This window comes from Primulina eburnea, chromosome 3 (assembly GCF_022965805.1).
Source record: "Primulina eburnea isolate SZY01 chromosome 3, ASM2296580v1, whole genome shotgun sequence".
Classification (NCBI taxonomy): Eukaryota; Viridiplantae; Streptophyta; class Magnoliopsida; order Lamiales; family Gesneriaceae; genus Primulina; species Primulina eburnea.
This window is the reverse complement of record NC_133103.1, coordinates 12,227,751-12,489,925: the sequence shown is the minus strand read 5'-3', so window position 1 is coordinate 12,489,925 and position 262,175 is coordinate 12,227,751. Positions and strand designations below refer to the sequence as shown.

The 262,175-nt window shown below is 34.9% G+C and overlaps 32 protein-coding genes, 3 long non-coding RNA genes and 1 pseudogene across 64 annotated transcripts; 22 read left to right on the top strand and 14 right to left on the bottom strand.

Annotated features, from left to right (window-relative positions):
• Positions 1-5,579: 5,579 nt before the first annotated feature.
• LOC140828265 (uncharacterized) lies at positions 5,580-7,027 on the top strand. Its single transcript, XM_073191252.1, has 2 exons — positions 5,580-5,742; positions 6,015-7,027. The coding sequence occupies exons 1-2, from the start codon at positions 5,628-5,630 to the stop codon at positions 6,722-6,724; spliced, it is 825 nt and encodes a 274-aa protein (XP_073047353.1). The 5' UTR covers positions 5,580-5,627; the 3' UTR covers positions 6,725-7,027.
• Positions 7,028-9,922: 2,895 nt separating this feature from the next.
• On the bottom strand, positions 9,923-15,411 carry LOC140826498 (chaperone protein ClpB3, chloroplastic-like). 2 transcript variants are annotated; one of them, XM_073188845.1, is made up of 10 exons: positions 14,936-15,411; positions 14,627-14,848; positions 14,053-14,290; positions 13,486-13,681; positions 13,057-13,111; positions 12,815-12,965; positions 12,315-12,623; positions 11,758-12,023; positions 10,631-11,560; positions 9,923-10,391 (listed from the first exon to the last, which is right to left on the bottom strand). In XM_073188845.1, the coding sequence occupies exons 1-10, from the start codon at positions 15,176-15,178 to the stop codon at positions 10,068-10,070; spliced, it is 2,934 nt and encodes a 977-aa protein (XP_073044946.1). In that variant the 5' UTR covers positions 15,179-15,411; the 3' UTR covers positions 9,923-10,067. The 2 variants fall into 2 exon arrangements, with proteins under 2 accessions (XP_073044946.1, XP_073044947.1); XM_073188846.1 differs by having other exon boundaries at positions 14,627-14,845.
• A 7,086-nt stretch (positions 15,412-22,497) lies between these two features.
• LOC140826497 (uncharacterized) lies at positions 22,498-24,201 on the bottom strand. Of its 4 annotated transcripts, XM_073188844.1 has the most exons (3): positions 23,987-24,201; positions 23,078-23,792; positions 22,498-23,002 (listed from the first exon to the last, which is right to left on the bottom strand). In XM_073188844.1, the coding sequence occupies exons 2-3, from the start codon at positions 23,643-23,645 to the stop codon at positions 22,659-22,661; spliced, it is 912 nt and encodes a 303-aa protein (XP_073044945.1). In that variant the 5' UTR covers positions 23,646-23,792; positions 23,987-24,201; the 3' UTR covers positions 22,498-22,658. The 4 variants fall into 4 exon arrangements, with proteins under 4 accessions (XP_073044945.1, XP_073044942.1, XP_073044944.1 ...); XM_073188841.1 differs by having other exon boundaries at positions 22,498-23,792; positions 23,987-24,185; XM_073188843.1 differs by having other exon boundaries at positions 22,498-23,792; positions 24,005-24,185.
• A 10,381-nt stretch (positions 24,202-34,582) lies between these two features.
• Positions 34,583-37,583, top strand: LOC140826496 (uncharacterized). 2 transcript variants are annotated; one of them, XM_073188839.1, is made up of 5 exons: positions 34,583-34,730; positions 35,445-35,575; positions 35,661-35,729; positions 36,019-36,125; positions 36,683-37,583. In XM_073188839.1, exons 2-5 carry the CDS (start codon positions 35,467-35,469, stop codon positions 37,178-37,180), a joined length of 783 nt encoding a protein of 260 aa, XP_073044940.1. In that variant the 5' UTR covers positions 34,583-34,730; positions 35,445-35,466; the 3' UTR covers positions 37,181-37,583. The 2 variants fall into 2 exon arrangements, with proteins under 2 accessions (XP_073044940.1, XP_073044941.1); XM_073188840.1 differs by having other exon boundaries at positions 34,585-34,730; positions 35,454-35,575.
• Positions 37,584-38,525: 942 nt separating this feature from the next.
• On the top strand, positions 38,526-46,548 carry LOC140826495 (uncharacterized). 11 transcript variants are annotated; one of them, XM_073188828.1, is made up of 13 exons: positions 38,526-38,680; positions 39,925-41,276; positions 41,478-41,596; positions 41,777-41,907; positions 42,130-42,322; positions 42,464-43,449; positions 43,663-43,711; positions 43,816-44,051; positions 44,145-44,252; positions 44,675-44,889; positions 44,965-45,030; positions 45,317-45,395; positions 46,316-46,534. In XM_073188828.1, exons 2-12 carry the CDS (start codon positions 40,415-40,417, stop codon positions 45,388-45,390), a joined length of 3,039 nt encoding a protein of 1,012 aa, XP_073044929.1. In that variant the 5' UTR covers positions 38,526-38,680; positions 39,925-40,414; the 3' UTR covers positions 45,391-45,395; positions 46,316-46,534. The 11 variants fall into 11 exon arrangements, with proteins under 11 accessions (XP_073044929.1, XP_073044932.1, XP_073044935.1 ...); XM_073188831.1 differs by having other exon boundaries at positions 41,478-41,578; positions 45,317-46,548; XM_073188834.1 differs by having other exon boundaries at positions 41,508-41,578; positions 45,317-46,547.
• On the top strand, positions 46,358-50,727 carry LOC140826776 (UDP-glycosyltransferase 83A1-like; annotated as a pseudogene).
• Positions 50,728-50,902: 175 nt separating this feature from the next.
• LOC140826494 (uncharacterized) lies at positions 50,903-52,771 on the bottom strand. The gene is made up of 3 exons (XR_012116818.1): positions 52,551-52,771; positions 51,937-52,013; positions 50,903-51,496 (listed from the first exon to the last, which is right to left on the bottom strand). It is a non-coding gene; the product is annotated as an uncharacterized lncRNA (long non-coding RNA).
• A 4,502-nt stretch (positions 52,772-57,273) lies between these two features.
• On the top strand, positions 57,274-60,465 carry LOC140826775 (uncharacterized). The gene is made up of 2 exons (XM_073189273.1): positions 57,274-59,146; positions 60,380-60,465. The coding sequence occupies exons 1-2, from the start codon at positions 57,274-57,276 to the stop codon at positions 60,463-60,465; spliced, it is 1,959 nt and encodes a 652-aa protein (XP_073045374.1).
• A 3,376-nt stretch (positions 60,466-63,841) lies between these two features.
• On the top strand, positions 63,842-66,129 carry LOC140826493 (F-box protein At5g39250-like). Of its 3 annotated transcripts, none has more exons than XM_073188824.1 (2): positions 63,842-63,995; positions 65,081-66,128. In XM_073188824.1, exon 2 carries the CDS (start codon positions 65,174-65,176, stop codon positions 65,921-65,923), a length of 750 nt encoding a protein of 249 aa, XP_073044925.1. In that variant the 5' UTR covers positions 63,842-63,995; positions 65,081-65,173; the 3' UTR covers positions 65,924-66,128. The 3 variants fall into 3 exon arrangements, with proteins under 3 accessions (XP_073044925.1, XP_073044926.1, XP_073044927.1); XM_073188825.1 differs by having other exon boundaries at positions 63,929-63,995; positions 64,441-66,129; XM_073188826.1 differs by having other exon boundaries at positions 63,945-64,057; positions 65,081-66,129.
• Positions 66,130-69,383: 3,254 nt separating this feature from the next.
• LOC140828264 (uncharacterized) lies at positions 69,384-70,495 on the top strand. The gene is made up of 2 exons (XM_073191250.1): positions 69,384-69,699; positions 69,782-70,495. Exons 1-2 carry the CDS (start codon positions 69,694-69,696, stop codon positions 70,358-70,360), a joined length of 585 nt encoding a protein of 194 aa, XP_073047351.1. The 5' UTR covers positions 69,384-69,693; the 3' UTR covers positions 70,361-70,495.
• Positions 70,496-70,833: 338 nt separating this feature from the next.
• LOC140828263 (uncharacterized) lies at positions 70,834-73,537 on the bottom strand. The gene is made up of 3 exons (XR_012117148.1): positions 73,120-73,537; positions 71,657-72,814; positions 70,834-71,363 (listed from the first exon to the last, which is right to left on the bottom strand). It is a non-coding gene; the product is annotated as an uncharacterized lncRNA (long non-coding RNA).
• Positions 73,538-74,620: 1,083 nt separating this feature from the next.
• Positions 74,621-97,697, top strand: LOC140826492 (sister chromatid cohesion protein SCC2-like). Its single transcript, XM_073188822.1, is given in 29 exon segments — positions 74,621-75,040; positions 75,961-76,070; positions 76,840-77,018; positions 77,093-77,186; positions 77,271-77,527; positions 80,981-81,088; positions 81,223-81,334; positions 81,801-81,894; positions 81,982-82,168; positions 82,268-82,690; positions 82,762-83,291; positions 83,368-83,581; positions 83,651-83,701; positions 83,838-83,996; positions 84,071-84,238; positions 84,562-84,861; positions 85,155-85,307; positions 86,311-86,480; positions 93,368-93,476; positions 94,115-94,282; positions 94,362-94,466; positions 94,545-94,778; positions 95,467-95,600; positions 95,682-95,963; positions 96,048-96,358; positions 96,361-96,398; positions 96,779-96,871; positions 96,978-97,103; positions 97,205-97,697. Coding segments are annotated over 29 exon segments (5,364 nt in total). The 5' UTR covers positions 74,621-74,807; the 3' UTR covers positions 97,427-97,697.
• A 7,404-nt stretch (positions 97,698-105,101) lies between these two features.
• On the top strand, positions 105,102-108,563 carry LOC140826489 (putative methylesterase 11, chloroplastic). The gene is made up of 5 exons (XM_073188818.1): positions 105,102-105,624; positions 106,795-107,031; positions 107,326-107,466; positions 107,867-107,998; positions 108,082-108,563. The coding sequence occupies exons 1-5, from the start codon at positions 105,280-105,282 to the stop codon at positions 108,352-108,354; spliced, it is 1,128 nt and encodes a 375-aa protein (XP_073044919.1). The 5' UTR covers positions 105,102-105,279; the 3' UTR covers positions 108,355-108,563.
• Positions 108,564-109,902: 1,339 nt separating this feature from the next.
• On the bottom strand, positions 109,903-110,158 carry LOC140826491 (large ribosomal subunit protein eL39-like). The gene has a single exon (XM_073188821.1). It carries the CDS (start codon positions 110,138-110,140, stop codon positions 110,006-110,008), a length of 135 nt encoding a protein of 44 aa, XP_073044922.1. The 5' UTR covers positions 110,141-110,158; the 3' UTR covers positions 109,903-110,005.
• Positions 110,159-113,333: 3,175 nt separating this feature from the next.
• On the top strand, positions 113,334-116,260 carry LOC140826488 (receptor-like protein kinase FERONIA). Its single transcript, XM_073188817.1, has one exon. It carries the CDS (start codon positions 113,390-113,392, stop codon positions 116,015-116,017), a length of 2,628 nt encoding a protein of 875 aa, XP_073044918.1. The 5' UTR covers positions 113,334-113,389; the 3' UTR covers positions 116,018-116,260.
• A 1,064-nt stretch (positions 116,261-117,324) lies between these two features.
• On the bottom strand, positions 117,325-121,655 carry LOC140826490 (uncharacterized). Its single transcript, XM_073188820.1, has 6 exons — positions 121,344-121,655; positions 120,164-120,545; positions 119,669-119,865; positions 118,686-118,830; positions 118,063-118,216; positions 117,325-117,663 (listed from the first exon to the last, which is right to left on the bottom strand). The coding sequence occupies exons 1-6, from the start codon at positions 121,400-121,402 to the stop codon at positions 117,638-117,640; spliced, it is 963 nt and encodes a 320-aa protein (XP_073044921.1). The 5' UTR covers positions 121,403-121,655; the 3' UTR covers positions 117,325-117,637.
• Positions 121,656-125,541: 3,886 nt separating this feature from the next.
• Positions 125,542-128,535, top strand: LOC140826487 (protein COBRA-like). 2 transcript variants are annotated; one of them, XM_073188816.1, is made up of 6 exons: positions 125,542-125,781; positions 126,341-126,417; positions 126,568-127,024; positions 127,178-127,337; positions 127,436-127,716; positions 128,051-128,535. In XM_073188816.1, exons 1-6 carry the CDS (start codon positions 125,700-125,702, stop codon positions 128,341-128,343), a joined length of 1,350 nt encoding a protein of 449 aa, XP_073044917.1. In that variant the 5' UTR covers positions 125,542-125,699; the 3' UTR covers positions 128,344-128,535. The 2 variants fall into 2 exon arrangements, with proteins under 2 accessions (XP_073044917.1, XP_073044916.1); XM_073188815.1 differs by having other exon boundaries at positions 125,543-125,781; positions 126,338-126,417.
• A 6,945-nt stretch (positions 128,536-135,480) lies between these two features.
• On the bottom strand, positions 135,481-139,824 carry LOC140826486 (uncharacterized). Its single transcript, XR_012116817.1, has 2 exons — positions 139,636-139,824; positions 135,481-136,781 (listed from the first exon to the last, which is right to left on the bottom strand). It is a non-coding gene; the product is annotated as an uncharacterized lncRNA (long non-coding RNA).
• LOC140826485 (cytochrome P450 85A1-like) lies at positions 136,528-139,353 on the top strand. Its single transcript, XM_073188813.1, has 8 exons — positions 136,528-136,764; positions 137,124-137,445; positions 137,555-137,704; positions 137,778-138,023; positions 138,107-138,193; positions 138,274-138,352; positions 138,786-138,892; positions 139,022-139,353. The coding sequence occupies exons 1-8, from the start codon at positions 136,574-136,576 to the stop codon at positions 139,232-139,234; spliced, it is 1,395 nt and encodes a 464-aa protein (XP_073044914.1). The 5' UTR covers positions 136,528-136,573; the 3' UTR covers positions 139,235-139,353.
• A 1,385-nt stretch (positions 139,825-141,209) lies between the features above and the next one.
• On the top strand, positions 141,210-143,160 carry LOC140828262 (probable UDP-arabinopyranose mutase 1). Its single transcript, XM_073191249.1, has 4 exons — positions 141,210-141,567; positions 142,210-142,460; positions 142,560-142,728; positions 142,815-143,160. Exons 1-4 carry the CDS (start codon positions 141,256-141,258, stop codon positions 143,124-143,126), a joined length of 1,044 nt encoding a protein of 347 aa, XP_073047350.1. The 5' UTR covers positions 141,210-141,255; the 3' UTR covers positions 143,127-143,160.
• Positions 143,161-148,693: 5,533 nt separating this feature from the next.
• On the top strand, positions 148,694-156,581 carry LOC140826483 (AUGMIN subunit 5). 2 transcript variants are annotated; one of them, XM_073188811.1, is made up of 11 exons: positions 148,696-149,036; positions 149,183-149,647; positions 150,082-150,624; positions 151,769-151,910; positions 152,226-152,399; positions 152,931-153,140; positions 153,730-153,915; positions 153,997-154,156; positions 155,091-155,286; positions 155,600-155,732; positions 155,936-156,581. In XM_073188811.1, the coding sequence occupies exons 2-11, from the start codon at positions 149,184-149,186 to the stop codon at positions 156,053-156,055; spliced, it is 2,328 nt and encodes a 775-aa protein (XP_073044912.1). In that variant the 5' UTR covers positions 148,696-149,036; position 149,183; the 3' UTR covers positions 156,056-156,581. The 2 variants fall into 2 exon arrangements, with proteins under 2 accessions (XP_073044913.1, XP_073044912.1); XM_073188812.1 differs by lacking the exons at positions 155,600-155,732; positions 155,936-156,581 and adding an exon at positions 155,375-155,393 and having other exon boundaries at positions 148,694-149,647.
• Positions 156,582-157,130: 549 nt separating this feature from the next.
• On the top strand, positions 157,131-175,849 carry LOC140826482 (auxin transport protein BIG-like). The gene is made up of 14 exons (XM_073188810.1): positions 157,131-157,561; positions 157,677-157,783; positions 157,887-158,052; positions 158,140-164,213; positions 164,734-165,351; positions 165,494-165,674; positions 166,381-166,615; positions 166,677-171,224; positions 171,295-171,517; positions 171,882-172,283; positions 172,508-172,651; positions 172,780-173,805; positions 174,165-174,671; positions 174,855-175,849. The coding sequence occupies exons 1-14, from the start codon at positions 157,306-157,308 to the stop codon at positions 175,653-175,655; spliced, it is 15,288 nt and encodes a 5,095-aa protein (XP_073044911.1). The 5' UTR covers positions 157,131-157,305; the 3' UTR covers positions 175,656-175,849.
• Positions 175,850-177,055: 1,206 nt separating this feature from the next.
• On the bottom strand, positions 177,056-179,559 carry LOC140826481 (F-box/kelch-repeat protein At5g15710-like). 2 transcript variants are annotated; one of them, XM_073188808.1, is made up of 2 exons: positions 179,231-179,559; positions 177,056-179,001 (listed from the first exon to the last, which is right to left on the bottom strand). In XM_073188808.1, the coding sequence occupies exon 2, from the start codon at positions 178,761-178,763 to the stop codon at positions 177,447-177,449; it is 1,317 nt and encodes a 438-aa protein (XP_073044909.1). In that variant the 5' UTR covers positions 178,764-179,001; positions 179,231-179,559; the 3' UTR covers positions 177,056-177,446. The 2 variants fall into 2 exon arrangements, with proteins under 2 accessions (XP_073044909.1, XP_073044910.1); XM_073188809.1 differs by having other exon boundaries at positions 177,056-178,998.
• A 4,969-nt stretch (positions 179,560-184,528) lies between these two features.
• LOC140826480 (uncharacterized) lies at positions 184,529-204,517 on the top strand. Of its 6 annotated transcripts, none has more exons than XM_073188804.1 (18): positions 184,529-184,705; positions 184,883-185,038; positions 185,401-185,519; positions 191,035-191,080; positions 192,640-192,712; positions 192,882-192,939; positions 193,796-193,891; positions 194,257-194,374; positions 194,443-194,709; positions 195,920-196,021; positions 196,170-196,524; positions 196,643-196,756; positions 197,351-197,979; positions 198,095-198,291; positions 198,565-198,787; positions 199,492-199,611; positions 200,129-200,902; positions 201,182-204,517. In XM_073188804.1, exons 2-18 carry the CDS (start codon positions 184,943-184,945, stop codon positions 204,254-204,256), a joined length of 6,462 nt encoding a protein of 2,153 aa, XP_073044905.1. In that variant the 5' UTR covers positions 184,529-184,705; positions 184,883-184,942; the 3' UTR covers positions 204,257-204,517. The 6 variants fall into 6 exon arrangements, with proteins under 6 accessions (XP_073044905.1, XP_073044904.1, XP_073044902.1 ...); XM_073188803.1 differs by having other exon boundaries at positions 184,870-185,038; XM_073188801.1 differs by having other exon boundaries at positions 184,845-185,038.
• Positions 204,518-211,179: 6,662 nt separating this feature from the next.
• On the top strand, positions 211,180-212,913 carry LOC140826479 (basic leucine zipper 43-like). Its single transcript, XM_073188800.1, has one exon. It carries the CDS (start codon positions 212,282-212,284, stop codon positions 212,828-212,830), a length of 549 nt encoding a protein of 182 aa, XP_073044901.1. The 5' UTR covers positions 211,180-212,281; the 3' UTR covers positions 212,831-212,913.
• A 6,671-nt stretch (positions 212,914-219,584) lies between these two features.
• Positions 219,585-222,726, top strand: LOC140826478 (6-phosphogluconate dehydrogenase, decarboxylating 2). 2 transcript variants are annotated; one of them, XM_073188798.1, is made up of 3 exons: positions 219,585-219,711; positions 219,827-219,892; positions 221,064-222,726. In XM_073188798.1, exon 3 carries the CDS (start codon positions 221,072-221,074, stop codon positions 222,539-222,541), a length of 1,470 nt encoding a protein of 489 aa, XP_073044899.1. In that variant the 5' UTR covers positions 219,585-219,711; positions 219,827-219,892; positions 221,064-221,071; the 3' UTR covers positions 222,542-222,726. The 2 variants fall into 2 exon arrangements, with proteins under 2 accessions (XP_073044899.1, XP_073044900.1); XM_073188799.1 differs by having other exon boundaries at positions 219,675-219,696.
• An 819-nt stretch (positions 222,727-223,545) lies between these two features.
• LOC140826477 (uncharacterized) lies at positions 223,546-225,244 on the bottom strand. 3 transcript variants are annotated; one of them, XM_073188797.1, is made up of 4 exons: positions 225,109-225,244; positions 224,470-224,544; positions 224,252-224,320; positions 223,546-223,757 (listed from the first exon to the last, which is right to left on the bottom strand). In XM_073188797.1, the coding sequence occupies exons 2-4, from the start codon at positions 224,524-224,526 to the stop codon at positions 223,683-223,685; spliced, it is 201 nt and encodes a 66-aa protein (XP_073044898.1). In that variant the 5' UTR covers positions 224,527-224,544; positions 225,109-225,244; the 3' UTR covers positions 223,546-223,682. The 3 variants fall into 3 exon arrangements, with proteins under 3 accessions (XP_073044898.1, XP_073044897.1, XP_073044896.1); XM_073188796.1 differs by having other exon boundaries at positions 225,080-225,218; XM_073188795.1 differs by lacking the exon at positions 225,109-225,244 and adding an exon at positions 224,623-224,759 and having other exon boundaries at positions 224,470-224,543.
• A 113-nt stretch (positions 225,245-225,357) lies between these two features.
• On the bottom strand, positions 225,358-227,474 carry LOC140826476 (uncharacterized). 2 transcript variants are annotated; one of them, XM_073188794.1, is made up of 2 exons: positions 227,035-227,473; positions 225,358-226,858 (listed from the first exon to the last, which is right to left on the bottom strand). In XM_073188794.1, exon 2 carries the CDS (start codon positions 226,783-226,785, stop codon positions 225,358-225,360), a length of 1,428 nt encoding a protein of 475 aa, XP_073044895.1. In that variant the 5' UTR covers positions 226,786-226,858; positions 227,035-227,473. The 2 variants fall into 2 exon arrangements, with proteins under 2 accessions (XP_073044895.1, XP_073044893.1); XM_073188792.1 differs by having other exon boundaries at positions 225,358-227,474.
• Positions 227,475-228,768: 1,294 nt separating this feature from the next.
• Positions 228,769-229,749, top strand: LOC140828260 (stress-induced protein KIN2-like). The gene is given in 4 exon segments (XM_073191248.1): positions 228,769-228,895; positions 229,251-229,292; positions 229,294-229,320; positions 229,495-229,749. Coding segments are annotated over 4 exon segments (201 nt in total). The 5' UTR covers positions 228,769-228,838; the 3' UTR covers positions 229,570-229,749.
• A 909-nt stretch (positions 229,750-230,658) lies between these two features.
• On the top strand, positions 230,659-232,158 carry LOC140828259 (uncharacterized). The gene is made up of 2 exons (XM_073191247.1): positions 230,659-231,140; positions 231,228-232,158. The coding sequence occupies exons 1-2, from the start codon at positions 230,821-230,823 to the stop codon at positions 232,120-232,122; spliced, it is 1,215 nt and encodes a 404-aa protein (XP_073047348.1). The 5' UTR covers positions 230,659-230,820; the 3' UTR covers positions 232,123-232,158.
• An 850-nt stretch (positions 232,159-233,008) lies between these two features.
• LOC140826475 (glucan endo-1,3-beta-D-glucosidase-like) lies at positions 233,009-235,515 on the top strand. The gene has a single exon (XM_073188791.1). It carries the CDS (start codon positions 233,154-233,156, stop codon positions 235,341-235,343), a length of 2,190 nt encoding a protein of 729 aa, XP_073044892.1. The 5' UTR covers positions 233,009-233,153; the 3' UTR covers positions 235,344-235,515.
• A 2,390-nt stretch (positions 235,516-237,905) lies between these two features.
• LOC140826474 (proline-rich receptor-like protein kinase PERK8) lies at positions 237,906-242,396 on the top strand. The gene is made up of 8 exons (XM_073188790.1): positions 237,906-239,459; positions 239,841-240,245; positions 240,368-240,454; positions 240,736-240,806; positions 240,937-241,019; positions 241,341-241,488; positions 241,792-241,953; positions 242,028-242,396. Exons 1-8 carry the CDS (start codon positions 238,556-238,558, stop codon positions 242,214-242,216), a joined length of 2,049 nt encoding a protein of 682 aa, XP_073044891.1. The 5' UTR covers positions 237,906-238,555; the 3' UTR covers positions 242,217-242,396.
• A 1,344-nt stretch (positions 242,397-243,740) lies between these two features.
• Positions 243,741-246,100, bottom strand: LOC140826473 (calcium uniporter protein 2, mitochondrial-like). The gene is made up of 2 exons (XM_073188789.1): positions 245,485-246,100; positions 243,741-244,389 (listed from the first exon to the last, which is right to left on the bottom strand). Exons 1-2 carry the CDS (start codon positions 246,031-246,033, stop codon positions 243,943-243,945), a joined length of 996 nt encoding a protein of 331 aa, XP_073044890.1. The 5' UTR covers positions 246,034-246,100; the 3' UTR covers positions 243,741-243,942.
• A 4,595-nt stretch (positions 246,101-250,695) lies between these two features.
• LOC140828258 (uncharacterized) lies at positions 250,696-251,329 on the bottom strand. The gene has a single exon (XM_073191246.1). The coding sequence runs from the start codon at positions 251,271-251,273 to the stop codon at positions 250,833-250,835; it is 441 nt and encodes a 146-aa protein (XP_073047347.1). The 5' UTR covers positions 251,274-251,329; the 3' UTR covers positions 250,696-250,832.
• A 1,885-nt stretch (positions 251,330-253,214) lies between these two features.
• On the bottom strand, positions 253,215-255,763 carry LOC140826472 (pentatricopeptide repeat-containing protein At2g01390). Its single transcript, XM_073188788.1, has 3 exons — positions 254,833-255,763; positions 253,474-254,449; positions 253,215-253,329 (listed from the first exon to the last, which is right to left on the bottom strand). Exons 1-3 carry the CDS (start codon positions 255,572-255,574, stop codon positions 253,302-253,304), a joined length of 1,746 nt encoding a protein of 581 aa, XP_073044889.1. The 5' UTR covers positions 255,575-255,763; the 3' UTR covers positions 253,215-253,301.
• A 1,122-nt stretch (positions 255,764-256,885) lies between these two features.
• Positions 256,886-258,538, bottom strand: LOC140828257 (cold-regulated 413 plasma membrane protein 2). Its single transcript, XM_073191245.1, has 4 exons — positions 258,281-258,538; positions 257,619-257,726; positions 257,386-257,456; positions 256,886-257,284 (listed from the first exon to the last, which is right to left on the bottom strand). The coding sequence occupies exons 1-4, from the start codon at positions 258,454-258,456 to the stop codon at positions 257,031-257,033; spliced, it is 609 nt and encodes a 202-aa protein (XP_073047346.1). The 5' UTR covers positions 258,457-258,538; the 3' UTR covers positions 256,886-257,030.
• Between the last annotated feature and the right edge of the window lie 3,637 nt (positions 258,539-262,175).

Sequence of the window (262,175 nt, the reverse complement as noted above, 5' to 3'; positions counted from 1 at the left end):
TACATTAAAATATAATTTATTGCACAAATTGGGCTTCGATGAGAGAGTTTGATTCATAAAAATTAAAAAAATTAAAGAATATTTACTTTTGCAATTGTTTAACTTAATTTTACATTAAAATATAATTCATGGCACAATTTGGGCTTCGATGAGAGAGTTTGATTCGTACGGAGAATTTGATTTTGAGATAGATGTGAAAGGTTAATTTGAATTCAGACTCATTTGAGTAGATTTCAAATATATCATAATCAATATTACATTATATATATATATATATATTTGTAAAATTGAATTTATGTATAATTTTATAAATATAATGGAGAAATTGTAAGTATAAAATTGGACATCCATAAAAATAATCAAATATAATTTCTTCAACGAGTTTAATCATTATAATATAGTAAAGATAAGCGGAAAGAAAATTGTTACAGTTCAATTCGGAGTCTGAGACATCATCTCAAATTTAAAATATCGACGCAGAAGAACTATAATTCATCATATGCACAAATATATATATTAAAAAGCTAACAAATTGTGCACCTGATCGATGGATTCTGCAACTATAATGGGGCTAATTAGGATGACCAATAACTACAATTCGTCCATGTTAGAATTCCGCCACACCAATCACACGATGCCACGTGTGTGAAACTTTGGTGGGGTTCTTTTTTTGAAATGACGCATTCAAGTTGGTATTTTATTTTTTAAATTAATAATTACATTTTAGATTAAGTATTGAAAAAGATACACTTTAATTTCCGGGTTATGTTCAAATTTCAAAAATATGAAAACGGCACCGATAATGTCTGGCTACCTTACATCATATGAAAGACCAAATCAAGAATTCAGCTTGGAAATGATACATTTAATCTGTGGCTTGTAATAACCGAGGATTAAGTCAAGGCTTTTACCTTGAAATTATCAGATTGTAACTTAAACCAAGCTGTCCAGATTAATCTTAAAATAAGCCAACGGTTTTTATTGGAATTTTAAAATTTTAATTCATTATATACAATACAAATAACGAAAATTTGTCAAAGTTATCATGTTTTCTCTGTTTACCGTTTAATTTGTCAAAATTGATTTTAGTCTTGAATTTTGTTTTTTGTTGGTTTTAATCATATTTCACCAAGTGCTTACTTGACCTGCTTCGTTTATCATTCCGGCAATACATCAACGCTTCGGATGAATAATCCTAAAACTTAAGAACAACAAATTTACAGAATTATAACTCAACTCTGATAAGTTACTGAACGAAAATAATCGTCTCCGCAAAGTAAAATTGATTTTCTGTTTCAACTTTTAAAATTATATAGCCCCAATAATTTTTTTTTTTTAAAAAGCGATCTTTTAACTTTTTCATACCTTGCTTAGTTTGCTTCGATCCGGTGCTCTTTATTCTCTCTAGTGGACTTGCCTACCTTTCCATATGGGGCCGATATTTTTAATGTGAATGGAGAAAAATAAAGGCATTGATTTTTAGGCAAAAACTTGTGTGAGACGTTCTCACGGGTCATATTTGTAAGACGGATCTTTTATTTGGGTCATCCATGAAAAAGTATTACTTTTTATGCTAAGAGTATTACTTTTTATTGTGAATATGGATAGGGCTGACCCGTCTCACGGATTAAGATCCGTGAGACGGTCTCACATGAGACTAACTCAGATTTTTATTAACTTACTTTTGTTATTATTTTATGAGTGTGTCTCATATGAGACCGTCTCACGGATCTTAATCTGTGAGACGGGTCAACCCTACAGATATTCACAATAAAAAGTAATACTCTTAGCATAAAAAGTAATAATTTTTCATGGATTACCCAAATAAGAGACTCGTCTCACAAATACGATCTGTGAGACCGTCTCACATAAATTTTTGCCTAATTTTATTGGGTGTTTGGAAGTCTAAGTCTATATATTAATTTTTCAATTCTGTTATTATATTATCTACACTTCAAAAATTTAATCCTTATGTTTACACTCTTTGCATTATAAAATTTTGATTTATCTTGAAAAATCTGAATGCAAAACTTTTGTACGACAGATAAATATTTTATTTTAAGAAGAACAAGAAATTTAATATTTTAAAGTTGACAAAATTTTGTGTGAGACGGTCTCACTGGTCGTATTTTATGAGACGGATCTCTTATTTGAGTCATTCATAAAATCGTACCTTTTATGCTAAAAGTATTACTTTTTATCTTGAATATCAGTCAGATTGACTCGTCTCACAAATAAAGATTCGTGAGATCATTTCGGAGGAGACCTATTATTTAAAGTTTCGTAGTTGATTTTTTACTTGGTTTCATTTTATTATAGTTTTAAACTTATTTTTATGTAAATGATTGAGATTATTGATCACGTACGTCAAACTAATTGGATAGCCTCTGATCTGTATTTAATTTTTATTTTATTTTTAAGTGAGTATTTTGGGAGATTGATTTTATCATCATGATCTTTATATTATAATGTTTTTTTCAGTTAAGAAAATGTTTTGTTACAATTAATCTCAAATGCAAAATTTATTTTTTTAAAAAAAAAAACTTTCATAACAAATAAACTATAATTACAATGATAAGTCTCTTAATCGATTAGTTATAGAAGGGTTTTTAGCAAGCTCTCAATATGTTTGAAAGCTCTACGAAAATTTCTTGGAATTTTCACACCGACAGGTTTCTAACTTTTTAATTAGTAGGGGCAGACTTTATTTTTTTAAAGACTAAGTTTTTTTGTGAGATGATTTTATTGATTTATATGCATTTGATATATATTTACAGTGAAAAACAATATTTTGACATAAAATAATATTTTTTTTATGGAGGCAAAAACTTGTGTGAGACAAATCTCTTATTTGGGTCATCCATGAAAAAATATTACTTTTTATGCTAAGAATATTACTTTTTATTATGAATATAAATAAAGTTGACACATTCTTTTATTAATTGTATCAGATCGAAAATCTTTCTCATAAAAATGATTAGTGAGCAATATCACAATCATAAAAAGTTATTGTATATTATATCGATTAAATAATTAATTACAAAATGTTAGCAGTTAACATGTCAATCACAATTATTTAATAATGTCACTTCAGTACTGCCATAAAATGTAGTTCCCCCAGCGCTCTCTGTCGTTGGATGATCCACGGGTAGAATATTCCGAAACCCCAGCGCTCTATGTCGTTGGATGGTCCGCGCGTAGAATATCCCGAAACCCGTCTGACGGTGGAAATTGTACCATAAAACTTTCTTTGTTCTGCCGTGTCGGGGCAAGAGTTTAATTTAGGACCCACAAATTGTGAGGATCATATTTCCAATACAATTAATTATAAATCATACTTATTTATTTTAGAGTCAAGATTAACATTGGATAAACACTTGACATAATCATCATTACTCAAGTTTATCTTTCCACGTGGCTTAGTACGGTTTTGCTGCAAGTTGTGATTTTAATAGTTAATAATAAGTTTTTTTATAAACAAATTAACGATGTGATGATATAAAAATACCAATGACAACGACCACACGTTTTCGTTTGTAATTAATCATCTAAACATCAAAATTAAATAGCATATGCTTCACTTTGTATTTAGACAAATAATTATGTGTTGAATGTGTAACGATGTAACTGCTGAATAGAATAATCGAAATTTAATGTTCGAAATGTTGTATGATTAAACGATTTGAATTGCACCATGACCACTAGATTTCTTTTTTCTTTTTTTTTTTTTGCAAATAGTACAATTATTTATAGAGAGATTGTTGAGTGCAATAATTTTCTATGTCGGATAGAGCAATCAAAACATTACATTTGAAATCTTGTATATTTTAAAATATTTGAGTTGGACCATACCAACAATCATAATTTTTGATAAAGCGAAAACGTTATGTCATATTAAATAAAAAAAATATATATGATTCCTTGTGTATAGCTAGGGTTTAATGCTACCCGTAGGGTTGAATTAACTTTTCAAACTAAATACACACATGCCAATTATTTCCTTAAAGGAACCCAATTTCATCACGGAATCTTATTGTATAGCTGTTTTTCTTTATATTCCCGTAGCTTTCACATTGTTTATATATATAAAAAAATGGTATAATTTGTATTTTAAACTTATTTTCTTCTAAAATAAATTAATAGTGATTTGACATAGCACCAGAATGTAAAATTAACATAGTTTTGGCGTTGTTTGAGTTTAGGAAATTTAGAGCACGTAAAAAAATCTATATATATATATATATAATTATAATTATTAGTCGAATTTAAAATATACACGTAATTTTGTTTCATACATTAATATAATTTCAAAGCAAAATAAAAATCTAGATTATCGGGGGACATCGTGGGTCCCGCCAACAGAATTCAATTAATTAATGGCTTAGCATTAGTCAATTAACTAATGGCTTGCCATAACTGGACTGGCCCACCGTGAATTATTTACACATTTTCTTTCAAATTGTCGCTTTCAATAATGAACATCCTTAATGCAGACAGAGTAGATATCTTGTGAGATGGTTTTACGAATTTTTATCTGTGACATGAGTCAATATTACCGATATTCATAATAAAAAATAATATTCTTAGTACAAAAAATAATATTTTTCATAGATGACCCAAATAAGAGATCCGTGAGACTTTTTCACACAAGTTTTTGTCATTGTGATGAGTTTTCACAAGACAAACTCAATATATATGGATTTTAGGTAAGTCCGTTTGGTAAACGGGGATAAATAGGAAATAGTCGTTCTTTCTTCACATTTGCGTGGATTTGCGTGAAAATGAGCAAGTAAGTTGATATCCCATGATATTAAATTATGGGAAATTATTATGAAAACTCGTATAATTGAAAGAGGACGTGATGTCCTAATTAAACTATATACAGCAACCGCCAGTCGTGGGAAAGGAACCCAAAAGAGACGAGTGACTAAAATATTTTTTTTTTACTTATTAAAAAAATATTTAAAAGTGGTGTTTGAATAGTACATATACAGTTTTCAAACAACACCAAAACAACCGAGATCAAAAGAAAAATAATCAAACGTGATATCAAACATCTTCCATATTTGTTTGATGAAAATCTGTTGACAATTCTAAGTTGCGGTATAAGATTAAAAGATTTGATAATTACTAATCATATCAAGAATGTTCATATTCTTTCCGAGATATATTCATATAAGAGCTTCAAAGTTAAATGTTCTTGATTTGGAGGTATTCTGATATGGGTGACTTTTGATAAAATTTTTAGGGGAAATGAATGAGAATACAAACACGCCTGAAAATTTCGTTTTAAGACAGTTGAGATAATCATCGAACTTGAGACATTTAATACAAAAAAGTTTATATATAAATATCATTTATTTTTATTTTAAATTCAGATGATTATATTATATATAAAAATAACCGTGACTCTGGAGTGCAATTATTTATTTTTATAGCTAAAATGGACCTCTCCGAAGTGTCGAAGCGGTAATAATTAATAACAGTCTGGTTTTGACATGAATCCCGGGTCAACCATGGTGTGGGTCAGTGGGTCTATAAATAACCATGCGTTTGTGTTCCAGCTTTTTCTTGTTATTACATTACCTTTTTTCTCCGACGTCCGATTGATTCTCGTACAAAGCAAAATGGAAGCTTGCTTTCTCTCCTTCACAAAAAACATTGATGCTATTGCTCTTCCTCCTGTCAACCACACAAAGCATATCCCAATTCAATTTCAGTCTAAAAGACTTTCCGTATCATGTAAGTTATATGTACGCGCTTTTCTTTTCTTGATTTATGGTTATATTTTTTTTCCTGCTTTTGCTGTCATTGGTTCCTCTGTATATTGTTAATTCAACTTCAATTTACCAACTTTAAAGGGTTTTCGATCGGGACAAATTGTGTTTTTTTTTTATGTAAATGGCCCTCAACATGTTCGACTAAATTCTAAGGATTCTTTGATGCAATATGTAGATTTCATGCGTTTGATAGCGCTCAGATCTAATAAGGCTTCGATAATTATTTGACAACAGGTTCTCATTCACTAAAGGAACAAGATGGGCATCTTCTTAACTCCGATTGGCGTGCATTCAGGGCAAGATTAGTCGCAACCGAACGAATCTCACCGCCCAAGAACCCCGCTTTAGTGGCGGATCAGCTTCTTCCAATCAAAGAAGCCAAATGGGCGCACGCGATTCACGAAGCAGAAAAGGGCTGTCTAGTAATAGCCACGGAAAAGCTTGATACAGACCACATATACAGAAGAACTGTGATCTTATTGCTATCTTCAGGTCCAACGGGCCTAACCGGCATCATACTCAACAGGCCATCATTCATGTCCATTAAGGTGATGGACTCATGGTCTCAAAACGTACCCAGCTCACTGTTAGACGGGCCGTTGTTCTTTGGTGGCCCATATGAAGAAGGCCTGTTCTTGGTGAATGTTGATCAAGAAAGTAATGGACCCAAGAAGAGTGGTGTTTTCGATGAAGTGATGGAAGGGCTATGTTATGGAACAAGAGAAAGTGTTGGCTGCGCAGATAGGGAATTGGGTGAAAGTCGAGCTTTTAGATTCTTTGATGGGTATTGTTCTTGGGAGAGGGAAGAGTTGAGGAATGAGATTAAGGCGGGGAATTGGGTCTTGGCTGCTTGTAGCCCAAGTTTAATTGGGCCGAACTGTGTGGAAGGTGTTGGCCTTTGGGAGCAAGTTAATGAGCTCATGGTACATAGGAAAGCTTGCTGATTTTTCTTTTCTGGCCCTGCAAAATATTGGTATATATGTATGTACAGCTTGTTCGAGGTATTAAGCGGGATTGGGATCTTGTGCGGTTCGAAATGGTCATTTGAGACCTGAGAGACCTTTAATGACTGAAACTTTGGAAACCCTTCTCCGGAAGAAATTAGGAAGGGCCTAGCGATGCCTCTCTTTAGCAAATGTATGGGCCCTCAAATTTTAATTCTTTCTCAGAAAAGAAGAAAATTAAATTTTACTCTAACTTGAGTTTTGAGGAATCGTTAGCTCCCTCAGCTGATGTGTGATAAACTGATGTTAGAATGCTTGCGTTTAATGAATAGAAATAATAAAAATGACAAAAAAAAAGCACTAACGAACAAGAAAGTTTAAATGTACGGCTTAGAAGCTGCGAAAAGTTTCCCCAAGCAGCGCCGAGCCGCCTAAACAGGGCGCCTAAGCAACTCCTTTGTGCCCTGGAAATTCCAGGGTGGTAAGGAAGGTGCCTGGGCACCTGTACCTGTAAAGGGGCGTCTAACAGCGCATATTGACAAATAATGCAATTTTTCATGATATCATGTATCGAAATGGTATCTTTTGATGTTATGTCTCAAATGATTACTATCTATGTATACATGATCAAAGACATAAAAAAAAAAATTTGATCAGATTTTCAAAGCATACATTTGCACACATGTTGCTTCTCCTCTTCTTCTTTCAATGAGAGAGATTACTAATTTTTTTGTTATTGTTCCGGTAATTTATTGTGTTGTCATGGCAAAAAGAAAAAAGTTGTTTTTTGAGGAAGAATTATCATAAACCGAAACATATATGTGAGTAAATTATTATCGAGGAAAGAGTGTTCATCGTAAAGAGAAATGATAAAGACTTTGAGTGGGAAATTAGAAAAAGAAAAGTTCTCAAATCTTGAGGTTTTTGCCTGGACATTCTTGTAAATGTCAACGAAAATGGTGGACCATAGTAGCAAGAGACTATAGGACTAATGTGTTAGGAATGTTCCACTCGTGTACTTGAGTTTTTGTGTCCCTTCTGCGTATCTAGTATGTAGAATGGAGGATAAACGCACAAACTAAAGCAAAACTTAAGGTTTAATTATCTTAACTTCGAATTTTGATTGGTGAGATGTTGCTAGTATGTTTTGAGAACTTCTTGTTCAATGACATTGTGAGAAATTACCAGATCTTGTTGATCTAATTGCCAGCGCGTCTTTTGCAAACAAGAGAAAGTGCAATGTATACTTCATTGCTTCATCTAAATGCTTCTAGTGACATTCAAACTAGCAGATGGTTGTTTCGAGAACTAAGGATATGGGTTTAATATTATATCAATGTTTTTGAAGAAGTCCTTACCATACCAGGGATCAAGCTGGATATACAAAAATTATGCTTCAACTTTGCATATTGATTTCCATCTAGTTTGCAATACTTAGTTGACTTAGAAATTTTAATGCTTGGTAAAGGTTTGTTGTGGTAAAAACTATTCTACCTCGTTCTCTCCCCCTGCATTTTGGGATTGTTAGTTTGAAATTGGCATTATGCTAGGTTTTAAATTTTTCTGCTCATTATATAAAATTTATGGTTTTTATGGAGCTCGACACAGGAACCAATACCATTTGGCTGGTTGATGACATATTCATTGCATTTTGCAGATCTTAAATAGAGATAATTGTCCTCACGTATTATTGGTGCTATCACTGATTATTCTCACAAAGCAATATCGCTGCATACACTTAGCAAGTTGTGTTTGTACCAAGGGCCATCTTACCGAGGAAGTGATTTTCTTGGTTTTGATGATTTGCATTGGAGTTTTAAATTGATTGCAACTCTTTCTTGTGCATGCAAATGGTTTAATGATCTTGCCAAACGAATCCTGTGGAAGGTTTCCTGTACAAGATTCTGGCATATTTGAATCTTTGTTGCATATAAAAGCAACAGTGATTTTTTATAATCAAAACATATATAATGAAATGTAATAAATTGAATTTGATAGATTTAATTAAGATTTGGAATCTATTATCTTTCATGATTTAAGTACAAAATGTTTTGGTATCATGGTATTGTAATGTCATGAATGTTTAATATATTAACATCGTATATTCATAGCACACACAACACGTGTGTCTCGATGATTAGTCTATAGAATGAGTTTTTTGTCAACTATAATTTATCAATTCGCAAGTTACTATTATTTTTGCATATTCAGATTCTATTAAAGTATCTCCAAAACGTGTTATATTAATAAGATGCACATAACCTTGGTAACTGTTTTTGAAAAATATATCTTCACCAGTGTTCAAATATAGGGGCGGGAAAAATACCGAAATACCGAAATATCGTGCCGAAAAAAATACCAAACTTACCGAAAAATTCGGTATACTGAAAATTTCGGTACGGTATGATACCGTACCGAAATTTTCGTATGGTATCGGTATGAAATAATTTTTTTTTCGGTATTTCGGTATATACCGAAATACCGAAAATATTTTTTTTTTATTATTTTTTTTTTAAATTTAAGTTCGGTATACCGACAAAATTTTCGGTGTCGGTACGGTACCGGTATGAGTTTTTTTCATACCGAAAATTCGGTATACCGCACATTTCGGTATCGGTATCGGTATGAAAAAATTTCATACCGATATTTTCGGTACGGTATACCGTACCGTACCCACCCCTATTCAAATACACTAGAGAGATAGATTTTTTTAGATTATTTTGCTAACTATGCCGACAAAAAAAAAAATGTAGTTAGTTTGCCATTCCACAAATTTGGGTGGTTTTATTATAAAGCATTATGGCAAGTTAGCCTTCTCTCCTCGCATCACCGATAACTACATTCATTTCACAGGTCTCTCCAATATTTTGAACTGAAACATTTGATAATGCTGGATTGCGGAAGCTCGAGTAGATCTCCATGTCAGCTGTAATATGAAGTAGAGATGTAAATTTATTTCATGTAAGAGTTCCATTCCATTCTTAAGTCCGTACTGAATTCTCATTCTTTGATTCTTTGATCTCACCATTATTTCGCACTATAAGCAATGAATCTGCTCGCACATTGATCTAAAAGATGTAATGAAATTAATGGAAAATCTGTAAAATTGGTTACATGCATCTCTGCTTTTATTATTCGGTATCAAAATTGCATCGACAAAAAATTTGTATTTTTTTGTTTAATCAGATTCGATAGATATGATGTAAGTTTTAGGCATTACTGGATCAGGGTTGTATAGTGGCTATGTATCTGTACAAAATACACCTCAAAAATGGGTGAAGCCCAGGCAGTTCTCACAAGTCACAACACATGTTAAAAGATGAATCAATATACAAGGAAGACCTCACACTGTCGAAAATGCCTCGAGATTTTGAGAAGACGCATCGGAACCTGATTCCAATCTTCTGAAAACAAGTTTTTGCTGTGGTGTCTGACCATTGCCAAAAGCTGCAACTTCGGTATCGACAAGAATAGAGTCATCTTCTTTAAATTCTGATCTCAAGATACCTTTGGCAAGCTCATTTTCGACATACTGTTGGATAACCCGTTTCACTGGCCTTGCTCCATAGTTTGGATCGTATCCAAGACTTCCTAAGAGTTCAACTGCAGCATCAGTCACCTGAATTTTCATCTTCCTATCAGCTACCCTCTTTTGTACACGTTCCAACTGTCAAACCACATAATGAATTAGACCAGATTCAATCTAAACAAAACGTTTCTGATGAACAATCTCTTTCAAAAAGACAAACAATATAAAATGGATCAACGGGTTTTCCCCTATTAGGGATTAAATAACTGAAATCCCTCATTTTTGAAACATATATCAAAAGGCAAAAAATTTCTCACATTCGTGGACCACCTTGCAAGATGTCTGTGTGTGTGGTAAATCAGAAAAGAATTACTCACCTGTAATCTAACAATTCTGCCAATCTGGTTGCGATCAAGAGGCTGGAATACTATGTATTCATCCACTCTATTCATGAACTCAGGGCGGAAAATAGATCTCGCAGCCTCCATCACCCTTTGCTTTATGGTTTCATAAGCCATCTCCTTAGGCAAGTCACCGTCATCATCTGTGTTAAGAATATATTGAGAGCCCACATTTGAAGTCATAATTATTACCGTGTTGGTGAAGCTCACAGTCCGTCCTTGCGAATCAGTTACTCTACCGTCATCCAGGATTTGCAGAAACACGTTAAACACATCCGCATGAGCCTTTTCAATCTCATCAAACAAAATAACCGCGTACGGCCTCCGGCGAACAATCTCTGTTAACTGGCCACCTTCTTCGTATCCAACATATCCTGGAGGGGCTCCTATTAAACGTGAAACTGCATGCTTTTCCATGTACTCACTCATATCGATTCTTACAAGAGCTTCTTCAGTGTTGAACATGTAGGAGGCAAGAGCCTTTGCAAGCTCTGTCTTTCCAACTCCCGTTGGACCCATGAACATAAAGCTAGCAATTGGGCGGTGAGGATCTGAAAGACCGGCCCTTGATCTCTGTATAGCATCTGCCACCGATTTCACAGCAGGATCTTGACCAACAACACGTTTATGTAGCTCTTCCTCCAAATGCAACAGCTTCTCTCTGTCTGATTGTTGTAGTTTGGAAACGGGAATTCCAGTCCATTTACTAACAATCTGCGCAATATCGTCGCCTGTGACTTCTTCTCTAAGCATGGACTTCCCTGACCTCATATAATCATCTAGTTCCTTTTCCGCAGTTTCAAGCTGACGTTGCAGAGAATTTAGGCTACCATACTTCAATTCAGCTGCACGATTGAGATCATACTCTCGCTCAGCCTGTTGGATCTCCAGATTTACTCTGTCAATCTGCCAAACAAAGTTTACTTAGCTGTAGTCTGATTATTAATTATCTAATTGTTTGAATTCCTTCGAAACTTAAGATGACAGAAGATTGATCCACGAGACCATTCCAATCCAGACGACTCTTCCAAAATTTACATGTTGAAACAAGATCTATTTCAAAGAAACTCCAGCTCAAATTCTGCCAATAATTAAGCACATACCTCTTCCTTAATAGACTGGAGTCGTGTCATGACAGTTTTTTCATGTTCCCACTGCTCATTCAGTTCAGCTTGTCTCTGCTTCAAGAGAGATAACTCAGCCTCGAGGCGGTTTAACCTATCCTTGGATGCTCTGTCCGTGTCATTTGTTAAAGATAGCCTTTCCATTTCAAGTTTAAGAACAGCACGGTTAATTTCATCAAGAGCTGTTGGCTTTGAAGTGATCTCCATTTTCAATTTTGCAGCTGCCTCATCAACCAGATCAATAGCTGCACAATTCAAATAAGTAACAAAGAGTGACTTCTCAAGCCAAATTTCAAGTCAAAGTTTTCGCAGTAAAGGGAAACATTTGGTATCTGGAGTTTATCGTGGAAATTTGTAGTCTTCTCATATCAAACCATGTCACTTTCAGAATAATTTTTAAATACTAGGTCACTGTTTCCATCATAATTTAGAATTCGTATTTTGACAGGTCACGAAGATCCAAAAGATCAGCAAACCTCTGTGCTCCCACCTTGAAAATATTTCTTAGCAATTGACGAGCGTAACAAATTTCTTACCTTTGTCAGGTAGGAAACGCCCACTGATATAGCGATCTGATAACATTGCAGCTTCAACAAGTGCACTATCTGAAATTCGGACACCATGGTGCAGCTCATATCTTTCACGCAACCCACGGAGAATAGAGATTGTGTCTTCTACTGTGGGTTGATCAACATAAACTTGCTGGAACCGACGCTCTAGGGCTGGATCTTTCTCAATATATTTCCGATACTCATCTAAAGTGGTTGCTCCAATGCACCGGAGCTCTCCACGGCCAAGCATGGGTTTTAGGAGGTTGCCAGCATCCATTGCACCATTTGTCGCACCTGAATGATGGTAAAATATTATTAGCATATTCATGCAAGTAGACACACGACAAAAAATGCCACTCTGTAGGAATATAGGGAATAAGAGATCACGCCTAGGAATATGATCAAGGAGCGACTAAGAATTGCATAAAGTTATCAGTTCAAAACAAGAAACAGTATGCGCTTTTTTAATCACACAGAAAAACTACCTGCCCCAACTACTGTGTGAATTTCATCAATAAAAAGGATTATCTGGCCATCTGAATCAGTTACTTCCTTAAGCACGGCTTTCAATCTATCTTCAAATTCTCCTCTGTATTTTGCACCAGCAATGAGAGCTCCCATGTCGAGAGATATTAACTGCATCAGAAATTGAAATGATATTTAACAGAAAAAAAAAAGGAGACTACTGTATCTATGCATCTTTATGGACATTTCAACCATCACTCACCCTGCGATTCATTAAAGCCTGAGGGACATCACCCTGTACAATTCTCTGCGCGAGCCTGTGAGCAATAATCTCATTATAATCATGATATTGAATAACAAATTCAACATGGAAAGTGCTGTTGAAGGTGGAATTTGGAAAGGAACCGATAGAAGCTCATTTGATAATAGTTATCGTACTGCGAATAAACAAAACTTGTGGAGTACTGTTCTATGATTTGGTTCATATTCATTCAAACCATATACTGCAACCATTCGCTATATTACTGGCTTGGCAATATGTGACAGTTTTGTTACTTAATGTAGACACACCGCCGCTCAAATTAGAATGTTAAGTGAGTGGTTCTGTTGGATAATTAAGAAAAGCAGAATCTGAGATAAAATATATTAGGCGGATGATGAAAAACACACTTGGAAATGTCGCAGTGCTCACCCTTCAGAAATTGCAGTCTTCCCAACACCTGGTTCACCAATAAGAACAGGATTATTTTTTGTTCTTCTTGAAAGAATCTGAATGCATCTTCGTATTTCATCATCTCTTCCTATCACAGGGTCCAGCTTTCCTGCTTTTGCCATGGCAGTTAAATCTTTTCCATATTTTTCCAGTGCCTCATACTTCCCTTCAGGATCTGCGCAGAAATAATACACACAATATCATTTGATGCAAAGTTAAATTATAAATTCAAGTTTAGAAAAGAAGACAAATGACCTCATGATCTATATATATGTGCGAGTGTGTGAACTTATTAATTTAAGTGCTTATTCAAACAAATGGATACGATTAAGTTCAAGAACGAACAATCTTGGGATGTAGAAAACATCCCGCTGGTTTGAATAATATGCTGCTTCTAGAGTATTTTTCTGGCCTCGAAACTTCGCGGCAAAATAACAACAAACACTCTTCCATCCTAGCTAAATTTCTCACGCGGATTAAGGAAATATCACAATTAAGAAATAATCATATGAGAGAAGTTTGATAAACACTTCGCATAAATACTACCTTGATCAATAACTGTCTGGCGTCCCCTGATGGCCTGAATCGCATCTTTCAGAGTTTTCTGGGTGAGCTTAAAATCCTTAAATAATAGCTTCCCAAACCTGTTATCTTGGCAGAAACCAAGAACTAAATGCTCCACTGACACAAACGAATCACCATACTCTCTCATGTGCTCTCTGGCTCGCTGTATAAGCCCTTCCAGATCCCTTCCCAACATGGATCCGGATGACTCTCCAAGAACCTGACATCCCATAGACCATACACAGAAAATAAATCATCAATCACCTAACAATCAGTAAAAAATCCAGTGTTGAATCCAACGAACTAGTGTAAATTCGCAAATTATAGTTAGCTATATTGGAGGTGCAAGCAATATGATGGAGCAAAATGCATCAAGTGAGCAGTTTTCAAAACACATGATGCTTGTTTAACCCAAGTCTCTGAAAAACGTATAAGAATACCAACATGTCAATGGATGACCAATAATTTGTTTACGATTTCCTAATCAAAACAACCATGATTGAACGAAAAGATACGATCTCATTTTCAATCAAAACAATTAACTGTATCAAACAACCTTTGGCTGGCGCTGAAGGTAATTGTCCGTAGCTTCAAGAAGTCTCGTATTGTCAACACCAGCCTTGGAGAATATCCGGCGAGCAAGACCATTCTTCTGCTCCAAAAGTGCCTTCATCAAATGCTCCGTCTCCACTATCTGATGTTTGTTCTCCTTCGCCACTTCCGGCGATGACACAATCGCTTGCCACGCCATTTCTGTAAATTCTGCCTGCGTGATCTGCTGCATTGAAAAAATAAAACAACCATAATAAGCAAACAACCTCGAGCAAATTCCAACAAAAAACAAAGGAATTCACAATCAACTCACTCTTCCAGAAGATGCCTCACACCGCACGACAAAAGACCGCGACTTTCTCCGAAATTTATCAAAATTGAGCGTAAAAGCAGTACTATTACTCTTCAACTTCAACGAATTCAACTTCTTCACCCCTCCAGGTTTCGCTAGAAAGTTGACGCACAACGGCTGCCTAGAAAACAAGGCGGTTTTAGCTGCATATTCCGACGGCACAGCACAAACTTTGGCAGGGGAGAACAACGCCGCAGCGGCCATTAAATATCTGGTCAATATTAGCGCTCAAATTTCCCGGTGAAGAATTGCAGTAGGGATTGAAGTACTGCTTCTGTGCAGGCAACGTCATTTAAGCAGAGGCAACGACGATTCTAGCAAATTCTAGGCGAAGCCAAGCATAGAGTACCGGATGGAATTTGATAACATCACCTGCCCGTGAGCCATAAACGTGGCGACCCATGGATGGCCACTTCCCCCAGTTTTGTGTGCTACTCTTCATCAAGTGTGCGTGACAATACCTATTAAAGTGTATAATGTATATACATATACACTCGTGCAAATCATATAATATAATATTTATTAAACGTGTTTATATCTGTGTGTTTGTTGCTGAAACGATATAATAAATGAATATCATCTCATTGATATAGTCCATCGACAATATAACATATATATAATTTTTTGTAATTATTGCTCAACCCTTAGTGTAATACATCTATTGGATTTGTTCGACTAAATCCGTCGGTCCTATGTTTGTCATAAATATACTATTTTAATTATTATAATTTAACTAAATAGAAAACACTCTGTGTGTTCAAACATTGGTGGACAAGGGTATTTTTCAGCTTCATTTCGATTTCTTAGAATAGAACATTTGATGAAAGCATTAGTAAACCACAATCATAATCTTGAATCTGTTTTAAAATTTGATTATATAGATAGTTCGTAACCATGTTTTTACATGAAGTGATGATTTGAACCATACAACCAGCAGAAGTGACTAAAACAAGTAGACTGATACAAAGAATGATCTATGCATCCAAAATCTTCTGCACAAACAATACATAATGAATATGTATGTGTAACCTATGATTCTGTAATCACCTCAATACTTACAAACTATAATTGCCATTAACGCGAATCCTAACTATGTCAACAGTGCAACAACTAATCACGACGAGGTCAAAAAATAAAGTTTTTTGCCTAAGAAAAATAAATAAATGCAAGTTTCGAGTTTCCCTGGTCCAGACATATAGACATCTTCTCAAAGAATCTTCGAGGAAACTCAAATCCCTCCGTCTTCTATAGCAGTTGATTGTCACTCCATTATGGGCAAATACCAATAAAATCATTAGAATAATTAACATACTTAGTCCAGTAAGGGCAAAACCAAACTCCACCCACGGTTTGGATTGGACATTATAGTGAATCACTGCTGCCTTTTTCTTCACATTTTCGATGTTGGTGTTATTTGATAACCGAAGCCAAGCATGTGCCAAGACGGGTTGATTGGCTGCACCAGGTCTTAAAATGCAATCAAAGCTGGAGGAAGGGTTCCAAGTTTCCACAGGGTAAGATTTGATTTCAGATTCTGCAACATATATAAACCGAGTAAGGAACTGGAGCATGACAGTTGTGCAAGGCCGAAGCAATGAAGGCAAGCAGACATACTACAACTTGGCAAGACCAGACACGTTGATAGTTGAAGGCTCCCAATTATATAAAATTTAAACAATCCAGCTCCAAATTTATGTAGTTTCCTAAAACAAAACAAGCACCTGACATTCGATAGCTTCCTAGTTTTGCATAGGAATCAAGAAAATAACATTAAAACAATAAAGTTTGTGAATCTAACATGGAACACACAGAAGGATACAACCCCAAGGATAGCTTCCTAGCTTACTCCTACGATGGTGCAGATTGCCCCTGTGCGGATATTTTGGGCGAGGTGAAGTGCCCCTGCATTTATTTTGTCGTTTTTTTTTTTTTTGTAAATATTTAAACAATTAAATCAAACAAAAGGAAAGGGATTGTATGGATGATCTGTAAAAAAAAATTTAAAAAATTTACAGATCAAATTCATGTGTGGCCGAATCTGGGGCAAGACTTGGCCAATTTCACGTAGGACTCAAATTCATGTGTGGCCGAATCTGGGGCATTCCGAAACACCCACTAAATTACATTAAGTTCTAGAAGCCTAAAACTACACAAGGTTAATCTCCTGTTCCATTATGGCTCTCGGATGACACAATGTGTCATTTTTTGAAATCTGAAAATAAATCCTTGCAGCCAACTTCATTAAATATTTATACTCATAGTCATAGCAATTAATCCACGTGAAGCAAAAGTCATAACAAAGCCTACAAGCTTTTAATGCATCTACGTACATCCACGTTATTCATCCAAAGCACAAACACAGCCAAATCCAAATGTCCTCTTTTTATATATCAATTCTTCACTTGTTACGGCCCATCTCTAATCCTGATGCACTTACAATTAAAGCTTCAATGATATAAATATTTTTTATAAAAGCAAAATCACTAATCTTTGCCGTTTTTACCAACTAGATTTGGTTGTAATAAATTTATGAAAGAGTAGAGAGATTGCAAAGATTTGTGAAGCACTCCAGTCTTAGCTAGACAAATTCACCAGTATAAATTAGGAACGTAGCACTAGAGGAGATAGACTCCCACGGGCGACGAAAATGCAGCAAGATAGAGGAGAAACCGAAGCAGCCTGGCCGTGATGATCAGCAAGAGCACCAACAATCAGCCCCTCTGAGATGCCCTCGTTGCAACTCGACTCACACTAAATTCCGCTGCTACAGCAACAACGACCGGGGACAACCTCGGCACTACTGCAAGACATGCAGAAGGCCAGTATCGGACTGTTGGCGGGAGCTTGAGGAACATCCTCTTTGGTGGTGTCAGAGGATCAAATGGCAAACCAACAAAAGTTTCACCTTCCCTATATAGCAGCATTTCTTCGGTATCTCCGAATATTTCATCGTCCGATGAATGGGAGCACAAGTTACAACATCAAGCACCATTAGTGACAGCTGTGTCTGCACCAAATTCTCATGCACGCTCGTGTGCTCATGATCTCAATGACGAGATCTCTTGTTTGGCCGCTATACAATCTTTGACCCAACCACATGCGACGAACGAATCTTTCAATACAAGAAACCATTTTGGTGGTTCCAGTGCTGACATAACAATTTCGCAAGAACGCAATTTTCATTCCATGAGATTGCATCTACCTTTACCTCAACAACTGGCGGATGTATCATTTGCCTCAGGATTTCAACAATACTTTCGGCTTCTCCGCTGCAAATGCTAGTAACTGGAACAACTCCAGTGGAAACATAAATGAGCCAGAAACAGCTAGAACTTCCATGACCTCTAACGACTGGCCACATTTTTCAAACTACGGTGGCCCGACATAAAATGATATTGATGCAACAATTTCGAGCCCTCGTTGGATTAATCATTTGTCGTTGATTTTCTAAGTTATTTGTACTTTGAGTTTTTTGTCGATGAATCGTTATCTGTTAAATGTCCCACATCGGTTAGATAATTAACCTTTGAGTGGTAGATATAGAATTGGACAATCATCTCCGCTTGAGCTACCTTTTGGGGTTGAGTTAGGTCCAAGTTCCAATCTTAACATAGTATCAGAGCTCGGGTTTCACCGTTATGTGTTGGACTGCCTATAATGAGGCCACTCGTTCTGCCCACAATTGGGTCATTTGTAAACTCCACGCTCCAGATGTTCATTCCTGGACGTGAGAAAGGTGTGTTAAATGTCTCACATCGGTTAGATAATTAACCTTTGGGTGGTATATACAGAGTTGGACAATCTTCCCACTTTGAGCTAGCTTTTAGGGTTGAGTTAGGTCCAAGTTCCAATCTTAACATTAACCTACTACCAATAATCCAACAAATGACTCAATAGAGTAACTTCCACCACCCTACTTGGAAACGTCAATATAACTATTCAACTTAATAATTTGTGTATCTTCTGAGTTAATTGAAAAGAATGGTTTTCTGCCGAATACTGAATATTTACTTGATAGTTGTTTTACTAATCAAAATCGTACTTCCTGATGAACATGCATGTAGCGGAATAAAATGTAGGTGTTATTTCATTAATAAAAGAACCAATATAATTCTAAAATAAACATTCATAGCTTACGAAAACACAGCTCGTACGTTTGTCTAGATTTTTTTATTTAAAGAAGCTCGTTTCCCAATTTAACGTTTTGGTACTTGTGCTGTCAAGTTAAAAATTCACTTGTATAAGTATGGCAAGTCTTTTATTTGAGGAGAGATCCTTTTATACTCGTTAATAGATCATGGGCTAACACAATAGTCTGTAAATTACATTAGTCGGACAAATCATATTGAACAAAGTTTGTATGATAAGTTCGTCCGAGAAGATGTTGGCAGAGGAGCTTGAACTCTTGATCATTGGTCGAACGTTCACATACTCTACAAACTCGGACATCCCTTTGGAGGTACTTAGCATTGGTTTTAGGTTACACCTGGTGTGGTTTTATTTAATTTTTCAATTACTTTTAAATTATAAGGAGTCATAGATAAATGAAAATTGCAATTTTGGTCATGTATTGGTGTTCTATACTAATAAATTTCAGTTTTAATCATGTATATTTTAATTTTTTACAATCTTAGTTGTTTCTATCGATCATCAATATTGACGTAGCATTGTACACGTCAGCATCATAACAGTGATTTGTATAAAATTTTTATTTATTTGCATTCCTATATAATATTCTTTTTTATAATAATTGAAAGTAATGGTAAATTGGTAGATAAAATAATTAGTTGAGAAAAGACGACTGACTTCTAAAGAATTATGTATGATAAAAATGATAACATAAAAATATCAAGAAAAATAGGATATTTTATAATGTTAAATTAATTACGTACATTAAACCTTTTGTTTTCATAATATAGTATAATAACGGTTAGAGTAGGTCTCTTGTGAGACAGTCTCACAAATCTTTATCTGTGAGACGGGGTCAACCCTACCGAAACTCACAATAAAAAGTAATATTGTTAGCATAAAAAGTAATGTTTTTTTATAAATGACCTAAATAAGATATCTGTCTCACAAAATACGATTCGTGAGACCGTCTCACACAAATTGTTGCCTAACGGTTAATAAATAATTTGAATATATAAATTTTTTTATGTTTCGAAAAAATGCTTGAAAATACAAATTCGTTTATCGCGATAATTAGTTTCTCTCTCTTAATGAATTTAATGTATATGGGGAATTTTTTTATTTTTTTTATCATATGTTTACCCATCTATAATTTTGGTCCCCTGCATAGTCAAAATTGAGTCTTCATGTATCTTGAATTTTTTTTTAACTTAATTTGGTCCTCTGTTTTGCTATTTTATATTTTTTTATGGTAGTTATGCATAACTAGACACGTTGGTGTCATGTCAATATCATATCAATGTTACAAAATTAAAATTGTCAAAAATTAAAGATAGCTGATTAAATCTGTAATTTAACAAGAAGATGATCAAAATTACAAAAATACAACCTTAAAATATTAAAATTGCAAATTTTCCTAACATGTATCCGGAGATAACAAAGTGACTCCACTGATGAGGTCATTTCTAAAGCAATTTTACTATATATATAATCCAATGACAATTACTTTATAAGATAAAATATACATGATTTAGTAAAAAATAAATAAAAATTGCGAATCCCTAGGTAGAGGACCAGAGGGGACCCTTCTACATGAATAATTAAATTCCCATGGTCCCTCCCAGCATACAAAATTGTTGAAACCAAACCCTAATTACTTGGCACCTCCTTATTTACCTTTCTTCTTTCTCCATCTGGACCACACACTGCAAAATCATTTCATATTTATTATTGAAAAAAAATTCCATTTTAGTTACGTAAATTGGATTGCTTTGAGTTTTAATCATTAAATCTGTTAATGTTTTGTTTCATCTTATAATTTAGATTTTTTTGTCCCCTTTTTAGGCAGTGAGTAGGTCTCTTATAAGACAGTCTCACGAATCTTTATATGTGAGACGGATCAATCCTACCGATATTACAATAAAAATAATAATCTTAGCATAAAAAATAATATTTTTTCATGGATGACCCAAATAAGAGATCTGTCTCACAAAATACGACATGTGAGAACGTCTCACATAAGTTTTACTCTTAGGCAAAAACCAGTAACTCAATCGTATATTATTTATTTGGCACTGATGCTCTAATACATAGCTCATGTAGTGAGAATAAAACTATATTACAAAATAAAATAAATTTAAGCAAAAAAATAAAGTAAAATGACACCAATATGTCAAAACGAGGGGAAAAAATTTGTTTATCTTTATTTTTGTTTATATAGATTTTAATATATACAATATAAGTTTTATTCAGACAATATAGATAAATTTAGTGTTTTCGCGTGAAAAGATAAAAACAAAAAAAAATCTAAATTATTAGATGAAAACCAAACATTTATAAGTTATTAGAGGAAAATCCAAAATAGATCATCTTGTATCATTAAAATTACAATTTTTTTTTTTATGTTTTTAATAAAAAAACAATGTTGAATGAGTACTTTATTAATATTTACTGTTTTACTTGCAACATACATAACTCGTTGTATCTTTGTGTGAAGTTGACATGACTAAAAGCTGTCTCATTCAATACCTAGCTAGCTAGCTACCTCCCTCAAATTAAGAACAACCCCTACACCTCAATCTTGTTTATTCCTCCCTTATTCAGACAGACGTTTCATGTAAAGATAGATAAACCCATATCTGAACACCCACATATACGCATGGTTTGGGACCGATCAAGCTTTCTGAAAACTTTTAAAAAATTTATTTACAAAGGGGGAGATAAAAAGCTCAAACACAAGCCGATGTAAACAAATGACATCCAGTACTGTGCCACTAGGGCCAATGCCCACGGGCTTTTGAAGAGAGTTTTTGAGATTATACATACGTACCAAGATATTAGACTTACGTTTTGAAATCCTTTTTGCTGTAAGATCAGCAGAAGGTTTACGACATCCATATGTTTCCTACGTTAATTAGATCATGTTTGTAATGTGTCTTGTTATAATTAAAAACATGAATACATATAACAGAATATTTACCACGAAATAGAATTAAAAAAACTATCTCAGTAATGAGCACAGAAACTTGAGAGCTTTAATTTGTATTTTTTCTGAGAGTGGAAGCATGAAGGAAACAGAATGTATGAGCTGCATTACGATTACATGTGTATAATGTATCATACACTTTTTTCACAAAACCAATCTAAATAATATTATCAGTAGGCTATGAATCCGGGCAATACATAATATGGAAACATAGGTAAACAATAATTTAAAATACATCACACACTACTCATGTAAGTGTACTGATAACCTGCCATTTTTATCTATTTGCAACTGTTTGATTGGAATTCTATACTATTTTCTTGATGAAGAAGCATTTTCCAGAATGTGTATCTGACCTGTTTCATGTATCAACCATGAAATCGCTACCTTGGTAGCAAGGGAGACTAAATCTTTACCCTCGAACCTGGAAGATTTGTGCTCGCTTTATCCATTTATCGCCTTTAACGAGGTTTAGCTTAATTCTCTTCATCAGCAAGACAGTAAGACAAGGAGAAGATATAAACAAAGCATGTAAAATTTATCACAATATAATTCTATCTTCTCATTAGGCTAGTGCAAATGAAATCCCACGTCTTTGTTTCGCTCGTTTCTGGAGCTGTTCTGTGACGGGAGAATATTGGAAGAATTCGACAACTGCAAGCCCTGGAAAGTTTGGTTTTTGGGGACAAATTCGATATCCATGGCAGAAACATGAGAAGGGAAACAAGATTGTGATATCCCAGCAGGTTGATAGACGAGAACCTGTTGAGATCCAGATGGGACGGAAAGTGTTGAATATGGCAATTGAACTAGGTTAAAATTATGCAGATCTTCAGAAAGGGCGGGATTTTTTGGAGGATATTGTGTCAACCTTAAATTTGATGGATCCCATTTGAGAAAGGTATTGTAAGGCACTGCAGTAGGATTCAGAAAACTTGATGAGCCAAAGTTCAATCTAGATAAGAAATTGTTTGCTGAAACATATGCACCTTGTTCTTCATGAAATCTTGCTGAATTTTCATCTTTTTGATCAATGGTTCTTGTTTCTCCTAGAGCTGCATCCTCGGACGATCCCCAAAGGAAATTCGATCTGGGATTTTTGAACTGATCATGATTCAACCAGTTTATACTGCCAGTACCGATTGTCAAAACCGCTTGTTTGTCATGACGAGGTATGAAATCTTGATGAGGAGAACCAAAAATCTGATGAGCATTATGGCAAAAGCTCCCTGGTGGAATTTGGAGCGGAGGCAGTTCATCAATATCATCCTTTGCAGCTTTGAGTAGCCAATCCACAACTTTGCTCGGCTGATTCAGGCCTAATCGTTCTTGAAGATCATATAAATGTACGGCGGTTGGAACCGAGAGCCGGATCCTCCTGTCTCTAAGGCCTTTAACTGTGAACACTTTGCTGTGCCTGTCTTTGCCTCCGAATCCTCGAGAAACACGCACGATACGAGGGTCGTTCGATCTGGACCATGTTTTCGACGAAGTACTTGACGAGGGCTTAAAGATTTTGGCATGGTCATCAGATGCGGTGTTTTCTTTTCGAATCATCCTCTCACGTCTCTCATAATTCAGAAAAATAATACATGTAATGAATTTTCTTGAAAACCCTCTTAGGTTTAGGTGCACAGGCTTCAATCCCAGTTCAGACCCTCAAGATTCTTCCATGGCAGCATAAATTCCAGATATACTTAATTCCTGCACGTCAAAGATCGTTATCCGTGAGATCGAGAAATCCTCTTCAAGTTGCACCCAAAAAAACTAGCTAAAAGGAGTCAGTTGATGTCCAACACACAACTACGTTACCAAACTCTAGACGATCCAAATTATGAACAGATCTCAATCATATAATTACAACAACTTTTTTTATACAAATAAATTAAACATGCTACCTATGAAAACACTTTTACCACAATCATGAAAACATGAGCAACCTGTCCGAGATTTACCTGAACAAAAAAAAAACATGTGAATTCAGATTTCAAATGAAACGTTCCTTTTGCTGTCAAGTTTATGCCAAAAGATGTCATATTTGTAAAGAAACAAAGGAAAAAGAAGATGGGTGTCAGCTTCACTGACCCGGGTCCATTGAAGAATTGGTGCACAAGAAGCCACGTGAGTCATCTTATGACAGATAACTGTTGTTTTCAAAAATCTTATCAGTTAACTTAATTGCACCCACGCCTGGCCTGCATACTACATAATCAACATCTTAACTAACATGTCAATGAATTTAAATAATATATTAGTTGTCTAGAATTAATTCATATTTATATATTTAATTTCTTCTGTCTGATCAGAAGGAGAAATGTATAAAATATTACGAAAATAAAGGGATTATTATTGATTTATATATAATTCTTCACTTCTTCTGCATGGCTATATTAGTATATATCACATGGCTTGACAGATGCTATCTGCGAGAGAACTGAAGTTAGCATGTCAGAACTTATATACGGGCCAGGAGGTTAAGACCATTCGCGATCAGTAGAAGCAGTTGTCCCTTTTGAATTAAAAGATTAAATTTTGACATTTTTTGGCTTGTGGAATGGAATGACTTTGAAAACAAACATATATAATCAAGAGTATATCTCTAATTATGACACGTTCTCACGAATTTTAATCTGTGGGACGGGTATCCTAACGATATTAACAATAATAAGTAATATTCTTAGCTTACAAAATAATATTTTTTCATAGATGACTCAAATAAGAGATCCGTTGCCTATAATCGATTATATCTCGTCTCTAAACCGGTACACGTTAAATAAGAACAAACTGGATAATATGTTATAACTTATATAAATTTACAAAGCAATATATATCACTAATCCATTTGACAGAAAACCTAATTAAAGCAAATTTATAGAAATAAGCTAAAACAGTAGGCCATGTTTTGAGATAATTATATAATAAATCGGAATCCAATCAAGTAAGTATTTGTAAGCATTTTAAATTATTGTCATGTTGATTTTGGTTAGTCATGAGGGGCAGTCAGATTGTATTTTAAATTCTCCCAGTCTGTCTGCTGAGAAGAAGGACCACATTATTTTCGTGCAGTGCGATTATCGTAGAGCCCTGCTGAATTCTTTGAATCTAAACAATTGTTTAAAGAAAATTAAAGGGGGAATCTTGTTTGGCAGGAACAAATTAAAGTCGGCAGGGTATCAAACTGTAGGAGAAATTTGAGAATAACTATAACATCACATCAGACGCTTGATCGATCGAATTTTCAGGTATGTGTTATTATTCAGTTTTGGCGGTGTCCATTTTGCAAAAATCTAAGTTTTATTTTTGTTCAACATTTTTTCCCCAGATAACTACATTTATATGTAAACCAAACCAAGACATACAATTTAATGTCGGTTTAAACCATGTGCAGTCGTGAATTAAATCTATCAGGCACGGTTTGGTTCGTGAGATGTAACGATGAAGAATGTATGTATATGAATGACATAATGATTACTAACTTCAATTTGTCGAGCTTGAGTCAAACGTTGGATGAAACAATGATGTGTAATTAACTTATAATGTCACAGCCTTCCTCCAAATTTAGGTGATTTAGAGACCTGTGATAACTTAAATTGCACAAGGGGTTAAAGATTCTGTTTTGGTTTAATACATGAACTTAAATACCTTAAAACATAAATTGAATCTAAAAGTTTGAGATTTTTCAACTTTATAAAACACGATTGTTCTTTAACTTATAATTGATTGGGTATGCCGGATATGTGGGAATGATATTAAACTAGTTCTAATAATCAAGTTCACAAAATTACTATTTTTTATTCAAAATATTTTCACAGATTTAAGGCAAATCAATGTTTACAAAAAACTTTACGTAAAATTACTATTTTTTATTCAAAATATTTTCATAGATTTAAGGCAAATCAATGTTTACAAAAAACTTTACGTAGGGCTGAATGTCTACCGCTTTACCAAAAGTTATAGTTAGTGCAATAGTGCAACTCAAATTTTTTAAAATCGCGCACAACAATTTTAGCACCATGCATGTTTCGATCGTTCTACCAAATATGGACAATTATTGTACCCAACAATCTCCTTCTCAATAATTGCATTCCTTGCAATAAATGAGAAGTGAACTCGTGACATTGGCTCTAGTATCAATTGATAGAACCGAGTGGTTACCTCTTTACCAAAAACTATAACTAGTAGTAATGGTGTAATATAATTCAAATCTTTTAAACCGCGCATAACAATTCAAACACTACGGTTCGATCGTTATACCAAAAATAGACAATTATTACACACAATATTTTTGTTATTTACAAAATTGTGGAAGAACATAGTAGTGATTACTGATGAAAATGTTGTGAATTAAGGAATACATGTCAATTTCTATTTTTGCCAAATTAGAACGTGCACATTATATTAGAAGAATATTGATAATAGACGTGTTGGGGTTTCTTACTTCATTGTGAAAGGAATATTTTGTTTTGGCAATGTCATTTTAGCATTCTTCAAATATTGATATTATCTTCCGATCGATCGAGTACTATTGCAGGATGGCCTAACAAACATATAAATATATACATATATATGTTAATAAATACCATAAATTTAATTAATTGTTTGCACACCTACTTTTAATATTAAGTTAGATTCATAGTTGATATACCACATGCTGCTATTATTTTAGCTTTATGTGGGTATATAAAATTTTCCTTCCAATTCTGACACGCAATCCAATCCAATCCGATTTCAATATATGGAAGGACTAGCACTAGCTAGTTACATCATTATTCATCACGTGTTATAAAGGCCCAATTATTGATGCTAGCTTATCTTAATCCGTCGCATGAACATGATATCAATAATTGTCTGAAATTATTTTGTAATAATATCGGCAGATATGCTAACAATCATATGTTTTCTTTCCAATTTTCGACGATTTTAGTCAAAAAGTGCAAATTTTGGAGTAGCATGCATGATGATTAACATTGATGAAATTTGTGAGTAGCTAATGCTAAAGGTGCATGTTGAGATTAATGATTGTTCCATTACATTGATTCGATATAAATATAGCGTTGGGTTGTATAATTTAAAATATTATAGTCGTAAAAATAGTATAACTATTGGGGAGTGGTTTTTTGGGGACGGTTATTACATGTCCCCCAACTACATATATATCCTCGAGATATATAGAAGAAGCAAATACAAATAAATTTTTTTTTTACCAATTTACATTATTGGAAACGAAATGGTCCCAAAATTAATGAGGAAGAAGAAGAAGTAATTTGGTCAAGGCAATATAATAAATCGCCTCATTTTTTGAAATTTGAGTGAATAAAGCTGCAGCATGCACAGCACCGTCCGGCAGCCATCAGCCTATCATTTTCCATTCTTTAAAAAGAAATAAATTGCGTATTCTATTTTTCCTTTGATCAAATATTTCGACTTTGAGATACGAATGCGACCCTATGGAATTTATGGACAAGGGACTCAACTCAACTCTGATGCAAATAGCATAATTAAAGGGCTCATTGCCTTTTCATATTCCTTCGCCATTCTATGTAAATTATAATATATATATATATATATATATATATATATATATATATATATATATATATATATATATATATATATATATATATATATATAGTTGAAGTTCAATTCGATACCCGAATGATTGTAAATTGAAATCTTTGCCAAATTCCAGTATTCTAAAAAGCGCTAGTCGGGTTTCTTTTTTAGACAATATACTTAATTTTTCTTCTAGTTCATTTTCATATTTATCCAAATCTTGAAAATATGTATCAGATTCAAGCTCAAAATTTAAAACATTAATTTGAAGTACAGATTATGGTACATGTCTTTTTTGGGGAAAAAATTATTGACAAACATTAAACTATGATAATAATGTATTTGAAATATTATGACAATAGAAAATAGATTCAAGATGATGAATTTTTAATCAATTTTTTTAGCCTGATTTTTTTGAAAAAAAAAACATATTTAAATATAGTAATCCTCCTAGGTGGTGTCCAAGCCGCCTAAGCGGCCGAGTAATGCCGCAACTCCCAGAGGCGCCGGATTTGTAAAAATCGGAACAGTGGACGAGAAGATCCTAGACGGTGCTTTTAAACACAGTCAAAAGGTAATTGACAAAAAAAAATTGATGACATTAAAACCAAAATCACAAGTAGACAAACATAAAATATCAAATTTACAATTTTTCCAATATATAAATCTCCGCTAAAATTCAAGAAAACCGAATCTAAAATGGCTCTATTAATAAGTGCTTCATTTTATCTTCACTTTTATTATATTTGTGGTAAAGAAAAGTCGAAAAGGAGGAAACGTGCCGACGAGCCAATATTAGAATATTATATAAATATTAACTCTTTCTCTTTGCCAATATTAATGGAAACATTTACTTTCTTTTATTTACCATACTGGCTTCTATAATATATTTATTTATAAATGAGCTTAAATTTTGCATGCGTCCCTTTCCTTGTCTAAAAGAAAATAATGCGATCATTATTGTACGAAAGGATGAGGGCCTTAAAGTCAATTTAGAAGTATTCGGATTTTGGTAACATCCTGCCTAAAAAAAAAATATAGGTGACACATTTTTTTGCATTGAATCTTTATTATAAAATAAAACTAAAATACATTAGATTTTTGGACTGTCTCCTATGTATTTAATATATTTGACATTCACTTGTTGAGCAATTTTTTCACTTGAAAAGAAATATAGAGATATCAAATACATCGTCACAAAATTAATCACTTGGCATTAGATGTGGTGGAGTGGAGGAGCTAGAAAACCCGAATTTACTAGTGCTAAATTTGATTGACGTGATCGAATCAATACAAGAACACACTGCTCAAAAAATCTATACTATATTATTAAATGTGAGACCTCATAGTAACTACTTTATAAGATATAAAAATATTTAATTCTATAATTACCCTTCTTATCTCACTAAAAACCTCCTCAAATCACTCCATATTTTACATAGAAAAAAAAATCTAAACAAAACTTCTCTTTTGAATCGAACAATTCTTTTAAATTGAACTAATTTTATGTTAATTGTTTAGTATTATTAGATTAAATTAAAAATAATAATAATAACACATATAACGTGTGTACATCTTTTACTCATATATAATAAGAATCCATTCATTGCACACTGAATATTTGGTTAAAAAAAAATTAAGGAACATATTATTTTATTTTTTAAAAAAAAAAATGGCAGAACCAAAACAACCACCCTGCTAGATTCCAAGATTTAAGAATGGATCAGAGATGATGGTGACAGTAAGCTGGTGCATGACAGATGCAGATCACAGTGGACCTTTTTATTGCAGTTCGCAGACTCCTCCTGAATTCCAACTGTACATCAATTATAAGCTTAATTCAATCATCCTAGCTCGCACCTGTCAAGTAATATGCATACGTTTTTTTAAAAAAAGGAACATCCAAAGTCTACACGATTCAGCAAAATTTCTATACGACACTAGAATTGGCGGACTAGTTACGTACGAACTTTGTTATGGATTTGTTCCACGTACGAGACAAACTCGCTCGCCATCGTGGAACGTAGAATTTATTCTATAAGGTATAGTTTGATACACATGATAGGATAAACATGTGATATATAATATAAGGATAAGTTAAGGATAAATAAGATGTAAGATATCATATTTAATGTTTGGTATGATTTTAATAAGAGTGGTTAAATTTATATATTAGATTGTAATGACAAAATTAACCTTATCATAATAAATTTTATAATTTCAAAGTTGCTGCTTGCCTTCATATTTTTTATTTGTTCATGTGTCGATAGTGCTTGCATGATTTATTTATTTTTACTTAATTTTACATAATATATAATATAATAATTGAGCCTTTGATTTTGTAAGTCAAGTCAAATATCAATTTTTAAGGTTAATCGGGTGATACTAATAATTTTATTGAGATTTATATAATTATCATTTTATATAATATATAAAAATAAATAAAAAATATTTATTTGATTTTAATTTCTATCTACTAGCATAGATTTATAAAAAAAACATTTATAAATTGAGGGTAATTAAGTCATTTGTAGTGTATTTTATCCTTAAATTAAAACTATCACACTTAATAGAAGAGATATTTTATCCTTAAAAAAAATTATTTATCAAGGGCCCATGATATTATCATGAGCTTTTTAAAAATGTACCAAATATATGATAAGGAGGATTATTTATCAATCCCTCCCTTATCCTATGTACCAAACTATGCCTAAGATAATTAGTCTCAGACATAATGTATGCTCTAATAATTTGTGATTGCATCTAGATTTATTGGGTTGAAGCAAAGGAGAATGTCGTACCATCACAAAAGTGATGAAGTGAAACTCGTAACCTTGGAATTAAGATTTTATTATTAGCATTATAATGTCGGGTTGATAATTAACAATAATACTGATAAATAATAAGGAAAAATTGTAATTTTAGCTTTTGTAATTTGACATGTTTAGATTTTTTGTTTGTGGTCTTTGTTCGTCCGAAACCACTAAATCCATCAGATATGATTTAATTGACACTTATTCTCTTTTACGTCACTCGTGTGGAGAGAATAAAATTTGTATTACTCATATTAAAATTTATCTGATAAAAAAAGAAAAGAAAATATGAAGCAAAACGACCCTCAATAATTCAAAAACTAAAAGGAGAAAAAGAGCTTGTTGTTTCCATTTACTTTTGTTATATTAGTTATGTAGGAGAACATCAACGTCAAATAAAACAATATCGAGTAAATTTAGTGGTTTCATGCCAAAAAAATGATAAAAGCAAAAAGAAAATCAAGTTACTGAACGATAACCAAACTTTTACACAGACTAAAACTCAAATCATGCCAATTTATATAAATAAAATTACAATCTTCCCTAATAATAATAATAATATAAATGATTGTCATATTTTAATTATTTACAAAACATATAAAAATTTCCTTTTCATACTATATTAGATTTTTACACAAATGAGATTTTAACCCGAAGATATCGAAAACATCTGTACTTTTATAGATAATCAAGAGCCCAACCTAATCAAAAGCTCATGGACTAAACTAATTAAATATCAATCATGTAAACAGATAAATAAGTCAAAAAGATAATAAATACTTATAAATATTGTAAAATCAGTGAAAAGGGAGATAAATAAAATCCATATAAAAGAGTCGAATTAAAGCTAATTAAAATTTTTACGTTTATTACTACTAATGGGGGCTGGAGTTGGCCAAACAGTGGGCTGGACTTGATTATTATATACAGGCCCATTTATTATTAGCCCAGGATTCCAAATATGTGTCCTAGCCCAGCCCTAAGGATCAATATTTCATCCTACTTTGTGAGGCACTGTCCCCATGAGGTGATCAAAGGCCCAGATTTAAACACACATACACCCCATGAAGTGATCAAAGGCCCAGATTTAATCACCATGTAAAATCAATGGCTGAGATCCTGTGAGGGCACTGCCCCCACAGGTAGCATCTACTCTACCATCAAAATGAAACAAATCAAAGAATTCGGGATTGAAAATAATTCAAAAATAATTGCATCATTATATATATTATCACACACTAATTTTCAATATTTTTAACTCTTATGTTCACCCTTGTGATGATCATGATACAATAATTGTCTTCATTACGTGTTTTTATATTGTCTCCTTAAAAAACCTACTATAAAAACACATTGTTATAAAAACCATAGTAAGGAAAAAAAAGTGCAGCAACATAAACTCTCCCTCATACTAACACGAACGATTCATCACAAATTTCGTAGATTACGCATCCCAATGTTATATATATATGTGTGTGTATGTGTGTGTGTGTGTGTGTTTTCTGAATATTGTTGTAGGAATTGTCTTTGTAAAGATATCTTATCAGTTTTCACTTGATTGAATGTAACGAATATCAATATCTTTATTTTTCTCAAGCTCTTTGATGAATTCGAAGAACTTAGGGGGAATATGTTTAATTTTGTCGCTTTTTATGTATCATTCTTTTATTTGAGTAACAATTTGCCTGAGATTTGGATATGTTCGGTCATTGATTTTAGTCACGCACATTCACGGCTTGCTTCATGTAGTGCAATAATTTTGGCGTGATTTGATGAAATTGTTATGAGTGTTTATTTCTATGAACGTCAAGAAATTGAAGTCCTTCCACGAGTAAATAAATATCCGGTTTGGGAATGTGCCTTGCGTGGAGCAGATAAGTACCCAGCATAACCAATTATACTTTGATTACAAAAATCCGAGGTCTATCATTCATCGCAGATAACAGAATATATGTTTAATTTTGTTCAAGTGTTTTTTTTAGATATAAGCTAAATATTGTCAATAAATTTACAGCAAAATATATCAGATCTTGTACAATTTGCAAGATACACATGGGCACCAATAACACTTAGATATGACACTTCTAGACCAAAAATAATTTCATCATCTTCACATAGACGGAATGGAATATTTTCTATGTTTAATGATCTAACAACCATTGAAATACTTAAATGATTTGATTTATCCATATTAAAACATTTAAGAACCTTTATCTGTATAATTTGACTGGTGAAAAAATATTACACATTCTTTTTGTTCAATTTGAAAATTTATACAATACTTTGTTTTTCCACGGCCCTTCATTTCAAATTCTTCCTTTATGTACAATACAATTTCTTGAATTTCCTTATTCGTTCCAATGATGTTTAAATCATCAATATATACATCAATAATTATGCATCAGAATGTTGTTTTCTTAGTGAAAACGTCAGGGCATGTTAAATCTGAGTAATGAATTTTAGAAAAAAAGTAAGCATACATTTTTTGCTCATCTGATTGCCTTATGTTTTCTCATCATCTGACTCTATTCATACAATCGGGAAGTAATGCTCCTGATATTTCTAATTGAAGCATACATCAAAGTGTAATATTATATTGTTTTCATATATTAATCAACAAACTTCAAACATTAGACTCTAACCAATATTCAAATGTTGCAACTATTGTTTTTGAAAATTCCGAAGCTCCGTAAAATTTGAATACTGAGAAAGGAAGAAGTTACGACAAACAATGCTAAGGAAAATGTCAGATTTTGGAGCGGCTTTTGGTAAAAATATAATTTTGAACAACCATTCTCCAAATGATTTTCAATGACATTATTTCAAACATTGCGAGGGAAATTGATTCGATATATCCAGGACCTTTATCCAGCCATATTTTAAGTTGACTGAAAGAAAGAAACGAACAACTTCTCGATAATCATAAGAAAATAAATTTAAATAAGTAAATTTAGAGAAAAAAAATATAACTGTATCAAGACACAAAGGCATAAAATAACTAACAAATATTTCCCGTTGCTAAATTTAAAACATGAATGTCCATGAACGATATAGATGATTTTTTAAAAAATATATTGCAAAAGCAAATTCGACTCATCAAAAACTCAATTTGTGTTCTTTCGAATTCAATTTGGTTCCAAGAAGAAGACGAGAAACAAAAACTTACAACCACCTATTTCCCGATCTGGCTCGTAAAATAATTTGTAAATCAAAACCGACAACAACGAGAGAGATTGAGGGAAAACATTCACAAACTAACATGTTTCAATATCTAAGCATGGTGGAAATTTGGAGAAGAACTCGTGAGTTGAGTAGAAAATAGAAAAAACGTGAGCGTCACAAACTTATCTGCTCTCAGTGTGGTGGAAATTTGGAAAAGAAATCGTGGGTTGAGAAAAAAAGAAAAAAACGTTAGCAGTTTCCTTATGACAGTGAATATAATATTATTGGTTAAGACAAATAATGTACAAAATTAAAAAGAATAAAATCGGACAGAAAGATGGTGTCCTTGTATACTGGTTTTTATTAGGGGCTCAACTATTATAGAATAGTAGAGATTCTTAACTAGATCTCATACATAGTGTCTAACAATCGACAATAAATACATCTTCCATTTTATTGTGAAGCGGTGTCTTCACATACTTCATCGTTGAAAAAACTTTGATAATAATATAGAATTTACTACATTAAGTTCGACCCCTCAAAACTCTGATTCACCGTCCCATGGCGTTTCATTTTCTCAAATACAGCTATGGGTGGAAATGACACAACTGTTGTTGTTATAACAAGTACTTAACAAAATAATCAAACAAATACTACATAAAATTGAAATTTTCGTTTTGTACGTGTGATTATTCAAGATTATTTTTATCTATATTTTCGAATTTCAGCTTTAGTCATGATCCGTAAATTTTTTGTTATTGTCATTTTCTGAGTGTGAATGTGATACTACTCAACGCTATGTGCATATGTATTTGTATCACATCAAAATCATATAAAAATTATTAAAATTACCAAAAAAAAAAAACAAACAAATATAACATATTCTAAAATGTCCAAAAAATAAAAAATGAAAAATTTCCGATTATAATTATCTCTTCTTTCCATGGGCTTGTTGATTGATGGGCTTTGAACTTGTGTTTCATTCATTTAACTAACGGGCTTCGTAATCCGACGCCATCTTCGTATCATTTAACTGAGGTTGCAGATCGAAGCGTGCTCAGCAGAGTCAGATTCTATAGGAAATAATTTCGGAGTCCATTCTTTCCGTTCCGAGGTAAGAACTAAGAACCATGCTTTGGATCTTTTTGCTTATCGAACGCTAGACGCTTTACCCTTAAGCTTCCCTTTGTTCACATTTTATTTAGCATTCATTTCATATTAAATCCGTACTAGGGTTTATGGGAAATTTTCTGGTTTTGTATACAGTTGGTGGGTTTTAAAAGTGCATTTATCATTTCGCTGCGATTTATGGACTTTTGAGGTTTAATGAAAACACTGGAATTTGATGCGAATGATTTTACGTGCCTCTCAGCTTTCTTCTTTCTCGAACCATATAATTTTCCTCCGTTATTCCCGTTTTTGTTGTTTACATAGGACTGATGGAAGAATTTATCAAGTGGATTTTTATCTTGAATCAGCTTTAGGGGTTTAGGGTGTATTGGAGATATTCCAGTTCTGAATCTATTGGCCCAATCTGCTCCTATTTATTTTTTTAAGGAAATATGTTGTGGTTTTATGCTGTTTTTGTGAACGAATGAAAAACATGGGTATCTGTTGTAAGTAATTTAAATTCCTTCATGATGTTTAATGATATATCAACACTTTTGAGCTATTTCACATTGTAGTCCCCCTCTAGTGAAGGGTTTAATTTTTTTTTAGATGAGTATGAATAATATGTTTGTAAAGATGATTTTTTTTTCAGGCTGCCTATGTTCATATGATTCATGCTAATTGCTAATTTTGATTCTTCTTATGTTTATTCTTTTAGAATATTTAGGCTTATTTGTGAAATGGCTTTTCTCAAGAAAGTTGGGAATTTCCTGACACAAAGTACCGCCAATCCTTCACTTTTTGCGGCCATAAGGAGCATGTCCACATCTTCAAAGATCTTTGTTGGAGGTGCAAGTGGTTATGTGGATTTTGGGATTTAACTATTATTTTTTGCTTCTCGTGTTCGGTGTTTTATTCTTGTTGTCCACTGCAGGTCTCTCATATAGCACTGATGACATGAGTTTGAGTGAGACTTTCTCAAAATATGGGGAAGTTGTTGAAGGTATAGTCTTTTCGTGTAATCAACTTAATTTGATTTGCATTCAGTAAATTTTCTTTATTTTACGATTCTTGGAGATCCTGGTTGTTAATGCTCTGGGAAGTTACCGAAGCAGAGAGTTTTATCATACTTGGTATATTTTCCTTGATTTTTGTAAAAAAAATTCATGAAAAGATAGCAGGCATTGCTGAATATTGAGAGTGATGTTCATAAACTGTCATGTATGGTTAATTTGTAATGGTAACGCTTTTGAGTTTTGACCTACTATTGCTTTTTTTTTGTGTGTTTACAGCTAAAGTTATCATTGATCGTAACACTGGTAGGTCAAAAGGGTTTGCATTTGTCACTTTTACTTCAACTGAAGCAGCCTCCAGTGCTATCCAGGCATTTGATGGCCAGGTATGTGACCGTTTCATCATGTTTGTGGCTTTGTGCTTATATCTATATCTATACTGATCTTAATGCTTTTTATAATAGCTTTCCTGTATCTTTAATGGATTTTCTCCAGTCGTCTACAATTTGCTCAGTGTTGTCATATGTACTAATGGTACTGCTAGTTGGTGGTGCAAATTTAATCATTTGTGCTTGACTTCTTTACCTTCACTTTCTACCTGTAAATAAAAACACGGTGGCAGATACAAATTTTCCTTAGTCAGCAAGTATGCACTAGATTATTTCATTATTTACTGTTTCCTTTTACTTGTGCATATGATATCATCAGCATAATTTCCTTGCAAACTTTGATCATTGAAGTGAGACAATGAATGGAGAGTTTTAATGCTATGTTAATAAATGAATTATTTATTATAACCGGAGGCAAGGATATTCAAAGATATGAACATAATGAGCTCTTGCAGTAAGGCACTTTATTTGAATAATTGATTTTTAATGTCTATATGTCATAAACTTTGCTTGATTATTTATGGTTGAATTGGCATCTGCTTGTTATTTATCAGGAACTCCATGGCCGAAGGATAAAGGTGAACTATGCAACAGAAAAATCTCGTAGTGGTGGTTTTGGAGGTGGTTTTGGAGCCAGTGATGGCTACAATTACGGTGGTCCAGGTGGTAACTATGGTGGCGGAAGGTTCCAAGGTGGTGGTTTTGGAGGTTCTGGTGGTGGCAATTACACTGGTGGAGATGGCGACTACGCCAGAAGTGGTGGATTTGACAGCGGCAACCAATATCCTAGTAGAGGAGGGGGATTTGGCGGCAGTGAAAATTTCAGCAGTGGTGGTGCACGAGGCGATGGTAATTGGGGAGACGGTGACAGCCACTACAATGCTAGCCAAAGTGGTTCTTCTTTCTCGTCAAACAGTGAAACAGCAGGACCATATGGCAATAACCAGGGACAATTGGGTGATGATCATGATGGAATTGACTCAAAATTTGATGATTTTGGGCAAGCTACGGATGGAAAGGATAGGAACGACTACACCAACATCAGAAGTTGAATCGAGTCGGAACTGCTTTTAGACGACACAGTTTCTGGGGCGGGGCAGCCTACAGGAAGTTGATGAAAGATTTGGTACTGTTTCAGTTCTATCGCCCTTCGTGAACAAGATATGGTTTAGGCTTTGGGCATTTTTTAATATGTGAAAGATCAAGGACAAAGGATGATTATTATTGAGTTTTTGCCTTTTTTAGAATCTGATGGTCTTTTGCTAGAATCTTGATTTATTTTTACCTCCTTTACGTGGCGAGATAGACCTCTCATCTGTTTGAGTAGTGGGTATTTTTTTAATTCCGGGTTGTGTGCTTTCAATTTTTTCATCTAATATATGCGAATGACTGCATGAAATGGAATTATTCCCATCCCCTTCCTTAAATGGCAATGCACAACACTTCACCTTTTTGTACCTTTAACTATACCTTATTTTACCCGAGAAAAAAAATTTCCTGCAGCAATATTATTTGTATCATTCTCTGACTTTATAGAATTAAATTAATACATGTTTTCATGGTTAATACTAGTGGTGAATTTTTATTTCTAAATATTTAAAATATTATAGAAGATTTCCTCTCGTTTAAAAAATAAAACATGGTTATTTTGTATTTGACATATAGATTTATATGTGAATTTTTTATACTTAATAATGAATTAGAAAATTAAAATTAAGCAATCATCATATAACAACTTCTCATATATATATATATATATATATATATATATATATATATATATATCTCTTACTATTTATTAAGGCTGAGTAGGTTAGAGTAACTTCCTTGGTCTGTTTTTTAAAATACCTACCCTTCACCCCCACTCTCTACATTACTAATTATATATATTAATAAAATGTTAAAAAATAAAAGTAAGTCACATTTAGTTTAGTGGATAAAGCCTATGTTTTTTAATCATGAGATTGTAGGTTCAATTTTTGCTTGGGTCTTTTTTATTCTTTTTTAATTTATTTTTTAGTTCATATATCAAAATTATAATGTAGCCACTCATTATTTCTTATAAATATATTTTGATCCTCATTTAAATATAAATCAAATAAATTATAAAAACATATCGTACAAGCACGCAACGCGTGTGTCGTTGTACTAGTATATATAAATAATTCGAAGTGTTAAAACCTCATTACAAGAAAATAAAAGAGAAAGTATACTATTGATTTTTCAGATATGATTATTTCCTTCTAACTATATTCAGAAAATGGGATACTAAATGCAAAGAAAAAACTAATAATGATTTGATATATATGGGAAAAAATTCAAGTTTTGCAATAAATTACGTATTTAAAAAAGTAATTTTATTAGGAGCCGCCCGTCACTTTACTCACTGTAGTGTGAATTTTTAAGAACCCGCGTGATGGTGTCGGACCCAAGTAACCGAAACCTAAGCCCACCCCCACCCCCTAACCCCTAATTATTACGACTGAAATTTAAGATCGTTTTCAGTGCTGTTCTTGTGGGTAAATCTCTCTCGATCGAGCTGCGTATCAAAGGTAAAGATGTTCTAGCTTAGTTTTCCAACCTATTTTTTGAATTTCTACTCATTTGTCATTTGGGTTTTGATCTATCTTTCGGAATTGATTACCATTTTGTTGTTTTACACCCATTTTTGTATTGTTAATGACTGAATTTGAGCAATTCATGGGTTTTGTGTATAAGGTTTTGTTGTGTCATCAGTGAAACTCAATATAGTGTTCGATTATCTTTCGGAACTTTATAAAGTCAGCTGCTTTTGCTCGTTTAACAGTGTCAGGGTTCTACTGAACTCCTGTTCTCGTTCGAATTTTCATGAAATTTAGAGTGAAAATTTGGGTGCTGACATATGCAAATTAGGGAACTGTCTATTTGCTGAAATTACGTATATAAAAATATTGTACCTATTTAACAGGACACTGTGTTATGTTGTGTGCACATTCCTTCACCTAACTCATGGATATGCTTTGCAGCTATTTAAATGTAATTTTTTTGTTGCATATCCACAGATTACTAAAACTATGACTCCTTACTCAACTAGTTTTTTGTAACTCGTGCCTCAGATTACTGGAATTAAAAAGCTTACCACATCAATAGATAGTTCAGTAAGACAGACGAAGGAGTCTGCTACTCGATGACAAACAATTCAAAATCTGTCGAGTGATTTAGTTTCTTGGCCAGCCGACTCACGCATGAAATTTATTTCAAAAAAGGAAGCTGCAAAATAGAACCATAATAAAGTATTCAAAGCTATTATATTAGTAATAAAGATGTCACACAGCAATTATATTCGCATAACTGAATAAGAGACTAGGTCCCATAGCAGATTGTAGCAGATGGTATTTGAAGCTTTAAACATGAATAGCTAACTAAAACATAAATTTCTGTATTAAGTCGATATCTTTAAAGGAAACTTATCATTAACCGAATGTAACGACAAAACAAACAAGCAACAGTTGCCCTTAGAGAAATTCCAACAAAGTTCACCTTCATAGTTTCCCCCTATAAGTAAATTAAATAACATAGTTTAGGACCAGAATTTAAAATCCCACCAACAGAAAAGCAAAGGGACTCTTGGATGATACCAAGCTCCTAAACCTTTTAACCCAAATGTTTTTCCCGTATATGTTAGGTTTGTGGTTCTCTTTTGGGAGATATTTTATATATGAGTCGGTTACTAAGGAACTAAATTGCTCGAAATATTTGTTGTTGTTGAGTGGTGAATGTCTTTTTACGTGTCTTACCATAATATTTTATAATGTAGTAAATTTCTTGAAGTCCAATTACCTGGGTACAACAAACCAGTCAAGTCACCAGTTGTTATTTTAGTGATGCACAAATGTTGCGGCATCAAATTATTTTTAAACAGCTACAAGAATTGCAGCGGAAACAGAAGGTCCAGGAATTGGGCTATGCCTGTTCAGAATTCGTCACAAATGCTTATGGTTGGTAAATTGAAAAATGATGCAAGGTATACACAATGAATCGGAAATTGTACCAAATCATAACCATTTTATGAATCAAGTGGGCTTACCACACCCGCAGTTTGACGTCTCGTTATGTGGAGCTTCTACTCCAAATACTGATAAAATTTCAGATCTATATTCTCACTTTCAAGGGCCCCCCTGATCATTCTTCAAATCTGTTAACCAAGAACAATAATGGCGCTTTAGAAATGCCCTCCATGCAACCATCAGGATTCGGCAACTTGCTCTTGAATAAAAAAAAGAAATTTGTATTCAGATCTGATAAGCATGTCAGATGAGTCTTTACCATCCAATCAAGTTCCTGTTCAAGGTTTTAGCTGTGGAATCTCATATGGAAATTACTCCCATCAAGGAATGACAGATCAGAGGAGTGCATTACCTCTGGAATCTGAGGTGAGACAAGAGAATGAGGGTTGGCATGAACTCACTCTGAGGAAAGTATTGAAACCTGCTCCGTCCGATCCTGATACTTCTCTTGACCCATTGGAGCAGAAGTTCTTATACAGTACAGATGAAAACATTTTGGGATCTTCATTTAGCAGGAGTATAGATAATGGCTTGGAAAAATTTGCGAGTACTGCATTGGAACACGCATCTTACACTGACAGATTTCCCACTATTCAAAGTGGTAGCTGGAGTGCGCTGATGCAGTCTGCCGTGGCAGAAACTTCTAGTGGTGATGGTGGGTTACAAGAAGAATGGAGTGGATTGAACTTTCAGAACTCAGAACTATTAACTGATAATCAAACCTCCAATTACATTGGTATTGTGAAGCAGAACAGCAATTGGGTCGATACAGACTTACAAAATTCCTCCCTTCTAAGTGTGAGAACTGAGATTGTGCCGGATGATTCAAATATAAATGGCTCATCCCCTGGTTTTCAACAGTCAAATCCCCAATATTTGAGGCAGAAAGAGGGATTTCACTCAGAATCTTTACATGTTTCCAACCAATACTCCCCTACAAATAATAGCCTGTATAGCTGTCAGCAGAAGCATCCTACGGGTTGTAGTCAGCTGTTTCAAGGTTCGAGTTTTCCCAAGATTAGGTTAGGTCAACGAAAAGAGCATTCAAAAAATTATGTATGTCATCTTAGCAATAAAAGCCAGCCCGGCCTTAATAGCTCAGGTATGTGTTGCACCTGTTTTGTTAATTTATGCACTTTGATCTTAATGTTTATTATTAGTATACATGATTCTGAAATCGACACAAAAATAAGGTTAAACATGAAGGTATTGCTTTAGAACTCAATTGATGCTTTACGAACTTTTTGAAAACTATTACAAAAGAATACGAGGGAAATGGCCTTCATGACCTTTTTGTGAACAGGACTTGATGCTGAGTTTCACTCTGTTGCAGATCATGAATTGAGAGGCACCATATGGCCTCATGGAAGTACCCTTTGTGAGATTCAAAAGCCATTTGACCAGGTCGATCATCAAATGATGGTATGCTTATAATCACCTCTTGATATATACGTGGTCACTGAGAAAAGACTGTCTCTGACCTTAAGATTATTGATAAGCAAAATATAGAATAGCTGCAAATTAAGTTCATTCAGGATCTCTGTAAGATAGATTTGTCTCTGCAAGGCGGCATTTGTTATTTCTATTATACTCTTGTCACAGGTGGACCAGCAGAATATTCATGGTTATTCGATAGAATCGGAGAAGATATCTTCTGGAATGAACGATGAACCTATACAAGTTCTAAGAGCTTCTTCTGATCTTTATAGTCAAAGTATGATTTATCAGGCAAGGTAGTAATTGTCAACAAGATGTTGTGATTTCTGTGTTTCCCATGCTTGTTTAATTGCTCAGAGATTGTAAAATGAGGACTGCTTTTTTTATTTGATTATTAACATTTATTTCGTTTGAGTGTATTCCTGGATTCATCTGATCTTATTTCTATATGCTTCTTTTCCTCCATGCTTCAATTTGTATTCATCCTCGGGGTACTCTGGTGGCTTCTTATATGGCAGCAACACTATGCTTGATCTTCTTAACAAGGATAGGCTATCCATCAATCATGCACCTGAAATGCACTTAAGTGCAAAAATCTCAGCTCACAATGAATCACCACGAACTGAAACTTCTGTTGCAGCATGTGCCAAGCCATGCAATAATTCTCCTATTTCACTGGATCAGCGGACTCCGCAGTCATCTTTGCCCGTGGTGCGTAATAAATTATTTCTCGTGTAAATGTTGAGCTTGTGAAAATCTTTCGATTTGGTGGTTCCTTCGTTTTTCTTATTCATTTCACAGTTTGTGAATATGACCACTTGCTCAAATGATAGTTTAACTGCCTACATGCAGGGGAACTCATGTTCAACTTATCCTTCAGGCCATAATGTGAATGATCGTTTTGAGAACCAACATGCTCCAGCTTCACTTAAACCAATTGACTTGGCTACTAATGGCCTTGTTTATAGTTCTGACAGTTCTATGCTTAAAAATGCCAACTTTATAAGTTCAGAACTTCCAGTATTGAAGAATCAGCAAGTCACTCAAGCTGCAGTGACTTCAGTTTCATCACAACACGTGGGATTTCCGACTGGACTATTCTCTCGATGGGTAGATGTGACCACTCAGCCTTTTGCTTTGTCCTCCAAGCCTCAAAAATCTCCCAATTTCTTTCGTTCTCTCAATTCAGAAAATATCAGCCTAAAAACTAGCTCGGTGCTGCCAAATGAGCAGCCTAGTATAAATTCGCCTGGACAAGAATATAATGCGCAGGGGTTTTGTGCATCTTCAGCGAAACCAGAATATCATGAACAGCAGTTGGTTGCAGAAAGTTTTCTCCAGAAGGACTCGACTGAGATAATTAATTCTTTCTCAGTAAGCAGTTATAATCATGATCAGGATTTGTATAGAGAGAATCACTTGGAAGCAAATGTTGTTGCTTCTAGTTCACTGATGACACAGTCACATCAGCCCTCTAATAAACTGGAACAAAATGACATTGAATCGCCTTATCAGTCGCTGATCAGTTTGCAGTTAGCCCAATATATTTCTAAGCATGATGGGACTTTGAAAAATGGTCAATTGTTCCCAATTTATGATTCAAAAGCTCCTAGCAATACTGTAAAACGATTCTCAGGGATGGCAATTGAAAGCAGTATGTTGCCGTCTATCGCAGCCACCTTTATAGTGAGTGAGCAATCGTCCCCTAATAAGTTGCCTTCATATGCCACATGTCAAAATATGGCAGTTTCAAAACCAAAGAAACGCAAAGTTGCATTTGACATGGTACCTTGGCACAAAGAAGTAAAATATGATTCATTCATGCTTCAAAATATCAGGTATGTGATCCTACAATTTTCGAATAATGTCTGAATCAATTTGGTAGGTTGGCAAGCATTTTAAATTAAGACCTCAAAAAGAATGAAAATCTGTAAAATGTGATGAATCTGTGTAAATAAATATGAAAAGAAGTCGTGTGTTTTTACTTTTCCATTTATTAAGACATTATAGTAACAGTTTATATTTCCTTTTTGAATTGTTTATGTTTGCAGAGTGGCTGAGTTAGAATGGGCGGAAGCTTCCAGTAGAAGACCTGAAGAAGTGAGGCAGACTATCTAATGAAATACGAAAATTTTAAGAATTTACATGAATTTTTGAATCAAAACCTGTGTTAATGCTTTCATTCATTTTTTCAATCCTATCAGGTTAAAAATGAAGTTGAAATCCTTGAAGATATGCAATCCAGGTTTCGAGCAAAAAGAAGGCTTGTTTTTGCAACTCAGCTTATGCAACAGGTCTTTCAACCTGCACCTGCAGTTATTCTCTCCTCAGATGCCTGTTCAAATTGTGATGGGGTGACCTATTTTGCTTCAAGATTCAGCTTTGCAGATGCATGCCTGGTGACTAGTAACTCTCAAATGCCATCAGATGGAAATGCCATGTAAGAGCTACATTCACTTTTTTTTGGGTAATTTTTCTTTTGCATGGCAATTACACTTGAAGATACTCACGCAAACAAATCTAATATGCACAGGTCACGTGACAAGTTAAAGACTTATAAAAGATGTACTGCCTCTGATTTCTCCGAAGCTGTTGAAGGCTTAGTTGGCAAAGTGAAGAAGCTTGAAGGTGAATTGTTAAGGTAGGGCTACAATTCAGTTCTTGCTCATGTTTCTATGTTCATCAAAGTTTGGAATGCAGATCTAAGTAAGAAAAACCTTAAAAGTAGTCAATTAAGATGCAAAATGCATCAACTGATTTTTTTACTTTGCTGCTGTCTCCTAACTTGTGTGATTCCTTGCACAAATCGATTGGATTAATGAGCACCCCTTTTTAACTCAGTTTATACATAAATTTGAAATGAATTTTTTGTTTGAATTTCGTAAACAGGCATTTGGTTATATATGAAATAAATACTTGAGCGACTAGGATCAAAGCTGCACATCAGTTTGACACTAAAGATAGTTTTAACATGTAATGTTATCTTCTTATTTTTTATCAATTGCTTTCAAGCTATCGCAGTTTTCTTATTTATTCTTGGAAGTATGTGAATTGACGATTCAGAATGGACGAGAGTTTATCAATTGTGGACATCAAGGTGGAATCCCAGGAACTGGCCAAGTTCTCTATTATCAATCGTTTTGCAAAGTTCCACATCATGGCCCAGCCAACTGGGGCTGATTCTGTAGCATCTAATGGCACGTCAAAAGTTTCCAAGAAATACCCCCAGAGATATGTTTCAGCACATCCAATACCTAAAACAGTACCAGAAGGAACAGGTTGCCATTCCTTGTGATCATCAAAATCATTCCTTTAGTCCTATATTTCTCTCTCAGCAGGCAAATCCAATGCAGATTTGCTCATTTTGCACGTAAAAGAGGACTGGGGAAAATTTCCTGAAATCAGTGCAAGTGAATCAGGTGATTTTTGGAAAAAAAGGATGAACTTTTTTTCCAAATTTTGTGGAAGTATATAACATGTATAAATGCTATCCATTATATTGCCCCAAAAAAGCTAGGAGAGGACTTAGGAGGAGTGGGATGCTTACCTACCACAGAGCAATTAGATGATTTTGTATGGATGCACTTTACCGTGTTTTCTAGGGATATGGCTTGGTGATCAACTCCAAGTTCAGTTGTACGATATGACTAATTGATATATATAAGATCATATTCTTTCTCTTCTCTCTTAGTATCTCTTCTACAGGGTTCATGACGTCACATTTGCATCTAACATTCAAGGGATGGTCAAGGGATGGGGAACTAGGCTCTCTTAAATAAAAATTGTAAGTTCTTTACATAGTTTATTTGTGTGTATCCTGTTTGAATAAGTATTTTATTGGGAAAGTATCTGACAACCTGTGGCGATTCTAGCCCACCCAAACCTGGAAAACAAAAGATTTCTCTATCAACAAAAAGACAAGGACCAGGTTCTATATTGTAGATTAAAACATGTTCCAAAAAGTTTTTTGTTTTTTTGTTGAGATATTCCTGTGGGATACTAGATTTTGCCTGCCTTTCTGTCTCTCTTTCATCTTTGTGTGAAAGGGAACCCGGGGTGATATCCCGATAGGAATCATTTTTTGGATTCGACTTTCATGCATGTTTCTTCTTTAGGAAAAAGGTATGTTTCCACCTCTAAATGTGTAGAGGCGTTGTTAATTAAAATCTTGGGTTTATGGAAGGTTCTCGAATTTATGACAACTTAACTACAGTTATTTATTCACTTGCAAAAATAGAATAAAGAAATTATAAAACAAATTTTTTAGTGAATGGTAAAGGATTGGTGGGCACATATTGATTTTTTGGCTTGGTTGCTGAAACCTGGCAGCACCATATTAAAGACATGATGATGTCTGACTTTGAAACATGTCCTTGCGCCACATAGACTAAATTGTTGTCATCATCATCGTATCAGCTATCAGCTTATCTGCTTAAACTTTAGTTGAGGTTGACAATTTGATTGTAGCTTTATGGAAGCGGCCATTTTCTTTATATGAGCTAGAAGTGACTCAATCTATAAGAAATAATGAACTTGCCATTGATAGAAAGTAGAGGCTGGCTCATAAATTATCTGATACAAAAGATGGGTGACGAATGTGCCACCGGTCTAGATTTTCTTTGAAAAAAGCTATCTTTTATAACTTCTTTTCTACGAGTATCGATGACCAATATAGGTACTAAGACCATATCCTGTTTCGAGCAGTGAAAAATGGTGATGTTTGTACAAGATTTACCAGTGGGATAAATGGGCCACGGCCTTGGACCTTTTGTGGAGCAGTTTACTTTCGTCTCTTTAAGAGAGTTACATTTGCTAACCATGTCCCATGCGGTTTGTGTGGTCTAAGTTGTATTATCGGAATATATGATTTGTGTATTGCGGTTTGTGTGGTCTAAGTTGTATTATCGGAATATATGATTTGTGTATTACAAAGGACACATGTAATGAATGAATAATTCTACAATTATGCAATATCGTAGGTAACGCCCTGAATAATTGACCCGTTTGCCGAGGTGAGTATCGCAAAATCTTCCACTCATCTCATTTTAAATAAAACATATTCCCTGCAAGGATACATGTGCTTTATCATTCATAGGCGGTTCTGGTGTGTTGCGGATCTGGTGGTCGACAATTTTCGGATTTGGTAAAAGTTGTCACAACACCTATGCAGGACTGAGGTCTTGTCGCGATGCGCGTGGACCAATTTACAATGTCTTTCGTTGATGTTACCAAAGGCGATAGCAGTGACCATGAATAAGTTTCTTCGACTTGAGTTGGGATAGAGGAGATTTACTCGATCAGTTTGGCTACTAGAATATGGTGTCCCTGGCCTATCTATTTGATCGTATCAAAAGGCCCAATGAATTGGGACTTTCTTATTGGTCCAGGTCGTTTCGGACGAGATGATCATTTATACAGAAGCCGAGAGATCCCGAAATTGACAAGATATAATTTATTTAGCCATGTCTGTATTGAATCCAAACGTTGTTTCCAAAATGTGAACATGGGCTCACATTTGTTCTTAATTTACTCTTGGGAGGCCCGAATATATATCGTCCAATGCCCTCTAAGGCCTAAACATGTCTATTAGCAAGTCTCTTTCAATAGATAAAATAATCGAAATTGTTGATTCCAAACTTTTTAAAGATCCAGTTGAACCCGAAACTCCCATGAAATGACTTGCCAATGAAATATTATATTAATATTTTGATTAAAAGAAAAACCAGACATTTCAATCCAACTAGACTATTTTTGTCCTTCGTCATCAATCCGTCCAATCCAAAATATTTTAACGGAATTTATGTTAAATCATCTTGTAATAAACAATAATACACTAGCATGTAAAATTTAAACCAAGCGATGTTGCCACAGTTTGACCTCGGGCCAAATGTCGCATTTTGGGGGGCGTAAGATAAAAGTTGTCTAAAAAATATCGAGTATAATATAAATTTAATAATTTTAAACAATTTTAAAAAATTGAACCTCTGTTGAAATAGGCTTTCATAACCTTTTCACTCGATCAAAATTTCTTTTACGTCTCACACCAACTGTTCAGATTTTACCCTTACGACTATGTTTACTTGAGGTAATGATCTAGTGATAAGCAGTGTGATTGAATGATGTCGAATACACATTAATATAAGGCAAATTGAGCGAAAATGACACCAAATCATGATAGCATCGTTAGTCCAAATCACATTATTAAATTGTGAACATTCTCTCTTTTCGAAGATTATAAATTTTTGTACAGCGAAGATACAGCAGATTCTAAATGGAAAACTCAAGGTAAAATTCGATTGTATTTTTTAAAGTGTGTATATATTTTATCATAAATGTTATTTCACAACGTTTTTATATAATCCCTTTTGAAATCGCCTTGTCGAGTCCATAATCATTCTATAAAACATCAAGATAGAAAGATCCAAAAATAAAATATTCATCCCAACTCAAGTATTCCAATACCTATGGGAAACCTCATGTGCTAATGATCCCTTTACCAGCGCAAGGACATGTGATCCCTCTATTGGAACTGGCCACAGTCTTAGCCAAACATGGCGTTCAGGTCACCTTTGTTAACTTAGATATCATCCATAGCCGCATCGTCGACACATCCTCGCCACATATTCATTTGGTTTCAATCTCAGATGGATTAGAATCCCATGAAAGGCTTGTTTCAGGGAGATGCATAGAGGTTTGGTACGATAGTATGCCACAGAAAGTCGAGCAGATTATCAAAGAAAACAGCGTGTCGGAGGACGAAAAGTTCAGCTGTGTGATTTCTGATCAGTCCGTAGGAAGGATTCAACAAGTTGCGAAGAAGATGGGAATTGCTTCTGTGGCTTTCTTGCCTGCGGCAGCTGCATCGTTGGTGTTGGGATTCAATATCCCAAAAATGATTGAAAATGGGATAGTTGATGGTGAAGGTAAATAAGATTCTTGGTAGTATAACTTTTGGTGCCAAATTGCATTTTGATGAACTTATTTTATATTTTGTTTTTTCTAACTGTTAAAAATCAATTTAGTTAAATTTTAAAATATGCATAATATATGAATTTTTAAAATTTTACTCCTCTTTCTCCATAAGATTAAATAGAAAATCAATTTTTTCCTAAAGTAATAGAAAAACAAATTTTATTATTATATCAAATATAAGATTGTTTCGGTTTCTTTACCCAAAAAAAATTAAAAGATTATGATTCATAGTAAAATAATTTGTTCAAATAAGTGGCATATATAGTATAATTATCGTGTCTTTGTAGTGGGTAATTTTGGTTTCAAATCTATTTGGATAAATTCATCTCTTATCAATTTATTGTTGATTATAATGGATTTACAAGTGCATTCCATTCAAATATGTGTCATTTATATATACTTCAAAATCCTCCCCAATTCATAATCACTTCGTTCAAATCAAACACTTCCATCCCAAAGTTGTGAATTCAAATCCGGCAAAAACTTGTGTGAGACGGTCTCACGGGTCGTATTTGTGATACGGATATCTTATTTGGATCACCCATGAAAAAGTATTACTTTTTATGCTAAGTGTATTACTTTTTATTGTGAATATGGGTCGGGTTGACCCGTCTCACAGATTATGATCCGTGAGACGGTCTCACATGAGACACACTCTTCAAATCCATACAAATACGTTATTAGCCGCATATTTTGTCCACTATATCAGGCTTACATATATATCGGGAATGTTGGGACGATTTCTATTATGTATTGTACATATTTTGTAAGAAATCGTAGAATTGTGGAGTCCAAGTTGTTCTTACCAAGTAATCGACTCTCGGGTAAATTGTTGGACTAAAACATTGTGCGTGAAGCTCTAGATATCAGCACATGTACACATCATATGTAGCTGAGTTAGCATCCAAACATAACCAAATCAGAAAACCAAACCAAACCAAACCGCTGGTTTAGATTGATTTTTAGTGTATCACGGTGTGCATTGGTTTGATTAGAAAAATTCGAACCTAACCGATTTTATGCGTAACCAAAGACCTTGTTTATTTCAGGAACTCCGATAAAACAGGAAATAATCCAGTTTGCGCCAACCATGCCGAACATGGTCTCGTCTGATTTCACCTGGGTGAACACTAGAATCTTGTCCCGGCAGAAGGCGACATTCAACATTATGATGCAAAACAACGAGGCGATCAAATCAGCAGACTGGACAATATGTAACTCGATACAGGACCTTGAGCCAGGGGCTTTCTCTCTGGCTCCAAATGTCTTGGAACATGACTCCACGTGTCTGGACTGGCTCGATCACCAGCCAGTTCACTCGGTTATATATGCAGCATTTGGAAGCACAACCATTTTTAGCCCTGCCCTTCCCAGTTTCGAGAATTAGCACTTGGACTCGAACTCACTGGAAGGCCGTTCCTGTGGGTCAGACGATCCGAAAACAGTACAACCGGTGTGGGAAACCAGGCATTCCCATAAGGATTTTTGAAGAGGATTTCAAGTCGGGGACTGATAACAAATTGCGCCCCTCAGCAGAAGGTTCTGAGCCATCCTTCGATCGCTTGCTTTTTAAGTCATTGTGGGTGGAATTCTACCGTGGAAAGTGTGAGCAACGGGGTTCCAATGCTGTGTTTGCCATCATATTTTGCTGATCAATTCATCAACAGGAGCTACATTACTGAAATTTGGAAAGTAGGGTTACCATTTGAACACGACGATGGTGGGATCATTGGGAAGGAAGAAATCAAGAACAGGGTGGATCAAGTACTTGGGGACGACGCTTTTAAGCAAAGAGCTTGGCAACTCCAGAAAATCATACAGGCTAGCGCGTCTAAAGCTGGCGATTCTTACGAAAACCTCACGAATTTCGTAAAATGGATCCAGGGATCAGGATCCCATATGTGAAGGATTCCAAGATCGAGCTTCACATCTATTAAATATAATGGCTGTATGATTTTATTAATTTCATTTGCAAAGCCTAATAGATTTGTTTGTGTGTGGTGAATTAAGGACGTGTGCCCTTGCAATTCCATGGATGGCATAAAGGTCCTACTACTTTATAAAACAGAATGGACATGCTAAAATATATATAAAATTGAAAAACTATAATTTTTGGGGTTGAGAAAAATATTTTCCAATATACGACTAGAACGAATCTACGATCCGATCCATGAAAATATTCAAGGGATTAGGTTTCACTGCAAAAATTCCGTTATATTATAAGAAATATTGTGTAATATATGATGATTTGAGTGAAAAATTATTTTTCATTGTAAGTATAAATTAGATCGACTTGTCTCAGATAAGTAATGAGATCGTTTTACATGATATTTACTCTTTGATACACAGGATGTTTCAAAGCAAACCCAAAAACAATGGGGAAAACATGAAGTAGCGGGTAAAACGGTAATTGGCAAACAAAATTTATTGAAGATTCAGAATCCAGCGCAAAGCCATGTGTGGATGACTTGCTTAGCAAAATGACTCGATCGTGCTTCGCTGTGTAGGTACATTAAAGACATGAATTTATTACAAACATTGAGCAAACATAAAATACACGACCTCTTCATTAAACGATGGGCTTCAAACTTTTATGATTGTTAGAATCATGATAATGCTTATGAATCAATCACCAAGAATTCAATTTTAACATATATAACTTTTAATATCCATCTAAAATATAATGTTGCTGTATGTATATTTGTGTAAAGATGATCCAAATACTTGAGAAAGAAATAGAAGGCAAATTGAGATTAAGGGTGGCGAAAGAAGGACAAAATAATTTACCATATGTGTAGACTAGTGTCTGTGTTAAAGGCCTTGTCCCTGCTTTCCCATGACATGGCATGTGAACGCCATAACACTGGGGGACACCCTTTGTCTCTTTCTCATCTCAAGTTCTACAACTCCCACCTAAATCTCACAACATATTCAACAATACTACATTTAATTTTAACATTTTTATAAAAAAAAAATTAGATACAATACTACTTCAAATACATTAGCTAAGTATTGAGATTGAGCTATTTTCGATATTGTCATTACATATGTGGATTTTTCTACATTACAACTAAGTGTTTCTCCCCACAATGTAAGTAAAATTTTGACATCTGGATAATCAATTCATGAATGTCCATTTCCATTATAATATGAGGTCCATTGTAATATGAGGAACATACACGCATGATTGAATGATATTTAGACATGAAGAAAATTGACTAAGCTCTCTCTCTCTCACACAAACACACACACACACACACACACATACTTACAGATATATAAATGTGTACATGTGTATAGTCCATAAACAATAAGTTCTCTGATGTATGTTATTTATGCAAACTGAAAATTACATCTGCCAGGTCTGCAGGCATCGGCATGCTCTTGCTGCCAAATGGTGTGGCACAGAGTGGGAAAGTGATGTTTTGTCCTGTACAATAGGGACAATTTTTCATTTGATTCACTTGGTTTTAGAGGAATAAACTAAACATGCAAAAGTAAGTGTACTTTAAGATAATCCGTCTTCTTATGTCATAATCAGCAACTTTAGGATATCTGATCCTATGCCTCAGGCAGTAATAAATATTAATTTTTTTACCAGCAAATAATTCATTACATAAACTCCATTGAATAGGAATAATTTCAGATTTTAGGTAATTTTTTTATGCCCTCGTATTAAAAACAAAGGAAAAAGAATTACATCACACTCCCCCCATAATACCGGGTTCGCCGAAGGGTGATGATGAAATCTTTACATATATGAGAAAACAAATAAATTAATTAATACGAGCTCTTCTAAATACCAGCAAGATTTAAGAAATAATAAAACAATTTAATTAAACCAAGCCAAAGACAACCATTGTTTTTCTTGGTTTTTTTTTTATTTCTTGTCTTCGTACTATACAGAGCTTTGATTTTCGGGAGACTGAGGCCCGTAAAAGTCGATCAATTTCTGCAGAACAAGAACCTGAGTTTTGAGCAGTACAATGTAGTCTGCGGTTTGCTGAAACAGCTGGTCGGTATTTATTTCCTCGTCGTGTGAAGGGATGAGGTTCTTGAGGGCCTCCATCTTGTCGGATACGGACGCACCGCCGCTTTCTCCGTCGACATGGGTGGGTCTCCGGCGGGTGTTGTGTGGGGTGCACGGACGCCTTCTTTTGGAGTGCAAAGATCTTCTCTTGAGACCTCTTGAGGCGGCATCGGCACCTGAGATTCTTGGCCTGAAACCCATAAGGCGGAGATGTCGGCGGCAGCGGCAAGGGAGGTGGTGGGATATGAGATAACAGGATGGCGTTGTAACGGGGAAATGGGAATGGCGTTGTGGGGGTATAAGTAAAGAGTGTGTGTAGTAGTGCCACTAGTTTGTCGAGAAACTACAAGAATGCCATTGGAAGTACTTTGGTATTGGATGTTATTAATTCTATTTTTAATGTTTTAATTTTGATATGGACAAAAGAATTTTTGTTATCATAATTGTTTTGTCAAACGAGCACAAGCATGTGATCGAGTTAAAAATTATTATTTCTTGTTTTCATTTATCCATAAAAATGTATGAGAAATAATTTTTTTTATAAAATTTATATATAAATAAAATCATAAAATACAAAAGCTTCTCAAAATCTCCTATATATCTTGCACATACATAAAAATAATAATAATAATAATAATAATAATAAATACTCGCTACAATGCAATGTTAATTAATATGATTTATGAGAATGTTCTCGTTTTTTATATTTTTTTATATTCACTATAGGTTTATTGGACATAAAATATATGTTGCATTTTGAGATATTCAATCATATATAATTGTGTTATCTATAACCATAATTTGCAATAGATTTTACAGTTTCGGTGTGATATCATTTAAAATATCACACTTTAATACTTTTCTACGCACTTCTCATATATACCATATGACTTAATTTCTTTTATACAACAATCACAAATTTCAAATATATTATATATATATATATATATATATATATATATATATATGTATGTATAATATACATATTAATTTTGGTGGACATTTATATTTTTCAAATAATCGTTTGGGTGGTGCTTGGGATACCTAGGGGTAGCAATGTAATTAGGCAGAACGCCAACCCCATTCTAGTACGTTTGTGTGCACAAAAGATTTACTGATTTACAGCTGGTGTGGCAGTGATAGCCAGCAAAACCAAATCTAAGCCATGACAGCCTGCTCGCTTGCCGTGACGCAATTCACTACTTATTTAACATCTTAACCTCATATAATAATAATTATTTAATAATATATATACTTTCTTCTTCAAATAACCACTTGTATTTTCCAAAACAACTCACTTTCAATTAGGTCTATCAGTTGAGATATTTTTCATCTTAACAATCATAATCTCAATTTAAGTCCTTCAATAGCATTCAACGTTAGGCGTATGCAATATACACGATATAACTCATCATTTCTCCGTTTTCCTCCTTTGTTACATTTTACGATGTGTTGACAAATAATTATCATCTGATGGTGTATACAGTATATCTCGAATATTAAACCGACGTAGTAGAAGATGATGGAATTAGAGATGATTAAAACGGAAAAAAAGGTGCATGTGAGGGATGGGAGCTGAAAAGAAAGGTGGGAATGCACATGGGAGCACATGCACCATGGAAAGAAAAGAGAGAATTATGGTTCGATAGGATTGTGTGTGTTTGCATGTGACAAAGTAGAGACAGTGAAGCAGCATGAATTGTACACCATGTTCTTCACATTCAGGGGCGGATGGTGTATGTGCGCAATAATAGGTTATTGTCCGCCAGAATTTCGTCCAAATTTTAATAGTCTATTTAAATTAGTGGGTTCTAACATTTTAATATCCGTCGAAATTGCAGCTTTAGTTTGTCAAAAGATGGAGACATTAAGGTTGAAACAATGGAAAATAAGTAGACTAATTAAGGCTTTGAGTTCGATGAATATTATATCACTTAAAATTCTTATTATTCCAATCGTATTCTACGGTCTCACGAATCTTTATCTGTAAAATGTGTCAACCCAACCGATATATATTCACAATGAAAAGTAATATTCTTAGCATAAAAATAATATTTTTTCATGGATGACTCAAATAAGATATATGTCTCACAAAATACGACCCGTCACACAAGTTTTTGTCTTATTCCAATAACCAAAATCTCCAACATTATTCATAGATTTTGTTCAGTGTGCAAAAAAAATTGAATCTTCAAGATTGTTAGGCTACGTTTGGTTGGAAGGATAGGATAAACTAATGATTAGTATGTAAATGATAAAGAAAATGATTGTGGTAGGATTGTAATATATGGTGTAAAATAATATTATGTTTGGTATGATTTTTAAGTGTAGGATAATTTTGAATTTTTTGATGAAAAGACAAAATTGCCCTTTAAATGGAGATTTAAGCCGGCCGGAAACGGCTGACGGGGGCGGCGTCCTGATACGACCGGCCGGAAAAATCGGCCGGCGGCGGTCGGCGGGAAGTGGTGGTGAGTTTGAATATAAGAGAAGGGTAAAATTGGTAAAATATGAGGTATTAAGAGTGAGATAAATAATCCTAGGGGGTGAGGAGGTTTTATTTTAACATACCTAATATAACCTAATCATTCATATGAGGGATTGACTTGGTTTAATAAAAATCGAACCAAACGAGTGATTAGATGGGTTTAAAAAAAATAAACACATCTAATCAAGCAAACCAAACACTCCTTTATAGTTCAATAAAATGGATGGATAGGAAGGTAAACATTTTCAAAATTATTGTTTTCTTGATAGATGTTTTGCGTAAATTTTAGATGTTTAAATTCCTTCATAATTATTGGTGTGTTTATATAGTTATACATACACGCATTGTGTATATAGTATTATTGTAAAGTTTGAGGGTTTAAGAATAATTACTTTTGGTGTCTTAATATGTACAACATTATTTTTTAAAATACCAAAATTTAGAATATCGAATCATAAATTACTCAAATTTTATATAATTAAAACCCATTTTAGTAACTTAGAATTAATCAACATATCTTATCCACCTTAAAAAAATATCTTAAATTTCTAAAAATGTTTAATAAATTTTATGCTATGAGTGGTATGATGACTATGATCATTTAAAAATATAAAATTATATTATAAATTGCACGTCTAGTGCCTGTATGATTTAAATAACCTCTAAAAATATTTTATTATTCATTTAACAATGCTTAATACTTAATTAGAAAAGGAAATGCAGCCAAATTGAAATAGTTATTGAAATTAAATCGCAAACTAATTAATTGACCTCTACTGATTTTAGTGCGGACAGTTATTGATAACCAATATTTAAAGGTATTGTTTGGTACACGGGATAAGGGTGAGATTGATAAATAATCTTCCTTATCTCACTTTTGGTACGTTTTTAAAAAGCCCGTGATAATATCATGGGCCTTTGATAAATACATTTTTAGAAAGATAAAACATCTTTAGTAGGTGTGATAGTTTTAATTTAATGATAAAATATACTAAACTGTACCAAAAAATATGTTTTTTGTAAGACGGTCTCACGAATCTTTATATATGAGATATGTCAACCCTATCGATATTAACAATAAAAATAATACTGTTAACATAAAAATTAATAATTTTCCGTGGATGATCCAAATAAGATATACATCTACCAAAATACGACCCGTGAGACCGTCTAACACAAAGTTTTGTCATATTTAAATGCAGTTTCTTTATCATCTTGTCACCTATACATCCGGAGTAAAGAAAGATGGAGTCGACCCGACAAAAAACATAGTATTTGAATTGAATTCGAACTGATTCGTATGTTACTTCCGGTTACTCGACTATATAATGAAACTACATCCATGTAAAATTCATAAAAAAAAATTTAATAAATCTTACAACATAGTTTATAATAAATAAATGAAGGCTGAAGTGAAATGGGAATTCAGTCAATCATATTCAGAATAAATCAATTTGTGGAGCTCGGCTAAAAAGTTGGCTCCAGTCAAACATCAAGCTGCTCATGAATGCTCAGTTGCAACTTTATTACAAGGTGTATTTCTTTTATGAGCAAAATTATTTATTCACGACACAACAAAGTCCAAAAAAAAAAATTTCGAAGTAAAAACATTTATGATTAGATTTACATACAAGTTATCAAATTTATAAATTACGAAAAAAGTAGAAAAAAACACAAGTGTACGAGTGTTTGAAAATAAAAGTGAAAAACTTATAACGTATAATGTTTGATAAACAAGTGATTTTTGTATCAACAATCTAATAAAATAACAAAAATATTTCGATTAGAGAATGCTTCTCTCTAGTCATTTATCAGTATGAAATGTAAATGATTGTTTTGGATTTGACAAAAATACTGAGAGCAGAGACGGATTGATATAAGGGCTGTACTGGGCTGTAGCCCACCCCATTTTCAAAAATTTAGCGACGGTTTTTCAAACCGTCGCTAATATTCGGCGACTGTTTTAATTATACCGTCGCTACTAGCGACGGTTTATTCAAATGTGAATAAAAACAGTCGCTATTAGCAACGGTTTTTCAAAAAACAGTCGCTAATGGCGACGGTTGTTCCAAAAACCGTCGTACATCCGTCCAATCAAGTCCGGACCATTTATAAGGATGAGACCAAATACATTTTATTCTTGTTTAAGATTATAACTTGAACTATTTGAAAATGGAACATCAATCTGCTGCAAAGAAAGGAAAAACATTGATATCTTCTTTCTTTAAGAAGAGAGATCGTCAAGCTAGTGAAGATACTTCAATTCCTACGGTCCTTACAATGCAACATCAATCCAGTGAAAGTCTTCTATTTCTCAATATCCAAATTCCTTCATGTTCCTCTCCTAGAGACGATCATCAGTCTTCGTCTACTTTTATTGAACGAGATCCGGGAAAAAGAAAACAGATATGTGAATATCATGTTAATGTACGAGATGAGATAAGACGTTCATATCTAAATATGGGGCCTTATCAACAAGATATGTTGGAGTATCCAGGTACGAAATTTGGAAGCCAGAATCGTCGTTTTCAGAAAAAATGGTTTCAGAAATTTTATTGGTTGGAGTATTCGCCTTCAACAAATAAGGCATATTGTTTCTATTGCTTTATTTTCCTGAATGATGTTAATTCATCTAATATCTCGGCATTGGTCAATGAAGGATTTGACAATTGGAAAAGGGTAAACCAAGGAAAAACATGTGCTTTTCTTTCCCATATTGGTTCTGCAGCTTCTTCACCTCATACTATGTGTGAGAGAAGGGCTGAAAATTTGATGAGGCCCTCACAACATATTGATAAAGTGATGCATGCACAATCTAAAGAGGAAAAAGAGAAAAATCGTCTGCGTTTGAGCACCTCAATTGTAGCTGTTCGTTGGCTAGCACTTCAAGGTTGTGCTTTTAGAGGTAACGATGAATCTCTATCTTCATCTAATCGTGGAAATTTTCTTGAATTGGTGAAGGCTTTTGCAAAAATGAATATAGAAATTGATGAAGTTGTGCTTGAGAATGCTCCAAAAAATGCCCAATATATCGCTCCAGAAATTCAGAAAGAGATTTTACATATTATGGTCAATAGAGTACGAAAGATGGTTCGTGAAGAAGTTGGAGATAAATACTTTTGTATTCTTGTTGATGAAGCCCGAGATATATCTAAACGAGAGCAAATGGCCATTATATTGAGGTTTGTGAACAATCATGGGATTTTGACAGAAAGATTTTTTGCCATCAAAAGTGTTAGTGACACTACTTCAATGAATTTGAAAAATGAGATATCAAATGTTCTTGTTTATCATGATCTCCATGTTAAGAAAATCAGAAGCCAAGGATATGATGGTGCTAGCAATATGCGTGGAGCCTGGAATGGACTTCAAGCATTATTTCTCAAAGATTGTCCCTATGCATACTATGTCCACTGTTTTGCACATCGTTTACAACTGACATTGGTTTCTGCAGCTAAGGATGTTAGTGTTATTTGGGAATTCTTTTCTCATTTGGACAATATTGTTAATATTGTCACTTCTTCTACTAAGTGCATTACTGAATTACATACTGCACAAAGAAATGAAATTGAGTATATGTTGTCAATTGGAGAACGTGATTCTGGAAGTGGTGCAAACCAGATTGGTAATTTGCAACGAGCAGGAGCTACTCGTTGGAGTTCTCACTATGATTCGGTAAAAAGCTTGATAGGTATGTACACTGCAACTTGCAAAGTTTTTGAAGTTCTCAGTGATCATTCTCCAAATGGAAGAGCTAAGGCTGAAGTTCGGGGGATTTACAGAAACATGGCAAGCTTTGAATTTGTGTTTATTTTGCACTTAATGCATAAAATTATGAGAACAACAGATACTCTTTGTCAAATTCTTCAAAAAAAATCTCAAGACATTTTGACTGCTATCACATTTGTCACTACTACCAAAACTTGCCTTCAAGAATTTAGAGAATGTGGGTGGAATGAATTTCTTCAGGAAGTTAAAGTTTTTTGCTCAAGAAATGAAATTGATGTGCCTGATCTTGATTGTCTATATAAGATTGGACGTTCCTGTCGGCAAACTACAATAGAACATCATTACCACTTTGATGTTTTTAATGCAGCAATAGATTTCATTTTGATGGAGTTAAATATTCGATTCAATGAGTCATCGGTGGAACTTCTTTCTCTTAGTACAGCTTTAGATCCTAAAAATTCATTTGACTCATTTAACAGTGATGATATTTGCAAGCTTGCGAAGAAGTTTTATCCTGGAGATTTCACAGATCAAGAAATTGTTACTTTGGAGTATGAATTGATACATTATAAACTTGATGTGATGCAGAATTTAAAGGTTTCTACACTTGTTGAGTTGTGTCAGCAATTGACCGAGAGTGGACGGTCAAGTGTTTATGTTATGTTGACTAGATTGATTCATCTTGTTTTGACATTACCTGTGTCTACTGCCACTACTGAGCGAGCTTTTTCAGCAATGAAGCATGTGAAGACGGCACTTCGCAATAAAATGGAGGATGACTTTCTTGCCGATTGTTTGACACTCTATATTGAACGAGATTTAGCTAAACATATTGATGTAAATTCTATTATTGATGAATTTTATGTTTTAAAATCTCGTATGGCACAACTTTGTTGAACGATATAATATATTTTTTTTAATAATATATAACTTATCATATTGAGTTCAAGCCCCCCTCAACTTTTATTCCTGGATCCGTCCCTGACTGAGAGGAACAGTGCCCGTTAGAATTTCCATTTATTTATCAAATTACCGTAATCACTTTCAATATTTATTATCAACGAGATACTAACTTTGATATTTTAATTAAATTGAACAGAGCATGAGCAAAATCTGTAGTCAAGAAACACCAAAAACTAATTTTTTCAATGATTGCAAACATTCGTTATGATTTTTGTAACCAAATATTAATCCCCACTCGAATATTTTCCAACGTCTGTCGAATTTATGACTAAAATTCTATGAAATGGCGTTGATTTATTATTGAAAACTACTGATTTATATGCATGATATATACCTTGATGAATTACGAGTCACATGTTTGCATGTGGTTTACTTATTTTTAACAACCCCACATGCGGGCCACGTGTGAGACGGGATCATTGCACGTGATTACATTAAGACTATTAATTAATTAAATTCAATATACGACCAAATGTTTTGAAATTTGCACGAAATATGTCTGCCCAACTCATTCCCCAGATCCAAGAATTGGAATTTGCAGTCACATTTTCCAGTTTGAATCTAATAAATTTCCTATTAATTGTAGTGCACAATATTCTGGGTTTGTACTTTTTGGTTAGCTGGTTGAACTTTTGTTGGATGCAAGATGGTAAACCCCTCTCCACGTACTGATAAATTATATTTTTATACATATAAAACCCAATTTTATAATCACAATTATATTTATTTTGTAAAAATTACCTTTTTTATCTTATGAGTTGTCTTTTTTAAATTCTAGTTATTTTTCACCAGAATGTTGATGTGGCACAAAAAAATCGCTCACATGACATAAAAAATTTTTACATGACACCGAACATCAAATTTCACGTCAATATTATGATGAAAAATGACAGAAATTGAAAAAAAATACAAATTATCGTATTAAAATTATGAATTGATCGATATAACAAAAACAAATATTTTAAATATACGTTTACGAAAAATGAGAATTTTCTATTTAAATCCACTCGTATTTGAAGCCAAGACAGAAGAGGCAAACTGTGATTTTCTTTAAAACTTTTATGGCTAAAACTTATTTGCCCTATCAATTTTCGAACCTTATTTTGTCCGGTTGTATTATGTTCGATCCACCTGTTTTTTGTCTAATATTATTGCTTCTTCTACATCCATCTTATTCAATTTTCGACTGAACAAGTGCGACTCCTAACGGTTTCGACTTGGGAGAGTATACATGCTCTGCTGTCATATTTTTGGGCACCACTTGACTTGGAATAAGAAAATAAATTATGAGTTATAATTGCAAAGGTGTGATATTTGAATATGTTAATAGAGTAGTAGATGCTTGTGTTATTGTATTATTTAGTAGATTTGAGTAATGTTGTCATTATTGACGATAATTTTAGATAAAATGATAGTCGCTCTTAGTCTATAACTAGTATTTAATCCGTACGATGCACGGGATGATATTATTAAAAATTAGTGAAAAATGAATAGACATTTAAATTGAAAAAATAATATAATTATAAAAATTATTTTTTTGCTAATTTTAAAAAACTTTTTAAATATAACGCATATCAATCACCAACCTTAATACAAATTTAATTCTTTAATTTTTTGAGAAGCTATATATTATTATTTTTTAATATGTGATAAAAAAATATTTTTAAATCAAAATCTATAAAATTATAGAGAAATACTTTTTTTAAAATTCAATAATTTCATCTAAATCCTCCTTCACAAACAATTTTGTGACATGACACGTGTTTGACACATTTGAATGATAAAAATAATTGTTTCATCAATATCTTTATCCAAATAGGTTGTGATTTTATCTACAAAAACTCTTCATCACATACACAACAGCCTATTATTCCTAAAGAAAAATGAAATATGTGACTATATATAAATTATGTATAAACCATAAAAGTTATTTTATTTACATTTACTATGTGTATTCTAAGACAATGCCAATAAATTTAATAATGTATCTCCTAATAAAATGCGTAATTTCTTTAGAATTGATTTAATTATTTCCATTACAGGTCATTTATACTATCATGTATTCGTAAACTTTGTAATATAGAAGAAAATTATCACATTAGTAAATATGTCATAATTAAAATTTTGTACAAATAGAAGAATAATATTTTTTTTGCTACTCGATCATGAAAGTCAGATTTCAAACTTAATGTCTCGTTGTTTCAATATGTAGGTAGTTCATAACAACGAACAAATCTAAATTTAAACGAATATTACATCTTGGAAGGATTCAACTTAGATATAGTGATGAAAAGATGAGTCATTTCAGAATTCAATTTTAGAATAGATAAATTTAGTAAGATAAATATAATAAAATTGGTTTTTAATATAATATGCAATATTGCATTATTTATAATTTAAAATTCAAATAAGACATCTCATTATCTAAGGGCAAAAAATTATACATGTGATGCTTTTGGCAGAATTATGTCATACATTAACTCTTTGAAATTACGGAAATCTCGAATTACATGTATTGGGTGTCAACATTTTTTTTTATTGAGGGTAATATACATATTTATTGAAGGTAATTTAATGTCCATTTGAAATTAAAAATCTTTTGAATCTATCTCTTTTAATTTTCTTGTGCTCTCTTATTTGAATGTTTAAGAAAACAATTTTAGATATACAATATACATATGGTTTTGGAATAAAACTACAATACACTAATTCTTTCAAATTAAGGTAATCTCGAAATAATATGCATTTGAGATAAAAAAAAAAATTATGATTATTAAATGGTAATTTAATGTCCATTGGAAAACCTTGTTGTACTAATAACTTTTAATACCCGGCCGATTATATTTTTAGAAAATTAAATTAACTAATTAAAAATTATATTTTTTTTTGAGAAGTAATTTGGACAGGAAATTACTTAAAATAGCAAAATATTTTTTTGAATGATTTACCTCATGAATGATACTGAACATTGCAATCATTTATATTTTAAATTTATTTATACAGTTTTTAATTAAATTGATTGATATAATCAATAAATTTTTTTTAATATAGTTTATGTTTTCAATAGAGTTTAGTTTCGGTTTGAATAAAAAAAACATATAACACATAAATTACATTTGAAATAATATTAAAAATAATTAAATTCAAAATTGAATTAAATGAATTGATATAATCAATGCAAACAATAATTGAATTGATAATTTATTGCAGTACACATATTTCATTTTCATGATATATCTTTCTTTTTTTGGAAATGAAATTTTGGCAGGAAATTACTATTTTTGTTAAAAACTCTGCTTTTATATAAATATAGATAATAAATTAAAAGATAATAATAAAATACTTATTTTTTCATTTTATTTATTGTAAAACTAGAACAAAACTTGAAATGATGCGTATCATCAAACGGTGCATCGAGAGATGTTAAGAAGTAAATGTTGACTAGGCAGAGACAAGATTAGTAAATTATTATTATTTAGTAATTAATTACCGACATAAGTGAAGGGAATGAATGTTATTTGTATGCCACATATTAGTCCAGACGGTACACATTTTCGACAATGGGAGGGAATGTTTAAAAAACGATTTTTTTATGAATAAAAAAATGAATTGTTTATAGAGAGAATACAAAAATGAATTTTATTTACATCAGTTTTGAAAATTAAATGCAATATTTAGGACAATCATTCCAGAGTAGTTGTTTTTTATCCGTCTCTGGAATTAGATTAATAAGGTGAACAAGGTATGTCTGTTGTGAGATGGTCTCACGAATCTTTATTTGTGAGACGATAAACCTAACCGATATTCACGATAAAAAGTAATATTATTAACATAAAAAGTAATATTTTTCATGGATGACCCAAATAAGATTTCGTCTCATATAATACGATCCATGAAACCGCCTCACACGAATTTTTGCATGTGAACAATGATATTTTTAACATAAAAATATTTTTTTATGTTTAAATAAAAATCGATCTAAAAAATTTAATCAATGAAACAATCTGATAACAATTTTGGTCATCTCTGTCAAATGGTGGATCCGCTTCATCGGGTTGGACCCAAATAAGCAAAGCCCTAATCCCTCATATAAAAACAATATCCCCTTTAATCAATTAATTTATTTCCTGGAAAATCTAATCATTTTATTCACTACTGTTTTCTTGGATAATTTCCGCTTTCGATCGAGCTTCTTTTCAAAGGTAACAGCAGATATTATGTAGTTCCGTAATATTTCAACGCCTGCAGAGAACATCTATGCTTAGTATTTATTTTAACTTGTTCTTTTTTAAAAGAATGAGTCGTTGTTGTTTAAGATCGAACGTCTGATTTCCGTTTTCTTGTTTTACACATTTTTAATATTGGTATGGACTGAACTTAACGGTGCGATTTATGGCAACCTTTATTGAGGTTTTGTTTTATGATCGTTGAAAATCGATGGAGATTTCGAATTTCATTTGGAATTTTATTTTAGTGAGTTATTATTGCTCCTTTTATCAAGATTAGGGTTTATCTTGATGCTCTGTCCTCTACGAATTTTCACGATAATCGAGAGTGAAACATCGGGGTACTGGCATTTTTGCAAAAAGGAAATTATTGTCGAACTTGGTGAAATTTTGTGTTTATGAAGCTAATACCTTTTTACAGGGTACCCCTGACACCCGCCTGCTTGCCCGGATTGCCTGCTTTCTTTGCCCTTTTGTATGTTGTTAAGATTAGTGGAATTTTTTTTATTAAATGACATGCTGCATATCCAATTCTGAACATTTTTACCAGCATGGTTTTTGCGCACAACCTTGATTCGGATGGTATGCAAACATGAGAGTTAAATCATATCGTGCATTCATTTCCACTGTGTCCGAGCACGTGTTGGTTTTGAGCAAGGAAAAAAAGGAAGAAGAAGAGAGAAATATCAATATACATAGGAAGAAATCAGGATGTGTTTATGATTCATGATTTTCTTTTTAAGTACTAGGCTTAATATGATGATCAAATTAGAAGTAAGGCTGATCGTGCCTGAGATTTTTTTTTGCTTTAGAAGCTGAGTTTAGCTGGCTATGGTTTTGACTTATGGCTTTTGGCTTGATTATGCTTGTGTGAACTTTTTCTGTGAGCTTGTTATTGTTCAGGATGTTTTTTTTAATCGTTTTGGCCCGTGTTTTAACAATTGATTGAAGGCTTCGTATTCTGTTTATATATTGCACATCGAAGACATATTGGGAATTTGATATGGTTTCCATTTGAGTGTGCACATCGCGCGTAAGTTGAATTTGCCTTCCTGTTGCAGGAACCCTTTTGGACGTATTATTTTGAAGTTTTAAATTTGAAAAATCCACTTATTTACTCCATTCTGGTGCTTTAAATCTTCTTTTTGGTGGAAATGTCATGTGACGAAATCTTGAAGGCAGTCTTTCCTCTGTTGGACAGCACAGACCTTGTTACATGCATGTTAGTTTGTAAACATTGGCAAGAAATTGCTTGTGATGACTACTTCTGGAAATGCCTTTGTGCCAAGAGATGGCCTTCAATCTGCAAGCAATCGTCTCCTCCTACAGCAACTTATCACAAGCTATTTAAAACTTTTTATAAGCGTCAACGTAACAAAACTCTACTTCCCCCTATGCTATCCTTCAATGACTTGGAGTTTTGTATTGACATCTGGACAGAACAAAAGTTGATTTTTTCAGAAGTGGTGCCTGGGACTGACCTGCAAAATGGAAATTGGGCTCCACCTTGTGGGATTTGTGATGTTCTCAAGTTTCATTTGGAAAGTCCTGAATACAAGATGACTTTACCCGTGCATCCAAGGTTTAGCATTCCTTCAGGCAAGGCAGTTACAGTTTCTGTTCTTGTTAGTCGAAAAGATTCCAACAAAGTTGCTTGCATAATGAATAACTCTGTTTTTGAATACATTGATCGATCTGCATTCCGTGCCCTGGCATTTGACTACCTTGACTTTTCCCCTGCACACCCTTTTGTGTCCGGCATAAGGGCATGGGTTTCTTTGCTTTTCACCGATCACAGTGACGATGAACACTTTGATGTGTTTGGGATTGAACTGGATTTCTGTGATATTGCCAACTCCAAGGACCAAGTTCTGCGGCTACTGGAGATACTCGATTGGAAATGAGGTATCAGCCTACTTGTATACATATTCACCCGCGTTGTGTCGATGAGTAATGTGTATATCTTGGTTTTTCCTGTCTTTCCACAAAAAATTCACCCAATTTTATCTGTTAAGTAGTAGCCCCTTCAAATTTGTAGAGATGTTTGTTGGTTGTCATCAACTGACTTATTAAATAAATGAAGGCAGAAACTTGTGTGAGACGGTCTCACGGGGTCGTATTTTGTGAGACGGATCTTTATTTGGATAATCCATGGAAAAATATTACTTTTTATGCTAAGAGTATTACTTTTTATTGTGAATATGGGTAGGGTTGACCCGTCTCACAGATTGTGATCCGTGAGACGGTCTCACATGAGACCTACTCATAAATGAATTGTTGGATTTTTAACTTTCTGCACATTAATCTAAATTTCGTTGTTTGATGAACAAATAATTAAACTTATTTTAAATTTTATTACTAAATTTAGTGATTGTGTACATCAATTTCTCACCATTAACAAAATAAATAATAAAATTAAAAATATTTTAAATATATTAAATGAGTTTTTCTGAGCTATATTTCATCGGTAAAAAAGATAGTTCATAAATTTTAATTTGATTTTATCAATATGTCAATACAATAGTTTCATATAAATTTTTTTTGTTTGTAAAAAATAATTTATATAAATTAATGATGGAATAACTTATTATTTAACAATTTTTTTTTAAATATACATTCCTAAATTAACTGGTTTTTGTTATTAACAATTTTTTAACAAAGTTATCAACAAGATTATAATGCAGCGTTTGGTTGGCCTGATTACATAGGTTTGATTGAGTTTGTCCAGCTGTATCCACTGCTTGGTTCATTTGCAGTTAAACCCACCCAATCCACTCTAGAAGGGACTAAAGTGTAATAGTTTAGATAAAGTAAACCCATGTGTCAGGCCATTATTATTTGTCCCGCTTTGTATCATCCGATTTTTTCCTACAATACCCTTTTCCCCCCAGCTGCCCAGCAGAAAAGTCTTCCCCCAAACCTGCAACAACTTAAGAAGGAAGAAAGAAGTGTTTCCGTCAAACTTTCTCTCCGCCTCCAAATATTCTGGTAACAGGTTCGTGTACTTTTTAAATTTCTTTGTTTCAGCCTTGCATTTGCACATACGGTCGCTGATTTAAAATTTTTTCTGAGGTGAAATTTTCGGATGTAGTTCGTGAAATTTTGCTACAATGTCACGAATCTTCACTGTTTCGGTGAACTAGCTTTCTTTATGTTTACCTTTTTGGGCCGATTTTCTGATTTTTCTACTTGTGCGACATAGTAGACTCCATTCGTTTCATGTCCACTGTTTGAGTTAGCCGTGTTTCAAGAATCCGTAGAATTTTTCTTTCATAATTTTCTGGGTAGGCCGCAATTTTTAGTAGATGTTAAACATTAATATCTGCTATTTCGAAAAAATGAAGTGAAGACAAATTCGCAACTTTTTACTTAAGGCGCTGTCGTAGCTCCGCATGTGAGAATCGATTATTAAAAACAGGTGGTTTCGATGTACTTTTTCCTGATTTCATTGTGAAGAAGTCTTGAAAATGGACTTCAAAGAAGAAAATTTGTGTCTCCCGACCACAGAAGACTGTACTCGTTACAATATATGCTTTTAGACTTTTTTTTGTTGAATATGCAGTTTTATACACATTTGAGATTTAAATTTCCTTCGAAGTACCTTCAATAGATGACCATTATGCGTACACGCATTCTACTTTGTGTGATGCTTCACCAAATCATGTGTCGATCCTTGTTGATTATGTTACTGATGCGACGACAACGAGCGAAGTCACGTGCGAAATGCCTTGGCCATACGCGTACAACAACAGTTAGGTACAACATGAGTGAGAGAATAACTGTGCAAATGAACCATTTGCACCGTATTATTGAAATAAGAGATGTACAATGTGTCGTGAACTTGCGCATGAATAGGAATGTATTTGCACGACTGTGTTACTTGCTAAATAATGTCGGAGGACTACTCGACTCTACATATGTTCGTCTTGAAGAGAAAGTCACAATGTTTTTGTCCATACTTGCCCATCACAAGAAAACTAGACTTGTTGGTCATGACTACGTACGTAGTGCTCATACAATCAGCAACCATTTCCATCAAGTGCTCCGATCAATTCTGAAATTACATCCTCTACTACTGGTGAAACCATCCCCTGTCGATGATGCTTGCAGCAACGATTCATGGAAATGGTTCAAGGTAAGATGATGCCCGTGGTAGGCACTTGTACAAATAAGGCAGTAATCATGTATTTAAATTGTGTTTCTAACCTAAACAATTTTTACGTATTATTCCAAAATTGTACAGGGATGTCTCGGTGCTTTGGACGGAACGTATATAAGTGTACATGTACGTACCATGGACAAGGCACGTTACAGAACAAGAAAAGGGACTATTGCAGTAAACGTTCTTGGGGTTTGCGACCGAGACATGAAGTTCATATATGCACTTACGGGGTGGGAGGGATCTGCAGCAGATGCAAGAGTTCTTAAAGACGCACTGACTCGTGACGATACAATGAAAATACCAAGAGGTATTTCTGAATACGGTTTTTTTTTATTAAATGTTCCTTTCTCTTTTTTGTTCTGTTATTACTTTATTGTCGAGCATTGTTATTTATTTTTTCGTCACTTTTATGGTTACATACTGTTGAGCACGTAGTAACAAATATATTTTCTCCAGGTTGTTATTACCTATGTGATAATGGATACGCCAATGTGGAAGGATGCTTGACGCCATACAGGCGAGTAAGATATCATAGGGATGCTTGGGGAAACCGTGCAAGTGGGCCACAGAATTATAAGGAGTTATTTAACTGGAGGCACGCGCAAGCTCGTAACGTAATCGAAAGAGCCTTCGGTTTGTTGAAAAAAAGATGGGCCATACTTCGAAGTCCCTCATTCTATCCATTGAAAACACAAAACAGAATAATAATGGCATGTATGTTGTTGCATAACTTCATCAGGTCTGAGATGCCCCATGATCCAATCGAAGAATCTAATGACGATGTACTCAGTCCGGCCAATGACACACAAGATGATTTCATCAACAATTTCGAATCATCAGATGAATGGGATACGTGGCGAGAGAACCTCGCAATGTCGATGTGGAACAATTTAAACTAAAACTTTTCTAGTACTGTATTTATGTTGTTCGAGTTTTTTAGGAGTTGTACTTGTCGCATTGGACGTTGATTACTGTTAAATGTTGGAAACCTGATTTGAGCTTCATCTTTTTGTTACGATTAATTCTGCTGCCATTTTCAGTTTTCATGTAATTACAGAAATACGATACTCATGCTTTGCCAATTTTATTATCTTCGTAACTAGTTGCATGTACTATTTGCAGGAGCTTTGGTAAGGCCAGTGCAACTTACTAATTATGGATCCTGGAGCAACTTCTGAAAGTTGTTTTGCCAAATCCAAAAAAACTGATAAGACCAGACGTAGTTGGACTGAACGTGAAGAGGAGTGTTTGATAGAAGCATTGAAATAGGCTACCACACAAGGTTGGAAGAGCGGAAATGGTTTCCGGCCCGGCTACTTAGGTTTTCTAGAAAATCGCCTGAAAGTTTCATTCCCTGACGCAAACTTAAGGGGCAACCCACATATTAACTCGAAGGTGCATGTTTGGAAGAAATTGTATGGATCTCTTGTGACAATATTAAGTAAGAGTGGTGTCGGATGGAACGACACAGAGAAGACCATTGAAGCCTCGAACGACGTATGGGAAGCACTAATGAAGGTATTTTTGGGTTTAACATGTTTTCCAAATATGTTCGTTGTAAAAATGTTGTTGATCGTTGTTTTTTTGTAACTGTTTGTAGGTAGACAACAGTGCACGATCAATGAGACACAAAAGGTGGACGTATTACCATGATTGGTGTGAAATATTTGGTAATGATCGTGCTGTTGGAGACAAAGCTGAACATTTTGCAGCTGCAGTTCAAGAGGTGCTTACCATGACACCTGAACTACCCAACAATGTAGGTATGAGCCTCGATGAAATGTTTTCTGTTGACGAGGGAGGTGCTGAGTCAACGTCCGTCTCTCTAACCCCATCGTCGCGGCCAACGTCAACTGCAAAGTCCAAGGGTAAAAAAAGGAAGCAAGTGGATGATGAAGATGATGCGATAGTGGAAGCCATAAATAATTTCGCCATCATAACAAAAGATACGATGACAGACCTTATCAAACAACTGGCGAAAGAGAAGGATGTCGAAGATGAGAAGATGCGCAATGCACAAGACAAGGTGATAAAGATCATGGAAACCATTCCAGAGTTGACCGAAGACGAGAAAGTTGCTGTTATTGAGTTCTTGGTCGACAACCCTGCGAAGTTATCGCTGTTTCTGCGTCTCGGTGCTGCCGGAAGACTGAGTTTAGCGCGGCGATTGCTGAAATGAAGTTGAATCAATGGCTTAAGTTGCGGGACTTTTTGCGTATTTTTGTGTTGCCTCGCACTCTTTTTTGGGACGTATTGATATATTGTTTGAATGGCAAACGTTGTAACCCTTATGTTGACTCAACGGTTGTTACGTCTAAACTTGTAATGAAATTGTTTTGGTAATTTTTATTAGTGGTCGAAAACGTATTAACACTTCTATACCAAGGAAACCAGTCTGCTCATGTCTTCTGATATTCATATGTGTGAGTTCCCACAATGGTATAACAAAATATACTTCCGTTTTGTAAAATTATCAACAACCACAACCTGGACATTATTATAAATTTAGTTCTGTACATTGCTTAAACATGCACTCTATCACCTAAACATTCATGTGGTGGTCCAAGTTGTTTATTTGTTACTTGTACGTACCTGGGATATACAGGTCAACAGCACAAGTGTATAAGAACAGATGGTTATTTAAGCATGGTCATTCATTAGAAACCATCAAAAGTTAATTACACAAACCAGTGTGGTGCACCAGCTGACAAAAGTAGTCTTGCAAACCTATCCACCTACTACATATATACACGCACAATACAACCCAAAAGTTACAAAAGGCTGGTTGCAAGACCGCAAAACATACGCAGCGCTGTAACAGGTTTAGCCACCAGAGTCGTCGGAGGTCTCGATAACAACAACCGGCACAGAGTTATCAATTGCCACACGCTTGTTCCTCGAGCGAGTCTCGGCATTGCAGCCACGTTTCTTCGTATCTAAATGCTTCATTAACTCTTTGTGGTAAGAGTCGGCGACAGGGTCAGAAAGAGTTGTGCGCGCAGCTGGTTTCTTAGACGCCAACGTAGGAGACAAACACACCTTTTTCTTCGTAGTTGTGTGTTGGACAGGTTCATCATCACCTTCAACTTCTTCATCTGATAACAGTGATACCACTGGAATTACGTACTTGCTAGCCACAGACACATCAGAGTGGGTAGGAAAGGTGACAGACATTTTTGGGTCTACAAAGAAAGTAGAAATGTTAATCTCAAATGCACCAATGAATCGGACACCAACCCCTTAAATAGAACAGAAGAAGCATTTATTTCACACAAATCTACCAAAATTAATTTCATATCCTCTTACATATCAAATTTAAGTGATTGGACATTTTAGGGAATATAGGTCACAGACTACACATATGCCTTCATTATGAATCTGTACATGACATTAAATTGAGCACAAAAACGTAACGTGGCAGCAAGTAATGAATTGTGCTTTCAGAAGAGCATTGAAAGCTTATGTAATTACATACCTTAGGCTGCAGTTCAGTGGAACTTCCTAACTACTCCATTTCGTACAGCAACTGAATGCCAACGAGGAAGCACAAGTAATCAACACTCGTGCACCTTCTTCCCTGCCAAGTAAATGTCCTCGGCCGTATGGGAACTCCTCTACAAACAGCATTGGAAATGATTAAAATGTAAAAATGATAAACCAAGTAAACATCTGAACATGAAAGTTTGGGTTGCTTTACTGTCATCTCACCGTTGCTTGAATGCATCCTGTGGATGGGGTTAATAACATTGATCGTTGTAGGTAAGCAGCCAAAGGTAATGATGATCGTGGAGTGTAAATTATATTGGACATCAAAATCCAAACTAAAAATAAATGCAGTATAATAACAACTCACAAAGTGAACTAATAACATTGATCGGGGAATGTAAATTATATTGAACAGCACAATCTGAAAAGTCGTTGAACAGTCTTAAATTATATAACTAACATTCTATTGCACAGCACACTGTAAATTATATTGCACATGACAATCTCTGTTCAACATCACAAGCTAAACTAAAACAAAGTAGATAAAGAACAAGAACTAAAACACATTTACGATAGCAAAGAACACGGTCTTCTACAATTTGCACCCACATATTACATAACAATTAACCTACAGTTAGTACTAGTCACTTTGAAATAATAATAACAACCATGAAAAACATCATCAAACACAGTAATAGGCATAAGCATCCAAAACAACAACAAACTTGTTCAACAGTTAAAGGTGTGTGGTCCACTGCATTATTTGGTATCCCGGATGTTGTCGATAGCATAACTGACTCCGTGCTAACGTGTTGTTTCGTGTCCATTGTTTCGCCATTATTCACAGTCGAAGATTGTGAACAAGCTGTTTCATTGCATGCTTGTGCGTGCCGGCGAAAAGTTGCACGACAAGTGGGATTTGGTGACGCATTTGAACCCATATCATATTTCGATGATGGTTCATTGTTCCAATGTACCTTTTCAACATCATACTCATCGTACCAAAAGAATCGGTTTCGATGTTTCAATCCGGCAGGACATATAAAATAATAGTGCCCCGGCCGGGTTGAGTGTTGACCAGCTTGACGTAGTAGCATATACCCATTCCCGCACTCGCATTGTGGTGGTGCCTTTACATCCATGAAAACTATGGAAAACATGAATTGAAACAAATTTAAATATTGTCACTGAGGTACGGCCATGCCCTTGCAAAAAAAAATGTACAGGAATAAGCCCTACGCAAATACAGCATTTTTCGTAGAACACAGCTAAACTATTACATCTCTGAAATTGTAGATCGAAGATGAAAAGTATTTCTTGAAGAAACGAAATTTGAGGACAACAGGGTTGTTGAAAGCGCAAACACAGATTTTCTGAACCTTCATATAGCTAACGGAAAGATAATGAAACCAAATTTTAAATAAACAGTAAATCTCAACCAGAAAAACTCACAATTTTCCTTCGATTTGGAGCGAGAATGAACGTGCAGAAGCCAATTTTGAAGCCTTGGGGTGTACGAATCAGCTGGAACACATCACGATCCACACATTTTGGGCAAGAATGATCACATCTAAGTGGAGATGTTCACGGTGAGGCGTGCTAGGGTTTTCTAGCAATATATTTGGGGGACGACCGTTTTCGACGGGAAGGTGAGGGTAGGAGGAAAAAGTGGGTCTGACTTTGAAAAGTAGGCAAAATATGTTAAAGGGTATTTTGGGTAGTACAAACATAATTTATTAGTTAATCATGTCCTTAAAAATCGAACCAAACAAGACATTGTTTTTAGCATACCATACAAACCTATAAATAATCATTTTTCTTATCATTTACGTGATAATCATTCCATAATCCTATCACTTCAACCAAACACAGCGTAAGAGTATTCTGGATAAAGTATAAGTTTTGGCATGAAGAAACAAAGAAGAGTTTTTTGAAAGGAAATAAAAAAGTACTGGAGATTTTGGAATAGGAAATATTCTTAAATAAGTTCGTTTTTAAAATTATATTTTCAGAAACAAATAAATTTAGAGAAAATTTGACATGCCCGTTGGGGCTTTAGAGTTTATATCACGAATAGGTCTCTTGTGAGACGTCTCACGAATCTTTATCTATGAGACGGGTTAACCCTATCGATATTCACAATAAAAAGTAATATTTTTTTATGGATGACCCAAATAAAAGATTCGTCTCACAAAATTCGATCTGTGGGATCATTTCACACAAATTTTTGTCTTATACCAATACTTCCTTAAAAAAACTGAATTTTTGCAATTTCCAAGCATTTGCCTTTTTGCATGATTCAAGCTTATATTTAAATTTAATAAAGAAAATGATACAAGTATTTTAATATTTTAAATATCAGCATCTTTTGGGGAAGAAGTGTTTGTAATTAAATTTGATCTTCTGCGAGAAGTTTATAAACTATGGATTGTTTATTATTATTAATTAGTAAGAGGGACTTAGAGAAACTATTTCGATATTGATTTTGAAATATTTTATGAATTTTCATAAATGTTATGTAAATAAATATTATAATTATCTATCCATCATGCTATGCATATCTTGTTAAAAGTTTATGATTTTTATTTTTTACTTAAATTTCTAAATTTTTACACCTTTTATTTTATGATTTTAATTTTAAAATTCAAATTTTAATCTTTTTAAAAACTTAACTAAAACTATAAAATTTCAAATGCGATTTTTTTTAAAAATTCAAGTTTTTATTTCTTATTAAAAAAAACAAAAAGCAACAGTTCACAAAAATACTAGTTAGTAATTTTTATATTATGTTGTGAAAAGGCGTAGGTGACAAGCCATACTACGTGTATGCCGCGCGGAGCGCGGAGAGTAATACGACGCCGTACGAAGAACAGTTCACTTCCGCGAACAAGGGTATTCCCGTCACTCCAATCATTTATATAGCCAGGAGGGCATATGACACAGAGACTGCGATCGCGCTCTTGTGCTTTTAGCATCTAAAAAATTCGCAAAATTTTATAGTACTTTTTTCCCCGCCATTTATCATTCTCTCTCCTCCAACTCTCTCTAGGGCTACAACATTTCTCCCCTAAATCGAAACCCCATCAATCCTCCTTTCGCTCCTCAAATCGACGAATTTCCACTCCCAATTAACTTCCGAGATGTGGAATTCCGGAACCGGAAGTGGTGATCTCCCCTGTGGAATAAGCCTCTCCAATACAGTCCACTCCGAGGTGGCGCCGTGCTTGCCGTTGCCGTCGCTTCCTGTGTTCTGCGGCGCACTGGATCAGGAACTCCGACTGTTTGATGACGGGAAGTCCAGGTGGTCGTCTAACCAAGGTGATGTTGCTGGAAAGATTGTTGATCTCCTCCGGAACACTGATGTTAGTTACCTGTAAGTTTGCTTTGATGTTTCTTTCTCATCTTTTATTTTGGAATTTTAGGTGTTTGATTTGATGGATTTAAGCTTAGTTAGTGTATGATAATTGTTATGTTGTACGGGATTGGATTTGGGGCTACAGTAGTTTGGATTGATATCTGCAGGTACTGGATTAGGGGGACTGCCTATCTACTCCTGGGAGTAATGATTTGATTGTCAGAAATTTTTTACCGTTTTAAACTGACACATGTGAAGTACGGTTGAGCATGTAAATATACTTTAGGAATCAGAAAAGCTGATGGCATGTACGTCTGAGTGAGGGTTCTGACAAGCTGATGGAATTTAATCTTTTTTTAAAAAAGAAAATCAATTCCATTTGTAAATTTTCATCAAATATAAAATGCCAACTGTTTTCAACAGTATGCTGAGAATTTATCCTTTTGCCTTTAGTAAATCATTTGAAATCATGTTTTTATATGATCAATCTGATGCCTTTCTTTTCCTCAACACAATTAGTATGTTTGGTCAGTTAAAATTCGACATTGGTCCTTGTAAACCCTTGCTCTTTACATAACTATTTGTGTGGAAACTTTGGAAAGGAATTTATTTGCATATATGTTACTTTGACCCATGTCCGTGGCTTTTCGTATTTGACCTGTTAGGAAAATGGACAAACATGAATCTGTTGGTGAGAATGAGTTTTGTTTAAATTGCCTATATTTATTTGATGTGGTTATTGTAAATGAAAAAATACTTCGTGGATTGTGAGACATTCACTCAACGTTCTAAAATTGAATTTTCTCTATGAGGACCTGCGTTTTGATGTTTTCTATTCCAAAGCAGGAAAGTTTTTTGCTACAAAATTTTTAGGAATTATCTTAGATTTATTCTGGTAGATTTCACTTGAGCTGCATCTTTGGAAAATTCGTTTGTAGGAATCTCAAAGACCAATCAAGCATTCAACCAGGTGCCTCTATTGGGAACTCTAACCTTTTCAATGAAGTTTTGAGGCATGATCCTGATGCATTTGGGTGTGTTGCTCCAGGTAAAATGGTTCATGAATGGGTTTTAAATATTTGTTTATTTTGTATCAAACAACAACTTTCTTGTAGGACATCTTACCTTTTAGAATATTTTTCTTTAGTTTCATAACCCTGTCACTGTGGATAGGATATAATTAGTGAACATCGCTGTTTCATCGCAGCATGCTGTTTTCTGTGCGTTGTTTCTTGAATCCAGCTTATAAACTGTGCGATAGCCCTCTTATCGTTAAAATTTATGTGTTTCTTAATGGAAGAAACCAACTTTGAAGTCATTCAATGGCCGCTGATGATTAGAGATAGTTTAAGTTTAAGCATATAGGTTGAAAGGAGTTTAAAGACTTTCTACCAATCTCACCACTGCCATGACATGTTTACTCCTAAACTTTGCTCTCATTTAACCCTGTTTAGCAATTTCAAGTTGTATCGGGTAATTGTTGAAAATCGCGCTTCGTGATTATTGCTCTAGTACATGTTGACATTGGACAGCTTACCCTACTTTTACCCTTTTAGTTGCTTATTTATCATTTAATTTTCTTCATCCAGTTTGTTATAGATTATTTAAAGGAAATTCTGCTGCTACAAACTTGGCCTTAATCGAGAGAACCGTAATTACAGCTTTTCCTGGGTTCTCTACTTCATCTCATATTATAGCATTCCCGGAATATTATATGATTTGCATCAAATGTTCACTGCTCTGAATGGTATCATCTGTGTGCTAATATCAGCAATGGTTGCCTGGCTCATACTTATTTTACTCTTCAAGTTTCTCAGGTTCTATCGAGGAGCCAATGTATAGAAGTGGTTTAACTGAATCAACTCCCTTTGAGCGGAACATGCCCGTGCACAGTCAGTTGCTGAGAGAGACTGGTGAAATGAGGAGAGATGCCGACCAAGTTCAGGCAGACTCTGTTGGAACTAGCAAACACCAGCAAGACCATTATGTTGACAAAGTAAGTTATGCTACCGACTTCTACTGTGATTTAAGGTCTTTTTGTTAGCTAAATGTTTTTTTGGTTATATACAGAAAGTTTTAAATTCTTCTAGAAAGCCAAAAGTGAAACAGAAAGGAAAAGATGGTTTTTTACCTGGGACTTGTCCTGATTCCCGTGACTATCAAGGTATTAACTTTTGGTTTCTACATCATCGTGTTAATTATGTCTTCGTGTATATGTTTTAATGAGCAGAGCATGGTCTCTTTCCAGACACAGCTATTGCAGACTTTTGTGAAATGTTGGAGGAATTATGTGGCAGAGCAGAAGTTTTTGGCGAGGATCGAGATGAAGTTGAATTGATACCATTGCCCTTTGCTGATCTAAAGGCACTTACGAATCAAATTCTGTCCATGCGAGCCAAAAAAATTCTCCATATGGTGCATGTAGATCTTCTTTCAAGGATATTGAAGGTCTTAGATCACCAGATTCACCGAGCAGAAGGACTATCAATAAATTATAATTATCATGTAAGCTTGCAATTTTGATAACTATATACACTTATATCCATGCTGAGTTTCTTGTTTTTTCGAAGAAGTTGCCAAGGGTGATCATTCTGGTGTATAGTGGGATGGGTTTCTTGTTGGTCTGATGTACAGCTGTCTAGCTGAAATGTAATTCTTTTCACTTTTAGACCCATACCAATGTACAATGGTGTGAACTGGGAGTCATTTTTCTGGCCCAAGTCCTCATTATAAATTCTAGTAGTTACCTATTTCCTAGGCGCTGTTGTGGACTTGGAATCCCTTAGTTGCTGGCCCAGTAATTTCAGTTATTTTGTGAAATTTTATTGTTGAGTTCCTATTATCATTTTGATTTGGTCTTTCTAAAAGTTCAGTTTTCTGTAGATTCTCAATGGCTCTCATGCAGATTTTCTTTAGAATTATTTAATTTTACCTCTTTGACGCTTACGCTTTTGAGCTGCCATTTATGTCCGAAATTTTAATTATCAATATCTCTGTTGCATCAACATTGATAATGAAATTTCTAGGTAGGGTTACTAATGCATGTGGTCAAATTTTTGTTACTGGTTTCATGACGAGCCAAACGGGGCAAGAAATATATTTATTGGAAGCAAAAGGCACACTAAGGCTAACAAGTATTGTAAAGTCAAGTGCAAGGCACGAAGAGAGCATGCTCTTTACTGAAGTGAAGCTCCCTAAATAATGATATGCTAGAACACGTACATTTGGAGAAAATCTCAGTACATATCAAACATCGTGTGCTGTACAAATCATTGAAGAATTATAAAAAAATTTGTTAGTATTTAAGTAAAAAAAGATGTTATTATCTTTCCTTTCGTCTTTGATTACTATCTATACATTGAAGGTGCGCTTAAAAGTGATCTTGAGCCTCTAGCCGCACCATGGACTTGGGCTTTATTAATGGACTAAGCCCTTAGCTTGGGTTGAGGCGCAATGGCAGAGCCTTGAGTCTTGAGCCTTGGCATGTCTTGTGCGGTTTCAATAACTATGACAAGAAGTGTTCTGGACTTGCTTCTGTTCAACAGTTTTCCTGGTTGACTGACGTATTTTTACGGTACTCAATGAATGTACCACTGACCTGATATTTTTGTTTGCGTTTGATGTTTGGACCTATATGCGACATAATACGCAAAAACTCTTGTCATGCTTGCATAAGTGTTTGACATACTCATAATTTAAAATATGCGCACACATAATGAGATGTCCGTAGGAGAAATAATTTCTTGTTATAAACTCTCGCCAGCCTTTTGTCAGAGTTAGAATGACATGAGTATTTATCAATTGATGCATTACGTTGTGCTGGTGAATTATGTTAGGCCCTCAGGAACTGCTGGCAGTTATGGCTGTGTTAACCAAATGACCTCCTGGAACTTAGAGAAGATATCTAAACCAAAATTTATGTTGCACGGTTATGTTCGACTAATTAAGAAGTAATTTAAATAAGTGTAAAAACATAATTTTTTTGTTTGTTTAGTGGACAAATTGATTTAGCTCCAACATATACTCCATAGTTATTGCCTGGAGCCCCCACAACCTTGATTGAATGGCTATTGGTAATTTTTTTGTTTTTCTGCACCACCCAAAAAAGGATTCTTGTAGTAGAATGATGTCTAAATGCATTAAAACTATTCCTTCTTTACTTGCTAGATGCAGTTAACATGTCTCCTTGTTTTTTTGTTCTTTATTCACTTTCCTTTGGTCTTGTTTTCGGTATGAATTCCCTTATTTGTGCTATTTCCAAAAAATAAAATAATAATAATAATAATAATAAAGTGATGACATCACTTTCTGTGTATCAGTTTGTTGATGGTTACAGATTGGGAAACTCAAAGCATTACACCAGTTTCGTAATATTCATGCTAAGAGTAGTGCTTTCAGAACCGAACTGGACCGGCCGGTTCGAGTGTTCGACCAAGAACCGGAACCGGGTCCGGTCTGGACAACTCCCAAAAACCGTTTTATTGGTTAAACTGGTCAAGAACTGGTCGGACAAGTATTGAATCGATGAATCAGTCAAAAAGTAGTTGGACCTATTCGCATTTTTTAATTTTATTTTTGGTTATATATAATATTATTTGTATTTTGAACTTTGTTAAAAATATTATTTTAGTAGTATTAGAGCTTAATTTTTTTAAACCTTGATAAATATATATTTTTATTATGTATACACATTTACTATCTTTAATATCTAAATAAATATATTATTTACTATATTATATTATTATTTTATATAATATTACAGTGTTTCTGTCCAATCAACCATCCGGTTGAATTGTTGAACTGCTATTTTAGGGTAGACTGGTTCAATCTTCGGTCCAATTATGAAAATATTGGCTAATTTTAATCACCAATCATGATAGTATGAAGAATTTGTTTACTTGAGTTTCTTCATTGGACATTATTTAATGGTGTGCTAAGTATTTATATTCTTAGATTAAGTAATTTAAATTTTCAAAAGAATGATATTCAATCTATGACAGTCAATTTTGCATTTCATGCATTTGAATTTGATTGTTCCATATAACGTGCCTGTCCGGTCTATTCCGTACTACTCCGTTTGTAGTTTATTAACTTATAAAAAGTATGAGAAAAATTCTTAATAGATGTTGACCTTGGCAATCGTTTCATTAATGGCTGTCCGCTGTTTATAATTGCAGATTTTTTTTTTCACAACTGAAATCCTTTAATAATAATGACTCCTGTCATAGTAACCAACTCCAGTAAGCCCTATCTTGTGTATACAAATATAGCTAGATTGCACGGATGTTTACTCTTTTTTAAATATCTCAACCATCCTGGTTTCCATTTGAGGAAACTAAACCTGCCATGCATTGATATAACTATCCAACATAAGTGGATTCTTGGCTGCACGCCCAAATCTAAGCATGTCAGAACTGATGCCCAATTTTATTCGAAGCAACTAGGTCATCCACCAATGACTGTTTGCTCAACAACCCATCAGCTGTTACTTGTGAAAATCTGTCGTGGATGAAGGTTAATGTCAAGTATTCTCTGGAGGGCCAGATCTTTTCTGTGTGCATTTTTCTACCTTTTTTTATTTTGGACTCACATGATGGAGATCTTTTCATATAGCACTTGTGCATATTCTAATTGAGTTTTACTGAATCTACAATAGAATGTTTTGCATGTTTCACAAAATCAGATCGTTTCTTATTCATATGTACCTTTACTGGATTTTTTACGGTTCTAGGTCTTGTTTGCTAGGAATTTGTTATCAAGTTTTAGTAACCCTTTCTAAGAACTTATAGTGGGGTGGAGGTTCACACTCCCTACAGACGATTTCCGGGTGTTTCCTTTTTCCCTACCTTTGACTCGTTTAATGCTTCCCTTCTCCAGTTGTCAAGTTTACGTGGTTAGCATTCATTTATCTTTGCTGCTCATGCTTAATGTTCATTCATTATTTTCCTTATGTTCCAGCTGGATGCTGACGTTGTATCATCCATTTACTGCTCTCTCGAGTCAATCCATGGAGCTTTAGCTATTATGACTCATGACGATATGCCTAAACTGCTTTACAAAGAAGAGGTAAGCATTTAAGTTCATTTGGTGTGTGAAAATATCTGGGGATGTAATCTTGCTTTTAGTTCCTTGCTGCTCAAAATTCTGTATAAAGTTACCAGATTATTGATATTTTCAATAATTTTGCCTCTTCATATCAGAATATTGAAAGAATCCTGGATTTCTCAAGGCATCAAATTTTGGATGTTATGTTTGCTTGTGATCCAGCATACCGTGCTATGCATAAGCCAACTGATATCGGAGCCATTGATGGTATGCTATGCTGCTAGCCAGTCTGCCCTTTCTGTTACTTGAGATATTTACCTTTTTACACTGACAATCACGTAGAATGACTTCTTCAGTTAGTGTTTTATCTCCTCCAAAGTTGCTTCTTAACTCTCTTGGATGTACAGCAAGACCTCAATTTACCTCTTTGTTTGTTGAAAACTGTGTAAAATTTTCTATTTTTCCATAATGCATAGATTGTCATTTTGTTCTCCTGTGGCAATAATGAATTTCTTTCCTACTATGTGGATGTGGTGTCCATTCAGCTTGATCATTGTTCTTCCTTTAAGGTTATGGAGTGGGTGCAAGTTGAGCAAGGTCTCATGTTTCTTGCTTTTGGATCTTAGCTTCCCCTTTGTATAATATGTCTTACATTTTATACTCGTATCCTGATGATCAAACGTCCTTGTTTATTTTTTTCCTGCTGTTTGTTAATTTTCCTTTTGAATATTAGATGAAGAAGATGAAGAAGCAGCTGATTTTGGTTCTTCTAGTAAAAAAAGACGAACCTCGAAGAGTGTAAAAGAAAAGAAATCCACAACAAACAAGTACAATGATGACTTTATATTTTTTTCTGATGATGTTTTAGTTGTCTAAGGTTTTTCTTCCCAGAATAATTATAATTTTTTTTACAGGGGGCTTTCTGTAGTGAATACTGTAACTCAGAAGTTGTGCACTATTCTTAGTTTTCTAAAACAGTTTCTGTCAATAGAGCGCTTTTCTGATAGTTGCATTCTCCAGCTCGTGAGAACTAGTTTGCAGACACTTTTGGTTGATAACATCCCACTTTTGCAGCTGAAAGCAATCAGTTTAATTGGTGGGGTAATGGAATCAGCTTACCTAGTACCTGTTCTGGTCAATCTCTAATTTTCTACATTTTCTGCTTGTGCTGAGTCACATTTTTGTCAAATTGGCAAACAGATATATTACATGTATACTCAGCATAGATCTTATGTGATGGATGAAACTGTTCAAATCATTCTAAAGTCACCACTCTCTAAGCGAGTACCAAGAGCCTATCATCTTCCCGATGAAGAGCAGAGACAAATTCAATTAGTCACAGCTCTGTTCATTCAAATGGTTCAGTATAGTGCCAATCTTCCTGAAGTTGTTAGGTCCGAAAATCCATTAGTGGAGGTTTCAGTTGACCCTGGATACCCTGCCAAATGCTACGAGGCAATTACGGAATCTTGCTGCCTCTTTTGGACTCGAATTCTTCAGAGACTTGCCAGCACAAAAAGTCAGGATGCATCTGAGCTGAAGATGATAATGGAAAATCTTGTCATGGATTTACTCACTACTCTGAACTTACCAGAGTATCCTGCCTCGGCTGCTATTCTAGAGGTACCCTTTTTACAGTTATTCTTTGGATGGACATATTTAGCTGCTTGATATTTATGTAATGTTTTTTGCAGGTTCTTTGCGTGTTACTACTTCAAAATGCTGGGCTGAAATCTAAAGATATTACAGCTCGGATAATGGCCATTGACCTACTGGGTACAATTGCTGCAAGGTTAAAGCACGATGCTGTCCTGTGTAGGAATGACAAATTTTGGATCTTGCAGGAGTTCATTAATAGTGAAATTGTTGATCCAAGTTATGAAGAGGATGCATGCTCTGTTTGTAAGGGTGCAATAAGTGAAAGGTCTTTATTTGTGTGTCAAGGTTGTCAGAGAAGATTTCATGTTGATTGTATGGAAGGAATGGAGAATGAAGTTCATAATCGAAACTCAGATTGCCAGATCTGTCTGTGCGAGAGACAACTTCTTATCTTGAAAACATACTGTGTGTCCCAGGACAAGGACGACCAAAAAAAGAATCGAAATCAGTCGAAAAAGTCTTCTAGACATGACACTGTGACAATACAGGATATTGTTCAACAAATGCTTCTCAATTATCTGCAGGATGTGCGGTCCGAAGATGACACACACCTCTTTGCACGATGGTAAGCAACTAAAGAAAAAATATTGGTTATTTATACATTAAATTTCATAAACCTAAGAAAACATATTGACATGCAGGTTTTATCTTTGCCTATGGTATAAAGATGACCACCCTGCTTCCGAACAAAAAATCTACTACTACCTCACTAGGCTAAAATCAAGAGCAATTGTGCGCGAGTCTTCTTCATTTTCATCCTCCCTGACACGGGATTCAGTTAAAAAGTTGGCTTTGGCATTAGGACAAAATAGTTCTTTCGCTAGAGGGTTTGACAAGATTCTTCAAGTGCTCCTGGTAGGTGAACATTGATTCTTTAATAAGCTAGCATTTGGATATTTATTCTTACGATTTTACTATTATCAGGCAAGTCTAAGGGACAACTCACCCACGATTCGTTCTAAAGCAATGCGAGCGGTTTGTTTATAAGTCTTTTTTTAGATACCATGCCTCCTGGCTTCCTTTTCTTCTAGGTTTTTTCTTTTCAGCACCATCTGACATTGAAAGGCGAGGAGCCTTGACCTCTTCCGTTGTATACTCTTTGGGACAACAGGTTAGTATCATTGTAGAAGCTGATCCAGAGGTTTTGGGTGATAAGTTTGTCCACTTGGCTGTTGAAGGAAGGTTTTGTGACTCTGCCATATCTGTCAGAGAATCTGCTCTTGAGCTTGTTGGTCGCCATATTGCATCACATCCTGATGTTGGTCTAAAGGTATTTCAGTTGCAGATACTTGATTTGATACTTATGGGGTTGATTTGATTTCTAACATTCGGTTACTTTTCCAGTATTTTGAGAAGGTAGCGGAGAGAATCAAGGATACAGGGATTAGTGTGCGAAAACGTGCTATCAAAATCATCAAGGATATGTGTACCTCTGACACTGGATTTTCACTATTTTCCGCTGCTTGCTTTGAAATAATATCTCGCATCAATGATGATGAATCCAGCGTACAGGTGTTTGATTCTATTTTATTAGCTGCTCTCAAACTACTTTTTCTTAGGAGTTGAACTCTTGTATGTATGTTGGTTTGTTAAATCATGTTCCCAAACTCATAGCCTCTGCTGGGGCATGGGTGCCGTTGCTTTTGTGAATCTGGCAATGCAATGGAATCCTCTGCTTCTGATTATTTTTTTGAATATTTTCCTGATTGCATCTTTGTTGTAATTATTTCTTATTTTCTGATAGCTTGAATATTACTTTGTTTATTGATCTTTAAGCTGTTTTTAGATCCTCCGTTGTTTCATTCGTGTCTTCTTGATGTCATTCTCATTTTCAGGACCTTGTCTGCAAGACTTTTTTTGAATTTTGGTTTGAGGAGCATTCAGGCATGCAGGCCCATTCATTTAAAGATGGAAGTTGTGTCCCATTGGAGGTGGCTAAGAAGACGGAACAAATTGTAGAGATGCTGAGAAGGATGTCTAGTCATAAACCACTTGTTACTGTTATTAAAAGAAACTTATCCCTTGATTTCTTTCCACAATCAGCCAAAGCTGCTGGAATAAATCCCGTATTACTTGCTTCAGTACGTAGACGCTGTGAGTTGATGTGCAAGTGTTTGTTGGAAAAAGTATTGCAGGTAATGCTTTTGGATAAAGTGGATTCATATTTGTATGCCATTCCTTGTGTGTATTTAGATTGTTTTGTTCCAATTTTCTGTAAATTCACTAGAATATCTTCTCTACCCAGGAATTACCAAGTTTCATTTTGGAAATTAATATGTCCCTTGCTTCTTTGATGAAACAAGGCAACAAAAAATTATCAAGGACTATAATATCCTTGTAATATTGTGGCATTTTCACTCTTTTTTTTCCCTCTAAAAGCAACCTTTATCCGGCAATGCTAATTGTCGAATTTGCCATGTTCCTCCAGGTTACTGAAGTAAGTAGTGAGGAAGGAGAAGAGCTCATGCTACCATATGCTTTACTATTGCATGCCTTTTGTTTGGCGGATCCTACTCTATGCGTGCCATCTTCTGATCCTTCTCAGTTTGTGGTCACCCTACAGCCATATCTGAAAAGTCAGGTCAATCAAATTTCTTTCCCAGTAACACAACCCATACAAATGAAGATACTCTATAACACCTTTATGTTGTGGCATGGATTCAGGCAACGAATGCGTAATAAAAGTCTCTCATGAATAAATATGATGGTTTTAACCTCTCAGTATTGAGATTCTTGTTGACTGTGTGCTCAGCATTCCACATTTATTGTTGGAATATCACATTTTGTTTCTTGGATGTTTCTTACCACTTTTTAAAGTTGGGTGGCTGTAATGTAATCAACTAGTTAATAGGGATCAACCTATGTTGTGAGAAATGTCTTGCAGCTACCAGTTGGAGATAATGATTTCTTTATCTACTCTACAATACATTACAAGAGTAATTGAATTTATTTTAAACATGGCGTCATTGATGTTTTCAGCTGTTAGTGATTTTGAAATATTTCCGGACTGAATAACTTTTGTAGCGTGTCTGGTGTTTTTTTTCCCTTTCTCTTTCAACTTTGTACTTTCAATGAGATCAAACCCCAAGCAAACGACAGTATTTATTCGGTGTAAAGTTTAGTGGGTTTAATAGAGTGCCTTGTCTAGATGATATTCAGTTGTGTATGTTATGATCATGTATATCGTATTTCTAGGTTCTTTTTTCTTATGAATAGCATGCTGCTGAGTGATTTTTACTTTCTCTGTTAGTTGACTACTAGTTAAGAGGGTTAAGATACTTAGGACTTTTGAATTCTCATTTTAATAGGCACAAAGGACTGAGTATACATTTTATTTAAATTGAAACTTGATTTGCGTTCCTAAGGTTGAGGTGGAATCAGAAATCTGGTGTCTTAAGAGAGTATGTTTATAATTATATGAAAATGGTCATTAGCACAGACTCTTGAATGGGAGATCCAAGTATTTGTGTGAGGTCACACAGGTATTTATTTCTTGATCTTGCAGAAAACCATAATAGCAAAATATTCTTGAAAGTCTTAAATTTAAATTGTGAACGAGTTAACAAGTTTTTCCCTTTTTGCAGTCCGACAATCGGGTGACTGCCCAGCTATTGGAGAGCATAATATTTTTAATCGATTCTGTCTTGCCTTTGTTGCGCAAGCTTCCTCAAACTGTTTGCGAAGAACTTGAACAAGATCTAAAGCAAATGATTGTTCGACATTCTTTCCTGACAGTTGTCCATGCTTGCATCAAGTATTCTACTTCTCTCTGTGATTTGTCTTTTGTTTTCTCTGAATTGAAAATGCATTTACTTCAAGGATTTTGTACCACTACCTCTTCAATAATCGGAACTTTCACTACATCCAGTATGTTCCTTTCTGATGATTGAAGGCTGTTGAGTTGATATCAATAACATTTTTTGGTGACTTTAAGTTCAATCTATGGCCAACTTTTTTGGTGAAAGAAGGCATTTAAGGTGGCTTTCTAACGTGGGAATTCTCTGTATACTAAGAGAAAATTAACTATTTTTGTTTTTTTGGAAGGTCAGATTTCAGTAAGTGAAAATATGATTCTTTGATCTTTGGCTGTTCATTCTGTTGAATTCCTCAAAATCTTTTGTAATTATTGTTTTATATATTTTGTTGAAGGCGTTAGTGTTGATTTTTATTCCATCGTCCATAGCACATTGTTTTTTCTGATGCTTATTTATAGATTCTCAGCATCATGTAGCATTTGTTATGGTTAAATTATTCAAGTTCTGGTTTGTATGACAATTAAGGCAAAGATTTCATGGAATGGATAGACATGTGAAGCGGTGTAAACAGTTGCTTCATCGAGTGAAAAATCTTTTATTTCTCTCCAAGTCCTCATCCTTAAAAAATGACTGAAGATCTTGTTCGCACGGAGCTTAAGATAATTTTTTTTTTTGGTTACAAGAGAGGGTGGTCACCCAACATTAATCAACTATCTATTTGCTACTCTTCTACATGAACCAATTCCCGTCTTGTCTTCCTACTGATATCTTGTAGGCCTACAGGAGGAGTCAAATAGTTTTGTATCCTCTTTCAAATTTCAAAGCTTCTGCATCCAAAAAATCAGCAGCCCTATTTTGTTACCGGTAGATATGCTTGATTCTAACTTCCCAGTTTCTTGCAAACAGGTTTGTACAGATAGAAATCAAATTGAGTAAGTATGAATCTGGCATCCCCTCTTTTTCAGCTACTTGACCACTACCTTTGACTCAATCCCAAGTAAAATCGTCTTGTGTCCTGCCGCCACGCTAGTCCCAACCCCTTGCAAACAGCCCAAAACCTCCTCAATCGAGCACCATCCTATGTTATACATGAAGCCCGTGATGTGATCGCATAATTCATTTCGCGGTAACCCACCCCCGCCTGCCTTTCGAGTACTCTTCTTGCAAATTCCATCTACATCGAGAGAGTACCACCCTTTGGGAGGAGGTATCCACCTAACTATGCAGTTGGCTTATACCTGGTCGTGGCTTGCATAACCTTTATAGAAACAAAGGCTATTTAATTTCTCTGAATTGGTTATTTAGCCACTCCACTAGGACCGCATCCATTTTCTTGTTGTTGTTGGACACAAATTTATTTCGTCAATGCCAAATCCAAAATCGTGCAATGGCAAAGAGAATACTCCATTCCATAGCTTCATTGTTATGATGTCCATGATCCAGGTTCGCCATAAGCCACTTGTCAAAGCTTAGATTCAGAATCTTTTGAAACTCATTAATAGACATTAAGCTTCTCCAGGTTCCCCTTGCTTCCTCACATTTTCAGAAAATATTATCCACGTCTTCCAGATAGATCGTTGTGACACAGAGCACACATTACTCACAGTCTTGCCATGCCATGCCTTACTATCCAAATAAAGGCTCTTATCCAATAAGGAACTTCCAGTTTCCAAATGGTTCCCAAGAGTTTTCCTTTTCTGTTCATGCATGTCCATTAGCAGCTTGTAAGCCAAGCTGATTGGGAATTCCCGTTGCTGGTTGTACCCCAGCAGATATTGTCTTCTATATCCTCTACCTCACTCAGCGTACAAGTATCCAATTATTTTCCACAAGGGTAGGTAACATCCCATTTAAGGCTTCCCAATTCCAACCCTCACCTCTGATCCGATGTTCATAGACTGTTTTGTTCTCTCACCTATATCAATGTCCTTGAGTAGATAATTATTTAGTGGTTCATTTCCCAACCATTTATCAATATTAGATGCTCCCTGTTTTGCTTGGAGGCTCCTACTAGAAGAAGCATTGCGTACGTATTTATCCTTCACTACTTGTGCCCAGAGGCTCTCCTTCTCTTCCAATAAACACCAGCCCAATTTAGTCATGAAGGCTAGATTGATTTGATACAGCCTTCTAATTCCAAGGCCTTTCATAGGCTTTGAATTAGTAACAACTTCCCATTTAACAAAGTGACATTTCCGTTCCTCATATTTTCCCCCCATAAGAAATTCCGAATTGTTTTCTCAATATCAGAGGAGATTCCCAGGGGTAAAAGGTTTGTTTGCATAGTGTAAAGTGGGATAGCATTAAGCACCAATTGCACTAATACCTTCCGTCCAGCAAAACTCAAGTACTTGGTTTTACATCCCTCAAGCCTCGATTTTATTCTTTCCAGCACCTGCTTGTATAGATTATTAGTGACCCTTTCATCTAACTTCACACGTTCCTTGATCGATAGCCCGAAACTCTGCATCGGCTCTACTCTTTGCCACAATTGTTTGTTTCTTACTTCTTGAAGTGACCAAGTCTCCCCACAGCTTGGTGAAATATCATGAAGTTGATTTGCAATCTTCAATCCTTTCCCAGGAGTTTATTTAAGATATCTCAGAATATGGTTTACAGTCTTAGGGTGTCTTCGGGCAGGTGAATGCATGTATTGACTGACGATACATCGTCTGCAATGTATGGTCGTGTAAGAGAGAGGTAAACCAATTTACCAACCAGGCGTTGGTATATCCCCAAGTCCATGGATGGCTCATCGTCTATAATCTTGCTCCAATTTCTTTCCAATTGAGTTCTCACCGGTTTGCAAACCAACTTCCCGGTTTCTTTCAGTAGTTCGAGGGTGTATTTTCTCTAAGAAATGAAAATAACTTCTTTACTTCTAGCCCCTTCCATCCAAAATAAATATTTCAAGGATCCCAAGTTTTTCACTTGGAATTCTTCCTTCAGCTGGTTCTTGAGCTTATGAATCTCGGTAATATCATCTCCCGTGGCTGTGATTATGATATCATCTACATACACAATTAGAATGACTATTTTTTTAGCTTCTCATTTTTTGATGGACATAGTGTGCTCGACCTTTCCTTGAATATATCCAAATCGAGTAAAAGTTGAACTGAATCTAGTAAACCATGCGCATGGGGACTGTTTCAGACTATACAATGATTTTTTAAGCTTGCAGACTTTACTCGGTTCTTGTTCTAACTCAAACCCTGGTGGAATCTTCATATACTCTTCTTCGTCAAGGCTTCCATTAAAAAAGACATTCTTTACATCAAGCTGATGCAACTCTCAATCTAGGTTTGCTACTAGAGATAGGAGAATCAGATAGAATTGAGTTTGGCTAGGAGAGCAAATGTTTCTTCGTAATCAATTTCATATGTTTGTGTGAAACCTCGTGCCACTAACCAAGCCTTGTACCTTTCAACTTCTCCATCTGCGTTGTATTTCACAGCGAAGACCCATCTACTGCCAACCACCTTTTTGTCCTTTGGTAAGTCAACCACCTCCTAAGTTCCATTTTCATGCAATGCTCTCAGTTCTTCCTGCATGGCCTAATTCTGCTTTGGGTCTTTTAGAGCTTTGTGCATATCTTTTGGAACTTTTACACCATCAATGTTCGCTGTCAAAGCCTTAAAAAAAGATAATTTTGTGCCGGTTAGAAAATTTGGGATATGGTGTTTAGTGCATGATCTTACCGCTTTCCGCACTGCAATAGGCGGCTCCAAGTCACTGTTCTTAATAGAAATCGATTCTTGGTTCAATGATCTTGCCGAGGAGCCTTAGGACTGCGAGAATAGGTTTGAAGATGAGGTTTCATGGAAGTAGGTTTTCCTCCACAATTTTGATGTGAAACTGGACTTGACACTTGGATCAGGAATAAGAATGAAACTTAAATTCACGTGTACAAGTGGTGTACAATCATATTCAAACACGAGTTCAGTAGGTGCGGAATGTATGGGTAATGGTGAGACATCTTGTGATATAGGAAATGATAAAGTGGGATTCCAATTCGCGTGTCTATCCAAATTCTCTCCCCTGGAGACGGTCGTTGGAATAGGTCATCCTATTTTCAAAAAGAGTTACATCACAGAAGACTGGAATGCTTGAGGAAGAAGGGAGAATAACATTTGTATCTTTTTTTGGGTCAGAGAATACCCAACGAAGACACCTTTAAATGCTTTCAGGTCGAGTTTACTTCAATTGGGTTGTGTATTATGGACATAGGCAACACAACCAAACACTTTTGGAGACAACGAATTGAAAAGATTCACGGTTGGGAACTAGCCAACAAGAACATTCAAAGGAATTCTGAATTGAAGGGTCTTTGAAGGTAGACGATTAATTAATCAAGCAGACGTGAGATTAGCCTACCCCAATAGGTATTAGGAACAAAACTACTGAATAAGAGATCGTGCGTTCAACAACCCCATTTTGCTTAGTGTCAACACAAGAACTTTGGTGGTGTATCCCATTATCCTTCAAATATTGGCAAAATTCACGAGAAAATTATTCCCGACCATTATCTATTCAAAGAACCTGGATGGTGGACTGGAAAACATTTTAGAACAAATTTGTGAAATTGTTTGAACCAATTAAAGGCCTCTGATTTACTTTTTATCAAATACACCAACAAACCAAAGTATGGTCATCAATAAAATTAATAAACCAGTAAGTTCCATTAAAATTAGATGTTCGAGTTATGCTCCAGATATCACTATGAATCAGGTGAAAAGGGTTTGTATGTATGGGTCTATGGGACATATAATAACTTCTGGATTGTTTTGTAGAAAAACAATATTCACAGTGAAACAATTTTTTTTCTTTATTGATGAAAAGATGAGGATACAACATTTACATATAAAAGGAATTTGATGTCCCAAACGTTGACGCCATAACAAAATATTGGAATTAGAGACAACATGCAATGACCTTGTATTTTTTGACTTACTATTATTGGAATTCTCAACTCTCGAAAGTTAATGCATTCCATCTTTCTTCTTAGCAATGTCAATTATCTTTCACGAAGAATGGTCCTGAAATTCACAATGAGAGGAGAAAAAGGTCACAATGCAATCCATGACATGACATGTGTCAACTTACTAACAAACAACAAATTGTATGTCAACTTAGGTACAAAAAGAACGAATTTCAATAATATTGGGTAAGCAAACCGGGACCTGGCTCACGGCTGGTGAGGTTTTTCCATCTGCCATCCCCACATTTATTCTGTTGTTGACAGTTGGTATAATCATCCTGTCATATGATCAGAATCCCCAGTATCTACAATCCAACAATTAGGTTGTTATGACTTGGACAAAAAGGTTTGGCTGATTGTACCTGTTTGTGCCATAGCAGCAGTAGGAGATATAGAGTTTTGACCATCAGCATTTGTTGAAAGTTTGGTCTGGTGGAGGAGTTGCCATAACATGTCTTCAAGTTCAGCATTGGTGTTGGACTTTGATTTAGCCAAGTGGGCAGGTTTTGGGTTCCTGTGTAGTTTTCGTGTCTTCCAATCGGCATGTTTGCCATGCAAATCCCAACAAGTCTCACGTTTGTGGCATAGTTTGTTACGACAATTGTGATGTTTGTCTGTCACAAGGGCAGAACCTCGAGTTTCCAAAGGTTGTGAGTCTTGTTGTGAGAAGTTAACATCGCATGTTTCCTGCTTTCTTCTCGACTTAGTTCCACAAAAGATTCACGCATAGTGGGGAATGGCTTCACACCCAACAACCTCCCCGCACTTCATCTAAAGTCTGGATTTAGCCCATGAAATAAATCAAATGTACTCTATCTTTCCAGAATATTTTTGTACGTCTCGACATCGGTAGAAAGCGCCCATCGAATTCCATAAAAGAGACCAATTTCTTGCCAGGGAATTGTGATATTCTGTAACAGTGAGACTACCTTATTTGGTGTTGCGGATTTTTGAGCGAATCTCGGAACATTGAGATGTATTTTCGAGATCAGAATAAGTTTCCTGGTCTGCATCCTAGATCTCCTTAACAATATGGTAAAAAAGAATGTTCGACCTATGCTTGGTTCCATAGAATTGATGAGCCAAGCCATGACAATCGAGTTTTCAGCCTCCCAAGTGCTATAACCAGCCGTGGTTTCTCCATGGGCAGTAATTGCTCCAACCAGGTAGCTGATTTTCCTCTTCCCTTGATGACAAGTATGACGGATGGACACCATTCTCGAAAATTCACACCATTACGTTTGTGTTGCGTAATTTGTAGAGACTGGCCTTCAAACGAAGGAACATAAAAGGATTTGGATATGGTTGTCGCGGTTTCCATGGTGGAGGATACTTCGGATGCCATTTTGCGAACAATGAAATAGACACAAATGAATCAAAGACAAGGCAGCAGTATTGCCTTCTTTGGCACCATGGAACAAGAATTGGACAAACTTTCTTGTTTTCCTCTTTATAAATTCTGATACATAATATATACATGTTTGTCTGCGTACAATATAAGGGAAGATAATAATGAAAATCCCTAATTGATTATTCAAATCCTATTCTATCTTTATGATTTTATTGTGTATACTTTCCTATTTTATCTAAGAAGAAAATACAATCGAATATATTTCCAATAATCTCCAACAATTTACTATTAGCCTGAATGTTGTCAACATTTTTTCCTGGGTAATTTGTTTTATTGACCTGGTGGGAAGAGTTTCCTGACACTATTATTTTTCTCTCCGGCTCTGCAATTTCATACTTTGTTCTTAAATTTGTGAGTTGTATGGTAGCTGAGTATTTGACTGTCTCTAGTTTCTTAAATAGGCTTCATAAGATTGGGATCAGTTTCAATTTCAGTTTCGTGTTATTGCTACATTTTTTGCATCTGTTTTCTGAGGTATCGTGTCTTTCGAATATCAGGTGTTTGTGCTCCGTGGGAAAGATAGCAGGAAAAGGGGCAAGTGTGGTTGAATATCTTATTCAGTTGTTCTATAAACGCCTGGATGCCTTGGGATTTGATAACAAGCAGGTTCCTGTTTGGCATACAAATTTTAGGGTTTTTGTTCGATCTTAGCTAATTATACTCCTTTCAAATGCTTAAAAAACATACAAAAAATGTTTGCATTAATTCTTCTTTACATGCTCTATTTCTTTATCTATTATTCGTTCCTTTGCCATATCCTACATAATTTTTTTGCAAGGCCATTGCACGAGCATGCACCAACTTCTCCTTTAGAGTGATGTTTGGGATTTGTAATTTCTTGATTATGTTATGGTTTCTGAGATTTTTAAGATAGCAAATATGACATGTTATCATATCTTGTTATATTCCAAAGTAACATAGACAATTATGTTATGACAAAACAGATTGTTTCTTGTTGACACAATTGTTTTCTACTTTAAATTTGTTAAAGATATGAAACGCATATTGTAGGAGATTAAGCTTAGTCATGTCTTGGAATGATAGACGTTGCTACTTGTGCATTTATGCTAACCTAGATACATCAACCCCTCTGCAATTGCTGCTAGTTTATTCGTGCTCAGCCAATTATATTAAATTATCCTATTCCTTCATCCCCTCACACAGCTGTTACTCTTTTTAGTTTTTCACTTGCTTGAATATCTCAGGTTTCGTGAACATATGGTCACTAATTTTTATCTTGTCAGCAAGTAGGTCGGTCTCTTTTTTGCCTGGGGTTGTTAATACGCTATAGTAGTTCTCTGTTGGCTGCATCTTCTTCCAACACAAGGATGGTGGATGTCACAAGCAGTGTTAACTTGTTTAAAAAGTATCTTCAGGCTGAAGATTTCATCATTAAGGTCCGCTCGTTACAGGTATCCGCTGTACTGCTAAAGTTTTGGAACATAATTTAAATATTATAAAATTCATTATGTAATTTTGTATTCTCTTCAGGCCTTAGGATATGTTTTAATTGCTCGGCCTGAATTTATGTTGCAAAAGGATGTTGGTAAAATTTTGGAGGCTACACTTTCCTCTGATACTGATGATCGTCTGAAGGTATTCTTGTTTTTGTTGATCCCACCATGGCACCATCTTTTTTTTCTATATTTTGTTAATGCTATTTTTGGTTTGCAGATGCAATCATTACAGAACATGTATGAATACCTTCTGCATGCGGAAAGTCAACTGGAATCTGATAAAGCTAGTAAAAATGAAGTTGGCCATTCGATTGATGGTGTCCAAAGTGTGCCTGTTGCTGCAGGTGCTGGTGATACTAACATATGTGGTGGCATAGTTCAGCTGTATTGGGATAACATCCTGGGGAGATGTTTGGATGTGAATGAACAAGTGCGCCAAGCAGCTCTAAAGGTTCTTATTTTTCTTCGGTTCCAGCTTTTAGTCATGAGATACTCTTGACACCCCACCCATAGCGTGCACACACTCACACCAAATCCAAAATGAATAAAATAAATAACCCAATATTTTTTCCCTCAAGTATGTTTTCACGATGGTGATTGTATTGCTAGTTCAAGAGCCAAAAATAAAGTTGCATTTAGATTGATGGATTTCAAATCTGTTCAAATGTTTTTTTTAGTTTTAGAGAAACAATATCATAAGCTTCAATTACATCTCTTGCATGTTTATATAGTATTTTATGTTAATAAAATACTATATAAACATGCAAGGGATGTAGGGGCTGGCTTTGCTAGCACACATAACTGTGTTGCGGATTTCTTATCCGCACAAAGGATGTAACCTAAATTATCTTAATATATCTAGTTTCTTATCAAAAAAAAAAAGGCATTTAAATCTATCTTACTTTGTGTAACTAATATGTAAATAATTAAGGTATAAATTTAAAATTTCATCTATTGTTTTATTATTAACAATAATTAAATAATCTAAATACATAGATTTCAATTCCATCTCCCCAAATGCAACCTAAGTTCCAACATATTTGGGTAGACCAATCCTATTTTAACGCCTAATACTCTATCAGAATTTACAATAATAATCGTTTATTGATTTATTTTGTTTGTTTCTCACCTGTGCACAGATTGTGGAAGTTGTGTTGCGTCAAGGTCTTGTACATCCAATTACTTGTGTTCCATATCTTATTGCTCTTGAAACAGATCCTCAGGAGGTTAACTCAAAGCTGGCTCATCACCTGCTGATGAATATGAATGAAAAGTATGTTCAGTTTATGTAATATTCATTCATTACTCTCTGCATCTTGAACTGTTGTTGGAACTTATTGATTGCTTTCTTCAGGTATCCAGCTTTTTTCGAAAGCCGTCTGGGAGATGGACTTCAGTTGTCGTTTATGTTCATACATAGCATGAATGATGCTATGGCAGAAATTTCAAACCATAAAGTTCATCACAGTGTGAAGGGAAGGCCTGATGCTGGCACTTCAGCTTATGCCCGACTAGGGGTTTCTCGGATTTACAAGCTAATTCGCACAAATCGAGTTTCGAGAAATAGGTTTATGTCTTCAGTTGTTCGCAAGTTTGAAATGCCTAGGTGGAATAATTACGTTACACCTTTCCTCATGTGAGTTATGTCCCTTGTATTCATTGTCGTTTTTATACTTGCTCATGCTTGGAAGTGCCAGTCAGATTATTTTTGTTTCCACAGGTACTGTACAGAAATTCTTGCTTTGTTACCTTTTACCGCCCCTGATGAGCCTCTTTATCTGATATACACTATAAACCGATTGGTACAAGTTCGAGCTGGGATATTAGAATCAAACATGAAGGATTTCTTGCATTCCTTAGAAGGAATTTATCCAAAAGGTAATGGAAATGGGATAGTTCAGTCTGATCAAACTATTCAATATGTCAGCGAAAGATCCATGTACATTGATGGGAATCACAAAATATCTGAAGAGATTCCGGGTCGTCATTTATCTGGAGATCCTCAGTCCAAGAATTCAGATACTATGGAAGATTCTATAGCATGCCAAAAATTGATTTACAGAAAATTCAGGTACATGAATAATTGTTGGGAAGAATACACAATAATACCACCTTGACTACCCATGGTTCAGACTTTAACCTTCTCGACCATGATAGTGCTCCTTTACACACATCTTTGAAGCCACGAAGCCTATGTATTTGTCAAGAATAAATACACTTCTATACATGACTTGAAAAATGCATTGCTTAGTGTGCCTAGTGGTATTGGATTTATTTTTGAAACAGCGGAAGTTGATGCACGTTTTGTTCAACAGGAGTTGTCTTTTTCTGTTTCCACTTGTAAAATTCGATTCATGATATTCTAGTTTTCTGTGAATTGATTGTGCTGCAATTCCTTTGACTTTACATTTTCAAATAGCTCAGGCTTCTCCATTTTTGGATCTGTCGCAGGCCGATTGTCTGGCAAGTGGTGCAATCCAACTTCTTTTGAAGCTGAAACGGCATCTTAAGATTGTTTTCGGCCTTGATGATGCCCGCTGCCAGGTAATGGCTCTTAACATGACCTGCTCCTGCTATAATACAATCACAAATATGGTCATTTGATTTCAAATATATCCGATCCAACTCTGGTCTTTTTTTCATTGGTTAGGCATACTCACCAAATGAACCCCCTAAACCCGGGGAGAGTTTGTTGCGGCAGAACGTTTCATTTAATATTAGCGACGTAAACATAGACCCACCTAACACCAATGAAGATTTTTTGAGGAGGTATCAGGTAATTTTAAACCATTGCCCTGATTGTATTTTTTCCCTTGCATTTTAGACCTTGTTTACTAGATGATTTGTTCCCTTTGTATATAATTCTGCGCTTCGCAGGATTTCAAGAATGCATTGAAAGAAGATACTGTTGATTACTCAACCTACACTGCCAACATCAAAAGGAAACGGCCCCCTCCAAGAAGAGGTGGGAAGGCCAGCCGAATGGCAGATGCCGAAGATGATGATGATGACTACGAGGATGAAAATTGGACTAATGGAGTGAACAGGATAAATAGGAATGGCAGAAAAGGTGGTGTAAGAACTAGGCAACGCTGTTAGTAGGAAATACTTAAAAAGTAAACCTAACTTGTACAGTACATAGATAGGAGGAAACAAAACCAACTGGAGATAGAATGTGAAAAGAAATTGAAATTTAGAAATTTCTAAAGGTGGGATGTGATTTTAAAAATATTCTAGGGACGAGGGGCAATTTTTGGTGGACGGTGAGGTTATGACTAGCACCGAAAGCATGTACTTGTTGGTACCCAATTTGTATAGTATTTTTACATTCTATCACGTTTTTTAAATGAAATATGTGTTGTTTTCTGTATTTTCCAAAGAATGTGTTACTATTGAGGGATAGCAGGGTACAAACCAGGATCATCATTTGTAGATGTATATCGTTCTGTGAACAGGATAAAATCCTCGATCGGTGTATAGCTCGTTATTTTTCAAAATATCTTGGTCTATTCTACTGCTGCAAATGATTGAAATGAATCTCTTTTTTTTTCTTATTAATTTCATTTTACTGTTTGAAATTTTTATGTTGATGGTTAGAATTTGGTTGAATTCTCATGGACGAATCATGATTTGAGTTCTTCAGAGTGTAAGCAGTAATATATTGGGGATATTAAATGGGTTATTGATATTTGAAAAGTTCAATGTAATATATTAAACCGGCTTTACCGACCAACACTACAGTTCGAATTTCATTCGATGGCACCGAAAACTCCCAACCATCATCAAATGCATTTTTGCTTCCATTTGATGAAATCAAACGAGAAAGAAGCAAATATTAGAACATGACGCCACGGAAAGATTACTCATTGCAAACAGAAGGAAACATACAAGTGACAACGAATTGGGCATGCAAAAGTATTTGAATTGTTTACTACCTGTAAATAGTAAGATATAGGTGAGAGCGTTATTTATAGAAGTTCTGTCATTTATTAACATGCAAAACAGCAAAAATAGAAGTTTAACTTATAAATTAATAAATAATTGATTATATATATAAATACACTATATACTAGAGCATATTATTATGGCTAAAATCTATATCTATCATATCCTAATAAAATACTTACTTATTTTTATAAATGACGAATAAGAAGCATTTGAAAGCAGCTTAGAGACAAATGAATTTTATCATTGTTTGATTTCAAATAAATAATTTCATTTGATTATTTTTAATTAATATATAGTAAGAGTTAATTTTGGTCATATTATCACCAACAAGTAACTGTAGGACATCGATAGAATTCAAAAAGATGATTGAGAAATATTTGATAGCGACCGAGTGACAAATGACTTTTGCCATCATTTAAGTACACTTTCATTGATGAGAGATTTTAAAATATAAAGCTAATGGAAAATAATCCGAAAAACAACTTAGAACAATTGACAATAAACGATGAAACAAAAACTGAGAGCCATCAAATGACAATCGAGTTTAGTCATCATTTGATGACAAATTAAATCGTGTTATTTGATTCTTGATAAATAATATATTAAGATTTAATTTTTCTCATAATTTATCACCAACCAACGTCGAAGTGCGATTTAACAAACTAAAAAATGATCAGGAAGCATTTGATAATGCCTGAGAGGCGACTGAATTTTGTCATCGTTTGATTTTGGTATATAATATAGTAAGGATTAATTTTCCTCAAAATTTATAAGCAACAACTAAAGGGCGATCGACATAAAATTATAGGTGTCAATTTTACATATACGAGTATGTGATTTTGAGTCTGTTGTTGCATGATTTTGTTATGTCATGTCTGCACTTTTTCATTTATTTTATAGTTTGTGTATATGGGGTACTACTCACTTGAATTAGTTAATTTATAGGTAAAAATGACAAAAAGAAGAACTCGATGTGGAGTGTAAAACTAGGTAGCAGAAGTCGTGTTAAGGCCACAAAAAGTAATCGCCGAAGAGAGTTGTAGACAAAGCAAGAATATCTCCAAGGGAGAGAAATCTGGGGCCGTGAAAAAAGACGAGACATAAAGACACTACCACGGACATTCGTTTTCCAATTTTCTACCTACTTTTTCTTTCTTTTTGTTAGGATTGATGAGATCCTACCTCCTAGACATCTACGTCGTGTTTGGATTTAAAGATTGAATTTTATTTTAAAGCTTTATTGACTATGTTAATGTGTTTATTTCACTTTTGAAGCATGATCAACTTAGAAGTGATTTTATGCATTATAACTGAGATCGACATGAGATTTTATAACATGATAATATAACATAATCTGTGGATCAACAAATTTCATGAACATACAAGGTTGTACATGTTGTTAATCATAACCCAATGGGTCAAAAGCTTGAAGATTCTATTATTCATTATCAATTGCAGTTGTTGAATAACACACTAACAATTGGTTACTTCATTTTATTAATTAATTATATTAATATAGGTCGACATAGTATATTGATAGATCGATGAATCTCGTCAAAAACATGGCTTATGAATTGAAATTCAATCATTATAGAAGATTAAGAGCATGTGAATTGATATCCTAACAATTAATTGTTTATTATTTTTATTTATATTATGTATATCGTGTTTGTTGAATAATTTTACTAGACTTGTCAAATTGGATTAGGCATGTCGGACCGGCCCGTCTTGCTATAAAAATTGAACAGATTGGGTTGATAAAATAGCCGTCCGTTTGGAGGCGGGCCAAATGAGTTGAGCCCGTTTGGGTTGCGGGTCAAGACGGGTCGAGCCCAAACGGGGTGGGCTGGCCCGCCGAATTAGGATAAAATTTTATATTTTGAAGTTTTATACAAAAATTGAAATAAGTTTCATGCGCCTCCATGTCTTAGAACAAATATATTGATAATTTACTCTTAAAACAAATTTATTGATAATTTACTCTTAGAACAAATATACATAAAGAAAATAAAAAGAAAGAAAATTACAGATATACATAAAGAAAACAAAAGGGAAGAAATTCCTGTAAATTTTATTCATGATTCTTAAAATAATTTTTAAGCATAGCAGTTGATTGTGAACCCAAGAGCGGTTTCGTTTGAAATCCGACGAGTTGCAGTGAAATTTTGTGGACCTGGCGGAGGTTTGCTAATTATGTGTATTGTTGAAGACATAATACTTTTTAAAATTTACAACCGTCTCTTTCCTCGATTTTATGTTCTCTTCCATGTCTCAATCTTCATGTTTTGTTTAAACACTTTACTTTTTATGGATTATGTTGTATGCTTTCTTAAATTCTTATTTCAATGTTTTTAAGTATTTTATGAAACTATTTGACTGTAATGTATTTTTCTTTTATATTTACTGCGATATTGTTTATCAATTTTTTCTCAAAAAATATAAGTGGGTCTATCCGCCTAACCCGCGGCCCAAGGTAAGGTGGGTTGGGTTGGGTTGGGTTGACCATTTAGAGGCCCACCAAAATGGTGGGTTGGCCCGCCCCGTCCCACCTAATGGCGGGTTACGGGCTGTCCGTCCCGCCAACCTATTTTGACATGTCTAAATTTTATTTGAATTACAATTTCTTTTAATAAATTCATGTATATTGTGTTTGTTGAATAATTTTATTTGAATTACAATTTCTTTTAATAAATTTCATATTTTTGTTTAAGTTAACGAAATAATTGTGTTTTAGGTAAATTTGTCGTGTATCAATCTACGTTGGACGATATTCACATTTGTTACATTATATTTAAATTTGACTTGTACACTTATGATAATATCGAGAAAATCATAGAAATTTAATTATTCTTAAATTATTGTGTTAGAAAAGTTCGGTCAAAAATCAAATAACGACGACTGTTTCATCATTTAATTATGAATCAAATCACGTCAATCTATTCTTGGTAAATAATATAGGTAAGAGTTAATTTTGCTCGTGACTTATCACCAATAAGCAACCGAAGTGCAATCGACAAAAAATAAAAGGACAACTGAGAAAAATTTGATATTGACTAAGAGATGATTTGAATGTAAGAATAACAATCAAACATACATACACAAACAAAACTTTATATCACCATTTCACAAGAGTCCAAAAACATGAAAATTACTGAAAAACTAAAAATCATTGCAAGAGGTAAAAAAAAAATATATTACATCAAGTGCACTATAACTACACTAAATTACAATTTTCAAACCAATAATTTACTTTTTGTTTATTTACATATCAAACAAGATCTATAAAACTTCAAATCGACCTTGATCAACCACCAACACAATCAAGGATCGATTTACATTTGGCCGATTATCTTTTGGTTTATTTCATAGGGACGAAGATTGACCAACTTCACCTCGAAAATCTTGATCATCCACTCATTACAATTGTCTCTATTAAATGATTTTTTTCTTAAATAAACCCTTGAAGAAATGTAACCAATCTATTCATTCCATAAAATAAAATTTGCATCAACCGATTTTGAGAATAGGCACAAAGGACTGAATATACATTTTATTTAATTGAAACTGGATTTGCACTCCTAAGGTTGAGATGGGATCAGAAATCTGGTGTCTTAAGAGAGTCATGTTTGTAATTAGTTGAAAATGGTCATTAGCACAAACTCGAGAATGGGAGTTGCAAATATATGTGTGAGGTCACACAGGTATTTATTTCTTGATCTTGCTGAAAACTATATAAGCAAAATATCATCGAAAGTCTTAATCTTATTGAGAATGAGTTTAACACTGTTTTTTTCCTTTTTGCAGTCCGACAACAGGTGACTGCATAGCTATTGGAGAGCATGATATTTGTAGTCAATTCTGTCTTACCTTTGTTGCGCAAGCTTCCTCGAACCGTTTGCTAAGAACTTCAACAAGATCTAAAGCAAATGGTTCTTCGACATTCTTTCCTGACAGTGCTTGTCCATGCTTGCATCGAGTATTCTACTTTTCTCTGTGATTTGCCTTTTGTTTTCTATCAATAGGAAATGCATTTACTTCAAGGATTTTGTGCCACAACCTCTTCAACTTTTACTACATCCTGTATGTTCCTTTCTGATGATTGAAGGCTGTTTTTTTGGTGACTTTTGAGTATAATCTATGGCCAACTTTTGGGTGAATGAAGGCATTCAAGGTGGCTTTCTATCGTGGGGATTCTCTGTATTTGTTTTAGAGAAAAATCACTATTTTTTATTTTTTTTGGAAGGGTAATTGAAAATATGATTATTGGATCTTTGTTTGTTCGTGCTGTTGAATTTCTCCAAAGCTTTGGAAATTATAGTTTTATATATTTTTTGAAGGCATTAGTGTTGCTGTTTTTCCATCTTCCATAGCACAGCTTTTTTATTAACGACTATTTATAGATTCTTGGCATCATGTTGCATTTGTTATGGCTAAATTAATTATTCATTTTCTGGGTTGTATAACAATTAAGCCAAAGATTTCCTTGTATGGATAGACGTGAAACTGTGTAAACAGTTGCTTCATCCTGTGAAAATTCTATTAATTTATCTCCAACTCCTTCCCATTCTTCAAAAATGACTGAAAATCTTGTTTGCATGAAGCTTAACTTAATAACTAACGATTAGAGTTTTGTTTTCTGAACTTCGGTCGAAGTTTCACCTAAACGTGCTTCGGTTCATTGAAATATCTTGCTTGGCCGGTTTTATTAACTATCACATTAGCAGTTCGAAACACCAAGAGTTTCTTTTTGCAAAAACCGAGACGTTTTTTGATCAATCTGAACAACATATACAGCTAGTTCCTATATGAAATAGGCAATTTCACTAAGTCGAATCATAGAAAATGTTGAATCAAATCTTTCTCGGGTATTGTAGCTCATGACCTCTCTTTGCTTTCATTCATCACGTAGTGTCAGATGCTCGAACATTGGCTTGAGACATTTTCTCTCAATCGATTCACTAAGCTAGTTACTAGTACCCCCGACACATCGGACCATACGCCCCAACTCGACAAAAGATTGTTTTCTACTAAATTAAGGTTTGGCTTGCCTTCTCGATTTTTTAAGAAACAGGGTTCTGACTATCGATATTAGAACATCGGTAAGTCGTAGGTAAAAAAAGTCTAAAAGGTAAAGACTTTTTAAACTTGGGGGAAACTGCTTGAGTCGAATCAGTGTAGGCCTCTCTCATATTCAACACACAAAATCTTCAATATTATATTTATATGCTTATCAATCACACATGTTTTGTATATCTAAAACTAAATTAATTGTATACTGTGATATACTGATATTTCTATAAATAAAATAGAGACCGCAAATAATTAATTACTAACATTTCACAGACTTTGCATGTCAAAAGAAGTAGATGCATCGAAAAAGCAATAAATTTTAAATTTAATGAAAAGAAGCATTTAATTTTCTAGGATGTCTGAACTTAATGGAAAGCTACTTTATATACCATAAAAATAGTGACAATTAATCTCTCTCTCTCTCTGTCAAAAAAAAGATAATCGCATATTTGGGACAATAAAAATATACTTAATTACATAAACAATCTCAACTTTGAATTAAAAATTAAAGCTTTAGATATCATTTCTTTAACTCCTAGAAGGACAAAGACTACATAATTCCAAAAATTATAATAATAAAAAAACATTTTTCTACAAAAAATTTATTTTGGTGTAAAATAATATATTTTTCTATATAAATTTATATTGTTTTTCTAAAAATAGATAAATATGATTAAAATATTAATTTTAATATTTATTTTTTTTTAGGTGAAATTAGTATTGCATGTGTTTTTTTCTTCATCTTTTTTAAGTAATGCATGTGTGTAGTAGCAATTAATAAGGAGAATATATAGCTTACATGCAATAACGTCAATTGAATGACAAATTCTAATCTAATTTATTATTGTCCCACACAAGTTGACATGCGCCTCTACATACATTATAGTAAATTAAATAATATTAATGTTGCATTTCATATATATTATATATATATATATATATATATATATATATATATTATATATAATATTATATATATAAAATATAGGTTTGGTGTGTGTAGGTGGGAGAAAATATAACCGTTTGGTCTTTGTTTTATCGACATATTATGGCCATATACATGAAACTAACAAATTTTTTATATATATTCTATGGGGATTAATAAAAGGATGTAATAAAATTCCAAATAATATCATTAGTATCCACGTGTTTTTAAGCTAACTATAATTTATGTCACATCTATTTTATTTATATGAAAGATGAGACCGACAATCACATTTGTTGCGTACTCTATAAACTTCGAGTTATATCAAAATGTGTCGTACGTCTTTGTCTGATTGAATTGCATGCCAAAAATGTCAGTACGGTGTTAAGTTATAAATTTAATAATTGTATCGTCACAAAAGAATTGTTTATTGAGCGATGTAATTTTTTAAAGTTTATAAACAATTTAATATTGATGTTTGTGTACTAAAAATATTAAAATGTAAATGGGAGGCATTATCTAAACATTATTTATTCCGTTAATATAAGACAAAAATTTTTGTGAGACAATCTCATTAGTCGTATTTTTTGAGATATATCTTTATTTGATTCATCCATTAAAAATATTACTTTTAATACTAAATATATTATTTTTATTGTAAATATCGATAAGATTGATGTCACACAAAAAAACATGCTCACACCACAAACTCCTACTACAACATGATTCATGCATAAATAAATCGCAATTAATAGTACAGATGTCATTTTAGTAATAATAACAAAAATCGAGGCTAATTGTTAATCCATAAACGCTTTTGCCATTTGCTTTTCTTTATCGTCTTCCTCAACGAGTAAAGGCCAACTTCTCTGCGATTGCGTGCTTTGCTGATTCATATCTTAAGCTTTACTAACTGTAACTCTCGTATTTATGTAACTGTAGACGTTTACGTTTTTTTACTCTACTTGCATGCGACGATCCGATAACTATCGTCGTCGTCGGTCGAACGATGGGGTCATGTTTCTCGCGGGACGGTGGATCAACGGCGTCGAGAAGACCGTCGAGGCGAATTGCGAATCGCTCAGCCTCGCTGGCGGGAGGCGGCGCTGTGGGAAGCAGTCGGTGGGCGAGGATTCGGAAAGAGGATGGCTTGATTCACGAGCAAGCGCTGGCGGCGGCGATCCTGTTTCAGCAACAGAAGCAGAACGGAGGTGGGACGCAGTTTGACAGGTCTTCTTCGTTAAGGTATCCGAGTGTTAAAGAGAAGAAAAATCAGGCATTGCCGAGGAGTTCGAGCTCCAGAGCTAGGTCGCTCACTGATCCCCTGCTACAACCTCATCAACTTGTTAATCAGGTAGATACGAGTTTAACAATTATTCGATTAGTTTATTTATCTATATTCGTAATTTTCTGATTAATGTTTGTGTTTTACCAGTTGAAATTGTTTGATTTATAGTAATCTGTATCCAAAATTCAGCTTTGTTTTGTGATTTATCTATAATGGGTAATTATGTTGATAATGGTCTAACCAATAATGGAGTCCGGCTGTAAAGTTGAAACTGTTATTGCTTTATCGAAGTTTGTTTTTTGGCTTTTGTTAAAAAATTGGGTGGTGCAAAATGACACCGTCGATATCTTTTATTTATAACCATATTTTTATTAGACGACGATTTTTATTTTTGTGGGAATTGTCGACTGCATAAACATTTAAATGCTTCATTCATGCTCTGCAATGTTAAGAAACTCAGTTTTCCAGAAGAGTTTTCGATATGTGGATTGTTTTTCGACTTTTTTCATTTCAAGACAGCAAGTTTTAATTTTTTTTTTATTTTTCTTTGTTGATGCTGGAGGGTCCGACGTTAACAAAGCTCGCAGTTGATGCACTTGTTTTATTTTTATTATCGCACTCAACATATTCACATTTTCAAAATCTTAAAGCTTATAAGGAACTTAGCAAATTGAGCTGAGAATCTAGTTATTTCTGGGATCTACGAGGATAAAATTGTTAGGTCTGAACTCCGAAACGTTAAGATGGCTTTGCCTTGGATTATTTCTGGTGTTGTGTTTGGAGCGGAAGAAGCAGGGCCAGGGCCAGGGCCACTTACTGTGAACTTACAATGAAAATTTTCATTCGATGGGGACACTGCTTGTGTTCACAGTTAATCGTAGGGGTGGCGGTGAGTGGTTATATTACATGGCCAGGGTTTAATTTTAGTGTTGACATTTCAACTGTGAGCTGTGTGGTTCTTTAATGCTCTACTCCATTCTGAGTATTTGACTCCAAATATTTCATAATCTCTGTTAATTTTTCACGCAAGTGCTACATTGGATTAGGTCGCCTCAAAGTATTCCTGGTGGTCTTCTAATTCATCTATCATCTTGAATTTTGCATCCAACATCTATATATAACTAAATCAATTCAAATGATATTTTGTTCTTTTTATCTTATCTCAGTGTTAGGGAGCAAAGCATAAAATTTATTTACCGTTCTCTTTTAAGGATATGATCAGTTCTATATTGCCAGGATATCAACCTTGCGAATCTTGAAACCAGCCATTTCGTACTTGTTCATGGTGGTGGCTTTGGTGCCTGGTGCTGGTATAAAACGATTGCGTTACTAGAGGAAGGTGGATATAAAGTAACAGCTGTGGAGTTGACTGGTTCTGGGATTCATTCGTTTGACACGAACCACATCACCAGTCTTTCACAATATGTGAAACCGCTTACTGATTTTTTTGAGAAGCTGGCCGAGGGAGAGAAGGTAAGATATTATCAGAACATTGTAACAAATAATAATAATAATAATATGATAATAATTATAATCTGTGTATGCTTCATTTCAGTACTTTGTTTTCTCAGATAAAATTTAAATACCATTCCACTAAATGGTGTATTACCGTATGAAATATTAATGAGTTGGACACCGAAGGAAATTTATTTGTTTTGCTTTACTTGTATTTAAAAACTAGAAGTTAATTTATGCTCGTGTTGTTATGCTTACACTGTTTGCTTTAACACCATATTTTTCTGGAAGTAATGTTCTCGATTCATGCAGGTGATTTTAGTTGGACACGATTTTGGAGGGGCATGTATATCATACGCAATGGAGCTGTTTCCCTCTAAAGTTTCAAAAGCTATTTTTATTGCTGCAACAATGTTGATCGACGGCCAAAGTGCCCTTGATGTGTTTTCAGAGGTATGATTTCTATCTGGTCTACTTTGTCTCATATGGATTCTTTGCATGCAAACAGACGGAATTACCCTTGGCAAAATCAGCCTGCTTACTTAGATGAAGCTTTTGAATGGCATGTTATAGTGTTAATGATCTATAATTCTTTGCCACCTAATCATAAAATGATTCTCCCAGGGCATAGTTTTTGGTCCTTGAAGCTCCTAAACATTCCCTACGTGTATACTCGGTTTTTTGCTACTCTTTCTTAAGCTCCAGTTTTGGATACGTCTACTTGAGCCACATGGCCATGTCCCCGTCATACAGTCCCAAGTGAGCTGTCAGAGTCCATATACAATTAAGTAGTATAGAATTTTGTTCACTGCATGGAAAATATGAAGAAACTGAAACGGAATTGCTATTTCAGGCAGAATCAAATGAATTGATGCGACGAGCACAGGTATTCCTGTATGCCAATGGAAATGATCAATCTCCAACTGCTATTGATTTCGATAAGTCCCTCTTGAAAGACTTGCTATTCAACCAGAGTCCCACAAAGGTAGGTTGTAAACTGAGAAATGGATCTCACATTTTTTGCGCATATCAACTATTACTAATTTCTTGGTCATTCTCCTTTGCCAGGATGTTGCATTGGCTTCTGTCTCAATGAGATCAATTCCCTTTTCACCAGTTTTGGAGAAACTCTCTCTTTCTGAAACAAAGCAAGGGGTTGTAAGAAGGTTTTTTATCAAAACGCTGGAAGACAATGCCATACCCGTTGTTGTACAAGAATGCATGATAAATAGAAGCCCTCCGGAGCAGGTATTCCATCTTAAAGGTGCAGACCACTCACCTTTTTTCTCAAAGCCTCAGGCGTTGCATAAACTTTTTGTAGAGGTATCGAAGATTCCATGAATGTGCTTTATGGTGATCGATTCTGAAGTCCATTCATTCTTGAGTTTCTGCATCCTGAGCATTTTGACATTAGACAGAGATGCGGTCTGGATGGATTTTGTTTTGTTTAAGCTAACGGGTAGATACGTATCTTCAAGTTTTTGCTCTATTGTTGATACACCCTTTCTGGAAATTGTTAAATAAAAGAGAGAATATAGTTCCTTGATTTATTATGCATTACCATTATTTCCCTACCGATCTTCATTAACAACCGGTGATTTCATTCTATAATCCACGCCTTTTTACCTGCGTACATGGTATTTCATCGCCTGTAGTGCTCATGTAATAGATAGCTCTTACATGCAAAATAAAAAACATATGGAAACAGAAATACTATAGATATGCATAAGAATAATGAACTCGTGAAATCCATTGGGAGTTGTATGCCAATCAGCCACAAATTTAAAACTACCGGGATACTGGAATTCTGTCGAGTCTACGCAACAAATGAACTGATCTTTGCAAGACTTGGAAGAACAGTCGTGCTCAAGTTATTCAAAACTTTTTCCCTACTATAGATCAACTTAACAATGCAAGCTACCCTGCTACCGCCATTAAGTCTTAGAACCAACAATAAGCCACCATGGCAATCTTAATTTTGAATTCCTCAGGTAACATGAATAAATAATTGTACAACACATGAAATTCCAGGGGAGCAGACAGTGAAGACACTTTCCATACTAACAAGAAATGCCACAAAAATTAAATCTGGAGAAGAAAATGATTACGTCAAACTCATGCTGAATCTCTCAACCTTCTAGCAATACTGGATTAAATAAGAAAACATCCACAACCCTTCAATCTAGTGGTTGTGTGGAAGCTCACTGGGATCAAATGACTGTGGAGTGTATGAAATAGTATTGATCTCAAATGGCAAAAAATTTGGGCCATCACTGACGGAAGCATATCAAAATCAGAAACCGCTCTTGTTCAACCAAAAGTCACAAACCTTAAATTTAATCATATAGGCATTTCTCTCTAAACACAGCATCCCATGGATGGAACACACTTTTTTAAAACAAAGTTCAAACCTTTGTTTAGCAGTCATCTAAAGTCTACAAATATACATGACGATCCATTATTCTGCACAAGTTCCTAGATTATGAAAGTATATAATGAAGCACATAAAGATTCAAGGAATTACAATTTAGAGGATACCTCATGTTCCAAGGGAAACCCAGATACACAATGGTATCACAGCCACATATTAGTTGAATAAAAAAAAACAAACTTTCGACAAGGTATGAGTGTGCTATGAAATATTTTAACCATCACATCATCGCAAAGCTAACATTCAAATTCAGTTCCAAGTCAATTACAAGAAAGGGTTTATTGATTTTCTGCAAACTCACAACCATAGAAACGAAAGATATCATAGATAATCATCATCATCATAGCTCTTCATCGCTAGTTGCGGGGTCGGCTACACGGACTAAGCCATTTTCCGACGTGCCATAGATAATCAAGAACCCAAATTTGAAAATCAACATCTAAAATACAGAACATCAATCAAAACAAAAAGAAATCTTTCATCTGTATTATGATCCTCATTCAAAAATGTAAACACGAAATCCTGACAGGAACAGAAAACAACATCGAGAAACGGGAAAACTCAGAATCCAAGTTTTGTGCGACGCCAATGGCGGCGCTTGGCGTTGTATCGGATGGTGTTGTCAGTCCTCATGCGGATCCAGTACGGAATCGGCCTGTTTTGCCTCTGCTTCTTCGCTAATTTCTTCTTTATCATGAACGACTTGTGCGACGGCTGTAAATCCATATTATACACACAAAGTTACAAATTTTCAGCTATAAAATTCAACCCAAAAACAGTTTGAAGCACATTAATTTTCCAGGTGAATGGGAGTGCGAAAGGGAAAGGTACCATTTTGAGTTCTGGCAGCAAACGAATCTCTCCCTAGGGTTCTGCTGCGTGAAGAGTGTATCGCAGAGAAAAGCGGCGATACAAAACCCTAAAGAATGGAAGATTATCTATTGACCCCTCATATTTAGGATAAATTATATAAATCACCTTCAAAATAGCTTGACAATTTTAACTATAAAATTTTTGTACGAAATATATAATATAAATAATTATTCAACATAGACTTTAAACTCGACTCCAAAAAAAAAAAAATCTTACAATATTTTATAAATTATTTACTTACAAATTAGTTAAAGATACCAATAAATTTACACTTAAATTATAATAAAAATAATTTAATTTTTAGAAACAAATAATTATAAATTAATTTAATCTAATAAAATAAATTGTATTAAATGTGTTATTTTTTAGACTTATATTCTTGTGTTATTTATTGATTATTTCATGTTTTTGATTCATAATATCTATAAAAAAATCAGGTTAATAATATACATAAACCATTGTATAAATTAAATGATCTTGATACAAATTTGTTGCCCAAAACTAATAATGATAAACAAATGTATATAGATATAAAAACCATGCAGATTTATGTAAAATAAACATATGAACTTAACAACTCAAAATCTTATGTATTCACGTTATTAATAAAAAAAATGTTCTGAAAATTAATAAATTAAGTGTCACTATATATGAATTCATTTAGTAATTTTATTAACATAATAATAAATATACTTTTGTGTTTTGTGCTTCGTCCACTAGTTTATATTATTATATGATGAAGATATGTGTTAGTCATGCATTGAGTATACTGATTTTCTTCCAATTGAGTTGTGATTTGGAATAACATCCTTGATGTAAGCTATTCTTAAAAATCAAGGACTAGACTTTCCAAGCCTCGTCATTAATTAAATATTTTTTTAAAATTTCTCTTAGAAAAATATTTAAATAAAATGATATATCTTATTGCTGATCACTCGACGTTTTACTCAAAGTTATAGTTGGTAATAATAATACGAATATAATATTTTAAATCGTACGAGAGTTCAAAAACCGTATTTAGATTGAGCTATCTCTTTTACATCATATAGACACAATTTATGCCCTCGAAAATTTTAACTCTTTCAGACATGGCCTAATGTTGGTTTTTTTTTTTTTAATAATCTTGGTCAACTATTTTTTAAGAAAAAAACATCCTAAAATGTGTTTATTTTGTTAAGAAAATGATATCATAAAGTATATTTGAAATACATTTGCAAGAAGTAATTTTTTTAAAATAATTGACCATTTTTTTCTGTTAATGTTCAGAGTGTTCATATAATGTATGTAGAAATAAACATATTCAATGAAATGGGCCAAAGTTGTAAGGATTTCTGAACATAATGCCGAAATATGGATTGAACTAAACTGCCATCAAAACTCATCATCCGTTCGGCTTAAACTTGTCCAATTTATTTCATCCTTACAATTTGAATTTTTATCCACTACTTTTTTTTTTTTCATTTTTTTGTTATAAAAAAGGTTTCTTATTTAAAATTATTGTCGCACGAAATTTCGATCCTACTCCATACCTTGATTCCAACCGTAAACATTACGGTTGCTGAAAAAAAAAATTTCCTAATTATCTATAGAATAGAAAACCAATATTCTTAGGCAGCGTTTGTTTTGAAGAATAAAATAAACTAATGATTAGTATGTAAATGATAAAGAAAATGATTGTAATAAAAATGTAATATATGGTGTAAAATAGTATTTTGTTTGGTAAGATTTTTAAGTGTGAGATAATTTTGAATTTTTTGATTAAAGGACAAAATTGTCCTTTTCTTTTTTTTCCTTCAACTCCGGCGGCGGCGGTCGGCGGCGATCGACGTTGGCGACGGCGGGTCGGCGGCTGGTGGTGGACGGCCGGAAGAGGTTGTCGGTGGGCGGCGGCGGGGGGGTCGGCAGCTGGCGGTGGACGGCCGGAGGCGAGGCGGTTGTCGGCCAGAAGTGGCGACAGTGCCGGCGGTCGCCGGCTGCGGTGGACGACGGGGTGACCGGAGGCGGTGGTCGGCCTTTGGCGGGAGTTGCCGGTGGACGGTCGGTGGAAGGAAGTGATGGTGAATTTGAATTTAGGAGAAGAGTAAAATTAGAAAAATACGATGTATTAAGAGTGTGATAAATAATCCTAGGGATGAGGAGGTATTATTTTAACCTATCTAATATAACCTAATCATTCATAGGAGGTATTGACTTGGTTAAATAAAAAACATACCAAACAAATGATTAGATGAATTTAAAAAAAATAAACTAACTTAATCAAGCAAATCAAACGATACCTAAAACGTAATAACACAAGTGCGGCATTTACACTTCGTCGGTATATTGATTTCTTAATAATTGAATTGTGATTTAGAGAAGTCGCCAGCTGTGTAAGATGTTCTTAAAAATCGAACTACTTGACGTTCCAACATGTCCCATTAATCCCATCTTTTTAAAAATATTTAAATAAAATTATATATTATATATCTCTACTATTATATTAAATATGAAGCCCTAATTTTTTTTGAACGGAAGTATGAGGTCTTAATAATAACCGCTATATGAAGACACCAACTTTCTTTCTTGTTTTACCTTTTTTAATTTTTTATTTACTATTTACTATTTTATTATAGTTGAACCACTAATAATAATCTCTTTATGAGGACATCAACTTTCTTTTCTATTTTATCCTTTATCATTTTTTATATTATAATTTTTTTAACAAATAATATTATATTCACCGTCATAAGAAAACTGCTCACGTGAAAAATAATATTATTTCTTCTCTAAACTAGCCACCGTGAAAAATAAAGTCTCTTCTTTATGTTGTGACGTCATTATGTTGTAATATCATGAATATTTAATATATTAGCTACATGTATTCAGACACACGCGTTGGCTACTAGTCTAAAGAAAAAAAAAGCAGGTATTTTCATTTTTAGTATATAAATTTATTGAAATTAAAGCATGTATTATGATTGGCTGATTCGGTCGACTTTTCTGACTCCAAGTCTTCGTTCCTTCGTCATCTCTTCTACTTCTCACAAATTCCGTAAATGACCCAAAAAAATCTGAACTTTATACAATTCGCCAATGAAAACCATCATCTCCTTCCTCCTCCTCCTCCTCCACTTCATCGCCGCCGTCGCGGCTCAGTATAATGCCACCGACTACATACTCCTAGACTGTGGAGCACCGTTCAAACAAACAGATGAAAACGAGAGGAGCTGGGACAGCGACGAGCGCTCGAAATACGAACCACCCGAGGCCACCGCCATATCCATCTCCTCTAAAGCTTCGCAACAGCACCCATCTGTGACACAGGTACCGTACCTGACGGCGCGTGTCTTCACCTCCAACTTCACATATACTTTCCCGCTTCTGGCCGGGCCGAAATTCCTCCGTTTGTATTTTTACCCTAGCATGTTCTCCGGTTACAATGGTTCAGAGTCTTTTTTCACGGTCACGGCGAATGGGTTCGTTCTAATGACAAATTTCAGTGTGTCTCTCAATTCTGATCCCAGTAATCCTGCGTTTATCAAGGAATTTATCTTTAATGTTGATTCAAATCAGAGGCTTAACTTAACTTTCATACCGAATCCGGAGTCATTTGCTTTCGTTAATGGGATTGAAATTGTATCGGTCCCTGAAAAGCTGTATTTCCGAGGAAATGACGAGCCGCTCAAGACTTCTACTCGAGTATTTTATCTGAGAAGCGATACAGCTCTGGAAAATCTTTACAGGCTAAATGTTGGTGGAAGCGATATAGAAGTTCAGAATGATACGGGTATGTTTCGTGCCTGGAATCAAGATGATAACTATATATTTGGTGTAGATTACGGTTACACTCCTCATGAAGACAATGCTTCGATTAAGTATAACTCCCGAACGCCGGCTTATACTGCGCCGGAAAATGTGTACACCACTGCGAGAGTGACAGGCAATACAAGCGTGAGTCTGGAGTGGGCTTTTCCTGTTGATTCCGGGTTTAATTACCTGTTAAGGCTCCATTTTTGCGAGATTCAGCAGGAGGTAACGAAGCAGAATCAAAGGGTTTTCACGATTTCCATCAACAATGAGACGGTGGAGATACAGGCTGACATAATTAGTTGGACTGGCGGGAATGATATTCCTATCTTCATGGACTATGTGGCATGGGTTCCGGACGATGGCCGCCGTGGAATGAAAGATCTCCGGCTTTCTTTAACTCCGGATAAGTTAACCCAACCAGAATATTACAGTGCTGTTTTAAACGGTCTGGAAATTTTCAAAATCAGTGATTCGTATCGGAGTCTTGCAGCAGCCAATCCAGAACCTTCGGAGGATCAGTTAACCCCAAAAGCTGAGACGAATCCAGTGACCAAGAAGAGGAAAAGTTCTCCATTGATTTACGCTATTATTGCAAGTGTAATTGCAGCTACTGTTGTGGCCGCCGTCGTAAGTTTTTTGATTTTCCGGCGGCGCAGGAGAGTGAAAGACTCTGTGCACGCTAGTTTTCCCAAGTCATCGTGGGTCCCATTATCAACCGCGTCAAGATCCACCACAAAGACCACCGGTTCCGGCTTCTCCCTGCCGTCGGATTTATGCAGACATTTCTTGCTCGAGGAGATCAAATCGGCCACCAATAACTTCGATGATACTTATGTAATTGGCAAAGGAGGATTCGGCAACGTGTACAAAGGGTACACAGACACAGCCGGTTCCAACGCTGGAGCCACGGTTACTGCGGTGGCAATCAAAAGACTGAACCCATCATCAAACCAAGGTGCTCGGGAATTCCAAACTGAAATCGAAATGTTATCCAAACTCAGACACCTGCACTTAGTATCCCTAATCGGCTATTGCGACGAAAATGGAGAAATGATCTTAGTCTACGATTACATGTCCCATGGAACTCTACGTGAGCATCTCTACAATTCTGAAAACCCACCATTAAAATGGATCGACCGCCTCAAAATCTGCATTGGCGCTGCAAAAGGGTTGCATTATCTCCACACGGGCACCAAATACCCAATCATACATCGCGATGTGAAATCTACCAACATATTATTGGATGAAAAATGGGTTGCAAAGGTATCAGATTTCGGGTTATCGAAAGTGGGCCCCACTGGCGACGGTCCCTCCCACGTTTCCACCGTGGTGAAAGGCAGCTTTGGGTATGTCGACCCAGAGTACTACCAGCGGCGGCAGTTAACAGACAAGTCCGACGTGTACTCATTCGGGGTCGTGTTGGTTGAAGTTCTATGCGGCCGGCCGGCAATTCTTCAGAATCTGCCTAGAGAGCAAATGAACCTGGCCGAGTGGGCTCAATCTTGCTACAAAAAAGGGATTGTTGATAAGATTATCGATCCAAATCTGCGGGGTGGAATTTCTTCTGCGAGTCTGAATAAATACATCGAGACGGCGATGATTTGCTTGATGGATAAAGGGATTGAACGGCCGGTAATGAGCGACGTGTTGTGGAGCTTGGAGTTTGCATTACAGCGGCAGGAGGAGGCCGAGAATGATGGAGGTGGCGGCGGCGGTCAGTTTTTCAAGTTAAGCCCGCTGTATCCATTGATGAAGAACGGAGAGGCAAACACGACAGATGAAGAAGAAATATTTTCTGGCGGCGACCAGAATGTTTCAGGATCAAAAAGCACCAACTTGTTCACTGATAGCAGTGAGCGATTGAAGTCCGGTGACGTTTTCTCCGAGATCAAAAATCCATTGGGACGGTAAAAATAATATGTACTAGTTCTTGAATGCGATACTTTCAATCGCTCACTGATGAAGTCCGGTGACGTTTTCTCCGAGATCAAAAATCCACTGGGACGGTAAAAATAATATTTACTAGTTCTTGAATGCGATACTTTTAACTACATCTTTAGCATGTCACAGTTTATTTGAAAGTCTTTATATTTGGTGTGTGAAATTTGATATTTCCATCCTTTGAAATTAATGAAATTCCAAATAATTGAAAAAGTTCGAAACTTAGTCATATAATTCAATACCCATGAATGATACAACTCTGGAATTGTCATCACCCTTTGATGCAGCCAACCAAATTGGACCATTAAATTCAATATTATTTTATTTTATTTTATTTTATTTTATTGAACCATTAAGTCATTGGTCATTACTCACACCGAACGACGAATGTTTACGACTTTGCATATAACAAAAGGTATTTAATCATCTCCTGTTTATTTCAGCTGTCGAATGCTGAAATTTCTTCACTTCAAAAGAGAGGAAAAAATAGAATGTTGAAAATCCTACAATAAAGAATATGTTATTTTTAAGCGTTAAGTTGCAGCATTGCTATTTAGGAATATTAAGGTTTATAGCTTCAAACTAAAAAAAATTACTTATCCAAAATTAATGTACACTTGAATTGAAAAGATCGTGGAAATATATACCTTTACGAGTATATGGCAAAAACTTGTGTGAGACGGTCTCACGGGTATTATTTGTGAGACGGATCTTTTATTTGGGTCACCCATGAAAAAGTATCACTTTTTATGTTAAGAGTATTACTTTTTATAGTGAATATGAGTAGGGTTGACCTGTCTCACAGATTATGATCTGTGAGACGGTCTCACATAAGACTCACTCTGAGTATATATAAACGCATTTTACTAATCTGGGCTAACCCAAACTAATTATAAGTAAGAGGAGTTTGAAAGCCAGTGATTTTCTATCATTTTTCAATCCAAATTCCCTATTCCTAGCACTGGAAATTGAGAGGTTTTGAATTCAAGTATATGTGAGCTATTTATTGATATTCTTTTTGCTAATAATTCGATTAGTAGAATATATGATTTATTATTTTCAAGGTCCAGTTTATGCCCTCTTTCACTGTAATAGTTACGATTCTTCCATTGCATGTATCAATTTCCAATAAATTGAATAAAAAATAAAAACTTGAAAAGATGTTTTAGGCGTAGAATTTAATGCACCACCAGTAATACAGCTCAGATTTGTCTGATGGAGGGAACAGACCATGTGTGAGAAAAATGAAAATGATCCCTTTTACTTTCATATTGAAAAAAACAGAAAAAAAAAAAGAATTACGTTTAGGTTGATTAAGAATACAGCATTACATTCTCAGATTGCTCTGACCATACCAACTATAGAGCGTGTATCAATCACAAAGAATCACTGGAACAATGTTTACAACACATTGGCGTGTCATCAAATTCTTCTGTAGTAACAAAGGGATACTCTCTGAATACCTGGTTCACTGGAAAAGAGAAGTTTCGACTGAGTTTTGGTGATGTATATTCCCACCTAAACAGGTCTAACGAAATATCTTCCATTTTTAATGAAGACTGCAATCTCTGTCCATCATTGTCGACGGGCCTATTCATCTTTGGCACACAAACGCTCTACAAGTTGAAAAAACGAGTACACATGATCATTAGTTCGAGCTCCAGAATCAGCTGATTCAAATAGATGTGGATAAGTATGAATAAATTGTAAATATATGCAATTAAAAAACTATTGAGTGATCGCAACCAGTTTGAGGTTAAAACTTGTTTGATGATTCTAACGATGACCCAAAAAAATGCCGGATTTAAAATTACTCTTGATTGATTGAGACATTATTTAAAAAATGGAACAGTGATACCAGTGCATTTAACACCTAAACAATATCTACACAATGAAATAAAATATGTTTAATGATTTTATACTACATCACCACCATTTTAGAAACAGATGACCATGTAAATAAAAGATGATATCATGAGTAACATGATAAAGCTGGTTTGAGGAGAAAACTTTACTCAGATATTCATAGGCCAGTATCATTGAAGTTCCCCAAGCAGACATGCTGAAAAATCTTGGGCCTAATCCCCTATAGAATCCAGTCCATCCATCATCGGCAATCAATTTTTTAACCACTTGCCTTGCAGTAGGTCTATTTTCATGCTCCAGAACCTGGCGTACATAAAAGCATCGTCTAAACGAGCTACAAAAAATAGAGGCTCCTGAATCGATTATCACTTCTCTGACTATAGTAAAGTAATAGGATGCCAGCAAGAAGCAGAAAATATAACAAAACCGGACTATGATGAGGCTTCAAACAACATTTGAGACATCAAAGAAAAAAGTGATGTTAAAACAGTACACATATTCTACTTGGTCATTCTGACGACAATATCGATTCCTGCAAGAAAACAACAGTTCCTTTATGCAAGTCTCTAACTCGTATAAGTCTCAATTAGCCTAGTTTGAAATTGACAGTTTTCTATTTTTCGAAGGAGATTAACTATTTGATATAATGGCAAAAATGAATCAGTCATAAACAAGATACAAGAAACAAACCGCATTAATCGTAACAATGACCAGGAAGTAACATGGTGAAATTTTAGAGCTGATACATGATAGAAATGAAGGGTCAAAATACCTGCAAGCGAGTTTTGATTGTGTCCAATGGGGTTGTGATGCATGATGCAGAAGCACCAGCAACAATCCCTCCAGCAGCTTGAACTAACAGAATTTTTCCTTCACTTGGTTTGGAACCATCGTTTCCAATGCCGTTATCTACGAGTCTGCCAGAGACACAAGAAATGTACGCAAGTTTCAAAAAAATTAATACTTAGCACCACCTCACAATTGTGCAGTATAGGATAAAGGCACACCATATAAATCCACGAAAAGTAAAGCTGCCTAAAGTTTCAACTATGTGACCAGACATGATGGAGTCTTGAATGCATTGCAGCACAAGAAAAACGTCACAGTTGGTAGTGTGTTGTTGGACTTCTATTGCATGAGTTCATTTTCTATCAAATGATAGTTATCTGAGCATTATGTACTTTCTAATACCTCTGAAATTAATGCATTTCTTTCCAACTACTTTTTACGGAATGATATTGGTTGAAATTTTATGTATATAATCAGCGAATTGAAGGAATAATATTGAAATGATAATAGAACGTACATTGTGCTCAGTGCCAACTTATCAGGTCTGTGAGATCGTAACCTTGAAAAAAAATCAACATTACTATTTAACTCCATCTCGCAATTTTTAAGTATTGGATAAAATCCTACATATGAATCCAAGAAAAGTGAATCTGCCGGATGTTTCAACTTTGTGAACCACGTGGAGTCTTGAATTCATTGCAGAGATTGAAAATTGTCACAGTTAGTAGTGTGTTCCACATGCACTTCATGAATTCATTATATATCAAACAATCATCTGAGCATAAAGTTCTTTCTGATACATATATAAACAAATGCATTTATTTCCAAAATCCTTCCGCTTTTTATAGAATGATATTTCTCATAAGCTTAGTTAATTCATCGACATCTAAACCAAATAAATGTCAGAGGCTGGTTTAAGATATTATCCAGCAGAAACACGAATCAGACTGAAGTCGAATGGTATACCTCCAGATCACACGTTGACTTGCTCCATAACTTGCCCACCAGACTGCACTTGATGGTGAATAAGTCAAAACAGACAAACCAAATCCCCTGTATAGTCCCCGAATCCCATCAGCTTTGATAATTTTACGAACGACGTCCAGGCCCCCGCTGTAAGTTGCATTGCCAGAATATCCTTGCACCATCAATTTTTGACTAACCTTTTTCAAGAGATTGCTATAATTGATTTTAAGCTTTCTAATAAAACTTGCAAGAGTAAAAGAGGAAGGAAAGGTGGCAGGAGATGTACAAAACCTCAGAACACAATAATATATAGGATGATTGGTCTTGAAAGATCACTAAAACTATTTCATTTATAAAAGAAGAACTAATATTTAGGCATTCGAAAGGTATAAGCATTTGCTTCATTTATGTGCTTTGATTCTTTTAAAAACACAAAGAACCCATAAAGAGAAATTTGACTGAAAAAGCTTCGTGCAAAAGTTGTGTGTAACATACCACATCAATTGGGACAAATGCAGCTTGGGAACAAAGAGATGCCATCATGCCTGCCATCCCATTTGCTATAGCTGCTTGTGAAGGCTCTGGCAATTTAAATGGCTCAACCATCTTGAAAGCAGCCACTTTTGTCGTCTCTAATGCAGTAAGAAATATAATTCTGGTAGGTATAGCTCCAGTAACGACAGTGCCAAAACCTTTATACAAACCAGGAATTCCATCTGTTTTTAGCAGGCCTTTAACAACAGAAAATGCATTTCTTTCCACTGTGTCACGGGAAACAACTTGTAGCCTGGTCTTCACAACTGAAATTGGATAAAGTGCCACCGACACTCCAGTAAAAATCCCAGCTCCATATACGTAAAACTTGGTTTTGTCGAGTCTGTGAAGGGAGAATAAGAACATGAACAAACTATAAAGAACCTATGAATCATGTAACAGATGCCTCCAAAAAAAAATTCTTAACAACCCGCAGACGAAACGAGGCAGCTCGATGTTATAGCATCACAAATATGGACCCCTTCTGAGGTGGTGTGTCCAAACCACAGTAAGTTTGATATTTGTTTAGCAATATTATACTATTTGATTCTTCTTCCACGTACTATTTGATAGGTTGTATTTGGTACATTCTTCCTCATTATAATGTAATTATACACTCCATTTTTCACAAAAAAAAAAAGTATCCAAACATTTCTGGCAGTATATTTTGCTCACGTCTCGCCCTTACCTCGAATAGAATCATGTTACTTGGATAGCAAATTTAATGGAAAACAATCGGCCAACTAAACTTCCCCACCATCCCAGCCTCGCCATAAAGAAAAAATTAAAAAATCTGGAACAATCAAGTTCCAACATGATTCACAGAAACAACAATCAAAACTGTGTGGAACCCAAGATTCCAGATTTGGGCGACTAAATATGTTTCGGGGTGTGTAATGTTTCCTCAGCGTGCACCCAAATGATAGGACAATGGCAGATATCATTTTGATTTAATTTTCACGATGACAATTACTGCAAAAACAAGACAACTAATAAACTTCATCCAAAAATATATTTTCTTACTTCAATATGCATTCAACGCATTCACGAAGTACCTAGAAACGCATTTCCATTGCCTATTACTTCATCCCACAACCGTCTATTGAACAATAACAACGTATAGCAGATCAACGAAGCTTACTTGTCCCAATTTATCTCCTTTTGAACGAACGGTTGTCTATGAGTTCCAGCGGTATCCATGTTGCCCTAATTCAAAACTCAAAAATACAAATATAAAAAAAATTCCCTAACGATAACAGAAAATCACCATTTCCAAAAGTCGCCTGAAAAGAACGACCCCTCTGGAGAAACAGATTTCTGTTTTTCAGGAAAAAAAATTCGAAAAACAGGAAGGATTCAGTTGAATTGAGAGGTTTTTTTTTTGTGTGTGTGTGGAGAAGTTGCAACGAAAAATTCATTTTTAGTTTATATATACCATTTTGAAAAGTAGAAGCCAATTGGCGGAAGGCAGGCCCTATTTGGGAGCAAAGCGGAGAAGGCACTTCTAATTCCACAATTGATCCAGTTTTAATAATCAGGTTTGCACGCCTTGGTCCTCGTATTTACTCGGTACACGTCGAAAAATAACGATTATTAATCTATCATCTACAAATCTACTCGCGAGATTTGGAACTGAAATATTATTTAAAAGTAATCAAGATCTGTCTCACACAAGTTTTTGTCTTGTAATCAAGATCTGTCTCACACAAGTTTTTGTCTTTTGCAAATCTGACAAAATTGATTTTCGGACACAGATTTGTGGAGCTAATGGCAATTATGTCTAGACCCAGTTTGTATATCTTGATCCAGTTGACTTTGGGCTAAAACGGGCCCATTTCGATAAATTATTGTTTATTTCATACTGAAGGCCCAAATAAATTAGTAAAGTCCGATATCAAGCGTCGGGAATTCGTGCATGTTCGAGTTTATTTATTCACTGTGGAATCTGATGTTCGACTCATGGTCCATGTCCTTCGAAATTTCAGATTTGGTTTATTTTTAGATAATCGTGAAATCTCTCGGCTTCGGATTTGCTTAATTGTAATATCATTTTTTATCTCGTTCAGCGAATCAAGCGGATCATATCGTAACTCGGGCTACTTGTCGTGTGATACGTTTCTGATGTATTAATGTTGAAGTTTCTTAATAATATTCCTATATTTATTTTTTATAAATAAAAAAATATTGCTATCACTCATGAGATAAATTTATTCAAAAATACATTTTGCTATTTTAAGTAATTTCCTACCCAAATTACTTACTAAAAAAATAAAATTTTAATTAAGTTTATTTAATTTTTATAAAAATAAAATTGGTTGAGTGTTAAAAATTATCACTACAATAAAGTTTTTCAATAGAGATTAAGTTTTCATTCAATAATCATAAATATTTTTATCTCAAATACATATTATTTCGAAATTACCTTAATTGGAAAGAATTAATGTATTATTTCGAAATTACCTTAATTTGAAAGAATTAATGCAATGTAGTTTTCTTCCAAAACCATGTCTTCTTAAAAATTCAAATAAGAGAGCACAAGAAAATTAAAAAAAAGATAGATTCAAAAGAATTTCAAATGGACATTAAATTACTCTCAATAAACATGTATTATGTATAGTACCCCTCAATAATCAGAAATGTTTGATATCCAATGTATGCAATTCGAGATTTCCATAATTGAAAATAGTTAATGTATGATATAATTCTATCAGAAACATCCAATATATAATTTTTGTCCCATTGTGATGTCTTATTTGAATTTTAAATTATAAATAATGCAATATTGCAAATTATATTAGAAACCAATTTTATTCTATTTATCTTACTAAATTTATCTATTCCAAAATTGAATTCTGAAACGACTTCTCTTTTCAGCACCATATATTAGTTGAATCCTTTCAAGCTGTAATGTTCGTTTAAATTTAGATTGTTCTTTGTTATGAACTACGTACACATGGAAACAACGAGAACAGCGAAACGTTAAGTTTGAAATCTATCTTTCATGATCGAAAAGTAAAAAATATTATTTTTCTATTTGTACAAAATTTTAATTATTACATATTACTAATGTGATAATTTTCTTATATATTACAAAGTTCACGAATACATATGATAACATAAAATGTCTCATAATAGAAATGATTAAACCAATTATAAAGAAAGTAAACATTTTATTAGAAGAGACATTATAAAATTTATTGACATTGTTATGGAATATACATAGTAAATGTTAATAAAATAAATTTTCTGATTTATACATAATTTACTTATTATCACAAGTTTCATTTTCATTCGAAATAATAGGTTGTTGTGTATATTATGAAGAAATTTTGTAAATAAAATCACAACTCATCTGGACAAAGATATTGATGAAACAATTATTGTTATCATTCAAATGTGTCAAACACATGTCATGTCACAAAATTGTTTGTGAATGTAGATTTAGACAAAATTACTGAATTTTTAAAAAAGTATTTCTCATTAATTTTATTGAATATGATTTAAAAATATTTTTTTATCACATGTTAAAAATATAATAATATATAACTTCTCGAAAATTAAATAATTAAATATATATTAATGTTGGTGGTCGACATCAATACACTAAACATGATAAGCATCATGTCATTGCCTTAGGCTAACATAATCTAAAATTTTGATATATGATAGTGATTATTAGCCAAAAAATTAATCAACATGCGTTATATTTAAGTAAATTTTTAAATTAACGAAAAAATAATTTTATTTTTATTTTTATAAGTATGTTGTTTTTATATTTAAATATTTATTCATTTTTCACTAATTTTTAATAATGTCATTCTGTGTATCGCACATGTTAAATACTAGTGTAATAAAATAGAAGAGATGAATGTGTTGGGGACTGATGTCATTTATAGAAGCAATAAATTTTACACACTTTTTGCTTAGAAAATCGAGATTAGCCTCTAAAATTAAATGTTTTTCTGCAAATGATATTTATTTCAAAACTTAATAAAATAAAAGATGATTTCATTATATATATTCATTGAGTGAGTCTCATGTGAGACCGTCTCACTGATCGTAATCTGTGATACAGGTCAACCCTACCCATATTTATAATAAAAGTAATAATTTAGCATAAAAAGTTATACTTTTTCATGGGTGACCCAAATAAGAGATCTGTCTCACAAATAAGACTCGTGAGACCGTCTCACACAAGTTTTGCCATATTCATTTTAGGTAAATAGAATGTGGGTGTAGACCCGTACGTTGGTTACTATCACAGCGACTGGGCTTGTATTCTCGAGTGGGAAAAAATACCGAAATTTTCGGATACAAAAATTAATGTACCGAAAAAAATGCCGAATTGTATACAAATTTTCTGTATACCGAGATTTCGGTACGTGGTAAACGATATGCAATTTGAAAATTTTCGGTATATACTGAAATATCGAAAAAATATTTTAATATTTAAATCATAAATTTATAAAAAAAATTTAAAAATGTAAAGTTTTTTTCGGTATAAAAAGGTATATATCGATACCGATCTCTGTATATTTTAAAATTTCGGTATAATGAGTATACTAGTTAAATCTGAAATTTTCGGTACGATATAACACCTCTATTCTTACCGTCTCCATATATATATATATATATATATATATTATTTTTTCTTTAAAAAAAAGATTGACCAATATCATTAAAATAAAAATTTTACATATTATCTTGTTTAGTAGATAAATATTTACGATAATATTGTTCGCAAGACCCCACAAATAACACATGCCAGTTGTTTTGTTATTGTGGTGGACATTTCTCAGCACCGACAGTGGTTAAGCTTTAATTAATATTAAAATTATATATATATATATATATATATATATATATATATATATATATATATATATATACATATATATATATTCAAATAGCCAAAAGGCCAAGAAAACAGCGTTAGGAGCTTATATTTTAGTTGTTTTTTTTTACGAGGTACTTATTGTCGGCAACTGATTATTTGATCATTAATTTAATTTTGTTGTAATATATAAAGTAAGATGTGAATATCCTTAAAAGTTATAAAATTGATGTGATGATACCAATAATGACTCTATAATAATGATTAATGTGTATGTTTAAGCGTCACCATCTTGCATATAAAATTATCCAAGTCAATGAATGTTGTTCAAATTTGTTTTTTCCATATATATTTTTTTAACCATATGGTTGTTTTACATGCCCATGGTTGGGCTATCATTTTTCAAGATAATATATTTATATATATATATATTAAAAATAAATTTTCCAACACAAGGAAATAATAGAACATTTTTATGAATAAAGTTTAAACTCGTTTCAAATGACAGAACTCTACGAAATTTTGGTGGACTTTATTAAAGTGCGTCGTTAGTAAAACTCTTCTTAAACAAGCTCTGCCACCGCGTGGCTTTCCTCTCTCCCACAGTTCCATTGCAGATCTTGAAGGGCAGAGTTGAATCAAGAAACTCGGCAGTTTGAAGAAATGGGACTATACCCCAGATCTCTTAGACACCCCAAAATTTTGCTGTTCTTAGTCCTCTCTTGTTTCTGCTTTACTTCCACAGGTAATATCTGTTTCTATGATTTTGTTTGTTTATGATTGGTTTTGACAATGGATTGGTTTTGTGAGTTCTGGTTAGTACGAGGACTTCAGTTAACTGTTTGTTTTGTTGAAAGATTAAGGTTTTAACTTGGTATTGGACTTATTTTCAAGAAATTCGAATGTTTGAGCTATTGAATGCATCATCATTTGACTCGTTTGTGGGTTTGGAAGGTTGTTTTGGTTGGATCGAATTGCATCAAGAACGAGTGATCCTGCTTTGGGTGAAAAATTGAGGTGGAAAATGTGGATCTTGAGTTCGAGATTCAAGTGATATTTTATCCTAGATTCATGATGATTTATTCATAAGAGTTTGAATGTTATGAACTTGTAAACTTTTAATCTTGCGGATTTTGTAGACATTAGTGATCAGTCAGTTGGTTGAAAAGGTGCAAGTCATTATCCTGGAAAGTGTGAATATGATAAGTTACTGCCTTCAAATTCTGATTCTTTAACGAGTTTATCAAGCTATTTTACTGCATTTGATAGTTAAATTGTTTGTTTATTCTTGTTCCTGTCAGAAGCCTACGATTCACTGGATCCTAATGGAAATATCACCATAAAGTGGGATGTTATCAGTTGGACGCCTGATGGCTACGTTGTAAGTTAAAAGTCCCTTTGTTTTCCGTGTTCCGCGTTTGATATTCTCGCAGAAAATCGATTGTTTTTTTTGTAGCTTTTTGTTGCGATCTAACATCAATAATATTTCTTGTCACTGGTGTTTGATTTGCTAAGTGCTAAAATTCAACAGGCGGTTGTAACAATGTTCAATTTCCAACAATATCGTCACATTCAAGCCCCGGGATGGACTTTGGGATGGACTTGGGCGAAAAAAGAGGTGATATGGAGCATGATGGGAGGTCAAGCCACCGAGCAAGGGGATTGTTCAAAGTATAAAGGAAACGTTCCGCATTGCTGTAAGAAAGATCCGACGATTGTCGATTTATTGCCCGGAACACCTTACAATCAACAGATAGCAAATTGTTGTAAAGGGGGTGTGATTAATTCGTGGGTGCAAGATCCGACTAATGCTGCGAGCTCGTTTCAAGTTAGTGTTGGTGCTGCCGGAACCACCAATAAAACTGTCAGGGTGCCCAAAAACTTCACTTTGAAAGCACCGGGTCCTGGCTACACGTGTGGACCTGCGAAAATTGTGAAGCCTACTAAGTATGTCACATCAGATGGGAGAAGAGTGACACAAGCAATGAGTGAGTCATTTTCTGTAAAATGAAACTGATTCTGAATCAAAGAATTCGTAAAATTTAGAGGGATTGAACTATAATTATAAAAAATTAAAATTTGATGCACTTATAATGTTTGTCTTTTCTTGGATTATTGATAATGGTTATCTTTTTGTGCAGTGACCTGGAATGTAACTTGCACATATTCCCAGTTTCTTGCTCAAAAAACTCCCACTTGCTGTGTCTCACTCTCTTCTTTTTACAACGACACAATTGTTCCTTGCCCAACTTGTACTTGTGGATGCCAAAATAACATCACTCAACCTGGGAGCTGTGTTGAGTAAGTTCGCCTCTTTTTCGCTTCTTTTTTCTCTTCTGTCTTTTTCGTGATTGTTTTTTATTTCTGACTTTGTGGGTTTTTGCCTTTGATTGTCATAGTCCAGAATCGCCATACCTTGCTTCAGTTGTTTCAGATCGTGCAAAGACCAACGCATATGCACCTCTAGTCCAATGCACGAGTCACATGTGTCCAATTCGCATCCACTGGCACGTAAAACTAAACTACAAGGACTATTGGCGCGTCAAAGTTACAATAACAAATTTCAATTACCGAATGAACTATACTCTATGGAACTTAGTTGTCCAGCATCCCAACTTCGACAATCTGACACAGATATTCAGCTTCAACTACAAGTCAATAACACCGTACCAAAGTATAAGTAAGTTTTGTCAGAAGTTTTGAGGCATGTCTTTCACTCTTGCCCCTTACCCTGTGAATTTGTTCGGGTAGCAACAACTGTTCTTTACTATCCTGTGAGGCCCTCGTGCTAGACTGATCGAAACGTGCTATTATATGATTTATAACGAGCTACATCTCTATCTGTCCATAGAGATAGCTTTTGGTTCGACAGTAAGTGTTCAATATTGTGATTGGTCGATTAAAATGTGCCATGTGAGCGTGACGGTGTGGTTTGACAAGATGAGAAATTTTCAGTTCTGCAGATCCAAAAGCTTAGCTTGCCCTCTAAATATAATGTTTCCCTTTTTGGACAGACGATACTGCAATGTTATGGGGCATCAAGTTTTACAACGATTTTCTCATGCAAGCGGGGCCTCTAGGAAATGCGCAGTCGGAGCTTCTATTCCGTAAGGATATGTCCACCTTCTCTTTCGACAAGGGCTGGGCTTTTCCCAGAAGAGTTTACTTCAACGGTGATAACTGTGTGATGCCACCTCCGGACGAGTATCCATATCTTCCGAGCACCAGTTTACGTCAAAACACACCCTTTATAATGTTGATAATAACTCTCATTGCATCTGTGACGTTCCTATTTGAACGCAACTAAGAAGTCATCCCTTCAGATACCAGAATCTGGTGACGAACAAATCGATCACCATCTTTTCAGTTTCACGTATACTTGTGACCCTGAAATGTTTCTCCAAGCTATAATTCTTGGAGAGTTCTTTGCCCGTATACTTTTTGTGGTAGCCTGTATGACTTGTTATAATACTTTTCTCTATATAATTTATTGTTCATAGTTTTTTTTTTTAGTAGGAGTTGTAATGAAAATAAGAACAGCTTGATTGATGCCAATTGAATTCAGAATGTGCCTTTTGCTCTAGAGCTGTAACAATGTACCCATGAGACACCCCAACAGCCAAAAATATAATTATTTCGTTTCATTATTTTTTCCTCAAATCTCTTCTTCAGTTCTTTGCTTATGGTCTCGAAGTTGATCCGCATAATTTACTTGCATAATTAATATTTTTATATTAAACAATAAGAACAAGTCATCCACCACAAAATAGCAAAGAAATAGATAAAGGAAACAAATCCAAAAGAGAAAAAGGAAATACAGGGGGAGAGGCGTACCTCGTAAGCCGTTAGGGAAAGGAAAGGGGAAGGTGTGGAAATCGAATTAAATTCTGGGTTACATTTTTTTCCCAGAATATGGGCCACCCGAGGCTAGCAAATAGAATAATGAACTGTAACAAACTTTTGGGCCCTCAAAATGTTGGATCCTAGGCCGAGACTTTACGAGCTACGCTTCAGATCCAGCTCCCAAACCGTTCTTCTATCTATTTTAATAACATGAACCTTAACATAATAATTAGTGGCCGCGCACACCTGTTGTCTGTGTAATATAATAAATAAATATCATACGTTATTGTTGAAATTTCCGACCGGAGACCAATCAAAGAAAGCTGACGCGGAGAATGCGGGATAGTAATTTGTTTGAAGATGTTGTGCGACCAATTAAGTGGAAAGAAAGTTGCCGGAGACGTATAGAGCAGGGCCGGACCTTTTATGAGGCAAAGGAGGCTACAGTTTCAGGGCTTTGTCCTTTAGGGGTTCAAGATATATATTTTGAATTGATTACTTACTGAAATAAGATTTTTTGGTCCAATATTAAATAAAAAGAAGAATAGTTTGAATATTTTTTGTTTATAATTTATCAAATTCGGTCTTTTCTTCAAGTTCGGGTTGAACAATTAAAACAATATCAAGAGACTTTGGGACGTTTGTTGAGTTTGAGAAGTTAACAAGTTAGTAACTAACTTGATGAAGTAGAGCTTCAACAATTTTTAAAATGCTATAGTGTTTGGTAAAATTGAATGATTTACTCTAAAATACTTCTATTGCATATAAGATTTTGTTAATCATAGTAATAAAAGCTTATTGAAGTAGAAATTAATAAACACTGATTATTTTCGATCAATAATATCACAAATAAAACTAAATGAGCTAACTATATTGTTGATTGATAAAGAGATAATTTTTAAACTGAATTATACAAATTTGATATATTTTTTATTCTAAAATAGCTATAAAATAATTATTTATGTAAATATTTCAAATATTTATTGACTTGTTGTTTTATGTAATATATTGTTTTTGTGTATTTATTATTATTATATCAGTTACTGTTAACTGAATTTTAGCGATTTTTTTATAACAAGAGAACTCATTTTTAATTTTCGATTCAGACTTCATGAACATAGATTCGGCTCTGATTGAGAGTGAAATGGTCGTGTCATGTGCATTGCTAGGCATGTGGCGATTGAGACTCGGGCAGCAAATTACGTTATAGCCCTGATTATTAATGTACCGTATTACGTATATGAGGGCAGTATTTGGAAGTTCACGTCAAAATACCAAATTCGGTTTCTTTAGCACCCTCTTCTATTATTAAATAGTAATACATAATATTATTTAATAATAATTTTTATTTAAATAAATAATCATCATAGTAAAATTAATTATATTATCAATTTCAAGAATAACCATCTTTGCTATAATGATAGATAAAATAAAAAATTTAAAATAATCGTGGTAATTATAACAGTATTTAAATATGTAATAATAAAAGATAAAACATAACAAATATATAATAATATCTAATTGAACTAAATAAATACTAACGATGATAATAATCATAATAAAAATAACATCAATAGTAATAATATTTTTTACATAATAAAAATAGTTATATAATAATAAATAGAATATAAGGAATTTTAAAAAAATATTAATGTTAATTATGATGATGATTAAATATATAATAGATATTAATGTTAATTATGATGATGATTAAATATATAATAATAAAAAAAACAAAACAGAAAAAATAAATAATAATGATAAAGTTTACATTAATATCAATGTTATTTATTATAATAATAAATATAACATCAATAATTATTATATAATAATAAAAATAAATGTTAATGGGACGATCTTCTTGCTAAATGGCAGTGTGCAAGTGTTTGTAGGCTTCTTGAGTGTTTTTTCCTTTTTATGGCATAAACCAAATACTAAATATTCACACGTGATGTAATAAAATAAGACATTTAATTTATAAATGTCAATTTGATTAATATATAAGTAACTACGTACATTATATTTCTTGTCATACCATTAATTATTTGCATGTGTATTTATTTATGATCGATTATAATTTATTTTCAGGCCCCTCGTTTGGGAAAAAAAATAAATCAGATAGGGCGTGACAATAAGACAAATAAATGTGCGTGTATGGCTGCTTTCATGCCGTAATTTTCTACAAAAACACATACATTATTCGATTTATTCTTTCTTTCTTTCTTTGAAGAATTTTTATTGAATCTTGAATCCAAATAGAATAAAGTTAAAGTTGTTGGGAATGAAACTTCGTATTCAGATGTCCATATATTTGTCGTACCACGAGGGGGTAACATGCAATCGAGCTTTGTGGGAAATCAAAATTTTATATTGAAGCATATATATAAAGAGAGAAAGCCCCACGGGGCATGGCACATATTGCCCTACCATTCACATGGTGATGGCATATATATATATATATATATATATATATATATATATATATATATATATATATATATATATATGCCAATTGTATTAATTATATGGGGAAATAGTTACATTAAGGTTGATATATACAAAGAATATAGATTTCAAGATTTCTATGTACTTTTTGCAAAATTATATCCACGTAGCTCATAATGTGACCCAAATTTTGGATATGAGAAGTTTGCATTACCACTATGTTAGTAAATCAATCATAAAAGAGTTCGTAATTGGTGGTAAATCCTCCTGAAACTAAGAAAAAGAAAATTTATATAATTTCTTGAAAACTACATTTTTAATCTTATATATTTAAATATTCATAATTTTGAGTCATGTATGTTATCAAATTTTAGTCTTAGTTTTTTATTTTCCATTTGAACAAATATAGTCATTTTTCATTGAGAATTGTGATGTGACACCACACTACTGTCATGTTAGAAAATGCACTAAAATTACCAACACAACATAGATAACTGATTAAAACAGAAATGTGATAATATAAGTTTTCTCGATTTTTTTGTAACAAAGTTTGATCAAGTCCTTTTTTGTTGCACATCACATGGAGATTGTTGTAACACATTTTAAGTCAACGAATGTAAGAGTGTTCGTAAACGAAGAACTTTTCTATATTTCTCGTGTAATTCTTTTCAATTTTTAATTTTCTTCCGTGCCCACCCCTTTTTATTCGATTTGCACACAAATTTCTAGCTAGTTGTGGCCCTTGATCCACAATTGTTCGATAGTTGAAATAATTACGCATGAAATTTTACAAACAAAAGTATAATTTCGAGTGTAAACGTTGGAACATGGAAACAAAATACAAAGTGTCTCACGGTGTGGTGTGGAACCTTACGTAACACATGGGGGTGGGGTACGAATGGATTATTGATTGAATTTGTGGTGCTGGCCCAACCATATATAGATTCTTTCGCAATATGTTGCTTGGAAGCGTACAACCCATTTTATTGTGGTTGTACCTCCCATTCCCGAAAATATATATTATAATAATGAATTATGAAAAAAATCACTAATTTGTTCCACTTTATACATAGCATATTATAATATAATATATTATATTATATACACACAGATACTAAAAACCATTTAAACATTGAGATTGAAATATTATATAAAGTATGATTTCTATATATGTCTGTAAGTGGCTCTTCAAAATGCATGAATCTGACCAAGGGGCAACTAATTTTGTACTGAATTGAATAATATTTAAATAATATGCTCGATTCGTATGTATCGGAATGAGAGAGAGCAAATTAGAAGAGGGTGAAAATAAGTCATTATTATAAGGTTGATTTTGGCGAGGAGAAATTTGTGGGGGCGAATATGCAACTTTACGTCACATTTGAATATATTTTTTCTTCGAAAGAAAGTCGATCGATCGAAAGAAAGACACGGACTCAGAGAATGAAAATATATTTTGTTCTGATAAGAAAATGTAAACACATAATTTTGACAAAAGCTGAATATAAATTGAGGTTTGGAAGTGGATATCTGAAGCAAATTTAGCCGAGTAGATATGACCATGGAGAGAGAAAACCAATCAATTTCAATGAAAGAAACAATGTGCACGTGGGTGCATCCCCACACGTGCACATTATAGTCAGGCCTCAGGCCCGTGTTTCCCCTCCTATGTCCCTCTCAAGCTAATAGTGAAAAATCATCCTCCTTTTCTTCTTCAAGTCACCTTGTGATAAAAGCAAAAGACATTAAATTTGATCTACAGCCTATTTTCTCTTCTTACATTTCTCTAATTCCTTTTCATTTTTTCACAAACAGGGATGTAGATTAATATATATGTTAATGTTACGGGAAACGCATCATTTTCTCACAACTCATCTTGATTTTATTTGAGAGAAAATACAAGCGTTATGCTAACCTCATCGTGTCGAGTCTTCGCCAAATAGTTCAACTCGCATCCCCAACACTCGTGAAATCAACTCATGTAGGGGCATGCATGTTATATTTGTATACAACTTGCATGTTCAAGCGAACGAGCAGCTCATGCCATCCTCGGAATTATTATATAGTTGGGCAAATATAAAAATTAAATAACCCCTTGATTGTTTGAGTATAAAAAATATATTGTGAGAACCCGAATTTCCAGCAAAAGCATTTCAGTAAGCAATGCAAAATTTCCAGCAGAAGATAATATTCAGAAGCTGGTATTTTTCCAGCAGACATGTATTTTCCAGCAGCAGCAGTAGAAGAACGAAAAATCAGCAGCAGCAGAAGAGCGAGAAAGAAGCAGCAGTCAGTTACTGATTCAGCTCAGACTTGTAACTGAAGCATTAACAGGGAATAAAGTCTGTTAATGTCAGATTATGGCCATTAATTGGAAGCGTAACAGTCAGATTGTGGCCTATAAATAACACCCTCAAGTCTCTGAAATGGGTTACACAAGCTTTGAGATTATCACTTAAATTTCGAGTTAAGAAAGAGTGCCTTGTCAAGCAGCAAAATCCAGTAGCGAGAACAGCCAAATTCCAGTAGACTTCAACCGAAACTTTAAGCAAATTACAGTAAGTGGGCTTATATATAAATAACTTGAAATCCGTTTGATAATTCTGTTTTAAAGTCTGTTTCTGTATGTTAATTCTGACATATGTTTTGAAGCACTGAAACTCCCTAGTGAACTAATGATAGGAATATATATTCTGAACATTTCTGAATTCTGATTATGATTCTGGCCTCACCCCTTAGAGGAGAGAACATATAGGGGACTGATATCAGTTTAGCCATGAAATTCACTAACGTGTTCAGTGCTTACTAATTCTGATTTCTGTTCTGAAACCTGCAAAGTCTGAATTCTGATTTCTGTCATGAAATACGAGTTTCTGTATACTATTGTATTACGGTTTCTGTTGAAAACGATTTCGAAAACTGGGAGTTAATCCCGTCCCCTGCTTACTGAGTGACAATCATATCACTCACCCACCAAACCCATCTCAGATAAGAGTACTGAAGAGATGTTAGAAGAAGAAGAGCAGAACCAGTTCTGGGGCTGGTGAAGAAGACTGTTGTTCTCAGTTTATGTTTATTTTTATTCCGCTGCATCTGTTAAGATACTGTAATATTTGGTTTTACATTTCCGCTGTAAAACATCAGCATTCGAGTTGTAACAGACAATTGATTTATTTCGTATTATGAATAAAAGACTGGTTTATGAGATTTTGTACTTCTGAGACTTGTTGTTTTCGAATGTAATATTTGAGAGCAACGCCGGTGTCAACCAACCCCCGTCCCGGGCGTGACATATATAATAATAGTTGTAATGAAAGATGAGGAAGTCTTAAAAAGCACAAAGGAACAAAGTGGAGGTCCTCGTGCACATCTGGAGTTTTCATTTACTGATGATCCAGATAGTCCATGTGTCTCTCTGCCTATGATTTCCCACTCTCTGATCAATCCTCACCAAATGTATACATTTTTACATATGTAAAATGTTTTTTTAAAAAAAAATCATTTTAACATATTAATAAATCCATCATCCAGAAACGAAACAGCGACATTGAATAACCTTTTCATATTTAAGAAAATAAAATACAAAGAAAAGCTAATACATATAATTTATGATAGACTTTTCAATTTTCAACTGCATGCATACAAGTATTGACTACTGTTAAGATATTTAAAAACATACAAATCAGATGGGATTTTTTTAATTTAGTCCAACACGGTCAAAGCGGAATCTGACAAGAGTAGCATGCACAGATCAGGGAATTGCCCGTAAATTCAGGACTGCAGAAGTTAATAATCGAGTATGAACAAGCAGTCACGTGTAGAACTGGTCTTAGCATATGAATAATCGCACAAATCTTGGCTCAATCCAATGAACATGATGTGATTTATCATTGCTATATACCAAATCGAATTTCAGATGCGATGAGTAACTTTAATGTTGCTAACAGATTAGCAAATCAGGGGACTCGCACTCTACTTACGATAAAGTAGTACTGTGTTTACCCTCCCCTACTGATATTTCGGATGTAATCACAACTGATTTGTTGTAATAAACTATTTAGGAACTATTGGTCCAAGGCTTCAATCTACTAAAATAGGATAAGAACTATAACGACCCTTTACTCAAGACTTTCAGTTTTTAATTATATCGATATAATTATGAAAACTAGAATGGATTTTTATTTAAGATCGAGAGTTCAAATACATGGAGCCTACCACTTCACTTCACTTCACTCACTATTGCCATTTATATAGAAGAAGAACAGCACCATTCAAAAAAATAAATCCAAAAAAGCATATGAAGCTGTAGCGCATACTGTTTAAGCAACACTGGGGACGGGGATGGGGCTTTGTATTCGATCGAGAAGAGCAACTAGCTTGCAAGTCCCGGATAGTTTGACCGCCCAGCAGACACAGACTCGTTACACTAAAAAAGGAATATCTTCTGAATTAATGCATTCAATAAGAAATTAAAATAAGATAAGATTCATGATTTTAACTTGGAAGCAAAATAATTTTGAATGTGTAATATTAGTAAAAATGACAAGGGGGGTGAGTTTTTTTTTTTTTTTGTAGTTTGATGGATGGATGTAGTTGACAGGGATGTGAAACATGGAGTCCCAGTGCTTTGCTTCAGAAGAGGTCTTGTGCATGTGCTCATGTAATTCTAACATCAGTCAAAGGTCATTTCTCTAACCAGAATGCTTTAATATAACCAAATCATTAAGAATCACAGCTAATAGTATTAAAAAATCATAAGAAAAGCTTACCTGTAAGGTACTTCAAGCATGTAATCACATTTAAGAACAGAGAGAGCGGAGAAAAAACATCGAGTTTGGAGCAACTTGATATATTTTTATGACAAAATCATCATTCTATTTTTATTTTTATTTTTGAAAAAAATGTGCTCACTCTCATTGGATTAGCGTAGACCACATTTAATACGAGAAACCAACTAAATCTTATGCTGAACAGCATTTTCAAGACTCTTGATGTTAATGGTATTCGTATTGATATCACTTTAGTTTAAAAATCCTTTTTCAAACATTAAGGCTAGGTCCTACCTCATAGTGTGCATGGTTTTTGGTAGATTAATCCTATTTCTCACACCATATTCATACTGGGATTCCGCAGTCTATATAAGCACACAGGAACTCACGAACTGCCAACAAGAAATAGAGCAACACCCATACCTTTTGCAGATCTCTTCTCTCCCTTCCTGAAGTGGTTAAAGCTTCAAAGGAGAATCAATGGCTGTCTTAATTGTAATTCTAGGAGTGTTATGGGGACTCTGCATCCTGAGTACTGCTTTACTGAGATGGAATGAAGTCAGGTACAGGAAGAAAGAGCTGCCTCCTGGTACCATGGGATGGCCTGTTTTTGGAGAGACGACTGAATTTCTTAAGCAAGGTCCAGACTTCATGAGAAGCAAGAGATCAAGGTATCGTATCATTCTTTCTGCAAATGACAGGTTCAATCAATTATATCATATTTCATCAGAAAACAAATTATTTGTTAAAACAAACATAGATGAATGACAAACTTGAAAGCATTAAACAACCACCACAATGGATGCTTGAAACGTTTGTGCGCATGTAAAACAGCTAAAGAGATGAGTGAGTAATCCATGCCGCACTCATATGACGGGCAAATGTTTGGTATATAAGCGCATTCACTCTGATCAAATTTGACAATTTTGCCCAGATTATATTTATAAAATAACATTTTCTTGATCAATGACCGACCATTTAGAGTTTTCATATAATTTTCATTAATATTTCCGTCTTTGTGGCAACACAGGTATGGGAGTTTTTTCAAATCCCACTTGCTGGGCTGTCCTACCATTGTTTCAATGGATCCCGAGCTAAATAGATATATTCTATTGAATGAAGCAAAAGGACTTGTACCTGGATATCCCCAGTCGATGCTGGACATCTTAGGCAAATGCAACATTTCAGCTATTCACGGCTCTGCTCACAAGTACATGAGAGGGGCATTGCTCTCCCTCATAAGCCCCACCATGATCAAAGGTCAACTTCTACCAAAAATCGATGGTTTCATGAGATCCCATCTCAGCAATTGGGATAACCAATCCATTGACATTCAAGAGAAAACCAAGGAGGTTTGCGTTGGAAACTCTTGATCTAAGTCAAGAATCATTTCGATCAGCTAGACTCAATAATACTCATTGTGCCTCTGTTCTAACACAACATCCCCATTATTTTTTTCAGATGGCTTTTTTATCGTCACTGATGCAAATAGCAACCGACGAATCCAGCTCCATATCTAAAACATTAATGCCAGAATTCTTTAAGTTAACGCTAGGAACTCTCTCTCTGCCTATCAACCTTCCCAATACAAGCTACAACCATGGATTTCAGGTAACTTGTTACTAAGTTACTGAATTCTAACAAAGGAATTATTAACATTACTTACATATTAAACTCAAAACAGGCTAGGAAAACCATCACAAGCTTGTTGATCAGGGAGCTTGTAAAGAGAAGAGCGTCTGGAGAAACCCAAAATGACATGCTCTATCTCCTAATTAACTATGAACATAATAAAATCAAGCTAAGTGATGAGGACATAATTGACTTGGTCATCACGATCTTGTATTCTGGGTATGAGACGGTATCAACTACATCAATGATGGCCATTAAATATCTTCATGATCATCCAAAAGTACTAGAAGAACTAAGGGTGAGTGGAAACATGCAGCCATAAGCATGCTTATCTCAGCTACATAAATACTTCTTACCGTAAGTTGATTTCAACTTTTGTAGAAAGAACATACGGCCATTAGAGAAAGGAAAAGGCCAGAGGACCCTATAGATTATAACGACTATAAATCGATGCGCTTCACGCGTGCTGTGAGTATAATAACTATCAACCGAATTGTTTACTAAACAAGATCTCAACAAGCTTACGAAAAATTATATTCTCATCGCAGGTCATATACGAGACATCAAGATTAGCTACAATAGTGAATGGAGTGTTGAGAAAAACAACCAAAGATATGGAGATAAACGGTGTGTATAATAATGATTTCCCTACTTCTATGGATTCTCTTTTTGTTACTTTCATGTTTTACAGCACACGAACTGATAAGAATTCACTGGCTCAAGGAGTAGTCCTTAAATTCTTTGCCTTATTTGATGATATAAACGTTATATTATTCACATAAAAACAGCAGTAGCATACTTAGCACTGATATAAAAAAGAGATACATTTTTATGTATGGACTATGGACCCTACTCCTCTCAAGATCCACATGGCAACTAACCGATCCCAAACATGACATTGCATTGATTACCCGGCATGTCCAAATAAGTTATTTTGTCCATCCTTTTGGATAAGAAGGAGGGTTCAATTCTCCTACTGTCATTCATGCAGTCGACGAAGGCTCAAGTCAAGCTGGTGCGATGTATAATAACTATTCTCTTTTTTATATTTCTGTTTCAGGATACATGATTCCACGAGGGTGGAGGATATATGTTTACACAAGAGAAGTCAACTACGATCCTTGCCTTTATCCCGATCCATTATCCTTCAATCCATGGAGATGGCTGGTTCGTAATAACAAGTCTCCGATAGTTTTCATCCACATATACTCCTTGGGGCTCGTTAATTCCCGAAGTGAGATAAAATGAACTCAGCATTATATCAAACTAAGACAAAACGGTGTTAAAAAATTGCAGGAAAGGGGCCTAGAGAACCAGCACCATTTCTTGATCTTTGGGGGTGGAACTAGGCAGTGCCCCGGGAAAGAACTCGGCCTGGCCGAAATCTCTACTTTCCTTCACTACTTCGTGACACGATACAAATGGGAAGAAGTAGGTGGAAACAAGATAATGAAATTTCCAAGGGTTGAAGCGCCTAATGGTTTCCACATACGGGTTTCTGCGCACTAACCATCATTATTATAGACTAATATGTACATAGTACAAAAAAATAGAAAAAAGCAGATCAGTTTAACGCTCGTGGACGTAAGTATTTTCCAGATAACACCTGCATCAGAAAATTAACTGAATATCCTCTAGTATTAATTTATGATTTGCAATCTAGATACATTGAAACTTTACTCTACCAACACAAGCAACCAAGCCCCCAACTGCAAATAAGTTGACTTCAACGCGTCGTATTTTCTAAACTCGCATGTTTTGCCAGGCATATTACACTAAATCTCCCAGTGATCGTTATATATTACCAAAGCTCCAATAGCGAAAAAGGTACACACGGTTTAACACAAACGTGGGTAAAAAAGAAATCAAATTCGTGATCCGTGGTAAAAGATTTGAGTTTTCTCCTTTACCAATAATTGTTCATGTTGGACGCCAGGTTGATCCACTCCTAGACCTTTTGAGCTGACACAGATGCTAATCAATTTGGATATATGACTTTTCGGTCTCCGTCGAAACTAATCGGCGGCGCAAGCCTTTCCGGCCCAGAGAATTATATATTCTCGCCCGGTTCGGTTGGCGCATGTCTACTCGATATATTTTATATATATATATAGATATATATATATATATATATAGTTAAAAAAATATTGAAAAATTAAAATAAAATGAAATTTTTAAAGCACAAATTTATTTTTTCCATGCAAAAAAATAAATGGCCAAAAAAGGAAAGAAGAGTATTTTGGGGATTTTAAATTACACCACGACACTAATCTATCTATATTATAACTCAAATAATGTGTTTATATGTGTGTGTGTATATATATATATATATATATATATACATTAGTTTTAAGAAAATTTTGTTTGAAACATTTTAAAAATTTTATAAAATAAACAATTGGACGTAATTCTTAATAACTAATTGAAATTCATTTGCATACAATGATATTTTATTGTGTAAAAATTTAATGTCTTATAATAGTTTTTTTGGGGAGAATATTTTCCCATTATATTAAGACAGTGTCGCCATTATTTACACATTTCATTTATATTACAAAAATGATTCGTGTAAACCCGTATCCAAAAAACAAGTTAAATAATAACTATTAAATTATTTATACAAAATTTAACATTCACAGATTATTTATAGAATTTATAAATTTTTTTATAGAAATATTTTATTAGTTTTTTAAAAATGATACACATCATCCAAACAATAAATACAAATAAAAAAATAAAATTACAAATAACATGATTGTTTACGTTTTTCTATATAACTTAACTCCAATCACTGCATATTGATGAGAAAAATATACAACCGATAAGATGCGAATCAAATTAAAATCATATATATATATATATATATATATATATATATATTGATAAATCGACAATATATGTGATTTTCGAAAATATAATAGATATAATTTGCTCTAAAATGTATTAATTGAAATTAAATAGTAAAATTATAATTTTGGTCATATATATATATATATTTGTAATTTTAGTTTATTATGTTGTTCAATTTCAATTTTAGTCATTTATATTTCATTATTCAACAATTTTAGTCATTTTTTGATTGAAAATTGCCGGTGACATTGCACCTATCATCGTCATGTTAAATCCACACCACAAGTGCTGCATGTTAACGTCAAGTCAGAAAAAATATTAAAATTTCAAAATAACAAAAACATCAACTTAAACTGAAATTCGACACCATAAAAAAAAAAATCAAAATCGCATAAGGCCAATATATGGAAGTAGAATGCAGTATCCAATAAAAATTTTAAAAATAAGAGACGGCCTCACCATAAAATCGGATAGATTATCTGATTTGAACGAGTCCTCGACCACGCAAAAATAGTCTCAGACAACTCTTCCCGCCGCACGTGCCGATCCCACGGGTCCCGCAAGTGCCACCATGCATATCATAATCTCTATATAAACCAAACCACGTAACCTTTTTCTCAACTTCAAACAAACCCTAACCCCACAACACCGAACAACTTCCGACTCCTCCTCCTGTTCCCATGGCCGCCGCAGCACCCCAGCTCAAAGACGAGCTCGATATCGTGATTCCGACTATACGGAATCTCGATTTCCTAGAGATGTGGAGGCCGTTCTTCCAGCCGTATCATCTGATCATAGTGCAGGATGGTGATCCTTCGAAGGTGATCAAGGTCCCCGATGGATTTGATTACGAATTGTACAACCGAAACGACATTAATAAGATCCTGGGACCAAAAGCTTCGTGTATTTCATTCAAGGATTCGGCTTGCCGGTGCTTCGGATACATGGTTTCGAAGAAGAAGTACATCTACACCATCGATGATGACTGTTTCGTAAGCTTTAATTACTCTCATTTTCTGCGTTTTGATACTGTGCCTGGTTCATTAGTACTGGTTACAAATCTTGTCTTTTATAATTTTATGTCATCTTTCAATATAGATGTCGTGTTTAGATAATTAAATTCCAATAATATTCCACGTATGAATTTGAAAAATTAACTAAATTTTGTTCAAAAACTAAAAACTTAAATCAAAAGTAGGGCGGAGTTGATATTTATGTTCTATTTTGTATTACCAACACTCCACTTCATGTATAAATATATGTCAAATTTATTCATATATAAATGAAGTGCAAATAACAAAAAATTAAGGATAAATATCAATTATCCATTAAGAATTATCGAGTTAGTTACTAAACAAATTTTAGTAAAAGACTACTTCAAATCTAAGTAAAACGCATAAATTTGGTGGGTTTGTTTTATAAATTATTATCTCAGTTAAATTAGCCAACAAATAGATCATAATATATATATATACTAGAGGATCCAAAAGAATCAAATTATGTTCGAATGATATATTTTTGTGACAAAAAATAAAAGTAATATAGATACATTAACGAAATTTATATGAAGGTTAGCTGAAGTATTGGCTCGTGTGATCTAGCAGTAATGAATTAATATTGATGTCATTTTGTAGGTTGCAAAAGACCCAACAGGCAAAGACATAAATGCCTTGGAACAACACATCAAGAATCTGCTATCTCCATCAACTCCACATTTCTTCAATACATTATATGATCCTTTTAGAGAAGGCACAGATTTCGTTCGCGGATATCCGTTCAGCCTCCGGGAAGGAGTGGCAACAGCCGTTTCTCATGGCTTGTGGCTGAACATCCCGGATTACGACGCTCCCACACAGCTTGTCAAGCCTCTTGAGAGAAACACCAGGTGAAATTAAACATAATCTCTTCGTATCATTTACTTTCAAGAATCTCAGAATGTCACTCTATACGAGGCTGTATTGTACGTTTGCATATTGTATTTCAGGTATGTTGATGTAGTGTTAACAATCCCCAAGGGCACATTATTTCCCATGTGCGGGATGAATCTCGCATTCGATCGCGATCTTATTGGCCCTGCTATGTACTTCGGGCTTATGGGAGATGGTCAGCCTATCGGACGCTACGATGATATGTGGGCTGGCTGGTGTACCAAGGTACATAAACAAACCTCACCAGCTCGCTTCATCTTTTGTTTGAAGGACTAGAATGATTAAAGATTATGCTGATCATGTTTTTTTAGGTTATTTGTGATCATCTGAACTTGGGAGTGAAAACTGGTCTCCCATATATTTGGCATAGCAAAGCGAGCAACCCATTTGTGAACCTTAAGAAGGAGTACAAAGGTATATTTTGGCAAGAAGAGATCATACCATTCTTCCAAGCCGCCACTCTTTCCAAGGATTCGAACACTGTCCAGAAGTGTTACATCGAACTCTCCAAACAGGTCAAAGAGAAGCTTGGAAAAGTGGACCCCTATTTTGTGAAGCTTGCGGATGCCATGGAGACGTGGATTCAAGCTTGGGACGAACTCAATCCTCCCAAAGCCAACTAAAATCCGGATTTAATTAGGACAATTCATTTATATTTAGATTTTATTATCTGATTTACTTTTTTTTTTTTTTCCTTTTTTATACTCTGGATTTTGTTGGGAGATCCATACATGCACTGGATTGTTGCGTGTGATTCTATAAGCTTTTTGTGCTGGCCATTGTAACTGGCCACAAATATCAAACAATGCCAAGGAAATGAAAAAAATATAAGAAAAATCCGAAGGGACACGAAAATCCAAAGGGAGGCGCTCGGGCACTCCGTGCGCGCAGGCGCGTCGAAGGGGAGCCGCTCGGGCGCTGCGCGCGCCTTCTACTGTTCACCGATTTTTTTTTTTTGATTCATGTCCTTACATGTTCCGACTACTCGTTTGAAGTTCTTTCAACGTTCAATGAATTCGTTTCTAGTTTAATTCAGAAGTACCACCGAACTTAATATTCGTTCATTAAGTTTCATTCTTCGTTTCGAATTTTTCCAATCAAACACATTGCTTAATTTTCATTCATTAAGCATCAAAATTATCCATATATATATATATATATATATATATATATATATATATATATATATATAAGGTGTCAATTCTGATAGATGATGTGAAATTTGTTCGAGGTAATATAATGTGAAATCTTTTAAAAATTGTCTTGTATACCAAATTTTTGTATACTAATTGCACAAATTTTATAGATATTGCAGGTGTGTCAAGTGATCATAAACACCAATTTGTATAAAAATAATAAAAATATAGCTCTTATGATTTCAAGCGAAAAAAATTAAACTAATTGATAGTTTGTTTTGATTTCTTAAATAAAGACAACGTTAAAATTAAAAAAAAAAACGACAATGAAACTTGAAAAAAAAAAATCAGCATGATTATGTATACATAAATCAGTAGAAATTATAAACCATAAAAACTATAATAAAAATTGACGAGAAACATTGAAAAATGTGAAATATACTAAACTCTGGAATGACAATATAAAAAATTTCATTTTTATTGGGCTTAAGCTCAACTAATTTAGCTTAACTAAGTCTAAAATATAGCTCCAACACTAGCATATTTAAAATCTTGCAACAATTATAGATGTAAAAAAAGACTGACAGGACGTACCAACCATTTTGACTGGCCACTAAATAACCAACTCAACAAAACCCAACCCGCCTAAGTAAAAATAAATAAATAATTGCAAACTAATAATATTTGTTTAATAAAAAATTGTTAAGAACATTTGAATTGCTAAGAAAATAAAAAATAAACATTAATAATTGATATTCATTCAAAGTAATCAATATAAAATTTAAAAATATCTGTCTTAAAAAAAATTAAGAAAAATAAGATTCTATTATGGTGGGAATTAAGAAAATAAATTTCTATTTTTACTTATGTTTTTAAAAAGGAAATTACAATTGTGGTAATGTAATTTGCAATTTTTTCTATTTTCTGTTTTGTTAAAAATAAGTTTGTATTTCGAGTCTAGTAATTTGCATGTTTTTTCGTTTTGGTTTGGTTAACGGCGTTTTTACATTTTTATCAAGTAACTTGTATTTTTTTATTTTTGGTCATTTTAATTATGAATTAACTTTTTTGGTCCTTTAATTACTTGGATGTTTTTTTTTTTCATTATTTTTTATCGAATTATGTTGTGTCTATCAAAAATTGCTTGTTTGACGAATGTGAATGCGCGCTTGCATTAATTTTTGGAGGTAAAGTTGCATATATCTCTTGTTTTTTATAATATTATCTTGAAAGAAACATGACGGACTTTGTAAAAAAACAAAAAATGGAAAAAAAATGTAAATGACATGACTAAACATCCAAATTCACCTTTAACATAAGAGAAAATGGAAAAAACATGCAAGTTAATGAAATAAAAATGCAAATGCATCCACCGTTAACAAGACTAAAAATGAAAAATACATGCAAGTTATGGGATTGCATATGCAAATTCATTTTTAACATGACAAAAACTGGAAAAATGTAAATTTTAAGATCAAAATTGTAATTTTCCATGTTTTAAATTATTTTTATTTATAATTTCATTTACTATATAAAATATCAATAACATTTAAAAATGATATTTATGAATATATTATTATTTTATTTTATATAAAAATAAAAATAAAATAATAATTAATTGTGAACATAATAAAGAACGTGTACAATATTAGAGTTTCGATGGAGAATTACAAAATATTTAATAAAATAAAACATCAGATAATTAAGTGTTTCGTGAATAATAAATCAATCAGGTAGTTAAAGAAAAATAAAACATAAAAAATAACCCGTTAGAAAAATAGTCATTATAAAAAGAATTAGCCTTTATGAAAAATCAGTCTTTATAAAAAGTGAACTAAAAACAAACGAGAAAGTAAAAAACTGAAGAAAAAAGAAAGAAACAAAAAGAAAGAAAAAATAATTATAAATTTTGGTACCGTTTCATACATAACCTTTAAATCTCACCCAAGCAATGTGATGTAATGATTGCAAACACTCGGGCAAATTCTCGGTTTAGTCCCAAATCTTAAGTGTATTTCTCGGTTTAATCCCAAATCAATTTTTCGACCAAATTTAGTCTCAAATCTTCACATTAATTTACCCCATTGGTATTTCCGTCAATTTGAAGTTGAAAGTAACAGAAAGAAGATTCGCTTCTGCCTTGAAGAAAGCCCATTCAGTAGCCCTAATCGATATTTTCTCTTCCAAGCAAGTCGGTCGCTGCCTGCTGCAACAACTATCTTCCTCCACGTCGAGACGGTCGATGCTGCAACAACTATCCTCCTCCACACACCGCTGCACGCTCGAGGTAACCATTTGTTCTTTCCTTCCATACTCCTTCAATTTTTAATGCACTGCAATGCCACTTTTGTTTTCATATATAATCATTATTTTGAGACCTAACATATTCCTAAACTTAGTGTGTGTCGTCATGATGTAAGATATAATGGATCACATCACACGCACACGATTTATGATATTGCAGATTTCTGGAGAAATCTTAAGTATGCTTTAAATTAATTTTTTAATTGCCTACAATGCCATTTGTATTCAGATTGTAAAACTTAATGAGATATATCTTCCTTCGATTTTTTCAATGTTGTTTTTTTCTTAATTATAAGAGAATTTTGGACAATTCTTAATGTGGTTTGCATTCAATTTTTAATTGCCTACAATTGATAAATTCTTGACTATTATTCCATATGTGATATTCTGTCGAGAAGATTTGATTTTTTTTATGAATCCAGTTTCTTTGTTTTCTACTGTTTCGGTGTTTCAAAAAAGTTGTTCGACTTGAATTAGTCATGGATGGAAAATGATATTGAAAGTTGTTGTTTTCTATTGTATGGAGTTTGATTTAGTCATGGATGAAAATTGAAGTCTACTTTTTCGGTGCTTCAGGAAATAATTTTGTTAAATTATTGTTTTGTCATTCACCAGCCATTAATTTTGTTGAATTTGTCATCTTCATGGTTTAATTTACGGTCAATAGTTTTGTTAAATTATTGTTTTGTCATTCAACAATAATTAGTTTTGGTAAATTATTATTTACATGGTGAAAATGAATGTAAAAACGAGTTAGCTGGTGATCCATCCAGGGAGGAGGATTTCAGGGTGTTGGCGTTGCACAATGCTCATGTAGATAATGTAAAATTTATACACGGTGTTGGCGTTACACAATTACTTGATAAGATTTACATAGATAATATACAATCCGTATAGTAAATTCAAGCATTTCAAGTATTTTTAAGAGTATTTCTTCCTCACTGTAACAAGAAAATGATAAAAAAAAATGCAACAAAAGTCGAGCATAATGTTTTCTATCTTGCAAGTATTCATGACATGTATATTAGAAATGGACAAACAATCACCCTCTTAAAATAGACAAACACTGAAATAAAATTAAAAAAAGACGTGTGAAAAAAAATTCACATTTTTATACCAATACATAGGGATGTAATCGAGCCGAGCCGAACTCTTGAATGTTTGAGCTTGGTTCGTTTATAATCGAGCCGAGCTCGAGCTTTATTTAACGAATTTATGCATGGCTCACAAGCTTATTCAAGCCTAAACAAGCTTAATAAATATGAATTATACATTTAAATTTTCATTAAATCAATTGAAAAGTAAATTATATATTTAAAGAAAAATATATTATTCTTATTAAAATTTGTAAATTTATTATAAATAACTTTAATAGATTTTTTTTTTTATATTTCATAAATAATATGCAAAATCAATAAATCAAATATCAAAACTATTATTTTTCATCTAAAAGAGTACCCATGAATTACCAACGAACATGTTCACGAGCTAACGAGCCGAATACTATAAAATTTGAGTTTGGTTTGTTTATCTTAACGAGCCTTATTAAACGAGCTCAAACGAGATTTTATCGAATCAAGCTTCGAATAGCTCACAAACGGTTTGGTTCATTTACATCCCTACCAATACACCAAAATCATGCATAATCTTGAGTCAACGAACGAGCACTACAAATCCAAGTTAAAGATACAAAGATACATAAAGATATCTAATCTACGCCACTAATTTCTAGAGATTGTTTTAGTTGTTTAATCTCTTCCGCTATCCCTGCAACCTTCAATAAATGATTGTGGTTCTCATTTTCTAAATCTAAAAGCAAATCTTTCACTTTTAATAATTTTTCAGTGCAACCTCGTTAAAAATAGAACAATATGATATATGTAATAAAATGTAACGTGAATCGGAACTCAAGTAGACTCCATTTAATTCTCAATCAATAGGATGACAAAGTATGGATTTTAAAGACGGGAAAGTCAACTTGAAATTTAACGAGTACCGAAGAAATAATAGATGATTACCTCGAGCGTATGTCGGTGCGTGGAGGAGGATAGCCGCAACAGGCAGCGACTGACTTGCTTGGAAGAGAAAATATCGATTAGAGCTACTGAAATGATTTAGGCTTTTGTTCAAGGCAAAAGCTTATCTTATTTCCGTTACTTTCAACTCCAAATTGACGGAAAGACCGATGAGGTAAATTAATGTGAAGATTTGGAACTAAATTGGGTCGAAAAATTAATTTGGGACTAAATCGGTAAACACACTTAAGGTTTGGGACTAAACCGAGAATTTACCCGCAAACACTCTATAAAATATATATGATTTTTTTTTATGACAATCCGTGTTTTCAAAATCAGATTGGACCGACCGGTTCACATAGAACCGTGAAACGCTCACTAGTCTTGTCAGAAATATTTTCAAACACCGCTAAAATGGTTAAATTGATCAAACTTGGTCAAGAACCGCTCGAATCGACTATGAGCTGTGTTTGAATTTGTTCATTAATTTTCTTTTTATTTAATCTTAATTTTTTTTTGTTATTTATATACATGATTATTTGAAATTCTTTAAAAAATGTTATTTTAGTGATTTGAATTTTATTTAATCTATATAATAAACTAATATTTCTATATAATAAACTAATATTCGATCCTATCTTTTGGATAAAATTTGTCCGTTGTAAAAATATTGATGACAATAACTACTACTTTTATTATTATTCGAAAAAACAACCTGTGGAAAAAACTTTGCACCACCCGATCCACGAGTTGTGGACCGGTCCAAATCTCAGGTGCCGGCTTGGATATCCATTTTTCACGTATTCTTTTTCAAAGTCACTTCAAATTTCAGTTCTTCCACTGTTCGATTTCACTTTCCCCTGGGAATCACTGAAACTCAATCCCATTTCTGCAAATTATTACCAATTTCGACTTCACCTATAATTAGGGTGGAAAGATTGACCGCTACAAAGATCCTTTCACCACTGTTCAACAGAATGCGGAATTCGATCCTCGCCTTGTCTTAGTTAGATCCATTGTGCACAATTCTCGATTGTGCGACTGACCTTCGACGCGGTTAAGATTCGCGTCTAATCGGGTGATGTTCGATTCCTATTTTTTCCATTCTTTCCATGCAATTTGACCTCTTGTTAGGAATTAGGGTTTCATGACTGGCTGCCACGAAGATAGTTAGTGTACTTCTCTCAAGTGACACGGTTTTTTTTTTTTTTTTTGAACTTGAAGAATGTCGGGCCAGGCGGAGGCAATTCTTGAGTGGCTTCAGAAGGAAATGGGCTACCGGCCTTTGAGCCCATATGCATCATCCGCCAAGGCAGCAATGCCGACGGCGGATTCCCTCCAGAAGATTTCTCGAGGGAACATGATTCCTGTTTGGAATTTTTTACTGAAGAGGGTGAAATCTGAGAAGACTGTGGAAAACATACGCCGTAATATCATTGTTCATGGCAATGATGATGGAGTTTGGAGTAAAGAGCGGAGGAAGAATGAATCGAGAGTTGGGAAGGAGGGGCTGGGGGAGAGCAGTAGCAGGGAAATTGAATTGCAGGAGAGGGAGTTGGCAGAGAAGGAAGTGGAGAGGTTGAGACAGATAGTGAGGCGGCAGCGCAAGCAGTTGAAGACCAAGATGGTTGAGGTCTCAAGGGAGGAAGCTGAGCGCAAGCGGATGCTTGATGAGCGTTCAAATTATAGGTTACATCTATTTGAAATACATAGAAGTATACTTTTATGCAGTGCCCAAGGACCACATAATCTTTAAATTCTATTAATGAAGTAATGTAATGATTTAGTGTAGATAATTTTGGTTATTGGATTTGATGGGATTGGATTATTTATGCTCGGGATCAATTAAAACCTGACCGATGATTTGTCAAGTGCTAGTCTAAAAAAATTGGATTGTTTATGCATGTGATCAGTTAATACTTGATTGATGATTTATCAATTGCATGTCCCAAAGAAAGTGTTGATGACTGATAAGCTCATCTATTCCCAAAGAATAATCGCTTAGATGAAACTTTTTTAAAACTTAACCGGTTAATGATGTAAATTATGTATTGAATTGACTAAGCAGGGTGAAAATACTTAGGAGTGAAGTAAATTAAGAATTTTAGTATTTCTATTTGCAGGCACAAAAAGGTAATGTTGGAGGCATATGATAAACAATGTAATGAAGCAGCAAAAATATTCTCCGAATACCATAAACGTCTTCGGTACTATGTCAACCAAGCCAGGGATACTAAGAGATATAGCATTGATTCCCATATCGAAATGGTTTCGAGATTCCATGCAGATAGTGAAAAAGAAGGACTACATTCAACTGTTAAAGGAGCAAAATCTGCAGATGACGTGATTCTGATTGAGACCACAAGAGAAAGAAGTATACGAAAAGTGTGTGAATATCTCGCTGTTCAGATGTATGAAAAGATCCTTGGTTCTTTTCCAGCATTTGAAGGGGTTGGAATTCACACAAATCCTCAACTGGAAGCTTCTAAATTAGGCAGTGATACAGATGGTGATCTACCTACTGAAATTAGAGATGTCATAGTAGATTGCCTTAAAAGTCCTCCTCACCTACTGTTGGCAATCACGTCATACACCCAGCGACTGAAAGATCATATTATTAAAGAAATAGAGAAAACTGATGTGAGAGCTGATGCAGAAACATTAAGGTATCCAAGGACTTGCATGATGATGGTATTTTAATATCTTTGATTCCTTATCTTCAGGAAAACAAATATCAACTAGGCAATTATTTTTCCCATGCATCCATATATTACTCTTGACAGGTCATTCACTTTCCATTCATTGCATCCACGTGTTACTAGCATAAAGTGTCGGACTTCTCCGTTAGAAAGTCTTCTTCTGCCATTGTGTTTTTTTATTGCTTCTTACTGTTCATATACCTTCATAAAGCAGTGTTGCCGTACCTTTATGTATTCGGATACTTACATAATGTTTGGAACTATTGCTTATTTTATATATTTTTTCTTAGCCATTATATACATCTTTGAGATGAAGGAAAACCATTGTTATATGGACTTAAGCATTGTACTTGTTCAGTATAACTCCAGTCACTCACTTCTTATTTTCCCATTAATCTCGTTCACTGTACATTTGAGGTTAACTTCTTGTGTTGACTCATGTTTTTCTTCATCTTCACGCATTTGGTCGGACTCAAACTCAAAATATAAGTCCTGAAAATCAGTTGCTCCACAAAAATGCTAAATGTATGAATGATTGTGGCTAGTGCTATTATTACACGATGATATTATATTGACTTTCACTTTATTGTCACTTCTTTCCTTGTTTGGTCTTACATATAACTCACTTCTGCTCACCAACTTTTGAGGATGCATCTTGTATGCTCGCTACGTTAACGTGATGAACAACTTTTGTGAAGGATTAACCTTATAAACTTTACGTAAGGTATAAGTTTGCGCACTGCATTTATATACTCACTTTTGTTAACTTTCTCAACTAACTTATTATAACACATGTTATTAACTTTTTTATGTGAGTCGCTTAAAGCAATGATTGCATACTATCATTTAATAGATTGTTTTGGTTGTTGATATAATTTTTAAATTCGTCGTTAGCCGTTCCTTATATGGATGCTTCACCCTTCCTCTGAAGCTAACTAATTCAACTTCTGAAAGTTTTGTTTTTTGTTTTGTTTTGTGTGTCTTGTCTTTGTGTTTTTGGACTACAATTCTTGGTGTATATTCTAGATTTTAATTTCAGGCAGAGTCCTAGTTGTTCCTCTCTGCTGTTGCAAAGCCGTTTATAAATTTTCTCGCTCACTCACTCGGTTAGGTACAAATATGAGAACGATGTGATAACTGAGTATTCTTCCAATGATGGAAACTCACCATTACAATATCGCCTTTATGGCAATGGGAAGATAGGAGATGATGATCCTGCAAGAGGGACTGGAAATCAGCTTCTGGAGAGACAGGTATGCTCCTCATTGATATGCTCTCCGAACCCAGTTTTTCACCATTCATCTTTGGGTGTGTTTCAACATATGTTATTTTATTTGTTTCCTCATCTATTTTGGGTTGTAGAATGCTTCTTCATCTCATGTAAGCGATTTGGTTAATTTACATTTTGCCATTATGCTTTTGTTTCGTGGATAGGGGAATTATCTATCTCTTTAGTTTGCCGCATTCTTTGCTGAGTTTTAATGACTAAAGCACCTTACATGCTGTTGAAAAACATCAATACCTTTTATTATTCTTATTCACTTGTTCATTATATAATATTCCTACAGAAAGCACATGTGCGGCAATTCTTGGACACAGAAGATGCACTCAACAATGCCGCAGAAGCCAAAAACGCGAGTGAGCTACTTCTAAAACGCCTTCATGGAAGTAGTGATGCGATGTCATCACATTTGCTAATCGCAGGACCATCACAGAATATGAGCAGTCTTCGACAACTTGAGGTTGTAATTTTATTTTAAATTAATTTAGGTGCGGTGAGTTGAGAATCAATATCAAATAGTGCAGGTACACAATTATTCCAATGCCCATTTTCTTGGGACAGAGCAAGGCCTATGGGCCCTCGTGATTAATTAAAAACCGGAAATGGAAAAGAAACCAAGAATTGTTTTACTTTTTGTGGAATAACATATTCATGTATTTTCGTGGCCAAAGCTGCTGATCCTGTGTGCATCTGATATTTCAATCGTTTGTTGGTTTGCTTGTCTATTTGTTATTTGGATGAGGGGAGGGGTAGACCATGGACATATGGACCTCTTACACTACTTCTGCTGCTTCCCAATTATTATAGTTTGTTCTTAATGCATTCTGCAATATGCTTCTTGTCGAGTTATTTTATGATTTTATGTATTTGTTTTACAGTCTTTTAACTGTTGAGGTTATTCTGCATTTTAAATTTGACTTTTGTAACCTTATACCAAAACATTTTGTGGCTTTGAACATCAATTTTATGTTTTTTCTATATGTCCTTGCAGTTAGAGGTTTGGGCCAAGGAAAGAGAAACTGCTGGATTACGGGCTAGCTTGAGCACGTTGATGTCTGAAGTGCGGCGCTTGAATAAATTATGTGCTGAGAGGAAGGAAGCAGAGAATTCTTTGAGGAAGAAGTGGAAGAAGATTGAAGAGTTTGATGATCGCAGATCTGAGTTGGAACTGATCTACAATGCATTACTTAGGGCAAACATGGTATGATTGCTCTCTGTCTCTCTCTCTCTCTCTCTCACACACACACACACACACGTTAACACGTGTAAATGCACATCCTGGAAACAGTAAACATGACATTATTAAGGCATTCTGAATAGGCGATCTATGCTCCAAGTGCACCAGAATGTAACCAATTCCTTGTAGGACTCAATTATGTGTATAACAGGAATATGGTTCCTACAAGCACATTACGCTGTACAGCATATAATAGTTTATAGGAGGCTGGCGGAAGTTGAAGCCTGAAGTAAACCAAAATTAGGATCATATTCAGAATGATCATTTATTATTTTTCCATTAAAATTCCATGAAGAAATATATTTGGGAATGCTATAAAAATGTGTGTATTCTGCGAACAAAATGAATTGGAGTGAAAACTTTCTTCCTTTGGCAGAGGAGCATGATATTTGCTACCTTGTCATTCTACTTGTTTACATGACTCCAACATTCAGTTGCTGACCTTTTGGGTCGTCTGCAAATATGTTACGAAGATTTATTAACTTTGTTTGTGTATTTCTTTATCTATGTAGTGTAACAAGCTATCATTTATTTATTTCCCTCGATAATGTAGGATGCTGCTTCTTTCTGGAGTCAGCAACCGTTAGTTGCCAGGGAGTATGCATCAAGCACCATAATTCCAGCTTGTAATGTTGTTATGGACATATCTAACAATGCAAAAGATCTGGTTGATAATGAAGTTTCAGCTTTTTATAGAAGTCCTGATAACAACCTTTACATGCTTCCATCAACACCTCAGGTTAGAAAGCCAACCAGGAGTTTGGTGGTTACACGTGTCTATATAATTCAATATCTTGAATGCCCATTTCCTTTTGATCAGGCTTTCTTGGAGTCCATGAGCGCAAATGGTTCTACCGGACCTGAAGCCGTTGTTACCGCTGAAAGAAATGCAGCGTTGTTGACAGCCAGAGCTGGTTCCAGAGATCCTTCCGCTGTTCCTTCTATATGCCGCATATCTGCTGCCCTGCATTATCCTGCTGGTGAGCCTTACGTATATTCCAGGACTATCTAGTCGTTGGCTCGAATTGTAATTTGTGGATTTAATAGACCTCTTCAGCATTTTGTACTGATTCTGTTTATGAAGTTGCTCATCAGATATTTTACTAGGTCCCCACACTTTGCCATACAATTCGTGCTGAAATCTCACTACAATTTTTCTTTGAGTCTTAAGGCATGCTTATGTTTCCATAACTTTGATGTCGTTGTGGCTTGCAAATTATGCCATGAAAACTGCATATTGATTACTGAATGAATTGTATATTGAGAGCTAAACTGCAAGCTACATGCCTCTTTGTTGCTCATTTCATGCTAAACTATTAATTTTGGACAGGAGGTAATATTGTTGGCAGTTCACTTAAGCTCCTGTTTTATATCTGGCAAATGACCTCAAGATCGTTTTGGCTTTTTTTCCCTCTACAAGATCTTTTACAAATTATTTCTATCTGTGCTTATTATCAAAAAGTTTCTTGCTTCCCCCTAACTGTTTTGGTCACATGGAATAAAAAATGGGGAGAAAAAGAGCTGTTGTGCTTTAGATCTTACATGAATTGCATTAAATGCATTTCTTGCTACCTGCTGATAAACATTATCTAAAGCCTTCTTTCTTTAAACTATTCAGATAATTTATGAGATATGATCTCTGCAACTGTGTACTTTCACTGAATCATTTTAAGGTTTTTATTTTAAGAGTTTAATTGGTGTGGGGATGCAGGATAATGGCAGTGCCTGATTTGGACTCAGTTAGTTTATATATTGATTGTTTCCCCCTGTCTCATTTACTTTACTTAGTCTCTACACAAATCTAGTTAACCAGCTTGCTGTCTTTAAGTTTTTTTTGGCTAAATTTTAAGAGACTCCATATAAGACCTCTATACGAAACAAAACGTAATTGCAGTAATCTATGACATGTCGCAGGTTTGAATGGTTTGGATTCTGGATTAGCATCAGTCCTGGAGTCATTGGAATTTTGTTTAAAGCTACGTGGTTCTGAGGCTTGTGTATTGGAAGACTTGGCAAAGGCAATCAATTTGGTTCATGTGAGAAGGGATCTTGTCGAAAATGGTCATGCTTTGTTAAATCATGCTCATCGTGTGCAAAAAGAATATGACAGGTATAGACGATACACCCCATCTTTTTCCCATGAAAACCTCAAACTTTTGAATATTCCTTAGAAACCCATTGTATCTTCTCGTACATAGTTGACAATGTGTTCATCAATGCAAGACATAAAGTAAGGATCTGAATTGAGAAAATCCTATTATTAGGTCAAGTTTCCAAATATTTGGTTTAAGTTTTCCTTTCCATTGTGGTGTTTGTTTTCACCTGTCAATTGAGTCTTTTAAACTGGAAAAATTTATGTGGTTATGAATCCCATTTTTATTTTTGTAGAGACTCTTCTTAATTTTGTCGACTTTATCTTGCAGAACAACAAATTTCTGTCTAAGCTTGGCCGTTGAACATGAGAAAGAAGTTGTTGAGAAATGGTTACCTGAATTAAAAAATGCAGTTTTAAATGCTCAAAAGTGTCTTGATGACTGCAAATATGTGAGAGGCTTGGTGAGTACTTTGCGTTGCTAATTACCTTTTTTCTGATGTATTTATCAATATTTAATTCTTAAAAGATTTCACGGTAATATTTGAGAGTTCAACTTTGATATGCTCTCAAAGTGGACAATTTTGTTTCTCAATCTTCTCCGGTCTCTCCTCCCCCAAAAATATTGCAATGTTTTGAAATTGTTATTCTCTCATTTTTTCTATAGCTCGATGAATGGTGGGAACAACCAGCTTCAACTGTGGTAGATTGGGTTGCTGTAGATGGAGAAAACGTTGTTGCCTGGCAGAATCACGTGAAACAACTTCTGGCATTTTATGATAAATAACTAATCAGATAAAAAAAAAATTTGTCTGGCTATTGAATTTATTATGTATCTGCAGCTCCACCTGTTACCATCGCTCTAATCATGTTGCACTCCCCAGTTTTAGCAAGGACACTCTAGATGGGATCTTCAATGACGAGTAGTGCTAATGCGATGTACCTCATAGTGCGTTGAATGGAAAAAGTGGATATGAATCTACGGTTCATGATATCTGTACCAGGTTTAGATGCAACCATGCACAGTGGTCTTTGTTTGTAGGTTGTTCTGTATTTGTGGAAGGATCTCTCCTGTATTTTTTATGCTCCTTATTTGCTATTTTTGAGCTTATTTGTTTGTAACATTATATAGTTCAATTCAGGGTGATCAGGTTTCAGAGGCTCGTTCAAGGCTGTGTTCTGATTTGATTGATGGGTTTTTTGGGGTACACAGATTCTGTATCAAACTGTTTTTTTCTCCTGATTCATGCATTTGTGGTGTTAATATGTTAAAAGACATATTTCATTTATCAAAATATATGTACTTAATATTTGATGGTTCTCACGGTGAAGGCTCTATTGTACTTGAACATAAAATTTGACTATGATTCTTGTAAATGAGGCAGGCTCTGAGAAGGCTTTTCCAAGGCTTTTCTTGGAAAATTGATGCTGGATTGTGGAATAGGTGATCGATATTGATCTGGACGATTATGCGATATTTGATTTTGTGGTATTTGGTTCGCGCCTAATGGAAGGCAATAACATTGCAATTATAAATAATGTAATGTTTTTTAACCCAAATACTGAACTCATTCCTTCTTAACCCATAGTCTATAATCTCGACTCTAAAAACTTATTATCGGAAGTAATAACTAATTCATTTAACAAAAATTATTAATAGATCAATATATTCATTTTATATTTAATTAATTTTTAAATAAATGAAAATTAAGTCTAAAATTATTCGTCACACTAAATTATATATATTTGTATTTTTAAGTAATTAGAAGCAGTAAAGAGTAAATTTTCAATTGGTTGATAAAAAAAAGGTGACTTGCATCTCACGCTGATTAATGGTAGACTAGGCTAGAATATTAAATAAAACAGTTATTTCCTCTAAAACCAAAACCCCAGTCTGAGAGTCTCCATTTCTCCGGGCCATTCTCTCTCCATTGATTTCTCATTCCCGAACTCGATAGCTAAGATTTCGCTCGTTTCTACGATCAATCAACTAATGAACTTCTGCTGAACACGAAATTTCACGCTCCCCGGAGTCTCATGGCGGAGGAGATCGCAGCGCTCGTCACTGCCGTCTCGTCCGGTGACTTCTCTCGGAGCCTCCGCTCCGATGCATCGGCGTCTGTTTTCAGGACAGGATTTCGGAAGCTCTATTCTATTCTTAGACAATCAGTGAAGCCGGTGGTGTTTGAGAAAACTGGCAGTAAAGTAGGGCTGGAAGTGTGGGATCAAGCTCGGGTTCATGCCTTGGCTTGTGTCTCGCTCACCGTTGTTAAAGCTCTCCGATCGTTACCAGGTGAGTTTTTTTTTTTTTTTGGGTTTGTTGCGTTTCATGTTTGGATTACTGTTATGTACTATTCATTGTGCGAATGGTATTAAGTGTGTTAGTCTCTTCTGGTGTGACGAGACAGTCGAGCAAGTGGAGCCGGTGGTTGTGGCAGTGGTTCATCAGACGATTGAGTTTGCCCTTTGTAGTTTGGAAAAATGGATTGGGAAAAGCGATGATTTGAGTCTTCAGGTTTGTGATTACTTGTGTGAAGAGACATCATTTAATTTTTGTTTCATGTTCATGTGCCACTAATGCTTCTGTTGCACCTTAGCTGACTTTGTACCTCTTTCAGAACATCGTGTTACAACTTTTGGAGGTACTGCTAATTGATGGAGTGGATAAGGAGTTGGATCCTTCTCAGTCGTGTTCTATGAACTTTCTTTTGGAATTGCTGCCTCCTGTGGCTGATAAAGATGATTCTGCTGACAGGCTGGACCACATTGGGTGCATGTTACTGGGTATTGGTCTATCACTGTCTATCATGTCCCATTCACTTTGTTGGCTTTGTAACTAACATGGTAGTTTTTCTTTTTTCTTTTTTTAAGGGGGAAAATGCTCGAAGGAGCAAGAGACAGATGAACGCATGTTAATGGAATTTTTTTCTGAATGCATGCAAGTGGAGAATAGGAATTCACCCATTATCGAGCAGTCTCTTCCCCAGAGTACTAATATGTTGATTGTTCTTTCTCAGCATTTGGCTACTGTTCATTTTGGATGCATTCACCGACTTATCTTTCACTGTAAAGAACTTTTAGAGCTCCCGGTTTCATTTGACGAGAAACCAGTATGTCACAGTTTTCGTAAAATCTTGTCTTTTTGTGTAAGAATACTCAACTTACTGGCAAGTCTTGCAAAAGATACCAAATACGTTGACTCAGAAAATCTAGTGGTGCAATCAGCTGCTGCTTTTATCAATTTATTACCAAGCTTGTTTCGTACTGGTGTCGACTTTGCATATAACAATATTATTGTTGAAAATAGTTATGAAAGCCTCGCAGTTCACTTGTTGGAAGAATTTCTTCAAGTAATGCAATCGTATTTCCTGAAGAATTATGTTTTTCGGAATATTCAAGTATGTATAACAGCTTCTATCTTGAGCAATTTGGATATCGACATTTGGAGGCATAACAAAATTGTTGCTAGCAGTAAGCTCCCTTTGGCTTACTATCCCCGGGTGATCATTTGTATTCTGAAACTCATTTTAGATATAAAGGGATCATGTTCTCGTTTTGAGTTCGATGATCCGAAGACAGGTTATACTGACAGTCATGCCATGGTTGATTCCTCTTCATGTCTCGTTAGTAATGAGAAGTTTTTTCTCTTGAAAAAGCACACATTTGAACAGTTATGTGGACTACTATTCCCACCATCCAATCAGTGGCTAGACAACCTGATGCATCCTGTTATCTTCCTTCATTCCGAGGGTGTTAAATTAAAGCCTCTCCTCGAGAGATCATGTTCCAGTGTAACAAAAGCATCAGGGATCTCTGAATCAGACAATGTTGTTTGTCATGAAGATGAAGCTCTTTTCGGCGATCTTTTTTCTGAAGGCAGTCGCTCTGTTGGATCCATGGATGGTTGTGAGCAATCAAATGTTGCTGTCAGTTCCAGCTCTAGGATCAGCAATACGCCATTGCAAGCAGCTACTGAGTTACTTAGTTTTCTTAAAAGTTGTGTTTTTTCTCCCGAGTGGCATCCTCCATTGTTCATTGATGCAAGCAAAAGGCTAAGTAGGAGCCATGTTGATATTTTGCTTTCCATACTTAGTTCCCAGGATTGTTGTCTTGAAGAGAGGAATGGGGACAATCGCCTAACTCTGCAGGAAGAGAGGAAGTTCGGACATGTTCATGTACTTTGCTTTGAACTATTGCAGAAACTTCTTTTGCATCGAGCTTTATCTGAACTCCTTGAAGAATCTATTGTTGAGAACATACTAATTATTGAAAATGGTGCTTATATGTACAATGATCAGACCCTTGCTTTGCTTGCCCGTATCCTTGTGTGCCGAGTGGGTTCAGCTGGTATTATCTTGAGGACTAAACTTTATGAGACATTCCTAGAATTTATCCACGAGAAAGCAAAAACTGTCAGTTCAACGTGTGCTGCTCTGAAGGATATTGTTGAAACTCTTCCTTCTCTCTTTCACATTGAGATTCTCTTAGTTGCGTTTCATTTTTCATCCCAAGAGGAGAAGTCTATGTTGGCTAGTAAAGTACTGTCAGCGCTTCAAACCATTTATATTCCCCCTACAGGTTTTGATACTGAGCAATTGTCATGCTGGGCCTTGTTGGTTTCGAGGCTGGTTTTATTACTACGGCACATGATTTATCATCCCCGCTCTTGCCCTTCATCTCTACTTCAGGACTTCAGGACAAAACTTAGGGAATCCCCTGATCTATGCATGCATAATTCAGCAAACTATTTGTTGTCATGGCCAGCCACTGTGCTAGAGGGCTTGGCAAGTGAATGGGCAAAACAAAACCCCTACAGAAAAATTTTGCTTAATCAGATGGTTGATATTGCACCCATTCTGTCTTCTTTATGTGAAGATTACCATTCAGTTGATTTCTTTGGTTTAAGTTGGAGGGAGATTCAAGCCTCTTTTTCACGGGTTCTTGGATTTTGGAAAGGTAAAAGATCTGCCAAGGTGGATGACTTGATTATTGAACGGTATCTGTTCTTGCTTTGCTGGGATATCCCAGTTTCAGTATCTTTTGCAGAAAATTGGCAAGTTGTTTCGAGTGGCCTGAGGTTTCCTGATATCTTAAATGTGGAGAATTTTGTTTATTTTAGCCATTGTATTTTTGGCAACTACCTCAGCAGCAGCGAGTGTGCTGGCATTCCAGATTGTGTGTTGAGTTTGCTTCAGCAATTTGATGGTTTTCTATTGCGTGAGGATGTTGAGGAACTTGGTTGGGACTTCTTCAGAAGCGGATCCTGGGTTTCTTTCGCTCTGTCCTTTATTTGTACAGGCATTTGGGCACATAATGAAAAGGATCCCGCCACAAACTTGGGTATGAGCTGCCAGGCTTATGCTGCCAAGGATGCTGGGTATCCTGTGTTGGCCAAAAGCCTTATTTCCAACTATTTTCAAGATGATCAAATCACAAAGCTGATCAAGATATTGTCATCTTTGTTAAATAGTTATTTACGAATCTACCGAAATGCTTTGTCCTCAACCATAAAAAATGGGCATCTGTCTGTTGACAGATTTTCGCATCTGTCGCTTCTTAAATATATCGATTTTGACATCAGTATGCAGGAAGATTTCTTTGGAAAAATGGGGATTAATCCTAGCTTGCTGGAATCTTTCTACGAGCTTTCCATGAAGCAAGACAGAATTGTTGAAAAAATGGCTCTGGGGATTCGATCTAAAACTTTTTGGAAAGTTGTGTTGCATGGGTTTCCCCTTGTTCTTCAATTTCCAGGTGAAATTGTATCGTCTTGTATTCTCAATGTTAATGGAATTATTACTATTCTTGATGGATTGATGAAGGTCAAAGATTCTAGAGGGATCAGCTGTGAGGTAGAAGAGGTAATTAGTGAGATACTTCTGTCTATCCTGACAATCAAATGTGACAAGGTATTTGGAAGTCTCAAGGGTGAATGTGAAAATATATGCCAAAGCTTGAGTTTGGACTTTGAAGTGGGGGCTGATTATAGCAGCTTATTTATCATGAAGCGCATGGAGGAATTCCTGCAGAGTGTCAATGAAGGAAAACATATGGATAGTGTCCATGAATTTGTAGTCACAAAAATGATTGATATCATTTACAGCCTGAAGGATGATCCAACAAAAAATGTCATTTTCAGGTTTTTCCTGTCTGTAGAAGATATCTCTGAGAAGATTAAGAATTACTTTGGTTCCCTTCGTGGCGATATATTGGTTTTGATTGGTTCTCTGGATCACTGCCACTCTGAGTCTGTTAATGTGAGAGTTCTCAACCTTTTCATCGATCTTTTGTCTGACGATTTATATCCTGAAGTAAAACAGAATTTACATAAGAAATTTGTCATCATGGATACAGTTTACCTTTCTAAGTGGCTGGAAATCAGGTTATTGGGATCTGTGATTGAAACACCAAATGGCGTCACTGGCATAGGAACTTCAGTCTCTTTAAGAGACTCAACCACAAATTTTTTAATGTGCCTTTTGGCATCAGCTTCTCAATTCCAGTTGCAAGAACTACAGTCTCATTTACACGAAGCCATGCTACTTTCCCTAGACAATGCATTCATGTTGTTTGATTTGGAATCAGCAAAAGGTTATTTCAATTTTGTTGTCCAGATCTCACAAGGGGAAGCATTAGTTAAGCCACTGCTACTGAGGACAGTGGGGTTGATAAAGAATCTGGCTGGTGATGAACGACTGCTTCAAGGATTGAAGTATCTTTTTGGATTCCTCGCAAAATCCTTGAGTGATACTGGGCCTTCTAGGTGCATTTCTGGAAAGTTATCAGGGAATACTGTTTCCAGCTCTGGTTCTGGTTTGGGGCCTTTGTCTTCTAAATCGTTTAGTTCGAGAAAAAATGTCGAGAATTTGGTTCTCACGGTTAATCAAGGACCTACTTCAGTTGATTGTGATGATGCTTCAGTTGATGATGATGATGAAGACGATGGGACATCTGACGGTGAGGTTGGTAGCGTAGATAAGGGTGACGAAGACGATAACAACAGTGAGAGAGCCCTGGCGTCTAAAGTTTGCACATTTACATCCAGTGGCAGCAATTTTATGGAACAACACTGGTATTTCTGTTACACATGTGACCTGACTGTCTCCAAAGGTTGTTGCTCTGTGTGTGCAAAAGTTTGTCATCGTGGTCACCGCGTTGTATACTCTCGCTCTAGTCGTTTTTTTTGTGACTGCGGCGCTGGAGGAGTTCGAGGCAGCAGTTGCCAGTGCTTGAAACCTCGAAAAGTCACTGGAAGTAGCATTGAAACCAATCGAGTTGCCAGTAACTTACAGTCTTTTCTTCCTCTTACGGATAGCACGAATCAAATGCCCGAGAGTGATTCAGATGTTGATGAGGATGCATCAGATGACCTTGATAATTTCACTAGGTTTTCTATTTCAAATGAGGTTCAAAGTAGGATGCCAATGCTACTCAATGAGCTTGAGGTTGAAGATCGGATTCTTGGAGTTTGCATGTCATTGTTGCCAACTATTACTGGAAGAAGGGAGTTCCATAGTTTAAAGGACAAAAAAATATATCTGGCTGAAGACAAAGTACTCCATTATAACAGTGATCTTTTACAATTGAAGAAGGCCTATAAAAGTGGATCATTAGATTTGAAGATCAAATCAGATTATTCAAATGCAAAGGAACTAAAATCCCATTTGACTAGTGGTTCTCTCGTTAAATCATTACTCAGTGTAAGTTCCCGAGGTCGGTTGGCTGTTGGAGAAGGTGATAAGGTAGCCATATTTGATGTGGATCAGCTAATTGGACAAGCTACGGTTGCTCCGATCACAGCCGATAAGGCAAATGTGAAACCAATTTCTAAAAATGTTGTTCGTTTTGAGATTGTACGTCTACTCTTTAATTCACTGGTAGAGACTTATCTTGTTGTAGCAGGCTATGAAGATTGCCAAGTCCTTACTATCAATCATCGAGGTGAGGTGATTGATCGCTTAGCTATTGAACTTGCTCTGCAAGGTGCTTATATCAGACGCGTAGACTGGGTTCCGGGTTCTCAGGTTCAGCTTATGGTAGTGACTAACAGATTTGTGAAAATATATGATCTGTCACAGGACAATATCAGCCCTGTGCACTATATGACATTGCCTGATGATACAATAGTGGATGCGACTCTTATTTATGGATCTCATGGCAGAATGTTTCTCATTGTTCTATCAGAGCTTGGCTGCTTGTACAGGTTAGAGATGTCAGTGCAAGCCAATGTTGGTGCTAGACCATTGAAGGAAGGTATTCAAATAGAGGGAAGAAACAAGCAAGCTAAGGGCTCGTCACTATATTTTTCTTCTACTCATAAATTGCTGTTTCTGTCCTACCAAGACGGGAGTACCTTGATTGGCCGTCTCAATCCAGACGCAACATCTCTGATTGAAATGTCAGCCGTATATGAGAATGACCTGGAAAGTAAGCTCAGGCCAGCTGGATTGCACCGTTGGAAAGAGTTGCTGGGTGGTAGTGGGTTGTTTGTTTGCTATTCTAGTCTGAAATCAAACGGTGTACTGGCCATCACCTTGGGAGAGCATGAAATTCTTGCACATCATTTACGGTATACTGCTGGGTCAACTTCAGCATTGGTAGGGGTCAGTGCTTACAAGCCTTTGTCAAAAGACAAAATTCATTGTCTTGTTTTGCATGAAGATGGGAGCCTTCAGATTTACTCACACATTCCCGCGGGGGTGGACACTGGTGTAAATTTTATTTCCGATAAGGTTAAGAAATTAGGATATGGTATTCTGAAAAATAAAGCTTACGGGGGCGTAAAACCAGAATTTCCACTTGACTTTTTTGAGAAAACTGTCTGCATAACACAAGACGTCAAACTGAGTGGCGATGCCATAAGGAATAATGATTCTGAAGGGGCTAAGCAAACTTTGGTATCTGAGGATGGCTTCTTAGAGGGAACTAATCCTACTGGATTCAAGGTATTGCTGACGTACATTTTACTTCATTTTTCATCTCCTTGTTATTTACATTTATTGATCACCTCTCTAGGTCTGGTCATGGGTTAATTGACAAATTTACTTGTCTTGAACCCCTTCCTCCGTCTCTCTTTGACGCCCATGCTGTGTCATGGTCGATCTCTATTCATTAAGCAACATTTTGCACTGTGGGACATGTTTTGTATGTAGTTAGTATCTGTTCAGCTGAAACCAAGTTGATGCTAGGCAGACAATTTTGGTTTCTCCATGTTTTATTTTTAGCAGATTCCACATAAATATTTATCATTGTTCATCTCGTGTGTATGAAAGTCCGTGCTCTTTTGAAGTTTGTAGTCACTGATCAGCTGCAGGTTCAGGTTTTTTTCATCTTATAAATCTGTTATCCAATAGTAATCTTTAGATTGGCCGTTTTGCTATATCATGCTTAAAAGCAAGAGAGATCTTTTTTTAACCCCAAACTTCTCCAAGTTCACTGTGTTTTTGTTGGACATTTCTTATGCAGATAACTGTGACCAATTCAAATCCCGATATTGTCATGGTTGGTTTTCGCTTGCATGTGGGCAATACATCAGCAAGTCATATTCCTTCAGAAATTACCGTATTCCAAAGAGTGATAAAATTGGATGAAGGCATGCGATCTTGGTATGATATTCCGTTCACAGTGGCTGAATCACTATTAGCTGATGAGGAATTCACAATTAGCATTGGAAGAACCTTCAGTGGATCTGCTTTGCCCAGAATAGATTCCTTGGAAGTATATGGTCGAGTTAAGGATGAATTTGGTTGGAAAGAGAAGATGGATGCCATTCTAGACATGGAAGCGCACACGCTTGGTTGCAATTCATGGTCTCCAGGGTCTGGGAGAAAGTCTCGGTATGCACAATCTGCTTCAATCCAGGAGAAGGTTGTGGCTGATGGTCTCAAGCTCCTGTCCCGGATTTATCTTTCGTGTAAACCCCACAGATTCTTGAAAGCTGAAGAAGTTAAATTGGATTTGAGTAACATTAAATGCAAGCAAGTTTTGGAAAGTGTATATGAAAGCGACAGGGAGCCTTTGCTACAGGTTGCTGCTAGCCGCGTTCTGCAGGCTGTGTTTCCTAGGAGAGAGATCTATTACCAAGTAATTCCAGCGGTCTCACTTTACTGTTGGTTCTTAATTTCACTTCTCCAATTTCATATTTGATCATACTTGGTTCTCAACTTAAGTTGTTGATTTCATGTACAGAAGCTTGTCATAGTCACATCCATCATTTTGTCCTTAGGTTAAAGATGCCATGCGCCTTAGTGGAGTGGTAAAATCCACATTGTTACTTTCTTCAAAGCTAGGAATGGGTGAGCCCACTGCAGGGTGGATTATAGAGGAGTTTATGGCTCAGATGCGCGCGGTTTCTAAGATTGCATTGCATCGCCGTTCCAACTTGGCTACTTTCCTTGAGAATAACGGTATCATAATTCAATATAAACTGAGTTTTCTTTTTGTTACTCATAGTCTAGGTACCTGCAAGAATTTTGAGACGCAGTTGTGGCCGGTCCTTGATTTTTTGTGCATTGTGCTTTCTGAATCTGGAAATATGCGTGCATGTAATAGTTTTGATAAGATGTAACAGGTCCTATAAGTAATGACCATCGTTTATTGCTATCAGCTAGTGATGGGTTAGGTAGTAGCTTCGTATTGCGTTGTGGATTTCTTATCCGCAATCTGTTGTAACCAAATCTTTATATATATATATATAGTCTTCTATCAAAAAAAAAAAGAATCTGGTTGATGATTGTGTACTATGACATCATCATGGGTAGAAAGTTATTTATTCTTAGAGATTTTCTCTGCACATTGTAACATCTACTGGATTTCTTCCCGGTGCTGTGCTTTATTTAAAAAGGAATTCTCCATTATCACCAAATCACTTAAAGTCATCCTTGGCGACTTTCTTTGACCTCTTCTGTGTCTTTTATTTATGTTTTCTTTTACTCCACATGCTTCCAGAAGCTTTATCTTTTTTGTTGATCAACTTCCAATTATCTGCTGTGGCATAAAATGTTGTATACTTTTACAGCTGGCTGTGATTGATGCTCTGAGATTTAATTAGCTGTCCCATTGATTCGTGATTTTTCCTCAAGGGTTATAATTTAATCATTGAGATTGATGCAGGTTCTGAAATTGTTGATGGACTTATGCAAGTACTTTGGGGAATCTTGGATGTAGAACAGCCAGACACACAGACTATGAACAACATTGTCATATCATCTGTAGAACTTATTTATTGTTACGCAGAGTGTTTGATATTGTCTGGAAAACCTGCGGCTCGGCAATCTGTTTCCCGTGCTGTCACATTGTTTAAGAAACTTCTTCTATCAACGAACGAGGCTGTTCAAACTTCCAGCAGGTAAATAGTTTTAGAATTTTCTCCTCGTATAACACATGCACTTATTGTTTCTTCTTTACAGCTTGGCTATATCTTCAAGACTGCTCCAGGTTCCCTTTCCGAAGCAGACTATGCTAGGTACAGATGAATTGGAGAATACAACACCAGTTCCATTACCTGCTGATGCTACAAGTGCAGCTTGTGGAAATAATCCTGTTACGATAGAAGAAGATTCAACTACTTCATCTGTACAATATTGTTGTGATGGCTGTTCAACTGTTCCTATATTGAGACGCAGATGGCACTGTGCTGTATGCCCTGACTTTGATTTATGTGAAGCATGCTATGAAGTGCTAGATGCAGAAAGACTTCCTCTACCGCATTCTAGAGATCATCCTATGTCAGCAATTCCAATTGAAGTAGAGATGTTAAGTGGAGATGGTAGTGACCTTCACTATTCTGCTGATGATTTAAGTGATTCAATTTTTTTGCCAGCTGTTGCTGATGTCAACTTGAAGAATGCAGTTCCATCAGGCCTTGATTTGGAGCCTAATGAGTCTGGGGAGTTTTCAGCTTCAGTTGTTGATGCTGTTACCATATCTGAATCCAAAAGGGCTGTCAATTCATTACTTCTCTCGGAGCTCCTTGAACAGCTGAAGGGATTTATGAAGACTGCCTCTGGTGTTCGGGCTGTTCCCGTGATGCAGCTCATCTACAGATTGTCGTCAGCTATCGGTGGTCCTTTTGTTGATGGCACAGAGGTTGAGAGCATAAATTTGGCAAAATTGATTAAATGGTTTATAGATGAGATAGAACTTGATAAACCTTTCATTGCTAGAAGCCGTTCATCTTTTGGGGAAGTCACAATTCTTGTCTTTATGTACTTCACTCTCATGCTACGTAACTGGAACCAACCAGGTGGTGATGTTTCGGGATCAAAAGCTGCTGGGACAGCAGATACACTGGACAAAACAACCATCCACAACCCACCCTCCACTCCCAGTTCATCATTGGATGACCGTGATAGAAGTGACTTGACTTCTTCACTGCATAGGGCCTGTGGCCTTCTTAGGCAGCAGGTTTTCATTAATTATCTCATGGACATCCTGCAGCAACTGGTCATTGACTTTAAGTCCCCTTCTGTTAGTATTGAAACTTCTTGTGGTTTGAACCCTGGTCCTGGCTGTGGTGCTCAATTATCAATCCGGAGAGAGGTGCCAGCGGGTAATTTCTCACCATTTTTCGCAGATTCATATGCAAAAGCACATCGGAGTGATGTTTTTGCGGACTACCCTAGATTGTTGCTAGAAAACACTTTCCGATTGGTTTATTGCCTAATTAGGCCTGAGAAGCATGACAAAGTTGGGGAGAAAGATAGGCAATACAAAGTTACTTTTGGTAAGGATTTAAAACTTGATGGGTACCAGGATGTTCTCTGCAGTTATATCAACAATCCACATACAACGACCATTAGGAGGTATGCAAGGAGGCTGTTTCTTCATCTATGTGGCAGTAAGACACAATATTACAGTGTTCGTGACACTTGGCTGTTTACTAGTGAAACTAAGAAGCTCTACAAACACATAAAAAAATCTGGCGGATTTCAGAATACCTTTTCATATGAAAGAAGTGTCAAAATAGTGAAGTGCCTATCCACCATTGCAGAGGTAGCGGCAGCGCGACCTCGTAACTGGCAGAAGTATTGCCTGAGGCATTCCGATGTCTTACCTTTTGTGATGGTTGGAGTCTTTTTTTTTGGTGAAGAATGTGTGGTTCAAGCTTTGAAACTTCTGAATTTGGCTCTTTATACTGGAAAGGATGCAAGTCATTTTTCACAGAGAGCTGATGGTGGAGAGATAAGTTCTACATCCAATAAGCTTGGGGCTCAACCTCTTGACTCTAAGAAAAAGAAGAAAGGTGAAGAAGGAAGCGAAGCTCTTACAGAGAAATCTTACATGGATATGGAACAGGTGTTAAATGTCTTTACTGACCATAGTGATGATTGCCTGAAACAATTTATTGACAAATTTTTGTTGGAATGGAATTCAAGTTCTGTGCGTGGAGAAGCCAAGTGTGTTCTTCTTGGTGCCTGGTACCATGGTAAGCAGTCATTTAAGGAATCCATGCTAACTGCTCTCTTACAGAAACTGTACTGCTTGCCTTTATATGGTCAGAATGTCGTCGAATATACAGAACTTGTGACCTCCTTACTGGGGAAATTTCCAGATAACAGCTCAAAAAAACAAAACAATGAAATCGTAGATAAATGCTTGACAGCTGATGTGATTAAATGCATTTTTGAGGCACTTCACTCACAAAATGAGCTTTTGGCAAATCATCCGAATTCACGCATTTACAACACTTTGAGTGGTTTGGTGGAATTTGATGGTTATTATCTTGAGAGTGAGCCTTGTGTGGCTTGCAGCTCACCTGAGGTCCCATATAGCAAGGTGAAGCTTGAAAATTTGAAGTCTGAAACAAAGTTCACCGACAATCGTATTATTGTGAAATGTACTGGTAGCTACACCATTCATAGCGTGACCATGAACGTTCATGATGCGCGGAAATCCAAGTCGGTGAAAGTTCTGAATCTGTACTATAACAATAGGCCTGTGGCTGACTTGTCGGAGTTGAAAAATAACTGGTCTTTGTGGAAGCGAGCAAAGATATGCCATCTTTCTTGCAATCAGACTGAGTTGAAAGTGGAATTCCCCATTCCTATAACGTCATGTAACTTTATGATTGAGTTGGATTCTTTCTATGAAAATCTTCAAGCACTGTCCCTTGAACCACTTCAATGTCCACGCTGCACTCGACCTGTCACTGACAAGCATGGAATCTGTAACAACTGCCGTGAGAATGCTTATCAGTGCAGGCAATGCCGCAATATTAACTATGAAAATCTGGACTCATTTTTATGCAATGAGTGTGGATACAGTAAATACGGACGTTTTGAGTTCAATTTTATGGCTAAGCCAAGTTTCATATTTGATAGCATGGAAAACGATGAAGATATGAAAAGGGGATTGGCTGCAATAGAATCTGAATCAGAGAGTGCTCATAGGCGATATCAACAGCTTTTGGGATTCAAAAAACCTTTGTTGAAAATTGTTTCTAGCATTGGTGAGAATGAAATGGACTCTCAGCAGAAGGATTCTGTTCAGCAAATGATGGTCTCGTTGCCAGGCCCTTCCTTCAAAATCAATCGCAAAATTGCCCTTCTTGGTTTACTCTATGGTGAGAAATGCAAAGCAGCATTTGATTCTGTGAGCAAAAGTGTTCAGACTCTTCAAGGCCTCAGACAGGTGTTGATGAGTTATCTGCACCAGAAACGTTCTGATGATGCTGCTGCAGCCTCGAGATTTGTTGTATCGAGGTCTCCTAATAGTTGCTATGGCTGTGCTAGTACATTTGTGACCCAATGTCTTGAACTTTTACTTGTGCTGTCAAAACATCCTAGTTCTAAGAAGCAGCTTGTTGCTTCTGGCATTTTGCATGAGTTGTTTGAGAATAATATACACCAAGGCCCAAAAACTTCTCGTGTCCAAGCCCGGGCGGCACTTTGTGCCTTCTCTGAGGCTGATGCGAATGCTGTTGCTGAATTAAATTGCTTGCTGCAGAAGAAGGTCATGTACTGTCTTGAACATCACCGGTCAATAGACATTGCTCTGGCAACACGTGAAGAATTAATGTTGCTTTCAGATATCTGTTCCTTGGCAGATGAGTTTTGGGAGTCGAGATTAAGAATTGTGTTCCAGTTGTTATTTAAATCCATCAAACTGGGGGCCAAGCATCCTGCTATATCTGAGCATGTCGTTCTACCATGTCTTAAAATAATTTCTCATGCGTGTACTCCCCCAAAACCTGATGCAATGGATAAAGAGCCAGCGAATGGAAAATCTGCCCTACCATCACAGATGAAAGATGGTATTAATTCATGTGTATCTGAATCCAGCGTAGTTGTGAGTGGAAGCAAGTATACATCAGAATCATTAGATAGGAATTGGGATGGTTCTTCGAAGACTCAGGATATCCCATTACTAAGCTATTCTGAATGGGAAAGAGGAGCGTCGTATCTTGATTTCGTGAGGAGGCAGTATAAAGTTTCTCGGGCGGTTAGAGCTGGTCAGAAATCTCGGCCTCAGAGATATGATTATTTGGCCATGAAATATGCTCTCCGATGGAAGCGTCGTTCTTGTAAAACAGGTCAGAGTGAGATTAGATCTTTTGAGCTTGGATCATGGGTTAAAGAACTCATATTGAGTGCTTGTTCACAGTCAGTAAGATCGGAGATGTGCATGCTAATCAGTTTACTTTGTGGCCAAAGTTCGTCGAGGAGGTTTCGGTTGCTTAATTTGCTAATGTCTTTGTTACCTGCGACTCTTTCAGCTGGTGAAAATGCTGCGGAATATTTTGAATTGCTCTTTAGAATGCTAGATTCAGAGGATGCACGTATTTTCTTGACTGTACGAGGATGTTTGGCCACCATATGTAAGCTAATCACAACAGAAGTGAATAACGTGGAATCCTTGGAGAGGAGCCTCCATATTGATATTTCTCAAGGTTTTATTCTTCATAAGCTCATAGAGTTACTTGGAAAATATTTGGAGATCCCTAATATAAGATCCAGGTTAGCTTCGTTTTTTCTGATACATCACAAACTTTGTTGCAATGTATTGAATGTTCTTTTTTGGCTGCAGATTCATGAGGGATCAGTTGTTATCTGATGTTCTGGAGGCCCTTATTGTGATCAGGGGCTTAATTGTGCAGAAGACGAAATTGATTGGTGACTGTAATCGCCTTTTGAAAGATCTTCTCGACAGTCTTCTGCTTGAGAGCAATGAAAACAAACGGCAGTTCATCCAGGCATGCATTGGTGGCTTACAGATTCATGGGGATGACAGAAAGGGCCGTAATTCTTTGGTTTGTTCTCTGCTCATTTCTCAACCTCTTTCTTTGTTTTTCCATTTACGGAGTTTAGGGAACTTCAATTATACACTTTGTACTTTTATAGTGTTACCATTCAGATACATACTTATTTAGCACTACTGTATTTAATTCTACTCTTTGACTTAGCCTTTATGATTTGAGATGCATGGGTGAGAATTTATCATATCTTCTTGTTTGAATATGACGAGTATCTGGAAAGAATAGTCACACTCATCAATTATGTCAGTAAAATTCCCTTCATACGAGTAACCTTGCAATATATGATAGTTGTGTCAGTTGATTTATGTGATCATGCAGTTGTGTTCTGAATTGAATCAAAACTGTGTTACTTGTGCAGTTTATCTTGGAGCAGCTCTGTAATTTGATATGCCCTTCGAAACCAGAACCTGTGTATCTTTTGATACTAAACAAGGCACATACTCAGGAGGAATTTATAAGGGGGTCGATGACCAATCCTTACTCGAGTGCTGAGATTGGTCCCCTGATGCGAGATGTGAAAAATAAAATCTGCCATCAGTTGGATCTTCTGGGTCTTCTTGAAGATGACTATGGCATGGAATTGCTGGTTGCAGGAAATATCATCTCTCTCGATTTAAGTATTGCTCAAGTATATGAACAAGTTTGGAAGAAATCAAATAGTCAATCTTCAAATACTGCCTCTGGGAGTGTTTTTTTGTCTGCTAATACTGCCATGCCAACAAGGGATTGTCCTCCAATGACACTCACATATCGGCTTCAGGTTTCCGCTGAATTTATATATTTGTTCCTACATATTGTATCTAGTTGCTTTTCTGGTTGTTCTGTCCGAGGAAGATCTCATGGTGGTTCCGTGACCATAGATATTTATTCTTAAGACTAAAATAAAGGAAGGAAAAAATAAGGACAAATTAGTAATAATACAATTTAAACTCACACCATGCACTTTTTCAGCTTTAGTAATGGAACAAGTCCATCAAATTGCAGGGGTTGGATGGTGAAGCTACAGAGCCTATGATCAAAGAATTAGATGATGATAGAGAGGAATCCCAAGACCCTGAGGTCGAGTTTGCAATAACTGTTGCGGTCAGAGAATGTGGGGGTCTGGAAATTCTATTGAGCATGGTCCAGGTATGCAACTTATTTTAGATGACTTCGCCTGTTTTTAGTCCAGTATTCTTACCTTGTCGAATTCCTCTTATCATATCTTATTACTGGAAAATACCTTTCACTTTAATAGTCCTGAATACATTTAACAGCGTCTGCGCGAGGATCTAAAGTCGAATCAAGAGCAGTTGGTTTCTGTGCTAAATCTTCTAATGCTTTGTTGCAAAACAAAGGAGAACAGAAGAGCATTGTTAAGATTGGGGGCCTTAGGTTTACTCCTTGAAACTGCAAGACGTGCCTTCTCAGTGGATGCTATGGAACCAGCTGAGGGCATTCTGTTAATTGTGGAATGTCTTACTTTGGAAGCAAACGAGAGTGATAATATCAGTGTCACACCAGGAGTTCTTACAGTCTCCAGTGAAGATTCTGCCAGCAGTGAACAAGCTAAGAAAATAGTAAGCATGTTTCTGGAGCGATTGTCTCATCCTTCAGGACTTAAAAAGTCGAGCAAACAGCAGAGGAACACTGAAATGGTTGCAAGAATTTTGCCATACTTGACTTATGGGGAACCTGCAGCTATGGAAGTTCTCATCCAGCACTTTGACCCATATTTACAGGACTGGAGTGAATTTGACTGGTTACAAAAGCAATCCGAAGATAACATTAAGGATGAAAAAATTGCTCAGCTTGCTGCCAAACAAAAATTTGCTCTAGAGAATTTTGTGAGAGTCTCAGAATCACTTAAAACGAGCTCTTGTGGTGAGAGATTTAAAGATATTATATTGGAGAAAGGGATTACTGGAGTTGCTGTAAGACATTTGAAGGAAACTTTTTCATGCACGGGACCGCCTGACTTTAGGACAACCGCAGAATGGGCATCTGGATTAAACTTGCCGTCTGTTCCACTTATACTTTCTATGCTTAGGGGGCTGTCAATGGGTCACTTGGCCACTCAGAGATGTATTGACGAAGAAGGAATATTACCTTTGCTTCATGCTTTGGAGAGTGTTCCGGGTGACAATGAGATTGGGGCAAGGGCTGAAAACTTGTTGGACTCTCTTACTGACAAAGATGGAAATGATGCTGGATTCCTGGCAGAAAAAATTCGCCAGCTACGACATGCCACACGTGATGAGATGAGGCGTCGAGCACTGAGGAAAAGAGAACAGCTGCTTCAGGTGATTCTTTTCATCTTTTGTTGGTTTAATTTCTGATTACCATACTTGCTGACATATATTTGCCACTTGCATGCCTTCTAGATATGATGTAATTTATAGGAACCCAAAACAAAACACATTTCAGGGGTCATGATGCTACAATAGTTTTTCCCATATATGTTGAAAATGTTGCTGGAATTTTTTTGAAATGTATGTTAGCATTAACAACTTTTTGTAATATAGCAATATCCATTACTTTTTGGTGGTCTTAGAAACAAACATGATTCAAGTTTCACTGCCAGATAATATAACAGATGTTTTGATAATGAAATTTTATTTACCTTGTAACCGTCTCTGATCTAAGATTTTAACGTTGAAAGGTGCTTGGAATGCGGCAAGAATCGACTTCGGACGGTGGGGATCGAATTGTTGTTGCCCAACCTATCCTGGAGGAAGGTTTAGAAGATGTTGAAGAAGAGGAAGATGGGCTGGCTTGCATGGTTTGCAGAGAGGGCTACGGATTGAGACCTACTGATTTGCTGGGTGTTTACGCGTACAGCAAACGAGTGAACTTAGGCGTTGGAAGTTCAGGGAATGCCCGTGGAGATTGTGTTTATACTACTGTCAGCCATTTCAACATCATACATTTTCAGTGCCATCAAGAGGCTAAAAGAGCAGATGCTGAGCTAAAGATTCCTAAAAAGGAATGGGATGGGGCTGCCCTTAGAAACAACGAGACACTCTGCAACAACTTATTTCCTCTGAGAGGGCCTTCTGTTCCTTCAGGGCAATATGTCCGATATGTTGACCAATACTGGGATTATCTCAATGCTTTGGGACGCGCTGATGGAAACCGGCTGCGGTTGTTGACATATGACATTGTTTTGGTATATACTTCCCTTTTTTTTACAAATTTTTTGTCTCACCCCTGTGTTGGCATATACTTTGGTGCTTTCCCCTCATGGTTAGTTGTTCATGGCATTGTCGTGTGTAAAAACCATTTAGTTATTTGTATTGTTTTGCTCATGAAGAAAGTTGTAGATTTTAACGTCGTAGTTATTTATGCTCAGATGCTAGCTCGGTTTGCGACTGGTGCATCGTTCAGTGCGGACTGTAGGGGCGGTGGGAAAGAAAGCAATTCCAAGTTTTTACCTTTCATGATACAGATGGCACGGCAATTGCTTGATCACGATTCTTTGCAACGCATTAACATGGCCAAGTCTGTGGCAACTTATCTGTCGTCTCCTACTTCAGAATCCAAAATCTCTTCTTCTGGGACACAGTCTTCCAATGGGACAGAGGAGACTGTCCAATTCATGATGGTTAGCTCACTTCTCTCAGAATCATATGAGTCATGGTTGCAACATCGCCGTGCCTTCTTGCAGCGAGGAATCTACCACGCTTATATGCAGAAGCATGGCAGATCCTTGACTCCCAATCTACCTAACATTTCAAGTCCCGACAATGGAGCAATCCAGTCTTTAGAGACCAGTGGATCAGAGGAGTTGTTTTCCACCATTCAACCCATGCTTGTGTACACCGGCCTGATCGAGCAGCTCCAATGTTACTTCAAGTGCGCGAAATCATGGAACATGGACATCCATACTCGAGGAGCCTCCAAGGACACGGAAGGGGAAAATGATGCCGGAAAACTGGAAGCTTGGGAGGTTTTTATGAAAGAAAGATTATTGAATGTGAAAGAAATTGTGGGTTTCTCCAAAGAGTTGCTGTCATGGCTTGAGGACATTATTTCTGCTACGGACTTGCAAGAGTCATTTGATGTTATGGGTGCATTGTCGGATGTGTTGAGTAGTGGCTTCCCTAGATGTGAGGACTTCGTGTATGCTGCAATCAGTGGAGGTAAAAGCTAAATTTCAGGCTTATTTTTTTGGTTGTTGAAATACGGAATGTGGTAATAAGAGTCTATTGGCTCCAATTCATGTTCCAGTTGTGTAAGATTTTTCAAGTTTTTTTTTATTTTTTATTTTATTGTTGTAACATGTTTTACATGAATACTGGCAATCAACGTACAGTTGTATTTGTGAATACATGTGTTCGAGTTATTTCCCAACCAAAGCCTGTTTATGTTATAATTGACAGCGGATATAACTTTTTTAGCAGTTTATGTATTCTTTTATTTTAAATCTTAATTTAAAGTTAAGCTCCCGATGTATTGAAAAAGAAAATGAATTCACATAAAGAAGATCGAAAGGAAAAGGGTAAATCAATTATCAATTTATCAGAGGAAAATAAGGAGTAAAACATATATGCGAATAAATGAAAATGATAATCACTTTGAACGAGACTTATAAAAAAATGTATAAAAATCATAAAAGATCTAATAGCTCGTATTTAAGATTTTATCAAATACTTTCGAAAAGGTTATAAATTATTAAACAAAGTCCATATAATATTCATCACTTTATCAAAAAGTTGGCATAGGAAAATAGAAAATTCAAATTCCATCCTAAACAGACGCCTCAGAAACTAGATAAAACTTCCAAATGAGGTTACAAATTAGTCTCCCGCGCACATAACGAAAGCCATCAAATTGTTGCGCGAATGCAAAATATGTTGGAAGATATCTCCGCATATTTTGATAGAACAATCAAATCATGTGTTTTTGTTGCATGAATAATTTATATCCTTGTGAACTAGTCATAGGAGACACAGATACTGATATTTTTATAAGAAACTTGTAATTGTTGATTATATTTCCACCTGCATATGCTCAGCCTGTTTATACTCAATACTTTAAATAATACAATTTTTATTTTCTCATAAAAAATTATCTTCCATTAAGATTACCTCAGACAGTGCTCGTCACTTACCAGAACCGTTGTTGTTTCGATAGTTAGTCTAGACAAGTCATGGACCATGGAATACCTACCCTGATCGTGCACAAAAAAAAAAAAAAACAGTTGGAATCAAGAGAATGGGTGGTTCCATGCTGGCAACCTAGCTTCGATAGTTAGAATCGAAACTCGAGCCTCGATGGCCTCAGACAATTTAGCTGTAACTGGATTGCAATCAGACCAATAATTCATATCCCGATAATTCAACAGTTCCAGTTGACAAACTACCCATAACTTTCAACACTTGCTTCTTAGACCAAGTAATGAAACATCTAAGTTCAAAACTCTGATAAATGACAAATATCAAGATGAAAGATAGATGTGATGATGCCTCTCGTTCTGTTTTAATCTATGAAAGAAATAATGCAAAAGTACTCCTAATTTGTTTTTACGAAAATCCATGTATCATCAGGATAGCCGGATAAATATTAATACCAGAAATACAATTACATGCACACAACCAGAAGTATGACCCGTAATGACAGTGCAAAAAAAGCTGAGTCGTTTAAAGTGGAGAAAGACCGGATTCAGCCCAGACGTCCACATACTCATCAAAGACTAGAATTATTCTCCATGATAGAGCACGATATCATTCACTTTTTAGTAATTTTCACGTCAAAAGGTGTTCTAAAGTACAGCATCTACTACCACCACTTGCAAATATTTGCCAAGAACGCAAAAGGGAGTACAGAAACAGGCTTAGCTTCAAGGAAGGACGCAGTGGTAACAAGGGATGTTGAACTGGTGAAATAAGAAGTAATCCAAATGTTGGAAATTTTGACATTGGATTCTTGATGGTAGACAAGATCAATAGATCATAGCATCAAATCTTGGCTCATAGAAACAAACCTGACTGTTGTACGATTGCAGAGCACATCCAACAATCCAAGACCACACTTTTTTATCAACGTCGTAGAGAAGACCTTTCCCTTGGTTCCACGATGTGAAACATATCAGATTATCCTGACCAAAGCATTCAAATCTTTCTGCTGATAATCTCAAGAGAGCTCGAAAATATCTAGGTGGCATCCTACTTACCTCAACCCAAACAAAATTTGAATGATCAAGCTCCCATATCCTCATGCTTTGAAGGGTACTATAAAGACCGATTCTTCCAACTAGAAACAGGCGCTTCTGAGTTCCAGCTACTAGATACCCATCCAATAAAGACCGAGGAAATTTTGCAGGGATGTGTTCCCAGTGGCCCGTATCCATTCTATACATCATCAAACCTAATGGTGAAAGAGTCTCCAAATACAACCTCGAGTCACAAAATGCCATCTTTGAGGAGCAAAGATTAACGGCAGGCATGGTTTGGTGAAGTGACCATTTGCAAAGCTTTGAGTCATATACTTCTGTAGGCAAGGACTTGACACCATAAATGTCACTGATGGCTATAATTTTAAAAGACCGATCTTTTCGATCAACTACCATTATCAATTGTCTTTGTTGATTATAATGCATAGCTGGCAAAGTCCTCCAAGTTTGTGTTAATGGATTACAAACTAATGTTTTGAAAGTCAATCCATCCAATCCTGAGAAACAAACCAGGCCCCCTGATGAACCAACCAACCAGAAAGCCCACTGTGGCAGAAATGTAAATGGAATCCGAAACAACTGTTTCAAAGGCAAGCTGAAAACTGAACATTGAGGAGTCTGTGAATTTTTCCAAAATGTGAGAAGGCAAGGCCCATGGGAGGGTACTTGTGAATGGAACTTCAGAAAGCTATTGTCTTGCAAAATTGAATTCCATCTTTTGCAAACAGAACGGAGCCGAAAAATCATGAATGGTGGAACTCTAGCCAATATTTCATTTAACAAATCTTCTGGCAGCATGGCCCATATATTATCTTCCATCTGGATATCTGGTTGTACAGATTTACAAAATGTGGCCATAATTTCTTCGTCTAAACCCCGTGGTTTGGTCTTAATCACTTTCTGCCTAGACGGACTCGTGCTCCCCGAACTCATCCTGCCAAGAGGGCTGGTATTCCTTGATCCACTTCCGCTAAAACTTGCTTGCCGGTGGAAAGTTTCCTCCTCACGTAAAGATCCACTTCTCACTGATCCGGGATTTGATACTCTCGAACCAGCTTCAGAAGCTTCTCCAGCCATATCTAACATTCTATAAATACTCAATAACTTAAAATAAAACTAATGTCGAATCTTTTGAAGAATCTTGTAATGACCCCTTCCTTGCCTCCAAGAGGATTGAGTCTCACGATTTACACGGGATGGTATCAATTTATGGCCTCATTTTATCATCCAATAATCTGATTCTGCAGTTCCAGTGACGATCCAAAACCAGCAACAAACCCTCGCCCCAAGAAAACTATGTAAATGGACTTGAAACTCAAGCCTTCTGTATAAATAAACAATCAGATGAAAATGACCATTTACCTAGACAACAAAAATTCTAAGCACCAGCAGACAAATACAACAAACAAGTTCCAATTTAAATTGAACATTTCATGTTCCAGATACGAAACGAAGAATTTGGAGGTTCAAATAACAACTATATAAAAAAAGATTACGATTTTGCCAACAGGCGAAACTCCGGAACAAAGAGCCGCTAAAGAGAGATGGGTTACCTCGTATTTAATTTAAAATCCGATTTCAGACCTCGCAATATCCAATTTTTCTCCAGCTACTGACTATATAGACATCAAAACACAATTTCTTAAGTTTATGATTACACTCCCACCCCAACCTGTGTGCTCCCACTTTGAAGATTATCACGTTTCATTGACTCCCACACTCATTTACCGTTAATGGGTTTGTGTTTCTTGCTCTCACGCAGTTCGAATTCGCTATCGATTCTTGTTTTTTCCTTTCTGATTGGAAGGAGACCTTCTTGAGTACTGTCGGACAGAGGAGAAATCTTGGAAGCATAGAAGGACTGGGTCGAGATAATTGGTCAGCGGCCTAATCTATTGACCGTTGTACAATTTTATTTTCAATTTGATTTAAACTTTCTAATCTTACTAAGTAGCTTAAAAATAAATGATAAAAAAGGGAAAAATAAATAAATAAACTTTATTCAAAAAATAAATGATTGTTAAGGTTGAAACCATATCATAATAAATAAATAAATTATAATGTGATTCATAAAAAAAATTAATTCCATGAATATATATGTGTACATACATATAATTATGAGTTGGCTCAAATTGAATACCAATAAAAATTGGATGCCTATGCATTTTTCAAAATATTTACCATATAAATGACAAACAATGTTAGCAACTAAGATAATTCAGGAGAGAGCTTTAAAATACAATTTTGCTCTTAAAATTATGGTAAAAACTTGTGAAACGGATATCTTATTTGAGTCATCCATGAAAAAATATTACTTTTTATGCTAAGAGTATTACTTTTTATTGTGAATATCGATAGAGTTGACTCGTCTCACAAATAAAGATTTAATGAGAGACGTACTCTAAAATTATATATCCAACTAGTATTTAACTCGTGCGATGCACGTGATGATATTATTAAAAATCAGTGAAAATGAATAGATATTTAAATTGAAAAAATAATATAATTATAAAAAATAACAATAAAAACTATTTTTTCGTTAATTTTAAAAAAATTCTTAAATACAACGTATGTCGATTAATTTTATAGCTAATAGTCACTATCATATCTCAAAATTTTAGATTGTGCTAGCCTATGACAATGAACTGAAGCTTATCGTGTTTAATGTATTGATGTCGGCCACCAACCTTAATACATATTTAATTTCTTTAATTTTCGAGAAGCTACATATTATTATTTTTTAACATGTGATAAAAAAATATTTTTAAATCACATTCAATAAAATTATTGAGAATTATTTTTTAAAAAATTCAATAATTTCATCTAAATCCACATTCACAAAAAATTTTGGGACATTACACGTGTCTAACACATTTGAATGATGACAATAATTGTTTCATCAATATCTTTATCCAAATAGGTTGTGATTTTATTTACAAAATATCTTCATAATATACACAACAGCCTATTTCGAAAGAAAAATGAAACATGTGATCATAAGTAAATGATGTATAAATCATAAAAGTTATTTAATTAACATTTCTTATGTGAATTCCAAAACAATGTCAATAAATTTTATAAGGTGTCTTCTAATAAGATGCTTACTTTCTTTAGAATTGGTTAATCATATCCATTGCTGGAAATTTTATACTATCATATATCCGTGAACTTTGTAATATAGAAGAAAATATCACAATAGTAATACATAATAATTAAAATTTTGTACAAATAGTTGAATAATATTTTTTATTTCTCGATAATGAAAGACATGTTTCAAAGTGTCTTGTTGTTCTCATTGTTTTCATATGTAGGTAGTTCATAACAACGAATAAATCTAAATTTAAACGAACATTACATCTTGGAAAGATTCAACTCATATATGGTGCTGAAAGAGGAGTCATTTCAGAATTCAATTTTGGAGTAAATGAATTTAGTAAGATAAATAGAATAAAATTGGTTTCTAATATTATATGTGATATTGTATTATTTATAATTTTAAATTCAAATAAGACATCCCAATGGACATAAATTATACATTGGATATTTTTGATAGAATTATATCATACATTAACTCTTTCAAAACATTAACTCTTTCAAAACACGTTTATTGATAGTAATTTAATGTCCATTTGAAACTCTTTTGAATCTTTCTCTTTTAATTTTTTTGTGCACTCTTATTTGAATTTTTAAGAAGACAATTCAAGATATACAATATACATATGATTTTGGAAGAAAACTACAACAAATTAATTCTTTCAAATTAAGATAATTTATAAATAATATGTATTTGAGATAAAAAAAAAATTATGATTATTAAATAGTAAATTAATGTTCGTTGGAAAACCATATTAATATATATATATATATATATATATATATATATATATATATATATATATATATAGATATCAATATAGATTTATAAATAATATGTATTTGAGATAAAAAAAAATTATGATTATTAAATAGCAAATTAACGTTAATTTGAAAACCTTATTATAGTGATAATTTTTAACACTCAACTAATTTTATTTTTAGAAAAATTAAATAAACTAATTAAATATTGTATTTCTTTTTTAATAAGTAATTTGGGCAAGAATTACTTAAAATAGACAAATTTATTTTTGAATGATTTACCTCGTGAGTGATACTGAACATTGCAATCATTTATATTTTAATTTTATTTATAGAGTTTTTAATTAAACTGATTGATATAATCATAACAGAATTTTTAATATAGTTTATGTTTTTAATAGAGTTTAGTTTTAATTTGAGTAAAAAAACATATAATACATAAATTACATTTGAATTAATATAAAATTTAATTAAATTCAAAATTGAATTAAATGAATTGATATAATCAATGCAAACAATAATTGAAGTGATCATTTATTGCAGTAATTAAATCTTTTTTTTTTAGAAATGACATTTTTGGCGGGAAATTACTATTTTTGGCAAAAATTACTATTTTTGGCAAAATGCAAACAATAGATATAGATGTGTAGGAATCAGGATAATAAAAAATAAAGTACCAAAGAACGTATTTTAAATTTAATTACATTATTTTACTTATAAAGTATATGTTAATTTTATTACTATTTTTTTTAAAATAGCATGAGAGATGTGCCATTTTTTTCCATCATATCAAATTACTTTGAAAGCTACAATTTATTATTTTTTTAATTCGACCACTTCAACCTAATATAACCATGCAATAAATAAATGTTTTAAGTTTTCAAAATTTAGCCTTAACGAATCATGAGAAAAAGGAAAAAATTGAAGTTAAAATAATCTCGGTTAAATTTTATTTTATTTTTTTGAAAACAATCCTACCCAGTCTATTATTATATTAGACAGGGTTAGCTTCTTTTCTTTTCTTTTTTTTTTAATTTACAAAAATACCAGCTTAGTTGTTTAAATATGCATAGGAATATAAATATGGGAAGTTGGAGTAATTTAAAAAAAAAAATGAAAAGGAAAAGATTGTTGCGAAGGGAAGATAATTAGATAAGTAGGGCTAATTAAATCCTTTTTTTGTGGGCAATTGTCGTTTGGGAGCTCAATGCCGATCCATGGACCAAATTAAATTTGCAAAACTGAAGTGGGCCAATAGGCCCAAATCAGTGGTAGTCGGCTACCCAGGAACCGGAGTTTGTATCCTGATGATATATCTTACCGTATCGTATCAAAAATTATAGTATAAATAAATTTTATATCGATATTGCACCGAAATTTTTGGTATACCATTTATATATAACTAACATAATGATTATACCGAAATTATATGGTATACCGAGACTTTGATAAGGTATAGATACATATCGTTTTATATCGAAAAAATCTTACATTTTTATAAATTTATTGTTGTAAAATATTATATATTTTATATATATTTTTTTATCATAATAACTAAGCATGATGCCAAAGAAATAAAAAGATTGAGACAATGCTTAGAAAAAAGAATTCGACATCAAGGATTTTGGTAGGCTGAAGTATTTTCTAGGAAGTGAAGTTGATTATTCGAAGCAGGAATCTTTACATCATCACAGTATAAATATGTCATGGATTTATTGACAGAAACCGAGATTTGAGATGTCAATCGAGGCTAACCCCACGGGAAACTGCACTGGATAAGAATCCCTACCAAAGACTTGCAGGAAGGTTCATTTATTTAACTCACACAAGACCCGACATTATTTATGTTGTAAATATATCCAGTCAGTTCATGCTTAATCCAAAAGAAATGCATCTCAAAGCTGTCAACAGAATTCTAAGATATTTAAAGAGAACAACTGGGAAATGATTATAGCATTAATTTAACCAAGTCTGTCTTTTATAAAATCTTTGGTTCAAGTATATCGGTGAGGGTTCGTGTGGTCTAACTGTGAAAGAAATTACCATTCGTGTGGTCTAACTCTTTCCTGATTGTTTTCGCATCTTTTATAAAATCTTTGGTTCAAATATATCGGTGAGGGTCCGACAGACTCCATCCTTCGATGGTTATTTTAAACTTCAAAATAAAAGGTATAAAGTATAATTATGATGTTGAAAATAAGTTTTAAAAGCAATTCTTTTACAAATGACACATGGGAGAGATCATGTTTCCTGCTTGTTGGTCGTTGGCGACCACTCCTATTTGCCCTTATCAAGCATCTCTCGGTCCGGCGCTCTGTGTGGTTATATTCGTACATGCAAGGTGACGCTAAGACTAGTGTCAAGGTCCTTACCGGATTTTATTCTTATAACTTTTGATGTCTTATCGCCTTATTCGCAGTTGGTGCTTTAGTTCTCCGTAAACAGCCGCTCCAGCAGTATCATCATCAGATACAGATTCTCCCTGAAATCTCCGAAGGAAGGTGGATCAGCTCGAAGTAGTGCACCAACTTTAAGAATGTACGGCAATGGTTGTGGAGGTGAATTTTCATCAAAACTGTATATTTTGGTGTTGTCATAAAGTTGTCGTGAACCATTATTTTGGTTAATCTAGAACATAAAGTAGCCTATTCAATTTCATTTTTCCAGCTTTGCCTTTAATTCTGTACTTGACTTACGAGCTCGTGTAGTACTCATCCCTGTCTCTTAATGTATTTCAGAATTCAATATTTTTGGTCTTTTTATTTTTTGGCAATTTAAATGAAAAAAACATGTAAAAAAATTGCTTGCTCTCTGATTATTATAAATAGAATACAGTTTTAAATACTCCCATTTATTTTTTAAGGATTAAATAAAACTGGTGAAAAAAATTATAGATTATGTTAGTGTATGTAATTTCTTTGAAAAAATAATTATATAAACCACGATTTCAAGCATTTACAATCTCTTAACTCACATAAAATTTAAATTAATAAGAAAAATTATGATACTGAAACCCAGAGACGCTGCTGAACCGTTGTTTGACCCGCATCTTTGATCGCCAAAACAGCACAGCTAACCGGATGAAAACAAGAGAATCCAAAATGGAAGCCGGAATTTGCAAGCCGTAACTTTAAGAACAGGGCGAAGTAAATCTTCACTCCTAGTCTCGAAAGGTACATTCGAAGACCTCTCTTTCTTCAACGGATTTGGTGTTTAGCCCTGTCCGAGTGATTTTGCTGTTAAGATGTATTGCGCGTTTGTTGAATTGGATTTTACTGTAAGAAGAATTTTTTTTTGATGTTTTTCTCACAGTTTTCGGAATTTGGATCCTGATGAGGAATACATTTTAGGGTTGAGATGAAATTTTGAATTTTGGAATTCGGGAGTTTATAATTTGATCGGAGGGAGGCATGAAAGCCGGAAGTGCCGCAAAGTTGATTGTTGATGCGCTGCTGCAACGGTTCCTGCCTCTTGCCAGGCGTCGGATTGAAACTGCTCAAGTACAGGTAAGTCCCGTTGATTCCCCTTTTTTACCCTCTTTGCGTTGGCTCTTGAAATGCAGTGAGCTCTTGGGCCGTTGGGCGTGCGTTTAGTGAAAATAAATTTTATTTCATTGTACATTGGAAACTAGAACAATTTGGTTGCCCTAAGGTAATTAAAGGTGCCCTTGTTAAGATGGTTCTAAAAAGCGAAACCACAAAAGCATATGGAGTTAAAATTAAGGATTGAGCAAGCTAGAGCAGAAACTAAAAATAAAATAGCTAATGAAAGATCATTTTAGGAGAGTATAATTTGGTCGCTAATGGAGTATTGCCTGATACATTTTATGTCAACTGCATCAAAATATTTTCTGCATGTCTAACTGCAGGATGGACAGTACCTTCGACCATCTGATCCAGCTTATGAGCAAGTACTTGATTCTTTAGCTATGGTGGCTCGGCACACACCTGCACCCTTATTGGAAGCTCTTTTACGTTGGAGAGAGAGGTTATCCACTTTCTGTGAATATATATAGTTTGAAATGAATATCGTTCTAAACATCAATAATTTTCTTATGGATTTATTATTTTTTTTTTGATAAGAGACCAAATTTTATTATAGATAAAATGATTACATCGCGTTTTACATAGGTGGACTAGGAGTCCACTAGTGAATTTATGTCACCCTATTAAAAGTACTTCTTCCTGAGAAATCTAGTGATACACAAATTCCCAATGTCGAGTAAGATCCGAAGCTGTGACATTCTCAAAATCTCTGTCATTTCCGATCCACAATGCGATTGTAGTCTTGATTGTATCCCAACAGAAGTCGACATTTCTTTCTCTGTCTTCAAAAATCCTTCTGTTTCTTTCTAACCATATTGTCCAACAGATGCAGTGGACAACAATCTGCCAAAATTTTCTTCCTCTGCTACCTGTTAGGCAACCCAAATCTAATGCATACAAATCGATGGCCGCTTTAGGTATAACCCAAAGTAGCCGAAGTTCTTGCAATGCTCTCTCCCATAATGATATTGAAAAAGGGCAATGTATAAGCATATGATCCTGAGTCTCGATCGCATTCCTGCACAGCACACACCAATTTGGAGACAAGGCAACACCGAGGCATCTTTTTTGAATCATCTCCGAGGTAGGGAGCTTTCCAAGAGTACAAATCCATGAAAAAACTTGGATCTTGGTGGGGACAGGGACTTTCCAAATAGCATGGAAGGTTAGAGAAGGCGGTTGAGAACGATTCGGTAAAAGAGACTCGTAGAATGAACTAACAGAGAACATACCCGAGGGATCCCCACCCCACAGAATAAAATCATCTACCCCCTCTTCTATCTTCACTAAATCTAGGACTCCTAATAACTCAGACAGCTGCTGGAGCTCTCCATCTCTCACTCCCCGCCGAAAGTTTAAGTCCCAAGATTGAGAACCTGACTCCGAATCAAAGTGAACAAAGAAAGAAATCGGCATATTGTGGAGAGTTGAAAGCTGAAACAAAGCTGGGAATCGAACTTTGAAAGGAAGTTCCCCCCTCCACCGATCCTCCCAAAATCTAACCCTATTCCCTCCTCTCACTTGAATGGAGACACTATCTTTAAAGATAGGGTACGTACGGGAAATAAACTTCCACGGGCATCTAAACGTTACGCATCTTGCCAACCCTGCTGCCCACCCATCCTCTTGTACCCCATATTTACTAACAATAATCTGCTTCCATAAAGAGTCCTCCTCTTGGAAAAATCTCCACCACCACTTCCCTAACAAGGCTTTGTTTCTATTCTGAATGTTGCCAATTCCCAAACCACCTTTTTCCTTCGGCTTGCAAACATGCTCCCAAGCTACCAAATGAAAATGTCTGTCATCATCCGCCCCATCCCATAAGAAATCTCTTAATATCTTGTCCATCGAATTCGCTATACTCTTGGGGACCCGAAATAGAGACAAATGATACGTCGGAATGGAATTCAATACGGACAAAATCAATGTAAGTCTTCCACCTCTAGACAGGAATGCTTTCTTCCAAGTAGCCAGTTTCTTCGACATTTTAGCCAGCACGTTCCCCCAAAACGAAGCCTTTAGCGGGTTGCCACCCAATGGTACTCCCAAATATTGGATAGGCCAACTTTCTGTACCACAGCCCAATTGCGTAGCCAATCTTTCTACCTCTGCCTCTCCTCGAATAAGTCCCAGCAATGCACTCTTCTCCCAGTTAATTCTTAATCCTGACATATCACAAAATGAATTCACAATTTGTACCAAGAATATTATGTCGTCCTCTTCCTGACCAAAGAGAAGTGTGTCGTCCGCGAATTGGATATGCGATATCGAGGTCCTGTCTCTTCCTACCTCTATTCCTTTTATGAGTTCCATATCCTTTGCCTTGTCTATCAATCTTGCTAACACATCTACCACCAACACGAACAAGAAAGGGGATAATGGGTCTCCTTGGCGAAGACCTTTGAAGGCCTTAATCTTTCCCCTCGGCCTCCCATTAACCATCACAGAATATGATACATTGGACACACACCCTCGCATCCATGATCGCCATCTCATCCCGAAGCCCTTTTTCATCAAAACGAAGTCCAAGAACTCCCAACTGACACTGTCATAAGCTTTCTCAAAGTCTATCTTCATGACCCAGCCCTTTTTTTTCCTTCTCCTCCCTTCTTCAATAAGCTCATTTGCAATTAGACTACAGTCCAGAATTTGTCGTCCTGCCACGAAAGCATTTTGTGATTTTGAAACCGTCTCCGATATCACATTTTTCAATCTCTCTGTTAGTACCTTTGCAATTATTTTGTACAAACTTGTCACTAGACTGATCGGTCTGAAATCCCGTACTCTGTACGAATCCACTTTCTTTCTAACTAAGCAAATGTATGTCTCATTAGTTGCCCTGTTTATGATCCCGTTCTGAAAGAATTCTTTGAAAACCTCCACAAGATCTAGTTTGATTACCTCCCAGCATTCTTGGAAAAATTGCATTGTAAAACCATCAGCCCTCGGACTCTTCCCTCCATCGCACATGAATACCGCCTTCTTTATCTCTTGCTCCGTGAAATTAATCTCTAACTGTCTTCTCATGTCCTCTTCAATTGGGTACCAACCCACTCCTTCAATTCCCCAACCACTGGCATTCGGCACGCCATACAGTCCCTTAAAAAATTCTAATATTTCTGAAACAATCTCGTCCCCAGAAGTTGTAATGCCTCCGTCATTCCTTTCCAATCTATCAATGGTTGACTTGCTCTTGCGTCGGTTCAATAGTGAGTGAAAAAATCTCGTGTTTTGATCCCCTTCTTTTAGCCATTTAAGCTTACCTTTTTGGTAATTGATTTGGTTTGATCGCTTTGATAATTCCTCTATCATCCTTTTTGCCTCCTTCCTCTCATCAGCTAAATCTTCTGTAACCCTCCCTTCTGCTTCCAAAGAATCAATTCTGCTGATGGTATTCAACAAATCTGCTGATTTCATGTCCACCCTACCGAACTCCTCCTCGTTCCATTTCTTAATTTCACCCTTAACTGCCTTGAGCTTCCTCATGAATCTATATCCTTGCCACCCTTGTGAATTGTTCTCATCCCACCATTTTTTCGTCAAGTTTCTGAAATTTTTCTCTCTTAGCCAAACATTCTCAAACCGAAACGGTGTTGGTCCCCACTTATTTATCGTCATATCAAGCACAAGAGGGAAATGGTCGGATGTAATTCTTGGCAGGATTGTTTGTCTGAAAATCGGGTACAATTGAGTCCATCCCACTGTAAACAAAAAGCGATCTAATCTACAACAAATGGGTGTTCTCCTTAAGTTGGACCACGTGAATTTACCATTCAGCAAAGATGGATCACAGAGCTCAAGTTCCTGAATCAAAGTATCAAAACAGCTCATGCTCGTTGTTTGTGAGCTGCTGTTAAATTTCTCTCGCAGCGATCTTACCACATTGAAGTCGCCCCCCAAGCACCATCTATCTCCACAAATTATCCGCAGTCCTGCAATCTCATCCCAAAAATCCGATCTTAGTCTTGGTTGACACGGCCCATAGACTGCAGCGAACCACCAATCAGTATTTTCATCTTTTTGAATATGAACTGAGACCGAGAATTCCCCAAGTAAGTTATCCTTAACAGAAATTAATCTTGGATCCCACATAATTAGAATACCCCCCGACCTTCCCACTGCCGGCATATTAATCCACTCGACGAACCTTGATTTCCAAACACTTGCAATAAAACTCCTATCCACTACCTCTCTTTTTATTTCCTGCAAAACAATTAAGTCTGGTTTTTCTTTAGCAAGAATTGCTCGAATTAATCCTCGACGAGTTGCTGAACCACTTCCCCTAATATTCCATGTTAGAATTTTCATTAAATCACTTCTGAATCCCTATAATTTTCGCTCCACCTGACTTCAAACATCTTCCAATCTCCTACCTTGCTTCTGTGTTTTAAATTAAATCTACCTTCTGTATTCCCATCAGTTTCAAACACCCATTGTGATCTTGTACATTACCTGCCTGTCTCCCTTGGGTCACACACTTCTGTACCTTGGTCCAGACATCTCCCGACCCCCCGAAGTTATTTCCCATAGTACCCATCTTTTGACTCGATGACAAAATTATCTCCCCCCCCCTATGCTCTCCCCCCCCCCCCCCCCAAACCCGCCCTCCTTTTCTGAAATGGGAAGTTGATTGAAAAAAGCTTGGTTAGAATGAGAAATATTTGGTAGATTGCATACCTTACTCGGAGATTCATCAAAAAATTCGCCCAAGTCTTCGAAAATAAGGGATTGCGTTGTCGTCTTGTCGGAGTGATCTGAAATATGACTATCCGCATCACTGAATTCACCTCCTTCTTCTGACAAGTCATCTTGCGATCCTTGATTGAATTCATCTTCCCATTGTCCAACCTTCCCATATATTAAGTCTTTGTCTGCCTTCTCAATAAAGATTTTGGAAGCTTCTCCCTTCTGGAATTCGAATGTGTTTTTGTCTGGTTTGTTATGTTTTCTGCAGTACACTATGTCAAACTTCCTTTCTCTGGGGAAATACTCCTCCTCTGATCCTTTATTATCCGCCTTGCCTTTATCTGTAAAGCAGTGAGAATCAATAGTCCCTTTCTTGAAATCACTCTCTTCCTTCGGAAAGTACTTGTTTCTTGCATGGTAATGTCTACCTGGTGCTCTACCTAATTGACTGAGTTTCAGACGTGCTTTTAAGTTTTCACTGTGAAAGATTGTGAAGATTTTAAATAATTAACTGCAACATTAATAATTTTACTCGACACTAGAAATATTTTTGAGCATCAAAAGCACCAAAACTGAGAAGTGAGATGCACAGGCTTATCCTATATGCTTACCAAATGCAAATCAATATTTTGAATTTTTTGTGGAGGCACGAAAGTGGCCTTCCCTTCCTGATCGGTGCATATTATTAAAGATAAAGAATCAATATATTTCCATATGATTTTTTGTCATGGTATTATAAGTAAATGTAATTACAGTTGAATATATGTTATGAATAAGGGGAGCAATCGTACCTTCAGTCAATTCTGTTCACGGGGTCTCCATACCTTTTTTCCCTCACTGGATGACTGCTAAACTAATGGACCTCCCAGTTCTGTGGTTCTTTTAGTTCTTTAATAACTGTTACTGAGGCAAAATTTACTTTGAAATGCCATGAAACTGTAACCAACACTTTATCATAATTCATTCAGCTGTCATGATAAAAAAAAATCATTTAGATGTCGCAGATTATTAATCTCAGTCGTACTCGTACCACTTTAGCACAAGATTACGAGAGCTAGGTAGAATCAAGTTTTTGTGCCATTATTGTGGTGGTATGTAATCTCATGCATTGCAGATTAACAGAGGAAGCTTGTGATCATGTTATTACATTGAGATGCTTAATTTACTCTGATCTTTTTTTCTTGCTAGATTAGATGATTTTCTTGTTAATTTTGAAATACATTTTTTTGCATCATTCGAGTCATCTCATCTAATTATTTGCTATGCAGTGAATCCCCCAAAGGGGCAAATGATGCTTCCACATTTCAGAGGAAGGTTTGATAATCCTCAATCTGATGAATCATTAACTCTTGCAGACTCTCATACCAGTGGCAGCATCCACCATCTTCCTCATTGTCTGAGAGAACATAAGTTGTTAAAATTTATTTCTTAGATGTTGAATATTAGAATTAGGGCCAGTCGTCCTCCTCCCCTGAATTTCTCTAATTTTATACTTCACATTCAAAATTAATTACCACCACATCCTTGAGGTCTAAAAAGATTGCTTGTTTATTAAAAGATATGATGAATGGTGCAACATTACTATATTAACCTTTATCCTTTAAAATTTGTTAAAGAATTTATCCGCCCTGTCTAAGTTTTGGCTAATCACAACTTCTCCAAAGCTTCAATTCCATATCAATTTAGTTGCATTCATTTCCTTGTACAAAAAAGGTCCAAATAAGTTTTTATGAATAACATCATCAGATGCGAGTTAACTCTGATTAAAATGTGGTTACAAGAACATAACCTCGCCCTTACAAAATCACCGTTGTGATGAACAAAGGATGCAAAAAAGAAAATGAAACTAAGAAGGGAAATGAGTTAATTTTCTTTATGAAAATTAATTTCTTACAGAAATTTTGATTTATTGACTACATTTCTATATTCACAACTGGAATTATTTTTTCTTCTTTTTTTTTTTCAATTTCATTTTACTCGTTTTTTTTATTTTCTCCCGGTGTTGGTGACCTTTGGGTTGGTGAGTTGGTGGAGGAATGCTTTTTTATTTAGTCTTAAAATTGCAATAGTTTGGATTTAACGAGGATAACATATGAAATGATTTTTTTTAACTTTTAAGGGTGAATTGGTATGAAAAGAGAGAAAAAGCTAATTATGTATGAAGATAAATTTACAGGGTATTTGAGGAAATAAGAGTCACTTACCTTTTTAGTATTTTAGTATTCTAAAAATATTTTGATTTGCTAAAGTAGTCGTATTTCACGTTCCAATGGTTTTTATCGCAAATAAGCAGTTTTAAATCCTTTAAAATATAATGCTGGTGAATGATATTAACCAAATATTTTTAACAAGAATATGATGTAGAGGTTAAATAATCATGGTGCAACTATCTTGGAGCTCTTTAAATGCAGTTAGGCAAACACGAAAGTTTGTGAACTTAGGGAAAGGTGGTTATAATTATGATTTTCAAAGAACCTCAAGGGAGAAGGGTGTAATTTATATTACAATTGTTAGATATACCGACTATTGAGCACAGTTGTTGCCGCTATATTTCGCATGACCTGGAGCGTGTTAACTATTACATTTGTTGAGTTATTTTTCTGTTTATCATAACCCCTTCCACTGTTGGCATAGACCTTTGCGGTCATTTTTTTTCCACCTATGTTTTCTGTCATTCTTATGGTTTTCTATTTTTATTAGAATACTGTCGAAAGGAAATGGAAAATGGAAAGTTGTTTCAGGAAATGAATATGAGTTTGTCAAAGGGCATAGACATAAAGGAAATCAATTGACAGCATTTTGTGATATATCTTATATATTTCGTACAACATATAATTTTGGCTTGTACTTCATAGCAATATTATGTTGTCCAGCTTGCAGTGGAGTGTATTTTTTGTTCAGCTTGTATTCGCTTTGTTCAATGCTGCCCTCAAGAAGGACTTACAGGTCTATACGTGCTCTTAAGCTTTTTATTTGGTCTGTTTGGCCCCTTAACCAGCGTAATGGAAATTGGTTCACATTTACTGGTTTTCTTGTCTGGACAGTTGGCCTCATACCTTTTCTCTGACTGGGGTTACCTTCCCACTTCTTCTTAACCTGTTTTCTGTACTGGCAGAAAAACTATGGATTGGTCTTGAAAATTTTATCTTTGACTGGCTAATCAATGCCGACAGGTAACGATCAGAAAACTGAATTTATGTAACAATTCACGTCCTGATGAAAAACTGCAATAAGTGCAAATGTTTTCCCCGTGATTTGCTTGTAACTTCATGTATGTGTCTTCTCTGGCTGAGATGAAAAATTGAGTATCTTGTGCGGTGAATTCAAAATTTTCCTGTTTGCCGAAATATCTTACTTGCATGCCAAACAAATTCCTTATAGAATAGTGTGAACAAAAAATATAAAAATATTGTGGGGATGAAATGATTTGTAAGTGTTGTCATGATCGTGGAGGATTCACTTGATTAAGGACTGTATGCATCTCCCAGGGTCACTTGAAATTCCAGTGGTACATGCAGAAATTGAGTCATTAAATTTTCTCGTCTCATGAAAAGATTTTGACAGTGATGTGCCTAGGTGGTGTTTTTCCTCTAAAGAAGATCAAATGATATTTTAACTTTGATGGTTTCTAGAGAGAGTTCTCTATTTTAACTCCTGATTAAAGTGAATTATTCCATTAAATATTTCTAGAGCTCCAAGAGGTTTTCTAATCACGCCCGTAACACAATGGTTATAGTTCTTATCATCCGAGAAACTCAAAAATTCAGAAAATTTTGATTGTTTAATTAACATCAGTACTCTTCGCAGTATATTGGCAAAAAACACGAACCAAACATACATCATCTTTCATCGAGAAGCTTCTGGTGTTTTTAATATGTAGGTTTGATGTGAGGGAAGTTACCTGAATAAAAATTTAGTCATGCCTTTACTTTCTATAATTATAAGTCACAAAAATAAACTAGTGATGCAGGTTGTTCTATTGACCTTGATCATTATATATATCCTGAGGTAGGTCTGATTTAATTGCAGGGTTGTTAGCCAAGTCGAATATCCTTCATTGGTTGATTTAAGGGGGCTTCTTCTTGATCTAGTAGCGCAACTCCTTGGCGCTTTATCGTGGATCAGGTATTTGTATGGCAGCTTGTGGCTCTATTGTGCACAACAAAGCCTGCCTTTTCTTTGATCGAGTCAAAACTAAATCGGATCAATATCTCTTTTCAGAAGCCAAACACTTAGTATTAAATCAAAATTTAAAGATATTTTAAGTCTTGGAAGATAATGTAGTGACATAATGAATCTGTGGGTCTCGGAAGACTTGACTGTTTGTTACATCTTGGGAATGCAAAAGTTAAAACATGTTTATAAAAATATCGTCAACCTACTTCAGCTGCTTCTCTTGAAGTTTTTGTGATTGTGTGACAAGCAAATTCTTTTAGAGGCATGCAATTCGATCTAATAAATCTTATGCTCTGATCCTTTTGACTCAACAGATTTAGCTCTGTGACTGAGCGCTTCTTCATGGAGCTCAATACTCGCCGAATTGATACCAGTATTTCGCGAAGTGAAACACTTAGCATTATCAACGGGATGCGCTACCTTAAGCTTGGGGTAAGGGTAAATTCAGTTTAAGGTAAATTAATGTGATAGCATTTCCCTGATGAGAAGGTGAATTTCAGGTCAAAACGGAGGGCGGTTTAAATGCATCAGCTTCCTTTGTTGCTAAAGCAAATCCGTTAAATCGTACTCCTCACAAAAGAAAAAGCGAACTTTACCATGCTATATGCAACATGCTTTCAAACATTCTAGCGCCACTTGCTGATGGTGGAAAAGGTCAATGGCCTCCTTCTGGTGTTGATCCTGCACTCACCTTATGGTATGAAGCTGTTGCACGAATACGGAGCCAGCTCATGCACTGGATGGACAAACAAAGCAAATATATAACTGTAAGTTCTTCTTTTGTGTTGGGAGTGGGATGATATTTGGTCCTATGTGTATTGTTAAAATTAGAGCTTTCATTTGGCTACAGTGGATTGCTAGTCCACTATTTGTAATGTTTAAATAACAATAATTATTAATAATATTTATGTTTCTCATCAAAAAAAAAAAGATATTTGGTGGGCAGTTTCTTTCACTCAACTTCTTCTTTTCTATTCATTTCCTAAAATCCATATTACATCCAGGAAGATAATAAAGTTCTTCAGGATTCAGCAGACTTTTGAATTTATTTAATTGCCCAAAACTGCAATAATTGATGGATATGGTGATACTAGTACACTTTTTTTGTAATGTAACTTAAAATATTAAGTATATTTCTATGGCATGAAAGTTGCTTACTGTTTGTCAGATTGTCGCAATAAGTTTCTTTTTTGATTCATTTAGCCAGTTGTCATTTCTTAAGAATCGGAGAACACAAGTATTTGGTGATGCCATGGACAAAGTTATATAGATATTTCTAAGGAACACCTTTCGTTTCAATGCTAATAGAGTGGCAACGTATTTTGGCTTAAGTCAAGAGATGCATACTTTGGTCTATATCATGCTTAGGAACTAAAGCAGTGGTCGATAGCCTGATGACTATTTTGAATTGTGAAATTTTGTTTCTTAATACGAAAAGTCCAGCTGTGGATTTTCTCCATAGAAGTTCTTGTTGTGCAAATCATGTGGTACCTGATTTGCATATTATTACCTGAATAATCTTGTGTATTGATTGCATTTTACCACCTAGCTCTAAATGAATGCTCTTCTTTCCGTTTTAGATGTTTGCAACATTCCTTTCCCTATTCCCTTTTGTTCTGAAAGGTGATAACTCTGAAGTACTACTTCGGAAGGTAAAAATGTAATGACATCCAACTTTTAAGTTTATCAACTAAAACTCACTATGTAAAAAAAGTTCTAATTGGATAGGAGTACTTATCACAATCTTGAACATCTTTTTGAGCAGTTGATATAGTTGTTTGAATTAAGCTCTATAATTCCAGATTCTTTAATCCAGTGAGTAGAAATTTTATTTAAAGCCTTAAATTTAACATTTCATATTTATCTGGTTATGATTTCTATGTTGGCCTCGTTTATATTAATATTTAAGGGATTCAAGATCTGATTGGCATTCTTTTGTTTACATATGAATGTTACGATCAATTCTTTATTTTCTAGGTTGGTTATCCGTTGGCGACTCTTCTCCTGTGCCTTGGCGATCCTATTATTTTTCTCAGTAATTTTGGTCCTCACATGGAACAATTATACAAGCATCTTAGGGTAAGTTGGTGCAGTTACCTATTATCCCTCAATGCTTCTTTTTTCTAGTGTTTATCATGCTATAATTTAACATTTTCTGCCAATAAATATATCCTCCACGCATTCGATTATAAATCCCCTCTGAGGTTTAATTTGATCACCTTTTCAGGATAAGAACCACCGCTTTATGGCCTTAGATTGTCTACATCGTGTTATGAGATTTTACTTGAGTGTCCACGGTGATGCTCAACCTCCAAATCGTGTTTGGGATTACCTAGATAGTGTCACCTCACAACTTCTAACTATTCTCAGGAAAGGAATGCTCAGTCAGGATGTCCAACACGACAAACTAGTGGAATTTTGTGTAACTATAGCTGAACATAATCTTGATTTTGCTATGAATCATATGATTCTAGAATTGCTCAAGCAAGATAGTCCGGAAGCAAAGGTTATCGGCCTTCGAGCTTTGCTTGCCATTGTTGTGTCTCCGACAAGTCAGCATGTTGGCTTGGAAATTTTTCATGGTACTCGTGCTTATTCTAGCTCAAACTCTGTTTTGTTTCAAACATATAGAATTCTTGTTTATCAAATTTGCAATATGTTGACAGTTCATAATGTTGGTCATTTGCGATATGTTGACAGTTCATAATGTTGGTCATTACATACCGAAAGTCAAAGCGTCAATCGAAGCTATTCTGAGGTCTAGCAATAGAACTTACAGTCAGGCTCTTCTTACTTCTTCAAAGACCACTGTCGGTAATGTTTTGCTAATTGCGAATTTTTTACATTCTACAAATGAATACACATTTTGAAGTTTGTCTCTGAATGTTACTTAAATTATGTGGCTTGCGCTTTCCCGAAATCATGAAAATAAACCCGTTCATGGTTATTTTACCAGTTACAACCAGTTTTTCTTAGGAACACTAAACTTCACTTGTTTCTGACCTAGAGGACAATTTTTTCCTCGGATTTTTTCCACAATCACAATTCATGCTTTCGCCACCCGTCCCCATTTTATGTTGTCAGCGACACTGCTGCGGCCACTTTTGGTACCCGGTTTTTAGAAGCACATTATTTTGAGCCTTGGACTACCGAAAACCACTAGCAGTCACAATTATCTAATTGTTAAGCATGTCGTCTGCAATCTTCAGGAACACTCTGATCCCAAGCTTCTGTGCAATCCTGGGCACCAATAAATTGTCCAATTACCAATCAATTTTACATCTTCCACCATAAATCACAAACAATTCACACCCACATGTGCTTGTGTGAGGGTGTGTGTGAGTTTATTATTGCCTCATGTTGTATAATTTGCTTATTGTTCTGCACAACTGAAATATAGTTTTCCAGATGCCATTACAAGAGAAAAGTCGCAAGGGTATCTTTTCCGGACGGTGCTAAAGTGCATACCCTATCTGATCGAAGAAGTTGGCCGCAATGATAAAATCACCGAAATCATTCCACAACATGGCATCAGTATAGATCCTGGTGTTCGTGAAGAAGCTGTGCAGGTTTTAAATCGGATTGTGAGGTATCTTCCCCATCGCCGCTTTGCAGTTATGAGGGGGATGTCAAACTTTATCCTGCGTCTTCCTGATGAGTTCCCTCTCCTCATTCAAACATCATTGGGACGCCTACTTGAACTAATGCGCTTCTGGAGAGCTTGTCTATCTGATGATAAGTCAGATCACGATTCTACTGAGTTAAAACGTGTCCAGAGAAATGATGGATTCAAGAGGTCCTCATTTCATCAGTCCCAAGAGGAAATTGAGTTTTGTGCTTCAGAGATTGATGCAGTTGGTCTTGTATTCCTTAGTTCTGTTGATAGTCAAATCAGGCACACTGCCTTGGAGTTGCTGCGATGTGTGCGTGCATTGTGGAATGATATAAGAGAGCTTTCATTGTATGAACGACCATATCATATCACTAAATTTGAAACCGAACCAATATTCATGATTGATGTCCTTGAAGAGAATGGGGTGGGCAACACTTACTGACTCCATTAAGATTTTTTAATTGATTTGACTTCAATGTCATGCCTATCCGCTCTGCTTTTAGATACCAGGATTTAAATATCTAGTTGATTTTTTACAGGATGATATCGTCCAGGGCTGTTATTGGGATTTTGGGCGTCCTTTCGATGTGCGACGAGAGTCGGATGCTGTACCTCCAGATGTGACTCTTCAGTCTATACTTTTTGAGAGTCCTGATAAGAATAGATGGGCTCGATGTCTTAGTGAGATCGTCAAATATGCTGTAGAACTATGTCCTAGCTCAATTCAGGAAGCAAAGTAAAAATCTCCATATGCTTTTACCTCTTATTTTGGTGTCACATTATCAATTTTACCAGGGAGCAGCAAACCTAATGGTGACAATATCTATTGATTAACTTGAGTTTCGACTGATACTTGCAATACTTGAATTTGGAATTATGATAATATTTGGGAAGAATCAAATATTGTCAATAACTTGCTGTCTGTATTTTTCAGATTCTCTGTCTTTATTAGAACTTCATTAATTTAAACTCTTGAAAATCAAGGAGGTTCAGTAACATTCTTATGCAGGTTAGAGGTTATTCAACGCCTTGCTCACATCACACCAGCTGAATTGGGTGGAAAGGCTCATCAGTCACAGGACACGGACAACAAGCTGGACCAATGGCTCATGTATTCAGTGTTTGCATGTTCATGCCCAATTGCTAATCGAGAAAATGGTGGTTCAGCCGCAACAAAAGAAATGTTCCATCTGATTTTTCCTTCCCTCAAATCTGTTTCTGAAGCACATGTAGTGAGTGTTTGCTGGACACTTCCAATTAGACAAACTTAGCTGGCATATAAGTGGATAGGTTGCATTCTAATTCTAATTCTAATTTTTAGAGCTTAGTTCTTAAGATGAGCCATGAGGAAAAGCCATCAATTTATTATACAGGAAAAGAAATTTGATTTTATGACAAAATCTGACTATAATTGGTTCTTGATGTGCCAATTCCAATGTCGCATTTGATACAATTCATTAAAAGGAAAATTAGATGAAGATATTGGATTCCAAATCTTACCTCTAAAAGTGTATTATTGGACTCACTTTAGAGTTACATCAAAGTATTTCTTCACTGGTGATGAAGTCCGATATTAGGTGGACTTGTGTGCAAGTACCCTGATAAATCATTTGATTGCTGAAGCTAACTAGTCTGAGTAGAAAAAAATACAAATATTGCACTTTTGGGACGAAAAATTTGAGCATTTCACTGCGTGCGGCATTTTGTTTCCTGGCTTGGGATGTTCCACTGGTAAAAGTTTGAAACATATGACTATGATGACCTATAATACCTGTATTAGAACTCTAGAAAGTGGTTCGTGGACATTTGCATTTTTGTGCCTAAAATGACATTGCGTAAGCCCCCTCTATATGTTGATTCAACCACCCAACATATATGGTAATCAGGTCTATATGTTTAGCATACACAATTCATTTTTACCTTGTTTTTTCTTCAGCATGCAGCCACCATGTCGTTAGGACACTCTCATCTGGAATTGTGCGAAGTAATGTTCAATGAGCTTTCTTCTTTTATAGAGGAGGTTTCTCTGGAAACTGAGGGAAAACCAAAGTGGAAGGTATTCTTCGGAATGAAATGCTGTGTACTATTAGTTTTTAGACTCTCTATCTCCCATTTGTTTCTTTTTACCTCTTTTGCTTTCCCCACCTTATAGTTTACACTTTCTGTTGATTTATTTTTCTTTGTGTCCCTTGGCAAGTCTTTCCTTGGTTCCCTCACTTTTTGTTTTTCTGGAGGAAATCACATTTATTTAAGTGAGTCCAAATATTTTCGAGCTCTTGAGTATTTATTAATTAGCGGATACTCATTGATTTATACATTATTCAAAGTTTGTTCTACAAAGTACAAAGTTTTGAAAACATAGCTGTGATGTTGTTCAAGGGGTGAAGGTCAATTTGAAGGGTGTGCGCAGACTGCCAGGATTTGAGAAATCATATCAAATTTCACTGAACTAAGAGCGAACTTATTATGAACTAAATTCTACATAGACATCATTTTATTCTCGTGATATGTGGTGAAGTTGATTTTTGTTTGTGTTAGTACACTGAGAAAAAATGTCACTGGGCCTTATGCAGAGTCAAAAGTCTCGCCGTGAGGAGCTTCGCATCCACATTGCAAATATCTATCGAATGGTTGCAGAAAAGATATGGCCAGGCATGCTAGGTAACAAACCGGTTTTTCGCGTCCATTATTTGAAGTTCATTGAAGAAACAACTAGACAGATATTAACAGCACCTGCGGAGAGTTTTCAAGAGATGCAACTTCTTCGATATGCACTTGCTTCTGTTCTAAGATCTCTGGCTCCGGAATTTGTTGATTCTAAATCTGAGAAATTCGATATTAGAACTAGAAAGAAACTTTTTGATCTACTCCTTTCTTGGGGAGATGACACAGGTGGTACATGGAATCAGGATGGTGTTATTGACTATCGACGTGAAGTTGAACGGTACAAGTCTAGTCAGCATTCACGGTCGAAAGATTCTATCGATAAAATTTCATTTGATAAAGAATTGAGTGAACAGGTTGAAGCAATACAATGGGCCTCTATGAATGCCATGGCTTCCCTCCTATATGGGACTTGCTTTGATGACAATGCAAGAAAGATGAGTGGCCGGGTGATTTCGTGGATAAACAGCCTGTTTATCGAGCCAACGCCAAGGGCACCATTTGGTTATTCACCAGCTGATCCAAGAACCCCCGCTTACTCTAAATACACTGGAGATGGTGGGCGAGGAGCAGCTGGCCGTGATAAATACAGAGGCGGATATCATCGAGTTTCTCTGGCAAAACTGGCTCTGAAGAATCTCCTACTCACGAATTTGGATCTATTTCCAGCTTGTATTGATCAGGTACTTATGGAGTTCTTCCGAGACAGTTTGTACGTTGGCTAAGGCGTCATCTATGCGAGTGCCAGTTTCAATTTCAAATTAATTGCGGAAGGGTAAGGGTAGGGGGGGTTCAAGGGAGTGTTCTTTTTGTTTCTTCATGTTGGTCGTCCACATATCCTATTTGCAGCTTTCCTATAATACCGTGATAGCCATTATTTTGATATGGATTAATTTTACAGCCTTTTTGTCCAAGTTCTTGTATTGATTATTTTTGTGCTTGAAACTCTGATACTACTGCAGTGCTACTACTCTGATGCTGCTATAGCTGATGGCTACTTCAGTGTGCTGGCTGAGGTCTACATGCGTCATGAGATACCTAAATGTGAGATTCAGAGACTATTGAGCCTAATTCTTTACAAAGTGGTAGATCCTTCGAGGCAAATCCGCGACGATGCTCTACAAATGCTGGAGACACTCTCTGTCCGTGAATGGGCTGAGGATGGTGCTGAGTGCTTGGGAAGCTATCAAGCTGCCGTTGTTGGCAACCTTCCCGACTCATATCAACAATTCCAATACAAACTCTCTTGCAAACTTGGTAAAGATCATCCAGAGTTGAGCCAACTTCTTTGTGAAGAGATCATGCAGAGGCAACTTGATGCAGTGGATATAATTGCACAACATCAAGTTCTAACCTGCATGGCCCCGTGGATTGAGAATCTCAATTTTTGGAAACTTAAGGATTCAGGATGGAGTGAAAGATTATTGAAAAGCCTTTATTATGTGACCTGGCGGCATGGGGATCAGTTTCCTGATGAAATCGAAAATTTATGGCGTACAATAGCTAGCAAGCCGAGGAATATAAGTCCAGTCCTTGATTTCTTAATCACCAAAGGTATGGAGGATTGCGATTCAAATGCATCTGCAGAAATAAGTGGAGCCTTTGCCACATACTTCTCCGTAGCCAAGAGGGTAAGTTTATATTTAGCGCGAATCTGTCCACAACGGACAATTGACCACTTGGTTTACCAATTGGCTCAAAGAATGCTTGAGGATACTGTGGAGCCATTACGACCTAGAGCAAATAAGGGTGATGCTGGTGGAAATGTTGTCTTGGAATTTTCTCAGGCACCTGCTGTGGCTCAAATCACCACTGTTGTTGACAGCCAGCCTCACATGTCACCTTTGCTTGTCCGGGGTTCTCTTGATGGACCATTGAGAAACACCAGTGGAAGCTTGAGCTGGAGAACTGCCGCTGTTGGTGGAAGAAGTGCTTCTGGCCCATTGAGTCCTATGCCTCCTGAGCTGAATATTGTTCCTGTAACTGCTGGTCGATCTGGGCAACTACTACCATCATTAGTTAACATGTCAGGGCCACTAATGGGGGTGCGAAGCTCGACCGGAAGCTTGCGAAGTCGCCATGTATCTCGAGACAGTGGAGATTACCTCGTCGACACTCCAAATTCGGGGGAAGATGGATTGCACTCTGGTGTTGGCACTCACGGTGTGAATGCTAAAGCACTTCAGTCAGCTTTGCAAGGCCATCAGCAACACTCATTGACACATGCCGACATTGCATTGATTCTATTAGCTGAAATTGCATACGAGAATGATGAAGATTTTAGGGAGCATTTGCCGCTTCTGTTTCATGTAACATTTGTCTCAATGGACAGTTCAGAGGATATTGTGTTGGAGCATTGTCAACACCTACTTGTTAATTTGCTTTATTCCCTTGCTGGCCGGCACTTAGAGCTGTATGATGTTGAGAATAGTGATGGAGAAAACAGGCAGCAAGTTGTGAGCCTAATTAAATATGTCCAATCAAAGAGAGGTAGCATGATGTGGGAAAACGAAGACCCCACAGTTGTCAGGATAGAGCTTCCAAGTGCAGCACTTTTGTCTGCTCTTGTGCAAAGCATGGTTGACGCAATTTTTTTCCAAGGAGATCTTAGAGAAACTTGGGGGGCAGAGGCACTAAAATGGGCAATGGAATGTACTTCGAGACACCTTGCTTGCCGATCACACCAAATTTATCGTGCCCTCAGACCGCGTGTCACAAATGATGCTTGTGTATCTCTTCTTCGCTGCCTTCATAGGTGCCTGGGCAATCCAGTGCCATCAGTTTTGGGTTTTATAATGGAAATTTTATTGACTTTGCAGGTTATGGTGGAAAATATGGAACCTGAAAAGGTCATACTCTATCCCCAGCTTTTCTGGGGATGTGTTGCCATGATGCACACAGACTTTATTCACGTGTACTGCCAGGTGCTTGAACTTTTCTCACGAGCAATTGACCGCCTATCTTTCCGGGACACTACAACAGAAAATGTGCTGCTTTCCAGTGTGCCCCATGATGAGTTTGACACAAATGCATCAGATAGTTCTGAATTTCAGCACACTATGTCTAGAAATACCTCTGAAACATCTCCATCAAGTGGAAAAGTGCCAGCATTTGAAGGAGTACAACCACTTGTGCTTAAAGGACTGACGTCCCCAGTTAGTCATGTTGTTTCCATTAAGGTTCTCTCTCAAATCACTGTCCCCTCTTGCGATTCGATTTTTGGTGATGCAGAAACACGCCTCTTGATGCACATCACAGGCTTGCTTCCATGGCTTTGCTTACAACTCAGCCAGGATGCAGTGGTAGGACCTGCTTCGCCTCTGCAACAGCAATACCAAAAGGCTTGTTCTGTTGCAACTAATATTGCGATATGGTGTCATGCAAAATCAATGGATGAGTTAGCAACTGTCTTTATGGCTTACGCCTCTGGCGAGATCAGAGGGATAGAGAATCTTCTGGCTTGCGTCTCGCCATTGCTGTGCAACGGGTGGTTCCCCAAGCACTCTGCTCTGGCTTTTGGTCACCTGCTGCGGCTTCTGGAGAAAGGGCCAGTTGAATATCAGCGTGTCGTACTTCTTATGCTGAAGGCCTTACTTCAGCACACTCCTGTGGATGCAGCTCAGAGTCCTCAAATGTATGCGATTGTTTCCCAACTTGTGGAGAGTACCTTATGCTGGGAGGCACTAAGCGTGCTAGAAGCACTCTTACAGAGCTGCAGCTCTTTGCCCGGGTCCCATCCGCAAGATCCGGGTTCTTTTGAGAATGGATTTGGTGCGATGGATGAGAAGATACTTGTGCCTCAAACCTCATTTAAAGCTCGAAGTGGGCCTTTGCAGTTTTCAACTGCTCTGGGATTTGGGGCAGGCTTGACACCACAGGGGCAAGCTAATGCTGCTGAATCCGGTATATCTCCAAAAGAGTTGGCGCTGCAGAATACACATGCGATGCTGGGCAGGATTCTAGACAACTGTGCGCTCGGGAGACGGAGAGACTATAGAAGGTTAGTTCCTTTTGTGACCACCATTGGAAACCAATAAGTCCATAGGTATTCCTCTCGCCTCTGGATGTGTTTTAAGATTGTGGGCCGGAAATTAGAGGGCTGGTGAATGTAAATAAGATTTTTCTTAGATGTAGTATTGTTTTAAGTTGTGTGTTAATTTGGTTGTTTTTTGTTGGTTCTTTCCTACCAAGTCTTTGCAAAACCATCAACTTTGTATGTAGTTTACTCGTGTACCAGCACATTGTGTTAATGTAAGATTCAGCTGGTTGGAACTTGGAATGAACTGTATATATTTATTTCACTATTATATTAAGTTAGACATTCTATATTTAAATTGTTCTGTCAAGTTTGTGTTGTCAAAAGTAGTTGCACAATTCTGAATTTGTAGGAATCTCAGGTTGCATTTGGGAAGAGGGCTTTGGAAAGAAAGAATTTCAAAATATTTAAACAAATCTTCACAAGAAGTTTGATTAATTTCTAAATCTATGGATATGAAATCCCTTGCCTATTTATTATTATTAGTTATTTTTTAATCACAGTGAGGCATATAAAAATAATAATTGGATGTGTTTTTGTTGGATAGGTAAATTTATTTTAGAGAATCACTTAGCAAGTTTTCATGTATATTAGTTGTTATCGCGCAAAAAAACGTGACCTTTATCTCCTCACCAACTAATATGAAGTGAAAATGGGATGTGCCTGTTTTGCTTTGTACACAATTCTTTTTCTTTTTTTTTCTTTTTTTGGGGGTTTTTTTTTTAAGAGTACAAAATTCTTTTTCTAACATAAAATTATATTTTTTTCCTCGTATTATTTTTTATTGCTTCAATCATTATGGTAAAGAAAACATATATCCATTTTGACTTTTTCCAAATTAATAGTGGGCGAAATTATTATAAATTCATGATGAACATGAAGGTGACATAAAATAGGTGTAGAGCATAACATATACAACCAAAATGTCTTGGTAAATCAATTTGTAAGTACTTTCAAACATTAATCGCAGACCTCTAACATCCCGAGCTCTTTTGATTATTAATTATAAATCCCGATACTTTTCCTTTCCTATTAGCTAGTTCTTATGAAAAATACTTAATTTTATAATGCTCTAATTATTCTTGAAAATATAAATGATTAAGAAGTTTTGATATCTAGATTTGATCTAAAAAAACAAACAATGCACTACAAGATTTACTATGTTCACGCAAGAGGGTGCATATCCATCTTAAATTTCACCTCCTGTGATTTTGGCTTCATTCACATCTTTCTATTTTGGTCATCATGTTCTCCAGAACACTCAGATCCCACAACTTCCGTCATTTAAATTTTTTTTTTTTTATCAACAGCGATCTCGCAAAAGAATACAATATTTTTGCATGTTTAGACAACTTGGCCACTTGAGAAAAGGATATAGTAGATGATATGTGTATATAGGACGACCGTATAATAATTTTTTTTAAGTAAAAGTTAACTTTGATATGTTTATCTTAAATTGAAAAGAAAAAGTCAATTTTTTAAATTTTATATGTTTCATTACCAATAAGTCAGTCTCACTTTATCCATGTTCATATAAATGTGTGTATTAAGTGTACAACATAGCAAAATCGTATATATAACTTGTGAGATGGTCTCACAGATATTTATTCGTCTTGTTCATATTTACAATAATAAATAATAATTTTGACATAAAAATAATATTTTTTCATGAATGAATAAATAAGATATTGTTTCACGGAATTGATTTGTGAGACCGTCTAACAAAATTTTTTATGATTAATATATATATATATATATATATATATATATATATATATATATATATATATATATATATATATATATATATATATATATATATAACTCAAATTCAAAAAAAAAACAGGATACATATTTTTCGAATATATTTCCATCCACCTCTGAACCAACCAACAAACTAGGTACGCTCACCACCACCATTCGCTGTCTGCAGGGAGTTAATTTCATCACATCAATCTATTTTCAAGGAAATAAATTCAAGAAAAACAAAAGTATTTACCATCAAATTTTTACTTATCTAGCTTACCAAATTAAAGAAAATAAATAAATAAATATATATATATATATCCCATAAGTCGATGACACGTAACCTAAATCACCAGTATCCGACGAGTACTGATTATCGAATGATGACACTTTGCAATAAAAATGGAAACAACAAAAGTAAAAAAACATCATGTCACCAAAATGTTTTGTTAACATCAATTTTAGTGTAGAAAAAGCATCGGCAATTTCCTTCGACTAACCAAACACCTTTTATATCCACCTTCTTAGTGGGTCAACAATTTCATTTAATTTATAAAAAGATTAATGTAAGCACATTGGTGATAATTCAAAATAATGGTAGTTCAATATAATGAGAATGGGCGATTTGAATGCATGACGAATAAAAAATAAAAAATTATAGCGTAAAAATTAATTAAACTTTTTAAAGATCTTTTTAAATTTAATTCGGATGCCTTTTAGTTTCATGGCCGAGGAGAAATTACATACTTATATTGATTTTCATGGCACTGTATATATCAGTATCATGTAGGAGTCAAGAAAGTGTCATATCAACGTCGGAAAAAACTAAAATTTTCAATACAAAAGACAACGGACCAAGATGAAATTTAACAAAGACAAATATATATAAAATAAACTTTGCAGTTTTTCCTAATTAATAATTCATAAACTAAATGACAATGATGATGATGATGATGATTATTATTAAATTTATATCGTTATAATGTTATTGGGTTTATTTTATTAATATTATTTTCCTTGTGTTCCTAGCTAGTTGGATATTTTGCATTAATTTCAAGTGGAAGCAAAAAGTCAGGAGATGAATGATTGAAAGTGTCATTTGCCCAGTAGTGAATTAAACTTATCCAAGTCTTAACCAATCCCTCTTGACCCAATTAAAAAAAATATATTGTAATTTGTAATCCAGGGGAAAATAAGCTATTATATTTAACTTACGAGTTCTCAAACAAAAGAAATTAATTGGTGCGTGAGGAAATTTATAAATCATGTCTTAGGGTAAGGGAAAAAAATTGTGGGCTGCAGCTAGCCGGTTACTTGAGTGGGGTGCATGCATGTGATACATGTTTAAAGCAAACAACTGATATTAATCAAGCCAGATCGATTCGAAACATATTTTCTTGAAAGCTCTGTTATATAATACACAATCTTCATTGTCGTCATGTATCTGGCTCGATCTATCGTGCGCCGACAGACCTGAAAATATAGGACGGGCGGGATACCCTAGCCGTGCGCGCGGGGATGTTAGTGATGTGAGTTAGGTCCCTTACAGCTAGCTAGCGCCTGATTCAAGAAAAAATAATGCTTTGTGTGAAGCTTGAAAAGGGGAAGTGCAAAGGTTAAATCCAATACCCTCACCGTTGGTTTAGGGTCCTGTCCCTATTTATGCATGCTCCTTCTCATGATTAACAATCCAAAAACTTCGATCCTTCCAATCCACACACACACACACACAGATATATATATATATATATATAAATATCTCGAGTGGGAAACAATATTAACTCTTTTTCCAACTTATACGTGAAAAGTCGAGAAAAAAGAGGAAAAAAAACGCTCTAATCTATTCAAACATTAAAAAACATATAATTTTTTTAAAAGAATTAAATAATTGTTTAATGATATTTCCTCAATTTAGTACATTTCTAAACATGTATTTTATGAAGGGCATAAAATGATGAGGTGCGAGAATGAATTGTTTTTTTTTTTAAACAAAAAAAGATATGCTGACGGGAGTATGTGCCTTGAGTGGGTGATATAAGTAATTTTATTGGTCACTTCTTACACGCACGGTTTTTGTCCAATCACATTTCCTTTAATTTCGTTTTCCTCTCTCCCATTTTTTTTCTTTTGCATATTCCAAATCATGTCAGGGCTTTGCAAGGAAATAAGACAAAATAATAAAATTTAAATATGAAATCTTAAAATTTCATATATCCCATCTGAAAATCGGGATAAAAAAAATTTAATTAAAAAAAATTGGTCTGCCCATCTAAAAGTAGATCGAAAAACGTATGATTCTATTTGAAAATTTTAGAGTATTTCTTATGGGGTATAAATGACATTTTATTTTATCAAACATATTGTTAATGAAAATGTTGTCATCCGTACATAAAAGAAGGTAATTTAATTCCTTTTTGTTGATAAATAAATGAATAAATAAAGCCACATTCAACGCGAGGCAGAAAAAGTATGTTCAAGAAAGTTTAGTGAAATTCTTTTTTTCAAAAAAAGAAAAAAGAAAAAAAGAAAAGATCTTGATAATATTATATATGCCAACATGTGTGTCTGCAAAAGCCTCTTTTTCGAAAATGTGTGTGCTGGATATGGTCGGTTCGGCACGGTTATCACGAAAATTCGATTCTAGATTTAATCATAATAAATTTATTTTCTCATGCTCGAAAAATATATATTATTACTATGGTGAAACTTACATCCATTTAATTTTGTTGAAATTCATGATTCTATTTACTATTGATTAATCTTATCATGTAATAGAGTGGTCGATATTTAACTTCATCACATTTTTTACGACTTAAATTTATTGATATACATCTACATAAAAGTAATAAAAAATAAAAATCATATCGATATACTATATTAAGAGAAATTTGGAGGTATTACTGAAGTTTATCATGTATATAAAAAGATGAGTAGATCTCTTGTGAAACGCTCTCACGAAATTTATCTGTGAGACGAGTCAACCTTATCAATATTCACAATAAAAAGTAATAATCTTGGCATAAAAAGTAATACTTTTTCATAGATGATCCAAATAAAATATTCGTTTAACAAAATACGACACGTGAGACTGTCTCATTAAGTTTTTACATAAAAAGATATACTATTATAAAATTATAATAATTCTTATAATGTAAAGATATTTTCATCAACATATAATATTATTTAAGTTATTAGGAAGAGTTAATTCCGTCCAATTACTTTAAAATTAAATAAATGATATATATATATATATATATATATATACACACACAACTAGTATATTTGATAGTTATATCATGATGTATTTATTGCATGCATTGTATTGTCCCTACACTATTTCATATAATTTACGCTACATGTAGTCATTTAAACAATGCCTTCTAAAAGGTCAGTCAAAGAATATGAAGATCAGCTTCAATAATTGTGCATATATTTGATATTTATGCTTCCTTCACAACTAAAAACAAGAAGCAAAAGCAATTGAAATGACAGCATGCTGTTAAAGCCTACACCTTTAAAGTCTATCAAGAAACTAGATTCATCACTTTGGTCAAAAGAAAACCTTCAACAAAGAACTATTAGACACACGGAAATCTATCGATATTTAGCCACAATTCCTACGATCGAGGAATAATTATAAAATTTGATTAAAGGGTGACACAAAGATTTAACAAAGAATATTCTCATGGTATACAATTCTAAGGTTTTTATGCACAAAATCGGCAAGTATAGTATATACCTCTCCTTCGATCCCCCGTTGTACGTTCAGTTTAACATCCTCAACTTGATTGGATGTTCACTCCTTGCATGACTTAGAGCACTGCAGATCGAATATCAAGGTTACGAGCAGAAATTACACTTGTTTAGTTGGTTAGATAAGATAGGCAGGATATAGCATTTTATAGTTATAGTAAATAATTTTTTTAAAAATTTCAAAGAGGACTCGAACCTAGGGGGAGGGGGAGGGTGAGACCAACCAACTGGGCTAAGCCCGGTCTCAGTTATAGTAAACAATTGTATCAATAAAAGTAAATGTAGATCCCAAAGTAACGCAAAAAAAAAAAAAAAAAATCAGACAAGAAAAGAAATAAGAGTCAATGTATGTCTAATTATATGGTTGAACATTAAAGCTAGTACCCAACTTGAACCAATAAGCAAGAGAAAGCACTTACCCTCCGTTAGAGCTCTTTTTCTTGATGCATACAAACTTCTATTTCCTTACATTTCGAAGTACAATTCCACATAGTCGATCGCCTTCAAATCCAAGAAAGGAAACCAGTCGCTGAGAGACATCTTAATGTAATAAATTTAAACTGGAGATCTAAAATTCACAGAAGAAATTTGAATATATTTTTTCCAATTATTTTGGATCCGACCCCATTCAAATCCCCACCAACAATAGTACAAGATTTTTCAAGCTGCGTACAAGAAATGCAAGTTTGTATGGTTTTAAAAATTATGATCTTTACAAAAGCTATACACTAAAGTGGCCAGCTTTTGATGAGCACTACATCCATTGACTACTCCATAAATTGGAGTTAAAGTGCACACGTTGGGGCATAACTCATTCAATAATGATTCCTTTGTAAAAGATTAATCGGGAATAGCTAGAGTATCTTTGCTCCAATTGTTATAGCTTCATCGGGAACGAGTTCACATTTATGAATTCTAAACATACAGGAACAAACAGTTAGTGCTTTATAGTATACAAATCATCAGTGAAATGCTAACATCATTGTTTCGAATAATGGCACGTACAAACTGATTAATAACTCGATATATTCATTCTATATCTGATGTTTAAGTAAGGTCTCTCATTATACCATAATGTAGCAGTTTAACATGCAGGATTTCGAGTCCCAGCAACAAAAGATGACCAAAATAAAAGAGTTTATAATGCTTGTTTTCTCATTATATAATTTCATAAAAGAGGTTTCTAGGGTCACCAATTCGTGTATACAATTTTTCCACTTTTGGAAAAGGAATTGTCATCCCAACGGAAGGTTCGATCCTGGGTGTGGGGGCAGTGCCCACACCCCCCACACCCAGGATCAAGGGTTGAGATTCATATCATGGGGAAAAAAAAATTATAAAAAAAAATAAAAAATTGGGCCAGAAAAAATTCTGGCCCTTGGATGTACCTCTGCAGGCAGTACCTGCACGGGTAGGGTGAAAAATAATCCCATCCCAACCCCTTATTTGGTTTCCTCCTATTTCACAATATCTATCTCTAATATAGATGATATAGTAATAAACATTTTACTGTAGCACAACCTTGTATCAGCTCACTATTAGATTGACTTCTCCATCCATCCCTCCACCCCAATTCCACAATTCAATTATTACACCCCAATAATTAAATTTTGTTTTGTCTGATGTAAGCATTTAATATATATATATATATATATATATATATATATATATATATATATATATAAGATTATCCACCACAAAGCTTTTATTTCATAATAATTTATGTGGAGTGGCTGCGTAACATCCAGGGATAAAACCAACTGGAGTGCGTAAAGCAGTCATCACCTCAACTAAAACTTGTGCGTACATAATTAATTTATCAAGAAATTTACCTTGCACTCGATTAGTTTTTTTTTTTTCATTTTATGGTGTTATGCATCGAAATGTTTTTTGCCCCATAAAGAAATCTACTGGTTCCATCCATCATAAAATCCATGACAATCATGTATATATGGAGGACATAATGCAAAGACATGTGCATCATTTTGCACCTCAACTAAAACTTGTGCATACATAAATAATTTATCGCACTTCATTAATTTTTTTCATTTTATGGTGTTATGCATCGAACTGTTTTTTGCCCCATAAAGAAATCTACTGGTTCCATCCATCATAAAATCCATGACAGTCATGTATACATGGAGGACGTAATGCAAAGACCTGTGCGTCATTTTGCATGATTGCATACTTGAAATGCAATTTAAGAACAATTTCTTCTACATCTACACACAAGCACAATAGACCCAATTTTTTTGAAATCTAACTAATTAACCCACCATTCAACTAATTGTTTGGCCACAATGTTATTATTATCCACGTGATCGCCATCATGTTCCAGCGATCTAAAATCAAGAACCCTACTGTACTCAAAATTGATTGAATATTGTGGCCTACAGCCCCCTTTTCCATCCTATAAATTCACCGTTCCCACAAGTCTCTCTTTGCCTTCAACCATCAACTCTTATTCCCCTTGAAATCTCCCACACTCCCGTTTTCAAAGCATTTACCAATCAAAAGCATTAAAGAGATGCAACAGTGCGAATTCTCCGAGCTCGAATATCTTTTTCCTCCAAACTCGACTTGTTTCCAACCCTATCTCTACATGATCGATGATAACAATATGGTACCAGCACACCTTTTTCACCCATATCCCAACCCTTTACATCAACTCAACGTAAACCCACAAGTTCGAGAACTCAATCCTCAATCTACATGTTTAAGCAGCAATAATTCGACTTCTGATGAAGCAGAGGAGCAACAATTTAGCATCATAAATGAGAGGAAACAGAGAAGAATGATATCAAACCGAGAATCTGCACGTAGATCACGTATGCGGAAACAAAGGCACTTGGACGAGCTTTGGTCACAAGTTGTTTGGCTTCGTAATGAGAATCACCAACTCATTGATAAACTGAACCATGCTTCCGATGATCACGATCGAGTGGTTCAAGAAAACATTCAGCTGAAGGAAGAAACCTCAGAGCTTCGCCAAATGATTACTAATATGCAGCTTAGTAGTCCATATTCTAGCCTGATCAAAGAGCTTCATGATGATCCTTGCAACGATTTACCTTAAAATAATTCTACATGTATTCAACTACACCAAGGTGGCCGTGATTCACGTATTTCCTTAACATCTTTGGCTCAACGGGGGCCTCGCTGTAATGAGTGTTGGATAAGATTAGTAATTTAATAAAATCTCGTGATATTATCATAGACATGGTGCCAAAAAATTTGAATTATACAAGGTGATGAACTATTTTCCTTCGTGAAAAAAGGTACTAAATAAGCAAGACCTCATGTGGCGAAAGTGTGGATAATGGATATCCATCAAGGCCTATAGCATGCAGCCAATTTAAATCCAATTACATTCGAAATTTCCAACAAAAAAAATCGAAAGCTCTGTGACTAAGTACAATCTGGCCACTCATTGACTTTGCTTCGCCATTGTCTCCCAAATAAAAAAAGAAATAATTTCGGACTCAATGTAATCTTGCCTCTCGAGACAAATCGTGCCCTCTAGCCATCAATATTATTATTATTTTTTTTACCTTTTTTGACATTAAAATATATCAAGTTTTACACAAACTATGGTGGGTTCACACACACGCATACATAAAACAGAACCGATATTGTGAAAAAGAAGAAAAGGCAATAAAGATTTAGAGGCAAGAATCATGCTTGCTTAGATTGAACGACCAGAAGAACAAATAAACACCAAAAAATCAAATGCATGACTGAAGCCCACACAAACCTTTTTAACAGCAGTTCCAACCAGTTTTAGCATTAAAATAAGCCAGAATCATCAGGATTTCGTTCCAATTTTACTCATCAAACTCGAATTGCTCTCCGTACTCCTTCAATTAGGCGCAATTGGGGAACAACGAACCATGAATTTCGAAAAAAGCTCCTAAAGGCCTGACATTTGATCGCTCGGTCACTTGAGCAGGCCACGCGCGTAGCACGTTAATTTGCCGCATTCTGTTATTTACAAATAGACCCTGAAAACTCCAGATATTTCGCGGGAGAATACAAAGTTCGAGTTTGGACTTTCGAAAAAGTATTTGTATTTTATATTTTTTAAGAAAAATTATTACAAAAATTAAAATATTTTTTTATTGACAATATTAGTTTTAACTTTTTAATCATCATATTTGATATTTTTAAGGTTATGTTTGGTGGGTTGGATGGACTGGATTATTAAATATTATATTTTATGAATTGATTATTTATTTAGTATCAATAAATTCAGTTATTATTTATCTTATATCAATAAGATAATTAAATGTAAAATTATAATGTTATTTTTCACATATTTATTTATTTATTTTTATTAATTATTGAAAAATATAAAAATATAATTTATCATCTTATAACAAATTTAATCAGTCAAATCAAACATATTACCATTTTATAAAATAAAAATTGTAATTTTTGTCACATATGTTTGTTTTTGCCGATTTTAGTTTTTTATGTAGTCTAATTTCAGTATTAGTCATACATCTTTTCATTTTTTTGACAAATTTATTTTTTTCATCGGAAGTAATGATGGATGTGACATTATATATATTATGAATAAGCCCTTACTACTAGGACAAAAGTAATAGTTGTTAGTCAAGACGCAACTTTATTTATTTATACTTATGGCAGCGCAGAGTGCATATACTCGGGTGTTAATGGGTCGGGCCGTTAGGCCATGAGTCCGGTGAGATACGTGGCTATCTGCTTGTGCTGTCTCATATCTCTTAGAGATCAGTCTTACCATTTTCTTACTATCGGCCAGCGAAGACATTATTACCTTTTAAAATTTGGTGTTACTTTTTTACGGTCCACTTAATCAACTAGATCAAACGGCGCAATGTCAGCTGCTTGATGCATCATGAGATCACTCATCTATGTATTATTCTCACTCATGCACGCTTAATCCAACCAATATCGATATCATGTAAGCTACATGGTTGCCACATATGTATCACATCAATGTGAAGTAAGAGAAAAGACTAAAAATTCCAAAATAACAAGTTAACAAACCAAAAGTAAAATTCAACATCTGAAAAGAGAAAAATATACAATTTTGTTGTGAAAAAGTAAAAATTTATGGTAAAAAGTAAAAATCTCAAACTCTCAAAATTTACCAAACTACACATTTTATAATATTTTTCTCTCTACTCAATTGTGATTTTCTTCACAAATGAGAGATCTATTTATAGAGTTTCATTAAACATAATCCAAAAATAAAATACATCATTACCTACATCATCACACACAAATTTCTAACTTTACAACTCTTATTTTCAACATTCAAATATTCAACTATTACTTTTTCAATATTCAAATATATTATTTCAACACTCCCCCTTGTGATGATGATCATGATACGATGATGTCTTCATTACGTGTTTTGTACTGCCTCGTTAAAAACCTTACTAGGAAAAACCCATTGGGATAAAAACCATAGTAAGGGAAAAAGAGTGCAGTCACGTAAACTCCCCCTCATGTTGACACGAACAACTCTTCACAAATTTCGTAGATTGCACATCCCAATATTATATATGTTCATTTTCGAGGATTTTTATCCTTGGAACCGACTGACCTTCCACGCTTCAGGCGTTTAATGACATCATGAGTATCTTCCATTTGTTTCTTTGGAATTTCAATTCGAGCAGGGGCATTTGCAGCATGTATATATGATTTAGTTACCCTTTTGTGTCTGCAAATGCATCTGGTATTTGATTTGCTATTCTTTGCAAGTGTACAATTTGTTGTACATCTTTTTCACATTGTTTTGTTCTTGGATCCAGATGTAACAATGATGATACATACCATGTAATTTCTTTTTCGGTATGTTTATGTTCTCCCCCTAACATTGGGAAGATTTCCTCATTAAAATGACAATCAGCAAAACGTGCTGTGAACACGTCGTCTGTCTAATGTTCAAGATATCGAATGATTGATGGACTATCATAATCGATATAAATTCCAACCTTTCTTTGAGGTCCCATTTTCTTTCGTTGTGGTGGTGCAATAGGCACATACACCATACATCCAAAAATTCTCAGATGAGAAATGTCTGGTTCTTTACCAAATGCAAGCTGTAATGGGGAGTATTTATGATATGCACTTGGTTTGATGCGAATTAATGAAGCAGCATGTAAAATTGCATGTCCCCATATAGAAATAGGGAGCTTTGTTTTCATAATCATTGGTCTAGCAATCATTTGCAGACGTTTAGTCAATGATTCAGCCAATCCATTCTGTGTATGTATTTGAGCAACAGGATGCTCAACAATAATTCCCATAGACATACAATAATCATTGAAAGTCTGGGAAGTAAATTCACCAGCATTATCAAGTCTAATTTTCTTGATTGTATAATCGGGAAACTGATTCCTCAATTTTATTATTTGAGCAAGTAATCTTGCAAATGCAACATTTCGAGTTGACAATAAACATACATGTGACCATCTGCTGGAGGCATCAATCAATACCATAAAGTATCTGAATGGTCCACATGGTGGATGGATTGATCCACAAATATCACCCTGAATACGTTCAAGAAACATTGGCGATTCAGTTTGGATTTTGGCCGGTGATGGTCTTATAATAAGTTTTCCAAGAGAACATGCTTTACATTGAAACTTATTATTCTGAAAGATCTTCTGGTCTTTCAGTGGATGACCATGTGTATTTTCTATAATTCTTCGCATCATTGTTGAACTAGGATGTCCCAATCGATCATGCCAATTGGTTAATATCGAAGAATTATCAACTACCGTGTTTGATTCAATGAGACTTATATGTGTATAATGCAATCCAGTAGGGAGCATTGGTAGTTTTTCAATCACATATTTCTTTCCTGATTTATATGTGATAAGGCACATATATTTCTCATTCCCTTCATTCATTGTTTGAGTATCATACCCATGGGAATATATATCATTAAAACTCAACAAATTTCTTTTCGATTGTGGTGAATATAAAGCATCATTGATCAAAAATTTTGTACCATTAGGTAACAAAAATTGTGCTTTACCACATCCTTTAATCAAGTCTACAGGACCTGATATTGTATTCACCGTTGTTTTTGTTGGTTTTAGTTCCAAGAAATATCTTTTATCTCGGAGGATAGTGTGCGTTGTACCACTATCGGGTATGCAAACTTCAGCTTTGCTCATAGCATTTTCCATATTTGAACTTCAAAAAAATATGCAATGAAATAAAATTACTGAAAATACATATGTAAATATAACACATATCATAATTGTACAATAAAACATTATTACATGAATACATGAAAAATAAATTATTGTACATTTATATTCTACCATTAAATTGTTCATTTTCAGATAAATCATTGAGAAAATCTGTAGCATCAAAATTGTTCATTTCTATCCCACCAACATGTTGATCATTTCCAGAGAAATCATTCATAAAATCACCAGCATCAAAATGAGTTGAATCACTCAAACGGTCACTGCGTTCAGTGAAGTTGGTCTTCTTTTCTTTCCCCTTTAATGATTCTTTATAAAGTTTACAAAGGTGCTCAGGGGCTCGACAAACTTTGGACCAATGTCCTAGAGTACCACATCTATAATAAGAACTTCATATCTTTTTGAGTGATTCTCATTAACACTTGTATTCTCATTATGCCTTTTCAGTGGATGGTTTGGGACGCTCTTTTGAGATGAGTTATAAAAATAACTATCTCTATTATTTTCAAAACCACGGCCGCGTCCACGACCACGACCAATTCCACGTCCACGTCCACGACCTCGACCAAAACCTTGTCTTTGAAATTGATTTTGGTTTCCAAGTTTAAATTCATTTTTACTTACAGCATTTACTTCGGGAAATGCTGTTGATCCAGTGGGTCGGGACTGATGATTTCTCATTAATAGCTCATTGTTCTTTTCCGCCACAAGAAGACAGGCGATGAGCTCAGAATATCTCGCAAATCCACGTACTCTATATTGTTGCTGTAGAGTAATATTTGATGCATGAAACGTGGAAAATGTTTTTTCAAGCATCTCAGATTCTGTGACCTCATGTCCACAAAATTTTAATTGCGAGATTATTCTATACATCGCCGAATTGTAATCACTGATTTTTTTAAAATCTTGGAATCTCAGTGTATTTCATTCATCCCGGGCGGTCGGAAGTATAACTTCTCTTATATGTTCAAATCTTTCTTTTAATCCCTTCCACAAAGCCATGGGATTTTTTTCAGTCAGATATTCACATTTCAATCTATCGTCGAGATGTCGACGCAAAAATATCATGGCTCTTGCCTTTTCTTGTGACGTGCATATGCCATTTTCTTTAATGGTCTCGCTTAGACCCAATGACTTAAGATGCATTTCTACATCTAGAGTCCATGTCATATAATTCTTTCCCGTGATGTCGAGCGCAATAAATTCGAGCTTTGTTAAATTTGACATGGTGGTACTAAAAAAAATCACGATGCATTTTATTAGTTAATAAATATTGCAATACAAAGTAACGGATAAACAACAAGTACAAGTATTTGTAAAAATAAAGAAAACGCACGAGGAGGATATTCTTCGATAAATACAACTCGTGAGTATGATAACCAAAATAATTAAAAATATCTTTGAGAAAGCCATCTTCTTTTTTCTTCGAAAAATTTGATGATGAATAATTTTTAGAGAAGAAGAGAAAGTTGGAGTGATTGAATGTGTTTGTGAGATCATATTTATAGGGCAAAAACTAGCCGTTTTTTACCATTTATGACCGTTGGTGTACAAAAAAATAAAGGTATGTATTTGTATAATTTTATGATAATAATATGGTATATATAATATTAGATATGTTTAAATAATTATGTATATCATATCATAATATTATAATGAGTGTCATAATTTATTTTGTTTAAAAAAACTTATAGGCTTTTATACTTGTCGAATCCCTTACCGGGAGTATGGGATGTCGTCTTAACATCCTCCCAGGATTTATAACAAGTTTATGAAAAATTTATTTTTATTATTTCTCATAATAACATTATATTGTATATTAAATAAAATACACAATAAATAAATAACATTAAAATAAATATAATTACTTTTGTTACCTTTTTCTTCTGTTTGGAGCTTGGAAAAGTATGTAGAACTTTTAGAGCTTCGTGCTGATAACGTGTTGTGAAAAAGTAAAAATTTATGGTAAATAGTAAAAATCTCAAACTCTCAAAATTTACCAAACTACACACTTTATAATATTTTTCTCTCTACTCAATTGTGATTTTCTTCACAAATGAGATATCTATTTATAGAGTTTCATTACACATAATCCAAAAATAAAATACATCATTACCTACATCATCACACACAAATTTCTAACTTTACAACTCTTATTTTCAACATTCAAATATTCAACTATTACTTTTTAATATTCAAATATATTATTTCAACAAATTTTAATATTTTAGTTTTCTCTTTATTTTTACGCTATTAAAAATCATACTCAAATATTTTAAAAATCATAATATTATTTATTTATATAATCTTAATTAAAGGGCTCTTCTGCAACACGTTTTAATCATTTCATACAAATGCTAAAATCTTTCATCAAAATCCCATAACATATGACATTCGGTAAGAATAATAAAATCTAAATATATTATTAATTTCGTGGAAATGATTTAAGAAATTATATTGTATTCAATTTTGAACTGCTACAAGAGAATAAAAAGCTAGCGGAATCTGATTATTCTTGTTGAAAAATTCAATAGTTATGTTCTTGAGGATGGTTGAGCATCCTTTCTTTTCACATTGTGTTGACCAAAATAAATAGTATTTCTCAATAATAATAATTATTATTAAAGAAATGAAACCAAATATACCAACCACAGCCAACAACCCCTAGACCTGGAACAAATATCAGTGGGAAGAGTTGGGCCAAATTTGACAGAGTTTGGAGGACGACAAGGTTTCCAATTTTACGGTACTCCGCGTGTTTGTCATTCTCTTTTCTTTTTTTTTTTAAATCATATTTTCCTGGTTTTTTCTTCCTTATATTACTGAAATTGATCCATTGTTTAATCACTGCATATTTACAGATCTTTGCTCGATTGGGCTCCCGTTGATTTCTTAGTAAAGCCGATTTACCAAGCCACCGATTGAAGGTTCGGTTTCTTATTATTTTCCGATTTATATTTATGCAATGAATAGTAAAGTAAGTTGCTCATGTTGGCTGTTTTTGTTTTCTTGTTTTTATGGCTTTGTTGATTATACATTTGCATTTCTTTTCTCTGGGAGTCGACGAGCGGATTTTATTTCTTGTTCTCTCTGCTATCGTTTTCCATTTACTTGCTGGTGATGTAATCTTTGATATATTTTATCCATAAAGCTACGATCTTGCTGAATTTATTTGCTGTTTGAGGTATATAGTCAAGTGAAAGATTACAGTTTGAGACTTTTGTGGACTGTTTGGTTGGATGTCATACTGTTTCATTCATTATGTCGTGAGCAGGGGGCGAGGGGCCGTCAACACCTCTCATCCAAGAAAATATTTAAATTTTATGCCTGATTTTTCAATTCAAGTCTGATCTCCAAATTCAGATCAGTTGCCCCCACAGTCTAGATTTCGCAGCCCCCTACCCAAAATTCTTGGGTCAGCTCTGGCTTGAAGAGTGGAAGCAAAACTTTTCGAAGGGGTAACTTAGCTGACTAACAGGCGTCTTCTGGCTTTGCTCGTGATATCATGATTTAATGTACAAATCAGAATGGCTGAGCATTAGTTTGTCTTTGATAGAAAGTTCATACTTTGAGAAGATATGACTGAATGAAATTCAAAGTTCGGTAACTTCTTGCATTGGCAATTTTTATAGTTATCTGGAATATAAATAAAGGCCAAGTTTTATGAATAATGTTGCATTTCATTCTATATATGTCTTGAGAGATGGACCAAGGTTGAAGTCCTCATATTATATGATTCTATCTTGAAGTCCAACTGCATTGAAAATTGAACACGGTGTTTGGTTTGTGTGTTAGTGTGATTTGGTTCAAATGAATAATCATGAAATTAACATGATACGGACAATGTTTATCTGAAGTTAACATTAGTTGTATTTTGAGGAAGAGTCGTGATATTTTAACAGACTCACTTCAGCTCTTTTTTCTAAGAAAAAGAAATCAACAGCCCCTGTAAATCTTACTAGCACACTAATGATTATGATTGCTATTTGAGAAATGCAATGGCTACTAGTACTCTTTTTCCGAGTTTTGTGTAGGTTTATTTGTTTTCCAGATCAAGATTGAAGAAGTCTGAATAGTTGTATGTTTAAAATCTGTCAGGAAAAGGCATGGCCAGTCAATCCCCAAAACCGACTAGAATCGGTCTTGCTGGTCTTGCTGTCATGGGGCAAAATCTAGCCCTCAACATTGCTGAAAAAGGATTTCCCATTTCTGTTTACAATCGGACTACATCTAAAGTTGATGAGACTGTTGAAAGAGCAAAACTTGAGGGAAATCTTCCGGTATTTGGCTTCCATGATCCCGAATCATTTGTTCATTCGATCCAAAAACCACGTGTGATTATCATTCTTGTCAAAGCTGGATCTCCTGTCGATCAAACCATCAAAACTCTTTCTACTTACATGGAGAAGGGTGATTGTATCATTGATGGTGGAAACGAGTGGTATGAAAATACAGAGAGAAGGGAAAAGGCTATGGCTGAGTTAGGCCTTTTGTATCTTGGCATGGGTGTTTCTGGTGGTGAAGAGGGTGCTCGAAACGGGCCATCTCTGATGCCCGGAGGGTCCTTCAAAGCCTACAAATATATAGAGGACATCATCAATAAAGTTGCTGCTCAAGTTCCTGACAGTGGACCCTGTGTGACGTATATTGGAAAAGGCGGATCTGGTAACTTTGTTAAGATGATTCACAATGGAATTGAGTATGGGGACATGCAACTGATTGCTGAGGCATATGATGTACTGAAATCCGTCGGGAAATTGTCGAACGAGGAATTACGCAATGTATTTTCTGAATGGAACAAAGGGGAGCTTCAAAGTTTCTTGATCGAAATCACCGCTGATATATTTGGAGTTAAGGACGACAAGGCTGATGGTTATTTGGTTGACAAAGTTTTGGATAAAACCGGAATGAAGGGTACTGGGAAATGGACTGTTCAGCAGGCTGCTGAATTGTCGGTTGCAGCTCCAACCATTGAAGCATCTCTCGATTCAAGATTCTTGAGTGGGTTGAAAGAGGAACGAACTGAAGCTTCGAAAGTGTTCAAAACTGGCGGTTTTGGCGACATTCTGACTGATCAAGAAGTTGACAAGGCTAAACTGATCCATGACGTTAGGCAAGCTCTATATGCATCTAAAATTTGTAGTTATGCTCAAGGGATGAATCTAATCCGAGCCAAGAGCATTGAGAAAGGATGGGATCTGAAGTTGGGAGAACTTGCTAGGATTTGGAAGGGAGGTTGCATTATTCGGGCAATCTTCTTGGACCGGATCAAGAAAGCCTACGACAGAAACGCGGATCTTGCCAACCTCTTAGTGGACCCCGAGTTTGCTCAAGAGATGATCGACCGACAGTCGGCTTGGAGACGAGTTGTTTGCCTGGCGATCAATGCTGGCATCTGCACCCCTGGTATGTCTGCTAGTCTTGCTTATTTTGACAGTTACAGGCGGGAGAGGTTGCCTGCTAATTTGGTCCAAGCTCAAAGAGATTACTTTGGTGCTCATACATATGAAAGGACCGATATTCCTGGATCATTCCACACAGAGTGGTTTAAAATCGCGAAAAAGATTAATAATTAAGAGTGGCTTGTTATATTCTTAACAAATAAAGAATGGGACATCAATCTTGAATGCCTCACTTGGCCATTGATAAGATATTCTGAAGATGTATTGATTGACTTGTTTCTTCCTTTGTATGTTTTGTTGTTGTACTTCTGCTAGTCATCTTGCGATAATTTGGAACACGCAGTTTCAGTTCAGTTTTTAACCACTTGGAAACGCAATTTGATCCTTGTATCAAGATTTGGCGACTTTTTGTGGGAAAAATATTCGACCTGAGCGTAAAAATGCTTCATTTGTTTGAACATGTTTTTTATTTTATTTTGTGGTTTTATTGATTGATTATTACTTCATGAAATTTCACAAATATTCACATGCTAATCTCAAATTTGAGTAGCATCTATGTCCGAATTTGGTTTGATTCACTCATCTCAAAGCCTTTTATTATTGCCATATTTTATTCCTTGATTTATTTAACTATTTTAAGTAGTATGATTGACAATACATGCATTATTCAGTTTCTTCAACAAGTTTAAAAGTCAAAAGATTAGTTACAAAACAATTATCAAATAACACAATTTAATATAACCATTATCAAAGGTTTAAAATAATATATAATTTGACCTCAAAGAATGTTCCAATTTGTGAAAGTATGTGAGCATCTGAACAATGGTCATGAATTCGATTTTCTTTATCAATATTTTTTCAGTTGATTTTGTTGCAAATACTTGTCCATTGCATTTTATCTTACTGGTATTACAATGTTAACCCAAAAATGTATCTATTACACATCGAATGATAGCAACAATGGTTTCACATCATCCAGAAATTAGTAATAATATTATAACTCGGGTTAGTACTATTAATACTTGTTGGAAGTTAGCACTCATTATGTATTCGTTTTTATAAATGATGTAGTGACATTTTACCATTCCATTAATAAAAATTTATCCCATCTCGATATAATCAGTACTAATAACTTTAATGAACTCAAAAAAGCATGTAAATAAAAAGTGGAGAGTTACTTGACGACAAAAGGATTATTCAGATAATAAAAAACGAACACAAATGTGTTCTTAATTCCAAAGTAAAATCAAACACGAGTCTCCAAAATCAAATAAACCAAAATAAATAAATAAATAGAATTTAAGGAAGATTAAATTCATTTGTTCATGCCAGTTGCATTCTTCACCGCATCGACTGCACCCTGTGCCTTGGCCTGCGCCTGCTGGCCTGCCTGAAAAACACATCCAATAAACAAATTTTGGAAATTCCAATGGAAGTGAATTCAGACCATTAAGAGTGATTCTTTAAAAAAAGAAAAATTCCATAAATAAGAAGGGAGACTGTTTACATTTATAACGTGTTTCCTTCCTCATTATTACTATAAAATAAATACTAATAAAAAATTCATATTCTTATGTACTTCAACAAAAACTTGTGTGAGATTGTCTCACGGGTTGTATTTATGAGACCGATATCTTATTTAGATCATCCATAAAAAAGTATTATTTTTTATGCTAAGAGAATTACTTTTTATTGTGAATATCGGTAGGATTGATCCGTCTCACTGATTAAGATCCGTGAGACGGTTTCACATGAGACTCACTCCAATATAAATGTACACATCTATATTAAAAATAATATATATATATATATATATATATATATATATATATATATATAGTTAAAGTTGTGATTTTTTTTGTGATCTCTGATTTATCAGATTACTTGTTGTATGGATTCTTTGGCAGATTGCGCAGCATTTGAGGCCTTATCCGTCATCTGGTTACCCTTCTCCTACAATAAAAACAACACAAAAAGAAAGGAGGAAAAAAAATCAACACATGAATAAAAATTTAGCCAATTCTGAAAAAAGTGTCGTTAAATTAAGTGAAAAGGAATGATCAAGAAAAGAAGAGTGCATAAAACAGTGAAGCTAAATTAACCTGTGCTTGTCCCTTGGCCTGGCCGGCGTTGTAGCTAAGGCTGTGGGAATTGTCCATATTCTATTAATCAAACTCCTGAGTAATGAAAACACGAGAAATCAATTTCAATAAACTATACTTTATGAAGGGAATTTCAGAGCATCGGGGACCTAAATTTATAGTTGTGGAGGCCTATTCACTGGTCGCCATGTGTATTTGGTTCTATATATGGGGTAGAACTATTTAATGGCGATAGAATAGGGACAGCATTGAAAACATCTACGCCAACTTCATGCAGAAAGATTGAGAGGGCACTCAGAAATCTTACGGTTTCGGTGCAACATTTACCGTTAGATCAAATGGCACTATAAGTGAGATCATCCAAAAAAATATCGGCCCCTTTTGACCTCAGAATCCATTCATTTTCTTCATCCCCTGATCTATTTGGTTATTTATATTTTATAGCAAACTATAAATTCATTTTATTTAGGGTCATATACACCAAGAATAAAAATGACAAATATCAATATCATAGATATGATACAAAATCTAATACAATGCAGGTATATGTTACGGAATGATAAAGGCATTTTCAAATGACGACACAATAACTTAAAAGTACCAGCTCACCATCTCAAGATCAATAGCAGCTTGAAATACCAATCATGCTCAAGAACAGTTCGAGAAAAGCTCCACTTCCACACCAGCAGTATCGCAAAATGAACCGAGCTTTACGCATAGGTTGCAGAGCGCCAGAGCACAAGCATGACTAGAAGGGCAGTGCACTTTATAAAGCATTTCAAAGAAGAACCGTAGCAAGCAAATCAAACAAGGAGACAGAAACAAATCTTTTGACCGTAATTTAGACTCATGATGAGCTTAATAATATGATTTCTTGATTTAATCATCTTATCCTTTTAACGATAGCTTCAATTGCTGGATTTGATAGTTAATAGATTTCGATATCAAGCCCCTTTGGGCCACATAATCCCAAAAAATATCCAAGGTACTGCTATCAGAATATGAAGCATTCATGCTTTTGTAGATTTTAAGAGTAATCATCAGATGTTTCTTGTACATCTCATCTAACAAAGTTGATGCGCTAAGAACATCACCAGATCTCAAGTATGAATAGGCCAAACTGGTGTAGACAACTGCATCTCCTATTATCCCCCTTCTTTGCATGATAGTAAATATCTTTGCTGCACAATCAACCTTTTCTTTCTTGCATAATCTTCGTATAATTGCCCGATAAACAGTGATGTCAACACAGATAACCTTTTGAACTAACTCCTCAAGAAATCTAAAGACTGCTTCTTCGTCATTTTGATCGCAATACAGATCCACAACCCATGCATATGTGGTATAATTCGGTGAGACTCCAGCACCAAGCATACAAAATAGCATCTCTTTAGCACTGTTAAGCTCTCGAGCTTTACAAAATCCATGAATCAATGCATTATAAGTAAAATGATCTGGGCGTAGTCCAGCCTTGAGCATCTTATTTTTAACTTTCAAAGCAGAACTCATATCTCCAATCTTGCAATAAGCATTAATCAACGTGTTGCATGTGATATTGTCGGGCACTATTCTTCTGTCACTCATTTCATTTAGCAATTTATTTCCATCCTGTATCCGGCCCTCTTCACATAACTTCCGTAGGATTGCATTATAAGTAACTACCCCTGGGTACAACTCTTTGGCCTCCATTACACCACGCAATCGTAGAGCTTCATCAAGATCATTGACTCGGCAAAGCCCATCAATCAAAGTAGTATACGTCACTTGGTTGGGAATAGCACCTTTGATTTCCTTAAAAAAGCTCAAAGCCTCTCTCATTCTACCTTCTCTACAATAACTATAAATAAGACAATTATAAGTTACAATATCAGGAGATACACCTCCCCTTTCCATCCTATCTTGAACAGACAAAGCCTCATAATGCATAGACCTTTTACAATACAATGAGATTAAGGTGTTATAAGTGAAAAGATCAGGAAATATGTTTTTTACCTCCATTTCACTCAATAATTCCTCCGCTTTCTCCACATCACCGGACTTACAGCAAGCGTGAATCAAGACATTATAAACATGTATATTGGGAAAAACCCCAATTTTAAGCATCTTCCTATAAGTTTTCCACACAGTATCAGTCAATCTTTCCTTCACCAAAGAGCTCAAAAGCACAGTACAAGCATGCAAATGCGGTAGATACCCGCAAACCCTCATGTGCTCAAACACTTGAATGGCATCTGAAGTCATCTTAGAATTGGAATAAAATATCACCAGCCAACTCAAAACATGTGCGTTAACTTCACGATCGTCATAGTTACTCATAAGAGCTTTCAAAACAGGCGGTGACGAAAGAAAATCTTTACAAGCAGCCCTTTCAAGCAAATTTTGAGCAGCCCTGAAATGTCTTTGCTTCGTGAGAATGCAAATCATGGTCCAAGAACATTGCAAAGAATGTTTATAGTGCGGAATCGACTCGACCCATTTGAAAAATGTCCAAGAAATTGATAGCCCGTATGAAGAAAGAACTAAAAACGCTTGATTAATTATGGATGAAGTCACAACAGAACCAACCTTTAATTTCAAATTATTGTCCCAAAGTCCTTTAATTACAACCGCGCACACAGATTTCACTAACTGGCTTTCAGAATTCGCGTAAATTACGCTTGCCATGAGAGATGTTTCCAATCACAGCAGACCTTCTTTAGCGACTTATTTGTCAAAGATTCGTCACTTCACAGGAGATTATGCGTACCGATGAAAAATAGGGTCATCGAATTCCTCAATCGTTCTTGTACCCCTTGTGTTTGATAAAAGGTGTGAAATAGGCGTTAGAGCAACATCAGCTGAAGTCAAAACCTTTTCAATGGATCTGTCAATGGGTTGAAAATCAACGGTTGATTCCAGTGGAGGCGGCAACCTTGTACTTGTATGAGAGACTGGTCGAGTGTGTGAAGTATAACGAGATACCGACCCTGAAGAATCAAATGGTATTATTATTATCTAAAAAATGAAGGAATTCATCAAATTGTTAATAGTTTGTTTAAAAGTTCTCTTATACAACCAAGAGGGTTCTCAATTTAGAGTGAGTCTCATGTGAGACCATCTCACGGGTCATAATCCGTGAGACGTGTCAACCCTACCCATATTCACAATAAAAAGTAATACTCTTAGTATAAAAAGTAATACTTTTTCATGGGTGACCCAAATAAGAGATCCGTCTCACAAATATGACCCGTGAGACCGTCTCACACAAGTTTTTGCCCTCAATTTAACCTTGTTAGTGTGATTGTTTGTCGCTTTACCAAAAGCTATAGTTAGTGATAATGGTGTAACTCAAATTTTTTAAACCGTACCGCAGTTCAAGCACCACGATTCGATCGGTCCACCAAATAAAAACAATTATTGCACCCAACAATCTCCCTCCTAATAGTTACAATCTTTGCTATCAATGAGAATTGAATCTGTGACATTGACTCTGATACCAATTGTAAGATCGAGTGTTTAACGCTTTACTAAAAAAAAAAGTCAAAATATTTTGCAAGAAATAAATAAAATTCTTATTTGATAGTATAATATTACTAAATATATACAATAAAATGGGAAAATAACATGAACATACACTTCTGACATACAATTGAAATCTTGGGATATTTTGCTATTTCAAAATTAAATATTCAAAGCCATTGGCATTTTTTTTTTAATCAAATATATACTATTTTAATTTATTTTTGAACAAATCTACCATGTTTACACGAGTTAGCATTTATGACAGTAGTTTTATTTCCCAAAAAGAAAACCAAATATACCATTTACTCCTCAAAACATTTACAACTCTTGTTCCAAAACAAAACATGGCAAAAACTTGTGTGAGACGGTTTCACGGGTCGTATTTGTGAGACAGATCTCTTATTTGGGTCACCCATGAAAAAGTATTACTTTTTATGCTAAGAGTATTACTTTTTATTGTGAACATGGTTATGGTTGACCCGTCTCATAGATTATGATCCGTGAGACGGTTTCACGTGAGACACACTCCCAAAACAAAACCAAATGTCCAAACATTGCCACCATTTTTTTCTCTAATAAATTTTGTAAGCATTTAAAGAAGTTTTAAAAGCTCTTAACAAAACAAACTTCGAATGATAAGAAAACGGAATTGTTCAATAATCTTTATCCAAATTTGTCCAAGTCCACCGGACAAATTGTTTTGAATCCTCAATGGTAGGAGCAACTTCTTAACAAATTCATGCAACAAAATCTTTGAACTTCGTTATATATATAAACTCCTATAGAATCCATCTTACAAGCCAGAACACAACCAATAAAAAAAATTAATTTGCTTCCAAATTTGGTTTATCAGTAATAAATATTTTAAATGGATCGATCCCAAAAGGCCAGTTTCCATGCCGGCGAGGCCAAGGGCCAGGCTCAGGTGAATTTGATATCTCTTGTTTTCTTTAACTTCAAAACATATTTTTACGCTAGTTAGCATATGACTCTATGCTCCACCGAGAGTAATTATCTTCATATATCAGAATCATTAGATTCTCTTACATTAAGTTGGCGTCATGCGTTATTGTTCAAATATTAAAACTCTACCACATGGGGGATAAAAATCATTTTCATGCAATATATAATCTTGAGAAAATTTTGGTCAAAGAACCACCTCTGTGCGTTATGTAAAAGTTCTTGATATTTATGTGTGATTCTTAATGCAAAAATAGTTATATTTGTATAATTTATGTAATATGATTAATGTTTATTATTATCATTGCTGTAAAATACAGGAGAAGACTAACCAGATGATGGACAATATCAGCAATAAAGCCTGAGTCTGCAAAAGAATCAATGACTGAGGTTCGAAATTTTCAATTAAGAGAATCACCTAGTTATTAAAAACATATATCGTAATACTAAATAATAATGATAAAAAATTTGTGCAACTTAAATTTTATTTATATTTATATTATTTGGCCCGAATCGATGCGTTATTATTTTAAATCAATCTTTTTCGGATTTTTGTTCATGCAGACTGGGCAGCAGATGAAGGCTAAGGCACAAGGAGCTGTTGATGCTGTCAAGGACTCAACTGGAATGAACAAGTGAAGCATATGAAAAAAAAACTGTTCGTGGAATAATAATATAATTAATTTACATCAACTAATTAGGACTGAGGGATTTCTTTTTATGAAATAATGAATGATGTTACTAATTAATATATTCTTATAGGAAATCTTTTATTTAATTTTTCGTCAGTTTAATGTGTTATTAACTGCTTGTTGCTGATTTCTTGATCTTTAGAAATTTTTATTGACTAAATTTTTCTTGAAAAGGTGGAGTATTTAAGTATTTCTGGTTGAGTTAAATTTGAATTTTTATTCACATTTTTATGTTTATCATCGATGAGACTATTTTGTAATATATAATTTATGTACCAAAAGGATAATTACTAAATGGATTGTATAACAATAACTCAAAGTCCCAAAACAGTAATAACTCCTTTATCTCTGCATATTTGTTCCTGTGAGTAGTACTGCGAAATACGAAGCCTTTGGGTGTTCAGAATAAGGTGTGATTTCCTTGTAGTATGTAAATATATAGAAAGAGTATAGTATAAACTCACTAGTCATTTTTGTGACACTTTTTCTTTCACAAAGAAAAGCCATAAACAGAATTGGCCTCTTTCCACTCACTTCGTTGGAATGCTTCTTTTTATTACGAAACTTTTCAATATTGATTTATTATACAAACTCTTTCGAACCATGAAGGAGACAGTTTGATCATCGTTGGAATCGTAAGAGTTGCTTCAAACATGAAGGAGACAGTTTGATCATAAAAACATATAATAAAATCATCATTATTATTATTTTTACAGTAGTATATTTGAAGCATTATTTTCAGTTTTCAATCACATTTTCTTGGGAAACACCTTTGGTGTACTTTTTTGCACTATCTAAGAGAGACTTAAAGACAACTTAAATAGGTTGCATTTATCATTAATGATAATAATATGTAAAAGATATTGTTGAAAAAAAAAGTTGCTCAAAAGCAAGTGACTTTGGTGAACTGTCTTTTCTAAAAAAATGCAAAGAAAGAAAAAGCAAAGGCAATTGTACTTTTTGTTATGTCATTGTGTAAGTATTTTTTGTTATGTCATTGTAGATTTTATATAATTTATTACTTTTGCTATCTTATTTTATTCTATCTTCCCTAAACGTCACATTTGATTTTGTGGTCATGAGTTGTTAGTGGCAAAACATGAGCAGCAAGCAGTTGCCACAATCAAATTTTTTTCCTGATCCATTACAAGAAGATTATTGAACTTAATCAAAACCTCTGGTTCATCTATACAAATAAATGTATGCAGCAAAACCACGTTCACTGTACCGCAAATTCCCAGGTGCTCTCACAGCGCAGCCGCCTTCAGATGCTCCATACTCCGGAAACCTGATATTTTCCGACGAGGAATCGGACACGATGGATTTCTCCTGTTTCGGGATATGCAATAATGACAGAATCAAAACACTGCCATTTCCCCAAGACAGGATGTTGCGGGTGGTTCACTCGTCGTCACACGAGGAAGCGAGTGTCACAAAAGTTTGGTTTGTGCCTGTTCTGGATCACTCACTTTCGTTGAATCGATACTATGTGCTTAAAGCCAAGGGAAGACACAAAGGGTGCGTATGGATTTCTAATATGTTGCTATATATTATACTAGGATCACTTTGATCAATGTAATACTTTTCACTGTTTAATTTTTGCAGACAAGCTTACACATGCTCCAGAGAAGGAGAAGAGACACTGTGCTGCTTCAAAAATCTTGGAACGGATTCAAAAACCCGACCTTTAGATTACAGAAACAGGTACCAACAATTCGAGATTCATCACAACCACGGAGGTGGTTTCTTTGCACAGTCGCTAGAATGGGACGGCTATCCACCAGATTTCCTCAGAAAAAATGGGTGGGAAGTTTACGTGTCCCGCTCATTCAAACTCCATCTGCAAGAAACTCGAGATCATCTCCATAGCTTCACCTCATCGAACCTCCCCGAACTCAACTTCCCACTATACTCGAAACGTTCGACTACAACCGTGATCGGAAGCTGGTACACCCCATTTGCTTTCGTGAGAGAAGATGAAGGGAACAACAATATGATCAGTATCGGTGATCAGATGAGAAAGAGCTTGATCTATGAATGGAGCTTAAAGCAGTGGTGGGAGGAGATATATTCGTGCGAAAATGGGTCGAACCAGGGCCGAAACAACAACCTTGTGTCTATGGACGTGAGAGTCAAGAGGTCGTTCTGTTTGGTAAGAGGTATGGAAGCTGAGGAGGACGATGACCGTAGGCAAGAATTCGAGGGTTTTCAATGGTTTCGAGTGGGGGAGAGGAGTGGGTTAAGGAGAGCGGGTGTGGGGTTGAGTTTGGGTGTATATGAGAAATTGAGGGGCTTACAAGAGAGGAGAGGGTGGTTTGACAATGATGGGGAAAAGGAAATTAGGGTTCATGGGAGGAAGGAGATCGAAAGTGGGAGAGAGTGGAGGAGGTTTGGTTGCTATGTGTTTGTGGAGAGTTTTGAGCTGAGGGGAATGGATGGGGGTTTGTTGATTAATTTTTCTTTTAGGGATACTCACAGGGTTCAATGTAAATGGGAGTAAGCAACGGGTCCAAATTATTAATGTTCATATGTAAATTTGTGAGAATGATATTTGCTCTGAACTAATTCGTTAAAAAATATTATTTTTTATGTCAAAAACAATATTTTTCATGAAAAACCGTCTCATAAAATACCTGCTCTTAGTTGGGTACATATATACATATTACCGTTAAATCATAATAATCTTTTAACATTTCAAATTTTTCCAAATATAATGTGATGAAATTTTAGTCATTTGAACATCAACACATAATATCAACTTCCACTAAAATTCAAAAAAAGAGAATATATTATTTATCTGCATATATGAACACTATTAATCCGGAACAAGCTAAACGATCGGAGGTGCTTGAAGTAACTTTACTCGAAAGCTAATCTAATAATCTTAACAACACACATTGATAAATATTTGAAGATGGTATTTCAAAATTCACCAAGTATACCTGAAAATATCTTGCAAGAATTTAAATTGATCGAGTCTACTAATTTCAATTATTTTTTTCTAGTAATAATAATAATTAATTCATGAGAAGTAGTTTTATAATATACCAAAAATTCCTATACACCATTTTCTACAACTTATAACCCCCAATTCAAGTATACTTTACGTGGCTTGCATTCTTAGAGAACCCACATAACTTCATAATTATACCAATTTCACTTCTTTTTCTCAATGGATTAAACCAATTTGGCGTTCATTGTGAAGTATTTCGTGTTCATCTTTCCTTGTTCATGTCACGTACAAGTCTTGAAATTTGCCGACCGCCGAATAACTGTAAGTAAAATCGACCAATATCGATTATATATCTCTGAAAAATATTAATCAAATATGTTTTGCAAAATTAAAGTTTATGAAAAGAAGTTGTAAGTTAATTTAATTTTTTTGCTTTGTTTAATTTCTTCATTTAATTCAATCTAATATGTCACGCCATTGGATAATTAGAGATTAGAAATTTAAATTTTAAATTGCGTAAATAGTTGGAAAATTTATAGTTTATCTTGTTATATTTAGTTTTGCAAAATTTTTAGACCATGCTGAAGAAAATTAGAGGAAAAGTCAAAACCATCGTCACCAAGCCATTCAAGAAAAAGCGAGGAAATAAACCAAATACCCAGCCCGACGCCTCTTCTCCGCAGCCATCTTCCCCCACCATGTCGCCGCCGCGGACCGCCCAAAAAGCACCACACTCTCACCCATTTCTCTTCCCTAAAACCCATTCTTCAGTTCTCCCTGATCCCTCCCCGTTATTCGCCTCACACCTCCTCTCCACCCCCTTACCCACGAACTCTTTTTTCCAGAACTTTGTCCTAAAAAATGGCGATCAGCCCGAATACATTCACCCTTATCTGGTCAAATCATCGCAATCTTCATTGTCCCTTTGTTTTCCATCTCTATCCGATAATCCTGCGTTCATTTACCAGGCTTTCGTTGATGATCTCATCATATCCACCTTGAATAACCCCAATCCAATTTCAACCCACATCGTATCTGCCTTTGATGACCTCAGCGTCACATTAGACTTCCCCTCCAGCAATATTAGGTTCCATCTTGTTAGGGGGAGTCCCTTTTTGACGTGTAATGTGATGAGTAGTGCCGCAGTTTCGATTTCTACAATTCATGCCATTCTTGAATTGTCTCCTAATAGTTCCTGTACTAAATACACCATTAAGCTGAATAACAATCAGACATGGCTCTTGTATTCGTCTTCGCCAATAAGTTTAAGCCATGACTTAAGTAGGATTACCTCTAGCATGTTTTCGGGTGTGATTAGGATCGCTTTGTTACCTGATTCGAAGCCAAGATTTGAATCCATTCTTGATCGATTCAGTTCATGTTATCCTGTGAGCGGTGAAGCAGTTTTCACAAAGCCATTTTGTTTAGAATACAGATGGGAAAAGAGAGGTTGGGGGGATTTATTGATGCTTGCACATCCTCTCCATCTTCGCCTTCTATCGGGTGCCGATTGCCCTGTTACCATTTTAGAGGATTTCAAGTACACTAGTATTGATGGCGATCTTGTTGGTGTTGCTGGGGATTCTTGGGTATTGAAAAGTGATCCTGTGTCTGTCACTTGGCATTCTGTCAAAGGGATTGAGGAAGAATCGTATCCCGAAATAATTGAAGCTCTGGTTAAAGATGTTGATGCTTTGAATTCGGGTACCATAGCAACTTCCTCATCTTACTTTTATGGAAAATTGATTGCTAGAGGTGCAAGATTGGCACTGATTGCTGAAGAAATATGTTATCTTGATGCGATTCCGGCTATTAGGAAGTTCTTAAAGGATACGATCGAACCTTGGTTGGATGGGACATTTGGTGCTAATGGTTTCTTGTATGATGCAAAATGGGGTGGATTAGTGACTAAACAAGGATCGATGGATTCCGGGGCTGATTTTGGATTTGGACTATATAATGATCATCACTATCACCTTGGGTATTTTGTGTATGGAATTGCTGTGCTTGCCAAAATTGATGCTGCCTGGGGGAGGAAGTATAGGCCCCAAGCTTATTCACTCATGGCTGATTTCATGAACTTAAGCAGGCGAGCAAACTCGAATTATACCCGTTTGAGATGTTTCGACATGTGGAAATTGCATTCTTGGGCTGGAGGTTTAACTGAATTTGCAGATGGTCGTAACCAAGAAAGCACAAGCGAGGCGGTGAATGCATATTATTCGGCTGCTCTAATGGGATTAGCATATGGAGATAGCCACCTTATTTCAGTTGGATCCACTATATCAGCTTTCGAAATACAGGCAGCACAGACATGGTGGCATGTGAGAGAGGAGAGCAATTTGTATCCGAAAGAATTTGTGAAAGGCAACAGGGTAGTTGGTGTTTTGTGGTCTAACAAAAGGGACAGTGGACTTTGGTTTGCTCCAGCCGAATGGAAGGAGTGCCGTCTTGGCATTCAACTTCTGCCTATACTGCCAATCAGTGAAGCTATATTCTCGGATATACGTTTCGTAAAAGAGCTTGTGGCATGGACCTTTCCAGCGCTTGCAAGGGAAGGGGTCGGAGAAGGTTGGAAGGGATTCTTGTATGCACTTCAAGGAATCTATGACAAAAAAGGCGCGTTAGATAATATTCGAAGTTTAAATGGTTATGATGATGGGAACTCATTGACGAATCTTTTATGGTGGATTCATAGTAGGGAATATGAAGAAGATGGATTTGAAAAGGAATGGAAATTTTGTTGGTTCCGGCACTATTGTCATTGAAATGCTCATTTCTTTGGAGTGAATTGATAGAATCAGGGGATTATAATTTGGGGAGAAAATCTTGCATAGAAAAAATATGTATTCCCATTGTGTACCATTATTTATTTGAAGCTTCTTATATTGGATTGCTTGATATGTACAGTTTCACTTGCTATGAATTTGATTTGTGAGAGTTCTTTGTGCTAGTGAAAGAGTGAAGTTCTTTTTTTTGTTATTTTTTTTTCCTATTTTGGAGTATGTTTTTAACAGATTGTGTGTTCTTTATTGGATCATTTAGTTCAACCTTTGAATCCAGTCTTTTGCTACTATGAAATTACAGACAACATTTGCTTCTGTTGCAAAAAAAAAACTGTTATGATGCAGCTCGAATTTAATTTATTCTTTTTTCATTTCAATTAAATTCACAAAATATTATATGATTCTTTCCGTATTCTTTTTCATTTAAATCGAAATGATGGCATAGACCATGATGACTTTGGGAGCAGTTTAATTTTTGGGTCTAGTCAACACTTTTTTGAGGTGAAGAAAGACCTAAAGTACACTAAAGAGAGTTAGTTTTAAATAATAAAGAATAAAAAATTACTGGATCCAAAATTGAAAATCATCCTGAATATTAGAGTTAGATCACTTAATTCATAGCATATCTTGAGGCAATTAGTTTATTTCGCAGTAATTTTCAAGATTTTAAATGATTTATTGGCTCATTTTTCTATCACAAGATTAATTTTTTTTAACAAATGTCTAGCCTTGGATGTGATCATTTTTTAAAACTTGCTGTATTTTAAAATATTTAATGCTATTTACTCTACTCGTTTATTATTATTATTATTATTATTATTATTATTACTCGTTTGTTATTTATTGTATTGGATGCGCGTATTGCATCTAAAAAGTACAACATATATAATAATAATAATATAAAGTAAGGCCCGTTCATCCGTTAATAATTGATAATTATTCATTTATATCATATAACATTCTAATTTAAGCATTAATTGATATGAAAAATTTAATAATATAATCCTAAAACCATCATTTAATTATTTTTGTTATTATTTGCGTCATTAGTTAATGATGAGCTAAAATTATAAAAATTTGTCAATAAATGTGTCGTTGCTTGGGTCTCTTTTTTCGGCTTCTAGAATTGAAATAAAATAAATGATGTGTTGTCGGTGCTTAGAGTGTCTAAAACAAAAATTTTATGAGTTTGTTTATCATATTAATTAATATTGTGATATATATCTCTTATCTGATTTGACCTATATCAAAATATTATTTTTTATTAGAGTGATTCTCATGTGAGACCGTCTCACGAATCTTAATTTGTGAGACAGGTCAACCCTACTCATATTCACAATTAAAAGTAATACTCTTAGCATAAAAAGTAATACTTTTTCATGGATAACCCAAATAAGAGATCCTCTCACAAATACGACCCGTGAGACCGTCTCACACAAGTTTTTACCTTTTTACTATGAATATGAATCAAGTTGATATGCCTTATACGAGACATATTCATTATGCATTATACGCTAACCGTGAGACTAATTCCTTTATGCATTATAGACTCCAAACTCATATACATAGTTTTTAAAATCAGATTGATCCGTTCGACCGAGAACCAATCACAGATCCTGTCCGAAAAGTGCTAAAAAATAGTTTAAATGGTCAAACCGATCAGAACCGGTCTAATCTGTCAAAATCGGTCAAGAACTTGTCTGGCCTATTCACACAGTTTAAATATTTTTTTAAAAAATGAATTTTTTATTTAAAAATTATGTATATTATTTATATTTTAAACTTGCATAAATATACCTTTCTATTATTTATATATGCACATTTAATATATGTAAATTTTAAAATATATTATATTATTATTTTATATAACCTAACGATTTTTTAATTAGACTTAGTATCAGACTAATTGAAATATTTTTCAAAATAAATCGGTTCGATCATTGGTCCGATTATAAAAACATTGTTCATACATATTTACCATATATAGATTTTATATCAAACAATTATTTTTAATAACTTTAAACAAAATAAATTATATTTATATATATCGCTTTTATCAAACAATTATTTTTAATAACTTTAAACACAATAATTTATATTTAAAAATTTTAAATAATAAGTATACCTGAATATTTATTTATTTTAAACTCATATTGATTTATCGATAAATTTCCTTTAATAGTTTTAGTTCATATGGATTGTAAATAAAGTCTTATCGCGTGAGAAAACGAAAAAAATTCAAGAGATGTTGAATTTGGAGAAAATGGTGCATGGAGGATCCACAATCCAGAACGAACATGGCCGTTCATAATATTGATTTGACTTTGATTCTTTGATAAAGTTGTCCCTCAAATCTCAATTGAATAATTCCCCAATCACTTCACATCCACATTTTTGGATTTTGCTTTACAAATATTCTTTTATATATGTATATATATATATGATGTATGTATGTATGTGTGTGTGTGTGTTAATTTTTAAAAAGTAATATATAATTTTATTTTATTTTTTGCTCTTTATTTTAAAACAACCACCAAAAATTGAAGCACTAACTAGTCATTCGCATGTTGTCTGGAGTTGTAATGTCTCTCTCCTCATTTTTGCTTTAAAGAAAAGAATTGAAGACTAGCAAGAAGTAGCCCACACGTTTATTTGCACATTTTTATTGGGATGATGGTGTGGGATCTCAACCTTTCAATCTGTTGATTGAAAGGTTGGGACTTTTTTCTTCAGTTCGAGTGGTGTAAAATCTATCTTCATCAGCCGCTTATACAATGGCATTGCATTTTGCTTTTAAAGATTTGGGATTTCGAGTTAACTTTTGAATCTCTGTTCTGGAGTAGGATTTTGCAGGTTGGTGGTGATTTAAAGATTCGTCATTTTCCTGAAGTTCTAGATCTGGATTTTGTGATCATTTGATAATCGCCAATTGGGTTTGGATTAGTTGTTTGATTTCTACTGAAAGTTGAAATCTTTCTCATGTTTCTTGATATCTGCAAAATTTAGAGTTTCAGTGAGACGAATTTGATAGTGTTGGTTTCTTTTTGGGGGATTTTGTTAACTTGTGCTGGTTGAAGTTTTTCTTTTAGCTTGAATTGTGAAGAGTAGAAATTTAATATGCAGCATTGCAGAGGATGTTCTGAAAACTGAAATTTTTGAAGTAGTTACGCGTTAAGTGGAAATCTTGGAAGACGATGGCTTCGAAGTCACCATCGCCTGAATCTTCTATAAGTCCACTTCCATCATCTCCCCCTGCTAATTCTACTTCTCAGGGATCAAATCCGAATCAGACAACCAATGCACCTCCTTCTCCAGCCCCTCCATCCAACTCCACATCACCACCTCCTCAATCTTCTCCATCACTACCTGGTCCTTCCAGCCCTCCGCCCGCGCCTCCACTTGAAATGTCACCACCACCACCTTTAGCACCGTCTTTGCCACTACCATTACCCCCAGCATTGTCACCTCCGGCTCCCGCGGTGTCACCACCACCATCTCCTCCTCCTGCCCCACCTCCCACTTCTAATTCGCCGCCGCCACCGCCACCACCAAAACCACAAATTTCATCCCCTCCGCCACCATCAGGTGGTTCTCCTCCCGAAGAATCCTCTGCCCCTCCCATGACACCACCTCCTCCACCAGTTGTTTCAAATTCTCCTCCTCCACCTCCTACCACTTCTCCTCCACCTCCATCTGTTGCGCACCCACCAAAGAAATCTCATCCACGACATTCTCTTCCACCCCCTCCAATCAGTGCTCCTCCTCTACCTACATCTAGTAGCCCTCCATCTTCCGCTAAATCGCCTCCTCCCCCAGACAACTCTTCTATCATTGGGAACGCACAACCTCCTTTCCCCTCAGAGAAACCGATAGCAAGGCCAACTAAGACTAGCCCAAATATAACCGCGGTTGCAATATCAGGGAATTCTCAGGGTCGAAAAGCTGGAGGTGTAGCAGTGGTGGGCAGTGTCGTTGGTTTTTTGGCTCTCTCTCTTGTGGTTTTGGCCGTGTGGTTTACCCGTAGACAGAAGAAAAGGAAGAACCAATTTAATCTCAGATATGCGATGTCATCTCCTTTTGCATCCTCCCAAAATTCAGGTACTGGTTCTCTTCATTTTCCTTTCCAGTCGTGTTGTATATTGTATTTATTAACTTGTTTGTTAATGTCTTTCAGTTGCATTGAAATTGTCCCTCAATACGCATGTCCTTTGTTTTTCTTGGACGCTCTGTTGTGATATTTCCCTTTTGTCGATTATGTTAGCAACCTGTAATCTTTAATTCGTAAATCCATCAGTTTGAATCATGTCTGGTAGGATGCTTGAAAATACACAATCTTGGCAAGGGGATTGAATTTTTTTCCACGTGTAGAGAGATTGGCATTTGACTCCTGTTTTCAAGCTAGTATTGCATCAATCGATTGAAATCATCTTTCAGCACAGATGGGGGTCAACTTCTTTTTTGCTTTTCTGTTTGTTCCAGATTCATCATTTCTAAGGTCCCAGAATTCAGCACAACTAGCTGGAACTGCTTCAGCAAATAATTACATTCACTCATCGGACAGTGGTCTAGGCACTTCAAGATCATGGTTCACATATGAAGAACTATCAGCTGCAACAAATGAGTTTTCGATAAAGAATCTTCTTGGGGAAGGTGGATTTGGCTGTGTTTATAAAGGAGTTCTTGCAGATAGAAGAGATGTTGCGGTTAAACAGCTCAAAGCTGGCGGTGGACAAGGAGAACGAGAATTCAGAGCGGAAGTAGAGATCATAAGCCGGATCCACCATAGGCATTTGGTTTCACTCGTTGGCTACTGTATATTCGAGCATCAGAGGTTGCTTGTCTATGATTATGTCCCCAATGACACCCTATATTATCATCTTCATGGTGAGACTCGAGTTTAGATAGATACAATTTCTTGAATTTGCATTGGCTAGGTAGCTAGCTTGGCCATTTGGCGCCAAATAATATGATAACTGTCCAAATACTTAAGTTGATGGCATTTTCAGTTGAAGGCAAGCCAGCCATGGATTGGGCTACCAGAGTTAAAGTTGCTGCTGGTGCAGCTCGTGGACTTGCTTATCTTCATGAAGACTGTAATCTATAAACCTCTATCTTCGGAGTTAATTTTATTTCACATTGAATATGGAGTATTACCTTTTCGTAGATGTCTATATTGTTCTATGTGCACAAATTCTGTAGCACACAAGTACTTAGTAACTGTCAGTGACCAAAAATTTCCTTACATAATCAAAACATGACAATGGAGTTGTTGTACATTTTAGAATATTTGAGCACTGATATCGGCGGTCATAATTTTTTATACAATGGCATTTTGGTCTCACGATAATTGGCTTTCGAATTTTGTGTTCATTAGGTCAACCCCGTATCATCCACAGAGATATTAAGTCCTCTAACATTCTATTGGACAGTAACTTCGAAGCTCGGGTATGTTTATTTCTTCATTTTGTAGCTGATAAAGATATTTGATATCCTCAAATTTTGTGCCACAGAAAAGATCATTACCAAGCGAGGGAAATAGTTCATCATTAATTATACTCTCTCTTTATGTCAACAGGTTGCGGATTTTGGGCTTGCAAAGTTGGCACTCGAATTGGATATACATACTCATGTTTCGACTCGTGTCATGGGAACATTTGGGTAGGTTGCTCAGTGCTTTCTTGTTACTTATAAGTTGGAGAAACGTGCATATTTTGAAATTTTAAATAGTAGATTTGAAACTTTTTCCTTTCAGACAGAGATCGCACTTACCCTGCAAGTCTGTCCTACTAGGCCGGCTTTTGCAAATATGATAATTACGTTAGTATAGATCATTGTATTGAGCTACTTTGTTTTTCTATCTTTGGCTTTATTAATTATAGATGCCAACAATACATAACTTAGAATTCCTGTGATAAATAGGATATGTCATATGTTATTCTCCCTCGATCCATTTATGGAGAATTATCTGATTACATGCAGATATTTGGCTCCGGAATATGCATCAACAGGTAAATTGACTGAGAAGTCTGACGTGTATTCATTTGGTGTGGTGCTTTTGGAGCTCATCACAGGGCGTAAGCCTGTTGATGCATCTCAACCTTTGGGCGATGAAAGCCTCGTTGAATGGGTATGTTCCATTTTCCCTATTTAGTTTTCTTTTCGGGTTAGATTTGTTTGAACGGGTAGATTTCCGAGTATTTGTTGTTAGCTAAATGAGCCATAAAAGTTTGACAATCTCACGAGAAATTGGTGTAAAAAGACAGCCACTTTAGTAAGCAAAGTAGTTTTAAGTGTAATTTTTTGGGGATTGGATAAGTAGTGAAATGAGTTTTTTCGAAAAAGAAGTTTCAAAAGAAAAGTTGAAGCAGCCGACCTAATTATCTTTATTATATAAACCAACTGTTCAAAACATTTTCCACTTGTCCTTCAGGCTCGACCACTGCTAACACAAGCACTCGAGACCGAAGATTTCAAAGATTTGGTTGACCCGAGGCTGGGAACAGACTTCGTTGCTGGTGAAATGTTCCGGATGATTGAAGCAGCAGCAGCCTGCGTGCGCCATTTAGCTGCAAAAAGACCCCGGATGAGCCAGGTAACATTTGCTTTTTAACTTCTTCGACTTTCTGTACACCTTTTAGACTGTATTTTTATCTTCTTGGCTGACAGATGGTGAGAGCTTTAGATTCGATGGACGAACTAGCAGATTTGAACAACGGAATGAAACCGGGACAAAGTGGGATTTATGATTCTAGAGAACATTCTGCTCAAATCAGAATGTTCCAAAGGATGGCTTTTGGAAGTCAAGATTTGAGTTCAGATTTCTACAGTCATCCTCAAAGCAGCAGGAGAAATTGATTTGGAAATCAAGATCCAAACTTTGTAACTAAAAGTTTCGATTTACATTCTTGTAAAATTATTATTATTATTATTATTATTATTATTATTATTATTATTATTATTATTATTATTATTATTATTATTATTTATGTAAAATCGGTTGTCATAGTTAACAAAATTCATTGTTGATTGGATCTACTCATCATTCTTTGTCTCATAATCTTGAAGGCTACAACTATTCTTATTTCATTTACACCTCCTTGTATAATTGTTATTTTTAATCGAAGTTTTGATCTGTACTAAAAATAATATTCTATCAAGTAATCATATTTTAGTGTAATATCTTTTTATAATTATTAATTGCCGATAAAATATTGAAAAATTAATAAAACAAATATTTAGCTCACTATTTTTAATAGTAATTGTACTTAATAACTTGTCCATTTTTTTTAATCACCGTTTTTTGAATCCCTCATAGCTTAGATTTAAAATTTTTAGATTAAAGCTTTTTTTTAAGTTCATAATGAAAATTCATCATATTCTTTTATATGTTCTTAAATTCTGAAAAAATTTCCTTTTGATTTTGAGCTATTGTATTAATTAATATAATGTATTTTAAAAGCTAACAAAATAATATCGTTTCATATTAATTTGTCATATCATTTACTTAAGCTCGAATAACTAAATATAATATCATTTACAATTTTAAATTAATTAACCGGATTGTTACTTTCTAAATGGTCATTTTGTACAATTTGCATATTATTATTATTATGTACACAAAAAAATCTCATGAGACCGTCTCACATGTCAAATTTATGAAATGAATATCCGATTTAATCCATAAAAAAATATTATTTTTTTCATTTCCACGTCTGCACTTGTTTCATGTATATATGTTAAGAGAGAACATATCTTAGTTACATATGTAGACTCAAAATATGGACGATGATTATTTGGATTAATTTATAAATTGAATAACTCGATACCATTGATACTATCTAGCCAACTCCAAATGATTTATTCCAAGTAAACAAATAAATATTATTTTAGTAATAAAATTTACTCTATTGACATCATGTTATGAAACAAAATTCATATTCTCAAATTGTGTAAATAGATATTTTTATTTGAGGATATATCTTAGCTTGTGCTTCGGCGGAAAAATAATGTAGGAGGATTTCAAATTATTAGATTGAATAGTGAATGCGAAATCGATGAGCCTCACTTTTGAATTCTCAGTATCTTATAATCTAAAAAAAAAAAAAAAATTAAAAGCACGAGTTTGGGTTGAAAAATAAAATTACAAAAATATTATAATGAGTAGATTAAAATCGTAAATTGATTTAAAACAACTGAGAATTTATAGGACCTTTTAAGTAATTTCTCTGTTTGTGGAGCTCGAGTTGTTGGAAAAAAATTTGAATCCAATTTAAGCTGAAAATTTGCTATTATCAAGCTCGAATATTACTCTTTTATTTTTCATTTTTTAATTTAAACTAGCGTGATGGGTTCATATGCGCGAACATAAATACCAGCACAGAAGAAGAATTAGATAATTTGAATTCAACACTAAAAAATCCTCAATTTACTACATCGGTAATGACATTGTCGCCGAGAAATACATCTCTTTCAACTATCTAAATATTAAGTCAAAAACCAAAACTGTACTTTACTCTCAGTTCTTTCTCAAAAATTTTGTATGCCCATCTCAGTTTTCAAATAATCGAAAAGATCCGAACTTCTACATTCCCAGATGTTCATGGGGTGCCACTTGATCAGGATGGCAAGCTTTCTTGAGCTCATTATACCTCTCGACATCGAAATTCTGAAGCTTCATCAATTGCCTCTGCTTAGTGCTAAACCGGCTCTGGAAAAACCCTCGGAACGAGGGCTCTTTGGAGGTCCTTAGGAAGAAGCCGTATCTGCCTATGAAGTATATAGACGTACCATAGAAGCAAATCGGTTCCATTACGTCCCATGTAAGCTCCCAAAACGTCAGTCTCATGACCGCAGCTGTCTGGATGACCAAACAGGCTAATCCACAGAAGAGCTCACGTCTCACATGATGTTCTGCTTTCTCATCAATGGCTATCTTTCGCTTCTCCATTTCTTGAAGCTGCTTCATTCTTCGATCGTTTGGGTTGTGTGCTGCAGGTGAAGGGATTAGGTCTTGGATGGTTTTCATCACCTGTATCATATGAAAAGGTACACAAGATTTGGGTAAACTTGGATCCGCTCCACCTCTATGTTTCAGATATGATCATTTTTAATGATCAACAAGTTTAGGACAAGATGAACTAACTTGTTCATCGCTAACAGATTTTTAGATACTCCTACCTTCTACTCCCTTCCCAGCTAACCTCTCTGTCACCAAAAAGCGTACCAGAAAATTGTGTTTCGACAATCTTTTTCTAAGAAAGAGCTAGCCTACGTTTTCAAGATCACATCATTGCGAATGTTTGACACCAAATACTAATTTCCACATCAATCCTATGGACTTTTGCATCGACAAAAAATCTCGGACTAGAGATGAGCAAGATCTTACACTCAATTCACCGTCACTTTTCAACAGACGCGTTCTGTTAATCCATTGATAGAAGGTGAAATAAAAAGGAATTGAAGTTGGATGCTCTTTCATTCTCCTCTATTCGCTTCCCTCATAAAAACTATATAAAAAAAAGTCATCCAAACAAATTGATCCTTCTCATTCATCATATATCACACACCCTCAATCAGGTGGGGACTTAGGAAGTTCAAATTTTGTTTGAAGGGCACCCTTGATGCAACAACAGGAGCAGTTTTATGTCAAAAAAATGTTTGCTACCTAGCCAAAGGCGTGCAAGAGGCCAGCACAAAAAAGTTTGGAATTTTACTAGTATTTCCCAATTTTTCCGCTCCAAACATGGGAAATCATCTCCTTGCAGACCCGCCCAGGAAATTGTTTTTTTAAAAGAATTAACATCAGTTTAAAATCCTGATGCATTGAGCAGTGATCCACCCCAAATAAAAGTCACCGTCTCGTATTTAGAGATCTTGGTTCGAAACATGGTTTCACTTTCCTGTTGAAGAACACTGAAACACAACAGACATCATAAAAAAGCTAATCAGTTCTACGGTCTTCAAATTGAATCTTGAAAATATAAAATTCAAAAATATAAATCACAAAGAATCAAAAATTTTATCCAGCCCAACTCCTCCTAATTGCAAGCAAGCCATAAAAAATAATTGAACTCATGATGTGGTTTAACTAACATAAATTACAGGAAAAAGAAGGGGAAAAAACCTGTTCCGGCCTGAGGAAGACAAAATCTCCAAGAACGAGAACAGCCCCTGATTCATCAAGCAATTCAGCAAATTTAATCCCCTGATCATGGTTCGAGCATTCTTGAACACAAATCTGCAAGAACTCCGTATAAGAAACACAACCCTTTTCAATCTTCCTCAGCGTGGATTTCACAATCTCAATCTGCGAAACCATGAGGATTTTTTTCGCGGCCGCCAACGTCACCATCTCCTCCAGCGGCGACACTTCACCAATCCTGCTCCGATCTTTCACAACGTCCATCCCCCGAAACTTCTCCAAGAGCCTTTCTCCATTGAGGAAAGACCCAAGTTCAGGTGACGCCGCAGAAGCCGAGATGAGGTGGAAGCATCGCCGGAAAACACCGTCATCCCCCGGATCGTGGTCTAGTTTATCAGGCGTTCCTTGACGACGAAACGCGGCGGATTTCACAGCCATTGATGACGAAGAAACGCGAAAATTTGTTAGGGGTGGGTTTGGGACTCTTGAAATGTTGAACAGGCGTTGGGTTATTGACTTACTAAACGCCATGGATGATTAAAAAGCGAAGATCTGGGAAAGCTTTTGCTGCGGCGATTCGATTACGTGAAAACTGTTAATAAATAGACCTATGAAAAATGTGGAGGAATGATTCTCTACAGCAGGACGTGTTGCACCGCCTGATTACTTGGAAAATAGCATTCAACATCCCTATTAACATAGTATTTACATTCTAAGAGTTGTTTTTAATTTAAAAAAGAATATTAATAGAGGAAGAACAATCTCCCTTTGATCGATTTTTATTGTTACTCGAAAACTAGAAAGTCGTTCAAATAGAGTTCTTTTGACCAACTTTATTTTTAAAAAACAATAATGCAATTTGGGAGCGTTTAATTCATTAAAATTGAATAAAAATAAAAACTGGACAGAAGTGCAATTTTGCCATATGTGGGTCCACATTAAAACAGTAAACGAAGAGTACAGGCGTTGTTGGATTGTTTCTTATTTTTATCTGTGGATAATTCGAAAAAGGTTGACTGGAACAGTTGTCGTATGGCGTGATAACGCAATCGTGTCGCCGCATAGATAAAACTAAAAGTTACATTTCCGGCGAGGACAATTGCTTTAGGTCGAACCAATTCGATTGCTTCAAGAATCGGATTTTTAAAATTTTCACAAATCGATCCGTATCTTTCCAATACATGAATTCGTAGGGTCTCTCAAACTTCTTCTTCACCACCCCGGCGATGTTTGAGTAGATCTCTTGTGAAACGGACTCACGAATCTTTTTTTATGACACAGGTCAACTCTACCGATATTCACGATAAATAATAATAATTTTTCATGGACGACTCAAATAATAGATATGTCTCACAAAATACGACATGTGAGACCGTCTCACACAATTTTTTGCTAAAGTGTTTTTATTAACTTTCTTTTCAAAGAAAAAGAATTATTTAAGCTTGTTTGTTTAAAACCAAAAACAATTGAAATTGAATAAGAACAAAATTAAAAAGTTTATATTTTCATTATACATTAGATTTCTATATTCGTGATGAAGTTGTGAACATAAGAAAAAATAAATATTTATTTGAAATCGAATAATAGGTATGGAAATAACGTAATGTAGTGGTGTACGTCGTAGGCATGAAAAAAATGGTTTATATTTATTGCAACCGCACATTTAATTTTATGGCCATCGAAAATAAATAAATAACTGTACTTAGATTATATTTTCCACTTCTTTTTTCTCCATGAATTTTGTAGGCGATATTAATTAAGTAGTCAAATGATGTTAAAAATTATCATTTTTATCTACACAAAAAGACTCATGTGAAACGGTGTCATGATTTAATTTTAAACACATATTTTTTTGAGTCGTTCATGAAAAAAATATATTATTTTTTATTATAATATAATTAGAATCACTTATGAAAGTGTGTAGGAGATCATGTCGGATAGAGTTTCGGTCGATTCTTTGATTTTGGCTTTTGAATGGGAATTTAATTGCTTACGTGTTCATACCATGCGAGCAGATCAATCATCCCATCTCAAATAAAAATCTTCTAATTTGATTCATGTTTTTTTTAAAAAAAAATGATTAGAAGTATTCTTATTCATATCAGAACAAAATTCATTATAAATAATTGATAATATCACATTATGCAAAAAAAAAAAAATTGTACAGAAGTAAAACTAAAAGTAACTTTTATACATATAATTTTGAAATGTTCTTCATTTCACACTACATATTGATATATCTCCATTAGTTAGGTATATAGTAGATAATATGTCAAAATAAAATATATAAATATATATATATATATATATATATATATATATATTAAATTTTGTTTAATAGAGACAAACTAGTGTCATAAATTTTTCTATCTCCAAAATATCCCCTATTTTTTGGTATGATAAATTAAATTTAACTAAAAAAGCTTTTTAAAATCAGAAAATTTTAAATTTGATTTCTAAGTTTTTTTAATAATAATAAAAAAAATCAATTCTCTTGTATAGAGAGAGAGAGAGAGAGAGAGAGACAATCAATTAAGGCGGGTAGAGTCTGACATAGGCCGTAGGCGACAGAATCTTGAAAGCTTCGATAGGTAGTAAACTTTAGGGTCCAAAATTATGGATTGGATCAGCTTTCTGGTTGTGGGCCTTTTGAAATTTATTAGCCCATATTATCAACTCATCGTCTGGTTTAAGTGAGTTAATTTTTAGGTTTATGAGTGGGATAAAGAGTGGTACAGTCTTTGCCAACCTTTTCTAATTTTATCCTTGAAAGTGTTGTTTTTGAGATTGAAATTTGATAGGAAAAATAAAAAGAAACAATAAAAATAACTTGTAGAGGCAAGTGTTGAACACTTTCTCTTTAAAACAAATTTGTCCCTCAGAATATGCTAAAGGTTTGTAGTAATCTTCTCCTAAGATACAACTACAACTCTTGGATAATGAGCACTAAAATATCAAAGTTCTATAACAAAGAAATGAATGAAACTCTCTTTTGTTGAAGAAGAACAATATGCAAATGAAATTATATGTTTTTTATTTTCAATAAAACAAGCATGACAAAAACTTGTGTGAGACGGGACGGATCTTTTATTTGGGTTATCCATGAAAAAATATAATTTTTATATTAAAAGTATTAATTTTTATTGTGAATATGAGTAGGGTTGACCCATATCACATATTAGTATCCGTGAGACGGTCTCACATGAGACCCACTCAACAAGCATGTAATGTTTTTCATGTGAAAGACATTATCTTTCATTCATAGGGGTGTCCCTTAGCCATTGTAACTGACCACAATCATTAAACAAATGCCAATGAAACGAAAAAATGTCAGAAAAATCCAAAGGGACGCCTGTGTGCCCGTTTTGTGCGCGCATCAGCGCCCAGTGCGTGCTGCCGAGCGCTCTCGGCAGACGTGTTCACCAAATTTTTTTTATTCGGTTTCTGTCCTTACATGTTCCGATTACTCATTTGAAGTTCTTTCAACATTCGATGAACTTGTTTCGAGTTTAATTCAGAACCAAATTAATATTCGTTCATTAAGTTTCGTTCTTCATCTCGAATTTTTCCAATCAAACACATTGATTAATTTGCTTATTTTTCATTCATTAAGCATCAAAATTATTCAATAGAAAGTAACCTCTGAATTTAATCCATATATTATTAAAGTTTCGATTTTGAATTAAATTTTATGAAACATCATATTTTCAAATAAAATAAAGTGTAATGAGCGTGAATTCGAATGAGTCGTTCTTTGAGCAGACTCAATCAAATTAAATTGAAATATAAGATATATTTGACTCAATTTTGCTCACTCATATCTTTAATAATTATTAATTATACTATTGTTGATGGCTAAAGAATTGATAATAAGATGTTACTATTTTAAACGTCGAACGTTTTAAAAAAAACAATAAATTTTAGATTAAGATGTAAAGATAAATGTTCATCGTTAAATATATGAATTAAACAAGATGGTGCCTAATTCGTTGAGTGATCCCACTTAAAAACCATGACGAGAGGAGAGGTGGAAACCCTATTAAAGGTATACCAACCAATTTTCGAGGTAGGAAACGATCGAGGGACCTCGAAATTAAATTATTAGAGGGTCACTTTTCTAATGACAACTAATTGCAAGCAAGGAAGAGTTATTAACTTGGCAAAAATTTGTGTGAGACTGTCTCATTGATCGTATTTGTGAGATATATATATTATTTGGGTCAACCATGAAAAAATATTATTTTTTTATGCTAAAAGTATTACTTTTTATTGTAAATATCAGTAGAGTGATCAGTCTCACATATAAAAGATTCGTGAGATCGTCTCACAAGATACATACTATGTTAATTTAGATGATTTCGGATGCGTTAATATATTCAATTCGTAATATTCTTTGACGTGACTTATCAAGAAAAGAATTTGTTGTAATTAATATTGAAATTGTTCAACTTATATATATATATATATATATATATATATATATATATAGATATAAAATAAATCTTAAATTTATTTGAATTTTTCCATGGATTCCGAGACATCTTAAAACAATTATTTAAATTTAAATATATTTGGAAGATTATGTTTTTGAAATACATTTCAAACTTTAATTATAGAGTAGGGGCGCAAAGAAGTAGATATGAAGATATGATCAATAGTCTATTTTGTCAAAATTGCTTAGAGCCAGCCATATGTATCATTAATTAAGTAATTGTTCCATCAAATTGTTGTATTAATCTACACTCGAATCTCGAATTCGATTAATATTACAAAACACTTGTTCGAATATTTTATTCATTATTTTCGATGCGTGACATTAATAAATATTTAAGTCAAATTATGTCCCGTCAAAGTCAAGCATACGACAAAAATTGGTGTTTGTAAATAAAATTTCAATGCATTTTGATCTATGAATGTAAGTTTTGTCCCTTTCGATTATATGTTGAGTTAGGCTTTTGTGTGACTGGAACTCCATATTTTGAACAACGAGTAGTATCATATGTATGATCTAATTTATATATGGAGGAAAATTTATTAATTTTGATATATTATCATATTTTTATGAGTCGGATCGAGCAGAAAATTCACATCATAAAATTAAACGGTGAGACAGTTTTATTAGATTTTTTGTGTTAAATAATTTAGCATATATATTTTTAAAGATATATTGATTATAAGTAGATAGAAAAGAATGGAACAGAAATGGAAAATTTGTTTTCCAAAATAGAGCAACTGTTGTATTCAATTCTCAAACTCAATTGACCTTAAACTAAAAGTATACAACATGAATATTCCTAGAGTCTAATTCCTAAAATAGCCCTGCTTGCTGCCTACTCAGGAATGGCGTTCAACCTCGCCGAGAACTTTCCCCTCCTCCGGCCACTTCTCCCGGCTCCGGCGTCCCCAACATTCACCGCCTCATCTGTAAACACCGACGTATTAGCACGACACCTGCATTTCTTATAACCCAAAGCGGAGCTGGCCTTCACCGCCAACGCCGCCATCTCCTCCGCCCGCATCCGCCTCTGCAGCTTGCTCAACGGAAGAGCGAAGTAGAGCCTACCCAACTGCAGCTCCTCATCATCACTCACCGCCGACACGACATCGTCGTAGTTCATCTCATCGGAGTCGCAGATGAAACACTCGGGATTCTTCTGCAACACGTAGAAAACCTTGACGGGGGAAGAAAACTCCTGCAATCTTCCATCAAATGATATCAGTTTGGCCGTATTCACTGCAGAACCCGACTCGCAGGAACTGCAGATGCCCATAATTATGGTGATATTATTATGCCTCCACCTCTTCTAATTCTAATCTGTGTAGTATTATGGAGGGGTACGTACGTGGGCGTAGATATACAAGCATGTAAGGGTATTTTGGGGAATCAAAGAGTCGTACACGTCAGAAAATAATTACAAGGTCTTTATTTTTTCGAACAGCGGGCGGTGTTGCCAACCTGTAAAGTAGTGTGTGACAGCTTGGATGAAGTACTTTCATTTTTCTTTTCTTAACTTATTGAAAATATATATTCAGTATAATTTAATCTTTATGATATGTAACGATCAATTTTAGTTTTTTAAATTAAAATCATCTAATTAAATTATCAACATAATTGTTAACTTTTTACAATTATATGGCAAATAAATCATTTGTGATTTTAACAATCTAATTATAAAAAGTACGTCTCACGAATATTTATCTGTAAGACGGTCAACCCTATCGAAATTCACAATAAAAATTAATACACTATATAAAAAGTAATATTTTTCATTGATAACTCAAATAAGAGATTCGTCTCACAAAATACGACACGTGAGATCGTTTCACACAAGTTTTTATCTTATAAAAAATACAATACTATATATACGATTTTGAATTCAATATAATATAATATAATATAATTGCAAGACTATAATTTGATTTTAAAAAATAAATTAAAAATATCACATCTTAATATATGCAACACATATTTCGAAACGTTGCTTATCAGTTGCAATAATAATATTTTTAAAGAGTCGGAGTATTTTTTTAATATCGACAATTTATTATTCAACGTGAATATGAAGAAATATAGATAACACAAAATATATATAGTCTACATTCACAATACGATCAGCGGATGCATTGAATAATGAAACGATAAACGGGTCGATATTATATTTTGTATCTTGTTTGGTTTGCTATTAAATGTGAAGCACCCCACGAGCTACCTCTCGTCTCATCTAATTTAAATATTAATGCACTAAATAATCATTAGACTTCAATTATTATTATTATTATTATTATTATTATTATTATTATTATTATTATATACTGTAAATGGTTTGATTTTTTTTTTCTTAATTCTTGTGCTTCATTGGCTGAGTTTTATTCAGTTTTGCATTATCTTTAATTTGAAGAAAGTAAATACATGTTCTGATAAACCAACACATTTATATGTATTAATTTTCGTGACAAAAACTTGTGTGAGACGGTCTTACGGGTCGTATTTGTGAAACGTATATCTTATTTGAGTCATCCATGAAAAAAATATTATTTTTTATGTTAAGAGTATTACTTTTTATTGTGAATATGGATAGGATTGACCCGTTTCACAGATTACAATCCGTGAGTACGGTCTCACACTGAGACTCACTCAATTTTCATGTCCACACATTGCGTGCATATCAAGTTGTTTTTTTTTTTTTAAAAAAATAAAATTATGCGAGCTCTCTTGTTATAAAAAACTGAAATTAAAATTGAAAATTTTAATAAGTTATTAGATTTTTTTTTTCACATAAATTGATTTTTCATGAAAAAATAAGAGGTTAGAAAAAGAAAAATGAGTATTTTTAGAATTCTAAAAATCACGTCAAGAGACTATTTTGGTTTTATTATAACTCAAGTATTAAATATATATAGTGTGTGCGTGTGTGTATATATGTGTAAATATATAATCATTTTATACTAAATTCAGATATTCATTGGATGCCCTTTGGACCAATGTCATGGAAGTTGCACATACATCAATCATTCATCCTATCTTAGTCGGAGCTTTAACTCCATTAAAACTTTAACTAATTTTGTAACTAATTTAGCAAATTCAGTCCACTAAAACTCACAATTATGCGCTTTATATGGATCACAATTTTATTTTATTATTTTTATTACAGGAGTTTGTGATTCGGGGTGTTTTTTATTCATCAAGACAAGATCCTTGACCTCTCCCACAATGAGTGAAGATTATGTCCACTCTAACCTCAATGACAGTGACAATATCAATCTTGTTTTCACTTGCTAGACTCAAACTACAGAAATCTTCATTTGAACATGTTTTTCTTCCTTGTGCTAAAAAAGATATGGCATATTTAAATAAACTTTATCAATATAATTAGAATCTTGAAAGAAAAAAAACTTCAACTAATAAAAAAATATACATAATTACTAGCAAAATCAGCATCAATTTTTTTTATATACGAATTCTGGACCTACCCACGAGCAAATACAATGTTGCATACGGTCTCCTCCATTGAAACATCTCGAGCACAGGTTTCACTTTTAAGTCTCTTCTTTTCCTTCCGGTAACAGTCCGCCTCGCGGGCTCTACCACATTTTTCCAGACCAGTTATCAAGACACAGTAAGTTCCTAATGCAATTTTAACACCTTTGCTCCTCATGATTTCGAATTGCTCCAAAGCCTTGTCAACGATCCCACAAGAGAAATAAGCGCCTATTAAGGCCGTAAATTCGGAAGTGCCCTTCTCTTCATCAGGTAACAAATCAAATATTTTTACCGCAGAAACGAGCTCTTTGTTGCAGCCAAGACGATATATTAGAAGTGAATTCAAGTGTGCGCCAAGAGATTGACCTTGCTTTACCATTTCTTCTACAACTTTCATCACGTTTTGAAATGAATTTGTTCTCACGGCCAAACCTATCAAGGCAAGCAAGGCTGTTCGGTCGACAGCTATTCCCAACTCCACACAATACTCAAATGCCAGTAAAGCATGGTTTTGTCTGCTATTAATACAGTTTACCTCGACAATTTTCGAGAGAACCTCACCGTCTAGTGGGATACCCTTCCTCATCGTGTCAGTAAGCAAAGAATCAACAGCAACAAGATTCTGCTTATTTAAAAGATTTAATGCAATCCCATTATCGATAGTGGAATCACTCTCAGGAGGCATTGCATAAAATTTGTCTGGACACTCATTGTTCAAGTGTTGGTGAACTTGCCTCAGAAGAAAATCACTTTCCCCAGCCATTTTAAAAGCTTCAAGTGCTTTCTGATATACAGGATACCGAAGGACAATGGAGCTTTCCTTCATGTATTGGAGGATTTTCATCATTGCCCATGTTTCCCCTCTCGTGCTACATATTTCAATCAAAATATTGCATGTAGCTTTTTCAGGCTGCACACCAGCTTCTTGCATTCTTTTAAATATCTCCAAAGCCTCCTCAACTTTGCCTTAGATCAATGAAAGATCATATTTAATTATTTAATGCATGAAACAACTCTAGAAAATCCAATAAAACATTCACGTGTCTACATCTACACACACCTATATGTATGTGTGTATGTATGCTTGTCATAATGTAAATATGTGTGTACAAAGGCACAGAAAATACAACGCGCACTCTCCTTCCCGGCGAGTAAGAACTATAACGTCAAAACAACTTTTTTTGCGCACTCTCCTTCCCACGTTGCATTTCGAATTTTCTTTTGACATTGAATTCCGTTCAAGAAAGTGACAAAAACTCTCTCAAGAAGTGAAATTCAATAACGACAGCTTAAAAAGTTCAAAACTCGGAAAACAAATCTCCGCAACCATATACAATGAGATAACTCACCAGAGCAAGCAAGATAATCCATCAGGACCGTATATGTGTATACATTAGGCGACAACCCCGACTGAAGCATCTCCCGGTACACACAAGTTGCCTCATTCACTCTCTTGTGATCGAACAAAATCTTCATGTAAGCAGTGTAAGAAACAACTGTTGGATCACATCCCTTCTCCTTCATCTCCTTCCAAACCTTAATCGCCCCATCAACATTCCCATCTTTTGACATCCAATGCATTAAGGAAGTGTAAGTAACGACATCGATCTTGATCCCTTTCTCCTTCATTTGCTCAAACACAAAGTTCATTGATGATACCCGCCTTGCTTCCCCAAAAATATCCAACATAGTAGTGTACGTATACTGGTCGTGCTTGAAATTTTTCCTCCTCGCTGCCCAATTGAAAAAGAGCCACGCTTTCTCCATAGGAGGATGAGTCTTGAGGACTTGGTTGACAGCGTATGAATCCCATTTAATCGGGAGATTCTCCAGCTGTTCTTGAGCACAATCCCACGTCGAATACTTCAATATACTGTATACTTTAGGGATTACCTCACTCTTGTACACTATTGGTTCGATAAACTCATTCTTGAGCGATGATTTTGGAGATTTCTTAACCTTTCGATGGATTTGAGTGATGGGTTTTGAAGGCCTGCTAATTCTCTGCGAGCTAAAATAACAGGTGTTAACCGAAACATATGAAGGTCGCGGTTTTTTTAGAATTAGGCGAGCAAATATGCAAAAATACATAAATTAACAAACAATCCTCATTTGGTTTCAATACAGTTGAAACAATATTCCGTCGATCGCATCGAACTAGCCGAGACAAATGACGGCAGGACAAGATACCGAAACCGCAATAGAATCTTCAAGTCGAATCTGTCTCTGATGAAGCTGTACTCGCCAGTGGAGATGGTGGAACAAAACCAATCTGAATAGTTAGGGCAGGGTTGTCAGTTTGGGCTCGATAGATTGGACTGACTTAAATTGGGCTCATTCCCTCGTCGTAGGCCTGATAAAAAAGGGCCTGGCTCGGTTAAAATTTACAAGCCCACCGTCACAAACTAGGGTTGTTAAAAGGTCGATTGATATGTCCTACCAAACAGATTAATTGAATTTGCAATTTCTTAATCCACTCTCCCGTCGAATGATCAGGTGTGATGGGTTACGGCTAACCGGTCCCAATCTGTAAATTATAACTAAAAATTGATGGGTTTGGTTGGCGATATCTCAACCCACCTAAATGGTGATCAGCTCGTTCCGTCAGTCCGTTTTGACAACTCTATTATAAACTGTCGACAGTGGTTTAATTAATTTTTTATATTAAATAATTATTTTACAGATTTTTAAACTTCTGTAAAATATTGTGGCAGTTTATAAGCTCCGATATATTAGCTTATAATTAATAAACAAAGCACTTAAACATTATTCTTATGTAAAATATCGAATAAATTTTTTTATATTAATTATTTACTACTTTATTTAAATTGTCTTTTTTAAGAGGAATTGAAATATAGGAGCAAAATTAGTTCCTACAAAGTTAAGAAATTTAGAGCAGAGTATCATCTTTTTTTTTTTTTTTGATAAATTCAAATACTAATGGATTTCAAAATTAAGCGTTTGTTATCTTTTACTAAATTATATTTAAAAGTCGAGTGAGTCTCATGTGAGACCGTTTCACAGATCATAATCTGTGAGACGGATCAACCCTACTCATACTCACAATAAAAAGTAATACTTTTAGCATAAAAAATAATACTTTTTTCATGGATAAACCAAATAAGAGATCCGTTTTACAAATACGACCCGTGAGACCGTCTCACACAAGTTTTTGCCTTTAAAAGTCTATGGTTAGAGTTTCAGTTTTATCTCATGAAATATCGTCTCTTATGTGAAATATATCCAATGTTCATTTTTAGATGTTTTTTCATTTATATAACGATGAATATTTTTCAAGCCGTACTTTCATAGAGTAACTTTACTTTAAATTCATTACCCAACTCAATTTGGTTTTTGGTCTAATTCCCAAAAATTTCAGACAAAGCCAATACAAAGGTCAGAAGAACGAACAACTTAATTCGAAGCTACAAAACTTGTGTTTCCCATACAACACCAAAGGAACGCAAAGAAAACTACCAATATGTCATTCTGATACATAAAGAGTGTTTAACTTGATTTCCGGACAAGAAAAAATCCTTTGAACACGTCAGACAACATGTGTGACCATAGCCCAAATAGGAAACACCAGCAGGAGAATGATCCCAACCGTATTCGATATCCCATGGCTTTGAGTGAACGAGTTCCTAAATCCACCGGACGCCCGTATGTGTTCTTGAAGCAGATAACATCCAATAGCAAGACATATTGCTACTCCAATCCAGTTGCCTCTCATCGTATGAGCGAAGATATCCGGGGCGACTACCAACAGAAGGATCAGCGAACCAGGCATCTCCAGCCAGTCTGCAACAATTATAGATTTGGACCAGTATATATAGTGGTTTTATAGTATTAGTACAGAAACGAGGGAGAAAAGCCGAGACACGACCTAGCTAGATCGTTACCTGGGAAATGTCGGGGGAAGAAAAGCCTTAGTACAACTGCAATGAAAGCAATCCATTTACCAACCTCTCCCCTATTCAAGTTATCGGATCAAATACTTGTCAACAAGCTTATCCAAATCACGGAAGCATCGCAAAATCCGGTGAAACTAGTCCCAAATCCATTTTAATTTCATACAACCACCAGAAACATTCCGTTCACAACATATTTAAGAGTTTCCAGACACAGAAATTACCTTAACAAGTTGAACATCGACCAAGGAAAGCTGAAGAAAATGTAAGGAATCAGTAGAGAAGTCAGCATGTTCGTCCTCCAGTTCGTTCGGTCCAAGATCAACAAATATCTAACTTGATGAAAAGGATTCTAACATTATTATCAATATAATACGAAGTAAGAGATCATCTCTCGGGAGAGAGACATGACAAAAAAAGTGACCAATTCGGTGATTCTACAGAGATGCTTACATTAATTCATATCAAAATGCAAAACGATTATATAAGTCCATCACTTTTATATTATAATAAGGATATAGTCGATATTTATTCAATATTTAGTAAAAGAAAGCTCGCAAGCTCAGAAACTTTCGAAAAACAAATCCAATATAAGACGATATTGCATGTACGTAAATTAAACCATGCTTAGCAAACGTGTGTTTGAGTTGAGCCAGCGGTGGAGCCGTGGAGGCTACACCACATTTAATATCCGACTCTCCCTCATTTGGACAAAGTAAAAAAAATTCTATATATGAAATCAATTAATCAAGAATCAAGCAGCTCAACATGCGAAATCAAGTCAACAACCAAGCAAAATCAGCCCGAAAACAAGGTGTATAAACATAGTGCTTGATCCATAATTATCTGTCAATTTTGCGCACAAGGGATGGAAGAAAAAGCTAACATTGCAGCGAAGGAGGCGACCCATTTGAGGAAAGAAGTTCCGAAGCCGAGACCGCCCAGTTTGGTGGCATGATCCATGAGTTTCTGGGCCGCCATTTTCAGCTCAATCAAGTCCGAGTTCAGCAACTCCGTCGTTTCTTGATCAGTCTTCATCGCCAAATAATCCATCCTCCCCATTTTCCCCCACCTTGTTTCAGTTAATTGTTTTGGTCTTTCAATTCAGATTCGAGCAAAAAAGGCTAAATAAATGGGATAATCAGACTGAAAATACAAGGTTGTATTTATAGTGTTTGTCTGATGCTATTTACGGGGCAACGGTCGTTAAATAGACTGCAAGTGCGGATTTGTGGATCCAACTGCTTTTAGTTTTGACTTTTGGACTGAACGCCACGTGGAAACATACATGCTAAATCCGGAAATGAACTACAGTGCGTAATGTCGGGCCAATTGCATCAATGCACAAAACATCGTCCGCAAAATTAATAGCATTTTCGATTCTATATATGTTTCCTTCCCCTACTAGAATATTTTTTAATCCACTTTATAACACATTCTTCATTAAATTAACCCTAAATTTTAATCTACTAGAAAAATGCACGTGCGTTGCACGTAAAAACCTAAACTGCTAGAAAATATATGTACGAAATTTTGATAATATTTAAATGAATTAAAACATGGTTAATAACATTTATCAAATGAAACAAACTAAGCCATAAAAAATAAAAAATCATTACCATAGACGGTATATGAATCAGAGAAATTATCTTATCCACTTGACACACTTTCCAATATGCTTCTTGGTTGATTTCGACAACTCAACAACTCTTTGTCCAGGGGCGGATCCAGAATGATATGTTTGGGGGGCCCGGTCTACCTCAATTCCTGAACGTAGAAAAAATTTCAAGAATCCTTGTCTTTCCTTCTGACATGTCTCCGAACTCGCGTTCCACAATATTTCACTCGTCAGTCGACAATATAGCAGATGTTTTGCAAAAGGTTATTATTTCAAATGGCTTTCTTGATTGTGTTTGTATTAACCAACTATAAAGGTTTTAAGTTGGGACTTTGTAAAAGCCCGTTATTTAGGTTTTCAAAAAAAAAATTGCAGAACAATGTCAAAAAACAGCGTATAAAAAGAATTAAACATGGACCATACGTGTAAACCTCGAAAGTCTTTAACCATTAGACTAATTATAGATACTTAAAATTTTGATGAGTCAAATATTATATATACTAAATAATAAAATATATCTTACATAGTAAAAAAAAAATTAAAAAAATTCAGGGGGGCCGTGGCCCCCTCCGGCCCTACAGTGGATCCGCCCCTGTCTTTGTCGTAGTTTGTTATAATATGCATATAACTATTTTGATATGCTCAGCAAATATCTGATCGTCTATAGCTATAAGATTAATAAATTTTCAACAACTATTTCTCAATCACTGTGAGAAAAATTACTTGAAATCTCTTCAAATGACTATATCTTAGAATTGTGTCCTCATTTAATTTGACACAATTCAAGAAAATTATCTTTGATCGTCATTTTTTGGAAGCTTTGCAATAATGATTGCGTGCATCATGTCATGAGGATGATATAGTTTCAATCTCATTTGTTGCGTTTAGAACATAATATTATATTATTCATTGAAACAAAACAAATTTTCTTCTAGCGAGTTTATATTTTGTTTTATAATATTTTATTTTGTAGAACGACATACAAAATTATTTATTGTATTTTAAAAATCTTGAGAATAGATACGAATAATGTAATTAAAATATGCATATGAGATATCATTCTAATATATGTCAAAGTATTTGTTTTATTCAATATCTCATCTAATAATATAACCATTTAGATTTCATGAGCATTTTACGATAGTCAAAATTAATTTGATGAAATATTGTAGAATTTTATTTGAATTTCAATATTTGGCTAAGTGAATTTACTTGACAAGGAGTTTTCTATGCTACATCATATATGTTATGAATTAGCTGGTTAGACACTTTGACTAAAAAAAGAGACAAAAACAATCTCGTATCACCTCGAAATATATTGAGATAATATTAGGGGAAATAAAGTGAAACTGGCTCGATGTCTCAATAAAATGCACAGAATTCATCTATTATATTGTGTCAACAAAGCTTTAGAATTGTTCTCATACCATTATAAATAGAATGAAAATTATGTACAATTTGTTTTTCATGTATTTTTTTTCTGAATGAAGAATTTTTTCTTTTTGAAAAACTATTTTATTGAGAAATATTGACATTTATATGTCGCACAACCATGAAGTAGCAACATAATCATTATATAACACTTAATGTACACATACAATTCTTCAATTTCTTCTTCATTGTGCTTCGTTGAAATTTAAATCTGAATCATTCTTGATCTTAAAATTTTGCTTTAAATATGATTTAATATATATGTATATGTTTCATGTTACTTAGTTGGACCTAATTTCAAATATCTATAAAAAAATGTGCTTGAATTAAATCATACAGAAATTAGGACATAGTATGTAGGACTGAGCACTTGCCGTTTTACCGAAAGTTATAGCTAGTAGTAATGGTGCAACTCAATTCTTTTAAACCGCGCAACAGCTCAAGCACCACGGTTCGGCCGCTCCACCAAGTAGGGACAATTATTGCACCCAACAATCTTCCTCCTATAATTGCACTCATTGAAATCAATGGGAATCGAACCCGTGACCTTGGCTCTGATACCAATTGTAAGACTGAGTGTTTGTCGATTTACCAAAAACTATAGCTAGTAGTAATTGTGCAACTCAAATCTGTTAAACTGCACAGCAGCTCAAGCATCACGGTTCGACCGCTCTACCAAACAAGGACAATTATCGCACCCAACATAGTAACACACAACATATTTTTTTTATTTAACATGTCTTTTTTTTTTTCATCCTATGTTTGTCGAAACTTTTTTGTTCAAAATTTGACGCATTTCGTAGACTATATATGAAAAACCAAGAAATTATATAATTCACAGAAATCATTTATTATTCTCTTCATAGAACAAAAGACCCAAAATACGTGGTTTGATTGGTGTACTCTCATACTTATTTTTATATAAACAACAAGACACATCATATAATATTAGAAAAATCAATTACCTCCAACAATACTAACCAAAACGAATAAAAAAATCATAACACAAACAATCTCGATAAGAAAAAAAAAATGATAACTCAAAGTTTAAAAATAATTTATTTAGTACAATAACAAAGAAATTGAAGTATATACGAACAATAAAAAGCATAAATCACTCTCCAATTAAATATTAACCCATATTATTTACAATTTGTATAAATTTTCCAATATTTTTTTTAAATAAAAAGAAGACGTCTTATTAATGTCATCGTTTTATAGATATTCATTCTACTTCTTTAAAAAACACAAATGAAAAATGGTGCCTTGAAATCATAATAAAACTATTTAGAAAAGCAGCTGTAAAAATATAATACAAAGTCACACAATTTTTCTTAAACCATAGAAAAATATTAGACTATTGACAAAATATATGTAGCAACAACAAAACATGCGTTAACTTGTGATATAATGAAAATTTAGAATCATGCATAATAATTGAATTAGAACAAAAGGGCATGCCAAAAATCTACTGGATATTATATATTTTAATAATTTATCCATATTTGTCGTTTACCTGAGGACTCTTAGACCTACCAATTTTTGTAGTTCACCTATTATTTTCATAATAAATAATATTACAAAAATAATATAAACAAGAACATAAAAACTCAAATTAAAATGTCTTCTATCAATCTAAGTAAAAAAAAATTGATTAGATAATATAATAATATCGTAAAAAATTTAAATATTGATTTATAGACAGAAGTTTGGAAATATATTTGTCCCAATA

Coding starts and splice junctions, on each gene's coding strand:
- LOC140826493 (XM_073188825.1), top strand. CDS start 65,174: ATGTCATGTGACGAAATCTTGAAGGCAGTCTTTCCTCTGTTGGACAGC.
- LOC140826480 (XM_073188804.1), top strand. CDS start 184,943: ATGAAAGCCGGAAGTGCCGCAAAGTTGATTGTTGATGCGCTGCTGCAA. Junction 194,375..194,442: donor TGCGCTACCTTAAGCTTGGG/GTAAGGGTAAAT, acceptor GGTGAATTTCAG/GTCAAAACGGAGGGCGGTTT. Junction 198,788..199,491: donor CTGTTTCTGAAGCACATGTA/GTGAGTGTTTGC, acceptor TTTTTTCTTCAG/CATGCAGCCACCATGTCGTT.
- LOC140826491 (XM_073188821.1), bottom strand. CDS start 110,140: ATGATAAAGAAGAAATTAGCGAAGAAGCAGAGGCAAAACAGGCCGATT.
- LOC140826490 (XM_073188820.1), bottom strand. CDS start 121,402: ATGGATACCGCTGGAACTCATAGACAACCGTTCGTTCAAAAGGAGATA. Junction 119,866..120,163: donor CATTTGTCCCAATTGATGTG/GTATGTTACACA, acceptor CTCTTGAAAAAG/GTTAGTCAAAAATTGATGGT. Junction 118,217..118,685: donor CAATCAAAACTCGCTTGCAG/GTATTTTGACCC, acceptor TATGTACGCCAG/GTTCTGGAGCATGAAAATAG.
- LOC140826498 (XM_073188845.1), bottom strand. CDS start 15,178: ATGGCCGCTGCGGCGTTGTTCTCCCCTGCCAAAGTTTGTGCTGTGCCG. Junction 13,682..14,052: donor CCAGACAGTTATTGATCAAG/GTAGTATTTATG, acceptor ATTTCTGCGCAG/ATCCTGAAGGGAAGTATGAG. Junction 11,561..11,757: donor TCCAGTCTATTAAGGAAGAG/GTATGTGCTTAA, acceptor TTTGTTTGGCAG/ATTGACAGAGTAAATCTGGA.
- LOC140826481 (XM_073188808.1), bottom strand. CDS start 178,763: ATGTTAGATATGGCTGGAGAAGCTTCTGAAGCTGGTTCGAGAGTATCA.
- LOC140826482 (XM_073188810.1), top strand. CDS start 157,306: ATGGCGGAGGAGATCGCAGCGCTCGTCACTGCCGTCTCGTCCGGTGAC. Junction 157,562..157,676: donor AGCTCTCCGATCGTTACCAG/GTGAGTTTTTTT, acceptor GTGACGAGACAG/TCGAGCAAGTGGAGCCGGTG. Junction 166,616..166,676: donor GCTGTTCAAACTTCCAGCAG/GTAAATAGTTTT, acceptor TCTTCTTTACAG/CTTGGCTATATCTTCAAGAC.
- LOC140826485 (XM_073188813.1), top strand. CDS start 136,574: ATGGCTGTCTTAATTGTAATTCTAGGAGTGTTATGGGGACTCTGCATC. Junction 136,765..137,123: donor ATGAGAAGCAAGAGATCAAG/GTATCGTATCAT, acceptor GTGGCAACACAG/GTATGGGAGTTTTTTCAAAT. Junction 138,893..139,021: donor TCAATCCATGGAGATGGCTG/GTTCGTAATAAC, acceptor AAAAAATTGCAG/GAAAGGGGCCTAGAGAACCA.
- LOC140826477 (XM_073188797.1), bottom strand. CDS start 224,526: ATGGACAATTCCCACAGCCTTAGCTACAACGCCGGCCAGGCCAAGGGA. Junction 224,321..224,469: donor AGGCCAAGGGACAAGCACAG/GTTAATTTAGCT, acceptor TTTTTATTGTAG/GAGAAGGGTAACCAGATGAC. Junction 223,758..224,251: donor CCAAAGAATCCATACAACAA/GTAATCTGATAA, acceptor TGTGTTTTTCAG/GCAGGCCAGCAGGCGCAGGC.
- LOC140826473 (XM_073188789.1), bottom strand. CDS start 246,033: ATGGCGTTTAGTAAGTCAATAACCCAACGCCTGTTCAACATTTCAAGA. Junction 244,390..245,484: donor TCTTCCTCAGGCCGGAACAG/GTTTTTTCCCCT, acceptor CATATGATACAG/GTGATGAAAACCATCCAAGA.
- LOC140826488 (XM_073188817.1), top strand. CDS start 113,390: ATGAAAACCATCATCTCCTTCCTCCTCCTCCTCCTCCACTTCATCGCC.
- LOC140826495 (XM_073188827.1), top strand. CDS start 40,415: ATGTCAGATGAGTCTTTACCATCCAATCAAGTTCCTGTTCAAGGTTTT. Junction 43,712..43,815: donor CCAGTAGAAGACCTGAAGAA/GTGAGGCAGACT, acceptor CAATCCTATCAG/GTTAAAAATGAAGTTGAAAT. Junction 44,253..44,674: donor CTTGAAGGTGAATTGTTAAG/GTAGGGCTACAA, acceptor TTGACGATTCAG/AATGGACGAGAGTTTATCAA.
- LOC140826479 (XM_073188800.1), top strand. CDS start 212,282: ATGCAACAGTGCGAATTCTCCGAGCTCGAATATCTTTTTCCTCCAAAC.
- LOC140826775 (XM_073189273.1), top strand. CDS start 57,274: ATGGAACATCAATCTGCTGCAAAGAAAGGAAAAACATTGATATCTTCT. Junction 59,147..60,379: donor ATATAAGATTGGACGTTCCT/GTCGGCAAACTA, acceptor TATTAATTGTAG/TGCACAATATTCTGGGTTTG.
- LOC140826497 (XM_073188841.1), bottom strand. CDS start 23,645: ATGATTCGAAAAGAAAACACCGCATCTGATGACCATGCCAAAATCTTT.
- LOC140828258 (XM_073191246.1), bottom strand. CDS start 251,273: ATGGGCATCTGCAGTTCCTGCGAGTCGGGTTCTGCAGTGAATACGGCC.
- LOC140828262 (XM_073191249.1), top strand. CDS start 141,256: ATGGCCGCCGCAGCACCCCAGCTCAAAGACGAGCTCGATATCGTGATT. Junction 142,461..142,559: donor CCTCTTGAGAGAAACACCAG/GTGAAATTAAAC, acceptor ATTGTATTTCAG/GTATGTTGATGTAGTGTTAA. Junction 142,729..142,814: donor GGGCTGGCTGGTGTACCAAG/GTACATAAACAA, acceptor ATGTTTTTTTAG/GTTATTTGTGATCATCTGAA.
- LOC140826483 (XM_073188811.1), top strand. CDS start 149,184: ATGTCGGGCCAGGCGGAGGCAATTCTTGAGTGGCTTCAGAAGGAAATG. Junction 149,648..150,081: donor GATGAGCGTTCAAATTATAG/GTTACATCTATT, acceptor TTCTATTTGCAG/GCACAAAAAGGTAATGTTGG. Junction 153,916..153,996: donor TGCTTCCATCAACACCTCAG/GTTAGAAAGCCA, acceptor CCTTTTGATCAG/GCTTTCTTGGAGTCCATGAG.
- LOC140826496 (XM_073188839.1), top strand. CDS start 35,467: ATGGCTTTTCTCAAGAAAGTTGGGAATTTCCTGACACAAAGTACCGCC. Junction 35,576..35,660: donor TTCAAAGATCTTTGTTGGAG/GTGCAAGTGGTT, acceptor TGTCCACTGCAG/GTCTCTCATATAGCACTGAT. Junction 36,126..36,682: donor TCCAGGCATTTGATGGCCAG/GTATGTGACCGT, acceptor GTTATTTATCAG/GAACTCCATGGCCGAAGGAT.
- LOC140826476 (XM_073188792.1), bottom strand. CDS start 227,133: ATGGCAAGCGTAATTTACGCGAATTCTGAAAGCCAGTTAGTGAAATCT.
- LOC140826478 (XM_073188798.1), top strand. CDS start 221,072: ATGGCCAGTCAATCCCCAAAACCGACTAGAATCGGTCTTGCTGGTCTT.
- LOC140828265 (XM_073191252.1), top strand. CDS start 5,628: ATGGAAGCTTGCTTTCTCTCCTTCACAAAAAACATTGATGCTATTGCT. Junction 5,743..6,014: donor TAAAAGACTTTCCGTATCAT/GTAAGTTATATG, acceptor ATTTGACAACAG/GTTCTCATTCACTAAAGGAA.
- LOC140826489 (XM_073188818.1), top strand. CDS start 105,280: ATGGGGTCATGTTTCTCGCGGGACGGTGGATCAACGGCGTCGAGAAGA. Junction 107,467..107,866: donor CCCTTGATGTGTTTTCAGAG/GTATGATTTCTA, acceptor TTGCTATTTCAG/GCAGAATCAAATGAATTGAT. Junction 107,999..108,081: donor TCAACCAGAGTCCCACAAAG/GTAGGTTGTAAA, acceptor CTCCTTTGCCAG/GATGTTGCATTGGCTTCTGT.
- LOC140828259 (XM_073191247.1), top strand. CDS start 230,821: ATGTATGCAGCAAAACCACGTTCACTGTACCGCAAATTCCCAGGTGCT. Junction 231,141..231,227: donor GCCAAGGGAAGACACAAAGG/GTGCGTATGGAT, acceptor TAATTTTTGCAG/ACAAGCTTACACATGCTCCA.
- LOC140826487 (XM_073188815.1), top strand. CDS start 125,700: ATGGGACTATACCCCAGATCTCTTAGACACCCCAAAATTTTGCTGTTC. Junction 126,418..126,567: donor GGACGCCTGATGGCTACGTT/GTAAGTTAAAAG, acceptor AAAATTCAACAG/GCGGTTGTAACAATGTTCAA. Junction 127,338..127,435: donor CAACCTGGGAGCTGTGTTGA/GTAAGTTCGCCT, acceptor TGATTGTCATAG/TCCAGAATCGCCATACCTTG.
- LOC140826472 (XM_073188788.1), bottom strand. CDS start 255,574: ATGTATTTTTGCATATTTGCTCGCCTAATTCTAAAAAAACCGCGACCT. Junction 254,450..254,832: donor GGATTATCTTGCTTGCTCTG/GTGAGTTATCTC, acceptor CATTGATCTAAG/GCAAAGTTGAGGAGGCTTTG. Junction 253,330..253,473: donor AACATTGTATTTGCTCGTGG/GTAGGTCCAGAA, acceptor TATCTTTTTTAG/CACAAGGAAGAAAAACATGT.
- LOC140826475 (XM_073188791.1), top strand. CDS start 233,154: ATGCTGAAGAAAATTAGAGGAAAAGTCAAAACCATCGTCACCAAGCCA.
- LOC140828257 (XM_073191245.1), bottom strand. CDS start 258,456: ATGGGGAGGATGGATTATTTGGCGATGAAGACTGATCAAGAAACGACG. Junction 257,727..258,280: donor GTCGCCTCCTTCGCTGCAAT/GTTAGCTTTTTC, acceptor TCATCAAGTTAG/ATATTTGTTGATCTTGGACC. Junction 257,285..257,385: donor CTTCCCCCGACATTTCCCAG/GTAACGATCTAG, acceptor TAATTGTTGCAG/ACTGGCTGGAGATGCCTGGT.
- LOC140826474 (XM_073188790.1), top strand. CDS start 238,556: ATGGCTTCGAAGTCACCATCGCCTGAATCTTCTATAAGTCCACTTCCA. Junction 240,246..240,367: donor CCTATATTATCATCTTCATG/GTGAGACTCGAG, acceptor TGGCATTTTCAG/TTGAAGGCAAGCCAGCCATG. Junction 241,020..241,340: donor CGTGTCATGGGAACATTTGG/GTAGGTTGCTCA, acceptor GATTACATGCAG/ATATTTGGCTCCGGAATATG.